We start from the raw sequence: 288358 nt of genomic DNA on the forward strand, positions 1-288358 counted from the left end.
AAGCGGCTATACCTTGGTCGCCTAAGATAGGCCACACCAGACTGGCTCCCTAGGAGTCCAATTGTCTGGCCCACTCAAAAAGCGGCGCAATGAGGAATTGGCTTTTCTGCGTTTTCCCATCATTATTAACTTATTAGCGCGCGCCTACCAATGGTCTAAATGGAAGGCAGTAAAGTTGGTCTGAAGTTTTTTGTCAGAAACGTAATTTCTGAATTATGGTACCTATAATAACTTTCAAATTGTCATCGATCCGATTTCTTCATGCTTCGGAACACCAACGAATGATCAGATAATAATAGTCTGCTGATTAAGGAATATTTGGGGCCATATTGTGTAAGCGGTCTATTCTCCTTTGTTCTTTTCGCCTCCATTTGATCCTCTCGTTTTTCACTCATATATACCCGCGACTTTCAAGCGTCTGTTAGAAGCCACCCTGTGATTGAGGTTAGTAGGTGACCGGATCTCAATGTTGGCTGCATGTCACAGCCAATGGTGGCCTCTAGTGCGGTCCGGTCGCCTGCTTTTGACAGAGTGCCGAGATACGCCTCACTATTGGCTGTGCATTGCAGCCAATGGTGACGTGCGGTCGCCAACCACCGAATCGTCGGGTCGCTTCCCACAGACACCTGAAAGCCCTTGGTGTATTTTTGTGATAAATGACAGAGGGCCAAACGGGCGCGAAGTGAACAATGAAAAATTGACATCTATAGAATACGCCGCCGGCCTAAAATATATACAACACTACATGCATAACCCAAACTGCTCTACGGAAGCGTGAAAAAACTGCTAAAGTGTAGCATTTTGTAGTGTAGCACACTCGCAGTACCCCCCTTTCCGAAAAACATTATCCGGCGTTGGCCTTCGCGACCGTTTGCAGCCTCGTAGCCGGAGCGACTGGTTGCTCCGGCAACTTAGGTGGGGCACCAGGGTCATGTGTCCTAGTGGTGTCATACAGCCTGCACACTGGATTTTGTGGAAGTTGAGCACTTTGTCAGGTTGCAGTTAAATAGCGATTGTTCGCAAGAGGTTGGTCGGGAAGAGCAACCTGGATCTCAGTAGCCCCACCGGTGCCAGCGCCTGCCGTCACAGGGCAGTGACGCATCGCTTAACTGCTCTACCACTGCGCCAGGAGTCATATGGAAATTCCCCGAGATATATGTATATAAAGCCGAGATTTACAATTGTGCACTAATGCGCATTAACTCATTAAGCCTATCGCGTCGTATCCTTGAAGCGGATCTTAATCGACCCCTCCAGTCTTTTCGACTGTATTTACATTAATAAGTTTGCCATTTTGAAATATTTTTCCGTTTACTTTAAGAAACAACATTAATAGTTTGGGCAACCAAAACGCGCTCCTAAAGCAGGCGTCGAGCCTTAGCATAATAATTTAGACACACTATTTTACACTTGCATGTGGCGGCAGTTTCGTAAGTTCAATATCTCTTAAGACTATCATTTTCTTTTTCATCTGATAGAAAGATATCTGGTAAGCCTGGTTAAAAACATTGCTTAGGAAATTTGTTGTTGACCACAACTTGAATAGAGCAAAGCACCCTGACCTTGGCGCTTCTTGCCCAAAACCTGCACTTGACCCACAGGCATTCATCACCATGATTTACTCTCGATGGTTTCTTCAGTGCTTTTATTACAATGAAGGCCTTTATATCAAGCCGTGACCTCTCACAGGCGACAGAACTTTTCTGAATGTTGAAGGTGTGCAGAAGATGTTAGGCTAGTGGCGGCTGGCACTTCTGAAGAGGGCAGGTGGGTTTGGGACGTGGGCTGAAGGTGGCGGTGGGTCACAAGTCGCGTCTCCAGGCTCTCAATCCTTTCTTGTATTCTCTGGAAGTGGCACCAGAACGACAGTGTATCAATAAATAAAACACAATCATTCTGTAAAATGTTTGTTATAGTGGACTATTCGCACGGCAAAATGCTTGATTGTGAGAGTGCATTGAGGACTGTACCCGCAGCCACAAATGATCCAGCAGAGATGCATCTTCGTGTAAGCAGTTGATTGCTAGCTTCCAGGCATGTTTCAAATTCCTTCGTAGTCAAATTCCTTCATATATTGACGTGCAAAACGTGGTTGAATATTAGCATTAGCTAACTTAGTTCACCTTAAATCAGATTTTATTCTAATAAAATGTTCCGTGAAAAAAGGGGAAATATTTTAGAAAGCATCCATGCTCTGTACAACTTTCAGATGCCAGAAGGGGGCCTCAAATGTATCTGTAATTTCGTGGATCACAAATTAGAAATTAATTGCATGCCAAACATTGCATATTGGAAGTTTTCTGGTTATATGGAGTTCATCTGGTTAGGGAAACTGGTTTTCATAGATTTTAGTGCTGTCAAGTCAAGGAAAATATGAAACGGTAAAAGAAGAAATTGAAAGGTAGCGGTGCGTACAAGGAAGTGAGGTATGTGTGAAATGATTTGAGCATTTCAAAAATCGTGTGACAGATAACGACAGCTTGGTATACAAGCCATTCATTACACCTAAACAGAACAACTGTCTTTCTCTTTTAGGTTACAGGTTTGGTGTAATGTTACCAGGCCGCAGGGTCTGGGCTTCAGCGCTGCAGCGTGTCACTTAAGATGTGTAGAAACCTGTCAAGTTCGCCAGAGGTGACACCAATTTGAAACTTTTTAGAGAAATTTTGCTCTTCGAGGTGTCCTAACTCCCCAGCTATACTGATACAAAGGACACGCTGTTGCCCGAAAACTTTTGACACACCCTGTACTTCTCATTCTGCCCGAACTGAATCTAAGGCAAATCGTATCCAATAACGTGGAGCAAATATTTGTTGAAAAGAATGCCAGCTGGCTAATATTTAACAGTGCTGAAGCTGACAGAGCAACGCATATACCCCACCGGCCCTCTTTACCTAAGTTGTTTTCTGAGGGAGCCTGGCGCAGTTTCACTACAAGCAACGGTGGCATTGACAATCTCGAAGAGCCACAAGCAGACAGGGCACCGAGAGTTTTTTCGGCAATTCCTTTTGGACCGCAAGTGCTGGTAAGAACACTTTGACCTAGGCAACACTTTTTATAGTGAACTTGAGAGCATAGCCTACCTTTATTATGTCTTTAAGCAGTTCAACTTCTTGCTCGATTTCCTTGCGTCTTTCACTCCCTTCCACTCTGTAGTACGAATACAAGAAATAAAAGGCGCACTTGATTATTCCCCTTTTCAAAACCATTCTCACAGAAAAATATTTAGATGATGCTTCCATGCACTCCGCCAAATGTAGGTAGATGCGCACAGTAATGTGCGCAATATTCCTGCATGTGCCGGTGCACCACCTAGACAGAACCCCATGAGGCAGACGGAATATGCACATCTTTCATTGTTATAAGACACAACGGACCAATGACAATAGCGACCTTCCATGGACATCAAGTTCTAAACACCTCTTGATTCTGTCTCTGGTTAAATAAGTTTATTATCTTATGTCCATAGTATATAACCGGGCGTTTTAGTCGGTTAACCTCTGGACTTTTGCCATCGTCGCCTTCTTCCTTGTGCCTGTGAGATACTTCCACTCGCTACTTAACGGAAAAGTGGCTTACGGGTGCTACTGTTGCGAGACGTCGTACGGAGGTCGAGGGTTCGGATGCGACAGGTGGGATATGGATGTTTTTTTTTGTTTATTTTCTAATAAATTGTGTTTCAGCAGTGTAATCATTACAAAACTTATTTCCATTTGATCAACAACAGAAATGACAAGAAACAGAAGCATTCCCGTATCTTTTTTTGCTTTCTGTTTCTTTTAGCTTCCTTAGCATGTATGTCATTAGGTACGCTTTCATTTCCTTACCACTTGCTACTCAACAGATCAGCGGCGGCCTCTGTTCTGACAGTATTGATGCCGCATGCAGCATAAGAAAATTACACACGATTACGATAGCCGGTAATGTAACATTTGAGAGAAGCTCTTCAGGGCTGGAAGGTGGGATGTCACGCGGCTGGTTGCTCCCCGGGACTTTCCCGTGCCAGCCACCTAACAGGTGGGTTTCGCTCTGTTATGTGAAGAACCGGTTACGCCGACAACTACGACAAAGCATCTAGGAGCGGGTGCCTAATAGATGCGGTCTAAAAGGTTCTAGCGCAGCTGACAGCCTCGCCGTTCGATCCCGCTCTGCGTGATACTCGTGGTAATGAAATGACATTCTATCTGCACCGCTTTGAATTAGCTTGGCGCTCGTGAACGCTCTCAAGGTTAGGTATCATGAGACAAAAATGCCTCCTAAAGTACGTCATTGGACAACCACCGCCGTACTTCATGTTGGAAAGCACCGTACGCAAAATGCAAGAATTCTTAGTTTGGATCGCACTGATACACTATTGTTAATTTTCCTTCTACTATCTAATTATCTTTCAGCCGTAATTTTAATTGCACAACACATTTCTCATTCCTAAACACCACAGAATAAAAAGCAGCAACATTTTCTGCGCTTGGCGTTCTTAATACGTAAGTCTGAACGACCCCTTCAGTTCCCTAAGCATGTCTCCACATGTTCAGCAAAGTAAGCTACGAAGTAGGGCCTCTTTATGTCCAATAAAGGGGAGCCCATATGGCATCAATCTGAGTTCTGAAACAGGGCCTCCCATCTGCTTTCTGTGAGCTGAGCACATATCACCGAAATTTGAACCTCTGTAGGCGGCCTGTGTGAAGCAGCTCATATTAACTCTTCATTTCGAAATGTGGCCGTCCCACAATGCCACCTGGTCGCTCCTGCTTCTAAAAGATTTGCACAGCACTTGGGGGCGAACGTTTGGTTTTAATCTTGGTTACACCTTCTAGTACCGACATAGACTGATTGGGGTTATAGGGGGGCAATTTGATTTGATCTTGCGTCTATAAACAATGGGCACGCCACAGTGGGCCGATGCTGGTATTTCAAGAGCTACATGAGCCGAAGTTGCTCTCGTGAGATTCTCAGCGGACAAAAAAGTTCACTTTATTTTACATATAGGCTTGATTTGTGTACCCTTCTGAGAGTTCATCCTAAGAACTGAGACAATATGGAAGATTTGCGCAATGTGGTCCGTTCACAGTGCAACCATATTTGCCATATTGTAGGCTGCCCTCATTGCCTACATTCTCCTGACGGTCGGCGGCGTTCTTAAAACGGCCCATGTCTGCGTTCCAATTTTTATTGATTGAAGGAAATTCGCACTTTGTCCCGAGCATCCTGGTGGTGACACAGTTACTCCTGAGTATGCTTTGTTTTCATTATTTTGCCTGTTATTTTTTTTTTCTGATGGAGTAAAGATCCTTACAATTATGTTATGATATTTGTAACAGATACGCATGGCCCTTGTTAAACCAGGAGCGTAAACGTTTGAGAAAGATGATGATGCATTCTTTCCGAAGACTTGTCCCGCGGCAACAGACACATCAGAAGAGGACACATTCACAAACAGCCGCTTTCGGCTTTAGTTAAAGGCTGTCAATCGGTCGAATTAATAACGCGCAAAAAGCCTCTTGGGAGACAAAACTGAAAAAAAGCAAGTGCTCTTGGAAACAAGGGGCAATAGGCAAATTATGACATTTCCTATGATCATTGACACTTTCCCACACGATCGAAGCCGAATCACCGGACATTGTGGCCCGCCTCAGACTGCGCGAATATGTAATCAACATTGACTGGAATGTGCACCTACGGAGAAGCATCACGACAAGGAGATGTACAATACTACCGCCAAAATCCGAGGCAACGAAGACGAGAATTTAAGAGACCGTTAGGAGCTTGCATCCAGTTGTGCAAGCCAACAAGTCGAAGACCGGATGGAAAGTAACCTCGAGAAAAGCGGGGTCGCAAAAACGATCATAAATACTCAGAAAGGCTGATATGACAGAGAGAAACAAAAAAACAACTAATAACAAAGGGCAAATAAAACACTAAAATATAAGACATCAAAGATAAAATGACCAAAGAAGTTTTTGAAATCACAGATAAAGACATATGGAAGGAAAACTAAGAATATTGCTAAGAAGGAACTCTGAGTAACCGGACCCTGGCCCGGGAAAGTAAAACACACCTTTATTTAAGTCGGCTTCCCCGAGAGCGCTCTCAATTGCCCAAAAAACCAAATTCATTTTTTTTTAATCAGATAGATGCCGCGCAAACTCAAGTATGGCCTACCCGCGCTATTTATACCGCTTCGGTTCTTCAACGTGTGCTCTCATCTCGGTGCTTATAAATTAGAGTGCATTTCCTGAATACTGCTCTTAATGTCCAGGACAACGGTGTTGAGGTATTCTGAATTGTTGCGTTTATTTCTTTGCGGCGTGTGGGAACGTTTTCCTGGGCGCTCATTAATGGACCTGCCAGTGAAGGCTACTTTGCAGGCACCGCACGTTATAGGAATCTTGTAGATGATTCCTTCCCGGTAGACTGTGAACTTGTTCTCGGGATTTTTCACGTGCGTTAATTCTGCTTGCTTTACAAACGCAGGTGTGCTTGTACAGGAGCCGAAAGCAGATTCTTACGTTGGAGCGTGCTCCGATCTTTTTGAGGATCCTCGAAAAAGTGTTGACATTTTTTTCTTGACCTTCTTTGTTTTCATGGCTTGTTTTCATGGCTCTTATTGAGAACTGAGACGTGCTCCTCATTCAGGTCAAATGTTCAGCCGAATTCCCCAAGTTTAGTAGATTTGCGATAAGGGAGCAATTACTCACTGGCATCCAGCGAAGGGAAGCCATGCGGCTGCAAAAAAAAAAAGCTATGCTGCTTCCACATAAACTTGACAGTTAAAGAAAGAGAAAGGTGGGGGGTGGACGGCACCAGAAAATGCACCATATTGCAAAAAACAAAGCGGGTCGCTCCTGATAACTACGTTTCCTCGGCAGCTATAGAGAGCCTCGGGGGTGAACAAAGAAATGTTAATTTTGCGTGCGGAAACTGCCGATTCAAAAAGGAAAGATAACAGTAAGTGTTTTAAAAGTTTGAGTGATCTAGCTTGTGCTTTTTAAAAAATTATATCGGCGTCTGTCATCATGTTACACACCTTTGAAATTTTCTGCGTGCTTTCAGTTTAAATATTTTACTAGCGTTTAGCTGTGCTGGGCAAGGCGATGAAAGCAGCGAGAGATGCTTGCCGCTGATTTCTTTTATTTGGACAATATCATAGGTATCGGCGTGACTGTTCTATAATGTGACTGCACGTTCTCCCGTGCAGAGATTTCCTCCTTCACAATGTGGCACGCCTGTCACGTCACGTGTGACATCGCTCTTCATGGAACTCCTGATAAGGCGGCGTTGATTAATACAAAAATTTCCAACAAACAGCCCCCGCTGTAGAGAATGTACAGAAGTATGGTGTATATTTCTAATTACTAATTCAAATTATCTTATAAAGTGTTCTTTCGAGAGACCAGGCTGTCCTCCCCACCATACTTCAAAAACCCAAATGCTCACCTTTGCAGCAAAACTCCATTTCGTCGACTTTCTTTTGAGCGTAGAATCACGTGTTCATCATCGTCCATCAGGATCCCTTGCTCTTCGCGCATTCGGTATTCCACGGGATGCGTCGGACAGTTATTAAGGTGCGCCTGTTCTTTCATACAGCCGTTAAGAAAAAAACATTTTAGCAATGCTTGTATGACCAAATAATATGAAAATTACCCCATCCATAGTCTTCAAAGAGTATTACAACGGAAAGCAACTGCGCATGCGGAATGTGTAGTAGAAGCTTTTCCAGAAGGTGGGGGCCGGAAAAATTGCATCTATGAATTCCGAAACTGGAATCCTCTGAAAACGCACAAGGACAGCCGCTAACTGCTTGAGCAATACTGTTTCTGCATTTGAAGATAGCTATAATTACCGATTGCTTAAGACACACAAAAAGATATTTTTGTGCTTTGAAATCTCTTTGGGATCAAGAAAACAATCTGCAGCCGAGTAAGGAATTATAAATAAATTCTCTACATCTCGCGGTTGAACCAAGATAGGGGGCTAGATATGAGTTTTATTTCCAGACGCAGAGCCATGAAGAACGCCAGGCAAACAGCTTTACTATATCGAAACAGATACAGAGGGGAAAAATCGTGATGATGTGATAGCACGAATTTGGTCCTGAGCGCTATTTTGGAATCCCGAAATTTTTCGTGTGCTTGGTACGCTACGCTTCCAAGCTAGGTATTGTACTGGCGGCCGTTTCTTTTGAGCGTAGCCGTTTAACACTCTTGGTAGTGTCCCAAATGATTTCGCTTTGGAAGAAAAACAAAGGTATTTCTTGGTGAACGCTCTGTCGTTCCGATGGCAGAAACTCGCCAAATGACCGAACACTTGAGCTCTAACTTTCTGTAGCCTATTTGGTGGGCTAGTCGGTGGATGCTAGAAAGTGAAGGAAACAGCAAATACAGGAACGTGACACAACAAAGCGCGTTGTCGTGCCACGTTGATGTCTTCTGCACTGTTTCCTTCACTTAACTTTCTGCCATAACTTACGTACCAAGAAAAGGTATGAAAACTCTGTATCGGAGGTTTTTACGTATAGCCCTAAGTCATTGAACTATGCGCTTTTTCTCGCGAAATTGCGTCATACTGCGCCGTAAGTAAGCCTAAGAAAGCGCAGGAAATCATTTTTAATATTTATCTTTTTTATTTCCTAAATTCTTGCCTCATTTTGAACACCATAAGTCTTAGTTAAGAAGCATCATCTATCAGATCTCTAAGCATAGTAGTGCCATCATATTTAAGGCACTAAGGCATAGAGCAATAAACATTTGATCGCTTAAATGAGACTGCACCTTGACCAGTTTTTTTTATTCCTTTTCCGTCTTCAGTAAGGCAGCCTATTTTGAAATTTGTGCGATGAGCTTATTTTCTTATGTTCAAATTTTCATAGCTTAGCAACAGGCACGCAGCTTGGTGAAGTATATCTCATTAAAATTTGTGTAAAACACTTAGGCGCCGGATATTTGAACATGTCTCTTATGCAGCAGCGTGGCTTTCTGGGCTAGTTGGTGAACAGTCTAGAGAGATATATACTAGCGCATCAGACGACGACGGCGCAATGCTCTTATCGTTTGTCTCAGTTTTGTGTGCTCATCTTTTGCTGCGCTGCTAAGTGTTTATTTATTTTAGTGGCTTACGGCTGACAATTCACTTGTCAGTGAATTTGCCCTGAAAAAAAGTAAAAGGTTCCAGCCTACGTAGAAAGACGATCACCTGGTTTATGTCCAGTTGGCGTTGTGGGGCGTCCAATCTTACTTTAGGGTGCTCCTTAAATATGTGTATCTGAAACGGAATTTCATGAAACCAGTCCCATTAAGCACCATGGCTCGGTATGAAGAACATATCGAAATAAGGCATAAAGGTACCTCCAAATAAGCCCCAACTTGGCAGAAACCACCTCTTCCAAAAATTTGCACGAACTTTGTTCTTTCTACTTTCGCGAGATATTTGCACTAATTTCGCTATCGTGAAAGGTAGTATGAACCATGCACTCACTTAAGTAGTATACTGATCAAAGCGCGCTTTTTGAGTCCCGAGTTATATACTCAAGCATTAATCATCGGCGGAGAGGTTGTGACGGTGGAAAATTTGGTTCGATTTGTTAGGGACTGGTCGCCGTGTCAGTATTACTGTTGTGCTCTTGGAGTATCCAGGTCGCTGCAGCCCAAGAACCCGTAGACCTACCTTAAGAAAATTTCTAACATTTAGAGGCATCTGAAGATTAAAAAAAAAAGTTCTAAATTGTCATTACTTTAGAAGTATCTCTTGTTGCAGTCTACAAATGTTCATCAATACTTTCCCTTGGCTTCCCCGGAGGTAAATATTGCTCCGTTTATTTTTTCGACCTATGATTGAGCTTCGTTGTCTCTTAAATGAATTCAGCGGTGCAAAATTTTAAGCATTAGCTTTTGAGTAGGCACTTTTATTTAAAGCTGTTAATTTCTACGTTAGAAAGAAAGAAACCGATTGCCCCAGATTTGCGCTCTTCAAACTGAAACAACTTTCGTTCCTTAAGTAAACATGGCACACACAGTTCCTGGAATATTAGCTAAGAAAAGGCGTCGTGCAGATTGCCGTCATGATGGGAACGTTTTAAATCAGAAATCCAGCACTTTGTTCTTACTTTCATTGCGAAGTAAACCATCACCTTGCTGCAGGCAGGACATTCGAGGTAGATATGTCGTAAGCCTTCGTTAACGTGCGCTGGACATGTGCCGGACTGCACAAAACGGACAAAATGTTGGTTACTTTGCTTTAAAACTTCTAAGCTTTTGCTGAACACTTTCTCTTCTGCACATATATTTCGTGTGTCTAGCTTTACAGGTGCTTCCCATTCAAAGAAATTCTTCATGTTGAAAGGTCTCATAAACGGTAAGAATGATTACGATGTGAGCGCTACCGCAAAAGTGCCATATAATAGCATATGTCGATGATAATAGAATGTCCAACGTAATAAAATAAAAGGTATAGTTACCTGTATTTTAACAGAAACTATCTGCGTCTTGTCCTCCAAGACAAAACCAGACCATCTAGTCCCAAATGGACTAGAAAGTCCTTTATAAGGCCAGATTTCTATAACTAGTTTATGTCTAGATTAACTACATGGTCCGAAATGATCTAGACAGTTGGCAGCACCCTGAGTGTCACATATGAAAAAGTAAATCGAGTATTTTTAGGAGCCAAATTACATCTTTAGCGGCATTAAATGCTAACACTTCCGGCCGATATAGGCCAGGATTCGTCAAGCACAACAGGGACGAAATATTATCAGGCCAACTGTCTAAAATAAGGAATAATGCGACGTTTCAAGGCTGACTTGGCACCCTTTTAAGGAATAACTAAACTTGCATGCAGCAAATGCTTCTATGGAAGGCGCTTCTTAGGTTGCAGTCAGGCACAACTTCGGACCATCTGGTTATATTCTGCAAACCTCAAGTTAGGTCTTATGAAGTTTGTTACCAACAATAATGCATAATTATTAGTACAGAAAGGACTGAATGATGTTTCAAGCACTTCTTGCCTTTACAGCGGCAAGTTCGAGCTCGTGTGGTGACATTAACGGTCTTACCACTAACATATGTGTACTATTGTGTAATCTTACGTGATCTCGGTAAAGTTTTGCTCAGCAGTACATGGTGCCTACTTTGGCGCAAGGTAGAGTTAGTCCTTGATATTTTGCGTTATTGCACTGACGAGGCATTGCAGTCCTCATAGTACGCGGCAACTTTTCCGATTTGTGATAACTGTATTTCGAAACGTTTTGTTTTCTTGGTGCTGGGCGCAGCATGTATTAACACTTGCGGCATCTCTAAAGCGTCACTGAGTCGTGATGGTGAGCAGATCAGTTCTTACTCCAAACGAGTCTCGACCTTCTTGGGTCTGACAAATAATCGTGTACTTAATGTGACAGAAAACCTGTTTGTCTGGGGACTTTCGACATGGTTGCGTAGTTGTTCCATTATAAAAGAAAAAAATGTTCTTTTTGCTTCAAACATTAAGCAATCCTTCGCCCCTAAGAGACTGAGCAGCCTCCTGAGTACAGTGGGAAAGCAAATGCCAGAAGCTTTGCTGCAGAGACGATTCTTGCCACTATTCACTTGTAAGCGGCAACGAAAAATCAAACTGCAAATATAGCATTCATTCGGAAATATGTGAATAGGTTTCAAAGAATAACAAATACAGATTATTCTAAGAAACACGTAAATACGAAAAGCAACTCTGTGTTCCTCACCACTACAGAAAACAAAGAAAACGGTATACGTCACCTCTTTTGTTTCGATTTCTATCCTGCAGATTGGGCAACGTTGCATTTGACGGGAATCAAGGCAAGGTCCACACATGGGGTGCTTACAAGTAAGTGTAAAGACAATCTCTGTTTCCGCGTTGCAGCTCACACAGTGCTCCAATAACATGAAGTTCCATTCAGTAATTTTGCATGAGACCGGACCACAGTTTTCCACCTCAAGGTTTAAATACCAGCTGGAAATAAAAGAACAAAATAGCATTGTTTATTTTCTCCTTGAAAAGATAATCCTATTTATTGTGCGGTGCTTTCAGTCGAAGTCTTTGATTTGTCACAGAGGTCATCTCAAACAAAGAAAAATTTATCTATGAGTCTTTTCACCTTCATATCGGAAAACAAGTAATACTCTCTTCCCAACAAACTGTATTTTGATGCAACCACGAAGAACCCTTTATAAGAACTGTGTAGTGTACAAGAGCAGCGTTTCAATAAGAATTAATTGAATCAATAGTTATAAACAACAAAAACAGCTGCTGGATCTTCCTAGTAACCGAAGTTAACGTGCAAAATATAGAAACTGTCTAACGAAAACAAACGTTGATCAAAGCAATGTGCTTACGTAACACGTTTAAATGCATTCGTAATAGTCCCAACGACCAACGGCAATTAACAGCGACATCGTCGCTGAGCGCTAGCTTGTGTGCATCTGCTCTTTCTATGCAGCTGGTAATTTAGTGGCCAAAGGCCGCGAAGTTGTTATCGTTGATTAGCTGTCACTTTCACATTATTGATTGTAATGGAAGATAAGACGTTACAATAAACTCTAGGATCTAACTTTTTCGGGCAACATGTCAGGTTCCCATACTGTGGCCGCTAGTAACTACTTTTGTTCTCGGCCAGTGGACATTTGTTTCAGTGCCATAGAAGAACACTGATGGCAGTGATTCGCGACACAAGTGGACATCGCCACTGGTGAGCCATTTGTTGAAGCTTACATTCCCACCCGTTTTTTTTTCTGAGAAGTAGCCAGAAATAATGGCGAGAGATTCGAACACCAATAGCTCTGTATACTTTCAAAGTAGCACGTACTACCAGGACGCATAAATTTTTAATGTTGTTTTGTTTATAAGCGGGTTCTCTTAAACAACCAAGCGCAGGACCTTGCGGCAATTGAGCGTTCCAATCTGCGACACAACAAGTGATTAGCGCAATCCCGATGTTAGGGACATTTTATTACTATTCGAGCAACAGAATCTCTCCTCGAGTGAACGACGCACTTCGCTCGCGCGAATGTGGAACCTAGCTCCGAAGCGATGTTTCTTCTCGAGATCGTTCTAAGTGTTTGTAGCTTGGTCACATAAACTGATTGTTCAGAACTTGCAAAACTTTCAACTAATGTATACAATATCAATACCGCAAAATATTTTATCCTAACGATATAATAAACAAAATAGTAAGGTACGAACCCGTCAACGCCTGGTTTGATGGCGATTCCCATTTTGTAGAGCGCCGACAAGCGCACGGACGCAGTCGCAGTTATCGTCTTTGGACGGAAAGAGTCCTCGAGCTCGTTCCATGTTCATAGCGCCGATATCGCGGTCGTATTTTTATCATTGTTTCTTTGTTCCCGGCGCTGCTTTTCCGCCCCGCACGAGATGTGACGTCAGCCAAAGCTCGGGAGTGCATTTTTGTCTCTTGCGTGGAGCCTTGCCTAGCCTCCCTGCTAATGTCCCCTTAGGAGGTTGGAATTGTGCTAGCGGTGAAATGCTAAAGCGATGCTCCGAGGATTTATATTTACTACCTCTTTTGTTTATGGGCACTTACTCTATTCATTGAGAGACTCCAATTGTCAGTTGGTTTTGTTTTATTCACTGGCATATTTATTTGACACAATTGTTAGTCATTACTGGTTCTTACTGCTTGCCGTGTGACGAACTATCTGACATTAATAGTGCTTTCACATGCAGTCACATATTTCTCGAAATTATACAGCACTGGTTTATATAAAAGCTAGCTTTACAAATGCCACAACGGGCCCCTTATAGCATCGACGAAGGCAGTGAATTTTCTTGGTTTTCGGCAGAGCTTATTTATTGCATTATAACTGATGGCCTTTCAAAACTGTTATTCATATAGACAATGTTTGCTTTCATGTTAGCTTCAAACGTTCCGATATTACCGACGGCGAACGTTGGCATCAGCCATCACAAAAAGATAATAAATGCACGTTCCCGCGAACATTTCGCTCAAATGTTCGTTTCTGGCTGCTCAGAGCATTTGCCCTTAAGCTATGTAAAAATTCAACTCTAGAGCAGCTCTACTTCATCATGATAACAAGGTACTTGGGCAGGATATCTACTGCTGACCAGTGAATACTGCTTGCGGCAGTATCTGAGCATCGTTTCGAAGCCTGCCGTCCCCCTGTGAGGTTCCCTACTGCATCCGTAGAAGATATGACGGCACCGTGGAACATGTAGGTCAACATTGTCTGTTCGGCTAGTTGACTCAGTACTGCTGAGTGGCACAGTCTTGACGCATTACTTCAGAAGATGAAGTGACGTTATGGAAGAAATGGTAGAATGGTGATCCCCATCAGTCTTTCAAGTATAATAAAGCACAAAGAACAGGGATGTGCAGTCTTCGAGTACATATAATGGCCATCTCGTAGCAGTCCACTGCATGCAACTGTAAAATAATTATTTGTTCGATGAAAATGCCCCAGCTTTTCTTCGTTTTCCATGCTGCCAACCAAAGACCCGACATGGCTGTTTCCGAGCGCAACTCCGTATATGTAATATGAGAGATTTTAATGCGTTTACTTTCGTCCGAATTTGAATGTCTATCCAGTCTTGTGTAGGGATGGTATTTTTCAACGAGAAATAGTTTATGATCACCACTTTTTCACATACCTTATGCTCTCATTATGACAATCAATGTGCGTGCAGATCTTCCCTCAGCAGGCTTGGGTTACTTAGCTATCAATGTTTTCGAGATCGTCTAAACCATTCCGAATTGTTTTTTTTTCTGGCATTACAAACTACTCAATGTGAGCCATGGACAAGATTTAAAACAAAGATTTTGCTACGAATCAGTATAATGCACCACAACCTACAATACCTTTGCAATAGTAACTTAGAGGATTTCATAGTTACCTCACACTTAAAACTGATGTCCAATAATCGTGGACCGCCAGCCTACATGTATGCATGTATAGCTGAGAGGTAAACTATTTTGCGAATCTTGCGTACTCGTATCATTTTGTAGCTACAGTCCTCCAACTAACGTTTCCTGTTTAGGTGGTACTATAGTGTCGCCTACATAAAACAACAGGTGCACCACGTCGTTCATATTGGTCGAAATGCTGTGACGTCGTGAATGGCATCATCACGTCTCACCACGGTGATTTTTTCAGAAAGCCGATTGCTGAAACCTCCGAACACAATGACGACCCTCAAGGCACCGCTGTCTTCCATATTAGTGAAGATATGGTTTATGGTTCATCGGGATTTAACGTTCCAAAGAGACACACGCTATGAGGGACGCCGTAGAGGAAATTTCGACCACCTGGGATTCTTTAACGTACATGGACATTGAAGAGTACACGGGCCTCTAGAATTTCGCCTCCATCGAAATTCGACTGCCTCGGCCGGAATCGAACCCGCGTCTTTCGAGTCAGCAGCCGAGTGCCATAACCATTGAGCCACCATGGCGGCGAGCCATGCATGCATCATTTATGCGTTGGCACCATGATCTTATATTAAGCTTTACGAATTGGCCTTTATTATTTGCTTCTTAAATGCGTCTCCCCGATATCGCGCAACGCTAGGGGCGCTGCTGCTGCTTCCCCCCTCTTCGCTTTTCATCTCACACTCTTCTAGTCGCTCCGAAGCAGGTGGCTCAAACTAACACGTTCTTCAAACAATACCAACCTTTCCTTTTCAATGGAATGTCGCCACAGTTCTTCCGTGTCTTGGGTGCTAGGGCTGAGAATCAAAGCTATGCAGAGCGGACAAACGCTCTCGTCATATCAGCTGCCTCTTGAGCCTAGGCAGCAGATGATGGCATGCGCTAACGGATATTCGTTCTCGCAGTTATAAATCCGCTGAGGCGCCTGCTTTATCATTACATATCATATTAGAATACATGGCTTCATTCGCGTTTATAGTTTCTGCATTTGCAATAGAAATAATTTTCGACAGGTGATTATATAATCACGAGGAACGAGAATTCAGAGTAGCTGGATGTAAGGCATAATAAAATGTTAGGTCAACAATTATTTTAGGGATTTGTGGCGTTTGTGCCCTTCCTTACGCGACTAAATTTGGGAGCTCCAGTGGCGGGTAAAGTTGAATGAGGCGAGTGTAGTCCGCAGTGTTACAATGCTTGTAAGCACCCCCTATATTTCCGCAACCTTTGAATGCAGAGACTTGAAATTCTAAGAAGAATTTAGGAAGAATACCAAGACATGCAGTACTGAAGCCTTAATACCCAGTACACTGTTAGCACATAAAGAAGAAAAAAGAAGCTTCTGTGCGCTTAAAGCAATCGATCGGCAATGCGCAACGCGCAAATATGATGTGCCTTTCAAGTAACGGACCCACTTGATCATCAAAGGAGTCTCATTTTTGTTCGGCCCAAATTTTGTAATAGACAGCATATTCTTCGCGCAACATGAAAAACATAATCATCAAACAATACCGAATTTGAAGAAGAAAATTTTATTTCAGGAATTAATGATTTCATATTAATCTCGGATTCTCAACATTGATATTGTGTCGGGTAATTTTAGCTTCATAAAACGGCAAATACATCATTCAAACAATGCGCGAACAATAACTGTGGAATCACACCAGTATAAAGTGGCAGCGGCAATTGCATTTATAGCAGCTACATGGAAGTAATGCGCTAAAAACCTCTCCGTAGTCTTTTAATAAGCTCTGTCAAGGGCGGTTCTAACAGAGAGAGCTTCTCTTGGAGTTCCTAAAAAGAAAACAGGAAACGAAAACAATCAGAAATGAAGTAATTAACTGGCGCCGTGATTGAGAACACAAACAATTCATTGTTTATAAAAGCTGAGTGATATGAACAACCATATACACTAATTAAGAAATACTAGAAAGTATTCCTTTCCCAAAAGAATGTGTTCTAAAGACCCACCTACGATTTAGTAAACAACCAATCTCCCACAATAAATTTGTAGTTGCATATTATTTGAACTCGGATATGGTAGGAATATCTTCGTGTGGGTTCAGCATATCTTGAGGAGCGCTCCATGGATTTGTTCTTGGCGGAAGTTGCCTTTACTGTTGAGTTTAGCGCTGCCATCAAGGCAGTAACTTTCATATAAAAATGACACAAAATATCGCACTGGTTGGGCTTCAGAATCTAACTATGATAGTTCTCTTACCTCTGCAGCCACGAAACAGTTATAACCCAGGCGTAACAGTTATGTCCAGTACTTTCGGAATAAAATAACACGCAGCAATAATTGTTGCTGGTTTCTCCCCGAATTGTAACAAGCATTTCTCAGTTCTTTTATGGATCTGGCGTTCAGAACTCTGTCGAGGCGTTGGTTTTAAAACTCTCAAAGTCTGCAGCACACCTTAAAAATGGAGTGCTTTCATTTTTAATTCCCCTTTGTGAGGGGATCCAAAGTGAAAGTCCCTTTGATTATTGACTGATGCCTCAATATGTGACGTCTCCACAGGACATGCACAAAGATTAGGTATTAGGCTTACCGCCGTTATAATAGACGCTTCAGTCCGACTTCTTAAGAGTAATTCTATGATACACTTTAGAAAATAGCTCGAGGGACGTATGTTTTACATTCCTCTGAATAGTGGGTAATTACCTGAAACATTTTTTTCAAAACCACGTGCTCGCCTCATTCACCAAGCAGACAAGTACTACCACCTCGCTAATGGTTCCATATAACTTCCAAGAATACCCGCAAGTTTAGTGCACTGCACGGGCTCGGGCCAGCCCGAAAGCCCGGGCCGGGCCGGGCCGGGACATGATTTATTTTGCCGGGCCTGGGCCGGGCCCGGGCCTGAAGTTGCGGGCCCGGGCCGGGCTCGGGCTTAAAGCTGCGGGCCCGAGCCGGGCTTGGGTCCGTACAGAAACGGCTGGTGTCCGACTTTTCATTTAATATTGCAGAGTGAAGTGCAGAACTGCGGCATTGAAGCAGCGACACGGATGAGCTATGAGTTATAGTACACTCTGAGAAAAAGACTAAGCTTTATTCATTGACTTATTTGTTTCCTTATTCCACGCCGCGGTGCAGTAAGAGCAAAATTAAACCGGCCTTAATTGGCCACTGATCATTCGCGTTCCCAAAACATACCTATACACTATTAGAAATGCATTAGGAAAGAACAATTAGTTTAGGACGCATATGGTCTTCAAGCACATACCATGAAATACTCAAGCCTTTTAGCATTTAGTTCCTGCTGAAGGGTGACCAGTTCGGCTATGAGCTCAACCTGTGAGATCGCATTCAGTAAAAAAAATGTCATCCTACTGCTTGCTAGGCAGCTTTAATATTTATACTTCGCAGGTGGCAGAATATAACTGATTGCAATCATGGAGGAACGCAGAGTAGACTAATACGCGTGTATGCAGCCCTTTTTATTTGACTCTCGGAACTTCCGAGTTGATCTTTGCCTACCTACACGAGATCAGTCTCCAAAAGACGGGCCTGGCGAGAACTACTCTTATCACTTCCTTCTGGGTTAAAAAGAACCAACTTTGTTTAAGCCAAACTGCGGTTTCAGAACCTTTGTCGGCCAGTTCCTTATCGGTGTAGTAGCAGTCTACTTGCTCAGTTACTGTGAAACGGGCCGGGCCGGGCCCGGGATGGGCTTCATTCCGGGATTCACGGGCCGGGCCGGGCTCACTAGAGCGATAATTTAGCGGGCCCGGGCCGGGCCCGGGCTTGAAACCGCGGGCCTGGGCCGGGCTTGGGCTTCAGGTCGCGGGCCCGGGCCGGGCTCGGACCTCAAATTCAGGCCCGTGCAGTGCTCTACCCGCAACGACTCTGATTTTAGGTAGTTTGTGTCTACTCTATATATGTATCTGCGTTATGTCGCACTGGTGAATAATTTTTAATGCACTGGTTGTTTCACCTCAGATATCCAACAGTTCTTAAAGAGATACTTTTTAAGATAGAAGACTCTTATTTTGGCGTCGTATTCTCAATAGTGTAGTCCATCAAGCCAGAGCTACGATGCGATGGCTAGTAGGCTTGCAAACTAATATTTAATTGTTCACTTTTTTTCTAGTTCTCGACTCTGTACGCAAAGAATTTTGGCCATTGAGACGAGTTATTGGCATTGGAGGGGATGGTTTCCTGCAAGCTTCTATAAAACGCATTTTTTACGCGGTGCTGATAAAATTTGTTGCGCCATAGCGACATGGCATATCCTTTGCCGAAATTGAAAAAACAGTTAAGGATATAACTTATGGATGGCTACATGCCTCTGAAAAAATAAGCAGGCGGATAACATTAGAAAAAGTTAGCAGAGTAATATTGGTTAACATGCCTACTAGATAGCACGTCATAGATGTATTCTGATACGCTACACCGCTGACAACGCTATGCGGAAAAGAGCGGTCTTCTTACTCGAAAAGCCTACACCTTTAAATTGCAGAACAACCGATCTACAGCATTTACTCATTTATTTACTCCACTCGCTTATAGAATGCTCCACCTACTCTGTCTCTGAAGAAGTGAATTTTTTTCTCTCGCGTAATTAACGCACTCCGTTCCTTCAAAGGGGAATCTGATGCTGGTGACAGTAAATGCATCCAGGCGCCCTTTTTTTAATGCAGAAAGAACTGCGCAAAACAAACAACTATTCCTGCCGAACGTTGTCATTGCTATACCCCATGCTAGCCCACGAGCAACCAAGAAGAATATTCCTCGAGGTATCCGATAGCCAATAAAACGACGCCTGGCCTCTGAGAACTTCTCTCTTCGATGTGGCAGCAGCCTTTGCGGTTGCACTAAACGCTGAAAGGCTTCAGTGGTGCTAGATGGATGTCAGTTGCGCCTTCCTAAGAGACCATCACTGACCGCAACGAAAGCATACAAGTGGCTATGAGACAAAGCTTGTCGACTATGCTTTCCAGCTCCGAAACCCTACTGAAGAGGGCATTTTCATTTATAGAGAACTTGAATCGTACAGGCTGCAGGGCTTATGCAACCAGTTTTTACTGCTTTCTTGTTTACCGTTTTTCCTTTTTACTGGTTTGAACACATTCCTAAATTTTCAGAATATATCTGGAAAAACAAGGACGTTCAATACGCGAGTACATACGGCACTCTAGTTTAGTGACGTATATCTAAAAGATGCATTAAATGGTACTCACATCAACTTTTTCCTTAAGTTGCTGGACATCAACTGCCATTTTCTTGCTCCAAGCACAGTTATCTTCCCCTTGTTTTTGTCTATATGATCAAAAAAGAAATTTTATTCATTATCACGGGTTTTCAGAAAAAGTCTGCAAATATGTGCTAAACAAATGCACTAAAAATCGTGAATTCCACCCCCCTTAATAAGAAAATTTGAAGAGTTGAGACAAACAGTCCAGCCCCGCCAAACGTGTCCGCTATTCTGTGTTGTAAAACTCGGTAATGGGAAGTAATTATGCAGCGCTCTAATTAATATTTACAGGCAGTGAAGCTGGCATGTGCGCAGGGCTCCTGATATTGGGTGACCTTTATGATGAGTGAGGGGCATAGCACACTCGCTAATATACTGCATTTGGCAGGTGTCTAGCAGAAATGCAAAACAGCATCGTATGCATCGTTCTGGAACTCAGTCGAGTAGATATCACGGTACGACGGGGTAATTTTGTGCTTTGTGACGTGACCCTCCATTTACTCGATTTTCGTTGTTATCACTACCTTTACCGTGTTGTCACCTTTCTTCCTGATATCACGGATCCTCATTTGTTCCACGCTGCGTCGTGTATGAGCACGCAGGGTGTGCTACGTTCTTTTGTCTCTATCTCTGTGTTTGATGCCGGTCTTTGCGAGAGGGGAGGGGGGGGGGGGGGAAGGGGGGGAGCTCTTGCTGTGGATGCTAGGTCCTACAAGAACCCCATGTGTTGGTTCTAGCGAAAATGTGGAGAACTCAATATTTGGCTGATCTGCAAAAAACGCTCATTTTCGCGCGACTTGCTTGCATCAAGCTATGAACGATAACAGGATTTATAACGAACTAGATGTGCGGGGATGTGGGACAATTTGTAGCGCCTTTTTGAGGTTCCTTCGGCAATGCGACTTTCGATTAATTTTCGCGTTTTCTAATGAGCTATAAAATCTGACTTAAGTGGCTTGTGCAGAAATTAAAAGAAGTGCAGCGTTACTGTGGAGTCTCTTTAGAAGTAACCTCTTAAACTTCATTTTAAAGCATAGGCGCAGACACACAATTAGTCAGAAGTTACATGAAGTTGGCTATTTTTCTGCCATCCTGCTTCTTAATCAAAATAAATGAATAAATATTTCATTGGCAGTACATTTCCATGCTCTGGTTTTTTTAACGCTGAATTACAAAAGAACAAATTTGTGACCAAGGATCACCAAGGTGTGAAGAAAATGGGATCATTGTTTTGTTGCAATTTTTTTCAACAAGCGCAGCAGTGCTGCTAAAGTAACCACCTGGCTGCTAGATGGTCCCTAAAGTTAGTATGAAAGCGAAAATGCCTAAAAAAAGTGTTTTGGCAATTTCTCTAGCTGCGGCTTTCTGCTTCATGCACTACTCGCGAAAAGCGCAAATGTAATAAAATTAAAACCTCTTATGCTTCTAATCAGGATCCGTAGCGGCTGCACTCTTCAGCAGTAAGGATGTAGAAATTCGAGAGCCCACGGTAACTTTCTATGGCTGGCGCATAGAGATACGCAAGCCAAGCATAGACTGTCTGGCTATTTAAGTGTGTGAAAGGGTCCATTACAGTAAAAGCACGACTGAATATGTCGAAATACCTCTTCGCCTGCAATACGGTCTTCAGAGCGCGCGGGTGATCTCGCCAGCACCTAAATAACGTCTAAGAGCTCAAACAGGAACACGAGCGCGGTAACACTGACCCTGCACGTCTGGGGTGAGGCGGCGTGGGCCGGGCGCCGGTGAGGCGTTCTTGGATCGTGCCAGGAGAACTGCGTTCTACCAGGCGCTGCAGTGAGGTCTACAGGCGGCGTTGAAATGGTACCTGGCGGGAGTGATTGCGAAGGCTGTCGTCCAGCCACTAGCATCAAATCCAGCTAAGGTGTATCGCGCGGTGTTTTGTGCGGACGACTTCGCACTGTTTTGTTCCATTGGCAAAGCCGTTGCTTATTTTTGTGTTGGCGTGCGTGTGGTCTCGTGTAGCTCTTCCTTTAGAGATATTTTTATTCACTGCTAAAAGTGGAACGGAATTGTTCTTGCGTCTAAGAGCTACCGTTCCAACAAGATCTCTTTTCCTACCGGTCGAGTTGCTGCTGAAAAGGTTTTTAAGTTCATTTTACTGTTGTTTCGTAACCCCGTAAAAATCGGTGTTGCCTGCTGCTTGTGGTGTGTCACTCGTATCGCGATACCATTCCTCGTTGGGCGATGCAGGCTGATACTGCCCTAAAGAGAGCGACTCATACAAATTGAATTCGCTGTAGACCGATAAACTCAGCATGGTCGGTCAGAACTGGCGGCCGGCGCGCCGGAGGTTGTTATCTGCCGTAATTACTCTTAGAGGGCAAGGCGCACATGCAACAGCGAAGACCAGTCTGTCCCACCCGTGTTGTTGTTGTAGCTTCACGAGGCGCAAAACGATATAATATGATGGACACTCAAGGGCATCAAATAGGAAAACTGCCGCAGATTTCAAAAGTCGAGCGCGATTACCCTTTGCATCAAAAATCGAAGTGCCGAAGGGCGCGTAATAATCAGGGCGTCATGGGAATCTGTTAATGTTCCCTTGTTGTAAATCCCTTCGACTCAAATGGTTGAACATAATGCATAGTTCATACCACGCTGACAAGCGCTCCACATGCCTTGCAATGCGCAAATCTAAATCTACCACACCCCTGCGGACTGCAATTGATATTGCTGCTACGGGGTCTGAGGAATATGCCGAAGTACTGCAGTTCGCCATGCGCTTACTAAACAGGCGACGACGTAGTCGGACGCGCACTGGCCGCAGATGGCTGTAGCTGTGTGCGTAGCGCTTGCCAGCGGTTTAGTATTGAGCGCGCGCCATGGTTCCGACGCCATGGAGCGACTGCACCCCATGGAAGCTTCCACACTGAGTGTGTGTGCGCCCGGATAAGACCTAGTGACTCATAGGGACATAGCGTGTGGCCCCGCGGTGTAATACCTTTGGCTTACGCAGGGAGCGGGGACTCGGGGTGGGTGCACTCGTATTGTGAGTACCGGTGTTCTCGCAGAATGAGCAGCTCGTTCACCCTACGACACATCTGTCTGCCCTCTATGCTTTAAAAAGCTTGTGAATATTGTATTCTCTGTTGTTCCTTCCAAATATGAAGAAGCCTAGGAGTGTTCCATTGACGCAGACTCTGGGCCCCGGTTTCAATGCAAGAAGCACGAATCTTAAATTTCGAAACCGATTTACCCAGCCTTTGCGCATCAAAAGCCATAAATTCCCACCTTGAGACAGGTGCAGAGGCTCTTGGACCGAGTTTTGCTTTCGGCTCCGGATTCATGTCCCGCGAGGAGCGACATCCCGCAAACACTTTGCCGCCAAGGCTATTTGCCTCATAGAGGCGGTCCGGACACATCAACTCGTGCTTCTGTAAGAACAAATATATGCGGTAAGTACATGTAGTTGTTGCAGCAACATCTGCGTCGGCGACGCAGCGGAAGAAGCGAGTAGCCGTCCATGTTCACTGACGCCGATGCTACTACAGAGTTCACTTGAAATCGCAGTACACATGCTGAAATGTCAGCGGTTTTTATCCACTCATGCATAGCGTCCCACTAGTACTCGTGTTGTTCACATATGCAATGTTCCGAAAATCTTATAATAAGCATCCCAACATCATATCATCCGAGCTAACATCCCATCAGTTCCTTCACACCCGTCTTTCAAGATGTTAACGGTAAGTGCGTGCTTTGAGCCAGAGCTTTTTTTCTCGCTGTCCGCTGTAAACCTGAAGCGCCGTTCTTGAGGAGTATATACTATACCGCTATTGCACAACTGAATTCTGGGTACGGCTGACAACACAGCAATCACACCTAAGAGATTTAGTTCATATTTCTTGATCCTGTTCTTGCAAGCATATTTTTAACGCTCTGCTACCAGTGATAAATGCCAATGACAGAGACGTTCCCCTCCGTCATCATTATCAGCCTGACAGCTCAAACTACAGGACCAATGCCTAAAAAATCGCATTCTAAAAAGATACCTCGTGCACCAGATACGGCCGTTGCGTCCCCGCCCATTCCTTATTTCATATCCCACCTGATTCCCTGCGCACCATGCTACTTTTACTATCTTCTGGAACACACGTTAAAACTCTAATCGACCACCAGTTATCTCTACCCTGCACTGCATACCCTCGAACGTGTGCATTAATCTTCCTTTCAGCTAAAGTATCATTAACGTCAACTAATATTTCTTTCTTTACCGCATTCTGCCCGGGCCCTATCTCTCAACATTACCCCTACCTTTTTGCGTGAGTCAGATACAGGTCTTTCAGTCCAAGACTTTAAAATTACCTTTCTTTCTTCATAATATTTTTAGCCACACACTACTGCTAGGCTCGTCCAGGCCTTCAACCGTACACTGCGATCTATGCTGCCACTTTTCAAAAAGGAACAACACGACTTTTGGCAGGGACGAAATGAAAGACACACGACCGCGCGAGGACAGCACCTATCAACCTGTGCCTTTCCTTCTTTTTCCCTGTCAAAAGCCCTATGGTTCCTTTTTAAAATGTCATACCAACTCGCCCAAGCACAGTTCAATGCTGTGAGCTACTAAGTTCAGCAATGCTCTTAAAAAATCTGAGACTAATCGTTTCTTCATCAGGAGGCCTTATATTCGGCTTTCCTCATTGCAACAGCCCTGAATACCTCTTGTAAAAAACGGGGTGTAGCTGAAGGTTGATTGCATCACCTCGGATATAGCACTGTCTCAATGGTAATTTATCACATTCCCTGACAGAAACTATGCACGCTTGAGTGTTTTAAAATATCTTCTGCCGTTCTTAGAAGCGCCACTTACGCGGTTATTCCTCTGTGCATTTCGTATTACCGAGTGCTTGGTGGGGATGTGTACCATATTGTGTCCTTGCTGAAAACCAGGATATCTTTTGGTCGATTGAAATTTGATGTAGCTCGATTGATTCCATTTCTGATTCTTTATTGATTACCTTCTAGCATCAGTGATCTAATCATTCCATCATTTTACTATTTTACGTCCTCATATTTATGAATAAAGCAGTGGTCACATCACTTCCCGTTTTTGGGGTGCTTGACATAATAAGGCATTGTGCGTGCCGGGCGAAGCAGAGATGGTCGGTTTATATCCTTCCTAATTGAGCTTTAATATACTGTTAGGAAAACAAAAGCGCCGAAGAATGTTTTTAGGTAGATTCTGTCTTTAATTCTCTCTTCAGTGAGTAAAGAGAATTTTGATCAATCATGAATCCTATGTTCGCGTGAAGAATACATAAACACGGTTTTTGTACAAATCATCTGAATTCCAATATTCAATATTTCGCACGCTTCGCATTGTGCCCTAAATACGTGTATTTCTTGAGGTGCTATAATATATAAAACAATCATTGCCAAGCGACTGAATCTTAGGCTCAATTCTGTAGGAAATTCATATTCATATGCATTAAAAACAAAGATGACTCCATGTTGAACCTGGGACACAACTAATGTAACACAAGCCGTATTTGTTTGTATGGTAGTAACGATTACTTAATTTCGCAACTTCAGGTACTCCTCACTTTATGTACACACTTCAATATCATTCCTTAAGTTTTTCGCAGTTCTATGGATCTGTAACCTGAGACGATATCAAATGGTTTATTCCTTCTTAAGTACTTATAATTTAGCATCTAAATTTAAATTTTCTCGTCTCCATCACTTCCGAGATGGTCGCCAATTTAATGCCTCCTTTACATACGTCCGTTGAATCATTCTGCTCCTTCCCTTTCCCTAGTTGCTAATTCCATAGCTCTACTAGTGTCTTATTGCGCGCATATCACGTGTGTACATCCTTAACCTTCTTTTTGCTGCATTTCAGGCGTCCGCCGCTCCATGAAGGTTACTTAGTCATGTCGATGCCACCTCTATTTCTTTCTTTCTTTCTTTCTTTCTTCCTTTCTTTCTTTCTTTCTTTCTTTCTTTCTTTCTTTCTTTCTTTCTTTCTTTCTTTCTTTCTTTCTTCCTTTCTTCCTTTCCTTCTTTCTTCCTTTCTTTCTTTATTTCTCTTTTTCTTTTTCTCTTTCTTTCTTTCTGTCTTTCTTTCTTTCTGTCCTTTTTTCTTTCTTTCTTTCTTTCTTTCTTTCTCTCTTTCTTCCTCTCTTGCCGCAGTGGCTCAGTGGATATGGTGCTCGGCTGCTGACCCGAAAGACGCGGGTTCGATCCCGGCCGCGGCGGTTGAATTTCTTTGGAGGAGAAATTCTAGAGGCCCGTGAACTCTGCGATGTCAGTGCACGTCAAAGAACCCCAGGCGGTCGAAATTTACGGAGCCTTTCACTACGGCGTCTCTCATAGCCTGAGTCGCTTTGGGACGTTAAACTCCATAAAACCAAACCAAACCTTTATTTCTTTTTATCTTTCTTTCTCTCTTTCTTTCTCTCTTTCTTTCCTTCTATCTTTCTCTTTCTGTCTTTCTTTCTTCCTTTCTTTCTTTCATTCTTCTCCCTGTGTTTTTTCTTTCATTCTTTCCTTCTTTCTTTCTTCCTTTCTTTCTTTCTTTCTTTTTTCTCACTTCCTTTCTTTCATTAAGTCGCTTCCTCAACTGAATAGCTTTCAGAAGTGCGTGACTTCGTACTTGGCTTCCTTGTAATAGGATGCTGCTTTTTTTGGACAAATTACTAATATACTGCCTAATTGCCCCGCCTCCTAGTTCGATTTCGCATTAACTATATATATTTCTAAAGTTGTCATTCGTCGCGTCTCTTTTAGGGTGGCCTTCTTCAGTAAATGCGGAATATATATTCTCGAGCGATACTATATGCTCCTTTACCTTTAATTTAGCGCATTTCGGGCGTTATAACTGGACTGGTAATATACGAAAGGTGATGAAAGCTCGAACTAAATTTTAACTGCACATCCGTTAAAGGCAGTCAGTGATGACTGAAGTACCAGTAACCACGGTACTGCTACACGCAAGGATGCTGAAAATTTAAAAAGGATAACGTGAATGAATCATAAGGCTACGAGTCCGTGAGGAGTTCAGCGCCAGAAGGAATGGAAAGTATATGAGACAAGGACAACACAGGTAAAGAACCGCTTTTGATACACAGGTACAAAAGAATTCACAACTTCATCAGGACGGAAACGCGCTGAGCGAAATCGTTTCTCTCTATCACCCGTACTCTTTCATGTCTTTAGAAAAAACGACGTGGCTAGCAAATTATTGCCAAAATTAGCTCCACGCAATACACAAATTCGTTTTGTTATGCCCGATTATTGCAGACCCGTAGCCCTATTATTGTCCTTTCCTACCTAGGACTTTCAATATAGCGACTGCCTGACTGACCAACTGCACAGAGAGAGCAGCTTTGTTCCAAGTGTTTACAATGCATTGACTTGCCTTTATGTCTTCCGTGTAGTCCGGTGAATAACAGAATTGACACACGGTAATTCCGTGGTCTGTTCCATCGTTGTTAGCTCCGGCTGCCGACATAATGGAATCGGTGGCATAAGCCTGTAAGAAAAGGTAATTTTAGTCTATTCCAAGCACTCAAACAGAAATATTCGTTTTTCGTATTTCTTCTCGGAAGTGAAGCTCATTCTCACATTCAAGTATTAAAGCCCCAGATTGTGTTATATCCCTCATTAAGGGCAAGTATAATCAGTAAGCGTGGCCAGCTTCCAAATAACTGCCTTATGTTACTGCAAAGGTTACCTAAAAAAGGAGGGATGCTACTGGTAACCCTGTGTATGAAGCCAAAATATTAACCATGTTAAATCCTCGTTATACAGCTGTTGAAAACACCGGTGATTTTTTTCTGACAGGAATATGCTTACAAAAAGCCTTCTAGAAGTTATCATAGCGGACAAAAAAGCGATGGACTTTTTTTTTATTCACAGAGTGTATTTTTTAATCTTTTTAACACATAAGAAACTGAAGGCTTCAACTGAGGTTGAATACGAAATTTGTGTTTCGAACTTCCCAAACATTTTCTTGATTTTTAATATGGCGCTCAGTAAAGCCATTTGATGGACATTGATTAGTTGTCACCAGCGGAGCGGAATTTTAGAATTCAACGAGAAATTGCCAAACCTTTTTGAGCAACAGCACCATTAAAAATTGCGTTTTTTGAAAATCAGAAAGCCGATATGGCGTTACTAATAGTCACTTACTGATCTCTGATTACAACCAGACACTGTGCACTAACAGTTAATAAGCGAACAATGGGAATTCTGTTATTCCACTTGATAATTAAAGTAATTCAGGGTTTTTCAGATGGCCGCGAAGGCTGGTATTACATTGCCGAAAACATTTCTCAAAATGTTTTTTTTTAATAAGGGGCGGGCTTCCCTGAAACACCTGAGATAAAAATAACTTTAAAAATGCAACGTAAAAGAATTTTCAGGCCGTGCATATTTCGCTAATTTTTCATTATTATTTGCATTATTACTACTCATAAACAGCAGCGAGCACTGCTAAGCATATCAACTATTGGTGTGGGCTAGTCTCTGTCAACATCGACCGCTTCCAGTTTTCACGTACATAGTTAATTAGAAGACTAGCGCATAAAACTAGGACAAAGACAGAGAAGGAGACAGGACGAGCGCTAAACATCAACTAAAGGTTTACTACACCAAACATGTACTTAAAACACTTCCGTGGCACATGCGCACACTGAGTTACAAAAAACTAATCAAGAAGTGGCAAACTGTTTCGCAGATACATGGTTTCTTTCCTGGTCAGGGCAAGTGACGTCGTGCTTACACACTTGTCACCTTCCCTCATAATGTGATAAGTGTGTAACTATGTCAAACCAACTAGCCCAGCTTTCCGCCTTGATTTCACGTACATACCTGATCACTCACGTCCTGCTCCACTTCAGGGATATTGCTTGTAGAATTTATCCTTGCTCGATCTTGGTCAGGACCACCTGTTATATCTACAGAGTCACCTGCGTCTTTGTCTTGCCCCGTTTTATCCTGGATAAAGAAGAACCACCGCAAAAAAAAATGCAGCATACAAGAACTGACGAATTTTCAGCGCCAGAAGCTGGTTGAGCAATATAAGGCGATAACAAGCTCCTTTTGGTGGCGGAGTTCTGGCTTTATTAATCATGAAGTGTAGGTATTATAACTAAGGAAAATTCAAACTTTCGGTGCCTGGTGTTTTTTGATGAAGGCTCCGTTACCTGTAGTTTTTCTTTTGCTTTTTACCCATACAAAGTTTGTAGTTATTATGGCTTTGTTTGCAGACAAGTTCTATTCTTTATAGAATTGCCCGCATTTTCTGGAGGAGAAGAATTGAGAGTGCCTTACATGCATATTGATAACAAATTTCACAGTATATTTACGGGTGCGTTAATCTTCTTCTGAGCAACCATTATGTGCCGTACGCTATGCTGGTATTCTTAGCAAAGAGAATCTCTCTGAATACGGCTCTCTTCATATGGCTTCAGTGAGTGGCATAAATGGGAGATGTTCGTTCTAGAATTAGCGAATAGGTGCCTTGCTTTGAATTCTTTATAATAGCGGAGCATTTGTGTGCACTTAGTGGCGAGAACGGTCGTTGCTCAAAGCGCGTTACGAAAAGATTCTCGTAAAATGGGGAATACATGTAAAACAGGAAAAAGTTACAGTGTCGCACAACTCTATCTCAGGAAAAAGAAATGGGAGGTTTTCTGGATGTATGTAGCACATCCGGAGAAGCTCTTAATACGTCCCTACATCTTCAACACAACTTTTATTGTTCGGTTGTTGTAATATCTTAGACCTATACGGTTGACGATGCTTTTAAAAAATGCAATGTGCTACCAGCGTCCTCGATTAACCTGATTGGGTTCAGGCCATTTTGTCCCAACCGGATCCGGGTTCAGCAAGAAGTCAGTAGTGAAATTAGTGGCAGTCAATGTTTCACGTGAGCACTCTGCACAATTTTCCAGAAAAAAAAACGGAAATAATAAAACAAAGCAATACTTTCGACATATCCAGCCGGCGCTCCAGCGTAGCATTCGGTCTTCTCCGTACTTCTCATAACAAATTTGCATCCTTCCCACATACAATCCATGCAGAAAAAAATCAATTGGTTTAAAGTGTTCCCCTGCCTTCGTATGCTCACTATATCAATAGACTAAGAGGTTTTTGAAAAGAGAATGAGCTGACCTGTGCAGAAATAGCTTTTAAGGAGCCATTTTACTGAATTACGAAAGAGAATTCTTAACTGTTTCTATGAAAACACGAAAATCTGTAGGCGATTACCTGATGCATAAGAGCGCTGCCCAAGGCAATGCTTTGGTCGTTTGAAGCAGGCGTACCGGTGAAAGTGGTATTAAAATTTGTTGTGGCAGAATTCTAAGGGTGAGCATAAAAACAATTTCACAAGTAGGTGTATTGACGAATATAATGAAGCAAATCGCCGGCCATAATAAGTGTCTCTTAAAATTATTACACTGGAGGCTTTGCCATGAATTAGTACATTTAAAATTCCGGCGCTCAGAAAATATTAGCAATTCTTAGCCCTGAAGACGGTTAAACACTACACCAATGAACGCCTAATGTGTCTACTATTGGGTACACGCACTGAAGGCCGACCCAAGAACCGAGAAAGAAATGACCCAGACAGCTTTTCCTCCTAATAATAGTTTTTTATGGGTTAAATTGCACTTCAAGATAGCAATTAATTTCCAATCCTCCAGTTTACATTTTCTCAGATCATTCATATAAAAATATTTCTCTACCATGCATCATTCACAATTTTGAGATGCAGCGGGCTTGCATTCTGAGAGAATGCAGTGAACATTGATTTCAACTATACTTGCAGGCTCTTCGTCACGTAAAAAGAGCAAGCATGTTGTTTCCAAAACACACAATTTTTTCTGGTTTTTGAAATAACTACGCAGCATCGCTTTCAGGGTCCACGTTAGAACAGGTCGCGACGTGCAGTTTTGGATACCGCGAGACAATTCGCCGAGCAACTCGCCCCACAAGCTGAGCTCACTTTGACGACTGCGCCTCACTTACACTTAGTTTTGCCTCTGTAATCAGGCTATAACTAAAAATCACCGCTGGTCTCAACATATGGTTTTAACGACATACTACAGCATTCCTCTGCCAACGTTTTTTAGCAGTTTCGGATTAGCTTCGCAAATTGTCTGTAATTTACATTTGACTAAGCAACCATTGTTAGCAAGTGCACTATGTCGTAATAAATTCGGAAAGCAGTTCAAACTGCAGTCCACGAAAATCAGCAATAAAATCCTAATATATCACCTTTTTCTCAGCAATATCAAGTAGTTAAACTGCTGGTGCAAGCTATGTAGTAGAAGTATATTGATGCTATTGCCGTAAAATTTTCTATAAGCAACGGATACAGTTTGTTTCGAATTTTCAGCTCACTTCTTTTTCTCACGAAATATTCCTACTCAACTGTGTACAAAACACGAGGTGGTTTCAGGGATTTTTCAGTCCTATCCTCTCATTATAATCCTTAGAACTAAGCGTGAGGAGTCCAGTTACTGTTCTAGAGTCATCACTCATACCTCGCTGCTGCTGCTGTAGGTTGTTTCCCGCCTATCTTCAGGCGATGCATGGCGAACTTTATTCAGTGTCGGCCGATCCTAAGCAAAAGAAGACGGAAGAGTTCAATTAAGGCTTCGATTATTAGAGCGCAGGGGATCCTCTGATAAATCACTCACCAGTATTCCCAGAGGTTGCGCGCCTTGCTTTTCTTCTAAAATTTCGGGGTGCTTGTTGATGATATGTTCCTGAAATTTTAATTACACCCGCGAAGATTAGTTTGTTCTACTTATACAAAGCTGGTGAGATATGAGTTACATGTATATAACGTGGATCAAGTAAATATAAATAGATATCACTGGTAAAGAGTTGCCAACACATTGCTTTAAGTGTATTCGAACTCCATGCAAATGAACTGGCCACTACGTGTAATATCGTTAATAGAGAGTTTTCAGAGTTATATATTGGTGTCTTTATTGTATAGCATTTCATGTGAAACACTAAATATGCTCCCTAAACTGCAAAACGAATGAGCACAACACCTCATGAGAATGCACGAATCGCTGTATCTTAGAGTACGCCTTTGTAAATTACCAAAATATTCAAACCAAAGGTGAACAACTCCTGCTGTATGCAAGAAATTGGCACAAAGTTTTCTGAGAAATATTTATCTATTTGCTTTTCTCGTAAAGAGACAACTGCAAATGCATTTGACAATATTTAATTTTACCCCATGCTTGTTTCGTATCTTGTCTGAAAAAGCTAAGTTTCTAAGTGTACTGACACCATTGCTTAATACACTGTAGTCAATGCAAGAAAGCGAATCACACCTTGAAGCGCCTTAGGACTCAAAGTTCACTCTAAAATTGTCATTACACTTGGAGTTAAAAATTGCACTTCGTCCTATTCTTATCATCAACGCCTTCAACAAGACACAGGTGTTGGAAATGCTATCCGAACATCGAAAATACTTTTTGTACCGCTGTTTTTCGGCTGTTCCCGTAAATTTGAAAGCATTTCGGACATTTGAGGCATAGCGTATCGGAACTGGCGTTCCAAAAAGCCGGCCGTCTTGAAGCCTAGAAAAGAAATGAGAAAAGCTTTATTTTATTTATCAATTGTTCATGTCTCCAACTAGGCATCAAAACAGGTTAGGCGCTTTCACAGGTTGAAAGACTGCGGGGTGCCGGTAACAGGCTACTGAGGATTTTAACGCGCTGTACACGTTTCCGCTAACTTTCTTAGAGGGATTAACGCCTTTTTATCAAACCGCCCTGGTGGCTGAGTTTTTTTGGTGCTCGGCGGCCCACCGGAAAGACAACGGTTCGATCTCGGCAGCGGTGGTTGCGTTTTGATGGAGGCGAAATTGTGGGGAACAGTATATTTCGTGATTTCAGCGCAGGTTAAAAAACATCAGATGGTCGAAATAGTCTAGATCCCTCCACTACGGCCCCCATTATAGACTGAGCTGGTTTGGGACTTTAAACCCTTTATAACAAACCCCTTCAAATAGCCTTTTGGAGCGCAGCTCTTAGGTGCTCGTCCATGGGTTCCGCATCGTCGGTGTTATCGGCGTAGCATGCACAACACGCCCCCTGATGGGGGCTTCATGGCAGGTGGTAGCAGAGCGAAACACAACCTGCCACAGCCAGAGCGAAGGATTGGAGAGCGGCCAGATGGCTGCCACTGGAAAAATCCCGGGGGTGGCTCGCCACGTAACATGGCTCCTGTCAGCGGTGGCGGATGGCATGTGAAGAGCTGAACTCAAGTTTTGCATTACCGACTATCGTAATGGTCTGAACATTTTTTCGCGCTCCCGAGCGGGTAATATCTGTGTGCGTGTTGAGCTCTTTTGTGAAGAAAAACCAATAAATATAACTCTGTTTTTATCTTTCATTTTTAGATATAAATTTGGAAGGGTCTGTCGCCTGAAAGCTATTATAACACCAATGCATGTGCGAGCAACCCGATTATTTGGCTGGCGTTAGCACACCTAACGTACGTACAGCAAGAAATACGAACCGCAGACTCCAACAAAACATTTTTTGAATAAGATACTTTGAAGAACAGAGCGGTACATAACACTCTATTTTCAAAGCCTCCATTTGTTGTACATGAAAAACACACTATTGAAAGCTACCTAAAATCTACCTACAACAAGACAAGCTCAAAAGACCGAGGGGCTAGACTATTAAAAATACAATGCACTTGAAGAAGCAGAATTCTGCCTTGGAACCGATTAGTTCTGAGCTCATGTTTACTTCATTACATATAAGAAAAGCGATTGCACGTCGTCCAGTGCTTTGTGGTTTGCTTGTTTTCTATTTAGTAAGGATATGAGGTAAATTATTTGCAATGCCTGCACTTTCTAATTATCGAGATGGCTGAATAAAAACATGTAAAAAACAGAAGGTACTCATCATTCTCTCTTTTCCTGAAATCACAAACTAGTATTTTATCAAAGGATATTCACAGTTTATTTAATATACTTAGAAAACATGAAACATTGTCGCTTGCGGGTCTGTAAACAACCGATATTAGCTTCGGGCCTCGCTTGACTGTTCGCAACTCCTACAATAAGTAACCACAATGCTGAATTTACGAACAACCCAACATTTGTGGCTTGTTTCAACACAAACAACCACAGCAGCCCCACATTTATTTAATCGAATTAAAAAAAAAACGTTTTACCCAAGAAGGTGGAGCTCGTTTTGTCTCAGCCAATTTCTTTCTGCCTAAGAAGTTTCAAATGAAGCCTGCCTAAAGTGGTTTAACAAGGGTCTTCCCTGGCTGCACAGCAAAAGTGAATGTTGGAAAGGGCGCCTTTAATCTTTTCCCAAGGTCCACACTGCTTGAAAACGGATTCGTGCTGTTCTCCCACTAACATTACTGTACACCCGAGGTAGTAGACCACATGTGACGTCAACTTCTTTTGCGGCGCAGCAAGCACCATAAAAAAGGGAATCTTTCAACGGAGCTTCCTACAGCCTACCCTGCTTGTTTCATATGTTCCCGAAGTATACATAGCTGCGCGGCTGGAAAAGTGGGGATGCCTACAGTGCTTGAAGGGGCGTTGTCGTAGCAATGGATTTAGACCGTAGCGTTTCTGCCGCGTACACAAAGTGATTTGTGCCTTTATTTTCCAAGCTAGACCGCCCACTTCTGGCAAAGCTATTAAGGTGCCAACCGGCCACTGTAATGCACTCATTAGCAGCTAAATAGAATGCATCAAGATCAGTACTGTAATGAGCTCGTGCAGTTGCTGATACATCAAAAACACTGGGTTTTTTTAGAAGGTCACTTTCACTGTCTCCGCAATCAATCCGTAAGCTTGCATACGAGACTTTCATTCGCACTAAACTTGAGTACGCATCAGCAATTTGTTCTCCTCATCAGGCTTACTTAATTAACACCATTGAATCCATTCAGAATCGTGCGTCACGCTTTATTACTTCAGATTACGATTTTCACCACAGCATTACCGCTATCAATTCATCCATCGCTATCAGCCCACTAGCCCTTAGACGCAAAGTTTCTCGCTTATGTTTATTGCACAAATTATACCACAGTTTTCCTAACCTACGCGAGTCCCTTCTAGTCCCTCCTGTGCGCACGACATCCCGTTTATTCAACTCCATGAGCATCCAACGTTTACACGGATCAACTAATGCCTTTAACAAATCTTTTTTGCCAGCTGCTATTCAAGACTGGAATCGGCTTCCAGAATCTGTTGTCATTGAATGCGATCCAGTAAGGTTTAAAGAACGTCTGATGTGTTATCGTGCTGTATAAATTGTTTCATTTCCCTTTCGTGACATTAATTCTATTTATGCTTGTGCTGCCTGTGTGTTTTTGTTTTTTTTCCCCCACCAATGTTAGTCATGTTGAATGCACTACTCCCCCTTCTTATGTAATACCCCCCAGGGGCCTTTAAGGGTCAAATAAATGATGATGATGATGAAACACAGATCAGCCAAAGGAAAAGCGGCTCATGTTCCGATGCGCCGAAAAAGGAGCATGGCAGCAGCATAGAGGTGACACATCACAGAACGAACGTTAAATGTCTCCGGTACTTATTCTTTTAGAAGCCCTGTTAACGCCAACCAATACTCTTTCTTTTTTGTTCTGTCACTGAAGTTGTTGATGCACGTTGGCCATAATCCTTCTTTCGGCTGATCACAGGCTGATCAAGGGTTTCACCCAGTTAATTAATCTAAAAGCAACGCACTCTGTATTGGTCGTATATTAGGGATAAAGATTCGCGCGCTAGCCCCTCAGAGGTCTAATTTTTTTCAATCCAAAACAGGAGATGCAAATCAATATAACGCAGTTCTACGACAGCGCCGTGCGCGTAGTACACATTTTGAATGATCTATTTGCAAAATGCACTCAAGAAATACTTTAACACTGCCGATGATTCCAAAAGCATGCCGCTAATGTGAATATATCTAATGTAGAGTTTTGCTTTGTGCAAATTGCGCTAAATTAGGTGTTCTAAAAAATCATACCACACCGAGTGAATACATTACCTGCTCTTTCTTTGTCACTACATGACATTGGCTGCAATTGTATGCCGTGCACGTGGCGTAGCATTCTTCGCACAAGTAGTGATCACACATCAAAGCCACAGAAGTTTCCGTGTGATCCCCGCAGTTCACGCATTCATAGAACATATGCGTGTTCCCAGACGTTACCTCACAGCGAACCTGCTTGTTCTGCGAAACTGTTACTTTCAAGTAGACTCTGAAACAAAGAAGAATTGTTTTGAAATGTGTCAGTAGAGGAGACTCACGCATAAATTACAATATGGTCTTATGCATTTAAGGTGCTCGTAAACAATCTGCAATGTTTAAGACAATTTCTTCCGCTGGAACCCGTCTGTCATTAAGGAGGCAGGCAACATCACCCGTGGTGCCGAAACTATCTACATCAAAAAGCAGGCCCTCTGAGTGTGCATCACCGTCGGGAAAGCAGCCCGTTCAGTGTACCACAACCGAGAGTTTTACAGTGAAGGAAAAAAAAATTATGAAGTCTGCAGCGATCGGACACACACACAAAACGAAGAAAACACCACCATAAAAAATTTTATGTGCATTGAATAAACATTCAGTTAAAAGCTAGCGTATGTGGTGTCTCCTTCCCGTTGTTCGTACTTTCAAGCGCTGCAGACTTCATAATGAACAGCAACTTGCCCAATAAGCTACCCCGGTAAAGAAAAAATTCAGAAAAGTATCATTTGTAACACAAGAGGGCACCGTTCAGGTTACCAACGCGCACACCACGGTGCACAAATCTCAGATTAAATTCTCATCTGTGATAGAACGCAGCTAACATCTGGATTGTATTCAACTTCTTCAAGTCATTTTCTGAGCCTAGAAGATCATTAAGCTTCTGCCCTCAGGGCAAGTAGTGACGGCCTGACAACTTTCCTTGAGCATCTTTGGTCGAAATTGTAGTGCATTCATTTCGAAGAGTTCTACACCCACATGGCATGATCATGAGTTAAATATTGAACAACCTAGCTTTTTAATGTGCTGTGCACCGCGGAAGTCGCGTGCACTATTTCAAGAGAAATGGCGCAGCATTTCATGAGGTAGGACTCTCAAGCAAAGCACACACAAGTACCTGGCTGTCAAAAGAAGCGGTAACTCCTTCTGCCGCCATTGTTTATGAACATATGCATTGTAAAGTGTAATAAAATTAATATAGAGCGAACTATGAGACAGGAAGTGGCAAGTATTTGCGCGCTAAATTTTTAGTCCTGGAATTCTTTATCTATGCTTCACAACACGAATGCGTGGTTATTTTTGCACTTTGCTCAACGCACTCGGAACCTAAAAACCAGGTGCCTTTGAACAACAAGATACGCGGCGAACTAGCTGTGGTAGAAATTAAATATTCAGATCTTCGCTAAGTTTTCAAATTTAGCTATATCCCCTTTGAGATCTTCTTTTGAAGGGGCCTTCAATTCGTTTCGGTGAAACGAGTTTCGCGGAATAAAATTTTTATTCCTCTAGTGGATGACACCACCAACCGTAAAGGTAGAGACACATGGGAGCAAATATTACTATTGCGAAAGCAAAGCTTGACTGAGCAGCGTGCATCATTCTTCAAAAATTTTGCAGCACAAAAATTATGCAGCAGCTGCTTCACCGTTACTGAAAACATGCATTGTAGTAATATTGCCTGCTAGCTTTTAACAAAGGTCAAAAGTAGCTTAAAGCTAATCGAAACTGCTGTTCCTGGGGCCGCGAACAACAATTCTCTTTTTTGATATTTAATAATCCGTTATCCCTAATATGCTAGCCGGTTGCACTTTCTTTTCTTATAGCCAGCGGCAGTGAACAGGCACTGGCGTTGCACAAGGGTACTGCAATGTTCAGAACTATTTTTTAATTTTCTGGCGCTAAATACATATCCAGATGTACTCAGTTTCGAACAGCTCGGGAGCGACTATAATAAACGCTAAATTGCACAATGTGGCTTAACTGCTGAAGTATTTACGAAATGATCCGGTATTTTTGTTCGAAAGAAGTATGCAATTTTGTTTACTTTATAATGTTTTCAAACTCCGAAAGGAAGTTGCCAAATCTAGCAAAGCTTAAAATCTTGTGTATTAGTTGTACAAGCCCATCTCCTTGCGGCAGCTCCTTTCAAGGGGTTCGTTCGCTGGTGTACAAAGCAACCGGAGCCCAAACAGCAATTTAGTAGCGCAGCGACCATAAGCAGAGTACCCCGTACCATTGTCGGGCAGTTTATATAAAACAACTAACCTTTCGTCAGTGGAACTGTACGAGCTGGACATGTTTTCTCGGTCCCCGGGTTTAGCCAGGCACCTCTGACGATAGCCGCCCGTACAGGGTATCATGGCTCACCGCGCGCGCGGCGTGTGCACAACGCCCTTATCGCGACACTATTTTCTCATTTTTTTTTCTGTTTGCAAGGCTCCGTTTGACTTCCCGCTCGATAAGCTGGGAGTCTGTTTTGACTGCTGGGTGTCATTGTTGCCAGCTGGTCTTTCGACGTTTTGTCGACACTAGAGAAGTGGCACGCGAAATACATTCGGCCAAACCAGCTGAACTGAGGTTTTCATATATCCTCATTTACTAAAATCTCAAGAATAAAATTTTCCCATCGCGTATCCTAGTTTCTTTTCTGTTTTGTTACGGTTTTTGCCAAAAGTAATCGAGGAGCGGCGGCAGTGGTGGAAGCGGCATCGCTGTCGAGTGGCGGCGCTGGGGTCCCGGCACTAACCCTTGCTCCCCGGCTGCCAGTGTACAATGGCTGACGTAAGCCATTGCCCTCGCTTTCCTTTCTTCGATGATAAGAGTTAAGCGGGTAGCGTGCGCGGAGAGCTATTTCGCAGCCTGTTTACAATCGCAGCCGAGGAGCAGCACGATCAGCTGGAGACCGCAGCGCTGGCGCTCCGCTGGATCCTCCTTATGCCGCCGGCGTGGCTGCATGCTTTTGACCCAGATGGTACATGCGCAAACAAAGGCGACTTACCCTTTCGAACATGCCGTGTCTGGTGTCTTAGAAGTGCTTCTCTGTCGGGCTTTTATATGGGTGCACTACATAAGAAATCTCTTAGGAGACAAAGCGGCGCTTTTCACTTTCCCATCCAAGCGGTACACGAGCATAACTGTGCAGTCACAGTCGGCCATCGATACAAATGTCTCAATGAACACAAGAAAGCAAACCATGAGTGCTGTGAACATGTTTGGTTAGGTTTTACCGGCGCCATTCGAGTAACGTGCGCCCACATACACATTCCCAAACTCGCCGCCGCAGTGGCTCAGTGGTTCTGGCACTAGGCTGCTGAACCGTAAGACGCGGGTTTGATCCCGGCCACGGCGGTCTAATTCTGATGGAGGCGAAATTTTAGAGGCCCGTGTACTGTGCCATGTCAGTGCCCGTTAAGGAACCTCAGGTGGTCGAAATTTCCGGAGCCCTTCGCTCCAGCGTCTCTCATAGTCTAAGTCGCTTTGGGACGTTAAACACCCATAAACCAAACTATTCTTAAACTCGCAAAGTACCATAAGTATACGAAACATATTTAGATAATACTGCTGGGCTCTCATCACCGGTGAATCGACTTCCACTGAGGAATCATCGCCAGTGGATGCTGGCATCATGCTTGTTGTTCTTCGCCCAACCTTGAACGCAGAAGTAAATGATGCCTTTTGCTGTGCATACTGCATTACAGACTTTACTTCTAAAGCCACCTCATCAAATCGTTCTCGTGGGAAAGCAGCAAGACTGTTGTGCTCATCAAATCGTCTAATTTCTTTCCCTCTCTGCACTTGCAAACTCAAGCTGTCGCTTTTACGTCGGACAATGAGCAGATATCTTATTAACTTTTCTTTTGAATATCCCGCAACTGAATTTCGCATCGTCCGCTTCCGCTCCGCATTCAGGGAGGACTTCGTACGGCCATAAGTTTTCTAGACTCCCCGCTCTGTAACACCAGTCACAGTGCACCGGTGTAGGATTTTACTTTCCACAGTGTACTTAAATTCATTGTAGTGAAATTTGTCAGGGTCTAGTGTTCTATTTGGAAACGAGATAGGTGCCGTTTTACTCCACACGAGCTGAGGCCAAGACTGCACGTGTTACCAGTGCTTGGTTTCTAGCCAACTTTTCCGAGTAATCACGTAGGTTTCAAATTATGAAATCGAATCTGAAATGATAGATTCCCCTCAGGTGTGATAGGCAAGTGCAATTTGACGCTGCTAGACGTCTTGCCACTTACAAAGCCCTGTTTTTTGTTTTACCAAGTAGTGCGTGAATAATTTTACGCCGATATTACAGTGCCATCATTTCCATGTGCTTGTATCATGGCAGAAAAGTTCTTGATGCAGGGCTTGTTCGTTCGTGCTACAATATTTTTAACGGAGCAAAAAGGCACACGCACAGGAAATAACAGAAAGAAACAGACAGTAAGAGCGCCTTTACTGACCGTTACTTCCTCTCTTTACTTGTGTGTGCGCCTTTTGGCGCCGTCAGAAATATTGCAACAGAAAAGTTAGGCCATATTTGATCGATTATCGCCACCTCCTCCGGTTTGCACTGCTGAACCGCGCTGTGCCAGAAAATTTCTGAAGTGACCTCATGTGAACCCTTCAGATTACCCTCTGTGCACTATAAACACAATTAGAATCTATATGAATAAAATAAACCAAGCCTTCCACTAGCATACTCCCTTTTAGGTGCAAGTTATGCTGCAGAAGACCTATTGATTTCTACCACTAAAGATACTGAATACTTACGGTTTGAAGCGGAAGCCAAGTCCCTCGCCGAGGAATGGGAAGTTGTAGCATTTGCGATGAATTTAGCCTAGGTTTCTATCTTCTCAATTAGCTAACCTGAAGATTTGTAATGCCTAGTTTAAAAACATCCTGTTGCTAATTGCATCAAGTTGCCACGCTATAGAGTGTTAATATACCTCTTCTGCCAAGAGTAAGCATTCTCCTGAACTTGGGCAGCATACCTTATCTCTAAAAGGGAGTGCACTAGAGGATAGGCTACTTCTCTATATTCTCATGTATGCTAACTTTTGTTTAGGGTATATGATTCCCTTCATATTGCACTGTTTGTATGACTTGCATTTGGAAGGAGTGCTGTAGGTATGTTGTAGTATAAACGAAAATTGGAATATTAGAGTGGCCAATACCTAATTTTCCGTGTTACATGTACTAGGAGCCACGGTAATTTGACGACCTGCGTGTCTGCTTGGAAGAGCCCATGGCGACGTTTTGTTGCGCACTAATTCCTTGCAGGTTATCTATGTACTCAGGTTCCTGCGGAATTGTTTTCCTCGCATTGAAACTGGGGTCCGTGCTATTCTGCGACCTGAAGCTGCCTCCTGATGGAGTACGTTAACCGCAGCCGGCAGCGATCAAAAGATGCCTGCTCCGTACTTTCCGTCATGCTTGACGATGTCGCAGCGAAGAGCAGTTGAACCAACGGCCTTGCCATACTTAACACCTAATTAGTGGGGAGACTCAGCATGGTTACAGTAGGATTAGCAGCCGAGCCACGTGTTTGCTTGGCAACTCCTACCTGGAAGGTCGATGCTCCGGTTGCCTTCTTGTCACGACTTAATGGTTGGCTTCAGTGCTCTTCAGAATTGTGATCGCCGCTTTAGAGCACGGACTGCAGAATAAACTTGACGTCTTCGTGAGCACGATGTAGCCTCGCTACACAGCTACACGACTTATTCTTTTCTACAAAGCTAAAGTCGTAAATACAGAGCTCACACAAACCATCGTTGACAATAGCACTAACTTTTACGCTGCATTCAGTATCTTCATAAATTGCGCATTCCTCCTGTAGCATTTGAATCCCGCAAACGAGCGCGAATGTCTTTACTTCTATTCAACTCAATTCCAAACGCTTCCGTCATATACTCTTTGAGCATTTACTCGCGATAGCGCATATTATTTTGAGCTCCGAAAGAACTTCTCTGTTGCAGCCCTACGACGATGGGATTGTTAAATCCTGGCTGAATTTCGCACTATTGCAGCGTGTTTGACGCTTAGCAACAATACTTGGTGTAATCAGAATGGGCCGCGAGAGTAAGGAAAGGACAAGTGAGCAGTATTTCTCAATAGTGCTTCTAGATTTGGACAAGGTTTGTGCCAGTGCAGACGACGACTCTCCAGCTGGTTTTGATAAGACAGCGCAGCAAGCGAAGCATTCCGCCGCCGTGTGGTTTGTCAAAAGGAACTCGCGGGAACAATAGATGGTAGCGCTGCTTTTTAGCCAGTAATTTTGCTGGTCCGTGACAGTCCCCTGAACCCCCCTAATACTGTAGAATGGGAACGGCCCGGCACTCTCGTTATCAGCCTCTTCGTCTCCCGCAGCGCCACGCGTTGTCATTCCGGCGCTCCGGTGTTCCGTCATGTGTGCTAATCTTTTTTACTCGCGACTGTACACCTATAATACACTATTGTTTTGGCACTCAAGAGAACAGAAAAATTATGTCATTTCTGAGAAAGTACTACGTGTAAAAAAGAAGACGCTCTTGATGTCTTGTAGGTGCCATCTTCAAAAAACATTGTTAATGGCACAGATAATCATCCCGTAGAAAATAAAGAGATTTAAAAGTTTTAATTTTGCTCTAACAAATTCTTTCAACACCATTCTCATACCCTGACTGAAAACAAGTTGGTTGATTCTCTTTTCATGTATTTGAAATTATTTCATGCAAACATAGCTGAAGGTTTAACAGAGAGTGCCCAAATATGCGAACATGTTTTGAATGCGGCGAACACAATTGTAGGTACTGATAATCATCAGCCTGACCACGCCCACTGCAGGGCAAAGGCCTCTTCCATGTTTCTCCAATTAACCCTGTCCTTTTCTAGCTGTGGCAACTACTGTATCCACGCAAACTTCTTAATCTCATCGAAAACTTCTTGATAGTAAATATATCGTTATCATGCTAACAACCGCGCCGAAGTCGGTCGATAAGAATAAACAATGGCTCTTCAATCCGCTTCAGTTTCTCTTCCAGTTCCTGAAGAAAACATAAAGAAAAATAAAGCAACGAACAGACAACAATATGTCATCAATACTGAGTTTTAAATGTTTATCTCATCTAAGGGCTATTTACAATTGCAAGCAATAATTTGGGAAGGCCTGAAACCCTTCCATTTTCAAAAGAAGTATTATACCAAAGTCCCATGCAGCTATTGGCTAAACCATGCAGAAATCTGAACCAGGAAACTTAGTGGTGAATATTATTTGCGTACTGTTGGAATTTGACACCGCACGAGTACATTATTATAGGAAAAGAATAGCAATGGGTGGGCAAGTAAAATGTCTACTTCCTTTTAAACTGAGCTCTACTCTTGAGCCTGGCGGCGAAGACAATAAAGAGTGGTATAAAAATTGCCCCAAAAAATTGCTTGGGTTGGTCGGAAACTTGCGTATACCCAATTTTCAAACGTTTCACGAATAAAAACAGTTCCCGGTTCATGTATACCGGCTATAACAAGTGCATCATTGTGTAATACAAAAAGCGGCCAAAATAGTTCCTAATTTGTTGTCTGATTATGATAAGCACATCTTAGTCTCTCGAGTCTATTTGATATCCGGAACACTGTGCAATCACAAGATGTTCGAAGCAGCTCGGCTTCTACCTAAACTGTGAAAAATAAACGACTTGTTAGGTTTTCTTGCTTTTTTTCCCTGCGCTGATCCACAAGTAACCTTTCTTTTTGTTCTGGCGGATCACTGCGCGACGTCTCAAAAGCACACCTGAAACGGCTTTGCTAAAATTGCATGTGCTCACAGCTGAGCAGATAAAAGCATCTCAAAGTTTAGATACGAGCTATAGGGAGAAAAAAATGGGTTTTGTTAGGTCTAGTGGGCTAATTGTTTATATCTTTAAGCAGCCTGTAAATTTTCTATATTTTTTCAATATTTCAATATATCCACTTATTGAAAGTCTAGAGCTCATCATTTTTTCTTGTTATAAGCTTCTTGTTTAGGTAAGAAGGGGGTTTAAGCAGTGAACTATTTTTTCGCCGGGGAGGAATTCTGCGCGCGCGCGGGGGTGGCATATGGGCGGAGCTTCATTGCAGGCTTGTTTTATACGACCATAGTGAGGTATATATAATAAGTTGGGGAAGTCACATTGAAAAACTTAACAGATTTATTCAACGTTTCGACCAGGGACTGGTCTTCTTTCTTTCTTGAAAAAGACGAGTCCCTCGTCGAAACGTTGAATAAATTTGTTGTTTTTCAATGTGTCTTCCCCAACTTATTATATTTTTAATCAGTTGCCTTGAAGATTTTGTTATCCCTTATATATATTGTAAGGCTAAAGAAGATGCGTCTGATGGTTTTGCAAAGACGAAGACGAAGTGACAGTGCTCTCGAGAGTCTTTGGCCAGCGCTACGCTTGTGTGCCTTTCGCCGACCTGATCCCGGACTGCTGCCGTTGCCATTCCCGTCGCCCCAGTACCTCGTACTAAACCCCCCGTTACAATATATATATATATATATATATATATATATATATATATATATATATATATATATATATATATACACAGCAGTTACAACCAGTACTTACTCTCGCTTTTTCCTGGAGTGCTCGGACATCCACGGCAGTTTTCTTGCTCCATTCACAGCCATATTTCTTTTCGAGCCGTCTGAAAAAAAAAATGCTTCTTCCTTATGACCAGTTGGCTACAAAGCTTAGCAGCTACTTTACTGTGAAGAAGCCACAATGCAAACAACCTCAGCTACACTAACTCATCAAGAGATAGAACATCGAATGGATCAAGTTATCGAAAGTAAGGGAGTTCTGGAGACCACTTTAAGAAAATTTTAAAATTCCGGGTCAGTGAATTTCTGAGCTCTCTTAGGTTTTGTCAAGTATCTGAAAGCTGAATATTCTCAGAAATTGTAACCTTGCATAATGCTCAAATTTGCACATCAGTTCAAGTTTGATTCCTGCGTTAAGTTGTTCGGACTGTCCGTAAAGCAATTATAAATGAAAAATGCTGCTCGTCAGCACCTTAGACTAGACTATGTGGGAAAAGTACGAATGTAGCATGATGCCAAATTATTCTACTGCTAATTACATTTAGGTCAACATTTATAGTGCCTTCTCGACTGCTATGACAATAATTTGAAGTAGACTTTACAGAACACTTAAAATTTCATGATAATTCAACCTTTCCGCAGGCATGGCCCGGGCTGTAAATCTCCTGTGATAATAGATCTTAAAAGGCTATGTGTGAAGGCGACAGGCTTCAAATCTTCCTTGCCTGTATTGTAGATTTAGAGTATTTTGGAACGCAGCAATGCATCATGCTACACATACAGGGACCGAAAAGGGACATGAATGTAGCGAATTTCAGAACGTCAAAAGGGGTTGCCATTGACGTCTTTAAGCAGCCAGGTTGTAGGCGCCTTTTATACAGCCCGCAACGACTTGCTTCCATGATGCGGTAGATTTAGAGATCCTCGCATCACATGGTAGAATATTGCACAATTTTTGCACTGATGAACTGTCCCGCACCTGCCTTCCAATGTATATCAAGCTTCTAAACCCCATGTCCGCCTCCTGTGTCATTCCAAACAAACAACTCTAATTCTGGTCATTCTCTCATGTCTCCATTTCAGGTACAGGAGATCACTATAATATTTACATTTCCTAATCTACGCACGCCGTCCGTGTCTTTAGAAATCGTAAATACTCACCCTAAAGGAGGTGTTGAATTTCTAGGAATTTCCATTTTTTCGGGTTGCTCGTTTGAGTCTTCTAGTGCGCGACATTCCTTCAACGTATTTCCACCGAAGCTACGGTTCCTTAAGGCAGAGGTCAACTCGTGTTTCTGTAGAAAGAAGAAAAGGCGCTAATTCTGGCCGTTCGATTTAGCATCAAAACTAACATGCTCACACATGTTCTGTTTTCATTCCATGATGTTTTAGTTTAAGTGCGCAAGCTGATGGTATTGAAAATTACGCACAACGGTGTTCTCGTCATCGCCACAAGAATTAAAACGATTGCTACCACTTCTCTCAATACATTACCAGCCACGACAGTTGTCGGTGGATGACGAGATTCTTTATATGGCGACTTTTCCATTAGCGGTCTGCTGAAAACTTGATAAATTTCTTAGGCGAGTTGAAGAATATATTGTTTTTGTTTGCATTTCAACTTGTACTCTCGCCACTGCTATGTCTATAACAAAAACCCCCTGCTTCATCGGCATTAGACCGGCTACGTCCAGTACAGAACAGAGGCCTCTCCCATTGTTCTCCCATATTCCGGGGTGGAAAATTAGACCTGCACTACAGTTAAGAACCATATAAAGGCGCTCCTCAAACATTTAGAAATGAGAGGTTTCAGTGCCAGCCAAGAGGGATTCAGGGGTTCTTTGTTTTTATCTGCCAAACTAGTGTAGACATGATGTATAAAAGAACAATATTACCTTTTTTTCTTCTGCCCTATCTTTCGCCTCCTTGATCCCTTTTCCCGTTTCGAGGGCACCCAACCAGCTATTGCCCCTTGAACTAAGAAATCTGTCCTAACCCCCTCTTTAACTTCCAGCAAAAGACTACATTTTTTCCAGGGCATAAGTGTGACCACTAATGACCGAAACCTACAAAAGGCAATCTTACTCAAGAATAACACTGACATGAAGATGATAAACGACTTGCTTCACTCCTTTGTTTGCACAATCCCACACGTTTCAAGACGATACTAAATATAATGGCCATAATGTCAAATTATTAGGACTATCTCCCATAAACTGTCTCTTGAAAGAGGACTGCAGATATCTCGACGTAGGTTCTACTGTTGCGACCTGTATTTAGAAGCTTTAGTTTTCGCTTTAAGACTACATGAACACACCTAATGCAGTAGAATAACATAGCTCTTCAGATAGCAGGGTTCAGCTCACTTCACATCATACATTTTTGCTCTGTGCTCCGCCTTGCCAGGCACATACTTCAGTCACTGGCAAGCGTCTGAATCTTAGACTAAATAGCTGAAAAACTGTTACTGTTATTAATAAAAACAAAACTTGCCAAAACACTCAATCTCGTGGCACTAACGGCCTACAAAATTCAGATATGAATTTGTGCCATTGATTACTATTTCTCGGTTTCTCTATTTCATGTATTCAATTCAAGTGTAACTGCAGCAAATTTCACTAATCCTTGACGATTTACCTGCAGCTGTTTAGAAGCTTTAGTTTTCGCTTTAAGACTACATGAACACACCTAATGCAGTAGAATAACATAGCTCTTCAGATAGCAGGGTTCAGCTCACTTCACATCATACATTTTTGCTCTGTGCTCCGCCTTGCCAGGCACATACTTCAGTCACTGGCAAGCGTCTGAATCTTAGACTAAATAGCTGAAAAACTGTTACTGTTATTAATAAAAACAAAACTTGCCAAAACACTCAATCTCGTGGCACTAACGGCCTACAAAATTCAGATATGAATTTGTGCCATTGATTACTATTTCTCGGTTTCTCTATTTCATGTATTCAATTCAAGTGGCAACTGCAGCAAATTTCACTAATCCTTGACGATTTACCTGCAGCTGTATTTCTGGCCGTCACGAAAGGCTGAAGAGACTAAAGGCCTCCGGAAAAGTGAACTGTACGACGGTACTAACCTAATGAAATTGAGTTATAGTAACTGAATGGCGTGGTTCCACGTTGTTTAACGCAATTAAAAATTTTAAATGCTAGAGCGCGTGAAAATAACACCACTAAATTCAAAATAGCGCCTTTGTTACTTAACTACTCCATAATGGAGAACGGCAATATTGACCGCAAATCACTGAACGAAGTCCTTGCGTAGGAGCGGCCATAACCTTAATCTCTTCGGAGGAAACTGTATGGCTGAGGCTTATTCCAAACTCTGGCTCCAGGGAATTACAGGAACTAAAGATGTTCTCGTGTTGAAAGCTTCTGTAGTAAATTATTCCGAGTCCTCTCATCCACCTTGCCGTCCCCAAGGTATAGTACTCGGACCATTGCTGTTTCTAATTTAAATTAATGACTTGCCTAGTAACATATCGTCTAACATCCGCCTTTTCGCAGACGACTGCGTACTTTATCGCCCCATCCACACTACCTCTGACTCTAGAATTTTACAGGATGACCTTAAACGAATTGAAACTTGGTGCGACAAATGGTTAATGTGCCTAAACACTAAGAAAACGTCTTTGCTTTCGTTTCAGCGTCGGAAAAACTATCAGGCATCAAGTTACACCATTTTTGGCTCGGTAATCTCATCTGTCCACTCTTACAAATGCCTTGGCGTCACCCTTTCAGATACACCAACCTGGTTAGAGCATATAATGAACATTACTAACGAAGCCAATCGCACTCTAGGTTGCCTCCGTCGAAACTTGCGCCTAGCCTCTGCATCCGTGAAAGCACTTACTTATATTACATTTATCAGACCTAAAATAGAATACGCATACTCAGTCTGGATCCCCATCAAGCTAATCTTTCTAACACCCTCGAAGCTCTACAAAATCGCGCTGCAAAGGTTTATTTTCTCAGACTACTCCTATCATTCCAGTGTCAGTGCACTCAAATCACGGGCTAATCTTACTAATCTTGAAAAGCGACGCTGCATCTTCAGGCTGTGCCTTTTTCACAAGTTCTACCATACGCCACTCAATGTTTCAGCAATCTTACCATTTCATCGACAGTCAAGCCGCACCAGCCATCCTAAAGCCGTCTATCCGCCCACAACACAGACCACAGCCCATCTTCGTTCGTTTTTTGTTCAGACCGCTCGGGACTGGAACAAACTGCCTGTCGACGCTGTGCACCACTCCGACCCACATTCCTTCAAGACTGCCATCCAACCACTCTTCACTTGAACATTATGCCCACATGTAATACCCCACACCAAGGGGCATTTTAGGTACTAATAATAAATAAATAATAAATAAATAAATAAATACCGTGGGCACAGGACTCAGCTCCAAATGTAAAAGAATATACGACTCGTATAGAGAATATAATCGAACCGCGGTGGCACGGTATCAGGTGCGCTTGATCTTGGGCGTTCTTCCTTTGACCGCACTGGTAGGCGCTAGACCTCTCATTCGACTCTGCATTGCACTGGCCAGCCGGCTAAAAACAGCTAGTAATGAGCCCCTTTCTTCAAAAAAGATTAGTTCCTGCCACTTGCCTTTACTTCTTCCTTATTGTTCGGTGTTATACAATGTGAACAGACGGCAAGCTCATCATCCAATTGATCGCAAGGCTTTCCGGGTGAAGGCACTTGGAAACCAACTCCGATTACATGTAATAGAATTGATTTTAACTAGATTACTAATGCCTACGACAGACGTTTGTTCACTTCTACGTCTTTTCATAGGAATTCATTTTTCAAAGGAATTCGTTTTTCAGCGAAAGTTGCATAATATGAGAATTATTATCTTGCTTGCCCGGTTGCCCGGTGTAGGCAGCTGTTTGCTTGCCTACGCGTCGGCAGCTAGCTAGTGCTTTAAAGTTCAGTTTATCGATTTGTACACTCGACCATTTTTGTTGATAGCACGCTGGAGCAGGATTAACGTTTTTTGTTTCTCCTTGCCGGAAAACAATGTAACATACGATTAATAACGCTATCGCATTTGCGCCCCTACTTAATGTGTCGTTTTTAGGAATATCCATTACTATCAACGAGTACCAGAAAGAAAAAAATATAAAAAGCTGCCGTGCAGTGGTGATTGCGCGGCGAAATATCTTCAGAACAATGCAATTCACAACATTCCTGCTTTTTGACCTGCCCGCTCGCTATTATGAATACGTGAAATTTAAGCAGCAGTTGTTGTTCCTGACAAATAGTCTAATACGATTAAAGGCAATTGTGAATTATTACATACTTAGCTAGGAACACCGGTAACTCTACTGCGGCATGAATTGTGGTTCAACACATTGTCCCACGAATCTCGGCTCGATAAAGTGCTCAAAATGTTATATGGCGCACAGGCACCTCTCTAATGTGGGCTGTCCATACAACCCGTTAAAAATTTTTTTTGGGAGTGTGAGATTCTTTGTTTGCTCGCGCCCAAAACGAGCAAAATGTTTATTGTGGTTGAAACGTGTGGCAGTTTCATACCCTTACATGATTTCACAGTATTGCGATCAAAGTTAACAAGCTGCTTTCAATACAAAGAAGATACAGAAATCTGAGTTCCATCGACAAGCACAGTTCTACCGGAAACAACTAGAAGTACAGCTACAGAGAAAGAGTAATTTTGGCATTTAGGAAGCGAAGTGCTTAATAAAACTATACGGTACTCGCTATGCAAAGGACCTCGTGAAATGGATATGATGAAAATTAAACGATGTACCTTTCCCGCTTTTTACAGATGAGCACTCATTCCTTCTCACAAACTATTTCTATCGTTGCTAAGGTTAGAAGCACGTGATGGGTTCTCGGTGCTCTATTCTCTGACAAAACATCCAGTATGCAGGAACATACCTTTTCACTCTTGCTGTGCTGACCTGGGCTAATTGATTCCGAAGATTTTATGCCTGCTGCAGCATCAGCAGCAGCAGCACCCTTCATATTATCCAAGGAGCAGGCCTCCTCTTTCTCCTTTCCTGCCTTTCCATAGACGCAGAAAGCAAAAACAAACAATGCAGTGAGTATCTTCACGTCCAAAGAGTACTTTATGCCACAAGGCATACTTTATGCCAGGAGGCACGCATGCTAGAAGGAACGCATACTTTATGCCACGAGGCATAAAATGGAGGTATGTTTATGGGATAAAAATTATTAACTGGAAGTGACTGCAGGAATGAATGAGACTAAACATCTTAGTGCGATATAAGCAGGATGAAGTTCACCACTAAACAGAACAAGAAAATTGAAATAAAGGCACAATTTGCCATTCGGAGCCGGGCGCCCTTTAAAGTTGGCTGCGGTGCTTATTTCTCATCCTGCTGAGCCTTTATACCTTGGTTGATAGTTATTCGGCGCTTCTTTTCAATCATTTTGATATTTTTAGGCAGATGCGGGCACAACATGAAGCACAAAACAGAAGTGTCTTTAGTAGGAAGCAAACGTTGGTGAATTGGTATAGATGCATCTGTATATAATTTCAATGCTATGAACTCTAATATCGGTCTTTATGTTTGGTAGCGTACACGTGCGGTCTTAACGTTTGCTCTTCTTCTATAGGATAGAAGTAATGTTTAAGAATGCTCACGCTTCTCAGCCTCTACATGTTACAGAATGTTCAGAAAGATGTATTACTCGTACTTTCAAAGAAGAGGACAGTAAAGAAATGCCTTCTAGAATATGGATGCGGGAAATGATGCGTGCGATCTGAATAAAGACTTAATTCACGGTGAAATATCTCACACGCAGCCTGCGTGATGCCTCAGCGGTTATGGTGCTCGGCTGCTGACCCGAAAGACTCCGAATCGGTCCCATCCGCGGCATTCGCATTTCGATGGAGGTGAAATGCTCGAAACCCGTGTAATGTGCGATGTCACTGAACGTCAAAGACAGCCACGTGGTGGAAATTATTCGAAGTCCTCCATTACAGCACCCCACAGCCTGAGTCGCTTTGGGACGCTAAACCCATGAAACCTGAATTGATCTTTGAGGATAGAAAAATGTTTTTAGATGTGGGGACATATATGCCTAGGACATAAATATTTAGAATATATTCATGTCTTGTGACTGGTCCGCACGTCGTCAGTACTACGTGACCATAAGAAAACTTTTCTTTTTCTAAAAAAAAATTCCTGGTCATCGAGTAAAACGCGAGCTGGTATTTCCAGTTCCGAGTTTTTATAACTGCACTGGTAGGTCTCCTGTGACACATTTTCTTTTTCCATACAACCTTTCAGTAATATTGATTCGATAAACGTCAGAATATCAGATATGGTCCCGAGGGTTGTTGCCACTGTACACTGCTCACTTAGCCTGTTTGCATGTTTGGGAGCTTCAAATTCCTTATTTGCTGGCGCGCTTACCAAGCGAATACGTCAAAGTGGTCGTAAGTGGAACATCGTTGTGCCTTCATATTTTTTTTGTCGCAACTCAAACGGAGTTAACGCATGGTGTTAAAGGCCAATACCATCGCCAACTCTATGACAAAGCTATTTAAGCGTTTAATGCGAGACTATAGTTTAGCATAGTAATTGTATATTTTTGCAACTTTGCAAAGTAGCAAAGAAAGAAATGCGATATAAAGTTTTATGCTGTAATTTTCTCATATTTTATATGTTCACAGCTATTCCATTTCACAACACGTTTCCAAACAAAGCAAAGTATAGGAGTCCTTCATCAGTGTTGGTTATTACCTTCCATAACTAAATATATGGGATGCAAGCATGCACCTCATTATCGTTTTGGAGCTGACCTAGCGAGATGGATCTCAAAGATTTGAAGCCGTCTAGAACTTCGTTAGAAGCACCGTGAATATTACCCTTAGAGGGCAGCTCCTTCTCCTACACAGGCTAAAGCAATTGCAAATGAAGCCGTATATATGAAACAGAAAATATAAAATTCCGGTGGCTGCTAAAATGAGATGATAACGTTGGCGCTTGCTACAGCAGGTCAAAATTTAGCATTTCGCATTTACAACAAAACAGACGCACGTTTTCTGCTTAGAAGCCGAGCTGCTCTTCGCTGACCGCTCCATCCTCTATTGTGTTTATTAATCTTTCCATTAGGGCTTGAGCTCTTAAAATTTGATGCATGTTTTTACTTTTTTCTCCGGAAGACGGGAGAACTGCCATGCAGTGACCAGGCAGGAAGCGTACTTACTAAAAAGAATTTATTCTGAACACTTCCACTGGTCCACGTCTAAAGTACTTGAAGGTTCGTATCTGTGACGTTTAAGCGGCTATTCTTTGCTCTTCACTTGAAAGGTGACCACACCGTAAAAAAATTTGTACCCTTAAAGGTGTAGCGATCAGCGATGCACCCTTTCCACAACCTCATTTTTTTCTTTTCTTTTTTGGGAAAAGAATGCCCTGAGCACGTTAGCCCCTTTAATGCACCCACGGGCCCTTCAAAGCTGCATAGGTGCAAGGGTGTTGTAGCTCCTTCGGGTGCAAGGGTGCGTAAGGGTATACGGTATTCTTTTACTTGTCGAACAACATTCGAATAGTTCAATCAAGCGTTCTTTTAATATGATGTGAGCTATTCGAGTTTTTTATTAAAAGACAGCTGCAACCTTGATGCGAGCAGCTATGACTGGGATCTGCGTCCCCAGAATTTGATAATTAACTGAATTATTTTAGCTGAAGTGCTAAGCGTCACTGACTCCAAATAAGGGGTCGCTGAAATGGCATGTATAAACTTAGAGAAAGTATGCGTGGAAGGGTATCCGTTGTTTCAGCCCGCGTCTTCGCTACGGCGGACGCGGTTGTTGGATGCGCGTCTGTTCTTTCTCTCTTTCCTTTTAATTCTTCTTTCAGTCGCAACAACAACAAACGTGACTCCATAGCAAGGAAGTTCAGAAACACCATGAGACACACATCTGGGTATTAAAATTATAGTTGCAGAAGTCGTAACTGAGTGCAAAGTTAGACCGGCCGCCGGCAGCTTTTCGTAGGAACTTTTCAGCTTCCATTCAAGAGTGAACCTCAAAAAAGAAATTTATCAGCGCCTTTTAAAGCAATAAAAACCTATGACAGTCGGAAAAAGGGCGAAACAAGCATACTTTGCACCCTTTTAGGCAGCCAAAAAATAAGGGTGGAACTGTAACGATCCCACCCTTGCTATGGGTGCGAGGAGCATACTTTGCACCCTTTTGGGAGGGTTCAAGGGTGTTAGACACGGAAATGCACCCTTAAGGGTGCAAATTTTTTTATAGTTCATACCATGTTCGGCTTCAGGGAACATCTATCGACCCAAGACGTGCTGCTTCAGCTCAAAGAAGAAGTACTAGAAACAATGCCAAGCAAAGGGGAAAACGTAGTCATGGCCGTGGACATCAAAGGGGCCTTCGACAACGTATCCCACGCAGCAATCATGGAAGGCATCAACGCCACCAACTGCGGAAAGAAAACACACGACTACGTGAGAAGCTTCCTCACAAACAGAACTGCAACGGTGGGTTTGGGAGACCTACGAAGCGAGGTCTTTCATACACCATGCAGGGGAACTCCACAGGGCTCAGTGATATCACCAGTGCTCTTCAACATATCAATGATCATCCTAGCCAAAGAGCTCAGCCAGATACAAGGAATCAGACACGCAATTTATGCGGATGACATCACCATATGGACCAGCGAAGGCTCGCTAGGAAGCAAAGAAGAAAGTCTACAAGCGGCAGCCACCTGTATTGAAGGATACATGAAGAAGAGGGGACTAAGGTGTTCCACCGAAAAGTCCGAACTTCTCAGAGTAGGAAGGCACCCTACAGAGGCTAACCTCGAGGTGAAACTAGAAGGGCAGAACATACCGGAACAAAGAATGATAAGAATACTCGGTATGTGGCTGCAAGGTAGCAGGAAATGCAGCCACACACTCAGCCTGCTACGCAAAGCGGCGGAGCAAGTAGGCCGAATGATAAATAGAGTAGCCAGCAAAAGGCATGGCATGAAGGAAGAAGACACAATCAGACTGGTGAACAGCCTGATAGTCAGTCGAATAACATACTCACTACCATACCACGTAACCATCAAAGCTGAAAGAGAGCAAGCAGAAGCTATCCTTCGCAAAGCGTACAAGATAGCCTTACATCTACCAAGGAACACGTCCAACGAGAAGCTAATGCAACTAGGGCTAAACAACACTTTTGAAGAGCTGAGTGAATGCCAAATAAAGGCACAACTTCAAAGACTCAGCGACACAAGAACCGGACGAGCACTTCTGACTAGGTTGGGTCGGGAGACGGAGAACCATCACAACAACAGGGCAAACATACCAGACGCACTAAGAAGAAACATAAGCGTACAACCCATCCCCCGCAACATGGACCCAAACCTCCATGCCAGCAGGAGGAGAGCCAGAGCAGAATATTATGAAAAAACAATAGGGCACAGGGACAGCACGGTATACACCGACGCTTCCCCGTACTATGGTGAACGAGGACATAAAATGGTGGCGGTAGTCGTCAACCACCAGGGAGAACACATAACGAGCCTCACGGCCAGGGCATCAAATGTAGCAGAGGCGGAGGAGATAGCGATAGCCCTAGCAATGAGGGAGGGGGATAGAAAGGGGAGACCCTTGAATATTTTAACAGACTCACAAGAAGCGTGTCGAAACTACACAAAAGGAAGGGTAGGCAAAACGACACTCAGGATCCTCAGCGAGGGGACACCCTCGGGGAGGAGAGAGAAACATAACATAATTTGGATACCAGGCCACGCGGGGGTCTGGGGCAACGAAAGGGCGGACGAACTAGCTCGAGGGCTTACTATCCGAGCTGGGGGGTCACAAGCCCCGGAGGAGCTCTGGACTAGCCTAGGGGCTGGGTACTCTGAAACACTAAGTTTATACAGGGGGCTAAGATACAAATACCCCCCACCACACAAAGAGCTAAGCAAGGAAGAAGCCGCAAAATGGCGGAAGCTACAGACAGGCTCCTTCCCCAACTTATATATACTAAGCAAGATGTTCCCGACACAATACCGCGCCACATGCCCTTGGTGCGAAGCGAGGCCAACACTATACCACATAACATGGGAATGCGACAGAAACATATCGTTCCACAAACACGACACACCAAGTGCGGAGCAATGGGAGAGCCGGCTCACCAGCTGCGAGCTAGAGGCCCAAAGGGCACTCATAGCACACGCAAGCGAGGTGGCCAGACTCAGTGGAGCCCTGGACTAGGGGACCACCCAAGGCTAAGGAGGCAACCTCAAGACTTGAAGAGAAGACTTGAAGAAGACCTCCACCGCAGTCTAAATCTTATAAATCAATAAAGTTTCTACTCACTCACTATAGTTCATGGCTAAAGGTCTCAGTCTACCCAGTGGCAAAAGCGTTCTTGGTTAAGAATGCCTAATTTATGAACGGGTATTTATAGAAGTGAGAAAAGCTTGCAAACAACCTCTATACGCCCAACACGATGGTACTTCAAAAAAAAACTAGTGGGGAATTTCTGTGTCTTCTTAGTTTTTACGGAAATATCTATCTATGCCTGGATTTTCAACACTTGCATCGTATACTAGATAGGTCTAATCGTAACTCCCTATGCAAATATTGACGACATCCAGGCTGCGGTACTTGCTTCATATAGGAACCTACGCAACGTTGTAGGCGGCAATCTATGCTTTGTATAGAAAATTTGGGGACTTTATCATAAAAATATCGTGAAAAAAAAATTAAATGTAAACCTGCGAAAATATGCAGCCCGCGTGCGGGTGTAGCCGCTGGGCTTTTCACTATTTGACGGGAAAAGCATTTCGTCTCTCAGTATGCTCTCACTCCCATGCTACATCATCCGTTCAACTAAACATGCCTTCAAAGCATTGTTCTACCTTCGCATGCATAAGAATACCATTGAGTAATAGAGCTTGAAAAGAAAATTTCGCCGCTTTGGAAAAAGTAGGTAGTTCAGAACCAAGTTCACCGAGAAACAGAATGTACCAGTAATTTCCGCTAGCTGCCTGAAAACATTGAGGCACAAGTAGATTACCTCACATCTAGGCCCGCTCCCCAAGGTTCTTTTTCGTTTGATTAGAGGAGAGCTGTCACTCAAAGGGACATTAAAAAAAAAGTTTCTTCAGAAGTCTTAGGGCGCACAAAAAATATCAAGTATAGTACTATAAAAATAATTTGTAATTTTCGGCGCGAGAAAAAAAAACGAGGTGAAGGCTAATTAATATTGGTGGTTCTTTCGTAGGAAAATATTATGCCTTAAGGCCAATTTTCGAAATAAAAAAAACATTTGCAGTACTTTTGCAGTGAAGCTGGCTATTTCATCGCCAAGTGGTTGTTGATTCACTTCAGTGGCGACGAGGGTGCCCGCCACCAGGCTGCTGTCTGCTACATGGCCCCCTGAACACCTCACTCTCTAAGGGAAAAAACAGTTGAGAATCAGCACCCGCCACAGACACCTGCTTATCTGCAGTACATTTTCACTGGACATGCTTCAAGTTTTTCGGCAATGGTTGCGGTGACAAAATGAGTCAAAAGGCTTTAAAAAAACAGCTAACCATGAATAAAACTTTTTCGATGTTCGGCAAACGCTTGCAGATTCGGTTGAATGCCCTTCGTTTTTAACTGACTGCAAAATTAGTTATGAAAAAATGGCATGAAGGCATACAGAAATCTACAGTCACTGGCAAAAAAAAAAAAGATTTGCACAACTCATCGATCACTGGTGCGAAGTAATCTCCTGTAGCGGCGCTGTGGTACTTGAAAATGCCTATAACAAGAATGGCATGCCTTCCCCAAACATCTGTCTAGAGGGAGCATGAGCAGGAAGGCAGTCCTTGCGGAGAAGTCTATTTTCTTTTCCTTTTTTTTTCCAGACGGTAGTCGCTGACTGCTGCTAATGTTGTTCACTTGCGAATCTACGTGCAAAGCAGCCTTAAAGAAGCTACTGAAATTTTGCGCCGAATTTTAGGTAGTTAGGGCTTATTTAAATAGATATTGCCGAAGTGAATAATTGGACCTAAAAAGGCATTGTTACTCTTTGCCAGAACGCTATAGTGCATTTCGTACGTCTTATTAATTGAATAATGAAGGAAATGCTTGATTCCCTGAGTTTATTTAAACTTTGATAAGTATAATATCATGTTTTGGCTGCACATCCGACAATCGGCATATCTTTTCGTCTAAGTGATATAATGATAATGTATTTCATTCTGGAATTTTGTGCAAAAAGGGCTAGTAGCTTTTTTTCATATACGCGCTTCTAGGCTCTTTCTCAGGCTCAAGCACAGGCCTAAACAAGAGTGGATGTAGTAAGTTTTGCGTATTATTTCTGATACCTTGTCGGTGCTGGTACAGGTTCCACCCCGTCTTTCTTGGGACGACCGCTCATCTAAATTTTCCAGCTTGGGCAGGGGTTAAAGGAAACAAAATGAGATTTTCAATCAGCCTTTGATGTGTAGAGTGCATAGGCTAATCTTATATACTACTCACCCGCATTCCTTGTGATCGTTCGGATGCTTTTCGTTCTAAAAGTTTTGGGTGTTTATTTCTGAAATGTTCCTGAAATTTTAATTCGGCGTAAGTTTCATCATGCAGCATTGAGAATACTTGAGGAATGTGCACATAATATCTCTCACAAATTAAATGAGAAGCAGCAGCTTTTATGCTGTTTTACAAACCTTAAAGGCCTATGTTAACTAACTGGTCCCTATGACGAAGGCGACAGTAAAGGTAACTTCTTCCAGCTTTCCCGCTGCTAGTTAGGCCTTTAGATTATAACTTTCTCCAAAGAAAGAAGCTCCTATCTGCGAAAATTCCAGTCAGTGAGCACAATGTCCACTCGGCAGTACATGAGCTCCTATCTCGTAGAAGATTTCCCTAATAACGAGAACAAACGCTATACTCCGTTTCATACATAGCTGTCAACGCAGCCAAGGCTGCGGCGCCTGTTCGCGCTCCTCGTCCGTATCGTAATGTAGTGCGTCGAAAGTGAGAAGAGTAATGAACTCAAAATTAAAGTAAATGTTGGTTGATATTGCAGTATAATGATAATGATGTTTTATTTTGCAAAAAGATTGCATTTTCTTTTATGTTCTTCAAAACAGAGTGCTTTAGTTTTCTGGTTTTTTTTCGGCTCCTCCTGTATCAGGTTTTCGCAGCTAGGCCGGCCGGCGATGTCGTCTGCTTTCTTCTTTCGGTTTCCGAGTATGCAAAAATGGCACCGCTGTCTCCTACTCGCTTGTTTTCTTCGCCCACTGCGGCTTCAAAAACATCTCCTGCTCGCCTGTTCTCCAAGCTGAAGTCTCCGAAAATTTCGAGACTCCAAGCAGGTTATTGTCAACGTTTGCTCTAGTGTAAGGAAGCGCTTCCCGGAGAAGAATGTGCGTGAAGTTCTCGAAACTGTAGACGAGATGACCGGGGTGAGCCCTCGGACAGTTGCGAGGTTCAAGAAGGAAGGTCTCGCTACTGGAATAAGATCACCGCAAAAACGACCTAGCAAGGTGACCATATCTAGCTCTCGCAGTGTTAATATGACAGCTTTGCAGTCAACGCCATCCGACTCAACTTACATCGTATGTATGCCGTACACTACACTGCCTTTTCCCTTCGAGACAAGTAAACAGCGCTGTGTTTTTCAAAGTAGGTATTAGAGTTTGACAGTTTCGAGTTTCTACCTAATGAATCTTTTAAGAAAAATAAAAAAAAATAATAAAAAGAACCAGCCGAGCCGGGAGTCGAACCTAGGCCCTTTGTAAAATGAACACACAGGCGCGCGCTTCGTACCACTCAGCCACGACGCGAGGCGGACGGATACATTTTGCTTGTTTTTTGCAGCGGACTACTTCCGTACCTTTGGCAGCGTTGACAGCTATGTATGAAACGGAGTATAGGCCATGAGAAAAGCAAACATTTCGGGCTAAACGGCAAATACTCTTCCAGATACAAAGCGGACGGGCATAGCGAGGGTCCTGCCGTATTAAAAATTTGCGTGAGCAGAGCGTGTTTCCTGGTTCGCGCTTTCCTTTTAAGAAAAAGAAATTGTTCATTTTGTGCTCAAGTATACCCCCTGTACTGCGACCCGTTGTTTCGATGTTTTTTCATTAATACTACCCTATGCAATAATCGAAGGTATAAATCTACAAAGTTATAATAATAGCCGCTTTATTCTCAATGGTAACGAGGAAATGGCATATAATTCGGCAAAACAGTCATTGTCAAAAGATACATTGCTTCAAAGGAATAGAGAGAGGTTGTCGATTACCATTCTCTGAGGTTAAAATGGTTTTTTATGCATTTTTCTATAAAGTGTGGTTGCTCAAAGTATTACTGAATATAGTGCTGACGACACAATCGGCGCCATTGAGACGTAAAGTAAAGAGCTGAGAAAACCATGTACTCACAAGAGCTATAAAAACGCAGCATGAAAACACGCAACCTAAACATATGCGACTAAGACTAAGACTCCGAGATAGCAGTCACTGTACGGACTATTTCGTGTTCGTCTTTATACTGAGGCTCATGGCATTATACAAGTTCCCTCAGCAACACCGAAGAAATAGCGAGAAAAGAATAGAGTAGAATTTTGTTACCGCCATTTTCTCGATGTTTCCCAACCATTGGCAATAAGTACATTGGAGTAATGCCTTCGATAAATTCGGGTCATAAACAGGTGTCTTCCTCTTTTCCTACAAAGCAAACGAAAGAACTAAGATTACATATAGAAGATAAGCACCCCCACCAAATGTCCAGTGAGGTGCGTAAGAAGTACGTAAGAAACCAGGGGCTCGAAAACAGCCTATGGCGCTGGTTTCAGTTTCGGAGACCCTAAACTCCTTCCAGATTCCATGAGTATTTTTTTAGAGCACCGTCATTTCTGACTTTCCAGCGCAACAATTTATTGGAAGGTCATCCTGCTCTTCACAGCAAAGAAATGTGATGTCATGGCGTATCCGATTTGCAGCACAAGAGCGCAGTACTAAAAGAGAATTCTTCCCCGCAGCATTGCTTGAGCATTCTCGGGTTATTACAGATGCATTCGTGAAAAACTGCATAGCTCCACTGCTGTCAATGTGGAGCAACAAACTGGGCTGAGAGGTGCGCCGCGGGCACGATGTAGTGCCAGCGTGATGATCTTTCTTTCTTTCTTTCTTTCTTTCTTTCTTTCTTTCTTTCTTTCTTTCTTTCTTTCTTTCTTTCTTTCATTCTTTCTTTCTTTCTTGCTTAGATGTTTGCCTAAAAAGGGGCTGAGGCTAAAGGCACAATGTTGCCTGACAGGGCCTCAGCCCCCTGCTACATGACAATCAAACATATAAATTACAAAAGTCTGGCGGGCCGGTACAAAACAGTATCGTTGATAAGCACAAAACAAAACGAGATCAAAGAAAAGTAGGCACAAAAGTAAGTATTACACAGAGCAAAATACATGCACACTGAGCAAAAAAGACAAAAGCGCTTCACAAGAATTTGCATCATAAATGTACGATGAGTATATAAATAATAAACAAAGACCAAGACTTATACATGAAGACATCTTGTTGCATGGAGGAACTAACCCCTTCCTTTCGTCTTCAAGCGAGACGTTGTCTCCTCGTGGGACGTGGTTGCCCGATCCGATCGCTACAGCAAGAGCACGGGCGTGTTAATAGCATGTCTCCTGTCGGCTGGCATGGATTTTTTTTTGCTTTTAACACTTTTTCTATCATCAAAAGCATTGCCCATTAGTTTTTTTATTGGAGTCTTAACTGATCGATGCAAACAGTAGAAAAGTTAATAAGACGGACTATCCATATTGATGTGTAGAAAAAAAAATTACCTTTAGGATTTCCACATCAGTACCTTGCCATTGTTGATCAAGAAGGCTGCACATGAAGCGTCCGAGAATTTGTTTTTTGCTGTAGAGTATAAAGGTCCGGCCTTTTTTTACTTATTTATTCACTGGCTTGCCTCACGGTTCTTTTCTTTCAGCACTGCAAGCCACCCTTTCTTGCTACTGTACTTAAAATGCGATAAGCTGTCTGTCTGATCTGTCTGCGGCGACTTGCCATGGCAGTGAGGGAGCTTTGCGAGGTTTCGTAAAGGAGGTTGTCGATACATTTAATTTTCTCACTGTTTGCTTTTTGACATTTGTTCGACCTGTCCTGAACGCTGAACACCGATGAAATAGGTCCAAATAGTGTCACTATTCCCTGTACCCGTGTACCGGCATCCTTACATTTGGCTTATAGACTGGAGCGTACTGAAGCGAGTTCAGCTTAAGTATATTCAATCTGCTCCAAAAAAACAATTTTAACTCCGCACTTCGAATCCACGTGTCAAAGCATTACTTAAGGCAATTGGGACTTCTGTGTAATGGTCTCTGAACTGCCACCTGTGTGTGAACAACCAGAGACCACAGATACGTGTTTTGTGTGTTGCCGTGGCGCAGTATTTTTCTCGGACATTCATCAAAGAACACCGTTGATTTTCCCGAGCTCTTCCCGTAGACTAACTGCCACCTGTCGCGGTTCGTAGCTGCACATTGAGACGCCGCATGGCGGTCGCCGGCTTTGCGCTCTAGTGGGGTTTCTATGCTAAGGCTTTAAACAGTGCTAATTAAAATGGCATCCATATAAAAGAAAGTTTTAGACACGACTGGTGTTCCTCTGAGATCACCGCAGCGATTCATTGACCCCGCAAAAAAATATTTAAGACCATTTCTGATCAGCAGCTGCACTGACCTTTAGATTTCGTAGCTTGGACTCAGTGAAGAAGATAAAGGTAAAAGTCGCATACATCACCTGGTCTTTCAATGTCGTGGTTCCGTCGTGACGGCATATGTATGCAGTGCACTCGGTGCTGCATTGTTGGCACAAGTGGTGCCCACAGGTTAAGAGAAGCGCTGTTTGTGTGAGATCTCCGCAGTTTTCGCACCGTTCCAGACTGTGCATTGTTCCTGAAGTTAACTTGCAACGAACTTGTTTTTCTGTAGAGACTGTTACTTTCACGTAAATGCTGTAAAGAAGAACAAAACGAAAGACGTCAGTCAGTCGACAAGACTTCCAGATCAATCATATTCTGGTTTCATTAATATATGCTTCGTTAATGTACTTTGGGTGGTTAATGACTCTCAATATTCACCACTAGAAAGCGTCTATGAAAGACAGTGAGTATGACTGGTCCCTCTCCACCGTGTACAGTGTAGAGCGGGTTCAAACACTGTGCATCTTTGTAGATCAATACAGATCCGCAGTCTCGAACTTGGAGCTTTAGAATAGAGAAATTTATAGGGTAAATTTAAGAAAATGGTAACCAGGAAATTTAAAATTTTCAATTATAGATCAGTGCACGATTGTTCAATTGTGAGAGTTCTCTTACTGATGTGTGGTGTCGCGATAGAAGATCAAAATGAAGTTTTCTAATGTTCTCCATAATCTGTAGGATCTTCAATAGCGATACCATAGACAACAGTTGTTTTCCGTGATTTCGAAAACTTCACTGCCAGTAACAAACTTGTGGCACACAACGGACTGCGTGATACAATAAGCACACATAGATATGGAATCGACGTCAATTAAATGCTGAACTGAGTAGTTCACCTTCGCCTCTCAGAAATGGTGAAACCAGAAAACCATGCAGCCGTCTAACATCATGGCCACTTAAAAGCCGCAAATCAATAACGCCCTGTAGGTTTTGCCTTGCGCCTTACACATGTACTAATAAATTGCAACTAGTTGTTTTCTCGAGCTCAAAAAATCACCTGCAGCTAGTATTCGATAAAATCTTTTTTTCATCAAACAGCCGTTTGCTTTTAGCCCGTTTTGTAAGCAAGATTTTCCAGACCAGCCGAGTTACTAAGGGCTATAGCAATTTCCTGCTGTAAGGCTCAATCTCGCGTCGCTACTGAGTTAACTAAGTTTTACGCATTTACAACAAATCTGCTTGATGATAACGAGATTCGATGCATTAAAATGAGCTTTGCGCGCCTAGAAGTTAAGAAAGAACTGTACTTTTATCGGTGGATGTGCACTTCGAATTTATCTATGAATACACGAAACTTCATACTTTTAAAGTGAGTCCTTATACCCGAGAGAAGAAAAGGCCGCAAAATGAATAGCATAGGCGCACATTTCCCCACAGCTGCTTTCAAGTAACGCCGTTCGCTATTGTACCAAAATGTGGAGATGAATACAGCCATTTAGTAATGTTTTAATCCTCACAAATGTACGCTCTAACTACGTCGCGGAGCATACGAATTCTTTGAGCATTGCGGTTCTGGGGCCATACCTGTCTTCCATGTTACCGTAGCGTCAGGGATCAGGAAAACTGCACTGTCAAGAGCTGCCACGGCATACTATCGTGCTTCGCTCCAGCCCCTGCTCACAACAACATTATCGCGGCATTCTTTTCTGACTGCTATGTTTCTTCGTCCGCCGCCGTTTGACTTCCCGGCAGATAAGCGGGAAGTTTCGGAGGCAGATTATCATCGTTGCCAGCTGGCTTTTCGACGCGTACAGCTAACGACAGCAGCGCCGTCCAGGCACAAAATATTTTTACGAAACCAGATGAATATTTTCGTTCGCATCATTTAGACAAGTACGCAAAGAAAAGAGTAGCGAATCATGTTTCTGAGGGACTCACGCCAACGCAATCCGCCAAGTTTACACGCCATGAATCAGTTCGCGCAAGAAGGTGGCGCCGCCTCGTGCCTCTCATCGTAGGCTTTGCAGGCAGTGCAAAGAGAAAGGGATGCGACTGAATCATCGTTCAAATGCAGTCTTTTTTTTTCATAATTGGATGGGCGAGAAGGAACAGGGGCGGACAGAAGTGAACGGAGTGCGCCGCACGAGAAAACAAAATGCCCGGCGAAACCCTGGCGATAGCCGTAAATCTCCACGCCCCCAGTCACGCCCTCCGTGCTTGCCCCCGGTCACGCCCCCAGTGCACGCCCCCAGTCGGCGCGACCTTTCTATTGTTCATTCTGCCTTGCATTCGGCTGGCCTCGATGTGGAGCTAATGCTCGTTATGATCAGATGGGCGCGCCCTTTCTAGAAAGTGGGCATTTCGGAGTGCGCCGACTGCTGTCGAGGTGTGTAAGGCGGGTCCGAGAAGTTCTCCATGCCAGCGCCCTGATCTTAGAATTGTCACTGTGGCCAAAACACTTTTTTTTTTTGAGTACCATCGGAACTTTTTTTGTCCAATGCAACATGGCTTGAGAAAGGGCTTTTCGTGCGATACGCAACTGATAGAGTTTGCTCATGATGTCGCTTTTTCAATTAACAATGGTAACCAGGTTGACTGTATATTTTTGGATTTTCAAAAAGCTTTTGATTCTGTCGCACGTAACTTATTATTACTGAAACTGTCTACCCTCAAAGTTCCACCCACCCTGCTGAAATGGCTCGAAGCGTGTCTCGTCGGTAGAAAGCAACGCGTTATTCTTGAAGGTGTAAGTTCATCAGATATTGCTGTTTTATCAGGTGTTCCCTAGCGATCGGTTTTGGGCCCTCTTCTTTTTTTAATATTTATCAATGATATAGTTCACCGGGTTTCCTGTCGGGTCAGATTGTATGCTGATGATTGTTGCATCTACCGTGACGTCACTTGTCTAAGCGACTCCTAAGAACTGCAAAGTGACCTCGACTCTCTCCTTGCATGGTGAAAAACATGGAACATAGGATTAAATTTGTCAAAATGTAAAGTTCTGCAATTTACAAATAAAAAGCAACCATTACCTACCGAGTACTCTTTAGGCGACAGAAACTTATCATTTGTTAAGAATTACAAGTACTTAGGTGTTATCTTCGCAAACAACCTTTCTTGGAACGATCACGTAAACCATATTGCTGCCAAGGCTAGTCGTGTGTTAAACTTTTTAAGGGCACAGGGTAAGGTAAAATTAGAAAAAAAAACGTTTTTTTTCTTTTGCTATTTGAGAAGTTCAATTCTTTCTACACATGTTCCATGATCGCACTTTCCTCAAAAAGCCATATTTCGTTCTGAAAACCGGTTTTTCCGAAACCAAGTAGTCAGCGGCCACGTCCCCTTTCGGATACCCTCCGCATTTGTCGCCAATTTTTTCAACCAAAAAGTCCACCACCTGATTTGAAAGCTTGTCTGAAATCAGCTACATATAAAAAATTGTTTGCCAACTATTATTCAGGTGTCTTTATTAGCCAAGATAATCCTGAGACACTGCGCACGTTTTTTCCACGTTTCTGCAACTTTCATGCAGCTGCGTACGAGTGCTTTCCTTTCCGATGAGTATTGTACTTTGTGCCGGCGTTGGTTGTTGTTGATAAGATGATATGCCTTGAGCAAAGAAGGCCTTCGGCAGGCCTGAATTTCACGGCAACCGTTACACTCACCGTGAAAAATCAAAGGATGTCCACGACCTAATGAGACGCCGAACGCCAAACGCGCCAGCTCCTCGATATCGAAGCTTTCAAGATTTTCTGTGTGCTTCCAGGAAGAGGATCTGCTGCACAGCAGCAGCCAATATACCTTAATGGACATGGACGGCATTTGTGCTGCAATTACACAGAGTTGTGTGTGTAGACAGTGCGGTGAAACGGTTGAGTTCACCAAAATTCTGACAAAGCGCGCGTTTGTTAGGATTCAGACGCTAAGGATGGCAGCACTGGACGCTGTTCTTTTATTTAATGATGGTAGCATCGCACGGGCCAACGTTTTGAAGGCGTGTGGATTGAACCCAGGGTGCAACACCATCAAGTGGCTGAGGGAAGCTGACCACAAACGTATGTACTTTGCGGACCGAGCAACACGACAGCTGACAAAAAAGGCCCGGCAAGCAAAATGACCAGCCCAAACGCAAAAAAGTGACTGCGACAGTGACTACGAAGTAGGGGGCTATTAAAACAATGGCTATGAATGTGTTTGTGCTATTAAAAAATTGTTTTTCACATCTTTTTTCACTTTAGGCTCAATTATCTCAAAACAGTGTTTTTGCTTACAAAGGTACCATTATTTCCAACGTCTTTCAAGACAGACAGCTGATTTTCTTTATAAACCATCTACATAAGTGTTGGAAACTACTGAACTAGAATTAAGCAATTTCACTCAGTAGTTTTTTCGTTATGAATTTTCAAATGTGAAAAGAAAGCCGAAATTTATGTACTACAGGTAGAAATTTGATTAAAAATTAAATTTTCAACATATTTCAATTATTCTAGTTCAGTAAAAAGAGCGCAAAATTTGGAACAAAATGATATATATATTACCAGGGTACACCTATTAGTTGGCGAGAAACATGTACCTCAACATGGCCTAAAATGCATGGGAAGTATAGGGCTTACCCTGTGCCCTTAAAGCGCAATTTCAAGCAGGCACTTGCTGATTTGAAGGAGACACTCTACTTGACAAACGTGCGTCCCATCTTAGAATATGGTTATGCGACTTGGGATCCTGCAACAAAAACACTTATCAGCGAACTCGAACGAATTCAAAAACGAGCAGCAAGGTTTGTGTCCGCAAACCATGATTTCACCAAAAGGTCCTCTCAGATTTGCAAAAATTTGGCCTGGCCTTTACTGCAAGACAGACGCAAATACCTTAGACTTAAGCTATTTCACAATATTTTTATAGGCTCAACAGGTTTGTCTAAAGATTTATACATGAAAGCGCCCAGCTACATATCCTCCCGTTTAGATCATTCTGTAAAGGTTCAAGAATACCAGTGCCGTATAAATGTCTTTAAAACTCATTTTTTCCCAGAACAGTGCATGACTGGAATAAATTGCCGGAAGATGTTGTCTTAACCCCGCAATCTTCTTTTGAAGATGCTGTGTCGCGACTTTTGTTGAATTAACTTTTCTTGCGTCTTTCTTGCTTTCATGGTTCTTTTGTTATAAGTTTGGTCAGTATTGGAATGCGTTCTATTTTCATTGTTTGTTTGTTTGTTTGTTTGTTTGTTTTGTACGCAGTGTCTTCTGCATGACAATGTATTCTTTGCAGTCGTATCCCCCTACAAAAATGCCCTCAACGGGCGCTGTAGGTACCTGAATAAATAAATAAATAAATAAATAAATAAATAAATAAATAAATAAATAACTTACAGGATAGCTGCTGAAAATATTGCCCAGAAAATGAATATCTGTACTTGTTAATAATCACCGCGAGATTTGAGCGGACACACTTGCAGTTTCGGTTGTTTATTTCTTCTGAGTGCAGCGTTTTTAATGGGTTACGTTCTCAATCGCTTGACAGCGCGAGCATGCACTATGCTCCACCTGCATTATTTAACTACCGCAAGAGACGGCTCTCAATTCTCTTTCGTAGCACTAAAGGTAACCGAACCACAATTCTGGGAAACACGACATCAATGCGCCAGGCACTTTCCTGGACCACCTTGACCGGAATTCCCAAGAGAGAGCTAAATAAAAACACATACCCTGCGCAACGTTTCTATCTGTGCATTCTTAGAAGAAAAACAGAACAACTGGCGGAGTGCAAAGCGACTGTCGGTGCACCAAAAAAATTCGAAGCACATGCTAATTCACTCATTCCGTTCAGAGACTTAGTACCAGCGTTTGCATCTAATGGCTGGCTGAGAACTTTTGCATGGAGAAACCTCCAGCACTTACAGCTTCTTAGTTCTGTCTCCCGCGAAATTTTAAACCTTTCTCTGAAGTTACTACAGAGGCATGTGATACAAACGACTGCTTCGCATATTTCCTTTTCAAGAGTGAGTAACAAAGCGCAGATGTGAAAACGCGCAACCGGTCTGCAAAAAGTCTACGTAGCCGCTGTGAATGAAGAAACTCATATCTGGCTCATCTTTCGCAAGTAAAAAAAAATCACCCTGTTGTCTTTGGGAACGCAAAATAAAACATGAATACCATTTCCTGCAGCATTTCAGCTATCAACCCCATCGTGGTATTGCCAGCAGTGTTCGCAGTTTAAGCCGGATCCGTAGCCCACGCACCGCTGTCGTGTTTCGAAGACGTGAAATGTGCCAAACATCAAAGAGCCATATTCTGAGACGCTCTGCATGCCTGCCTTGACGCTGTTCAAGCTTGCCCGCTCGAATGATACACGGCTAGAACTGAGTGCAGACCACGCAGCCAGAATTGAATTCCACTGTGGTGCAGGCCATTAAACGCTAAGGTTATTGAAATATTTGAATTCACATTTGACAACTCCCACCCGAAAATTATCAGCTGGCAATCTTGCAGTGAATACGCGCTTTCAGTAGGCACTAGATAACTTCTGGAATATTTCAAAAGTAAGGCAGTTCTTTAGAATCTGCTTAGAGCTGTACAGCCAGAGGGAGAGTAGTTTTCTAAGACGCGAACAAGAAGTCACATGAAAACACAGCCGGAACTCGGCTGAGCTCATTCGTTTCCAACTGTAGTGCATGGGCTGATTACGCAACTTTCGCTGTATACTCAGGATATTAACCGTATACGCTGTCTTGATACGACAGAGCCCGTGGAGTCGCGGCGGTACCATTAAACCTCTCCATCTGAGGCAGCTGTGGGCGGGTTTCCGGCGCAAAAAGGCCGCGTTTATTGAACTTCAGTTCCGACTGGCACTGAACTAGGTCTCATTTGCGAAAAACTTAAGTTAAACACAGGGCCTACTGCCACAGTTTCGAGTTAGTTTAATATAATTACCACTGATTTCCACTTTGCTCCAACGATGCGCTCCTGCAGTCGCAAAGCATCGATAGTGTCGGTCCTTCCTGCAGCCCACTATTTATATAGTGGAACCTCCTCCAGTGGATGAACTGAAAATATGAGGAAATCGCCACTCCCATCATTTTTCGCAGCGCAACTCAGCGTCGCGAGGATAGCGTGTCCGCTCCCTTAGAGGTGCACTGAAGAGGAATCTGAACTTGTCTTTTTGCCGCGGGACCTCAATCTACACGCTCTGTGCATTCTTAGAAACTTCGATTTATTAACCCCTGTGGCCGATTTCCCTAATTGAATCGAATTAATGTCCGGCTCCCGCCTTTTTTTTTAATTCTCCCTCGTACGGTGGGCGGAGTAGACCAACGCGCGGAGTGCCTTTCACCCAGTCCCGTGGCGGCTTGCCGCGCTGCCATCGGCGGAGTAATACGTAGTAATCCGGAGAAGCAAATAGTCCGCGCGTATTTTTATTTCTACGGGCTTATTTTGCGGCTATATTATCAGCGAATGAAACTATTTATTCACGGAAACCTAAAAAACAACATAAAGCGAAAGCAAAGCCTCCACGGAGCTGGCTGAAAGGCACTCCACGCGTTGGTCGATTCCGCCCACCGTACGAGGGAGAGTTCAAAAATAAAGGCGGGAGGCGGACGTTAATTCAATTTAATTAGAGAAATCGGCCACTCAGGGCAATAAGCCGAAGTTTCTAAGAATGCTCGGAACGTGTAGATCGAGTTCCCGCGGCAAAAAGGCGAGTTCAGATTCCTCTTCAGTGCACCTTTAACTCCTGGACGCTGCTGCTGGGCTGCTAATTGTATACTGTAGGACATACCGGCGTCTAATTTTAGCCCGTAGCAGCGAAGCGCATAGAGTCCAGGTAGAGAAGTTACAATCGCTTCCTGAAGTCGGTCGTGACTCATTCTCCGATTACTGGGAGCACATGGGTAGGTAGGTGGAATTTCGCATGGGGTGCACAGAACAGTGACGCACCGTTCCCGCAGCTTTCACGGAAGCAGTCAGACCGCGGCTTCTTCTGGCCAATATAAGATCCGAACGAGTTGTCCAGTTGATTACCCGAGCTTTGCTCCGTATATGACCGCGGTACCCAACGCACAGTCTCGTTGCGATAAGGTCCGGTTTCTGAGCGCTAGTGCGGCGGGGAGATTCAGGCAGCGGCTGCACGTTTTTTGGAGACGAATTACAAAAATTACGTGCTGACGTTGCAGTCCAATGGAATTCAAGGCGCACATCCACTCCCGCTGCGTTCGTTTGCTTCCTCGAACCGCGTGGATGGCACACGCCTCGAAGACACGAGTGAATGCCTGCGATCGAGAGGCTACGTCAGATATGATTCGCATAGAGGAAATGCACTCAGCACCAGAACGCAAATAGAGCAGGACGCAACAACGGAGGGTTGATGAACTCGCCGAATAGACAAGTCGTCGTCAGTGTCGAGCATGAGTCACCGAGCGGCGAGGGGTGTAACAGGACAGCGCAGATAGCGCTGCTGGCAACGAGAAATTCGCATGCCGCTTCCTTGGTACGAGAACGCTCAGCCGTATTTTATTACTTCATTCTGAACGAAAAAAATCTCTGCGTCTCCCGTAAACGAGAGTAGAGTAAGCATGAAATGTTTACGGGCCTAATGTCATCTCGGTGGACACCCGAACCGCACCGTACAGGAAGGGAGGAACGCCACCACCCATTCAGCGCGATGCCTTGCCATTTGAACGCAAGGTTTTTTGAGGAAAGGAAATGGCGCAGTAATTCTCTGCCATCTCGGTGGACACCCGAACCGCACCGTAAAGGAAGGGAGGAACGCCACGACCCGTTCGGCGCGATGCCTTGCCCTTTGAACGCAGCGCTTCTCCCCCGGGCCCCTGTGCGCCTGCGCGGCTTTGCTTCGATGCGCGAAGCCCCTAAGAGATCACGTATGAGAACGAAGTGTAACGTGGCACTTATGTGCTTTCTGCACGCGTTATTAGAAATCGGAAATTATAATTCCGTGCATTATCAAACCCACAGCTCCACTGATATCTTGATAAACATTGAGAAGGCACTGGCAGCAGTTATTTTTTGTCTCGTTTGAAGGCCAACCGGCGCTTGCATGACGGTCGCGTAGGAGAACTTAGAGAGTGTCGTTAAATCTCGTTAAGTCTCGTACGGTGCCCGGATGTTCTCGTTTCAGAGCCCGGATGAGTGGATTTCAGTGCCCGGATGAGGGGATTTCAGTGCCCGGATGAGTGGATTTCAGTCCCCGGATGATGGCTCTCGGTCTCGGCGTGACGTCACCACACTGCCGACAACGGGAGCTAAAAGCATTTCATGCTTAAAAACGCCGCGCGAACAAGGACGCGGGGCGAAGAATGAGAAGTACACAACACAGGTGCTTTATGGACAGGTGTACCCAAGCAGCACAGGTAATCGGCCCAGCATTGGAAATGCATGGTGCCACTCTGATCCTTTGTCGGACCAGCCTTTCCCAATACATTTCCAATACTGCGCAGATGAGCTGTGCCGTTTGGGGTAGTAAGTCGAAAAGTCCACGCAGCAAGCAATATTTCTGATGGGCGCGACTCTATTCTTTTTCGACGGCTTCGCAGTGGTCATCGACCATAGCTCTCCTCAGATTGACCCGGTGAGTGTGTGTTAGAATCCCCTCAGACGTTCACAAAATATTTAGGTCCGTACCACTCAAAATGGCCGACAAATCACCCACTACCCTTTTTTAAAGAAGCGCTCTCTCTGTTACGTCAATGTGAACAGGTCGAAGGACTTAAAGAGCAATAGGTTGACGTCCTTGAAGGAGCACAGACAGGGCTAAAGTAAATCATGATTTGAGGTCGCTGCAGGCCGCTTGGAATGACGCTCGGATCCTCACGAGAGGGCCGAAGACCATGTCTCGTGACCATCGCTTACCCGGGAAATGGAAACACACCCACTGCTGAGGATCTCACAGCAGTAATGAAGCTTCTATCATGCCATATAATGAGAGGCGAAAGTGGAGGTGTTATCTTTCAGATTATCCCGAGTTTGAAGATGACGCTCAAGACAGCGCGATGTCATGCAAGACTGATCGATCCAGCAATAACAAATAAATGGTGCCGTATGCCCCTCGCATATGGCATCATATGCCTTGGTATACGGCATATGCCAAGGGCATATGCGCTCGGTATATGCCCTTGCTATCTTGGAGTTCCCCTTCATCCCGTCTGAATAATGGGTCCGGGATATTGCTTTTTTAGTGGAATAACTGGCGCCAAACGCAAGCATGCATGAGTCGGGAGCTCTCTGTGTTTTCTTGGGCACAAGTTTGGAACATATTCGTTGCAAAGCTTTCCTATGTGGTACAAGTGATGCAGTGTGCGAGTAAAAAAGTACAAGGGCTGCACACACTTTTTGCTACCTTTGTTTGGCACTCTCAATGGGAGCCTAAGCGTCGGGACAATGTGTTTCTTCCTCTCTAGTCTGAAGGAGTTGGCATTATTCACACGCTTGTTAAGAAGCTTGTTTAACGGTTTTTCTTCCTCAAAGCAGCAAGCCACACCGTTCTGCTAGTGATGCTTAGAAGGCGGCTGAAGTGTCGTCTTCCTTAACTGTTTGCTTCGATTGCTCATGGTCATGAGCAAGGTTTGTGGGGTCTCCTGGAGCAGGTTGCTGATACCTTACATTTCTTGACAGTCCACCTCCCGTTGCAATATTCATTCAATCGGTCAAGAAGGCAGATGACTGAAGTGCTAATAGAATATCTATTCCCTGTGCCTGTGTGACGGCAGCCTTACCCTGTTTTGTGGATTCTTGTGTATTGAAGCGAGTTCAGCGAATGTATGTCCAATCAGCTGCAAAGAGAAATCATTCTGTTTTATACTCCGCACTTCGAGTCTACCCGTCAAGGCCTCGCTTCGCGCCATGAGGACATTTGTGCCATGGTCGGTGAACTGTCACATGTGCGGCCAGCCAGAGACGATTAATAATTGCTTTGTGTGGTGCCATGATGGAGTGCTTTATGGGGACATACTTCAGTGGCCAATGAGAAAGGACAATAATATATCGCCTTACAATAAAAGGTCCTGGCGTGCGAACTGTTAATGCGAAATGGATTTTTAGCCTGTAGATGTGCCCCATGTTGGATCACCGTGCGGAACCACCACTTTCATTTAAGTCATGGTTCAGTAAACAGTGCGCCTTGGTTCAGGGCGTTTATGCTGAGCCGAACCAGCCGCCTGAATGGTTGCCGGTTCTTGACGCATGTGTATGTTCTGAAATTGTAATGTGCACGTGGAGTGCAGTGTACGAAAACGTGATAATCTGTGTCGGCATTGCGGAACAGTATGTGTGTACTTAAAGCATCTGGTAGCTCAGCGCGATCAATTTAAATCCCATAAAGAAAAAAACATAGTCTGCACAGCGGCCTCTGAAGCTGATCTGTTCTCGCCGCGCCGGGTTCGGATCACAGTCGTGGATCGACGTTATTTCCTTTTCTCTTTTTTCTATCCCTCACGAGGTGCACAAACATACACTAGATGATTCTGCTAGGCGGGTTATTGTTTTCGCACTAATAAATAACGAGAAAGTGAAATATACTAAGGAACAACTTGGAACTCGATCTATCAGAATGATCGAACTATGTTCAGGTTACTGACACACGCGATACGTACAGAAATTCTTTCTTACGAGTGCGTCTTAGAGCGCAGCAGATGATGAATGACGTTAGTAAAGAAGGGAGCCCGAGGAGGAAAGCTGATGACGACCATATGGTGTTAGCATGAAGGCTGGTTTCGCGGCGGATGATGATGATGATTTCAACTTAATTTCTACCGATGCAGGAGGCTCCCTGCTTACCGGCCTGGCACGCAGGACTAGGGAACGGCGGCCGGGACCTCCGCCACTAAAGACTGGCGAAGATACATTGGTTCTTCGCGGCATCAGTCGCCAGTCGAACAGCTCGTTGTTGGTGGGCGGAGACCTCGCTTCGCAGAAGGGCAAGGGCCTCCCAGGCTTCTCTACTTTCAATCTTGTTCCCAGCGCCAGGGGATCGTATGAATTCCTAAGTTATGTTATCGAGGGTCCCTCTCGCGCCGCAGGTCTTAGATTTATCGCCTTTCCTATCGTCTACCTGGGTGAGAAGCAGCCAGTCGGAGTTTGCAAAATTTTTGGGCTGTAATCGTCGCCAGACGACGGCATATTTACTGTTTAATCTGGGGCCCGGTGGTGGCACCAGATGTATTTCCAACCTATCGTTGTTAACGATTTCCTGCGTACGTTTAAAAAATTTCGTCCATCCCCTTGCAGTCGGGCGACTCCACGATTACGCGGAAGTAGAGACCTCAGGCTAACCAGTGGGCCGCCTCGTTGCCTGGAACGGAGGTGTGTGCTTGGACCCCAATGAAGGTGATCGTGCGATTGATTTTGGTTGCGGACGGGTTGCCTGCAATTTCCGGTGAGACCCTGCCCTTTCGATGTTCCAGAAGGCAGTTTTGCTGTCGTTGAGAACTAAATTAGCCTTGGTTCCGACGCAAGTGAGCGCTATTCTGACCTCCTCAGCCGTATCTACGTTTCTACCCCGAACGGGAGCGACGGCGACTGCTGTACCTGGGCCAGCGCAGACGGAGTAACGCGCGCCTCCGCCTGCTCGCCAATGACGTCATCGGTACGGTAACCGTTGCTCGCCAGAGATGGCGCCAGCGCAGCGCGCGCTATAAACGCTCCAATCGTTCGGTCGAGACCAGTCGCATTGGCAGTGGAAAGCTGTGCGCGCTGCCCAAGTCGAAATCGACAACCGGTTGTGTTCGGCACTGCGTCTTCAGTATGCAGTCGGCTAGAGTTCGAGTAGCGAAGCAGGCGCACTCGAAAAGTACATTACCGGGAAGTGTAATCATCGTTTAAAATTCTTATGCGATTCGCATTCCATTTTTAGCGTCAAACACCAAAACAAGCTCCCTAACGATACATGCGTTAACAGAAGATCTGTTTTTATTCGTCAATTTTACACTGATTTGTGATGAATACTAAAGAGTTCTAGTCTGTTACTTTCGAACAATTTGTCCCGTAATTTATGACTAATCAAACATCGTCCAAGCTTCAACATCAACATATATTTCGAGATATACTTTGAATGTTGTGCAAATATTCGCTACATTTACAAACTAGTTAGGTGTCTAGTTACGTTCAGAAAGTCGTTTTATAAGAATCTGCAGTGGCTCTTCTATGAGGTTGAGCTTCTCCTCCAGTCTCTGCAATAAACAGGAAAGCGCAGCAAAAGTTACAAAGTGAAAATAACAAGGAAAGGAAAAGGTAGGAGGGACGAAAGAAAAAGAAGAAATAAGGAAAGTGCGAGAGGTAGAGAAAAAGAAACGGGGGCAGGAAGAAAGAAAAGAAAGAAAAAATTAAATAAGGCATTTGTAGTTCTCATGTGATACAATATCTTACACAAATCCAAAAGTCACTAAACTTACTACTTTGGATGAAGCCCTCCCCTTATACTAGCGGTATGTTCGAGAAAAGAATATTTACTGGGAACTGTATTATCACATATCACATTCACGAGAACGTATGTAGTAAGAATATCTCTATGCGGAAAAAATATTGTGCGTGATCGCAGGCAGGCATAAAGTTTACGCTGTTATGCTCCTTGCTTTCGTTAATTTTTGTATTTCAAAATATTTAGCGTTTGGCTGCCGAATGTGCGCAGAAAAGTGCAGCAGTTTGCCTTGAACAGAAAAGTGCAGGCTACATTTGTAGCGAAGAAAACACTCTTGGTCCTTTTTATTACATATTAACTGGGCATTACTGGAGCTAGATTAACAACTGCAAGAAATAGTTGTGAAGGTTCTTCACGAAATCTTGAAAAGTTTTCTTGAGTTATTAGCTCTGGATGATATCAGAAGCAGCCATTTCTAAAATGCATTTTTTTTAAATTTAGATCAAATTAAAAAGAAATGTTTTGCATTTGGAAAATAAAACCAAGGTTAGCATTATTTTGTCCGCTATCATTCAATTTCGCGGCTTCTCCTGGAAGTACTGATAGCTAGTACATATGTACAAAAATAAAAGTATACAGTCACAGCAAATCAATCCAACAGCCTGCGTTATGGCCTGCTGTGGATAACCAGAACGCAAACTCGATATTACGAATAATCTGATTTCGCCCTTGATGGCAAGTTTCCAAATACTTCATTTTGAAATTTTTCTTAACCTTGAAACAGCGCGAACAGAACACGGACGCGGGAAGAGCTATGCATAAGAGCGGTGCAGAGACTTTTGTCCCCGAGTGTACGTGGAGCTTAACCCTTATAACAGGCTTTTTATGAAATTATAGCAAGTCCAGAAAACTAACGGGGGGCCTGACAGGAGGCCTGTGTGCTCTTATCCATACGCTTTATATCCTAAGTCGAGTGATCAGAGAGGTCTCTTGCCGGCTCATCGTTTAGTCAGCTTTGCAAAATGGACCAAGTTCGTACCGAACCAATGGGATTTCCTTTTGTTCCCTTGGTATGATTCAGACTCTCCTTTCACTCACAAATTCAGCGAAACAGGCTTTTATGAACTTGCTCACGTTAATGTTCATTCCTAGTGAAAACGAAGAGACAAATCTATTTCAATGTGCTGTGGTCATCCCCACAGGGCATCAGAGTTAAGCTTTAGAGATTTTTCAAAAATAACACTGGAAACTACGTCCAATCCCCGTCTGCACATACATTATGCATCCAGAGGGACAGGAAATCGTATAATGAACTTTTGAATGACTGCAGTAGGCAGGCGTATTTTAATTGATACCTAGGGGTGGTCGTATTCCTGCACAAATCCATTCGATGCAACTTTCATAACATGTGTGTGGTCCGAGACATTCGCGTCCAAATTTTCAGCCCGATCAGCGTAATTGTTATTTGTTATAAACAGCGCACCCTAAGACACGGATTGAGCAAGATAGGACGACGTAATATCGCGTGCAAGGCGTCGATGATCGACGCCAAACTCGGAAGACACGTACTCTAGAAGGTTTCTGTAACATGAAAAAACTATAAATGCGACCGCCTGTATGGTTTTTTATCTAAACATTGATGCTAGAAGCCGTAATTACGCATTACTTCGGATATAGTATAAGGTAATGAAGCACCTAATATTGGGAATTGCCATCTGAATTTATGTCCTCCAGGCTTAACTTATGTACAGAGGTGCCTTTCATGGACTACTCTGTGCTAAATTCAAGAAATCTTTGAACCTTAATTTTATCCAAGCTGTGTAGTTAACGGACAAATACCAAAATGGCCGTTTTGCGCGAACAGAGCAGCGATGCAAATAAAGGTATCAAAAAGCACTTTGTAGTCCACTGTAGAGAGTTCCCAAAATATTAACCTAATTGTGAATAATGTAAAGCCTTTTGTGGCAACAGAGATGAGCTCCAAATGGAAGTTTCTCAGGTTTGTAACCTATTATCCGCCAAAAGCAAGTGTGTTAATGCTTCGTGAGTTTTACCGCACAAGAAAACCATGGAAACCATGGTGAGTCTGTATGTAGGCATTTATGGAACCGACAGAAACTGCGTAAATATTCACCCCGAAGACTTGGATTTGTTCTGTGCATTCTTACTGCGTTATTTTGCAAAATTTGATATTTTCCGCCAAGGGTAATAAATAGTCCCTGAAGGGCGTAGAGGACACATCACATTCATTTTGCTTCTATTTTTTCTTTTTTTGCTAGGACCAAAACCTGTTAATCCAATTTTCTGTTCGAATCGTGGGGACTGCTAATGGGGCGTAAGGCTCCGGTATCGCAATGTTTGCCTCTTTGCAGTTGCTGCATATTTCCACATCATGTGACGATGTAAATAAAGCACCATATCAGGTATTTCCGAAAAACCAGCGCTAATTTTTAAAAATAGTTTTTTTGACGTGTGACCGACGCTTCTGTCGTATCTGCGTCGACAGGGCTCAGACCACAGGTGTGCAGTGCTAGCTAGTTAGACTTATGAAGCCGGTCGTAAGCAAAATCGCCATATATGTTCTTACAATTTAGAAAACGCGATTACCCTCAGCGCTGTGGCTCAAAAAATTTAGCTACTTTCAACAGTTATTAAAGGAATAAAATTGCGCAAAGGGATTTAAGAAGAAAAGCGAAAGAGGCGTGAGGACAGCACTGATAGTCCTCACGCCTCTTGCGTTTTTCTTCTTAAATCCCTTTGCCCAATTTTATTCTTTTAACTGCGGTTATGAACCAACTCGCCCAGACGAAAGTGCTCTCGAATAGTTACCTGCCCCGGAGGGGTACCTTTGCCTGGATACTTTTCGTACGCGCATAAATAATGGCACGATGTAGGAAAATTTGTTAGGCCACAGCGCGAAGGGTAATCGTGTTTCAGAAATTCTTCAAGCAATGTCGCTAATAATAATGATAGGCTACAAACCCCTATTTGAAAGCAGTACTCAACTGTGATAGTTAAAAGTTGGCTATAAGAAATTAAAAACTGCTTCACTTTATTCGCGTTTTTCCCATGTCCGCTGACGCTAGCAGTGTTCTGCCGCAGAAGCCGTCTACGTAACTGAAAGAGCCTGTTTTTAAAAATTACTAGCGGGGTTCCTTGAAACGCCTGGTATATGGCACCACGTAAATTGGTACTCACTGCTACACTTCTATGAAGTTCTCGGACAGCATCTCTTGTTTTGTTGATCCAGTCACAGCCATCGTCCAGTGTCTCCTTCCTAGATGAAAAAGACGTTTGTATATCATCCATACTTTACTGAAAACCTGCTACCAAATAGCGCTTATATAGCTCTTGAGACTAACCGCAAAGAGCTGTAATTGCTTCCTGTCAGAGTATGGAAGCACATGACTAATGTGGAGAACATTCAACTACTTGAAATCCTTCGAAGAATTCTCAGTGCATGCTTTCACGTGCTGTATTGAATATTCGCCAAAACTTCGAAAACTTCCGTTTACCAAAACTTCCGTCTAACAGATCACGGTCTCACGCGAAGCCGCAACAGAGTACATTGCTCACGACAATTTGTTGGCTGCTTTTCGACGTGAACTGAACCTAGCTGTTCTTAAAATCCATACCGTTCGCTTAGTTAAGCCTTAAATCCATAATGAATTCAATGTTACGTGAAAAAAGTTGTACGTGCTCGAAATGCACAGCTGCAAGTTTTCTTGCAAGCACTCCTTACATATAAAAAATACACTTTTTTTTTTAACTTGCAAATCTGGTTATGCTTCTAGATCTGGCCTTATTTCTGTGTGGAGTTGTCAAGAAAACTTGATCGAGAATTCATTACTCTGCGTCCCTATGCTCCTATGACAGCCATCCAGCATTGACATCCTTTTAAGGAGCACATGTAATTACGCACAAAAATATTTGTCAGCTGTGCTGGCAAAGCAGAGAGAGATCTAAGAAAACAATGCACAAGTTAAAATTTTCACTCATGTATTCTCGAAACAAGCTGAAATTTGGACAGGCACCAACTTTCGCGTTGAGAGCACCACTCGTTATATCGAGTGGAAGTGTGTGGAACTGTAATAATCTGCTCGACTGTTATTCGCTTACCCATATTAACTATTACGAGTGAGCGTTTGTGTCGTGCTGTCGTCTTATTCTGTGCGTCTTCGTCTTTTTTGCGCTCGTTAGACTGAAATTGGATTTATAGAACGAACACTACCAATCTTACCCCTTGTCTAATGGAACCATTTAATAAAGGTCATTCCAAACAGATTACACCGTAGATTGTTTTGTTGACCAGTACCTCCTCCGGCAGACGTTGCTGACATTGAATGAGAGAACCTTTATGCTAATATCCTGTTAAATTTGTTGTCTTCAAGCAATCAGCTGCAGAGCAGCAGTCTGCCAATTAGATTCTGACACGGAGAAAAAGGGGACCTCATATTGATTTCCTTACTGCTTAGCAGACTGCTTTTATTTCTCGCCCACTAACCCTGCCATATCGTCTATACAGATGATATAGAGGACGTGAATACATTTTGATTGTTGTCAGTGCATTTTGGTAGTCGTTAAGTGGATAAGCATGATCTGTCCCGCTCCCATTACCCCGGCTTAGCTACCACCCAGCCCAATGAACAGACCTTTTTTGAGCACATCTTTTATAATTGGGGCCTTATGACCGAAGAGATATCTGTGTAAGATAGCTCTGTGTAAGTGTAAGATGACCTAGGTTAAAAGAAATCTTCGAGGGCAAATTTTCACAGTTAGGGCATAGAAACAAGCCAAAATCGCTCCAGCAATTTAAGTTACTCCACACTCTATGCCGGTTTCCCGAGCTTGGAGAGTATTTGAAAATATGACAGGACTGTTCTATCGAATTCATTCAACAGTGCGGATTTCGCTACTTTTGTCCCGTCAAATATTGACTGCCTGGACATTTTGCACACTCGGATCGCAGAAATTCAAAAAGAACAAGAATTAACCAGCGCATATTTTTATGCACATGGAGTATTTCCTTTTGTTCATCGCTGGAGGAAATACATAACAATTGAAGAGGATCATGACGAAAAACTCCTGCGTACAGGTGAAATGTTGCTGTACTTTATGATCCCGCACTTTCCGCTGTCTCGCTAACACTTCGCCTTTGTTTAGGGCGAACTATGCGAGTAGGAGGAATTGCACACCGCACAGCGGTGATTCTTCTGGAGAAATAACATTTGCACACGCTTCGTGGGCTTCAATGTCAAATGCTCACCGAAATCGAGTTGGACTATGCGCTCGATTCATAATTTCCCTTTCTTGCACAGTTGTGGCACTTCGCATATGATTTTCCTGCTCCATATCTGCGCCAAAATTACTCTTGCATAATTGCTGGGCACCGCTGCTGCGCTCGGGCTCCTGCGCAAAAGAATAGAATCGTTGAGTATGCATTTCCCACCACGGCACTTCGACTGAGGAGCTCATATGTCTCTCGTATTCGGTTTTTAAACAGTCACGCTAGTGGTCACGCTGAATGTTTCCCTGTTACAGTTCGCTACTGTCACATTTAAACAACAGTTGCTCCTCTTTAGAGCAGCGGAGCAGTGGCGTCACTGCCACAACCTAATCTGAAAACAGCTTTTAAAGTGACGAACGGTAGTGGACACCTTGACATGACAGTTTTCATTTTACTACCGCCAAACACACAAAAAGCGCATGGCGTCATGCTAAACAGTTATTTTGTTGTCTGGATAGCGCCCATTACATTATTATAAATATGATTAGGCTGCCAAAAACTGCCACAAAATAATTTGTCTTACTCTGTGTCCCTTACTACAAAAGGTTGAAATGAATGTGAATTAAAAATAGTGAGATTGAGTGCGACAAGAAAATTTCGAACCCCCGCAGTTGCTGCAGTTAAGGAAAGCCACCACCGGAAAGCTGGTCCGTACGAATCCCGCTAAATCTCCAGAGAAGAATATGTGGCGGGAAGAGCTGTGGGGAATGGAATTGCGTTTTAGGGATACAGATAGGATTTCAACGGAATTAGAAACAGGGAGATTTTTATTCAGTTGCTCGAAATGGCCTCAGATTATTTTTCGGACATCCGTAGAAGGAAACCAGTTCGCCTTGTTCAAATCTACTGCATTTCGACAGGAAACGTATTGCGACTCCACCGAACGTCTCCCAGAATACCCAGTACCGGAACAGGTACCATAGACGGGCGCAAAGCCAGTTCCCGCAAGCCAAACCACCCTGCAAATTCTGGGCGCTTTTCCTTCCCCTAGCCGGAAGGAACATCGGCCTTACCTGCACGGTACTCAAGGCATGTCAAGAATTTATTTGATCGCAGTAATCTCAGAACAGAGCAAATGCTGTATAGTGGCTTCTCTCTCTGACTATATTACAGGTCAAGTGGATAGCCAAAAAGTAAAACGCGGAGAAACTAACTACTGGTATGTTCACCAAGCGATCCCTTGCAGCGGACTTCTATCTTCCTGCAATATGACCTGTGATTTAAATCGCTGCCTCTCTTTTTTTTTTTGCTCAGCACTTCCCATTCCAATCTGAACTGAGCCTGAATCACATCATTGGGTCAAAGACAAGCAAAAAATTAACAATAGATGTCTTTCCTGAATTAGAATAAAGAATCTGCACTGCGTCACCTGAGAGGTAATGAAAAATATAATGTCCCAACCCATGCTGTGCCTCACAACCCGAGGCCTGGATTATTCCCGTCAGCACGACAGTAGCGTAGACAAAGCTTTTTGTCCGTTGGCTCCTGACCATCGTCGCTGTCTTCCATCCTTGATGAGCCGACACCCGCGCCAATACTGCGCCGGCGCCTGAAAGGTGCTTCTGCTACGACATTACCCATGACAGTGAGGCCAGAATAATAAATGAAAATAAAAGTGACCTGCGAGCATCGCCTATGCCATAATGGGTGGAACTTTGGTAACGGCTTTAAGTTCTCTTAAAGCCGTTAAGAGAACTTTCTTAAGGGCTTCCGGCAAAAAACTGTGCTAATAAGATACCGCAAGTGTTATGTCCTTATTTTCAATAAACTCAGCTTCGCCCTTGTCACATATGACTGGTTTTTGTAGGCGCGAAGCTCTCGAAAATTTAAACCATAATTAAGTCGAGCGGTCTTTTAGTCTGCAGGAACGGAAAGGGGAGACAGAGCTGAGTGAATCTACTCAGCTTTTTGACACTACTGTTTCTTTTGTCAAAAGTGCATAAATTATAACTGATTTTTCCTTAAGATTTCAGTTACATCAGAATGCCTCCTATTCGTCAAAATGTTTTTGTGCCCTTCACACATCTAACACAATTATTTTTATACCCTATAAAAAATTCATCGTGCACTCATAGGTATTTCCTATATCGACCTTTTTTTCAGTGTGGATATATTTGTACCCAGAAATGAGCTCCCTCTAATAGTTGGAAGAGAGCCCATGTGTTAGTGCGTCTACATTCACGCGATTTTTTTTTTGTATTGAGTGGTCACTCATTTCATATGAATTATCACAATGAAACTACTAACACTATAAAAATATTTGTGCGCACAAAAATTGTAATTTGGTTTGCAGTGAGGTAATCGAAAGTTGTTAATGCGAAATTCGCTGTCCACATCATCACGTGAAAACAACTGAAAAAGTTTCCATACGTAGCTTTTCATCTGCTTCCACACTCATAATTATTCTTGCTTGTAAATTTTAGCCAGCATTAGAAAGGATATAAGATAACTGTGTCTGTGTATGCATGCCAAATTTTTTCACCTACCTTTCTACATCGAAGAAGATTCTTTGTGGTCGGTTCTACACGCTCCATGCTAGCTGGCTCTCGGACTGCGCCACGATGCACCTCACCCAAAGGACAGATCTCGGCTTTATCCCCTTGGTATTTCTCCATCTTGCGCAAAAAAAAACGCGGAAAAGACATATAAACTCAAAAACCATATTTCCGTAGCATAAATATTTTGTGCTATGTTAAGTGTCAGATCCCAAACTTGCTCAATTGGTTTGATTATTAGCAGTGCAAAAATACCCAGCTGAAGCGTTTGCGCGTCATTGATGTCTGCTTGTCCAGATTTCTGCAAGCACGGTCATCTGATAACTAAATTATCTAGCCATTAGGGCTTTCGCTTCACATATTCGTGCATTCTTAGGTATTTGACTTATTGTCCTGCGCGGCCGATTTTCCTATTTAATCGAGTCATACGTCCTGGCTGCCGCCTTTTTTTTTTTGAACTCACCTTTGAAAGTACTAAGAGGAGTCAACCAACGCGTGGTGTGCCAATCAGCCAGTCGCATGATGGCTTCGCTTTTGCTTTGTTGTGTTTTTTAGGCCTGCGTGAATAAATACTTTCAGTAGCAGATAACTTAGCCGCAAATTAGGACCACGAGAATAAAGACATGCGCAGACACTTTACTTTATGTATCACTCCGCCGATGGAAAAACAGCAAGCCGCCACGCAGCTAACTCACAGGCCCTCCACGCGTTGGTTGACTGCAATTTTCGGAGGTGAGTTAAAAGAAGTAGCAGCAGGGACATTTAATTCAGTTTAATAGGGAATTCGGCCGCAGAGGACCATAGCTGGAAGTTTCTAAGAATATTTGAAGCGTGTAGATCGAGTTCCCGTGAGTAAAAAGACTAGCTCAGAATCTTCCTTAGGGCACCTTTAACATCACTTGCTCTCTGAAGGAGAAAAATGTGTGCGCTACGCATAGTTGATATCACACTGTTGTCAACGTATTTCAATTCAAGCCCTACCTTTTTATATCGCGGTTTCATGGATGAGGTAAAAACCCGCACAGACAAGACGGGTTTGAAGCGATAGACAGCCTCCCCAACCCGTTCTGCAGATTGCACTCTAACGCGTGCAGATCGACATGCAGGTAGCGAAGTTATCATATGGAGGTCAGATGACTGACTGCTTCTGACACAGACCGCAAGATAAGGCCACGACTGCAGCGTCGCGCATTCAGAATTTCAGTGTCACTGCACGCGCACTCCACAGCACTTAACGCATTACTCTCAAACGCACAATACTTATAACTTACCTGAAACACTGAGCTCACTGGTGTTTCACTTTGCTTATTGCATTTTGAACAGATCCCCCATGTACTTGAACAGAAACAAAGTGCACGAAGCACGCCATGTTCTTCCCATCGTTTTGCCTGCTCTCCTCACACTGTGTTTTGCAATGCTGCGGAGGACTCCGATTTGCAGTTATATTAAGAGTGCGCTTATCGAATTAAAAACTAGAAGTGTACTAATTTTCTTCGCCATATAATCGCTGACAAAAACTGGAAGGGACACTTAAGCTCTTCTTTAAGGGTATGACGTGAAAGCGTAATGATTTAATTCTCAACTATATAGAATGTCATTCTCTACTTGGAAATCATAGATCCCTGGGAGTCCTTATACCCCTACTGGTACTTTGGTGCTGTGGTTAAGCGATGCGCCACTGCCCTGCGACGGCACATGCTCCAGGAGATGAGCCTTGCTAAGGTCGGGTTGTTATTTCCTAACGACCACTCATTCATTTAACGGCCACGTTCCACGGTGGGCAGTTTGGTCAGTATCCGATGGAAAGGTTGTGATGGCGCTTCAAGATCTCGTGGCCTAGGTGGCCCACCTGCCCCTGGCGTTGCTCTCTGGACAGCACCTGATAGAGTCGTTGTCGTGATTTTTCGCTCACGCCGCCAACTCCGACACCGGCACCGGACTTCTGGTGAAAAGGGCCTTTAATGCTTTGGTGTTAAAAATGGAAGCTACTCGGACGTAAGTGCTTGCACTGCACGGCTGACGTAAGTGCCCCTACCTTGTAATAAGGGAGTTATTGCTCGCTGACATGCACCCAAGCGCAGCCACACGCCTACAGAGGAAAGCTACACACCTTATACAGAAACTTCGCAGTAAAGAAATTTTCGTCCTGGTCCGGGGTTTAAACCCGGGACCACCACTTCACTGGAGCAGTAGGGCTAGCAACTGAGCTAACCGGCACGGCTACTTAATGATAGAGCGACAGCGAATTCATTAATCACTCAAAGTGGGAATAGTTTTGGTCACATGTTTAGGGGAATTCCCAAGCTGGAGTAGATAATATTAACAAATAATTGTGGGAGACTTTTAAGCGTCAAAGTGAGGGTATAATGCTCTAATTGCCACATATACAGAAGGTTATCCTCTAGTTAACATTCATCGATCCAAGGGAGTCGTCATGCCCCTCCTGGCGCACTGGTGCAGCGGGTAAACGATGCAATGGGTAGTGTGCTCACAGCCTGTGGGCAGACGACACCGTAAGATCACATCTCCTAAGTGGCCCACCTTTCTCCTAGGTTGCTTTCAGGGAACCGCCGGCCAATGCCATACTCGTGATTTTTCAACCGCAACGCCTACAACGCCGAAGCCAGATTTCCTGGGTAACGAGACCTTTAGCGCTATCTGGTTAATAATATTAAACAGCGGAAGACTAAGTCTAAGGAACTAGTAACTTACAGCACATTATGTGGTAGCAATGTTTTTTCTTTTGCAGGCAAACGGAAGGAATACATCTTTTAGCTCTTTCCTTTGCATAACAATTCCTTTTGAAATCTGTTAAATTTCTATGAGCACTGTACAGAAAAACCATTAAAGATGGAAGTTTTATCTAAGCAGGGGGTTTTCTACTTGTTTTACAGTCTCAGCTGATAAAGGGCCGCTTTCTGGGCTTCACTCTGTAGTGGCATCGGTAGGCGGCTTAACCGAAGAGGGTAAGTAACCACACGGAACGAAAAGGAGTGGGTCACTCTGAAAGGAGGAAATTGAGGGTAGATGGAACAAATGCGGAGCTGAGGGCGACAACTACGAGGACCACCCGTTACCCCTAAAAGAGGCGGAACATGAGGGTATGGCGAGAGCAGCGAAATGTCTACCGTAGCCCTTCGTAGGGAAAATCATAAAATATGAATCTGGAAGAGTGTCATGCGAGGAGAAACGACCTCTCTTGTACTACATGTTTACCGTTTGTGTACAGCATGTATTGAGAGAACTGGGTTCGAAACAGCAGAGCATGAAGGCTTTTGGAAAACACATCAGCAATCTCCAAATTACTGATGACGTTGCTTTGATAAGTAACTCGACTTTGTTAGGGAAAGCAGGATATTGGTTAATGGTTCATAGAATGTAACGTCCCAAGCCAACCCAGGCTATGAGCGACGACGTAGAGAAGGGCTCCGGAAATTTCGACCACGTGGGATCATTGACGTGCACTGACATCGCACAGTGCGCGGGCCTACAGAATTTCGCCTAGATCGAAATTTGACCGCCGCGGCCGGGATTGAACCCGCGTCTTTCGGGCTATTAGCCGAGTGCCATAACCACTGAGCCACCGCGGCGGCTGGATAGCAGGAGAGTGGGTCTAAGACTTAATATGATGAAACCTGAACAATGATCATAACTCTCAGGAGGGAACAAGAGTCTCCGATATGGATCGAACCCCTGGCAGTGGTAAGAGAATACATCCTCTCAGGACAGGTAGTGACCGCAGGTATAGACCAAGAAAGTGAAGTAACTGGGAGATTATGAATTAGGTGGAATCTTTTTCAGGCACTCTCCGGTGACGAGTTACGAGTATTCATGAAGAGGTACAGGCGCGGCCATAAGTACATGGAGCACGCTATTGCGTTAGAGGTGCAATCACGCTTTCTCCATTTTTAATAAAGAAGCGTTGTTTATCTACAAGAAAGCCCACCAACCTCCTACATCAGCATGCGCGTACCACAGTTGGAAATTTCAATTAAGTGACGCATGAAAAATGTTCGAAAACAGTTGCATGCTCCGTTTACTTTTGTCCGTGCCTGTACGTATATAATAGCGTACGTTACCTGTAGTAACCGAAGGGTTTAAACACGGAGGCTAATTAATAGTGTTGATGCTGTGCTTATGACAGCACAGCGAAGTAATGAAATAAAAGGATATTTGTAATGTTGAGATATAGGAGAGCCATACCAATGCGTCAGCGAATGGGGGCGAGTTAATGATATCGTAGTAGAAATAAACAAAGTGGGCACTGCTACAAAAGTGACAGACGCTTAATTTAACAAAGCGGATTCCTAGAAAAGGCAAACGTAGCTGACGGCACCAGAAGTTGAGGTCGGCGGATGAAATGAGGAAGTCTCTGGGGATGATTTGGCCGCAGCTGACGAGGGTCAGGATTAACTGGAGGGATACGCTACACGTATTTTTCCTACAGTGGATATAGTTTGGTTTATGGTAATGTTGACGATGGTGATAGTGTTTGCCCAGTTAAATTCCAAAAAAACAATGCACGATGCATGCAGTCCTACAGAGGACAATACAGGCCTAATGTAGAGCAGACCGAAAATTTTTTAGACTCCCAGCTCTTGAAGCTTTGCCTCCCGGCTGATGCTTATATGTCGTGGTTTTCAGCATCAACGTTCGCCGGAGGGAGCGCCGGTGGAAGCGTATTGAAGGTGTGATGGCGAGCAGAACGGAGGGGGCGCCGCTTTTGATGACGGTGAGCGGCTCTCGGACTAGGTGAAACGAACGCGCTCTCGACGGCAACCCTCCCCCCTCCCACACACACACACATTTCTACGCATACCGTCTCCGCTTTCAAAAAGTTTCTTTCCGCGTGGCAATCTCCTTTTGTGATAAAAAAATCTATTAAAAAAAAAACAGGCTATAAGACCGCCGAAACAAGTTTACACATCGGGCGTCCGTATGCGACGCAGCAATGAAAGATTTTGTGCCCGCGTTGCATAGGTTTGATATTGTTCGCAAGGCACTAACGCCATGTCCATACCTCACTGTCTTAACTTCTTGAGCCTGGTGGCCTTTTCAAGCCACTGCAAGCCGGTCAAAGAAAAGGTGAGGTCGCAGGAGGACTACAAACGTTTTGTGTTTCTAAAAGAGATTTACGCACTTAACACACGGGCGTTCGAGCTCCAAGTAGCTAATGAATTATGGCAAGATCCTCAAGTATAGGATCACCGTGAAATGCGCTAGGATGCTCGAGTGCTTGCACGTAACGCGTGAGTCGACAGTTAAAGCCTCCTATATACCAAATCTCCGATCTCTGCAAAAACACTAATTCTAAAATCCTTGATTATAAAAGTTTGAGGGGAGACCAGCTAGTGCGCATAATATGCATTACCACGTATGTGCAATCACAATATTTTTTTTGAGCATGTCTTAAATAATCTTATTTAGAGCGCGCATGTGAGCTGGGCCCTTCTTGTGACGTTCTGCGTTTCTAGTTCTAGCCTTCTAACGTAAAGTTAGGTCCCAAATAAAAATATTTTCATTTCATAAATTTTCGCCCGTTTTTAACTATCCATACCTTTTGAGCGCTTGTGAGCCCAGGGCACTGCGTCTCTTCCGGCGCCAGCTGATCAACGTGCCGGCCCTTGTCGAAGTGCTAGAAAAATATTATTGGTTAGAGCCCGGTTATTAACGTCATTACTTTTAAGCTGGATTCATATGTATCTCACCTTTTGCCTCTTAGATCCCGCGTCCGCATCATTGTCATTTTTTTTCGAAATTTCAGGATGCTTCTTTCGAATATGGCCCTGAAATTTCGGTTATTAGCCATAAGATATGTCGAAAATTATGGCCTTCGCTCAATAAACTTTATCCACATCCATCGCACGTGGGAAATTAGGTAATTAAAGCGAAGGATCGTTGGCCAAGAATATATGCGGGGCTATTGAGCCTTGCAAAGGAAGGAGAATAAGCTGGTAATATTGAAACAATGACGCCTGTATGGCCTACCAAAATCGTCAGCATATCAGGTTTTGTTTAGCCAGTTTCCTTTGGTGACAGCTCAATGTCTGCTCTACAACGTGCTCTGTAAAACAAGGGAATTTCTTCCTAAACTTCTAATCAAATCGGCAGCAACCGACCCTACATGAATCCTGATATAACAAAATATGTTTTAAAAACAAACATAGAGAATGTCTAGAATTTTGCTTGCTGTGCGATTCCAACGCACGTAAATGAACTCTGGACGTCTTAACCAATCCGGAGCCCTCCAGCATGGATTGTCGCCGAGTCCTGTTTCTTTTTGAGACGGTCAATATTCGCAATTACTTAGTATAAATATAAAAGGCGAATCTTCTCCGCATATATAGTATTATATGCAGACGATACGAATGTATTCTTCTCTGGAACAAATCTTAATGAACTTGAAAGCACTGCTAACACGTGGCTATTAAATCTTAGTGTATGGCTAAACTTAAATAGTCTTGAACTCAACGAGAAAAAAAAAACAAAATTTATGCTTTTTTGTGCAAAAAAGCAAGCCAATAGATTACGATTTTAAGCTTCGCTGCGGCTCTTGCTACCTTGAACGTGTCAGCTCCCATTCCTTTCTAGGAGTTAAATTCCATCACAACCTAGGCTGGAGCGACCACATAGACCACACCCGTGTCAAGATAGCGAGAGCTATTCGTACGCTTTCCCGGCTTCGAGATCTTATACCTTTCTCGCTGAAAAAACAGTTGTATTTCTCTCTTATCCATTCTCGCATCAGCTATTGTCTTCTTATATGGGGTACTTGTAACAAAACTGACTTAGAAAAAATATCAGCGCTGCAGTCGCGTGCAGCTCGGTTACCTGCAGGAAATAACACAAATAGTTGCTCGGCAAATACACAGTCTCGAATGACCCCTGTGAAAATCATGTATGAACTCAAAATATGTATGTTTATTTTTAATGAAATAAAAACAAATTACATTAATTTTTTAACACGTGCCTCAATAGATCTACTGGTTACAGCTTGCGTCAGACTTCTGTTGTGGTAAATATGCCTCGTACTAACTACGGAACAAAATCAATTGAACACCAAATCTTGTTGTTGTGTAATTCTCATCCGTTTGTAATAGATGCTGGTAAAAATAGTTGTACGCCCAGGGGTTTCAAACGCATCTGTTCGTCTTTATTTTTGTTTAACGTTGTGTCCTAGACGACAAAATGCTTATTTCTGGTTCCGTTTGATGCAATGTTATGTCTGTTCGAACAACCTTAATGTATTGCATTTATGTACCATTTTTCATATGTATTAGTGCGTATTATTATTTTATTATCTGTATATATTTACAAGAACTGTTTATGATGCATCTGTTGTGTAAGTGATGGCGAAGACAGCCTTTTTTTGTTGTATAATGCAATACCGCTTCTGCCGCTGTACCCAGGCGAGGACAAGACCCAGTCAGGAGGTTTAGCACCTCCTTTTGTCTTGCCTCGTGGGCAATACCTGTATGTTGCCCGAAGAAGAAATAAACAAAAAATCTAAACTTTGTACACAGTAGCCCAGTGGAGAACAATTGGTACTGTAGTTCCGTGCTTACTCTAACTGTAGAAAGTGCGCATATTTTCTTGCCAAATAAATTTACTATTGCTTTAGCTCTTTTTGCAGGAAACCTATTACTACCACTAAGAATTCAGTATTTTGTACAAATATGCAAAAAGCAGTCCTTTTCTATAATATGACCTAAACAGCGCAGAACATTCCGCACTAAGAAATCTTTATGGTTGACTACAAAATGAATGTTAATGATCCGCATATAAGGCCAAACATACAATTTTACAATAAAATTGTTTTGCTAGAAAAGCAAACAAACAAAACCCGGCATTTGAAACAGAAGTGATATATTTTTGAAAACTTGGGCGAAAAGGGTAAGACCATTTTTTTTTAATTGTCAACACCTAACTCAATGTGGTTCGAGCATCAATACCCGTTATTGGGAAAAAACGCAGCGAAAACACAAACGAATACACCTTACTTACCATAATGTCTGTGTAGTCTACAGAAAGACCGCACTTCGGGCATTCCAGCTCTATTCGTTCTGCAGAGGAGTAATGATTTTGCTTCCTTCTTATTACCTATAAAAGAAACAGCACTAATATTTCGCCCAGTGTAGCCATCAACCCAGCAACATATTCATAAGTTGCGTTTAAATGAAAGTAGGTAATCGAGGCTGTACAATAAGCTGATGAAGATTATTATGTATTATTTTTTCGAGTTCTCTAGCGCTGCCTTTCAATTTGGCGCGCATCTGCGATGGGATATGCAATGGCTTTGTAGTGGTCCTTTGATGAAGTAAAGACACAGCCACGGCGGAAATTACATTCTGGGAACACGCATACCCAACAATTGTGGGCAAAAGCAGTTTTCAGCGGGAAAAAGTTTATGAACGCAGTAAGATTTCAGTATGATTAAAATTACCACCGACCACCCGACGGCAGTCATGAAGTTTTTTGGCTCGATACCATCGATTGAAACACGTTAAAAGAAAGATTTTGTTACACATCACAAGAATAGACCTTTACCGCCAATATTTCCAGAAGAGCATCTTATAGCTTTTCAATATTCAAAATTTTCTTCTGAAAATACTGGACATTGATTTTCAAAACAGGCGCAAGTTATCTACCTGAAACTTCAAGACGCTGAAGCAAATTGATGTTGCCTGCATAAAAAGGTAGCTATGGCGTTGTGCAAGAGATCCAACGAACTAAGCTGGAAAACACACGGCTGTTCCAATTTCCTTTAGCGCTAGAAGTAGCTAAGGCTAGAATCATTGAAACACGAGCCGCCGCGGTGGCTCAGCGGTTATGGCGCTCGGCTGCTGAGAATTTCTTTGGAGGAGAAATTCTAGAGGCCCGTGTACTGTGCGATGTCAGTGCACGTTAAAGAACCCCAGGTGGTCGAATTTCCGGAGCCCTCCACTACGGCGTCTCCCATAGCCTTAGTCGCTTTGGGACGTTAAACCCCATAAACCAAAAAACCAAGCCATTCACCTAAAATTTCCGCCTTGCTGTTTAAGTGTAGCATCACCGTATCGCTTCCGTAGCCTAGAAGAATTTCCTCAAAGCTCTATCCGTTGCACAAAAGTGTTCATTCGCAAAGAGGCATGATAGCTGAGCCCCTGACAAAAATTGCCCTCCTACACGCAGATACGGTACGGCGTATACGGTAGATGGCGGTCACCAGGTTATTGAAACAGGATACTTCATGCAAGAAAACCGTTCAACCATAGTAAAAAGAAAACTGATCCTGCGTGCGCATGAAGTGCGTGGATGAGCTTGAGTATTGTAGACACAACACGCTTTTATGACTAAATTTAATATTTGTAGTGAAATTCTTTTCAGTGTTGTAGGAACTGTGGCAGCAAGAATGCAAGCCCCCTTTCGACTATTATATTTCTACAATCTTGCATGCATTACGCCGGCTGTTTCCTATATTTCAGTGGAACAGTTACACTGTTTATATTGTGTCGACTTCGCCACGCTTGTCCGTGCAATGGGCTCTGTTTTTGTCAATAAAATATCCCTCTGGGAATATAGTTTAAAGGGGACAATGCTGACAACGAATAACGCTATAAAACCACGCACGCGCAAAGGTCCATAATTATTAGACAGAACTGTCGCTTCACTATTAACCTGTGGTGCGGCGCTGTGCAGATCTTGGTACGCATCATAGTCACCACAATCCACTGAATTTGCAATCAGAGATGGAGTGAACCTTTCTTAACCAGCACTGCCAGAACATCCATACGAGCCTTCAGCCCATCGCCTTTGGCGGAAGACTCAGCTAGCTACACGTAGAATCCTTCAAGAGAGGAATAAGCCGGGCTAGTTGGTACATCATTAGAATAGAAACAGTGCAGTAGACGGGACCAAGAAGAAAGAACTCACAGACACAGGCGCTAACTGACAACTGAAAGAAGTTTATTGCACCAACGCCAATATGTAGAACCCATATCACCCCCACATGATAAAAAACATGAAAACATTAAAACTAGGTTAGAAGTTTCATCGCAATCAGCCATCGAAAAATCTGATGTCTTTTCTTTTCAAGTTAATGGAAGGAGTGCTGACGCACTGCTCTCCTCGTTTATGAATGGCATACGCTTCAAATATTTCACGTTCAAGCTGGTTCTTGTAGCGTTTAAGAACCTTTGTCCGGTGCACAGTGGCAGTGCACTGGCACGTGGTCACGTGTTCAGGCAAGTTCTTTCTTGTGCCGTCTTTATTGTCTCTATTATCCGCTCTGAGCATGTCATTCAAGAAGCGCCCAGTTTGTCCAATGTATGATGATGCACACGATAAGGGGATATCGTAGACGATTTCCTTTGTGCACTCAACTAAAGCTTTTTCATGTTTTTTCCCGCACTTTTTTGGCAACGTATCTACTCGGTTGACCAGCTTGCATAATTTTACCAGTTTGTTTGGCGCGAAGAAGACCAACTCGACGTCGGACCACCCGAAGGCTTTTTTCAGCGGATGACCCACACCGTGCACATACGGGATTACAATAGTTTTCACTCTTCCCTCCTGCTCCTGCGCCCTTGTGGCTTCTTGCCCGCAGTCTTTTAAGATATTGTGTCTTGAAAGTTAAAAGAGCAGTAGCGACAAGTGCCCTGAAGAACGCCCTCAACAGGTCATATCATCGCATCGACGAAAGCTTCAAGAGCCAGCTGCACCGTTTGCGCTCTGCTGGGTTCCCGGATGAAGTTCTCCGTAGTGCTGGGCACAAGATCTTGAAAGACTGCCGGCAAGAAGCCACAAGGGCGCAGGAGCACGAGGGAAGAGAAATAACTATTGCAAATCCGTACGTGCACGGCGGGAGTCATCCGCTGAAGAAAGCCTTCGGGTGGTCCAATGTCAAGTTGGTCTTCTTCGCGCCAAACAAACTGGAAAAATTATGCAAGCTGGTCAACCGAGTAGATACGTTGCCAAAAAAGTGCGGGAAAAAACATGAAAACGCTTTCGTTGAATGCAGAAAGGAAGTCGTCTACGATATCCCATTATCGTGTGCATCATCATACATTGGACAAACTGGGCGCTTCTTGAATGACAGGCTCAGAGCGCATAATAGAGACATTAAAGACGGCACAAGAAAGAACTTGCCTGAACACGTGCCAGTGCACTGCCACTTTGGACCGGACAAAGGTTCTTAAACGCTACAAGAACCAGCTTGAACGTGAAATATTTGAAGCGTATGTCATTCATAAACGAAGAGAGCAGTGCGTCAGCACTTCTTCCGTTAACTTGAAAAGAAAAGAAAACAGATTTCTTGATGGCTGATTGCGATGAAACTTGTAACCTAGTTTTAATGCTTTCATGTTTTTTATCATGTGGGGGTGATATGGGTTCTACATATTGCCGTTGCTGCAGTAAACTTCTTTCAGTTGTCAGTGAGCGCCTGTGTCTGTGTGTTCTCTCTTCTTGTGCGCGTCTACTGCGCTGTTTCTATTCTACTGTAGAAACCTTCATCACGACCAAACAGCACTCAAGGTGAGAAAATAATAAAAACCACGCCATCCTACAATGTCTTAAACCCTTTTATTACCCACCGAGTGGCATGGCCTTTCGTTCTGAATTTATTAATTATTCTATTCATAAAATTTAGTAACATGTTTAAATGTATGCAAGAAAAAACGTTAGACGGCGCTACGGAAAACGTTTTGCAGTAATGAGTAAGAACTGACGCCTCCTCTTTGCCTCTAGTTGCTCCTCTTTGCCTCTATGTCAATTGTGACAACGCGTCTGACAATCGAATCACATAATTCCCCTCAAACTACAGTTAATGCGCCCTACTGTATAATTAATTCACATTTAAATCCCAATTGATTCATTGCATTCACACATAGGTCACTTATTTCACAATTGTGACATAAATATTCTATTTATTACAAAATTCACAATTTATTTACTCTAATTCACCCTCAATTCATTCCAGTGTATCATTAAGTCACACTATAGCCACATTAATTCACCTTAGTTTATAATTAATTCATTCTAATGCACATTAATTCACCTTCATTCACTACTGGAGTTTTTATAACTTCTTATTATTGCTTAGATTTTGATTAACTCTAAAACCCCCACCGTTTATCCTCGGTATTCATTTCGGACACTCAAATCTCGCGCCAGGCGTTGGCCTATTTGCTTCTTCAACAAGAGAGGATGGGAAACATAAACTGTTAGTAAGTGTTCTTTTGGTATGGGTGACGTGTTCATGAAAAAGAGAATAGTGCAAGGAATATACGCTACCTGTTCTCTTCTAGTCCGCTGTTTGTCTTGCTGGCAAGTGTATTCCGTGCACAAATAATTTTCATAGCACTCATCACACAGGTAGTGTCCACAAGTCAATTCCAGTGCTGTTTGCGTGCGAAACTTGCAGTGTTGGCATTGTAGAAAACAGCCTGCTCTTCCTAACTTCAGCTTACACAAAATTTGTCTCCCTTCAGTTATTGTCAATTTTATGTAAGGCCTGAAAGCAACAACAAAGTAGGGAAGCATTTCGACACACAAAAAAGTGTTTTCTTTTGTATATGCTGCTTCCACATGACATAAACGTTTAAAGACTGTTAGTAACAAGCGCGATAGGCAGAGAACAGTATATAAAATTAGTTAACAAAGTAAAAACAAGGACCTGCTGTCAGAAGTCACCTGCTGAAGATGATATATAGTCTGGTGTGTCCATATGTCGGAGTAAAAGACACTAGCATCAGCTAAGCTTAATCAACAAAGGAAGACAGTACGAATATTTACTTGAAAACAACAGTTCACATTACCATGCTACTAATCCTTGTGAAATAAGCAAATTTGAGTTGCAGGTCAACTAGAGCCAGAGAAATGTTCGACTTGAAAATAATCCAGAAATAAAGTATGTTTCCAGGTTGAAGTTTTTGAGCAACGAACACCCCCAGAACCATGATTTTACTTTGAATGTCTTGAGAGAAAAATATTCTATTTAAAGAGCACCATTCATCTGCCGTTCTGTACGTAATGGTTTTGCGTGTATATCTTATTATCCGACTAACCACCACCGTTAAGTTCTAAACCAGGAAAGAAATGGCGCATACATAGAGTGCTGTCACTGCATTTTCAATAAATGAGGACACCTGATGCCACCTGCAAAAGGTGCTGGCTGAAAGTGTAGGAGGTCAGATTTTTCTGGATCGGTCTAATACATTCCAGCAAAGTATCAAAATTATATGTACAATTTTTTTCCTCTTAACTACGTCTAAATGCCTACCACCGTTGTTGTAATCGAACCTGCGACCTCCAGCACACCAGCTAAGCTCTATAGCAGCTGACCAACCAGAGAAGATGAGTAAACATGGAGGACAGGAAAAGTTCTGACACTTCAGCCCCACTCAAAAATCAACATTAGGATACACAAATATTGCCTTCTTGGGCAAGAAAATGGTAATAATGCATAAAAAATGTTTACACCCGGGCTTGCCTCTTTCATTTTTCTAGAGACATTACAAATGAACTACAAAATGTACTCAAGGTGATAATCAAGTGACAGGCCTTGCGCAAATGCGCCAAGCAAAAAATTATTCTCGATTGTTCTCTTTCCGGAAAGAAATTTTTGTAAACTTTGTTCGCCATGGTAAGCGGTTTTGAAATTGGCTCTGTAATTGTTCCTATCAAGGTGTCGATTTTTTTCTTGATTGCGATTTTCTGACTAGTGAATATATAAAAGATGCGAAAAAATGTAGATGAATCATGCACCCTGTCTTGAAGATTCTTCACACTACACACTTCGAGTGCCTGAGCACACCCTGAAAGAACTGAAAGCAAAACCTTGCAGTCACCGAAAGTAAAATGGCTAAGAGCTTCAATGGTATAGAGCTTCAATAAAAACTTCAGAATATAAGCCAGAACAAACTTATTGAAGATAAACTAGAGAGCAATACAAACTTTAGAAGCCATGGGTGAAGTTTACGCCAACACTTCAATTTCTTTTTATGGAAACTAAAACTGTTTTCTTAAGGTGGCAAGAAGTATCACTGTTTAATTGCATGTAAACCTCAAAACAAGGCATATTTTACGAAATATATTAACTTTAGCACACCACCATCAACCTGACGACGCCCACTGCAGGGCAAAGGCCTCTCCCATGTCTCTCCAATTAACCCTGTCCTTTGTCAGCTGTGGCTACCGTATCCCCGCATACTTCTTAATACCATGCAGCAGCCTAGCTTTCTGCCGCTCCCTGCTACGCTTGCCTTTTATTGGAATCCACTCCGTTACCCTTAAGGACCAGCGGTTACCATGCCTTCGACATAATAATGTTAAACTCACTTCAGCTAAAATATCGGTCCCGCAGTAGCTTGCACTGCATGGGAGTTGCTGTATTCCCGACTTGCTTCCGCACCTAATTTAGCGCCCTCGTATTGAGTGCTGCGCTACACCGGCAGCCTTAAAGAACGGAATGAAAAGGTTTACGCCGCGGGTACGCCGCATGGCGCATCACGGAGCAACAAAGTGGCGGTCGCTTCCTACCTCTCATCCATGCTTGAACACTCCAGTAGAATAGGCTTACACGTGAGTGAAGGAGTTGCTACATGAGCTCTTGCGGTCCGCTCAGCGCCGTGTGCATGAGACTGACATCGTGGCGCTCTTCTTTTTTTTTTGGCTTATATGCCTGCGCTTGACTTCCCATTCGATAAGCAGTGAGTCACATCTAGGTGTTTGTCGTTGTTGCCAGCTGGATTTGCAGTGCTTTCTGTCGCCGACAGTAGCTCCAACCCATGAAAGAGGTGTACGAATCAGATGTAACTAAAACAGCTTTTATTCAGTCACATTTCAATGACAGTAAAATGTGGGGAAGTTGCGGAACGCTTTCCCCAGCAAGTAATATTGAAGTAGTTCGCCGCCGCTTCAATGTAAACGAAACCATTCGCGGGATGGTGGCGACACCTCGTGTATGGTATAGAAGACGTAGCCAGCGGGCTGCGGAGAGAGAGTGCATGCAACCCGTGGGTGATAGCCATTTTTTCTCATGATAAGATACGATGCGCCGCTCTGCATGGATGAAAAACCAAAAAGCTCAAGCTGCTGTTCCGAACAATTCATCTCACTTTGTTCACCAGTGCAGTCGGCCTTGAAATTACACACGTACTTTCAAAAACCCTAGTGCGCCTAAATCTGGCCATGTTTTGTTAATGCCAGGGGTGTATTTTGTTAATCTAATACATGTAATTGCTGTGTAAAAGTCTGAGAAAGAATTGCCTTTTTTCACACATAACGGTAAATACCCTGGAAAATCGCAGTTTTTGTTAAGAGCTGGTAACTTTACTCATGGCTAAAACTTTTGTTAATGTTCAAATTTTGCCCCCAATGATTCTTCCCTCTTTTTTTTCTGCGCTGTTGGCGTACAATTTTCATCTACTTCAAGCTCGTGGTTGTTGTCGTATGAGCTCTGAAAGTTAATTCCACATTTACACAGTTTCTTTTTTTTATTTTCGTGAACATTTATTTTTTAGGCATAGCATCATCGGTTGTAAAGTTCGCATGCTGCTACTCTCTACCGCTAACATCACTTTCGGCTCGATTTGAGCGCTCAGGGTTAGTGCTGCCTCTCCAGTGATAAAACAAAATGTGTAGCTCCCTCTCTGGCTGTGAGGCGCGTTGGGCCTAAAGTGGCCGCCACGTGCACGTCTAACAAGAGTACACTGTCCTTTTTTCTGAAGTCGCAGCGAAGAGTTTTCGCGTTACTTTTTTTCTTCTGTCTCGGTTTATGGCGTTTGTAGCCTCAAAGCTACAAAAGCTATCAGAAACGCCGTAGTGAAAGGCTGCGGAAATTTCGACCATCTGGGGTTCTTTACCGTACAATGACATAGCACAGCACACTGGCCTCTAAAACTTCGCCTTCATCGAAATTTGACCGCCTCGTCTAACTCAAATATCAGTTCTCATCCATAGCCTGTGCACGATTAGTTGCTCCACATGCAGCAGAAGCGTGGATAAACCAATAATCATTAAAGCAGCAGAAGACATGCTTTCAAGTGCAACATGTGCTTCTTGTGTCTTATAGTCCATCGCGACTAGGAGGAGACTGGCTTTGAAAGCGAAGTGGTACCCTTCAAATTGAAAGTAAATACAATGTGAAGATTAACCGTCTATTTTTTCACCGTCTATTTTTTCACAAGGGGGTGGTCGTGTGGTGTCCAGCTTTCGCCAGTCAGAACCCAGAGAATGGGTCGGATCCAAAGCTTCACAGCGGAAACAAAATTTATACAACAAACAGATGATACAGAGGATGTCACAATCACTGGTACACGCACGTACAAAGCAATTTACAAATACTACGCAACTCGCGCAAAATAACACTCGAGAGAGACTGCAATACAATAAAGTACCTTGACCCGAAAAATGCACTCGCAAGAGAGGTCCTCATGCAAACAAACCCCAATTTGTTCACCAGGAACTGCGACAGTCCGACGACCAGAGGATCACGACAGAGCCATCCCGTAGGCTGGTGGATGCTGCCTTGCAGGTTCGTGGCTGGGCGAGTGGTGTTGACTCGGGAGTCGAGTGGACGCGCTTCTCTGAAGCTTGAAAGGCGCTTCGGGCAGACAGACAGTTGTCAACGCCTTTCATTTATAGGCGGGCTACTCGTGTGTTCGTTTTTCGCGCCAAGGCAGGCAGGCACATACACACGGCATCAGCTGAACAATTTCCTTGTCCTCGCGCCGGCAACGCGTCTCCATTGGTCAGGCGCGGAGACTGGCTTCGAGAACCTTCCAGATCCTTCTTGAGTTGCGCCGCCGCCAGGGCACGAGTGGAAGGGAGAGCGCATGACTTAGCATGCTCAGGCTACGCCCTCTTCATCAGCATTAAGTAGAATTCTCTCAAACAATATTGCATACTCCTCATTGAGCACTGACGCGATTCCTTTGGCGCCGCGCTGACAATCGAGGTGGAGAGGGCAGCAACACAAGGCACAGGCGCTCTGCGGGGTTTATTTTTCCAGTCTGCTAGCGGCGCGCGCTGGCGAGATTGCCTCCGCGCGGCGCCGGTTTTTCGAAAATGCGCTGAATTTTGCGACAGACGGTCAATATTAAAATTGTCGCCTTTGTTACGTGTTCCTTCTTGACGAGTGCGGAATGAATGACTGTGCTCCCCAATTTGCGGCTGTGGTCCTTCAAGTTGATTTCACCGAAAGTTGGTTTCAGCATGTATTGTTTTAATCTTTTCGAGATGATTTATTTAATTTAAAAAAATTCATAAAAAATAAAGTAGAGTCGCAGCTCCATCAATCAACACTTCGCGAAAGTCGCAAAAGGCGTCTCCTTTAGCATTAGTCTAGAATGTCTAGAAATTTGGTTTTATGGTGATTTTACGTCTTTCAAGGCAGAAAGCTGGGCTAGTTGGTATTTGCACTGAGAGGACATAGTAGCAGCCCTAAAAAACAGGGACGATACGATGGAAGAAGACAACACATGCGCTAGACATTAATGGGGTCTATTTTTTGGGAATAAAGTCAGTTGATGTGTAGCGCATGTGTTGTCTTCTTCTACCCTGTCGTCCCTGTTTTTTAGCTCTACTACTATGTACCCTCAGTTATACGTCCCAAAGTGGCTCAAGCTACGAGGGACGTGGTAGTGACAGGCTCTGGAACTTTTGGCAACCTGGGGTTCTTTAACGTGCATTGACATCGCACAGTACACTGGCCTCTAGAATTTAAGCTCTATCGAAATTCCACCACCACGGCCGGAATCGAACCCGCCTCTTTCGAATTAGCAGCCATGCGCCATAACCACTGAGCCATTAGGGCAGCGGGGAAGGTCTGGAAGAAACATTTGGCAAAATACACTTCGACATAGCAAAACCATAGTTCGTTCTACTTTGGGCATCACAACAAAATCACTGTATAGATTAGTGTAGTTAGTGCAGTGTTGTACAATAAGTGCAATGCGAAACAAAAGGTGTCTAACCCTGCCGTGACCTTCCTATAGACGCAAGAAAAGCTGTAGTCAACCAACTTATTGAGAGAAATATTTTTATTTACTTGTATGGGGCGAGTTTGGGTGTCATAGAAAACATATTTATTGAATCACAGCATTTTCTTCAGCAAAACGAAATGATTTTGGACGTATGATATAGTAGTGTTTCCCCGCGCCAAATAGCAGCAACATCCTACGTATTAGTAAAAGAAACCATAGTAAAGGCCAAGCTTTTTTTTACTTGCAGAATATTCTTTCAAACTAAGGAGAGGGCTGATTCGGGCTGATTGGTTCATGTTGAATGCTACGACAAACATCCCTAACGGAGCGTAAGTGTCTGTCTCTTCTTCTTCCGTCTCGTCTCTCAGCGCTGTTTCGTCGTACCATTCCTTTAAATTGTAACATTAAAACACCAGGCTTATGTGGGAATCTATGACTGAGCATGACTTAGCATGCTCAGGCCGCGTCCTCTTCGTCAGCACTGAATAGAATTTACTCTAACATTATTGCATACTCCACGCTGCGTAACTCGCGCGAAGTAACACTCAAGAGAGACTACAATACAATAAAGAACCTTGACCCTAAAATGCACTTAAAAAAGAGGTAGAAATGCAAACAAACTACTTTTTGTTCACCGGGAACTGCGACAGTACGACTACGCCTGACTATGCCCACTGCAGGGCAAAGGCCTCTCGCATGTCTCTCCAATTAGCCCTGTCCTTCGCCAGCTATGGCCACCGTATCCCCGCAATACCAACGCACGCACCAATAATGCTTCGCATTGCTCATCTATAAAGGGATAGGATATTGCACTGGTTTCGGCCAGCACTTCACCGGCAAAACTTCACTTACGCTTCTTTCATTGCCTAGAACGTCTTGGGCATCTGGAATATCTATACAGAAGTGCTCCTCTGTACTCTGTCGAAAAATCACACCGTTGTTCCTGAATTAGCAATCGATATTGGCTTTAATAAACACGAATATTTCCTCACTTACACTGCTTGAAGATGCTCCAGTAAAGCGTCGGACTTGGCTGCACAGCACAATGGTAGCAAAAACATAGAAGCCGTACGGACACGTCATCGCAAAGAGGAGTACTTTGGCATGTTCCTTCGCACGATCACTACAATTATCAAGCTTGCGCTGCTGCATGATGCCAAAAGCTTTCTCCGCTGCCCATGAATCAGACCTGACTCGTGCCAGTCATGTTGTTTATGCCTCAGCAAAGCTTGGTGTCATCAAATGCTGAATTTCCGACCCATCTCCAACTGCACTTCTTTTTCCCCGGTAAGGAACTGTTGCAACAAGAACCCAGCGGTTATCAATGTCCGTACAATGTGGCTTGCCGAAGTTCATTCCCTCTACTCGATTCTTGTTGTTCCTCGGGTCTGTATTTATCATTTATTCGTGGTTTTCATGCAGTCCTCTTTTTCATATAGTTTTGCACGGCTCTCACAAAAGTTCCTCTTCTGTTCTCGCCGTTCCTGTTCTGTTCTGGCCTCGCCGCGATGGCTGAGTGGTTCCGGCGCTCGGCTGCTGGCCCAAAAGACGCGGGTTCGATCCCGGCCGCGGCGGCTAGAATTTCGATGTAGGCGAAATTCTAGAGGCCCGTGTACTGTGCGATGTCAGTGCACGTTAAAGAACCCCAGGTGGTCGAAATTTCCGGAGCCCTTCACTACGGCGTCCCTCATAGCATGAGTTGCTTTGGGACGTTAAAACCCCAATAAACCAATGATCTTCTGTTCTCTCCACCCAGATCACCTTTGAGCGGTGAACCCTTTCCAAGGCAACTACCTCAGCTTCACCATCTAACCACTGCGATAATCAAAGCCCTTACGTAACCATGGGTTGGTTAGAGAAAAGAGTGAGTTCCGCTTTCCGGTTGTGAGGCAGCACGATTTGATGTTTTCTCCACATAACCATTCAGTCAACTCCTGCGCTCTCAAATGTGTAAAGCAGTGAGGTTCGAATGATTGTAACGCCACATAAAGAATTCTGCTTAGAGGTGCTGAGATTATAGTTAAATCGATAACCTTAAACATATTTGTGACCGCCATAATTCGCTCACTCACTCCTGCGAGGCAGGGCCTTCGTCTATCCCTTGAACCCCATTAACTAGCCCCAGGTCTTTCCCGGACCTAAGAAAGCTTGTGACTGGCAACAATACAAAATTCTCGTTGTAGCTGCCTTCATGACAAAAAATTTTGGCCACAGTTTTTTGCTACGATGACGCGAAAATAACATAAGCTTGTTGTTTTTTTTTTTTTTTAACTAAGTACTGTCCACGCAAAATCTTTCTTCCATGAGAGGAAAGCAGGTTTTGAACTGTGCATAATGTTATCACGAATAGGCAACTTTGCAACATTACTTCCTTTGTAAAACAATTGGTACACTTGGCGCGGAAGAAACACCTAACAACAACAAAGTTATCGCATGGCAAAAGACAGTCGTGTATTTCTGTGTGAAATATAGCACGGTTTTGTTGTATTAAATCTACTAAGCTAAGCATGGTCAAATAAATGAAACGCAAACATACTTGGAACGGAGATTATTGGAGCACCTAGCACTCGTAGACGTAAGTAGCAGCGTTTCGAAGTATACATTTATCGCGCCTATTTATATCGACCTTTTTTCTTCGTGACTTGGGTTGCGGAAGAACCTTGAGCGCAGTATTGATAGCGGGTGGAAGCGCTCCGAAATTTCTGGCTGAGAAAATTCACGCAGTCGGACATCAATAATATTGCATTCAGAAAGGGAAAGCCTGTCACCTAGTCGTCAAACTTGCTGATATATTTTTCTCTTTCTCCTAGAAGCGATTTAACAAAATAAACACCAAGGCAATCGGGAGAGTATATATTACAAAAGTATGGTGTATTGCTTTCTAGCGGTCCTGTACTGATCACTCGCCCGTGGACGCTGCACGCTGCCGTTCATGCAGAGTAACCAACCCCTATAAAATCACCATACTTGACCGGTTGTCCACAGCACAACAGGATTATAGTTGCGAGTTTGAAAAGCTGTACAGGTGAGACCTCAAGATGGCCCTCAAAAAATGAAGCTTGGAAAAAGCAGCAGTTTTTGTCGTGAATATTTCTATGCCGTGTCAGAATTACGTGTTATGAAGATCGAAGAGTTAGTCCTTCATCAAAACAACGGAAGAAGTTTTAGGCATATTTATTCACAGCCACGGAATGAAGCTGTCAGTTTCCCAAACACAGTTACGAATTGCTACAAGGACGGAAGATAGCCTCCTCAAGCTTTAAGGTATTGCTTCATAGTGTCTTCATTGCTGCCTCCATGTAAAGCTAAGGTTACAGCACTTCGGCTTGCAGTTTCTGGAAAAAAAAGAGAAACAGAAGGTTATAAATTGTACGTTTGCTTCTCATAAACTTTCAATATTTTTACTGTCTTCTGAAACTGGCGCAGGTTTAATAAGTTAAACTCATTCCTGTGAGTTTATGGTGGCGACGGTAAACGTTTTTTCTCTGCATGAAAATTACTGTGAACTAAACATTAAGGTAGCGGAGAGTTTAATTAGGGACAAATTGCATAGTATTGTGGAAGTAGCGGAAGGGCGAATTGCTCCAAAAATACCGACAGCGCTTTTTCGAAAAAAAAAACCTTCCGTTTACTCACTGCCAAAGGGACTGTTTTGCTTCAGTACAACATTTTCTTCTCTATACAAAAAGCAACACCCAATGTACACATCAATAAATTAGTTGAAATAACGAACCATCTGTCGGCAGGCAATTTCGTTCTGAAGTTACGTCCTCCCTGTCTTTTTAGTATTAATGAAGGCGCTATTCTTTCAAGAACAGCATCTGCAGAGCTAGTTACCACAGCCATAAAGTAACGTCTGTTCAGCCTCGACACAATTCCACGTTTACATCGAGCTAACATAACTGCTAAATTCGGAAGTCTGGATGCGAGAAAAAAAATATATATTCGGACCAGTCGTCTTTTACGACGATAATCCTGCCATAGCCTTTCTCCTAATAAGATAATAAATCTGTTTACTAGAAAGACATTCGTGAACATGGGTTATTTATGGTGAGGCACAGATGAGTAACCAGACCCCCTCCTGTCCCCCCACCCGTGCTCCCACTAGCTTAGGTAACCCGTGACCCAACCCACACTGTGCACCGCTCTCTTGAAGCAGCGGGAAGGAGCGTCTTCTTAGGGCAAACAGTGTCAACAGCAATATAACTCTCACTCTAATAGCAGTTCATGGCAGCGCAGCACTTCGAAAAATCTTCGGTAGAAAAAAATGAAAAGTTCTGAGAAAATAAAGACGTTTCGTAAAGGGTACGATCGAAATTATAAGCTTTTGCCTCCGTATCGAAACAACGTATACCTCACCTCCTCGCAAACATTCACGCGAGATATTTCATGCTTTTCAGTGCTCAGTTTCAGCGCGCAAATGCTGGTAGCACAAAGGTAGCAACTGTGGTGATGCTTCATAATTTACTTACATCGTAACGGGCTTGAAATGTGTAGTAGCAGATCACGTAGATGGCCTTCCGACGGAAGCTGCCTTCAGGGCCTGGTGGCGAGATGTGGAGAATTATTTATTGGTTAGGCGCAAATATAAATCAAATGCACTTTGCATGCAGACATGCCAAATAAATAATATCAACCGTATTCAATTTATTCTCTGACAATTTTTTTGTCATAGAATATATCGGCGATATTTGATAACAGGAGACCTCTCTCCTTGGCGCCATGCCTCCTCTCGATGCGTGAACCTTGTGTCAAGCAAAACCTTGAGGGCAATCATGTTGGCTTCGAAACTTGAGAAGTAGATTAAAGGAAAATATTTGCTTATAAAATTAATCATAAGAATACAGTGTAAGTACAGCAGTGTAAGTGCAGTGTAAGTACTGTTGGTCGTTTTACTGTAAGTCCAGCTGTATAACCACCAGCGCCTGTCTCTGTGTATCTTCCCTTAGTCCTTGTCTTTTCGCACTGTTTTTCTTGAAAATGGCATACCAACTCGCCCAAGCATCAATCCTAACGTCTATAAGTAACCAGCAGTGCATTGTCAGTACTCCTCAGAAACGTGATTCACACTGTTTTACTACAGTCCCCTAAAAGCGCTCTTAGACGCAGTGTCCATTTTCTCTAGTCTAGAAAAAGAGATAGAAAAGGTCCATTTAAAAGAGGGACAAAAAGCTGAAATTTTTATCTGATGACTGGAACTCCAATTCTGCCGAGAAATTGTGAGCGCGAAGCACACTTGCGACAAAACTTTCCTGTGCCAAGCTCTTTTTCAGCGCATAGTGATGTATGAAGAGCAATAAACTAAATCATCGCTAAATTCTGATGAACGCCTATAGAAAAACGCGAAGCTTGTGGTGGTCAGCGAGCCTGGAATATACCGTGCCCTCTGGCACTCAGGTAGAAATAAGCATTTAAAAAAAGAATCTAACCTGCAATCAGACTTTTCTTTTTCACACATTTCGCGGTTACACAAGAAGTGATAGCTTTATCATGCACGCTTATAATCTAGCTTTTTGTAGCAAAAATCCTGTAATTCGATAATCGACTTCTATACAGTCTACGCGCTGGAAATTTTTGATCAGGAAGTAGTAAAATACCCCATTTTCCATTCGATCTGCGCTATAGCACCGCCAGTAACAACTGAAGCAGCGAAGGAAATTATTTCTACTCTCGCAAGAGAATAATTTTCTCTTCAACCAACATACAAACCATTCTGTTTTCAAAGGCGCTCATGTTACATAAGGCATAAGGCGAGCGTTTCTGCAACTCTTAAAGGGCAGTGACCACCCTCTGGTCGAAACTTTTTTCGACCTCTATGGTTGCGAGGCATCGTCGTTAGAACATGCGGCCGCAAACATCTCTCGAAAACACTCATTAATGATAAAGTTACAGCCACCACAATCAGTGTAGTTCAGTATGCTCCTTTCCTTCCATTCCCTTCGCGTGGTTTTTTCTCTCGCGCCTCGCCGTCTAGCCTCCGCAAGCGAAATTCGTACTCTTCCACCGATGTTAGCGGAAGTCATAGAGGACCCTGGTGGAGTCGGAGTCGCGAAGGTTTGGAGGATAACGCCATCCGCACGGCTCAGGATACCAAATAGAAAGAAAGAGTGAACGGGCTTTGGTTTGAATTTTTACTCCTTTCCAGGCAGCGCATGGCTATAGTATTCTGCAGAGGTTATCTTCGATGCCTAGTCTACGCGCTGAGCTTGATTGTCTAAAACTTCTGCACCACTGATCCGGTGCCGTTTAAAAGTACGCTTGATAACCAACTGTTCAACTGTGTTGCTCTCTACGACAAAATGCAAGATAATTATGCCTGAGCTGCTGCCAAACTTTTGAATGGTTTTCCGCATTTAGTTCATGGTGCTTCCTGACAACGTACAAGAGCAAAACAGAGCTTATTAAAAACAAGCTGAAAATCCTGCACAATAGGGATTCTTATTTTTATGTTATGGTGTCAAATCATCCTTTGGCGGCCAGAACTGCAACAATAGTTTGAGCGGCTACTGCTTCGTGAAAGAACTATTGATGATGGTATCCCTCAGCTTATCCGTCAGTACGTCTTTCGTGTGTTTTAGAGCATTCTAAAAGTTTAAAACCCTTGAAACCATTTAAGTTCCCTCAGGAATTTGTGAGGTCATACATACACCGGAAGTGTATATAAGTCATCTCCATATAGGCTCTACAGGAACTCTCTTCGAAACCGCTCACTGCAAAAAAAAAATTCTCTTTACAGAAAACACAAAGAACGTGTATACGTACAGCGGCTGCTCTGCTGATAATTTTAGAAGCTGCCTCCTCCTTTTCTTGGCGGTGGTCTTCAGCCTTCTGCATGCCCAAATATACAAAAGTTACATGATTTCCTTCACACATCTAGCACAAGCTCTCAGGCTTCCAAGATGTAGGCAACAGGGACGTTAATATCAATTTCACATAAATAATGCGAAAAACGAGATGGCACTGGAAGGAATGGACAAAGGCAGTATGTTTGTGCCTGGTTTTTTTAGCGTCGAGTTATATATAGACTTCTGACAACACAAGAAACCAGAAACAAGAAAGTCCGCAGGAGGTAACTTCACAGGACGGTTTTCAGCTGCAAAGCAAGATTTAGCGACAGCTTTTATGAGTTAATATTTACGACATATTGAGGTAGAGAGTACGTGGGCGACTTCATATCTGCGTAGTTGTAGACTGCTTTTTTTAGTTTATCGCATATATTAGGTGCACGCCTAGAACTCCTTTCTAGTCTGCCACTTCTTTGCCACTGTGAAAGCGTAGGTTACCCTCTAATGCAGCGGCGGGTCTCGAAGGAGCCGCGCCAAAGGACGATACTACATTCCTCCGTTTTGACATGCTCTCTCTCTCCGTCCACAGTAACTTTTCGGCTGCTTGCCGTGGCTGTCACCCTCCTACTTAGGGTAACCAACCTACAGTCGGTTCCCGTGGGAACCACAATCCGGTTACGCATTCCTACGCCTCTCTCCACATCTTCCTCCCTTCACGGTGACCATCCTCTGGTTCAGGATTCCTCCGCTAGCGAACTACCATCGTTCTTCCACGGTGAGATCCTGAGGTGGGTTCTAATGGCAATCCCTTTGCTGGAGAAGAAACACTGTACGTTTCAATTCATACGTGAATAATCTCACATATCCTGTGGATATCCTAGCCATTTTCAGTGAAAGAACCACCGAAACGCAAACAGACCGAAATTCTTGTCGATTCGAAGCTGGAGCCAAAATTGTAATGTTGCGGGAACACTTACCTTGATCAATGCAAATACGATTTGTCTGAAGGCCATTAGCAATTAGCAAACGACGTACCTCCACATGGTTTAGACGCTTCTTCAAGTCCGTTACTTCAGCGGCCAATATCTTGTTGTCTTCTTGTGAATTCTGATGAAAATGGCAATGTCAATGCAAATGGCAATGTCAATGCAAATGACAATGTCGAAGTATTACTCGCGTCCTCCGTGTGACAATAATCATCTAAGGTTAGGCTTTGTGCTTTATTTCACGTGATTTACACTCTTAGCACTTAATTCGCATTCTTGAAATGCCGGTTACCGAAATAGAGCCGTCTGATGTTGGGCTTTCGGAGCAAAATTCTGGCTCCCTGAGTGGTGAGAACTCCTAGGATAGGATATCTACACACAAGATTTTCTCTTATTGGCATAAACCATATTGAGAAAGCCATATCCGGATAGTAGTTTGCTACCAGTTTATCTAAATATTTAAAGCAGTAGTGCATTTAGATTTTGATTTCTCATTGACTCTTTTTTATGGACAGTATTTTATTCACTCCATTCTCCATACTGCCTGTTTTATCGTAATGGTCGGCGTGTGCGACAATTTTATGGTCGTACCAAGTCCTATTTTGGTCCGTACTGGATCGATAAGCATGTAAAGATAAATAAATAAGTTAACAAAGCTCCACAAGCGATAATGCTATAGAGGAGCGTTGTGTATAAAAATAATTACTCGCCTTAGCTTCACGCTTCAGATCCACTAGTTCTTTTTCAAGAGTCATACGATGATTGTACTCATCGCTGACTTCTTTCTGAAGTTGGACCTAGTATAAATAGACAAGCAGACACGAAATTATGCAATGCAATCTGTCACCTAGCGTTTGTTCTCGCGAATTTCAAGGAGGCCAAAAAAGTTTGAAAAATACCATCTTTTCTTCCAGCTGATTTATTTTCTCCTGGTACATTGCCGCCTGAGAGTGTTTTTCTTCTTCGAAGTTTTTTCTTAGTTCCTAAAAGGAAAAGTGAAACATTCTATCACTAACTCGGTAGTAGGACACCATATAATGACATGAACACATTAGCGAAGTCCAAAGAAATTATCGTAGCGGTCTCGTAAATAGTATTTCAGTTTGATAGCAGTGGTCTATGCACTTTTGAAATAAAGCAACGCATGAAAAAGTCCCATCCTTATGCTATGGATTTTTTAAACAGTCAAAGCAGGTGGAAAAACACATAGCACTGTATAACTACTTTTTTCACTTGGTTTTTAGGGTAGACATCGAACGATAACACAGAAACCTGTAATTAACGCCCATTTTTCTTGATTCTAAGGAGAGACTTCATTGAATTCTTTTCATTCATCTTTGACCATTGTTTTAAATAAATTAGTGCTCAAGAGCCGGTCGTGGTCATTCACACAACCAGGAAGTTACGCGAATCTCAGAGACAGTTGTGTTCACATGAATAATTTGCAAGACTGACTAAGCTGGCGACATCCCGTAAAGTCCTATGTGTTCTTCGCTGTATCTAAAAAGAATATTTACTGTAGATTCAAATCTTTCTTGACCCTATGCTGGAAAGCACATGGGCATTCGTGGTATACAGAGGCGCATTTGAACGCCAGGATGTATTGCAGCAGGTATGGATGCTGTCCTAGCCTGGTGCGGCTGGAATATGTGCAGCTGAGCGGGCGAAGAGCAATTTTAGGCGTCGCTTTTTGTGGCACATTGAGAACTTACAAGTTAAATTGGAATCGTTATCTCTAGAAGGCGGCTAGGCGCACACCGCTATCTTCACCATGCACTGTGCTGCGGGACACGTATATAACGATCTCGGGGCACAGCTCCACTAACCTGAAGCCTTCCTTTCTCTCCGGTTAAAACGACACCAATTACAGCTCGTGTCCAACACGCAGCAGCGGCAAAAAAACTGTAGGAAGTGATTCAAAGTTTGCGGCTATAGAGCAACGTATCGACTGGTCACGAGCGTTTTACCTTCGTCTGAATTCACATTTTCAACTACAGCCGGCGACCAGATGAGCCAACCGTTTTTTTTTTCGGGGCGCAGTAACTGATGATCAGCAAAATTCTGAAGGCTAGAGCTAGGGATCTGTCCATATGCAACAGAACCCTCGCGCCATTGTTTCAGCAGTCTCGCCCTTACCGCATCGCATGAACGCTTCGACAGCGCTGAGTGAAATGCACTTCTCAATGTTCGCCTAGAGCACCTTTGTCTGTGACAACGATTCAGGAACTTCAAATCAAAGAGCTCCATCGGTAGGTGCAGATCCCCACCAGTATTGCCAGTAAAGCAGGACTGCTAACAGTCACGTTATGGAAGTGGGGCTTCGTCGCAGCGATCGTGAAAGCTAGCAGTGACACCACCAGGAGGGTGTTAGCTGTTGGCGAGTATACACCGATGCCAAATGAGTGAATCCTCTTCTCGGAATGTTAGGGGCCGCACACAAAGATCAAAAACTCCTGGAAAGACTGGATGTAAGTTCAGACCTTTGACAAAGGGAACCTGACCTGACTCTAGAGTCTCGCGTGCAAAGCCTTTGCCATGGACAACAGTTCACATCTCCCATTCCTTACACCCTGCTACAACTCGAATTAGAATTCTCATCCAATGAATCATGATGCTTATTAAACGCTAAACTTCACTGTACGAACACACAAAAAATAGAGGAGCTTGGCCCCTTTCTTCTATGTAGCGCGTAAGAAGCATCATGCATAACCGAGTACGCCCTTTCTACTGTCTAGAAGGGGAACAACAGTTCACAACTGGCAGCGAGGTGCTGGAAGTGGTAAGGGAAACGTCTACTTTGGGCAGGGAGTGACAGCTGACCCGGATGATGAGGGCGAGATAACTACAATAATAATAATGAGGTGGAGCGCATATAGCATGGTGTCCCAGATCATGTATGCCAGTTTACCAATATCTCTTATGAGAAACGTATAAAAAAGCACTATCTTACCGGGGTTATAAACATGCGTTGGCATCTAAAAACACACAGGCAATTTTCCAATTCTCTTCGATAAAAATACTTTCGCCGTGGTGAACGAACACCTAACCCTGAGATCAAGAGTTGAACGTCAGAGCCAATGAGCAACCACGGCGTGTTAGGGTCCCTAGAAATTAGTAGGAAGGGTGCTCTTGAAAACTTCTATAAATTGTGTAGCCCAAAAGGAAAATCGCCAGGACGGATTATCTCTGACCTCTTTGCACCGTAGAGTTAGCTCAAGAGCTCACCAAAACTATACAGAGAAAAGCTGTTACACTTCCCAAGCTCACACGAGCTGAATGAAAAAAATTAGTGGAATTAACATTATTAATAAACCTAATTGCATGAATTACCTGCAATGATCTAATCAGCACAGAACTGGCTCAAAGGAATAGTTGAGGCAGATGGCAATACGCGCTACCAGAAAATGTGGCTGTTTCGCACCACAAACGGTACCTAAAATATTTGCTTTTGCTTTGAAGCAAACGAGAGAAGGGGTACACTCAAATTTCAGCGAAGATAGCAGATGTTTTAAAGCCCATGAGAGATTATTGTATGTACTGCCATAAAGGGGAGAAGCAAATTTTAGGGAAGTTTTTTCTTGATACATTTGCTTGAAAAAGTTTCAACATATAGATGTATGGTTAAACCCTTGTCACAATGTTTCACTGCTAAATCTCAAATTTTGTTTAATATTTTTCCCTAGAATATTGTCAAATGTCTTGAGAGTTAAGAAAATGTGGCTTGCTCAACATTCATTGCAAACCCGTTGATGTGCTAGAGGCAAGACAATCTAAGAAATTTTTTGGAAAGCTTAAATTTTGTTTTTGAATTTCCCCGATGCATTCTTTATTCAAACAGCTAGAGAGAAAACAAAACTTCGTTGAAAACATCAAGTTTAAAAATTTGAAATCAAATACCCTAGGAGTGCAATAAAACATGGGGGGGGGGTAAAAATGATAATCGCGATTAAACCGAATTCGCAAGGCAAGCATCTAGTCCGAAAACTAGTTAGAATACAGAGAAAATCTCCTGCTGTTTGGGCGTTTCCCAGCAATGCAGAGTTGCCGCGGCTCAATAGAGTACCTCCCTGTGGATTTCAACAATGAAACTTTACGACAGCATGAAAATCGAGGCCTGCAAAGCTTATACAATTAAAAAAATCAATGTTTTTGGTAGTTTCGAGGATTTAAAAGCAGCTTCCTTCTTAAGAGCTTCCTAATTGTCCGACTGTGCGTTGCAGTGAAGTTGACTGTGAAAAAAAAATGCTAGAATTTTTGCGTTTTTCTTTTCATTTTAGCAACGAGGATTGGTGAACTATACAGCAGAAAGCAGTCAACAGGACTTGCACTGATACCTACAATTCACATGCTTGCCACTCTTGGTTTGCTGCAGTCATAGTTGCTTTGCTTTTTGTGTTCCCCAAATGATAACCTTAAACTCAAGCGTCTGCATAATATTCTTATAAATATAAAGAATATTTGAGGTTTAAATAATATAAATATAATATGTCACGGCTAGACAGTCGAGACGGCCAGGACACGTTTCACTGTAAAGCGCCAGGCAGCAGCGGACTCCCGAGGGCACCACACAGCAGAGACGACGAAGAAGAAAGCACTGGCCGCCACCATGGCTAAGGCTAGCCATAATAGCGGTTAAGGAAGTTCAGCCGGGAGACGGCGCCACGAGAGTGCCCAGGAATGTGGCATTGCTCCCCCCCTCTGGAAAGCGCCGCCCTCGGCGCGGCAGGTCGTGTGGACCGACGGCCGCTTCCCCGGGCAGGGGAGTTTTGGCAGACGAACACCTGCTGTTCATGGGGTGCCCGTGAAGAGGCGCAGTAGTCCTCGTGCATGTAGCAGTTATTGTCGACGGGCGCGGAACCCACTGTCTCGGCCGTCTTGATCTCGTATGCGAGGAGGCAGAGACAGCTGTCAGTCGTCTGGACATTTGCTACTTCCAGTTCGAGCAGCACGCGGTCGTTGAGCGGTCCCGAAACCTAGGCGTCGGTACTCTGTCCGACGGAGTATTCAAGCGGCAGCGTGTTGTGGTTGGACAGCAGGGCGAGTGTGAGATTGCATGAGGCGGTTCTGGCCGACCACCATCTCGACGGGCGCGCACGCTGAACACCTTTGTGTTCGGCGCCCGCAGGTAGAGACGAGTGAGCTGCTAGCGGGCGTGGTAAGGCTTCATTCGGGCGACATGCACAACTTCGGACGCTTGTCGTCTAGAGGAACGAACGGTTCCTTGAGGGAGAACTTCATAGTTTACCTCGCCGAGTTGGCGTATAACTTTATAGGGGTCAAAGTAGCGCCGAAGCAGCTTTTCAGAGCGCCCTCGATGGCGTATTGGGCTCCACACCCAAACGTTTTCTCCGGGCTGGTAAGTGGCATCCCTGTGGCGATGGTTGTAACGCTGAGCGTCTTTTGCTTGTTGATGCCGGATATGTTGCCGAGCAAGTTGGCGGGCGGCCTCAGCTTCGTGAACAAAGCGGTCGGCCCCCACGACAGCGGAGTTTACACTACCAGGAAGAAGCATTGCGTCGAGCATAGTCGTGGCTTCACGACCATGGACTAAGCGAAACGGTGTGAAGTGAGTCGTCTCTTGCAGCGCAGTGTTATAAGCGAAAGTTACGTAAGGAAGTACTGCATCCCAGTTGAGGTGGTCGTCGTCGACATACATGGAAATCATGTCGGCGATCGTCTTATTTAGGCGCTCAGTGAGTCCATTAGTCTGTGGATGATAAGCTGTTGTTCGTCGGTGGCTGGTGCCACTGAATCGCATAACTTCTTCTGTCAGCGCCAAGGTAAAGGCCGTCCCTCTGTCAGTTATAACGACCGTGGGTGCGCCATGACGAAGCACGATGTTGTGCACGAAGAAGGCGGCAATTTCCGCAGCTGTTCCACGGGGAAGAGGTTTCGTCTCACAGTATCGACTGAGGTAGTCGGTGGCGACCACAATGTACCGGTTACCCAGCGAAGACTCCGGAAAGGGGCCGAGTAGATCCATGCCGACTTGGTAGAAAGGAACGTGTGGTAGATCAATAGGCTGCAGTAGTCCAGCCGGCTTAGTCGACGACGTCTTCCGACGTTGACACTCGCGACAAGTTCGGACGTAGCGTTTCACAACCACCGGGAGCTTGGCCCAGTAATACTTTTGCCGTATGCGTGCCAAAGTTCGGGAGAAACCAAGGTGACCAGAGGAAGGGTCATCGTGGCACGCCTGCAACACTTCATCGCGAAAGGCATTAGGTATAACGAGCAGATAGACAGCCTCCGTCGGCCCATAGTACTTTTTGTACAGGATGCCATCCCGTAAACAGAATGATGACAGGCCGCGTGAAAAGATGCGGGACGGAGTCCGAGCGCTTCCTTCGAGATAGTCAATCAGGGACCGTAATTCAGTGTCGTCTCGTTGTCGTTGAGCCAAGTCGGACGCGGAGATGACCCCAAGGAAAACGGAGTCGTCGTCGAGGTCCGCGCTGTTGGTTGGAAGTGGGGCACGGGACAAACAATTGGCATCACTGTGCTTTTGCCCTGACTTATACACAATGGTGACATCAAATTCTTGCAGTCGGAGGCTCCAGCGTGCGAGTCGCCCTGAAGGATCCTTGAGGTTTGCCAACCAACACAGCGAGTGTTGGTCGCTCACCACTCGGAAAGGGCGGCCATACAAATAGGGGCGAAATTTCGTTACTGTCCACACAATAGCTAGGCACTCTTTTTTGGTAGTGGAATAGTTCACCTCAGATCGTGATAGCGTGCGGCTCGCGTAAGCGATTACGCGTTCGACACCATCCTGCCACTGTACAAGGACCGCACCAAGGCCAACGTTACTCGCGTCTGTGTGCAGTTCTGTGCCAGCTGCCTCGTCGAAGTGCCCAAGTATGGGTGTACCTTGAAGACGCGTGCGTAGCTCTTCGAAGGCATGTTGTTGCTCCCGACCCCAGAAGAACGGTTAGTTATCTTTGGTGAGGCGGGTAAGGGGCTCAGCGATCCGGGAGAAGTTCTTCACAAAACGCCGATAATAGGCGCAGAGACCCAGAAAACGGCGCACACTTCGCTTGTCAGTAGGAATAGGAAAAGCAGCGACGGCGGCAGTCTTGTCGGGGTCTGGGCTAACGCCCTTGGCGCTCACAATGTGGCCCAAAAACTTCAGCTCCTCGAAAGCGAAGTGGCATTTTTCTGGCTTAAGGGAGAGACCGGCTGTACGGATAGCTTCGAAAACAGCGCGTAAGCGGCTGAGGTGTTCTTCGAAAGTGTCTGAGAAGATGACATCACCCAGGTAATCGAGGCAGGACTGCCATTTGAGGTCTGAAAGCACAGTGTCCATCATCCGTTGGAAAGTTGCCGGAGCAGAGCATAGACCGAAAGGGAGCACCCTGAATTCGTATAAACCGTCCGGGGTAATAAATGCAGTCTTCTCCCGATCACGTTCGTCCACCTCTATTTGCCAGTAGCCGCTGCATAAATCGAATGATGAAAAGTATTTGGCGTGGCGCAGGCGGTCTAGGGAGTCATCAAAGCGCGGCAAAGGATAAACGTCTTTCTTAGTTACTTTGTTTAGGCGTCGATAATCAACACAAAACCGTAAGGTCCCATCTTTCTTTGCAACTAGGACCACAGGCGACGCCCACGGGCTCTTCGATGGCTGTATCACGTCGTCCTGGAGCATTGCTTGAACTTGCTTTCCTATTGCGTCTCGTTCCTTTGAAGATACACGGTACGGCGACTGGCGTAATGGTCTCTCGCTTTCGTCGACTATAATTCGGTGTTTTGTAATCGGCGTTTGTCTAACTCTGGAGGTTGACGCAAAACAGTCCCGGAAAAAGTCAAGGACAGTCTGCAGATTGCGTTTTTCATTGGGCAGGAGATTCGGGTTCACGTCGAGTTTAACAGGAGCATTCGTTGACCCTACTGATTTCGTAGTCCCCGTCAGCGAGTACTCTCCGGCGCATTCCCCGAGTTCTTCAAAATAAGCAATCGTTGTGTTGGCCGCTAAACGTTGCGGTTCACAACCGAAATTTGTGACCAAAATCTCGGCTCGCTTTTTGTTCAATTCTATAAGCCCGCGAGCTACACACTCTTGCCGACCCAGGAGCAGCGACATGTTGGCTTCAGCGATACCATGGGTGTCGGCGCTGTCATCGCACTCCACAGTTACAAACATGCTGGTTCTCCACGGAATCACCACGTCATCATCGCAGACCCGCAACTTAGTCCTGCGTTGCTGGGGTTCGTCACCAATAGTGCGGTGTGCGGCAAACGAGACGATAAGCTCCTTAAAGTCGATGACAGCCCCGTATTCCCGGAGGAAATCCAAACCGAGTATCAGGTCTTTAGAGCACTCAGGAAGCACAGCAAAGCAGCCGGGGAAAGTGACGCCGCGGATCTGAATTCGCAAGGTGCAGACGCCGGTCGGCGTCACAACATGACCGCCGGCTGTGCGGACCTGCGGCCCAGTCCAAGGTGTCAAAACCTTCTTGAGGGTCGTGGCTAGCCGGCTGCTTATCACAGAGAAATCAGCGCCGGTATCCACTAGTGCGGTTATTTCTAGGTTATCAGCGGTTACTGGTATTTCCGTTGAAGCCAATCGCTGGCTCTTCGTCGGTGGGCTCGTCGGGTGAGGTGGTCGTTGGTCTCGTCGTCGCTGCAAATCGTCGAGTGGAGGCTCTTGTCTCTTTCCAGCCGCGGCGGCCCTACCCCCGGAGGACGCCGTCTTCAGTTTTCCCGCCGTGGGACGTGCCTCTGAATTCGCCAGAGGTTGATGGACGGCTGGGAGAAGAGAATCTCCGTGGTGATGGGGATCTAGACTGACGTTGCGGCACAGTCGAAGCCTGCAGGTTGGAAGTCAGGTAGTGTTCAATCTCCTGAGGTCGCTTGCCGTAGCGTGGGCGAGGAGCGTCCGAAGCAAAACCCCTTAAACCCATTCGACGGTAGGGGCAGTGGCGCAGGATATGACCAGGCTCACCGCAGTGGTAGCAGAGTGGCCGGTTCCTCGGCGTTCGCCACACGTCCGCTTTACGCATGGCGGGTCGGAATTCCTGCGGCACGGTGGTGGGCACAGCTGGACGTGGGTACTGCACAGTCGGCACAGGTGAAAAAGCTGGTGCCACTGCCGCAGGCCGTCGAAGTGCTTCGCTGTAGGTCATGACCTAGGGCTGCGGCTCCGGGACCACTGGTGCTGGCTGCACCACTCGCCGGATTTCATCCCGCACCACGTCCGAAAGTGCAGCGACGCTGGGCTGTGGGGCTTCGAAGCGGAGTTTCGCTAGTTCTTCGCGAACAATGCTCCTGACGAGCTCTCGAAGATCCTCCGCGGGCAGCGTCGTAGGCGTGCAGATTTGAGCGGTTGCCATACTAGCCTGCCGGCCGTACTGCGCGCCGCGTTCCTGCAAGGAGCGCTCCATGCTCATTGCCTCTCTTGTGAAATCGGCCACTGTCCTTGGAGGGTCGCGGACAAGTCCAGAAAAGAGCTGTTCCTTGACAACCCGCATTAAGTGCCGCACTTTCTTGGCCTCGGCCATAGCAGGGTCGGCTCGATTGAACAGACGCATCATGTCCTCAACGAACATGGTGACGCTCTCATTTGGCTGCTGCGACCTGGAGAGCAGAGCGACTTCAGCCTTCTCTTTTCTTTCACTGTTGCCGAATTTCGCTAGCAACTCACGCCGAAAAACCTCCCAGGTGGCAAAAGAGGTCTTGTGGTTCTCGAACCAGATCTATGCCGAGTCTTCTAGCGCGAAGTAGACATTCCTCAACTTCCGCTCACCGTCCCACTGGTTGAAGGCTGCCACACGGTCGAAACTGGCCAACCAATCTTCAACATCTTCAAACCTGTCTCCGTGGAAAGTCGGCGGTGACCGGGGCGCGTGGAGCACGAACGGAGCGTCAGCTCCAAAACGTTGAGTGGTCTGGCTACCAGTGGTTGATGTAATCTTCCTGGGTTTTGTCAGGCCGCTGAACTCTGGCTGTAGGCCTAGCAGGCGGCGGCTCGCCTTGTGGACGGGGGTTGTGTCTACGCCCTGAGAACTGGTTTTAAAGGCGTCTTCGGAGTCAGTGTACATGGGACGTTACCCCGCACCGCTCCACCAAATATGTCACGGCTAGACAGTCGGGACGGCCAGGACACGTTTCACTGTAAAGCGCCAGGCAGCAGCGGACTCCCTAGGGCACCACACAGCAGAGACGACGAAGAAGAAAGCACTGGCCGCCACCATGGCTAAGGCTAGCCATAATAGCGGTTAAGGGAGTTCGGCCGGGAGACGGCGCCACGAGAGTGCCCAGGAATGTGGCAATATTACACAAAAAAGTCATAGAATGAGTCGATTACCTCGAACCCATGCTTCAGGTTGGCCAATTCTTCTTCATGTTTAGCTCGGTGATTAAATTCCACGTTGGCTTCTTCCTCGAGCTCGACCTATTGCATGTAGAGAATACGTAAAATTATGGAGCGTAATGCATGCGATAGCGATTGCTGCTTTAAACTGTGAAGTTGGTCACTAAATGTGAATAAAGCATTACAATCTTGGTTTCCAAGGCCCTGATTACCTTCTCGTACGCTTCAGCAGCAGCACGTTTTTCTTGTTCGAACTCCTTCCGCAGTTCCTGAAACGAGAAATGAGAAGACTTCAAGCCAAACTCTGTAGAAGGACGCATAAGAGAAAAAAAAGAGTGAAATTCGAAGGAAACGCTACAGTTCTGAACCGCACAGTTCTTTCGAGGTATATCAGTTGAACGGCAGCAATTGGTCATTTCAGGTATTTTACGGCATAAGGTGAATATTTGCTACCTGAACTACAAGCACATTGCTAACTGACGCGAACTAAATTAAAATGAATTAGAAGGTATAAAAGTGGGCTGGCATGCGAAATCACTACACACTGTAGTGACAGTGGTGCATTTTTATTAGCAAAATACTCGAGAACCCGAGAAATTCGCGCAAATACACAGTGTTCCTCCTTCTTGGACGTACTGGTGCTCCTGATTTGTGATGTTATTTTTTACTGATGTGAGGAAATTAAATCGCTCTTCACTTATCCCAAGGTGGTATCAAACTCGCAATCGCTTTTTGCTCATTGAACATTTCGGTTCGACATTTTAGAAAGTTAAAAAAATAGACAAAAGCTGGTATCGCTTAATCGGAATTACAAGGATAGTCCTTTCTAATGTAGAATTACGCTCATTTACTGCACAGCACTTCACGTGCAAAAGTACTGCAGGTACACATTATAATTGGCTTAACACAGCTACCGCCGCACCATTCAAATACAGAGGCGCTTTCAATCTCTGCAATATATTGAAAAAGATAAGAAAATGCTTTATGTGCCTGTACAGCGCAAAATTTTCGCTGCTTCACTGGCCCCTCCTTTGGGACAATTTTAGAACGATCAAGGAATGCGGGAACAGTTTTCTTGAGAAGGTGGGAAGCCGGACATTTCCCCTCGAAGATAGCGGAGGAAACCTACCACGCGGTGGGATGCGGATCTGATGAAGTAACGGCGCTCGTCTCGTGTCGTCAACGTTTTAGTGTATTAGCCCTAACACTCCAAATCTTAGTTTGCGCCGATGTTAGTCGGTCCGAAGCCTATACCCGTGACTTTGAGGTAGCTGTGGGGAGGAACCTTGGTCTCACAAGCCTCACTGGTGGCAGTACCTGGCATCACAGGGCAGTGGCTCATCGCACACTGCGCAAGGCGTGGCATGAGGGTTCCGAATAATCTATGAATATAAAGTAGAGAATGATCAATACCGCATTTTCGGCATTAACCCGTTAACGATATCGCGTCTTACCCTTATGGCAAGGATGAAGTCCAAATATGCCAATATTTCACCGAAGCCTGCTTGAACACGAAACTAAGCCTCGAACCGAAACCGAAGTGCTAGAGCCCCTAATTCACATTTGGCCTAACCACGCTTAATCGACCGTCTCTATTTCCTGCGTGCTTGACGATGACGCCCATTCCTGCACTAGTCTTTTTCACAGCATTTGCAGAAAGAGCCCGCCGATACTGATTCAAACATTGCGGCTTAAGGGCAACGCATGAACTATTCCAGATCGTGAACACCCTGGCCCTGCATTTGATATCACGCTGTTACGTAGTACTCTTGTTGAGCAGATATACCATTTTTTTTCTCCAGAGTACTGAAACTTCTCATATATAACCCTGATAGGCAGAGCTAGATATCTGCCTATTGGCTGGATAAACTTTCTGCCATTTGCACAGAAGTCTGAAGCTTTCGAAGAATAATGGGTGAACTGCACTTTTTAGCGCTACTAGGACAAATCTGTGCCCGAAGCGACATCGCAGAAAACACCTCCCGTCTATAACCCTTATTGACGACGGCTCTCTGTCCAAAAACTCCTCTGGAGAGTGCAGCTCCTCATCAGTAATGCTTCGATATGCTACATAAACAGGTTGTGGAAATAGGACGGCGGAGCAATGGAGAGCACGCTATCACTGCGAACCGGGTAACGCTATGAGTTTGCGAGTGTATTTGATCCACACTGCGCGTACCCTGTAGTCAGAATGCGAGGCACTCTCTGAGCAGACCATTCGCAAAACACCACATAGGTGAAAAGCGCTATCCCAAGCGATGATGTTCTTTGAGGACTTGATGTGACTGCTGATAGCTGGCAAAGACAAACTCAGCTGATAAATGGGTTTCGCGTGTGGGCCCTGCACGACGGAAAAGAATTCGCAATTAACATTTGTTTTAACCTGCTAGACCTTGAAAAAACATTTTTCAGCAAATCTGTCAAACTGCTATAGCTGAAAATGAACTAAAAAACCGCACGGTAATATAAGAGAACCAATCGAACAGGCGCGCAGAGAAATCGCCTCAGTGTGCGTAGAAAAGTTTCAACAAGAGCACTTTTTGAATTACGACATTTTTACAGACAAAGACTAGTCCTCTTTATGAAATTGTGGCTTGCCGAAATCAGTTTCCATATTGCCATTGTTGCTTTTTCGTTGTCAGTATTTAATTTTACCTCCCCGTTTCAGTTGGAGCAGAAACTTCATCCTAAGGTACCTCGAAATAGAAGGAGAGCATTCATGACCGACAATCCAGTATTATCAGTTATGCAAGTTCGCAGTACGTTCCGAGTGTGCGGGCTCGGTTCTGACTATGGCGTAGGCAAGGCATGAAGTACACAAAATGGCACACACAGTAATTATCTAGCTTTCGTGGATAAAGAGCCGAGCTATAAAACCATTACACACCACTGAGCTGCTGTTATATAAGCTTGAAAAGTCTTTTTCGGTGTCATGCGGCGGTGTATATTTTAATCCTCAGCTGTAGCTTCAGAGGCTCCACACTTATGCCGGCGTTCCGCTGAAAGCTCTTACCTTGATCTCATTTTGCTGACGGCAGATGGCATCAACAAGAATACCGTTGTGGGATCCGTCTGACATGTGGGCTGCCATTTCAGATCCTGGTATCTGGAAAGGGTTCATTTCTACTTTAACATTTGCCCTCAATAGTCGGAAAGGGTTTAACATGTACACGCAAGATTTACAGCAGTCGAAGCCTCTCTGAGTACACTGTTGCCGTCGTACTGCATAGTGTACATGTAAGTAAGAATCTTGGATACCAACCGAGTCCCGAGCTTCCGTCGACGGTGTAAACAAAATGGTTGCGACTAACCATAATACCGAGAACTAAACTCGTAGCGTCAAAGTGATACCTCAGTGGAGAGCTGCTTTAGGCGGCGTCGCTACCTACCAACTGTCAGAAACTGGCCGCACATGTTTTACGGATTCGAGGTGGAGTACAACACCTGGCGATAACAAAGGACTCTGCGTATCGGCGTGGGCGGAAGAAAACGTAGCACAAGAAACGCTCTCGATTTCACCGCCGATGAGAAGACCTGTTTATTAAGAATAATTTCAAAGCACGTTCTCCATTGCAACTGGTGCCTCGTCCCTCTCTCATTTAATCCAGTCTCAGCCGTGCTGCATCTCACGTCTTCGCCAGAACATCGATTGTACTTCGTGGCGTGATTTATTTGGCTATTTTGTTCAAGGAAGAGTCACTTAGCTATATTTAGTCTCTTTGCTAGGTTTCATGACACAGCCAGGCGTTAAAATTCGTGTGCATAACTGCACAACTTATATCATACCTTATTTTAGAAAATTGCTCTGAAATTTAAATAAAAGACGCCCACATGCCACTGCAGAGATCTGATTGCATCCGCTCAGAATATCGTGTATGATGCTCTATTAACTTAGCTAAGCAGGCTACTGTCCATCCTTCGAGTCTCGAGCGGATTTAGGTTTATTTTAGCCTAACCATGAAAGGGTTAATCAGTGCCACTGCATCATCCCCCCTCTTTTCGCGGCAATAGCGGGATTATTACATTTCTTTGAAAAGCTGCAATTTATTAGCACTCAAGGATGATTTCAGGGCTGCAGCATTTCCCTTGAGCTGTGCCCCAGAAAAATTGGGATCATCGAGGTGTATTTTTGCTGTGAAACTTTCGCCGGAGAGTGGCGCTGCGGATCATCATCATCAGCCTGACTACACCCACTGCTGGGCAAAGGCCTCTCCCATATCTCTCCAATTAACCCTGTCGCTCGCCAGCCGCGGTCACCATATTCCCGCAAAATTCTTAATCTCATCCACCCACCTAAATTTCTGCCGCCCCCTGCTACGTTTGCCTTCTCTTGGAATCCACTCCGTTACCCTTAAGGACCAGCGGTTATCTTGCCTTCGCATTACATGCCCTGCCCAAGCCCACTTCTTCCTCTTGATTTCAACTAGAATATCATTAACGCGCTTGACATTCACGAAACCCTATCCATTCCCGACAACTGACTGTTCGCTGTTAGCGAAGAGCAATAGTCCCGGTACGCTTGAGGGCAAGTAGGCCGCCGCGGTGGCTCAGTGGTTATGGTGCTCGGCTGCTGACCCGAAAGACGCGGGTTCGATCCCGGCCGCGGCGGTTGAATTTCTGTGGAGGAGAAATTCTAGAGGCCCGTGTACTGTGCGATGTCATCATCATCATCATCATCAGCCTGACTACACCCACTGCAGGACAAAGGCCTCTCCCATGTCTCTCCAATTAACCCTGTCCTTTGCTAGTTGCCGCCACTGTGTCCCCGCAAACTTCTTAATCTCATCCGCCCACCTAACTTTCTGCCGTCCCCTGCTACGTTTGCTTTCTCTTGGAATCCACTCCGTTTACCTTAAGGACCAGCGGTTATCTTGCCTTCGCATTACATGCCCTGCCCAAGCCAACTTCTTCCAATTGATTTCAACTAGGATGTCATTAACCCGCGTTTGTTCCCTCACCCACTCTGCCCTCTTCCGATCTCTTAACGTTACACCTATCATTTTCCTTTCCATAGCTCGCTGCGTTGTTCTTAACTTAAGCTGAACCCTCTTTGTTAGCCTCCACGTTTCTACCCCATAGGTGAGTACCGGTAGGATACAGCTGTTATATACTTTTCTCTTCAGGGATATTGGTAAGCTACCATTCATGATCTGAGAGAACCTGCCAGTGCACGTTAAAGAACCCCTGGTGGTCGAAATTTCCGGAGCCCTCCACTACGGCGTCTCTCATAGCCTTAGTCGATTTGGGAGGTTAAGCCCCATAAACCAAACCATAAACCAAACCGCTTGAGGGCAAGTAATGTGGAGCAACTGTAGTTAGCGCCATAACACCCGCACAGCGACTTGGAATCAAGACGTTCAACAATGCCCTGAAACGCTGGCTTCGTTTAACTGTTCCTTCTGCACGAAGGAGCGCGTTGCAAGTCAGTTTTGGTACTATTAGGAAGATGAGATAACATCGGTGTCCCGCAGAAATGGTTCGGTCTAAAGTTGTTTCAGATTCAAACACACCCAGGTTATAAGGTACGGCGAGGTGGAGCGCTCTGGGTAATTTCGACCACCTGTGGTTCTTTAACGTGCACTGACATTGCACAGTACACTGGTTTTTAAAATTTCGCCTCCAGAAATACGAAGGCTGTGGCCGTAATTTAAACCGCGTCTTTCCGTTCAGCAGCCGAGCCCCATAACCACTGAGCCACCGCGGCGCTATCCTGTGGAGTTGTGCTATTATTCGCTCGTGAAGGAGATGGATGAAGACACCGAAGTTGAAGTTTTCATTTATAAGAGGTATCAATTGAGATTGTCATATGACTGCTATAAAAAGCATACAGGGCCCATTGCGGTCCCTTCAAACGATTCCAGGATGCCAAGTCTGCTGTACAGTATATGTTGTCATGCTTGTGGGGATAAACTTCTCATACCATTCCAAATTTGCCGGACCAAAGCAGTCAGTTACTGGAAACCCGAGCTTGTGAACGGCTAAAAAAAAACCCCAGAGTCTGTATTACCTCTGATACTTTTGCTAGCTTTAATTGACAACAAGTAAGTTTCTTTGCAGAACCCAGCTACTGAGCTGCGTTCAATTATCTCGTACTGGCGTGAGTAGGCTAGACCAAAACCTAGTTGTTGAAAGCACTAGTTGGAAAAATCGTAACGGATAGTTTCGGTTTGAATGGTTAGGAGCAGGTAGCCCCGCATCCGGTGTGCGGATGTAAAACTACTCCTAATGCATAGTGGTATACGCGGTAATGATGTAGTGGCGGGCTAAACGGCTACTTTGTTCGAAATAGAAGGAAACGTTTCCCGCAGAAAGCTCCTTGGCGTGGTAGAACTGAGAAAGCGACTGACTAAAGGGTTTTCTTAAAACTTTAGCGCATTTAAATCACATATGGAACCACCAGTAAACAGCTCGAGATCTACCACCCTTTAAACCCGCAGCTTGTGCCATGTAGCTAGCCGACAAAAGCAAAGGCATGCTTTAAAGAGGCTCAGTAACGTTGTCGTCACAAGTGACGGCTTCAAAAATTGCGTTCGCAGTGTTTTCAGAGAGACTTATAGCGCGCCTACTTTCGCAGCTGGCTGCTCTTAAGTTCATAAATCAAGCAGTGTCTCTTCCAACAGAACCGCTACTCTACCTTTATGGCATTGTTACTGATAACTTGCGACTGATTTACGATGGGTCGCATAACGATTTGCCTGGCCATAATCTCGCAAATTAGATGCATGAGGCAATACATTTGTCTCCAAGGTGAGGTCAGAAAACGAGGACACACACAGTTTCAACAAAACCTGCAGCAAGTTAAGCTGAGATGTCCAGGATTCGTTTCCCTCTTATTGTTTGCAGCTTGCGGCCGAGCGACGAGTAGAGAAATACAACTGTAACTGAACAACTCAAACCCTCAGGTAATGTCTCGTACCTCCATGGTAATCCACTAAGTTGGGAAAGAAAGGTCAAGAAGAAGCTCCAAGTATGAACCTTGTAAGGCTGTACACCGTCTAGGTGAAATGTTGCCCACCTGGTTTAAACAGCATTGAATTCTCGTTACTATTTATAAAATAAATGGTAATTATGCGCAAAAATGGACCTTACCTCGATCTTGCAACCCAGGCCCCTAAATGGACAAAATACCCGGTTCCGCTCACACTTGGGATAGTGTTCTTGTTCGAGCTATAAAAAAAAATTGAATACCATGAGAAAGTGCCGTATTCAAAGATTTTCTTTGTGTTAATGCTTATCTTCCTGATGGAAAAATCCCGCATCAGTAATGAACGCAGTACAAGACCGTACAGGGAACCCCAGTACTAAAAAAAAATGCGAAGGTATTGTCGTGCGCATTGGTTGTCCTGTGAACATGTTGCACGTGAAATAGCAGCTGCCACGAAAACGCAGACGGCAATAGGTTAAATTACTCGCACGGATGCACTAGGATATTTTAGCTTTGGCTGGTAAGCAATCTTTTCCACGTTGACGTGTGAAAGGCACTTTTCCATCTTCATTTTTTTTTTTCAGAAAAAGTCACCGTTCGTCAAGGGCGCATAAAGCACCGCAGTCAAATATGCAGCACTGCCCGTCTACCTTCGCGTTGAGGAGAGTAGCGCTTCGTATGATGCAAGGATGGTAAGATCTTTACGGACAAGACCGAAACTTGTGATACTGTTATGTGGCTGCCAGCCCAAGAATGAGGCGCGATGAACGATGAACAAGAGATGATTTAATGGCCGCTGGCCTAGCGCGAGCGCTCCGTCCCGCGCCACTGCCAGCTTCGTCGTCTTCGTCACGCTACCCGGGGCCACCGAGCGATCGTCCCGATCGTGAACAGAAGAAGGCATTGACGAAGGGACGCGCGATACGGTGATGGGCTTCCAGGGCAGACCAGAAGTGGCAAGGTGATGACGTGCTGGCCGCCACGGTGGATGAGACGATGGGCTAATGAGTCCTGGTCCACGAAGTATCCGGGCCGTAGGGTGCCAGGAGCTGACGGCCGAGGTCTTTGGACGTACCGGACGGCAGGGGCAGAGGGGCGGTGTCCTCACGTGTGGGCAGCGCCTCTGGTCGGTCGGGCCATAGGTTCTGGTCGCGGCAACGCTGTCAGTTGGTCGTGTCCTGTGATCCGGGCGGGGGAAGCGGCGAGGTCGGTTCAGGTCGGGCGGGCTGGGGCACAGCCGGGCGGGGCGGACCAGGTACACATGGTCGACGTCCACGGCAGGCGCAGGACGGTGAAGCTCCGGGACCAGAACAGCGATGAAGGGACTCCCACACCTCACACCAAATGTTATGTGGCGGCCAGCAGAAGAATGAGACGCGATGAACAATGAACAAGAGATGATTTAATGGCCGCTGCTTTAGAGCCAGCGCTCCGTTGTTTCTGTGTTTATTGTTGTCCTCTAAATAATGGCGCGTCCCGCGCCACTGCCGGCTTCGTCTTCTTCGTTACAACATATTTCAGAATACATGAACGACTTGCACAGGAAATGGGGACCAATTATTCGAGGCGTAATATAAAATTGCAAATGGCGAATCGTTCTTTTTTACTTAGCGGTGAATATGAAAGTGCGTTAGGTGGTATAATCGGGTCAAGCTCGAGTAACACTCGGTACGTATCTTGCAGTCGCATAGACAATCAGTCCACTCACAATAACAGCGGGATCAGTAATGGACGGGCGACTGCGTTTAAGATTTAAGGCATATATGATTACAAGATACGGTATTGTGACAACTGTGAAGTTTTGATTTACCTGTCTAAGCGTGAGATTACAAGAGCGTTTAAGCATTGGTGTTGGCATCATGTTGCCGCAAAGCGGTACTTTGGGCTTTTGACATGTAAATTTTTTTGCAAAACTGACCAAAGATTTTGATATATTAACTGTTGACAAAATCAGGCCTACGTCTTGGAAATATTTGAAAGGCCTGTAGCAAACTGCAATGCTATTTGTTTTTATTCCTAGGTTGGTTCCAATAATAAAAACATTTACTACGAATTTATAAAATGCAGCCTTATTACTGACATTTAGGGCACCGTGAAAGAAAAATCTGAGCGACAGGAACTGCTAAAGAGAAAAACCTGCATACGTGCATACAGGAAACCATGCACAGAATTAAATATGCCGACTTCAACGCAAAGTTAGCCGTTCGGCGTTAGGTTAGGGGGTTCTTGTTTGTACATTTTACAGTTGCTAGATATCTCTGTGACGTCTTAGCGAAGTGTTTTAAGTTGGCACTTTAGAAGAACCTTTTTACTAGATACCAGAGTATAAAGATAGCACTCTCCTACACTCAGAAAATAAATAATCAGCGGAATCGCAATTAGCGCTGCACAACGAAAGGGCGGATATGGCGCCTGAAACATGCATTGACTACTTTAGTTTGGGTTGGTTTATTGGGGTTTAACGTTCCGAAGCAACTCAGGCTATGAGGGACGCCGTAGTGAACCACCTGGGATTCTTTAGCGTGCACTGACATCGCACAGAACATGGGCCTCTAGAATTTCGCCTTCATCGAAATTCGGCCCCCGCGGCCGGGATCGAACCCGCATCGTTCGCGTCAGCAGCCGAGTGCAGTAACCACTCAGCCACCGCGGCGGGGGCATTGACTACTTTGAAAGCTCTTATTCTCTAATGATTTGCCTACATCGGAAACCAGTAAGCGCGCTTGACACGTAATACTGCTGTCACGAAACCACTGCAATCATGGTAGAGTTCGATCCCACTCTAAGTTACGAGAGCAATTCACAAGCTACACCGCGAACGTTCTCATTCGATCCCTATCGATGATTGACTTTTCTATCAAGAGGGGGCATGGATACAACACATGACTCTCTAAATTGTATCAGATAAATGTATTTGTAAATATTATAGATAAAACACTTTTTATTAATAAACCTGCGCCTGTGACACAGCGCTAAACGTGGTTACATCACAAACGCTCTCCAAACGCCATACTACTGACGCGCGCACGTCGGTGATTAGTTCACCCCGGGTGATGGGTGGCGTTAAGAGTGTGGATGCAAGCTTCGAAATCAAGGCGCACTGCTTAAAAAAAACAATATATTTAACGTCTTCATGACCTTCGCGGAATACCTTTGATGACATTTGTATTTTATTTCGCACGTAGTTGTTTCCTGAGCGCAAGGTTGGCATCCCTCGACCATTTTTCAGAACTACGGTTTCCTGTCGAGCAAGACTGATTTGTGAGATGAGAGATGTGAATAAAGATTGATCCCTATCGTCTCGACCGCGATCGAAGGCGCCAGTGTCAGGACTGCATAAACTGCGCGTATATTATTTAGGCGCCGTAAAAGAATAAGCTCTCTATGTGTGGTCCATGAGCCAGATAGCCGGGCGAGGCGGTAGGTAGCACTTAAAGGCACGCCAACAGGACACACGCGCGTTTTCATAGCTCGTGTCCTGTAACTTCTGTAGTGTTCCGTTATTTCCGTGTCCTGCCACACTGTACGAGTAACTATATCATCGTAACGAAAGCCACTGAAGACGTTAAATATTCATGAAGCACAGCAATAAAACAGACAACCTGCTGCAAAAAATCAAGATCCGTTAGTGTGAAAAGCCCTTCAACACCAACACAGTAAAAAAATGGCTCTGGTTTAGCTCTGGTTAAACCTGGAGGATTGCGAAAGCATCATCTGCGCGTCGCCATATATTGTTGCGTCAGCTACACTGCCCACAGTCTCGCCGTTCCGCGTGCTCTTGCACGACCATACTGCGCATACGCGAGGAGCAAGTGACGTCACTATGCACAGCTGGTGTGCCGGTGCCCCGGGCACGCTAGCTGCGCGCCGCTACTGCGCATCGGAGAGGAGAGAGAGAGAGGCGATCGAGAGCGCGCGGCAACGGCGGCGGCCCCTGGCACGCTAGCTGTGCGCCGCTACTGCGCATTGGAGAGGAGAGAGAGAGAGAGAGAGGCGATCGAGAGCGCGCGGCAACGGCGGCGGCCCCCGGCAGGCTAGCTGTGCGCCGCTACTGCGCATCGGAGAGGAGAGAGAGGCGATCGAGAGAGCGCGGCAACGGCGGCAGCCCCCCAGCACGATAGCTGTGCGCCGCTACTGCGCACCCGAGAGGAGAAAGAGAGAGGCGATCGAGAGCGCGCGGCAACGGCGGCGGCCCCCCCGGCACGCTAGCTGTGCGCCGCTACTGCGCATCGGAGAGGAGAGAGAGAGAGAGGCGATCGAGAGCGCGCTGCAACGGCGGCGGCCCCCGGCACGATAGCTGCGCGCCGCTACTGCGCATCGGAGGAGAGAGAGAGAGACGATCGATAGCGCGCGGCAACGGCGGCGGCCCCCTGGCACGCTAGCTGTGCGCCGCTACTGCGCATCGGAGAGGAGAGAGAGAGAGAGAGGCGATCGAGAGCGCGCGGCAACGGCGGCGGCCCCGGCACGATAGCTGTGCGCCGCTACTGCGTATCAGAGAGGAGAGAGAGAGAGAGAGGCGATCGAGAGCGCGCGGCAACGGCGGCGGCCCCGGCACGATAGCTGTGCGCCGCTACTGCGGATCGGAGAGGAGAGAGGCGATCGATAGCGCGCGGCAACGGTGGCGGACCCGGGCACGCTAGCTGTGCGCCGCTACTGCGCATCGGGGAGAAGAGAGAGAGAGGCGATCGAGAGCGCGCGGCAACGGCGGCGGCCCCCGGCACGATAGCTGTGCGCCGCTACTGCGCATCGCAGAGCAGAGAGAGAGAGGCGATCGAGAACGCGCTGCAACGGCGGCGGCCCCCGGCACGCTAGCTGTGCGCCTCTAGTGTGCATCGGAGAGGAGAGAGAGAGAGAGAGAGAGGCGATCGAGAGCGCGCTGCAACGGCGGCGGCCCCCGGCACACTAGCTGTGCGCCGCTACTGCGCATGGGAGAGCAGAGAGAGAGAGGGGCGATCGAGAGCGCACGGCAAAAGCGGCGGCCCCCGGCACGCTAGCTGTGTGCCGCTACTGCGCCTCGGAAAGGAGAGAGAGAGCGCGGCAACGGCGGCGGCCCCCGGCACGATAGCTATGCGCCGCTACTGCGCATCGGAGAGGAGAGAGAGAGAGGAGATCGAGAGCGCACGGCAACGGCGGCGGCCCCCGGCACGCTAGCTGTGCGCCGCTACTGCGCATCGGAGAGGAGAGAGAGAGAGGAGATAGAGAGCGCGCGGCAACGGTGGCGGCCCCGGGCACGCTAGCTGTGCGCCGCTACTGCGCATCGGGGAGGAGAGAGAGAGAGGCGATCGAGAGCGCGCGGCAACGGCGGCGGCCCCCAGCACGATAGCTGTGCGCCGCTACTGCGCATCGCAGAGCAGAGAGAGAGAGGCGATCGAGAACGCGCTGCAACGGCGGCGGCCCCCGGCACGCTAGCTGTGCGCCTCTAGTGCGCATCGGAGAGGAGAGAGAGAGAGAGGCGATCGAGAGCGCGCTGCAACGGCGGCGGCCCCCGGCACACTAGCTGTGCGCCGCTACTGCGCATGGGAGAGGAGAGAGAGAGAGGGGCGATCGAGAGCGCACGGCAAAAGCGGCGGCCCCCGGCACGCTAGCTGTGTGCCGCTACTGCGCCTCGGAAAGGAGAGAGAGAGCGCGGCAACGGCGGCGGCCCCCGGCACGATAGCTGTGCGCCTCTACTGCGCATCGGAGAGGAGAGAGAGAGGCGATCGAGAGCGCGCGGCAACGGCGGCGGCCCCCGCCACGATAGCTATGCGCCGCTACTGCGCATCGGAGAGGAGAGAGAGAGAGGAGATCGAGAGCGCACGGCAACGGCGGCGGCCCCCGGCACGCTAGCTGTGCGCCGCTACTGCGCATCGGAGAGGAGAGAGAGAGAGAGGCGATCGAGAGCGCGCGGCAACGGTGGCGGCCCCCGGCACGCTAGCTGTGCGCTGCTACTGCGCACCGGTGAGGAGAGAGAGAGAGGCGATCGAGAGCGCGCGGCAATGGCGGCGGCCCCCGGCACGTTAGCTGTGCGCCGCTACTGCGCGTCGGAGAGGAGAGAGAGAGGCGATCGTAGCGCGCGGCAGCGGCGGCGGCCCCCGGCACGCTAGCTGTGCGCCGCTACTGCGCATCGGAGAGGAGAGAGGTGATCGAGAGCGCGCGGCGAGAGCAGCGGCCCCCAGGCACGCTAGCTGTGCGCCGCTACTGCGCATACGCAACTGGTGAGCGTGGCGGCGACATCTCCGAGTGACCTGCGCTGCGTCTAGCTGCGTCGGCGGTGGCGCGCCAGCTGTGCGCTGTGTGACGTCATTGCTCCTCGCGCATGCGCAGTATGGTCTTTCCTTGGCTCCGCGAAATGGCTCGACGACTAGAGTAGTGTTGCTTTCGCTACAAAACGGCGGTGTACAGATATCCCCACACTTGTCGAGAGCGGTCGAATAGTGCATCGCGAGAAGTACACACATGTACTATATACCATCTGTAAGGGAACAAAGTCTCATCATTCAATCATAGAATAGACCATAATTATATGGGACAACTACTCTTTCCTGGTTTTTTAAGTGGTTTCCTCCTTAGCCTATAAAATTGAAACTTATTAGACAAATAAGCAAGAATTGCTCGTTATGTAAAGTGGTCTTATTATAATAAAGGCAGCTAGCTGTACATTGGTGGCGCTTACTTGTTACATTAAGGCAGAAACTACATGTAGCGTTGCTTTGAAGAGGAAATGCAAGGCAAAATTCGCAACATAATTTTGTTTCACCGCCCTCGCTTCGTGCATCATTCAATAAGTAGATAAAGCCAAATTTTGATTGTGCAAATTATTATGTGTCTAACAAATTTGGACCATTATGCTTTGGATGCAAACAAATCGAAATTTTTCGGCAGAGCGGCTACCATAACATGAATTGCAGTTCGAAATTGTTTCAGAATGCAAACATTATTTTTTTTTGCTACTACGCATTTGTCAATAGCCGCTTAAACTATGTCATCTTAACGTAGGGTAGATATTAAAACTATTCGCCCCTAATGTTTAAAAAATTCAAATGCAAGCTGTAGGCATCACCTCGTCCCCACGACGGTCACCGCAGGTAATTTTGTTTACTGAACTAAAATTTCTGCCCTCCTGGACCCTTGTAACTCTAAAATATCGGCATTATATCTGCAATCACTCCCCATCATGAACTTGTGCTGAAATCTTTCTTTCTGATATGATGAAAACCAGGAAAGCCAGAATATTTTCCATTAGTTAATAACTTGCTAGTATGCAATGTGAGAACTCCGGTAAGCAAGGCTTTCGGTGTTTTACCTGATCGCTTTAGAGTTGTTTAAATTTTAACATCAAGAAAACAATACTTTAATTTGTTTAAAAAGCAAATATGTATTTACGTGCCAAATAAGTAATTGTGAATGCATATTTACCTTTAGTGCAGTCTGACGACTCATTCCACCTTATTTGTTTACTCTAGTCCATGCAACATTGTTTTCCGTTCTGTATATTGTTTTGTTTCAACATGCTTATTTAATGCGGCATGTCACTGTGCACATTATTTCTGGTATGACGTTTATATTGCTTTGTTTTAGAGTTGGTTCAATTCTGATTGTGTTCTTTACACTCCTAATAATGTAAGTCTTTGTTCCTTGCATTGCATGAACGCGTTTTCCGACATAACTACGGCAAGTTCTAGCTGCGGATTTCACTACGGGGCCTCTGCTGCATATTTTTCATGCATTTCCCTTCATTGTCAATCAACTTTCAACTTCAACTTTTTTTCAACTGCATTGAAAGATGGCAAAAGTATTTCCGACCCCGGCCTAAATGGCTCCCAGTTTATGTGCTGTACAGGAATTATAATCAGAAAATAAACTGACTTTCTCAGTTACACATAGTCCACTTTTTTGTTACGTCTCTTAAGTGCAGAGGAAATAATTTTTTTTCACTCTAGAACCGAATATTATACATTTCAAGTGTAATAGACATTCGTTCATTACCGAGACCAATTGATTTGCTGACAGCATAACGGCGTGCTATTTGTACGCGCTGTTTCAGAACAGATAAAAATGAGCTTAGAAACGCACGGTAACACTGATAGCTTGCCCAATGGCAGAGAGAATGTTCATTATCAGTCACGTAGTGTAGACCCCGCAACGACTTTTATGATCAATATGAATACATAAAAGGCCAAAATCGTTCATATTTTCAGGAGAAAATGAATTCAAGACAGGAAGTTACCTGTAGGCAAGTTTTGAACACTTTACCGCAGTGTTCACATATGCCTGGGCGCCGAGGACATTCGGTTTCATGTGCCTAAATGGAAATGAAAAAGAAATTCCACATCATCAGGGACCCAGAGGGTAACTACTTCATGTAGATGGATAGTCATTTTCTATGAGATTTGATTTTATATAGGCTGCAAAAGAAAAAACGTGCTTGGTGAGCTGCATGCAGACGAATTTTCTAAGTCGATGCATATCACGTAGATAAAGAACCTGCATTTGTAGGTAAGATGGAAGATGGGCTGAGGCATGTATTCGGAGCACAACAGAAGCCTTTTCGTGCAAAAGCAGAAAGAATAATGAAGAGAAAGCGTAGCAAGGCTCCATAGGTGTCCCAAGTAACCGGAAGAACACATACATTGATACACAGAACGGAGGACAAGCTTATATACCATCTGTGGTGTTTACTAATGGCGTATGTAGTTGGTTTCATAATGCTAGTGTGTGATGGAAAGAACAATATGAAACTGTCCCTTGCCTGACAGCTTCTAAAACAGAGGCAATAATAGCTGATTAGCTGTGATGTTTTGTGAGGTACCGATAGGCCACACATCATAAAAGCAATCCTTGGGGAAAAGATACCCAGCACAAGCTTGCACATTTCACGGTGCAGACCATTTCAGTGCCAAGTTTTTAAGAGTGGCAGTTGAGGAATCAGTTTGAGAAATTTGCAAAAGCTAAACTGAAATGCGTTCTTAGGTAGCGATTTCGCTTTTTTTTTTGCATAAAACGTTATGCATTTTTGGTATGCCCGGATATCTGACGCCTGTTGAAGTGAAGCCACGAAACGAAGCAAGGAACCTTTACCCTTTAGTTTTAGCATCAAGAATGGCCTCTCAGGCAACGCCCTACCACCCAGCCTAGCCACAGGGCTGTACGCCCATCGCCCATCCCCTACACACTGAGTCCACCGCCTCGCACCCCCCCCCCCCGCCTCACCCCCCTAGGAACCAGCCGTCCATCATCAATCCATTGGACTTACCCTCAAAATCTCCCACTCAAGACAAACCAAGCTACCTATTTCAGAAGGCCCACGCCCACTAGAAGCCGACGAGTCAGCAGAACGACAAGTCGCTGGTCAAATCAAACTCAAAAAAGCAGTAGAAAGCCAGCTGATCTCCACAAGCACCATCCAAGAGGCACCCCCTCAGCCCACCCACTTAGGCTAGGTGGCTGGCCATTCCCACCGTCACCCTCGAACAACAGCATCCGCCCACCATCACCTGTTATTGAAATTATGTCGTTTATTTGAAGTCTCGGCGCACAGAAAAAAAAAGATTATAGTAAAAGCATCAAACGATATGGCAAAGGTAAATACGACTGCTCCAGCACGATTGTTGCATCAGATGCATGATCGTCCCGCTATTTTTCACTACCACGCTGTTGTTTGTTCACTCCAGACTTAAGAAAGTCAGAGTGGATTATGTCCGCTTTCTGAACAGGCTGCAAACTGCTCGTCTAACGTGCGTGTACTTCAGTCCTCTTATTCGACGTACGTAACTTTCGGCCACGCCGATCAAAAGTACGCACCCTTATCTGGCGGTATTCCACGTCATGGTTGCAGAAGATACATTGCACAATTTTGTTGGGGCATTCTCCATATATGTGATCCCTGAAAGCCGTTTTATTCACCAGCTTTCCACAAAGCGAGCAAGGCGCTTTTCCTGTGAAGTCGCAATGCTTGTAGTGTCTCTACAAAAAAATGATCGTAGAAAAAAGAAAGCAAAAATAATTTTTTAGTTGATCAATAAGTCAGCCAATCAATTTCAGCCACTCTATGATCAAACTTTAAGCAAAACGATAAATTGTACCGGCAATCATTACAAAAATCGTGCAGCGAGCAAGCCAACCAACTGCATACAACTGCAATCCTTCTAAAGTTTTTTTCGTTATGCGGCATAAACTGTGCACGTTCACTAGAGCCTGTAAAACTTATTGGGGGAGAAATTTTGGAAATTTAGGTAAGGCTGTTGTGGAATAAGGCAACAAGCTGGCTGTTCATTAGGGCAGCAAACAGCATTGATTATTGTGTGTGACATAAGCAGACACTGTTAAGATGTTCTTTTTCAATCAATATCACGAAAAAATGGTATCCCTTTACATAGGTCCTACAGCATATTGCATAGCATCCGCGACTTCTGTAGCGTCAATTACCTCCTTTAGAATGGAAGCTTGATGACTTCGTGAAGAAGGCTGGTATGCGGTACAGATGAAGCGCGAAGCTCGACAGGTTGAGTGCATGCTTACATCGCCTTCGTTTAGCCGGAGTTTGCAATAAGAACTATGAACGTTGGTTTTTTCCCTAAACAAATCCCTCAAAATTTAGGGGTTTCATTCGTGATATGAGATAAATGTTTCGCAATAATTTTAGATGCAAAAAAGAGACAAAAACAACGCTGGGGAAATAATTATTACCGTGCGACTTGCTTGGAAGTGATCTTTTCAATCGCAGTCTCATAACCTTCGTGCGGCCTAGAACCTTCCAATGAGAGCACATGTAAGCTTCACTCTAGCTTACTTCACAGCATTGAGCGCGAATTCCAACAACAGCAAGTTGCTAAAATATTTAAAATAGGAGATCGAACAGAGAAACCGCCACTGCAGTTGTGATTTCTATCGGTACTCTGATACCTCGCGGTAAATTCTTAGTGACGGATTTCTTCATAGCGGGGGCTTGACATTCATCACACAGCCCTTAATACCATTCCTAGTTTTTCTAGCTTTTTTCTTCAAAAATGGTGGCGCCCAACTTTCACTTGTTATCAGGAGCCTGCGGCCAAAAGATAAGGATACGTTCACTACACAAGAGAAAGAAAATGTCGAATTTTGAGAGCCAAACTTGAGGATGTGCCCAATGTGCGACCCAATACGGTATATAGAGCAGAAGCTTTGAGGAAACTGTTCCTCAAAATTATTTTCCTGCTTTATTGGTGGGAAAGAATTTTAATACTTGCCAAATAGCGCGAAAGCTGATAAGTTATGGGGCGCGCAAGAATAAAACACACCTACCAGGACTTCTTTCAGGGTTCCTTTAAAAGGGCACCTAACTTTTTGGTTAGGGCAAAAAGCTTTCGTTTTCTCGATGATGTCCCAATCTTCCGCATTATAGTTCATCTGCAAAAAACAACAAAAAGATTGAGAACTTCCTGAAAACCTTTGTAGATGTGGCGCGCTGGAATGCTGCTCCGTTTGCTTCTTTAACGAATCCAGGCTAGTTTCTATCTTTACCGTCCTTTGTAGGGTACACGAAAATAGAAGACTCATAGAATTCATCGTGTGGCACTTACATCTTCGACTCCGATTTGCATACTGCGCGTCGCAATCGGTATCGCAGGATTTCCTTCCATCAGAAAGCACGGGAAATTGTTGGGATTTGAAACAGGTAGAAATATTTAATCACAGTCGATCAATTGCATCAAACAATGAGAAGTAAAACAGTTACCACAACTAATTAGTCCTTAATGCGCCGCAAGACGAAGAGGGCTTTTTCTTTTCCTGATCCTGTTTCTGATTGTTTTCGTATAAAGCGGTGAATTACGCTATCATACCATGGAACGAGTTACTTCACCATTAGCCTCCATACACTAAGGGCACACACAAGATTCTCCCATATCTCTCCAATTAATCCTGTTCTTTGCCAGCCGCGGCCACACCCTTAGCTACTGAGCAGATAAAGGGCTTGGAAAAGAGGGGTCCGTTACGGCATACAAGACGGAAGCCAACAGTCACTGAAACTGACAAGCATAGGGAATTTTTTTTAATGGTTCGGATCGCTGGTTCGGATCCCAACGGCGGCTTGTGGTCGTTATTTTTTCTGTTTTCTACAGTATACCCACGCGCCCTATGTATACTTAGGAATAACAAACGCTCCGCCATTTTAGAATGGCAGTGAGCAGGAGTTGGCGTAATTTATTTATTTATTTATTACCTCAAAGGCCCCGGTTGTGGGGCATTACATGAGGGATGGGCGGATTACATGCAAATTATATAAATATTACAGAGTCCATAAAGATTACAGGATATATAAAGATTACAGGATACATAAAGATTACTGATTACATAACGATGGCCTCAATCTTTTTCTTGAAGTCGATGCAGTTGACGATGGGTACGGCTTCCGGCGGCAGATCGTTCCAGTCCCGAGATGATATGACAAAAAAAGAACGGAAATGAGATGCAGTTCTTGCAGTGGGTGGGTATAATTCATCACTGAGCGAGGCCGAGAAATGATAGACATAATTAGCATACCGTATACCGTGTTAACGCGGTACTGGTACCGGATTACCTCCAGTCCGCGCGCGATCAGTGCGCATGCACTAATCGCACTTACGGCGCCAGATGGCGCCACGTACCCGGCAGTAGCTCGCGCGCCTGCAGCATATGGACCAATCAGCGTGTGCCCACCGGCAGTGGGCGGGCTCCCTGTACTTCGGTAACGGCAACGGTAACGCGGTACAGGGTATGTTAATGGCGTCTAATACACAATCCGAGCGTCTAACGATTGGTGAGATGATGAACGCACATATCGAAGCTGTTTTTTAATAGTGTTTGAAGGGTAAGAAAGCGACGTATGCAGAAAAACAGGCCACATCACGCAAAAAGAGGTCGCCGCTATTAAAGGGAAAAGAAAAATGTAACTCGCCGAACGCATTACTTTGCCACTAACTGGAAAATCAGTCCCCCTTTTTTCGTAGAACATACGATTTCGTTACGTCGTTGTTACAATAAAGTAATAAGCATTGTCCTAATACATTAAAATGCATGCCTCAGTTTAGACTTTTAGTTCGCTACCTTAATTAATGTTCAAAAGATAGCTACTAAGATCGCACCCGCTTACTCTTCTGAAAACTACGGCAGCGATACAATGTATGTGACATTGAAGGCATTGGGCAAGCTTCCTCAGAAAACAACACCATCCACATCGCATATGCATGCATCAATTGAAGATAGAAGGCATTCAATCATATTATCCGCCGCGGTGGCTCAGTGGTTATGGTGCTCGGCTGCTGACCCGAAAGACGAGAGTTAGATCCCGGCCATGGCGGTCTCATTTCGATGGAAGCGAAATGCTAGAGTCCCGTGTACTGTCTGTATCAGTGCACGTTGAAGAACCCCAGGTGGTCGAAATTGTTCGGAGCCCTCCACTACGGCATCCCACATAGCTTGAGTCGTTTCGGGATATTAAACCCCATATACCAACACTCAATCACAACAGGTACTATCAGATTCTAATCAGCGAATTTTTTAGCAGAGGACAGCAGCGCATGCTGTAACGAGAGAGTTATGTGCTCCATCCCAAAGCGCGTCCTATTGTAGAGCTCTATTTGTGACAGTTATTAGAAAACGACCCCGGCCAAAATGCCCCCACAGGCAATGGAAAGGATGCTCTGATGTAGACGTTTCTATGGGTCAATGAAACGAATCCGTCTTGCTGCTCTTTGCAGTAGATGAATCTCAAAAGAGTCAATTTCAGGTGTCGTTCGACCCCCATAAACGGAGAAGGCTTCCGCGATGCTGGCGTGCCAGAACCCATATCACGTGGGCTATACCGCCGTGCTGTGTTGTCTTTAACCTATCCAGAGAACTGCTTTGGCGCAGGCGTGTTAAATATAGAACAGCAAAAGCATGTCGCGTTTTGGGGCTTTCTGCGCAGAAATGTCTGGCGTTTCCGTTTAAAAACTAAAGAATAGCTATAAACTACAAAGTAAGGCCTATCTAGAGCACGCGAGTGGGGTATGGGACCCTAATTGCAAAACTGGTGTTGATAAATTAGTAAAAGTTCATAATTTAGCAGTTCGGTTTGTGTTGACCAACCGCACAAAGGATTTTAGTTTTTATTCACCAAAGAATTCGTTAGAAAGGGGCAGACTTCGGAAACGCAGTTACCTACTAAAGCTTAAATTCTGCCATAATAATTTTTTTTGTAATAGCGGTATTGATCACGACCAATATTTTGTTCCACTAGAGTACATTTCAGCGAGAAGTGAACATACTTTCAAAATAAAAGAAATAAAATGCAGAAATGGTTTACTAAAAATGTCATTTTCTTTCTCACAACAATAAATCAAGAGAAAACGCTGCCCCAAGAAGTCGTGGGCAGAGTGAAATTAAATTAAGTAGTTTTTTTTTTTTGGGGGGGGGGGGGGGGGGAGGGAGTGGCTCAGTATCTGTCCCATATATCTCGGTGGACGCATGCACCACGCCGTAAAGGAAGGGATAAATGAGGAACTGAGAGAAGAAATGAAGAAAAAGATCTAACGCAGAGAATTATGAGCGAACGCTTGTTCTCATTCATCTGATATATATTGTTTTCTTTTATGGTTTCACATTATGTTGCACTTGCATGTTCTGCATTGTATTCTTGTGTCCGCGCTTCGTTGTACTGATTACGCAGCAATTTTCCCCCCTGTAATGCCTCAAGCGCTGTCGGTAAAGTGAAAAATAAATAGCGCCTGTTACCAGCGCTGTCAGGTTTGCTCAATATATCCACCGAAGACACAAAAAATCCAAACTGCTTTTTCAAAAGTTATCCCAGATAACCAAAAATACTTCAAGAAATGCGCAAAAACAAAATAGTTTTCGAGGAAAACGGAAAACGCCTATTCTTTCTGTTTAACACTTCTTTAAGCCATTTGCTGATTGAGAGGGAAAGATCGGCAAGTGCTAGCAGGGAAATCAAATGCTTACCGATGATCGGCAACCTTGCCAATCGCAAATCGAGCAGGTGAAATAGTTGGCACTGTCTGTGTGCACATCGGCGCACTTTTGGCAGAACACGTGGTCTTTGCCATCTTTGATGCCCTTGTGTGTGATGGCATTGCACGTCTTGCACAGGAGTTCCACACGGAGCTGCGTGTTGAACGGTATCTCGATTTCATTCAAAAATTCTTTGTGGTCTTTCAGCTTGTAGCGCAGGCTTCCCTCCATCTTGAACACCGCTTTCCAGACGACGCTCTTCCGGCGAACAGCGGGAAACCGGCGCGATCTACATGAAGCACACAGCGGGTGAAACAAAGCTGGAAGAGGTCAAACACCACTTTATAACGCGTTCAGTTAAATGCAGCACTGTGTTATAGTTCCTAATAATGACACAGTTCGTATTTGCTCATAGATACAGGACATATTCAACGCTGTAACAAGTAAAAAACTCCATATTATTGGACCACGTAAGACGAGCCTGCATATCAAGCCTACCCGATCAAAACGCACGACAGAATTTTCTGTCGCGTATCTGTCGCGCGACAAAATTTTGTGTCGCGCGACAAGCCCTCTTGTAGTGCATTGTGTCGTGCGACAGGGGCTCGTGTCGTGGCTTCTTTCTCGCGACAAAAGTGTTTGTAGTGGGTTCTGTCGCACGACAGTCATCAATCCTGCATTTTGTAGTGTGCGGAAGGTGCCTGTCGCAGGATTTGTCGCGCGACAGGTTTCTGTCGCAGGTGCTGTCGTGCGACAGCACCTGTCGTGCCGCGCGACAGGGCCTGCGTGCCTCGACAGAGTTGCCTGTCGCGGGTTCAGTCGCGCGACACTACAGCCTGTCGAGGTATCTGTCTTCCGACAGATACCTGTCGTGGGTCTGTCTTGCGACAGATACCTGTCGTGGGTTCTGTCTTGGGACAAATATCTGTCGAGGCAAGTGTCGTGTTACAGATAGCATTCGATGGTAATTGTGGTTTTCTACAGAAATCTCGAATTTCTGTAGCGCCATCGTGGGATAGTGATAGGCGGACATTCACCAATTTCGTGTTAAATCGCTTGCACTTTGGCGAGCCACGAAGACGATGCGAGTTGCTTTGATCGATTGGCGACGATCATCGAGGGAATTAAATGAAGTGTTAATTCACAAACGCGGCTCGAGTTTGCAACTTGCTTCCCTAGACCTAGCTACCGGCCGCACGAAAATTGGCGGGGATGAGAGGCGCCGCTCGCAATCAATCTTCCCTTCAGTTCGCACATGACAGTGTGAGCGAAAGAAGACCATGCTCAAGAGAAAGCATATGCACCAGCGAGAATGCTAGCGGTGCCTGTGAATGAGGCAGTGCTTGCGGTAGTGGCTTGCTGCGAGCCACGCGAGCGTCTTCATTCCATCCGGCGCGAGCATGACGAATGGCGCTACCGAAGGTCAGTGTACTCGTGGCTGCTGTGACCTGTGCGTCTCGCAACATACTGTACCCACTACCACATGCGGAGAAAAGGCTAAGGTCACATATACGCGTCGCTTAACGACACGTAATGAGAGTAACCTGATGGCGAAAAAGCTGGAAGATTACTCGCAGTAATCGTCCTGCTATCACAAAGGCAGCATGTATGTTACGCACGCATGACCTGTATAAATGATCAAGGCGACTCCCATATCAAGTTTCCACGTTTCAGTTTTTAGCCGCGCATGCTAAATATGGAAAAAATATATATATTCTTACGACTTGCTTCCATTGAAAATTTCATGACAGACGTGACACAACCATCTCGCTAAATATAGAGAACAGCGTACGAAGCCTAAGGCCGGGTACAGCCTTGAGCGTGTTTGAACACGGACGCCTAGAAAGGGCGCGCGCGAGGACTGTTGCGTCGCGCCTTCGCTGTAATTGCCCGGAGGAGCAAGAACCCGAATATTTGTCAGTCGACGTGGCGTTACCCCGCGACGCCAAGGATTGGGTGGCGAGTTCTGCGACACATGAAGTCGCGCCGCAAGAATTCGGTCAGTGAGTGACTTCCCCATGAGGATGTATTTGTTCGGGGCTCCCCCTCCGTGACCAAGGGGCTTAATTAACTCGCGCGAACTCTGTGACTCCCTACTGTAAACATGCGTTTAATGTCCATTCACACTCGCAATAGCAAAGGCCATGCGGCCAGCAGTCGCTTGCGATCGGGCAGCAGCTCCACGACCCTTCCTCACACCTACAAGAGTGACCTGCAACTCGCCTGCTCGTTTGATTCTCACGTGAAATGAGAAGTCTTGGGACTGACGTCAGTCGATCACGCGCTTTGGTTCAGTCTCCTGCGCCCTCGCGCTTCGTCCTCTAGAGTGTTCTGGTCCCTCACGCTCGGTCCACTAAAGTGTTCTGGTCCCTCGCTATTAACAGTGTGCTACGACAACCTGAGCGAAGAGTAGAATGTCGGGGCGGTTTTGACGTGTGCCACTGCCATGCAAGCTTAAGGGCGCTCTTCTCGGGACCGGCCTGCCAGCCTGGAAGCCGGCGTCAGAAAAATTCACTGGTATTGTTTGTTCACGTCCATTTACTAAGCTCTGGGATAGAGTATCGTTAGCCAATATCGAGTTGTTGGTAGAAGCGATAACAGCAAAACAAATTTTCTCCCTCAGCCGCTTCTGCTGCCCATTGCAGCTCGCCTGGATTCTGCTAGCTCTGCTCCTGAAGGGGTCGCGGAAACCGAGCTTATTTCACTATGACGCGGGGCTCACAGTAAAACGGTGGCGAGGGTAGCACCTCAGTGCTAGCCAGTTCCGAATCGCACTCAGCTTAGGCGTCGATGTGCAATCGGCTAAGCTTAGCGACGACAAGGGTAGCTTGAGAGCAGCGCGGAGTTCGTCGGCCGGCGCGCCCGCGGGCGGCGTCGTTGCCGAAAGCTCGGCTCGCTCAATGATTGGCTCAGTAGCTCGCGAACTGAGCAGGCAAGGCTGGAAAATCGAGCAGCGAGCGTCTGTCCTGCGACTGAACGAGACTTTATTCTCACGTTTGCAGCATAGGTGAACAAATTTAGCACACATATATGCATCGAATATCTGCTGCCTTACGGCGTTTATTAAGCTCGTCCTCGACGTCACCGTTAGCGCGGAAACTGCGCATATCTTTATTTCACTACGACACATGGTTCGCAGTACAACGTACAGTGAAGAGAGTAGCACCTCAGCGCTAGCCAGTTCGAAAGCTCTCTCAGCTCTGGCATCGATATGAAACTTGCCAGGCTTAGCGACGAATACGACATCCAGGGAGCAGTGCAAACTTGTCGCTCGGCGCCCTCGCGGGCAGTGTCATTTCTGAAAGCTCGGCTCCCTCAATGCTCAGCAGCTAGCGACTTGGGCTCGCAAGGCTGGAAAACTGAGCAGCTAGCGGCTGGACTGCGACTGAGCCCACGTGTGCAGCACAGGTAAACAACTTTTAGCGCACATATACGCTTGGGATGCCGGCTTCGTTGCGGCCACCTTAAGGTGATTCTTACGCTCGTCATCGAAGCCATTGTCACCGCTCGTGACGCACTGGCTGAGAACTACAATTCGAGTGCGTGCTAAAACAAGCTGCTCGTATTTCGCGGAACAATCTGAACTCGAAAACACAGTTGCTTCTATCGGCTTCCATGTGGGCTTTTGCTCAATTGTGAAAGTACACGCGAACAAGATGCGGCGAGTGCGAGCCGCTGTTGCATATCAGCTAAAGTGTGACGCAACTATCGGCGTAGTTTCGCAAAGCAGTTGATATCAAAGTTACCCGCTTGTACGGGTCACAGTTAAGCTCTCAGTTTCATGTAAATCGCCGTCGAGCATGCCCGCGTCAGTCAAAGTAATGCATCGCAGCTGCTCTCAGTCCTACCGCTCACGTCCAACATATCCTTGATGTGCACCAGCTTGAGGTACGGTGCATTTCTTTGCCCGTTTTTTCGCAATTAAGAGATTTTAGCTGGCAGCAAACGAAATTTCATTCCGTCAACAGCGTCGCCTGCGCCGTCGTCTGCTCCGTCGTCTGCTAGGACATCCGGGGCACCCTGGGTGATGGGATCACAGGATCGCAGCTTCTACAAAAGTATTTAAAAGCGCTTTAGTGTTCGCACTTAAACAAAAAATAAATTTAAAAAAATTGAGATATTTTTGTTCGAAACAGAAAATAAATATTAGTAGTAAAAAAGCGCATTTGAGTTGCAGTTTTTCAACGACGCAAAAACAAGGGCAAAGCCGCTTCCGCCGGCGCCATGTCAGTGTGTGCGTTGCTGCACGTTTTGTGTTATTTGGCTTTTCATGACATTGTTTGAGTGCTTGTGCGGCGGACATGTGTGAAGAACAGAAGTGTGTTTTGGAAGCCAACGACGAGTATTACGCCCAGTCAACATCGGTGAGTTTGGACGGGCAAAGCCATGAAGAAAGGCAGCGCTACGACGTCTTGTCATCTGGAAAGGCAATGAAGACGACGGCGCGGTTTTACTAAGCCTGGATGAGCTGCATGATCGGTGAGTCCCGTCAACGCTTCTCTATTCTGATCTGTATTCACACGCGTTATTAGTGTGCGGCTATATAGGGATGGCAGTGGAGGCACTCTACGTGCGGTTGCCTCAGCTATAATGCGTTGTCAGAAAAGAACGGGCGTATAGCCTGCGTGACAAGTGCTGCTTCATAGTCTGTCTGCGTTTAGTACTCAGGTGCCGTGGTAAATAAAAATGCCACCAGAGATCACAACAGAGTTATGCGGTCGCTTGGTAGCGCTGCGAAAAACTACAATGTTTACTACATTCAACTGGCATGGATTTGTACTGCGTAGAAGACGACGATCAGTGCCGCGGGTGAGAGCGCTTTTGCGTGGACAGCTGAGAACAGGCGAGGGAACTGACAACGGGTGAATTTGCTCGCGGCTGGTACCCATCGGATGGATTTGTGCTATTTAGAAGATTATTATGAGCGGCAGTGCTGCGCGATGAAGCACTCGCGCTAGGCGAACTGCGAACAGACGACGGATGGTTTTGCTCGGTGTTGGTGTTCATCGGATCAGTGCTTACTTCTTAATATTCGTCATGCAAATTATTTTGAAGACAGTGATCGCATGTGGAAGGCTGGCGCATATGTACTAGTCATTTGTAAACTTTTTATCTGTGCTTCCCCATTGGAACAGAATTTGGCAATATTATGTCAGTTAGGTCGTTCTTGTGTCTTCCCTGAACTGTAGGCGTCCATGCTTCCTCTCCTTCAGGGCACTGAACTGTTGGGGATGCAACTGCACACTTATTTGGGATTTCAAGCTTTTTGCTGTATGCCTCGCTTATGCGGCCCGCTTTCAGGTCGTTCGCAATTGGTGATGGTTTGTTATTCATTTTCACTTTCTCTTATTTATTCTTGGTTGACTGCCGGCAGCAGTTCTCCGCGCTCGGAACTGTTCCCAGGCACGGAACCCTACCCACAGACCTCCCTGCACCTCACTCACCAGTGTTCTTCGGTATTTTTTTTTGCTTTTGCCCCTACTTGCATTACCGCTCGACAAATGTTTTGCTGTTTTTATTTGTGTGCAATTTGTTAAATGCACTACTAATTTTCGTATCATGCTCAGTTGTGACGTGAGATATCGGGCTCCTTGGTATTGAATGCATGTCTTTTGCATTTTCTCTTCTCATTTATGCAAGGTAAACTGGTCGACTGGGTGCTATGTTCAATTTAAGAATACATTAGACGCTAGTGCAAGGCACCCTAATAGTAATTAACTAAAGCCTGCGCATGCTATATTCGAATAGTTGGGCTCTTTTCATCATGCATAAGAATAAAGCGGTATTCCAGCCAGCTCATCTTTCAATGTGGTTATGACAGTCATGTAAATGTACTCAAAGAATGTGTATGGGTGTTTCACATACAATCTCCTTATTTATTTTGTCATGGGCCACCTCATTGCTTTTTGTGTTCCTATATTAATACCTCATTTTAGTTTCTGAAGCAGTCGACAGTTTGTTTTGTTGTCATTCATGACATTGTCACTGGCACTGATAGCTGTTGGTCGGGACGTATTTACCTGCAGTTGCCAGCTGCCAGCATCTGCTGGGCCATGCGTGCTTCCTGCCTTCAGCTGTGCCATCCCTCCAAGCCATTCATGGTAATTATCTTTTTCAGTTACGCATACCTTACCTGCCTGTTTTGAAAAATATTTTCAACATAGGCTCACTGCTGTGTTTAAAAATGCATGCAGAACTCTACATGCACTTTACAGCAGTACCTCAGCTTATTACATGAACTGCAAATTTGTACGAAATATAGCCGCTCATGTAGCTCTTGACACTGCGCTGTTATTATAAAGTTGAGCCTGCTTCAGGTGCAGTGACTATTCCACACCTGTTGCCTTTTATGCATGTGTGTCCTCTAAAAGGGCCAAAATGTTTGTTTATCTTTTAAAAAGTTGTGCTGTACAATAATACTTTAATGGTATTTCTTGCTTGTACACTGAAATGTCAGTCAGTAAAGTAACATTGTATGATGACACCAAATCTTGCGTGGCATAGCATCCTTGCAGCGTACTTGGCAAGCTCCTGTCAGCGCAGATGTATTGCTGGTTTATTGCTGTGGCATGTGGTTATACTGTACAGTTTGTACCTCTACGTTCTTGAAAGTATCCTTGAAAAATTTAAAATTGGTTTTTGAGCCAAGGAAGTGACAGAGTAACTGTCTCACATCTTGATAGGCACCTGAACAATGATGCAAGGGAAGGGATAAAGGAGGGAGTTAAAGAAGAAAAGAGGTGCCGTAGCAGAGGGCTGCAGAATAATTTTGGCCACCTGGGGATCTTTATCCTGCACTGACATCAAATAGCATGCAGTTTAGCCTGTGTTCACTTGGGCCCGCATAAAAAAAAACGAGCAGACCTTCTTAGAACTAACATTTCATTGCACCAGCTACTTTGTAGTTTTGACTGCAGTGACCTGAAATCAACGGTTGTTTACTTTGCACAACCCACATACCCTGAACAAGATGTGATGATGCTAGACGAGGTGACCCTCTCTGCATAGCAGCAGGTTGGTTCAGGAAATGCGAAGACTCATGGAGAACCGCTCAGTTATATTTGATTTCATGTTATTGTAGTATTAATGGTGAGTTGTAGTATAAGTGATGAATTCTTGCAAATGATTGAGGACATCAATACTCAGTGTGAAAATGAGAGTTAAATCAATACTTAATAATCAGGAAAGAGGCCTTTTTATGAAATTCAGTAAGGTACTGGAAGTCGAAACAAAATACACCTCGGCCAGGTCATGCACAGATATAGAGCATTTGAAAGAAATGGTTGGGAGAATAAGAAAGGGGTTTATTGCCTTAGGCATGCACTCAGAAGTTACGAGCAGCACCTTGCAGTATGCTCAAAAAGAAATTTTAAACTGCTTTGCCTTTGCTAAGCTGTCAGGAAAAGTGGGGTACTTTACAAAGGGCTTAAAATTGAGAACAGTGCGGTGAACCACTCAGGAAAATCATAGGGTTAATGATAAGAGATTGGGAGAGAACTGAGTTGGTTGGAAATAAATGCGAATTAAAATCTGAGCGGGAATCATAAATGGACATAGGCAGGACATACATTTTTTAAAGAAGCTGGCTATCCTTTTGGATAGTGGAGCGGTTACTCACAGCAGGAAATTGTGCTCTTCTTGCTTTCATTTTATGGACATATGCTTTGTGTCTTACATCTCTTGGCCTGCCATAGGCAGCATATGCTCATAATAAATTTTTACCTGTCTAATTATGTGGCACAGGGAGAATTGAACTATATAACCTCATCAATGCACACCCTCTCTGAAGTGAACTTTGTCAGCCCCGTCAGTCACCACATTGATGCATGTCACCCCAAATGGGAGCCGTCATGGTGGCTGAGTGGTTATTGTGCTTGGCTGCTGACCCGGAAGAGGCAGGTTCGATTCCAGCCAGTTTTGATTCCAGCTGTACTAGTCTCATTTCAATGGAGACGAAATGCTAGAGGCCCAGGTACCGTGTGATGTCAGCACACCTAAAGAATTTTCCAGTCCTCTACAATAGCGCCCTGTATAGCCTGCGCCGCTTTGTGGCATTAAACCCTTTAAAACCAAGTAAAGTAATGGATACATCATTTCCAAAAATTGTTTAAATTTATTATTTTCTAAACATTAACAATTTTCTGCACCTGTTTTCCTTCGTCTTTCCCTCTTATTTCCTCCCTCATGCTGAGTAACAGGTCAGTGATTTTAAGTAAATATTTTGTTCATTTCATTAGCAAAGTTTCTCTGTCTCTCTCTATTGCTTTGCTTTTTGTATCTGCAGTATAGTATTATGCAGAAATATGTCAAGATTAGATCCAAGAGATATGGCCTAGATTTTAAGTTCTATAGTCAACCACACATTACTTATTACGCTATCAAGGCTTTTTTTGGCATGTGCTACCTGGTACAGAACTGATGTGGCCTACAGCGGTAAATATTGTTTGAATGTGCATAAATTGAATAGGAAGGCAAATTTCCCATTTGACTATGTAAATAGATTGTGCAATCATGTGCTCACAAAGCTCATAAACTTTTCTGTTTCCAAAACTTTCTGTAAAAGGCACTGACTCACTGAAATACACTACAGTTACTTTTGCCTAATCCTGATATTATTTACTGAAGATTGGTTGGAGGGAAAGTCCACTGAGCTCGAATGAGTGCACGGCAGCTTGTCTTTGTCCAAAGTATTTGGAGAATAATGAATTTTGTTACCTGGCAGAGATAAAGCAAGGATGGCAGTGTTTTGTAATGTCCACAGGGCATTCTTCCAAAGCCCAGTATGCATGTAATTCCTTCATTTTGTGCAACATAAAATGTCTTCCCTTTACACTCATGGTTGAAACAAAATGCTGAATACTTCACCACTCAAAAAATGAAGGCCATTGTGCTGCTCTACAAAATATCAGGCTGCAGCGGTTGTTGCGAGGCAAATTCACCAGGTTGTCATCATCATCAGTCTAACACCCAATGCAGGGCAGAGGCCTCTCCCATGTCTCTCCAATTAACCCTGTCCTTCGCCAGTTGTGGCCACCGTATCCCCACAAACTTCTTAATCTCATCCGCCCGCCTAACTTTCTGCTGCCCCCTGCTACGTTTGCCTTCTCTTGGAATCCACCCTATCAGTCTTAAGGACCACTGGTTATCTTGCCTTTGCATTACATCTCCTGCCCAAGCCCATTTCTTCCAAATAACCCACGTTTTTTTACACCTATTTGTCAGGCTCCGCGTTTTTTTCTCACCTATTCGTCAAGCTGCAAGCCACTTGCACGCTCTACAAACCTATTTAAAGTACATACATTATCCAGCATTGTTGGCATGGAGTGTGTAGTGCTAAAACAAAAAATAATACAATAGCTGATGATCTGCTAGAGCAACAGAATTCCAAGAGTTTGAGAAGGGCAGTGGGAGAACTAGCAAGGCGGGATAGCGAAATTCGACAAGCAGTGGACAGGGATCCTGCAACTTGTAGAGGACAGGCAAATTGGAGACTTGTGGAAGGGGCTGTAGTCTTGAGTGCGCCTAGCCGGCCTTGTGATGCATTGTATAGGGCCCTTTGTTTTTGAGTAAAACTGGTTTCTCCTGATTGTTGCATTCCAGAAAGATTCATCAAGATTGGGTTAAACCCAAGTTTCGCGTGCAAATGTGCCTGTAAGAAAGTGTAGATTGATAATGCATGAAGCTAAAGAACCACTGGAGAGTAGTGGATACGTCTCGTATTTCTTCATATCTATATTGTTTAAACAGTGCTGGCTATTTTAATTCCTTTTTAATGCTTATTGCTTGTCGAGTTGCATAAAATTTTAGGATAAATTGAAAACTGCAGGTAGGTTTAATTACAATAATTATACCCGTATTTCTGAAGCTCCTTTCGAAGAGAGGTCCACATTTTGTGTGCATGCTTTGAATTTGATTATTTTCACACTGCAAAATGGAGGACAGGTCTGCTGTGAGAGTTTTTTTGCAATGAAGCGAGAGCAAGTGGTGCGGAATGCTTGTTACTGTGTCGCCCTGCCAATATTTCTAGAACCCCTGGGACCACTGAGCTTGTGAGTATCTATGACTCAAAAGGTCGGAGCTGATTGCCCATTCCTTGGTTGTCTGTATTAACCGGTGCAAGGCCAAGGGCTCATAGCTAACAAGCATATGACACCGTAGAACTAGATGCAGTCAGGCTGGGACTGTGCAGTATGTCAGTGTTAACGAGGTCGTGATAAACGAGGTTTACTCTGCGAAGCTAGTGTGAAATAATAATTGTTCTTATAGAAAATATCGTTTTTTCTTAGTCATTGCAGCAATACAAGCATATCAAATCTGATATCTCTCACTCATCCCTCTATGTTTCAGTTTCAAGGGACCAAGAGTTGCGTGGAAGTCGTGCAAGCCACAAAGTTGCGTGCGGCTTGAGCCAGCAATCAGGAGCAGGCTGGGAATTTGCGAATTGCCAGTGGTATTCGCTCAGTCAAGCAGGCTTTACTGTAAGTACAGTGTTTTCGCCATAGTATTTCTTTGAAAAGTACGCATTGAGCTTGAATAGGACAAGCTGTCGGTCTAGTTGGTCTGATCCTTTGTGGTTGACAGAGCTTAGAAACACAGACTGGGGTCAGAAAGAAAAAATATGAGGGCACAGGTGCTGACTACAGATTTATTCCAGAATCACCGAAACACTGCATATATAACCAAAACACAGGCGCCAACAGGTGGCAATTTTATGCACTCGTGGCAACAATAAGTGATATGGCCAATAGTGGGAAAACAACACAAACTAGAAACAAACCAAGACTATAGAGCAGGGAAGGATGAAACCATAACAAGGTTAAAGGAATAGTTTTAAGCAAGTCATTTTTAAGACCACCAGCACGTGAAACAGTGTAACGGTTTGACCAAAATTTTCAAGTACTGGTCTGATAACACGGAACTAAAACACTACACGCAAACACAGATCAAGGGCAGTGAAATAAAAGTAAAATGGCAAGAAAAAACATGCCGTGAAAAGAAAATGGTGATTGGGCAAGCAAACAAGAATTGGTCTACAAAGGTGAAGTGGGCTAAAAAACTGAAAGAATAAAGGGCGAATAAATGCACATGAGCAACAAAGGTGAAGCCAAGAATTAACATGGCTACAGGAGGAAGATGAGCTACTGTAAAAACGAGAGAGATAAAATATCAAAATATGAAATTCAATTAGTATTAAAGATAAAAACAAACAAAAACGTGAAAATAGAGGAGTTGGCAGAAAAGTCAAGGCATGCAAGATGTTTTTAAAACCAGGGCTAGGTCAAACATCCTGAAGAAAGGCAATCTTTTTTTCTGAGGGTGTTCTTGCCCATTAATCCTCGAGCCTCAAAATCCCGGCGGCTCCCACCAGTTCGTCATGTCGGCTTATTCTGGTGCTTTTTTAACACAATGGCACTTTTTCGAACATGGGTGGCATGGCTTTTTTCGGTCACAGTTTTGGCAATGGACTTGCAGATTTAGGACGTGCTTGTAGGCCAGTTGGTTGGAAATCGTTAGAAAAACCGCAAAACAGAATGGGACAAAGGCAGGCAAAACACAAGGCGGTACGACAACTGAACATTTATTGAAGAAATGAGTGCTCATATGGATCAGTTGCGCATGTAATCTGCAAACAATCATTGCAAAAACAACCTAGGGAGGGAAACTAATTCCAATTCTTTCTGAAAAATGGACACAGAAGGCGTGCTATCCCACCTATCTGGCTTCGACCTCAGGATGGCAACAGCCTTGAGAATTTCTTTCCAACTGGCCCTTTATTCATCCAATAATAATGTGCAGTTCAGTTTAGGTTAACAGTCTTTACAACTGGGACAGTGGACAGGCAGGCAAGGTCGTCCGGGCCTACCTAAGGAATGCTAATACTCTTGCAAGGGAGTGTTTCACCATCTACCAATTTGGCCGGTATAAAATCGACCACAGCCGAGAGGAATCGTGTACGCCACCCCCGTTGCACATGGCATGAGGCATTCAAAAAGTACCGCCAACGGGCATGTGTACGAGATTCCCCTCAGCTGTGGCCAGTTTTATATCGTCCAAAGTGGCAGATGTTTACACATTTGTTTGCAAGAGTATGCGTGTTCCTTGAGTAGACCCGGAGGCATTTGCCGTCCCACTCACTGTCTCATTGTAGACTGCTATCCCAAACTGAACTGCACACCGATTATTGGATGAAGAAAGAAGCAGTTGGAAAGAGAAATTGTCGAGGCTGTTGCCATCTTGAGGTCAGAGCCAGATAAGTGTGTCAGCACGCCTACTGTGTTCATTTTTCAGGAAAATTAGCGTTTCTGTCTGCGTTTCCCTCGGTTGTTTTTGTTTCATTTTTGAGCAGGTGATTGTCATATTTGCTCAGCTCTATGGTTGCCATTGAATTTTTTTGCCTCTTTACGATTGTTTGCAGATTACACACGTGACTTGTCTATATAAGCACTGCTGTTCAATAAATTTTCAGTTGTCAGTACGGCCTTGTGTTATCACCTGCCTCTGTGTGATAGTTTTGTGGTTTTGCTCTTTCCGACTGGCAGATTCCCGAGAAATGTACCCGATAAATCAATCTTATGCTCCCTTATCCTTTCATTGATGCCAATGTATACCTTGCCGCAAGAAAAAAGGATTGATTAAATGCCCTCCGCGCATGGCGCTAAGGATTTTCTGTGCTGCGTGGTGCAGCGTCTTTTTTTTTTTCATTTAGGATTCCGCAACTGCAATAGGTGCTAGGGGGTCAGAAAAGGCAATGTGTACTCCTGCTTTGTCTCCGATTTTCTTAAGGTTCTGTGAAATTTACCTTTAGAAAATCACCTATCACACCTCTCTAGGATCGTCAATGAAAAAGAAAAAAGAAACAGGCTGCACTGCATTGCACAGAAACCCTTAGTGGCATGCACAAGAAGTGCTTTCTCAATCCCTTTGTCTAGCCGCAAGGTATACATTGGCATCAGTGGAAGGCTAAGAGAGCATTACACTGATTTATCGGGTACATCTCTTAGGTACCTGCAAGTCCACTGCTGATAATGGGACGCAAAAAAGCCATGCTGCCCCAAGTTCGAGAAAGCCACTGTGTTAATAGAGCCCCGTAATAAGCTGACGCAATGCAATGGTGGAAGCCGCAGAGATTTTCAGGCTCCGGGGTGAATGTAAAGAACACGCTTGGTTTTACTCGGAGGATTGCCTTTCTTTGTGGACGTACTTGATCTAGCCCTGGTTCTACATGTGTGTTACATGCCTTGCCTCTTCTGCCAACTTCCCTCTTTTGGTGTTTTTCCTTGATTTTTGCCTTCATACTGGTTATTGAATTTCACTTTTTTATATTTTATCTCTCGGCTTCACTGTACGTCATCTTCCACTTTTAACCATCTTAATTGTTGGCTTCACCTTTGTGGCTCATGCGCGTTTTTATTCCCCTTTTATCCTTTTAATTTTTAACACACTTCACCTTCGCTTGTTGCTTAATTCTCGTTTGCTTACCCAATCGCCATTTTGCTTCTATTGCGTGTTTTTTCTTGCCATTTCTCCTTCATTTTTTTTTTCACTGCGCTTGGTCTGTGTTTGTGTATTAAGGTTTTTTAGTTCCATTTTATCAGACCAGTTCTTAAATATTCTTTCGGTCAAACCTATCCACTGTTGGCAGTCTTTTAAAAATGACTTGCTTATAAATTTTTCTCTCACCTTGTTCTGGTTTTATCCTGTGTTGTGTCCTCTGGTTTTTGCTTCTAGCTTTTGTTGTTTTTCCACTACTTCTCATACCACTTCTTGTTACCACGAGTGCATAAATCGCTGCGTGTTGGTGCCTGTGGTGTGGGTATTTATGCAGTATGTCGGCAGTTCTGGGAAAAGTTTTAAGTTCAGTGCCTGTGCCATCATCTTTTTTGTTTCTGTCCCTTGTCTGTATGTCTGAGTGCTGTCAACCACAATCGGTGCATTGAGCTGACTGCTCTTCAGCTACCCATGTGTATGCAATGAAGTGGCTTCAAGAATAATGTACACAAAAAAATTGATTGCTTAAAATTTCTGGCATGTTTTTTAGGAAAACATTTGGCATTTAAAGGGCTAAGAGTGCTCTGAAAAACTAAAAATTATGTGCTTCTTGGGGCCTTTCCTCAAATTTCACATCACCTTGTAGCGTGATGCAAGACGTTCAAGTTTTTACCCACAGTTTACTTTTTTGTTGCCCACTTATTGGCTGCCACCTTCTTTGGGAGGCAATCTGATTCCTGTGTGTTGGCTGAAGCTGTCTAAGCTTTTGGATGTGGGGAGCAGGTTCACGGTGCCAACTTTTGGCTGTAACTACAGTTTGGCCATGACTGTTAGTCCTTTTCTGTGATGCAGTGTCATTTATGTAATGCATAATTTGATGATGAAGCAGTCTCAGGGGTTGCGGTGCTCAGCTGTTGACTTCAAAGACACAGGATCGATCCTGGCCGCGGCAGTCGCATTCTGATGAAGACAAAATGCTGGAAGCTTGTGTACTGTGCGATATCAGTGCACGTGAAAGAACCCCATGTGGATGAAATTATCAGAGCCCTTCACTATGGCCTCCCTCATAGCCTGAGTCACTTGGGACATTAAACCCCATAAATCCAAACCCATTTTGGTACTTCTCAGCTTCGCCGCTGGCCTCTGCAGGCCAGCGAAACCTCCCACAAGTTGACGAACGGCAGTTTTTACACCATTCGTAAATGCCTACATAGACGCTACATCATTGGTGGCAAAGGTTGCCAGATGTGCAAGCGTTTCCGGTAGCTTTTCTCTGTTGCTTTCGTCAGGCAGCTTGCAAAAGATGTTTTACTAGGCTAATAAACGGTGAGGTTCTTTGTGTTCTTAAGGTGGCGCAGCGTGATAAAACACACTTAATAGCCATGCCATGCTTTTTTGTAGCCAAAGGCAATTTTTCGCCTTATTCTCATCATCATTTGCCTTTCATGCTTCCTCGAGGGACTGCAGTTGGAAGAAGGTCTCTAGAGCAGCTCCTTGTCTGAAGAAATGCCGAGTGGCATTCTTCAATCCTAACTGCCCATCAAATGGAAGAGCAGTTGTTTTCTCCACTCCACAGAGTGGAGACGGAGTATCGAGTTGAGGCGCACTTCTGAATTCGGCGGTTAGCCTTTCATAGGCAGCAGATATGCGCAATAAACTTTATTTGCTGTTAATCTTTCAGTTAAACACCAAATCCTCCTCATTCCTCATCAGTGCACACACTGTGTAAGGAACTTTGTCACTCCATTTGTCACCACTTTGATGTACGCCATCCCTAATTCAGGGGCTGTATACTTTTTGAAATTTTGTTGAAATTGCTTGAAAACCTTTGCAATTTCCTGCACCTCTCTTTTTCCCCCAAGTCCCAAACCTACGCAGAGTGCAAGTGGGTTTTTAAACTCCAGCTAAATTTTGTTATTCATCAAAGGGCTTTTCTCTCTACTGCTTTGCTGGGTGTATCTGAAGTATAATATTATGCACCAGTGTGTGAAGCTTTGCTCCCAGAGCTATTAACCCGAGGTAGTAATTTTAGAGCATTGCGTTGCGTTCTCAGCCTGGTTGCGTTTTGAGCCTGAGTTGTGCTGATTCCACGGATAGAACCCAAGTTGGCAGCCTCCAATGCAGCAGTGTATCCCAGTAGTTGCCATGGGAGCCGAGGTGGTTAGATAATGGAATAAAATAATAGCAGGTGGCAGTGTGATGCTCGAGCACCACAGCTCGAAACTAAACTATATCGATCAGTATATGTATACAGTCGAACCCGGATATATCGAACCCGCATATTTCGAATTATTGGCTATATCGAACACACAGATTACCCCCTTGAAAATACTATGTAAAAGTATAGGACAGTTGCGTTGTATATCGAATTCCATTTTCGCCGGACATTGGATATATCGAACGCCGCGCCGCGCCCCTGGAAGGTGCGCTTTCCCCAAAGACATTCCTGTCCGGTCCTCAGCCGCCTCAGCGGAGAACATTTCCGCAGTCAGCAGGCGCAGGGCCCTTTTTTTTTTTTGTTCCCCGTTTTTGCGCCCCACAGGCGCGAGCTTTCCCGCTCCTCCTCTCCTCCTGTACCGCCGGCGTGTGCTCCGTCAAGGTCATTGGAGATCAGCGAAGAGAGAGCGCCGCATGGAGACGCGCGGCGACCACGCTTCTTGGGGAAAGAGAGAGAGAGAAAACGGTCGCTCGTGGGCACATCGTGGGTCTGGGGAAAAAGAGAGCTCAGAAAAAAAAAAAAAAAAAACGAAGCCCAGAGCGCCGATCTTTCTCCCTGCTCTTTCTTTTCTCTCTGTCGTTCCTTCGCAGCCGGGTTGACTGCCGCTCGCATAGGCTTCGCTCTTATCGCTCCATCTGCGCCTCGCGTGTTTTTTTTTTGTGTGTGTGCCTGTGTTTCAACGCGCGACGTGAAGCAGGCCCCAGTAGCCAACTGTTTTGGCAAGTGGCCGGAGATGAATGTCCGGAAGATTTAGATGACGATGAGTGCTTGGACGACGCGTTTCGCGACTTGTCCAATTTTCTCGGCGCCGTTCCGTCCGAAGTGACTGTTGAGGACTTTAACGCTGACAGCGAAGTTCAAGCGGTAGCTGGCGTTCAAGACGCCGACTCCAGCGATGACGAGGGCAACTGTATTGTCGAAGAAACGCGTCCATGCGCAGCCACTGAACTGGCGTCAGCGTTAGCCTGATTCGGCGCTGTTGCGGCGAAATGGAAGGCACTGTGCTCTCGCACCTGGACAGTCTCGAGAAGATCGAGGCCAGTGTTTTGAACTTCGTTTCCCAGCGGAAAAAGCAGCCCAAAATTAGTGATCTTTTTTTTTCCGCGAAATAAAGCGCTTTCACATTGCGCGCCCATACTATGTGATTCGCGGCTGTTCCAAACGGTAAGCCACAATTTGTTATGATCGGGAGTGCAGTTTTAGCCTATATCTGTATATCGAATTTTCGCTATATCGAACTATTTTCCGATCCCCTTCGAATTCGATATATCCGGGTTCGACTGTATCTGTCTGGCAGGCATTAAAGTCTGGCTGCTTAGTCACGACATTCCTGTAAAATTAGTGGGTGAACCGTTTGGCATGAATGTACCAGATGGTGTCATACGATTCAGCCTGTCGTGCAGCATAAACTTACTAGTTAAGTTAGAGCCTTTCTTGCAGCACGGATTCGAACTGACAACCTATGTTAGGTGTATTAATGCTCATTATTCGATCTGCTCATTTTTTATATTCAACCACACTAACATTACTTATTACCCCATCTGTGCAGATTCCTTCTGGCACTATTTGAAGCTGAAGGGTTGCTCGGCTGAGGATCTCCAAAAGTACCACAAGAAGGTGACGCGCTACCTGGCACAGAAGTGCTGTGACCTGCGGCGGTAAATATCTGTTCAAGCCAATAGTCTCTTGTTATATGCATGAATAGATTGGGTAAGCTCATGTGCTTACAAAACTCGTAACTTGACTGTATTTCCTAACTGTCTGTATGGTACACTTAGGCACTGGAATAACCTGCAAATCGCACTGGAATTTGCCTACTATAGTGAGATACTGCTTTACCCAAGTTCTGCTTAAGGATAGTCTGCTACTGAGATGACGCACAGAAGATTATATTTATGAACCAGACTGTTAACAGCACTTACGGACCACATTAGCAGACTGTTCTGAGACCGCACGCAGCCAGGCTTTTCAGCGTGGAAGAGGCGGCTTTAGACAAGGCAGGCGAGCGCTCTGTTCCTGCACATTAAGTAGATGTCGGATGAATCTCGAAAAAATATGAACGACGCGCCAGGAATATGACTACTACAACCCTTCGGAGATGTACAGTGCACAGTATACGGCCATGCCAGCGACATGTCTTTCTGTTCAAACTTTCTCTAAAACCGCTGTCACTACGCAGAAGCAGGTAGCAGTATCTGTACTAAGAATCTCTTAGTGAAGCAGCGCAACGGCACAAGGCCAAGGGAAGAAGGGGACAAACAGCGCTGAACTGACAACAAATGTTTATTCCGGATGCTAACAGCATATATATACTCTTTTGCACCTTACAAAAAACAAAGAAACAGAGAGCAGCAGAAAGTATCAATCCCAGTCATTATGCGCATGCAGCTGTATCGCGTGTACATCGATCATTTGAAATCAGGAAGTTGTGCTCTTTCACCGAGATGGCAACGGAAGGAGTGCTGATACAATTCGCACCCAGCTTCATGATCTCAGATGCCTCAATAATCTCTCGTGTAAGCTTATCCTTGTGTTTGGTAACAACTTGGCTGTTTTTGAATTCTGGGTAACATGAACAGTCACGACAGTGAGTACCTATGTGGCGGGCCGCGTTCTTGACATTGTTTGCGTGCTCTTTAAGTCTCATTAAGACACCGGCCAGTTTGGCCGATGTATGACCCACCACACTTCAACGGGACTGAGTACACCACGTTGTCTTGGCATGGCACATACTTCACCCTGTGGTTTTTCTTGCAATTATGACCAGATTCCGATCTTTTATCCGGGCGATTAACTCTCGCACACAAGCCACTCAGTCTGACAGGAGCCGAAAAAACATCTACTCCTGCCTTTTTGCCTATTCTCTTCAAATTGTGGGACACAACATGAACATAAGGTATTACTGCCAGATTTTTTTGCTTGGAATGGGGGACAGCTTTGCACTCCTTCAGCTTTTTCAATATCCCTTCTGCTACTGATGCCAGAATATGAAGGGGGTATTTTGCGTCTGTTAGCCTATCGACCTGATCGGAGAAACTAAATTCAAACTTGTGTGGGCAGGATTTTTGCATGGCATTTTGAAAGCATGACGCCACAATGCCTCTTTTAACAAGCTTCGAATGGGCTGAGCTGTTGGAAGTAAGGGCTTTTTACCCCTAGGATCAAAATGCCCAGCATACATGGAAATCAGTAAAATATAAGGTCAGATCAAGGAACTTAATGCGATCATTCACAGCCACTTCATGCGTAATTTCCAGCAGCGAAAGCACTTCACAGAATATCGCGCACAGGTCATTCACTTCCGCAGCAAAGCTAGCCGGGTCACAATCTAGTAAAATTAGGTAATCATCTACATATCGGAACACTCTTGCAACTGTTGAGCTCATGAGTGATTGTTCGAGTGCCCTGTCAAGCTTAGCAAGGAACGTCACTTAGCAATGGAGCGATGCAAGATCCTATGCTGATCCCATTCTTTTGAATAAAAACAGTTCAAAAGAATGGGATCTGCATAGGATCTTGCATCGCTCCATTGCTAAGTGACATGTTCCTTGCTAAGCTTGACAGGGCACTCGAACAATCACTCATGAGCTCAACAGTTGCAAGAGTGTTCCGATATGTAGATGATTACCTAATTTTACTAGATTGTGACCCGGCTAGCTTCGCTGCGGAAGTGAATGACCTGTGCGCGATATTGTGTGAAGTGCTTTCGCCGCTGGAAATTACGCATGAAGTGGCTGTGAATGATCGCATTAAGTTCCTTGATCTGACCTTATATTTTACTGGTTTCCATGTATGCTGGGCATTTGATCCTAGGGGTAAAAAGCCCTTACTTTCAACAGCTCAGCCCATTCGAAGCTTGTTAAAAGAGGCATTGTGGCGTCATGCTTTCAAAATGCCATGCAAAAATCCTGCCCACACAAGTTTGAATTTAGTTTCTCCGATCAGGTTGATAGGCTAACAGACGCAAAATACCCCCTTCATATTCTGGCATCAGTAGCAGAAGGGATATTGAAAAAGCTGAAGGGGTGCAAAGCTGTCCCCCATTCCAAGCAAAAAAATCTGGCAGTAATACCTTATGTTCATGTTGTGTCCCACAATTTGAAGAGAATAGGCAAAAAGGCAGGAGTAGATGTTGTTTTTTCGGCTCCTGTCAGACTGAGTGGCTTGTGTGCGAGAGTTAATCGCCCGGATAAAAGATCGGAATCTGGTCATAATTGCAAGAAAAACCACAGGGTGAAGTATGTGCCATGCCAAGACAACGTGGTGTACTCAGTCCCGTTGAAGTGTGGTGGGTCATACATCGGCCAAACTGGCCGGTGTCTTAATGAAAGACTTAAAGAGCACGCAAACAATGTCAAGAACGCGGCCCACCACATAGGTACTCACTGTCGTGACTGTTCATGTTACCCAGAATTCAAAAACAGCCAAGTTGTTACCAAACACAAGGATAAGCTTACACGAGAGATTATTGAGGCATCTGAGATCATGAAGCTGGGTGCGAATTGTATCAGCACTCCTTCCGTTGCCATCTCGGTGAAAGAGCACAACTTCCTGATTTCAAATGATCGATGTACACGCGATACAGCTGCATGCGCATAATGACTGGGATTGATACTTTCTGCTGCTCTCTGTTTCTTTGTTTTTTCTAAGGTGCAAAAGAGTATATATATGCTGTTAGCATCCGGAATAAACATTTGTTGTCAGTTCAGCGCTGTTTGTCCCCTTCTTCCCTTGGCCTTGTGCCGTTGCGCTGCTTCACTAAGATATGTCAGACACTCGCCCACCAGTTCATGTTGTACTAAGAATTCGTATCTTAAAGGAAAAAAGAAAGCGCAATGTCCACCTTTGGCACGATTTCTGCAGTGATGTGCGTTCTGCCGGCTGACAGTACACCGCTTGCTTGGTGTTGTAGGCCTAACATGTGTTTTACTCAAGGTGTAGCGAGAAGCGCTTTTGAACTAGCCACCAGCGATCACAGAAATGTCTACTCTTTTTACCGCCTCTACAATAACTTTATGGTGGTGTGAAGCGCGCGGAAAAACGGGCCAGGCGGACCGCCTCGCACTGATAGATGCGGGTTGCATGCACGGACTCATTCTGAGCCGTTGGCAGAACAGTCATTACAGGCCATGATGCACTTGGTCACACGTTGCATGCACGTCTGCATCTTGATTTCTATCTGGAAACAGCTTGGTTGACGTCACTTCTGTCAGTAAAGTGCTCTGCATGCCAATGTCTCTCCCATTACGGACGGTTCCCGCCAGCCATCGTATGAAGCGGCGTGTGCGTATTCTTCAGTTGTATAATTGAGGCTTTAATGCATTATTCCTATGGGTTTACGTCGGGCCCGTGCCAATTTGATTTTAAATGTGGATTGTTGCATGAAAGGGGAATGCATAATCAAGATTCCACTGTATGACTTTTGTAACATTTGCATGCATTTGTTGTGTATGCATACTATATATATCACTGTTCTTTTTCTTCACCTAGGACAGTCTGAACAAGAGAGACCTGCTGAAGAAAAATTCTGTATATATGTAAATAAATAGTCGATTTGCTCCAAGTGAGGTGTTTTTATACCTGGCTGTACTGCAGGAATGCATCGAATGTTCAGAGTCAGACTGCTGCTCTGTAGCTGCATATTAATTGACAAATAAAGCGTACTTGGTAATGACTACAGGAATACAACACACTACACAAATGCACTACAGAAGGCAGACTACAGAGATACGACACTACAGAATTACGTCACTACAGAAGACAGACTACAGAAATACTACACTACAGAAAGACTACAGAAATACTACACTACAGAAGACAGACTACAGAAATACTACACTACAGAAGACAGACTACAGAAGTACGACACTACAGACTACAGAGGACAGACTACAGAAATACTACATGCCCAAAATACGACAGACTACAGAAGTTTTCTGTCGTAAATTCCTGTAGTGCGTTTTGACTGGGTACTCTGGATCAAGCCGTTTCACTTAATTTTTCGCATCTGCCACCATTGTCTTTAGTCACATAACAAAAACACGACAAAGAATGCGTGAGCGGAAATACGCATGTTATCTGCGACTTCTACAAGGCTGCGCAATAGCAAAAATGCTTTAGTTTTCTTTGAAAAATTAGTACCCACTGAATGCAGTTTCCCGAGCTGACAAAAAAAAGAGAGCGAGGGCAGTACTGGCGTCCGCCTGGCTCGACAGCGCATAAAAATGACTGGAGGCTGTTTGAGAGTAAGATTAGTTCCTGGCACACAGATGAAGCCATTTACGAGGCTTGACATAAAGGTCATGACGATGTTAATTTGATTTATCTTTATTGGTTGGTAGAAGACCAGGTTGGCTAAAGGGCGTCATGACAAGGTTGAATTTCATGCAAACGTGATCATGGAGTAAAAAACCAGATTTGAACCGAAAAAAGCCGAACGACAGGCCCAGAAAAAGATTGCAGAAATCCGAACCCGTTCATCTAGAGTGGTGGGTGATTGTTGCGCTTGGGCGCCACCGCATAGACGCGACAAGAATACAGGCACAAGCTTATCGCCCCTAGAAATACCACTGCGATAAGCGTTCAATTCGTACTGTATGCTCCGCTGAATACCACTTGAGCGCGCTCTAGAGAAGTGTTATCGTATCTGCACTCAGTGGAACGCCGGTGGGCAAGCGCCAATACTACTGGGGAGGAAACAGACATATCCTGCATACGAGGCATTTGCTTAAAAGATTAGGCCGCAGTTCCAGCCGGCTGCAGGGACACCACTACTAAGAACTTTCCCAAGATCAGTCACAATGGCTTATGGCATTTCCTCACTGCATTTGCCCTAAGCAGTCCAGGATCGGAATCGGTCGGCTACTAGACTGTAACCTAACCACTGCACTAGCCAAGCTGTTCAATACACGCATGTTAAGAAGGACGCCGAAGATGGTTTATGGTTTGGTTTTGGGGGTGTTTGACGTCCCAAAGCGACTCATGCTATGAGGGACGCTGTTGTGAAGGGCTCCGCAAGTTTCGACCACCTGGGTCGTAAAAGTTGAAGTGTTGAAGTTTCAGCATGCCCAGCTATATCTCTTCACGTTCGCCGTTAGGCACAGAGCAATCTTTAGAGGGGTCAGTAGTTTGACTGGAATCTGTAAACTCTCGGAGAATGTGCTTACTTGAATATTTCCTGTGACTCTTTCTGCCTAATTCTGTGATCGTCTGAATGTTTGTTTCATCTGGTCTACGTAGCTTTTGACTATATTGGTAAAAATGGCGGTCCCCGATATGCGCCAAAAGGCAGCTCAAATTTCGTTGGCCAAAACAGTGATACTTTATCCCCAGCAGGTATCTAGATTATTGTAGTGTGAGCGAGTAGGTTTCAAAATTGTCTTCTCAGCCAAGAAAGGCAGAAAGCTGGGCCAGCCATTAAGAAATATTTCACCGCCATCAAAATTCGACCACCGCGGCCGGTGTCGAACCCGCGGCTGTCGAGTTTCGATGGAGGCGAAATTCTAGAGAGTAGCACATGTAACAGGCGAAGGCGGGCTAGTTGGTGGTTGGCAATGAAGTGCATGTTGCAACCGCCCAAAACGACCAGGGACGAAGAGAGACTGTGCGCGTTTTGTCCTGTGCTTTCCTCTCTTCGTCCCTCGTCGTTTTGCGCGATGGCAATATGCACTCCATTGAAATCTAGATGCCCGCGTTCTCGGTGATCTAATAGCGCGTTGAAGGACCCAGGTGGTCGAAATTTCCGCATCCCTTCAATTCGGCGTCCCTCATAGCCCGAGTCGCTTTGAGACATAAAAACGCATAAACTAAACCAAACCGGGACTTGTGCAAAATGTTTAACAAATTATAGCGGTGCGAAGTGGTGTGGTATTTAGTCCCGTTGAAGTGTACGTACATCCTTTCAATCTTTGACCATGAACTCAAGAGCGCCGACCGCCGAGTCCATAAGAGCAGAACACAATCATACAAAGTCATACCACGCGCGTTTCAGCAATGAAACATTCGGTGCAATCGTCCTGTGATAGGCTGTTGCAGGTACTGAATGAAACTCCGCGTGTCGTTTGGCCACGCATCGCTTTTGTTTTATGAGCGCTGTCATAAAGTTATAAATAAAAGGCGACGCGGTAGTACGGTAGCAACACCTGACTGCAATATTTTGCTTATGCCTTAACACTTTTCTGTGGTACAGGAAGTAAGGCGGTACAACGTCGCCGTTTATAGTCTCCTCTCAGCGGAGCGCAGAAAACATACAGTGGACGATAACAGACTGGCAGGCAAGTAGAGATGGGTCCGTTATCGGTAAAAGCTTAGCGGGGGACACTTGCACTGGAGTGTTCATGGCACACCCGCGCGTAATCTCCCATATTTCGTGGCTATGTTCCGTGATGCGGCGCTTATCGACGCCACGGTGAATGCTCATGCTTTCGTGTTAAAAGCATAGAGAAAGAACGAATAAGAGAGGATACTCCCATAGACACCAGCGGCCCAGTCGATTGTAGCGCACCTAGCGGTTGGTGCGAGCAACAGGCCCAGACTTCCTGTTTCGGTTTTAGTGGCGCGAATTTCAAATCGCTTACACGCCACCCAATCGATCCTTGCGCACCAAGCGGTTGGTGCAAGGAACTGACACTCACTTCTTGTTTCTGCTTCACTGGCGCAAATTTCAAATTGCTTGCGCGTTACCCACGTTTGGCTGTGGCCGGAGGCGGACAGAATGCCGCGCTTAATCCTTTGTGCCAATTGCGTCGTACCGAAATTATTTGAGCGTGAGTTGTACAGACAACAGAACTATAAAACAAGCAGCTTTGGATTCATAAATCAACAAGGGCTCTTTCTGTCTGGCAGGCTTGTCTCCTGTTCGGAGCAAGTGGTAGTTCAACATGCAGTATTTAATACACAGACGGAGTGTCGGAGAAACTGTTTATTCAAGGGCAATAAAAAGAATGAGCACATAAAGGCTGCACACAAACCGAGGCCAGCATGATACAAAAAAGTTAGATAGAAATATAACCCCGTTTCTTAATATAGGATAATCTGAAATAGTTAACAGAGAAGACAAAACACAGGTAGTCACTGTAGACACTAGGCACGGCAGCTTTGTGAGCTTCGTGTGGCCAGGGTCCAAGAAATATTTTGCAGTGAAATGGTCACTGCAACTCCTGCGTGTGGCATACAGTAGGTTGGCCGGCTTTGTCAGAAGGCCGTCTCTTTCACTGTACTGCACCCATGCTGTCATCCTGCATTGGCGATGATGTGCCTAGCTTAAGCGTAATTGCCTGAAAAATATTCTTACACTTGGTACCACAAGATGTTTGTACCAGAGGCAGTTAATATAGCCGCACTTTAAGGAATAAAAATTGTGGGGTCCGCAGCAAGATTATCACAGGCACTGACGAAAAAGCATGCTTTCTTGAGGGAGTCTTGAATTAACACCTACGCCGATTGAAATAATACGTATCAGACAAAGCCAAAAGTTGAAAGTCCTGCTTACATATCCTTTTTTGCGGCTTTTTTTACGGCTTATCTAATATAAAAAAAATGTTTAGTCGCTCCGCCACTGCAAGCATTCCGAAGTAATGGCTACAATATTTACTAACCCGTAGTGGTAATAATTTAGAACAGTTTAAACTCAAATGAAGAAGCCGTTTTGCCCAAGCTTTCCCATTATGAAGCTAGCGCTGTAAATGTGAATAAATGATTTTTGTTTTCACTCTTACTGCACAAATAGTAAGCGTAAATAAATTCAAAACATAAGAAAACTCAACGCACCTGCTGTGTCGTGGTATACGGAAGAAACTAGTCCCTGGCATCTTGTGCGTTTTGCCGTTGTTCTGGCACCACGACACAGAGCAGTAGCTGCCGTAGGAAGGGCCGCCAGATGGCATGGCAGCATGTTCTGAAGCATGTTAATGCATGCATGTGTTATTCTGAATAATCAAAACAGTATAGCAAGTCATAACTACGCTAAAAATTGTTTTCAATGTAACAGCAAATCGCGCCACAATACAATATCGCTAGCGCACAAATACACGCAGTACATTTTGAGTCTAAATAGGAGGTTAAACGCAGGCGCAGTTAACATGTACCCGAAACATACAAATACGAGCCCTTTCAGGATTTGAAATACGCGCCACGCCGCGCCTGGATATGGGAATACTGCATGCAATGCGCAATGCGCATCACCACGAGCAAAACAATATATCCGCATTTGACACAGTAATAAGGCCCAAAGTTTCAAGGGTGCGCAGCAATTTGGCCTGAAACTGCACAGCGCAATGAGTCTACTGTATTCATTCGGGCTCTGGGCTCCCATGCCTCCCTGATACCACTCCCTCATTTTTGTTAACAAACCACCCACACGGCCGCCGCGCGTCTTACGCCGTATGTTAACAGCTCACTGCGATGTAAAAACGCAACAGTTGTTTGTCCTGACTCTTTATGTCAGTGTATTTAAACATAATTTTTGTAAGAAATGTGTCTCACCTGCTGTCCAGCATGAGAAAAGTCGCTTCAGCAGCACAGCAACACCGACGCAGCCGACGCCCACAATCACGTGCAAATGACAGTGCAGACGACGGTCGAAAAAAAAATAACAAAAAAACTTCAGAACGTTTTTTAATAATTTGCCTCTTCGGTTTGGTTTGGTCTGTTGGGGTTTAACGTCCCAAAGCGACTAAGGCTATGAGAGACGCCGTAGTGGAGGGCTCCGGAAATTTCGGCGACCTGGGGTTCTTTAACGTGCACTGACATCGCACAGTACACGGGCCTCTAGATTTTCTCCTCCAAAGAAATTCTAGCCGCCGCGGCAGGGATCGAACCCGCGTCTTTCGGGACAGCAGCTGAGCACCATAACCACTCAGCCACCGCGGCAGCTAATTTGCCTCTTCATATATATCTTAAAACAGTGGCGTTAAAGCATAACATAGTTATTTAGCAACAACAAGTCTGTGTGCTTTAATAAAAGAGCATTTATTTTCGCGTTTCCGTCCTCTGGCGTTCGGTGAGAATACTAGACGCTTGCGTAGTCGTGACGTACTTCCTGAGGCCAGTTTCTGCCGAGTGTCCGCTCTTTATTTTTTCTTTCTCTATGCTTTTAACATAGAGAAAGAAAAAATAAGAGAGGACACTCGGCAGAAACTGGCCTCAGGAAGTTTAACATAGAGAAAGAAAAAATAAAGAGCGGACACTCGGCAGAAACTGGCCTCAGGAAGTACGTCACGACTACGCAAGCGTCTAGTATTCTCACCGAACGCCAGAGGACGGAAACGCGAAAATAAATGCTCTTATCTTAAAGCACACAGACTTCTTGTTGCTAAATAACTATGTTATGCTTCAACGACACTGTTTTAGCATATATATGAAAAGACAATTTATTGAAAAATGTTCTGAAGTTTTTGCTTTTTTTTTCACCGTCGTCTGCACTGTCATTTGCAAGTGATTGTGGGCGTCGGCTGCGTCGCTGTTGCTGTGTTGCAGAAGCGACTTTTCTCATGCTGGACAGCAGGTGAGACACATTTCTTACAAAAATTATGTTTAAATACACTGATATAAAGAGTCAGGACAAGCAACTGTCGCGTTTTTACATCGCAGTGAGCTGTTAACATACGGCGTAAGACGCGCGGTGGCCATGTCGGTGGTTTGGTTACAAAAGTAAGGGAGTGTCATGAGGGAGGCATGGATGCCTAGAGCACGAATGAATACAGCATATACTCATTGCGTGGCGCAGTTTTAGAGCAAATTTCTGCGCAGTCTTGAAGCCTTGCGCCTTATTTCTGTGACAAATGCAAATATATTGTTTTGCTCGTGGCGAAGCGCACTGCGCATTGCACACCTTATTCCTGTATCCTTGCGCAGGCGCGGCGTGGCGCATATTGCAAATTCTGAAAGTGCTCGTATTTGTACGTTTCGGGTACATCTTAACTGCGCCTGCGTTCAACTCCTATTTAGACTCAAAATGTACTGCGTGTATTTGTGTGGCAGCGATATTGTATTGTGGCACGATTTGCTGTTACATTGAAAACAATTTTTAGCGTAGTTATGACGCCATATTGTTTTGATTATTCAGAATAACACATGCATGCGTTAATATCCTCCAGAACACGCTGCCATGCCGTCCGGCGGCCTTTCCTACGACAGCCACTGCTCTGTGTCGTGGTGCCAGAACAACGATTGAACGCACAAGAAGCCAGTGCTAGTTTCTTCCATATACCACGGGACAGCAGGTGCGTTGAGTTTTCTTATGTTTTGGTTTTCTTTACGCTTACTATTTGCGCAGTAAGGGTGAAAACAAAAATCGTTTTTTCACATTTATAGAGTTATCTTCATAATAGTGTTACGTTGCCGTTGGGGCTCGTAACCGAAAGGCTTTAATGGGGTGTTGACCTGGACGGCCCCGGAAAGCAAGCCAAGAGCACCCAGAGGAGGCCGCGACCGAGATTCTTCTTCTTTCACTCGCCGGTGCACCCGACTTGCGAAAAGCAGCCGCCCGGCGGCTGCTTGTGGAAACGTGGCAATAGGAAGGCTTGAGCTAAACGGCTTCTTCATTCCGGTTTAAAGTATCGAAAATATTACTTCTACGGGTTAGTAAATATTGTAGCGATTATTTCGGAATGCTTGCGGTGGCGGCGCCACTAAACATGTGTTATTTTAGATAAGCCAAAAAAAAGCGACAAAAAAGAAAATGTAAGCAGGGCTCTCAACAATATTGGCTCCTCTGTGTAGTCTCCTTGCTTCTTAGTTGGTTAGTTATATGGAGTTTTATGGCGCATAAGCAACTGTGGCTATCATGCGCCAAACACAATGTTATATTAAGTGTATAGATGATACATTATATTAGATCTAAAACATTGGCTTTCTTTAGAAACTTGCAAACAAGTCAAAACTTGACGAGTGTTTGCTCGCCTAAAAGCAATTCGGGATGAAATGGAATGTGTTCATTGTACAATACAGTAAAAAAAATTTTTCTAAGTTCTTCGAGATGCGAACAAGAAATTAAAATGTGATTAACTGTGAGCTCCTCACCACACATTTTACACACAGGTTTGTCTTTTTTTGTTAATAAGAAGCTATGGGTGATGTACGTGTGACCTATGCGTAAACGACATAAAATTACTTCGATAAAACGCTCTTTATGGCGGCTTGATTTCCATTCTTTTAAAATGGGCTTTGCAGTATGCAGCTTGTTGTTTCCTTCATTTTACCAGGAAGCTTGCCATTTCGCTCTTAGTTTGCTACGTACTAAATTTATGTAATCCCTAGGAGGTAAATTCACATGTTTTATTTCCATGGTTCTGGCTTGTGCAGCACACATGTCGGCTCTCTCATTGTCCCTAATGCCAATGTGACTGGGAACCCAGCAGAACTTAATAACATGTTTTTGTGTTGTAACCTTTACTATATTGTGTATGATGCTTCCTATCAGTGGCTCCGTGGCATTTTTGCAGTTTAATGCTGTAAGGACGCTCAGTGAATCTGTATAAGTGATGCTGTTTTTGATGTTTTCATTTGTTATTTTCTGTACCGCAACACAAATGGCATGACACTCAGCGGTGAGAACTGCAGCACATGAGTGCAGTCGTACTGCATTTCTATTTTTTCCTTGTATTACTGCGCTTCCTACATGAGCATGAGTTTTTGAACCATCAGTATAAAATGCAGTATAATTTCTGTGTTTTTCTTGCAGTGCTAGATATTCTTGTATTGTATGGTCGTGTGGTGTACAGGTTTTCCTGAGGCGTGTTAGTGTGACGTCACACACTGTGGGGAGAGTGTACCATGGTGGTAGCGCTTCGTGTCTTGGGGAAATATTTTTAATTTCATTCATTATATTCAGAGCTTGGCATTTGTCTTCGGAGCGCGAGAGCAACGGCTTAATCGTGTGAGGCTTGTTGTTGAAGAGTATTCGGGATGGGCATTTCGTGACTATTGGGTAACAGAGATGTTTGGGCTGAGAAAGGATTTTGCGGATGTATGTAAAAGTTAGTGCAGTTCTTCGATCTTCAAAGGAAGGTTCATTAGTTTCCGCATACAGACTTGCTATTGGGGAAGTTCGATAAGCACTGGAAGACAACTTTAAACCAAGATTGTGGATAGGATCTAGTCATTTTATGTAGGACGGTCTTTCTGAGCCATATACTATGGACCCATAGTCTTACAGCGAACCAGAGAATGATATATGTGTAACAGGCATGCCCTATGACACCCCCAGCGTTTTCTTGTCAGTATCTTCAGCACATTGAGGGCCTGGGAAGCTTTTTTTTTAAGTTGTTTATATGTGGCAAGAAAGTGAGCTTTTTATCGAAAGTGACCCCTAGAAATTTATGCTCTTGTTTGACAGGTAATGGGGTTTAATTTAGATGTAGTGTGGGGTTGGCCTGTAGGCCTCGTCTCAAAGAGGACAGAACCGCTACTGTTTTCTGAGGAGAAAATCTAAATCCGTTTCTATCTACCCAGGTAGCCAGTTTATTTATTGTTATTAAAATATGTCGCTCACAAGTAGGTATTCTGGAAGACGAGCATGCTATTTGGTGGTCATCTACGTAAACTGAGTACATTATGGATTTTGGGATTACTTTTCCTATGGAGTTCATTTTGATGACGAATAAGGTCGTGCTGAGGATGCACCCTTGAGTACACCAGTTTCTTGAATAAAAGTCTTGGAGAAGGTTGCGCCTCGGCAGACTCTGAACGTTCGATTGGTCAGGAAGTCGCTCAAACAGCTCAGCATCCTGCCGCGGATACCTAGGACAGCTAGGTCACGGAGGATACTGAACCTCCACGCGGTATCGTAAGCCTTCTCCAGGTCGAAGAAGACCCCGATACAGTGCTGGTTGTGGATGAACGCTTCCCGGAATGTGTTTTCAAAGCGTACAAGGTGATCGGTTGTGGAACATGTCTTTTTAAACCCGCATTGGTATATATCTAAAAGTGGCCGGGACTGAAGTATGAAGGTTAGTCTGATGTGTAGAATGCTTTCGAATGATTTTGCTATACAGCGAGTGAGTGCTATTGGCCTGTAACTGGTGGGACTAGTTGATGGTTTGCTAGGATTTAGGAAGGGTACTATGATTGCTTCTTTCCATGCTTGGGGGATTTCTCCACTCATCCATATTTTATTGAAAAATTTTAGGAGAGCCTCTATGGCAGTCTCAGAGAGGTGAGCAAGCATGGCATAATGTATATTGTCTGGGCCTGGTGCTGTCTTTTTACCGGATGTTAGTACCTTGTTTAGTTCCTGCATTGTAATCAGCTGATTGTAGTCTTCGTGTATGCATGTTCCAAAGGGAAGTTTTTGTTTTTTTACTACTGTTTTGTGCTTTTGAAATGTGTGTGTGTAGTTGGATGAGCTTGAAACTGCGGAAAAATGCACACCCAATATGTCGGCCTGCTCTTCAAGTGTTGTCTGAGTACCGGGTGTTGTTAGCATTGGAAATGTAAAAGGAGTAAAATTTCCTATGAATTTCCGCACCAGCTCCCAGATTTTCTTTGATAATATTGAGCCGTTTATCGAGGATATGTACTGTTGCCATGATTCCCTTTCAGCGTTGCGTCTAATGTATCGTACTTTGGCTTTAGCCCTTTTGAAGGTGAGCAAGTTTCCTGCAGTGGAATATCTGCGAAGGTTGCCCCAATCCTTGTTTTGCTCCTTTTTAACCAAATGTGCATTCATTTGACCGCCAAACTTTGTGTTTTTCGTGCAATTTCAGACGTTTGTGGGATTGCTTCTATTGCTGCAGATATTAAGCATGTCACAAATTTTTCATTTATTTATTCTGTCGTAAGGGTTTCAGCATATTCTTTTTCCAGTGTGGCCTTCGTTCTGAAAAGTGCCCAATCGGCGAGGTGAATTTTCCATCATTGTGGCCTCGTAGGGAGGATGAATGTAGCTGATGTTAGCTTCAAAACCGTAGGTAAGTGATCACTTCCCCGAGGGTCATCTAAAACATCCCAAATAAAATCATTAAAACCGATGGAGATGGAAATGCTAAATCGAGGCAGGTCATTTTTCCAGAGCTGGGGCAGCAGTATGTGGCTTTTCCTGTACTCATTAAATATATGCTATTCGAAAGAATAAAATCGTCGATGAGCTGACCCCTGGAATCAGTATGCTCACTTCCCCAGAATGAGGAGTGTGCATTAAAATCCCCAATTATCACATATGGCTCAGGCAACTGTTCAAGAAGTTCTTCTAGGTCATGCATGGTAATTGTGTTGTATGGTGGTATGTACACAGAGCATATTGTTATTGTTTTGTAGCTAATGATGTTTACTGCGACCGCTTCTAAGTTTGTCTTTAATGATACCTCTCTTGCAGGGACACCGCTTTGCGTAATGATAGCGACGTCTCCCGAGAGTCGGCTAGCTTGCACTCGGTCTTTCCGGAAAATATTATATTTTTTTAGGATTTTTGTGTGCTGTGGCCCAAGGTTCGTTTCCTGCAGGCACACAGCTGTAGGTGCCATTGTTTTGAGGATATCGGTTATGTCTGTGTAGTTTCTGTGTAGACCTCTACAGTTCCATTGTATTAGATACGCCATTGTGATAAGCTGGGGATTGGAGAAAGTTACTTATTCTCAGGAGCAGTGATTCGTGGCTTCCCTTTTTTCTCTAGGGAGTCTCGCCGCCACTGCAGCGATGGCGAACAAGGAGTTGAATCTATCGCCAATTTCGTGGCGCCGGATTTCCGCGGAGACGCCGCGGATGTGTGAGTTTTAGATGTCGGCGGACTTTCGCTGACATCCATATCCTCCACGGTGGACGTGCAGGATACTTCTCAGTTGCGATGGCCCGTGGCCTTCGCATTCGTCTTTTTTGTTGGCACCGCTGAACCAGACCCTGCTCCAGCGGCAGAGTCTCTTGGACCAACAGTTGCCTTCTTAGAGGGGTGGGGCGACAGGTCCAGTTCAGCAGAGCTGTTCTGGGTGTCTGTCGCCAAGGATGCCGCTGCTGAAAGTGGGGCCTGAGGGCCTCCGGCGAGGATCGCGTGGTTTTCTCGCGAAATTTTCAGCCCTGTGAACTGTGCCACCGACTTTTGTGGTGGGGACTTGGGTATCGACACCAGGTCCATCGGATCGACCTGTGTGCCGACAGAAACCGAAGGCGGCGGCAGTCCCCGCGTCACCGCTTCGGAGTATGTCCCTTTCTGTTGGAAAGAGAGACGTTTTTTTGCGTCAAGGTAGGACAGGTTTTCTGTGGTCTTCAAAGTTATAATTTGTTTCTCTGTTTTTCAGACTGGGCACGACCTGGAGTACGCGCCATGTGCGCCATTGCAGTTGATGCATTTTGGTGTGCGTTCGCATCTTTCCTCTGTATGTACGTCTTCTGCGCATGGGACACAAGTGAGTTGACCCTGGCAAGCCAACATTCTGTGTCCAAAGCGCTGGCATTTGAAACATCGTCTCGGATTCGGTATGTATGGGCGGACTTTACAATGGACGTATGAGGCGCGAATGGAACCGGGCAGAGTTCTGCTGTTGAAAGTTAGGACTATGTGTTTGGTCTTGATTTCAGCATTGTTTGTCCGGATGTTTATTCGTCGGGCTGCTATTACTCCTTGTTCGGCTACTTCTTCTTTTATTTCAGCATCGGTACTCTGCAGGAGTTCATATTCGGATATGACGCCCTTCGACTGGTTCAGGGTGTGGTGTGCAGTTACCTGCACACTCATTACACCGAGATTCTGTAATGACATCAGTTTGTTGCTTTGTTCTTTTGTCCTTATTTTGACAAGGAGATCTCCGGTTCGTTGCTTTTTTGCTTTGTAGTCTTTGCCTACACATCTTTTTATGGTGTTGGTGATGACAAATGCAGACAATTTGGCTACCGGTTTATCAGTATTTGAGTGAACCATGAAAAACTTCGGAAACGTTTCTGGTTTCTGTGGCATCAATATTTTCACATCGGTGCGACCCCTTTGGGGGTCGATCAGATTTTTTTTGCAGATTTATCCATACGGCATGTACTGACTAAGGGTTCCTAATACTTTGTCGCCTAAGATTCACACTTATACACAGAGGAAGGTCCCGGGACAACCCGCCTGCAAGACAGACGAGGAGCCCATCGGCCGAGGATTGACCACTTCCTCGACCGCCACCGTTCATGGTTTCTTCCCTCCACCTCTCAACCTATCGCCACGGTACGGATGACAGCTTCGGTGTGGGGGCTAAGGGTCCGTGGTGCCGCCAAGCACCTACACCTCGTTACACAAGGTGCCCCTGCGGGCTCTCCTTGCTTCGTCCTCCGTCTTGTTCGCGCTGTACCTCCCTACGATGAATATTGGCTTTGTCTGATACGTATTATTTCAACTGGCGTACGTGTTCATGCAAGACACCCTCAAGAAAGCAAAGTTATGCTTTTTGGTCAATGCCTGTCATAAGATTGCTGCGTACCCCACAATTTTTTACTGCTTAAAGTGTGGCTATATTAACTGCCTCTGGTACAAACATCTTGTGGTACCAAGTGTAAGAATATTATTCATGCAATTACGCTCACGCTAGGGACATCGCCGTTGCAGGATGACAGCATGGGTGCAGTACACTGGAAGAGATGGCCTTCTGAGAAAGCCGGCCAGCCTACTGTATGCCACATACATGGTTTGCAGTGACCATTTCACTGCAGAAGATTTCATAGACCCTGGCCACACGAAGCTCTCAAACTTGCCGTGCCTAGTGTCTACCGTGACTACTTGTCTTTTGTCTTCTCTGTTAATACTTTCAGACTTGCCTATATTAAGGAACGGGGTTATATTTCTATATAACCTTTCTGTACCATGCTGGCCTCGGTTTGTGTGGAGCATTTATGTGCTCATTCTTTATATTGCCCTGGAATAAACGGTTTCCTCCACACTCCGTCTGTTTATTAAATACTGCATGTTGAATTACCACTTGCTCTGAACAGGAGATAAGCCAGCCAGATAGAAAGAGCCCTTTCTGATTTATGAATCCAAATCTGCCTGTTTTCTAGTTCTGTGGTCTGTACAACTTACAGTCAAATAATTTCAGTACGACGCAGTTCGCACAAGGGATTAAGCGAGACATTCTGTCCGCCTCCGGCCCCAGCCAAACGTGGGTAACGCGTAAGAAATTGGAAATTTGCACCAGTGAAACGGAAACAAGAAGTGTGTGCCATTTCCTTTCACCAACCGTTTGGTGCGCGAGGATAGATTGGGTGGCGCGTAAGCAATTTGAAATTCGCTGCACTGAAACAGAAACAAGAAGTGTGGCTCAGCTGCTTCATCTAGCGGCTTTGGCTTCACCAGTGGCTATGTGCCTCGAAATTGCTTTAAGAGGCACTCAAGCAATTCGAAATTCGCGCCAGTGAAACCGAAACAGGAAGTCTGGGACTGTTCCTCGCACCAACCGCTAGGTGCGCTACAATCGATTTGGCCGCTGGTGTCTATGGGAGTGTCCTCTCTTATTCGTTTTTTTCTCTATGTTAAAAGACTGGAGCGGTGTAGCTGCACAAGCTTTATATCTCCCTAAATATTGTGAAATGTTTGAGGGATTCAGTAATCCTAATTATGGCAAATACGAGGTGAACGCTGCCTCGAATGCTTATACTCCTTACGTGCTACCGATCACTGGAAATTGCTACTAAAAGGGTTTGTTCATTCCGTAACTTTTGTATATATTTTGTTGTCCGGATACTCCCGTTTTATACTGCCTTATTATTGTAGGTCGGAGAAGAATTTGTTGTACACAGACGATCACACTTGTCTAGAGCGCTCGAGCGGTGGGCTGGGGAGAAAATGAGTTTAAATCTTATCGCAGCTGCTTTGCTGAGGGTAAGGCGCTGGTGCCTGTGTGGTGCACATGTCTATTAGGCTTCTCCCGATCGGAAGTGTTATCAGTGAAAGTCAATGCCTCCTTTAAAATTTCACTTTATTTCCACCGGACGGCACCGCTCGAGCGCTCTAGACAAGTGTGATCGACGCTGTACGTCACGCCTCAACGTCTGCTCCCACTGCAGAATCTCGATGGTCAGTTTCTATTTCTGTGCAGCGCTATTTTCAGCGCTATTCGCTATTTATGCACAGCTGGCAGCAAGCTTACCATACTCTGCCCGGGTCGATTTATGCGCTAGTTCAAGCTTTTTCCGCTTCACCATTGTGAACCTGAATTGTGTGTTGCGGATTTGAAATGATAAACTATTGGTATTGTTGAAATGTGCACTATTTATTCTCCTAGGAAAAGGAAACCTCAAACGACACAATTTTGTCAAAGTCTTCTTGCCTCGGATACTCAAAAACAGCTGCCCAAAAGAATGCCAGTCTCCTTCAACTGTTCATAACGGAGATTTAGAGAAAGTTGCTTTTTTTGGAAAGCTAACACCTTGAAATTCATAGCTCCACAAAGAACACAAAGCGTGCATAGCATTTCTAAAAATTGTGTCGTTAGTCAGCATCGTGTATTCTTTCTCAGTTCTTGTATACAAAGCATATATATACATATGTGTGTGTGTATATACACACACAAAAACAACTATTTACAGTATACAAAACCATGTAAATAAATACCATGAAAGAAAAAAAAATTGTTTCTCAGTTCTTGTCTCTTGTGTCGCGGCGAACTTGGAAACGTTCCAGAATTTCTTTTTTCCTGCCAAGCAACACGTACCCCACACGTCGTTATTTTTTTTTTTTATAAAGTATATAACGCCATTGTGAAGTTGACCACTCGGATCAGAGATGGCGCTCGCTCTGCGCCGTGAGACGACATGTTCTGAACGTTTGGGCTGGTAGGCAAGCTACGCTACCGATGTATCAACATTCATACTACTCGAACGTTCTGGCGTCAATTCAGCGGATAATTCGCTTGACTTTCCTTGCTCTTAGTGTGTCACAGTGGTTTCATCAGACCCTTATACCACTCCGCAAGCATCGATGATCAACTCAGTTCACCACGCCACCAGAAACATGCAAAATACAATGGCACCACTGTAACTTTTTGGCACCTGTGTAAGGTAAACCTGCGTGTTCGGCCTGCGAGAGAGCACCTAGGTCAGTAACACCGCAGCCGGGCGGCCTTAAGCGCCCAGCTGACATTAAACTTGTAGCATGTTTTGCAGTTGCCTAGCATTTTCTTGTTGTTCAAAACTCACTGAGGAGAATTAATCGCGGCAAGAGTGAATGTGCGTGAAGCACGCCTAAAGCAGCAGCAATAAAGAGGCAGGAAGGAGGGAACTAGAACACGGGTCTAGAGAAAGGGAAAAAGTGTAAGTGTAATCACTGATTTCAGGAGTTCAGATAGCAGTGCAGTGTGATGCTCTCTTACCTAACTCCACTGTAATATTGTCGACAATGCTCATGGCAGCGCCAGCTGCGCTAACCGTGCAGAAATGCGCTACTAATTATGGGTTAGCAAATTGTTATTTTAAACGTTTAGGGACGCAGTACTGTAAAGAACAGGGCTAAAACACACCAGCCGGGTTTGTTTAACGTGCTGTGACATCGCGTGCCACAAGGCGCATTTTACGTTTAGCCTCTATCGAAAAGCAACAGCCGTGGTCAACATCGGATCCGCGAACTTAGATTAGTAGCCGAAAGCGAAAGCCACCGGGGCGGGTCGTTCTGGAATGGCCACAACTGAAAGCAATATAACTATAGGTAAGGCAGAATAATTTGTTAGTTTGCACATGAATTCAAACAAAGTACGCGACAACATAAATAACTGTCTTAGACCATCCTTTGAAAAGAGTCATAAAATCTACAAACTGAATCGCTACAGCTTTGCTAATACTGAGTACTTAAGTGCAGGCTGATACATCGGACTGAGTTTTAGGTCGCGCTCACGAGCGCTGCAGTTCCGCTGCTGACGCGGGCAGAACTGACATTAAGCTTCCACGATCTAGCCCATGACGCTTTTAATTAACGGGCACACAAGGAATTGTTTTGATTCTCCTCATGATTGATTGTGGATTGGTTTTGAAATATCGGAATTGAAAGTGAAGCCATATCAACTAGAGTTGTGCTTCATTAAGAGATATGTAATTCGCAGTGACGTTTTACGAGATCCGAAAGTCTTTCTGCTAGACAAGAGTTATTCGGCATTGACGGAAAAAGAAATTATCTCGAACATCAACCTAGCAGCTGGCGGCCAAAACCAGTCATAAGCGCTGTTTTGAATGCGCTCGTATTGCAGGCACGCAGATGTTAGGTGTGGATAGCAACCACTGAAATATTTTCTTCCATTTCTCGGGGAATGCTCCGTGTTTTAAGTATAAATTTTATGTATCACTAGAGAAAAAAAGACGAGCTTACCTTCACAATACGCTTGCTTTCCGCCGAGACAAGCAAACTCGACAGCGGCCACGACCCCCAGTGCATAGGGCGCCCAGTCACTACGCGCCGATAAGATACGAGCTGAAAGAGGAAGTTTGCAGCAGCGGCTGGAGCTTTGTTCTTGCAAAAAACAGACACTGGGCTCAGGAGGTGTTGCCATCTGTGGACAGCTATTGAAACGAATTGCGACTGCTGCAACAACAAAAGTCTACGAAAAGCGCGAAAGAAAAATTTCGAAGCTAATTTGTCTACTTTCATTGAACAGCCTAAGGATTAGAACTGGAAATCCATGAACTCCAGACGTTGGCCGCAATAGACGGCCAGAACACTGAACTAGGCGGGGAAACCGCGAATATTAAACTGGCACTTGTTGAAAACCGGATCAGAGGAATTTCGGAACAGAGCGCTTGGGCACCCCTATGGCATTTCGCGACATATCGAGTCACACGGCACGGGTGCAAGCCGGCACGAAAGTCAATTAAATTTTCGTAGGGGGCTAGTTGGTCGTTCATACTGTGACTGGGCAGCGCTAGGTTCTAGGCAAGGGAACAACACCACAAAGGAACATAATGAGACACGTGTATCGTGATGTTCCTTTGTAGTGTTGTTTTCTTGTCCAGAACCTAGCGCTCCCCAGTCACAGCGGCCAGAAAGAGATGGTTGGTGGCATGGTGCAACTCGAAAACAGTTAATCGAAGCCAAGGGCAGTATAAAAAGATTTTAAAAAATAAATCTGGATAGGAGGAAGACAAGAGGAATGAAAATAGGTACAAATTAATAAAAGGTAACTCAGCGCTGATGCCAGGGCTCCAGATTGTACATTAGTGCAGGGCCAAGTGTTAGTGTAGGGCCACGTGAAAAGCAACTTTTAGATGTAAGAGCAGTGTGTATTCTATTGTACACCGCGCAAAGGAATATAGCATGATTACAGTGTAGCTCATACTTCCTCAGAGGCTTTAGTAGAAGAGATGTAAATAAGTTTTATGCGATATTCGTAGTGGGATGACACTGAGCGGCATCATTCCCATATTATCACTACAATTTAGCCCCCTCTGTGCTATATAAGAACACGTATCTCCGCACACCAGCAAGAAATGGTGCTAATAGGCGGCAAAACGCTTGTCTAGAACACGTTCTGGGCGTGTTTCGGCTGAACACGCGATATCTAGCAGTAACGTTAGGTTAAAAATGGTCTGGGTATAAGCATGTGCTGTTAAACACATGGCATTTCGTCGTCATTTTTCGCCTTCCTGGTCGCAGGGCCTTTGGGAGCCGCGAAACACGCAATTCGGTCGTTCTAGACCTGTTTTACCCTCTGTACACGCACTTAACCCCAATCCAGAGTGAGCTGTTTAAAAAGTGCTATCCGGCGGCTGCCAAAGACATGAAACACCAACGGTCTGCCGGCAGCAGACGCCGAACAGAGAAATCTTGTTTTCGCTCCTGGCAGCACATGGGCGAACGCCGGCGCTATCTTGTTCTCGTTTCCATGGCAACCCGATAAGCCGACGGTGCACTCACTTCCTTCAGAAACGTCAGCGGCACTGGCAGCGAGCGGAGGCTCGGAAGGCGGTTCCTGCTTGTTTCGTCCCGTCGTTGGAGCAGCGGCAAAAAGCCAGATGTGTGGCCCTGTTCAATTTATTTGTTGCAATTGGGGAGCCCAACACTGGGTTAGTATGTAGAATAAAAGGATAATTAACCTAACATTGCGGCAAGCAGCGATTACTCAGGCATAGCGCCTAGGCCTGAGTTGATATGCGAGTCAGACTAAGCGTGCGCGCCATAACACAGCTGCAGGTGGTAGTAGTGCATTTTAGAAAGAATAGTGGGTGTGTTTTGAGTACGAGTGGTCTTCGGAGGCACATGTGACTAGGCACGGAGTACCATACGCTTGAAGGGGAAATTTCTGTACGCCACCTTGATTCCAAAGCGAATCGCAGAACATGTACGGAGTGAAAGCAGTAGTTTCGCAATCGCACTTCCACGCATTTGAGCCAGAACTGCATTTCTTGCGTTTGTTGTAGTCTTACGGGCGATAGTATGGTGTGCACGAAATGCGTCGCTTGAATAAATTGTTTGAACAGTTGTATGTGCCCCGTCCGGCTGCTGCTTGAAACTAGACATTTGTAGTTACTCGTGCGTATGTTTTCTTTTACTCGCGCCTTTAGTCGGGTATGATCCTTTGCAGGAGGCTGCAGTGTGAACTGAACAACTACAGTTTACTCCAGCGTCAAAACAGCCGCCGCGCTGGCTCAGTGGTTATGGCGATCGGCTGCAGATCAGAAAGACGCGGGTTCGATCCCGGCAGCGGCGGTCGCATTTAGATTGCGGCGAAATTTTAGAGTCTCGTGTACTTTGCGATGTCAGTGCACTTAAAAGAATCCCAGGTGGTCGAAATTTTCGGACCCTTTCACTACGGCGTCCCTCATAGCCTGAGTCGCTTTGGGTCGTTAAACGTCATAACAATATGACCAAACTGTTCGCAAAAAATTGAGTGATGGAGGACGAGATACTTTTAAACAGTGATTGCGTTGAAATCCGAAGCCTAAGCATAAAAAGAAATGTTTGCGCAAAATTATATCAGAAATGAAAATGGTGCCGATGGCCATTCCCGCAGCGAGCAGCTCCATATAAGGCAGGAAGGGTTTTTAAGGTAAATCAGAAAATCTTGATGCTTTTAAGACATTACATAAATGTAGTTTCTCGAATGTTCTTTGATCTCCCATGTTTGAATTTTCTTACGAATAGTATTGATCGCCGCTGTGTAATTTCCTATGGCATATACCGGGCTTGTCTAGCGAAATGGTTACTTTTGTTTCCGTGGCCCCTTCTTCGCTGATTTCTGCGTTGAACGGCGCTTTTTTTCCTAGTTTCGTAGACGGTGGTTATTTGTGCCATAGGCGACACTGAAGAACGTTAAAGTCTACGATAATAAAACCACAACATTGGTTGCCACAGCCTTCACTTAAAACTGCGATACTGAACATTCGTGAAACGGCACAAATCAACCCAGGGTTTGTGCAGTCATTTTTGTGACGAATATGCACATTAGCCATAAAGGCATGAAATCCGTGAATAAAAATGCATTAGCACTGGTGGCAAACCCTGGCTGCAAAAAATGGCGGTCGATGTTAGACGAAGCTGCCTGTTTTCCTAAGAATTTTCCGTGCGTAGTCTAGTTGGTCCAGAAATTGCCCTATAGCAAGTTGAGAAACGCTAATTCCCTCAAAACGCAAAAATAAAGCTAAAGAGAGCGCACTCTAGGAGCTGCCAGTTCGCAATGCACATAAATGTTTACAAGCATCATTAAAGGCTAAAGTTTGAGAGCGCTGGTAGCGCAGTTTTTCTTTTGGAATTGTTAGAAAGTTGTCATTTTTACACAAGGAGGTCTATGGAACCAAATACGGCTCAACATGCAGTGCACGTATCTTGAAAAGTTAACTGAAACACACTAAAGCACCTGAAGTTACTGTGCGAGATATTCTACATTGTTTGTTATGCAAATGTGCGCTTTTTTTTAAGTCCTGCGCCAGTAACCGACATTTTCCTCACTACCTCGTTGCTAATTTCTGCTTCAACGCAGCGAGGTTGCTCAAAATAAATGCGAAATTTCTTAGTTCTAAGCTTCTAGATTGTGTGCATGCATGTATATCAAATTACTTCCTTTTTCTTTTTCTGTGCGGTAAGGATTATCGATGAAGTACGTTTCACTTACACACAGACAATTGGAGAACATTGCATAGGTGTTCTCAGGTCTTAAACTGTAGCTTATAAAGACACCTGAAGCGGAAAGTATATAATCAAAGTATTCCGTAAGTACTGACAAATGAGGCCAAAAACTGGAGGTCGCGAAAATGCTGGACATTAAATTGCAAACAATCCGGCACGCTATGAAGAATAATGACATGAGCGCATTTACGGGCAGGAGTGAAGCCGTGTCATTTTGGCGAGTTAATCGTATGCTAGAAGAAACTATAACGAGGAAAGGAACGCAAGGTAATGCGGCGCACCAATAACCGATGGAGCCTGTAAATCCCTGATGATTTGCGAGAAAAAAAATGCCACGCATTGAAGACAGGAAGAGTGCAAACGAGACGTTTCTTTTTTTTCTGCGATCATCTTACGGAGTTACAAGGACGAAACAACGAAGTAGCGCTGTACAAACTTCTTCTAGTGTTCGTTATGGTAGCGCAGTGAATTCCAAAGGAGGTGAGCGCAGAGCGGGTGGTACAGCCAGTCGGTCAGATGAAATTGGGAATTTTTGTGGAGATAGGTTGGCTGAAGATGGCAGAGAACGGTGCTGTTTCGAGACTGGCAGAAGCATTTATAATCAAGTGCTCGAAACTGGGCTGATGAAGATGATGACGCATAGGCACATCACATATCATTACACAATAAAGAAAGAGTTGAGAGCATGAAACTGATACTGTCGAGTTTTACTCAGCCGAATCCAAAATACGCAATGAGGCTTGTAAATTAAAAAAAAAAGAGACAATCTTCATTGTTGTCATCATCGTAATCAATCGAACAAAACAATTTCCTAACATCTCTTGCAGTTCCTGTATAACGCATGTCTTGGCAGAAAGCCGCAGGGGGTAGCTCAGTGGTTGTAGCATTCCGCTGTTGACCCGAAAGACGCGATTGAGATCCCGGCCGCGGCGGTCTAATTTCGATGAAAGCGGAATTCTAGAGGCCCGTGTAGTGTGCGGTGCTATTGCGCATTAGGGAACCGCCCGGTGGTGGAAATTTGCGGAGCTCTTCACTACGGCGTCTCTCATAGCATGAGCCGCTTTGGGACCTTAAACCCCGACAAATCAAACCATAAAGCAAGCATGTCCTGGCGGTGTTAGAAAATTTTCTTTGGGCTCATATTGGGGGAATGAAATAAGCAGTTGCGTGCGAAAAATTAGTTGTCTGGCACGTTAAAAGAAAAGATAGTTAGAAAAACACGAAGGAAATGTGGTTTGCTCTAAGGCCCGGAGCGAAAACAATACGGCTGCATACAATCGAGGCGCTGTCTTTCAACCTGAATTGGAGCGCATGTATGTTGCACCTTTCTTTTTACTCTTTATCCACGATAGGTACGATATTCAAGGGGCTGGATTTTGCCCTTCTGAAAGGTTTCGCTCGTGTGCCAATGAAAGATGGGAAATTTTTCAGTATCCCCATCAAAAAGCATACTGACACCATAAATCAGCTTTGCCATCACTACCAAGCTTTCGCTAAAGGAATTTAAAAACATAATGCACTGAGCCGAGCACACGCACCCATATCGGCTATCACTCTAATTCCTGCATTCTTTTTATATTTTATTTCAGGCTTCGAGGAAACCAGGAGGAACACAATGACTGTGCATAAGGCTTTAGTAAAGGATCGGAACAACACATTTAAATCCAATCTGGTCACATTCACCACCGAAGTTCTGCCTTCTGTAAAATGTTCACTTTGTGGAAACATCTCTAAAGAAATGCGCAGATTTCCCTGCGGACGCTTGTACTGCCAGCCATGCGCGAACATGCTGGACGACGACGAGGAAGTCGAGTGTGACGACGCGTGTACGCATGAGGTTTCAGAGGTAAAGATCGCGATGCCTGTTTAGAAATACTGCTGGTTGCCTAACATTACGGAAGCGAAATTAGCGCACAGCTGATAACTGTGGCGTGTGTCGTCACCTATACTTCATCCTCAGAGAAGCTCACCACTAGAACAGGGTAATACTTGTGCCTATCGCACAACAGCTGTGTGCCTGGCAGTAACTGGGATAAAGTTTGGATAACTTTTCAGTTCATTCACTAGCGGTCGTCTCAGCGCTGCGTGTGGGAAAATATGGAGGCGTTTTTGTGAACGCCCACACAATGCTGCGACAGCTCTCTCTTTCACTCAGAAGTTCTTAGTTCACGACGATTTATGACTTCTTTTTCCCTCTGCAGTTGGTAGACTCCGACGAAGCATTCCAGGAGGCACTGCTGCTGACTGCGATGTGCCCGAAGCAGGAATGCCCCTACCAGGGATCGCTTCAAGAAGTCATGGTAATAGATGGGATCCACACCGGGCTGACGCATGGTCGTCAGTCTTTCATTACCTCTGCGCGCTGCACTACCGGTGTATCTCTTATAACACTACTGCCACAACCTGAAAGCGAGAATTCAAGAGCCAAGCCTAACATTTCCGGTGTCATGCTTCCTCACAACGAACTGCTAGGAAATATTACGTTGTTTAATATACAGGGTTGTTTGTTCTGACATATATACTAGATTTTCTTTTGACCCTGCTTGGCACTGCGTATATAATGATTTATATTTTCTTGGCATTATGAGCTCTTGATTGCTTCATTACCATGTTATCGTTACCGTAAAAAGTTGCTCATCAGCCCGGTACGATTTATTTTTGGAACTATATTCTCTCTCCTAGAACTATCAAAGGGAGCGAGTGCGAATTTCTGCAATAAAGAAAAGAAAGGGATTCTCATCCGTGGACCGTTCAGTGAACTTTGCTTCAAAGTTTGCCCTAATTGGCATGACGACAATGATGATGATGTTTATTTTGCAATTGCGAAATGCTCAATACAACACCATTATCACAAGGATGTCACGTGGTCAGAAAAATTTCGTTCCACATGAGATTCTGCCCTGTTGTTTAAGGAACAAGCAAGCCAATTTTCCAGTTTGCACATTCATGCTTATTTATCATTTATTTATCAATACCATAAGCCTATTACAGGCCCAGACCGGAGAGGGCACAAAAGATTGCATGGGTCATTTCAGTGACAGCTTTTCGTGACATTAAAGAATAATACACAACATGAACGACAACAAAAACACGTCAATGTGCCAAGTAAGCATACACGGATGGTTTGTAAGCCAAATAAAAGAGCGCATATTCACGATGTCATGATTCTTAACAGTAACTCCAGGCACAGCATTGGTACTGCACTAAGGCAAAGACTACAAATACACTTCCAACTTTTACACAACGCCTCTGCAGATCGGGCTTCGAAAATGTCACTTGGCAAGCCCTTCCACAGTAGTATACACAAAACGGAAAAAGGAGCGCTTGCGAGCGTTACATTCCAATAAAAACGGTCGAATACATTTACTCTGAATCGTTATACTGTAGTGACGGCTGAGTAGCTTTGAGTAGTCATTGTTGCTAATATTGGCACGGCCATGAAAAAGCTGGATAAAAAACTTCGTACACGCCAGCTTTGACCGAGTGCAGGAAATGATTTCAGTACGCTTACGATTTTTAGTATGCATTTCATTGAGATTTAGTTTTAAACACTGTTAATATAGGTGAAACCGCATCGGAAGGAAATAAGGAATTTTTGAATCGCCTGAATCGTAACAAAAACAGGCCTGAAGAAGAAGTTGTGCGCCAGTCATTGTAAGATGTTTGCTTTGTTTGGAACGAGCCGCATTGTTCGCCACTCGCTTCTTGAAAAACATTGAGAATTTCGAGGACACTTCTACTCAGAAATCGCAGGTTAATTTTCAAGTGCGAAGCGAAGATATTTTTTTAATTTTCACGTAGGGGATCGTCAAGTGAGTATCTAACGGTCTATCCTTAATTTCTTTCTCTTGTCAAGGACCACTATAAAAGCTGTACACTGAGTACGGCGAAATGCACGCTGTGTAGAGAAGACGTTGCTGCTAAGCTGATGTCAATGCACGTAGCAGAGGTTTGCGAATGCAGGCCGCAGTCCTGCCCATACTGTGAAATGGCAGTGGAAGCCCGGAATCTTGAGGTAAGTCTTCTCGACACCATTAAATTAGCGTTAACTGCTAGAGGAGGGCATCCATGAAAACCAAAAACCAAACAATATCGAAGCGGCTTCTACGTATCTCGCAAGGCCTATCAGATCACATTGCATTTTTGAATATTTCACGAAAACAAAGGCAGTTTCGGTGCTCCTTCGCACTCATAGATCTAAAAAAGCCCTCCGGGAGCTGCAGATCTGCTTTTTTTCGTTTCTAGTATTGATGCTGTTCAGAATGATGGAAAACATTTTACATGGAGGAGTTGTGTTTTGGTGTGTGTCGCTGCATGTACATGTAAAATGCCATTACATCATGTAAGATAAGCTTAATACAATGAACATTCTAGTGCAACGTTTGAAATGGTTCTCGCTTGTCGTTAAACGTCATGAAGAGAAATTCTGAACCCACCTTTGTGGTTGAAGCCAGTTTTGCAGGCACTGAAACAGTCGTGATAACATGATCAGTGGCACAAAACTTCCACAAAACATTCTAGCTCAAGATTTTTTTTTCTCAGAGAAATCCGAGAACTTGGTAGTCTGAATGGGTATGGTACTTAAGTGTGTAAGAAATATAGCACCTTAAGGTATCAGTTTGACGCTGGGCTAACAGCAGGACATGTGGCATGAAACACGGGAAGCCATTCCGCGGTCGAGTGCTGATATTCTACGGTTCTGAAAGATAAAGTAGAGAGTACCTTGCTATCTAGAATAAAGCTCCCGATAAACCTCCTCGACACCCGTCTAGATTCACATGGAAGACTGGGATCTCGGGCAGGCAAATTGTACCTACTGCAACGAAGAGCTCGATACCTATCTTGATGTGAGTACTTACTGAATTGCCACCGCTATTGTTACTGGCTTCCAGGAATTACACAGGAGAAAGAAATGAGCTGAACTAGTAGAACTTGCTAAGGTGGCTGGTGCTTAAGTATTTGCGGTGTAGTATATAATGAGGCAGGCAATAAGTAATTGGAGCGTACCCCTACTTTGACGCTACTACATTTTAACAGATTTCGATTGGTGTCTTGAGTCCAGTGTATATCAAAACGCTGGGTTTCCTAAGGCTTTCAGTTAGGCTGCACGCTTACATATAATTAAACGCAAACAAACTTAACTAAATATTACTATTAGACACGCCTTCTCACCCTTAGATGGCGATCATTGTTCTCCTGAGAAATGTTTTTGCTGGAACACAAAGGATAGCTGCCTAAAAACACGTTGCGGGGAAAGATTAAAGATTGGTCTATATTGAATAAGTGGTCCTTTAACTAGCAAAAAAAAGCCAACGTTGGCACCCTTTCAATGAGGATAGCAGAGAGGATAGAGGCTCCTACGGCAGCCAAATGTCATAAAGTGATGAATAGTTGAATGGTATATATCTAGTGAGTTGTATTGTTTATAGTGGAGCCCTCAGTGTTCAGTTTATCGCTGGTTATGATACAATGCTCCTCGGCGCGAGTTTGCATTTCTGATGTCAGCAACGGAGGCCAAATTTCAATATTTCGACAAATTCTGAATGTATGCAATTGTGTGTGCGACAGCTTTAAATGTACCCGATGGCACGCGATCAATCTGTCAATTCTTCTGAGGAAGTGTGATGGCAAAGAATGCGTTTTTGTATCCGCTAAGGTGAAGTGTATTGCAATCGTATGATGAGCCCCGTGAGAAAATGAGTTGTATACATCGTTCATGTCCCAGAGTCGAGTCGATGTAGCGTTTTTGGAAGAGTAGAGAATGTTTTCAATTCGTGGCTGGAAGGCCACGTTTGAACAAAGGGGTTGTGGTTAGCGGGTCTTCACATCGTATAAGTGATTTCTAGGAGCACAGCTTAGAGTAATGTCTCACCTTAAATATTTTCTGTCTGCAGCTTAGGGACACGCACAGGGATGTGTGCCCTAACAAACCTGTAAAGTGTCCTTACCAGCGATTCGGGTGCAAAATTGAGGTACTTTTGGTTTATTCGGTCTCTATTAACGAATGAAAAAATTGACCCGTTGTAAAGCAGATAGACTCTGGATTCTCTTTTGTTTCCAGGTATCCAACAAAGAAATGGAGAACCACTTACGCTCGTCCAGGCACGTCACCCTTCTTGTGGATCGTATTCTTAACTTGGAAGCCCAAAATCAGGTAAGTGGTGGGAGTGACCGCAGGAGTGCGCAGGGATGGTTGATTGAAGTCTTTTATGTGTGGTCTAAACAAAATTTCAAAGCTGCCTTTGTAAACATTTACTTTACAAGTCATGGCGTAACCTCCTCATCTTAAGAACAGTTCGCCGAATGAATAAGGCAGCGTCATCGCAATTCGCCCATGACTATGCAAATAAATGCGTAATTGTCTGCTTGTTTCAACCGTCCGAAATTGAAGAAATCCGGTAAAAAATATAAAGTAGGGATAAAATAAATATATTGAGGCAACCAAATACTTATCTTTAGCTGAGACTAAACTTATTCTAATTAAAGTAGACAGTAATGCAAAGTGGCTACGTCAAAGGCGTCCTCTGTGCAGTTTCCCGGGATGCAGAAATATTTCAGAGTGGAGTGCCTAACTGCTGTTTACGGTGGAAGAGATTGTATTTTGAAAACTAAGAGCACCAAGAGTTTGCGGATTTGTTTGAGTAGAGCAACCCAAAGCAGACCACCGTATCAGGTATTGTCCGTGGACTTGTGGAAACATTGAGGATTCGAAATCTAGAACGCTGATGTTAGTGGCTACGTCAAAGGCGTCCTCTGTGCAGTTTCCCGGGATGCAGAAATATTTCATAGTGGAGTGCCTAACTGCTGTTTACGGTGGAAGAGATTGTATTTTGAAAACTAAGAGCACCAAGAGTTTGCGGATTTGTTTGAGTAGAGCAACCGAAAGCAGACCACCGTATCAGGTATTGTCCGTGGACTTGTGGAAACATTGAGGATTCGAAATCTAGAACGCTGATGTTGAAATCGAGCAAACATATATAAAGCGGAATAGAGAACTTGTAGCTTCTGGCGTGTGTGTTGTCAAATTTTCATCAGAATTTGATGCGAAGGACCTACAAAGCAACTGTACGTAACAGCGTACCCGCATATTATTGCTCCTCAAAATGGCCGTTCAGTTGCTGCCACCTTCTGAAACATTATATTTAGTCATAATCAAATAAGCTGCTTTGCATTGCTATAGCGAACTACAACCTAAAAATGCCCATGACAAATGCCTTCTCTGAAGAAAACTGGAAGCAAAAGCAGGTGCCAATCCAAGCCAGCTAAATTTCGCCTTATTCTTTCGTTCCAGGAGTTAAGGAATGAGAATGATACCCTCAGGGACATTGTTCGCACCATAGAGGACAGAGTTCGTACCATAGAAGACAAACAGGTCAGGACAAAGCCTAAATACAGGCCAGGGCTGCCTCGGTGGCTCACTGGTTATGGCGCTCAGCTGTTGATCCGAAAAACGCGGGTTCGATCCCGGCCGCGGCTGTCGAATTTCGATGGAAGCGAAATTCTAGAGGCCCGTGTATTTTTGCGATATCAGTGCACGTTAAAGAACCCCAGGTGGTCGAAATTTTTGGAGCCCTTCACTACGGCATCTCCCATAGCCTGAGTCACTTTGGGATGTTAAACCCCATAAACTAAAACTATACGAAATGCAGGCCAATATTTCCGAACGAATTCATAAGGAAACACTAATATGTTTACAACAAAAATTCGACGAAATGAAGAGATGCAGTTTAATATTTTATATATCAACATTTGAATAGTGGCCTTGGTTGACGAGTTTCATTGGGATCTTAGAAACGTATCGCGTGAGCTGTCTTATTTCTCTAATAAGCGATATGTCGGTGCTTGCGACCGAGAATTTGAAGCTCTTTTCTCAACAAATTGACATAAATCAATTTGTGGCTCATGGCTACGGCTGTCCGCTCTTGAACACTGGGAGTGGTATCAGAACTGACGACGCTGTATTTCGCTATTTCAGTCAGGTGTAAATGAAGAAATGTCTCTCTGCAGTAAGCATTAAGGAATACCTACTGATGAACGCGAATTTCTGCGGTATTGCCTAGAATTGTCGCCCGGCCGCTGTATCGATGTTGAAAACTTCGTAACGGCACCGACGAATGAAGAAAAGGAGGCACCAAATTTTGGCAGAGGCGAGGTCTTGCCATATATTGTCTCTGCATTCTGATACGAATGAAACAAGAAGTAATTCCATCATTTAATATTAAAACCGCAAGAAATAGCTTGAGTGGAGTGCTGTACTTCAAGCGTGATATCCGTATGCTTATTTAAGTAGTGTGACTGCTCATGAAGCGAACAACGGATCCTAATTTAAGCTTTCTGGCCTTCATTGATGGCAGACAATGGAGAAGTGCCTCCGAGCAAACATGGTTGACAGACAGGAGAAGCTCATGGATAAAATAAGCGTAAGCGTTCTTTTTCATTAAGCCTTTTGCTAATGTTACCTCATTCAGCGGCCGTTGGTCAGTTGCGTCGGCTGACTCTACTGAATAGGTGGTTGTGCTGACTAGGGAGATATAAAAGCTTTGCGCTGCCTTAGAAAAGATTAATTGGAAAAAATCTGCCGCTTCGGATTCAGTCTGGTACAGTATGTTTCGAATCACACTGGGCATACAGGGGTTTCGCTTGGATACCTAGGAATGGCCATTGAATGCATTGCAAGCTCAACGGGCTTTGCTATAATTGCCTCGGATATACTGCAAAAGTTTTGCTTGAACCATGATGGCTGACTCTGAGCCGCCCGGGCACACATTTCATCGTGCTGAAATTGCACTGATCAGAACAGCAACTGCTTTGTTTAGCGTTGGGAAGCACTGGTCATTACTGACTCTGCTTTGAGAAGGCGTTCCACCAAATCCAGAAGAACTGTGGTTTCGGCGGGTGAAAACTGCTCTTTTAACAAGGCTTTTCGATGATGAAGGTTAGAAAATTTTCTTTACTTTTTTACCGTGCACCTTAAAAAGAGCTCTATTGTGCTCTTTGAAAAGCATTGACCGTTCCCATGATTATTAGGCGACGGCCATAAACCGATCACCACTATGTTGCCTCGACACCTTAGTATCAAGCCTAATGAATTGATAAATTTGTTTTAATAAAGTCCATGCCATTCGAAGTGATTGTAAGTAGTTTGACGTTATAGTGTTCGACAGCAAATCAATATTCACCAACCTATTGATGCTGTGCGTTGCTTTCCACAACTTGATTAATGCAAACCACCGGTATCAGTTGGTTACGGAGTGAACGAGGATAAATCATGGGTCCACGTCTGTTTTAAATTTGCTTCTTTCTAACTGTGGGTCACTTGTTGGCGCTAGCTATATAATTTCGGGTGTCAGTGGCCACGACAGTGTTCTTGCTTACGTGCCACTGATCCCGTTTTCAGTTCCACACAGAAGTGCCAAGAAAATTTTCTTTTATGATATAGGTGATTGTGCCTCACTAACTAATCAGGTTGCTGTCTTTGCACAGGTTTTGAATTTGTAAAAAATATTTAATCTACTAATGCGTCGTGCGGAGAAGCTTCAGTTCATCGATTAATACTTTCCAACACATATCAGAAAATTGGTCCACGGCCAAGTAGTGCACCGCTTGGGAAACTAACCTATCAATTAAGAAATAACGTATTCTCTAAGCAGATACAGGAAATGCAGGGTACTGAAAATTTTTGAAAGGGTACGAAGCTTTAGTACAGAAACGCACATAAAAAGGAAGTCTACGAAATAGATCTACCTGAATACCTTAGGTCATCAAGTACGGAGTTTTGCCCATGAACTCTGAAATTTTGTTTAAAAGTAAATGGCCTTGAATCAGTCGACATTCCGGAACTAAATAATGGCACTTAACCAATTACTGATGATTATATTAAGGCATCTTGATGGGTACTTCGAGTTAGTTTTCTTAGCGAATTAACCTCATGAGTACTCATAAATGGTGACTATCTGCAGAGGGCGATTCCAGATCTCAATATTACATACATTGCCGTGTTAAGAGGGCACGTTAAGAGGGCACGTGTTAAGAGGAGAAGGACGTCCTTGTCCTCTACTCGTCCGTGTCATTTTTAGCGCAATTGCCGTGTTAAGCTTGCTGAGTAACTTAAAAGGGTTTTTTTTTCATGGGCCTGACGTCGTTCCGTAACATCTCCTTCAACACTGCTGAAATGATAGCTCATTATTTGGTTGTACTTCCAACTTCCAGCTCAGAATCGTTGCACACGGGAACAATACCCCAGGAATGAAACACGCGAACATAGTACCTGTTTACCGCAGTTCTCCAAAAATAACTGCTACTTCCAGGCTGGTTTTACTTAGAAGTGTTAGTTGTAAAGTTCTTGAACACAGTTTATAACGCGACGATGAAGAATTCGGCCCCAAATCAATTCTTTTGTCGAGCGGAGCAGGTTTTAAGTAGACATCCCGGTTACACGTGGATCTTATATTTTAACAACGCTATTTTTCATAACGTGACCTTGGTGAACAAATTGACTGTATTTTCATAGGCTTCAGAAAGGCGCTTGTTTTAATACCTGATGTCTGGCTATTTTATAAATTGTCTTTACTTAACCTCTGTACTTTTTCTCGTAACTGGCTTCAATTTGATCAGCAGGGATCTAAATAACAAGTATTTTATTGGTTTCTTATAAAACTATACTGCTGTATCTTCAGCGGTACCGCTGGAGACCTGCGTTAGGGCCTATGTTGTTTGTAGTGTATATTAAGAAACGCTGAATTAATCCTAAAACTTGTATATCTGCACTTTTGAAAGCGTTTTAATAGCCGTGTTTCGTCCACAGGCACAGCCTTCACTAGTGACGCTCAGTTCGAGGATTGCTTTTACCTGTCGTTTCCACGTGCAGCCCTTAACTCCCTTTAGAATCTACTTCAAAAATAAACCTCTGGAGGCTCCAGATCACATGGCCAGAAAGCATCATCCAAGCTCGATCCTGCTACACCGCAGCGTTAGCCTAGTGGTTTCGGCTCCTGCCTCTCATGTAGGAAGTGCGGGGGGGGGGGGGGGGGGGGGTACGGTCTCCGCTGCCACAGGGTACCCACCGGTAATACAATGGGTACAAGCTTTCCCCTGGCCTGATGCTCGGCTTCTTTAGGGTGAAACGCTTGGGAAATGGGTCGTTGACCCCACCTTGAGGTACAGAAAAACACCTTGTGCCATGGCACTCTTTGACCACAGCTCCCCTTGCGCCATAAAAAATCTCATTCATCATCGATCCTATCATGAATCATAGCATCTTTAGTTGCTTGGAAAAGAAGCAACGAATTTTGGAAGCTCTGAACTTGCATACCAGAACCAGATGTCCTCCGAGAGGACGATACGCGTTCCGGTATGTCCCTCTTTGGAATATGTAAGAGCGTGCCATGCACTACATTGGCAGTAAAGGGCGATATAGCCTTGCGGTGCCGGCGCTATACTTCAAAGTTCTTTCGGGCGTAAAATAAGAACCCGCACAACTGAATCTTTGCACAAGATCAACGTAACAAAAATCTGAAGTGCGTTAAGTTTATATTTTTACTTAGGGCCTGTGAGTACAAAATTTACGGTCGAATACACAGCTAAACAAGTTTATCACAAAGTCGCGTTGTGTTTTCTGAAGTATAGCCCAATTTTGTAGATGTAACATTTTTAGTGAAACGTACTAGTCACAGGCCGTCTAAAAATGTTTACAGTAGCCACAAAAAGCATATATAACTGCAATAATTTTGCCCTTATAGCTGAAAATAAGAATGAAAAGATGTGAAAATCTATGAGGTTCCATTGCTTGCTGCTCGTAACGAAATAATATTATTTAAACATTGTTAAGAACTATATCAAAAGATCACAGAAAAAAAAGCACTTGGAGCATTTATTAATGTCTGTTCTCAATCCTCTTCTTGATTAAAATGCAGCTATATGACTCAAAACGTATCTTTCGAGGAAAAATTATTTTGACAGGCAACTTTTGGTGCTATAGACTGAAGCGTTTTGAATAGACTGCCCAATCATTAATACGAAATTACTGTTACAAACTCATAATTTTGCTCGTATCGCACAAGGTTGCATATTCGCCTATCCTGTGTAGAATGTTCCTGTAATTGTCTTAAACACCTCTGCAATAATACTTGATTATTTTGGGAGTTATTTTGTTTAAACCACAATGACTAAGTCTCCGAGTAACATTTTAACCCCAAAAATTTCCAACTTGCTATTAAAATTAGCAGTGGAATAAATTCAATTCAACGCGCTTTTAATATTCAGTACTTGAACATTCTGTTATCAACTTTGTTTTACACTTCGCGCACAATGCAAAGTGAAGATTGGAATAAGGTCATTGAAAGCCAATTGCTGTAAAAACCCTACTCATCAACTGGACATACTTGACACTACAGATTAAATTTTTGTTTTGGGTTTAAGCTTGCTTTCTTTTCGACTAGCGGGCAAGAATACTTGAGCACTTAAGTCAATTATTCGCTTTGTTCCAGAAATATTTCCTCGATCTAGTACTTACTACTGAGTACACTGCGTACAAACGAGTGAAAACAATATCTTCCCAACAACATATGTGTATCAATATCTTCAGGTCGAGGCGGCTATATGAAAAGTTAAGGAGCTGTTCTCTTGTTAAAGTTGATTCTTTCCCTTCACTCATAAATACAAAAACAAGAAACTGCCCGCTACCTAAGTCATCAAAAATTATTTATATTACAAGCTAACTTGTGGACTTAGTGTCAATCTACTTAATATACTAGGTAGCTATTTTCCGTACAGGTTCAACAAAATGACACTCGAGTTTACTGGGACATTTCATTTTCACGGGCCAGAACACCACACTTTCTAGCAAATTTGTATTAAAAGCAGTGCATGCAAAGAAATACCAGAAATTTTTCACTTCTCTACCGACAAATGCTAATGATTATTCCTCGTGTTAAAACGTTTCCCTCAAACACAACCTGATTGTAAATGCATGTGATGCAATTAATGTCTCTGATTGTCCGATTCAGTCAAATAATTAGTCAGATAGATTGTTTCTTGTTATGTAAGCAAAGCGGTTTTAATCGTATCAAACTCATGCTCTTTGGATGTTCCTTGGTTTTCAAGAATGAAAATATTTTCACATCTTTTAGGCTTCACATAGAAAGCAGGAAGGAAGGAAGTAGCATTCTAGCAATATTTAATTAATGAATGTTCATAAAGAGTGAAAGCTAATGCAAAGCTAAAAGACTCAATAATAAGTTTATATATATTCCGAAGTCAAAGAAGAATTGTGAAGGGGAGCAGCTTAGATCATAAACGCATTTCCAGCATTTGGAAAGGACCGATATTTCTGGTTTTATTAAGGGCTCTGTCACCACAAAAAATTCACTTCCGAAGCATGTGCAAATATTTATATAGTGCAAGATATTAAACCATTAAATGAGAAAATAAAAACAAATAGTTCGAAGCACAGAAAGCGGAGGCTTATGTTTCACTTCAGTTGGGCTATTTCATCCAGAAGCCTGACAAGTGGGTGCCGAAGGGCGGCATTCTCGGCTTCTAGAGACCTAATCCTTTCATCCGATTCTTTCTGCTTCTTCAAAGCTGCAACTTGAGATTCCTGGGAAAACCAAAGAGCGCATAGGAGTAAACATCAGCTCACACAGCCCGATGGATAACTGCTTATAGTTATTCGACTAAAAAAAGCAATCAAGAAACTAGCGCTCATAAACCCTGCCTTTTTGAAGCCATGCCAAAGAGTGGCCTTGCAGGAGTTAAAACGGGAAAAAGCCTGAGAGTGCTGGGTATCGAACTTTATCTCCTGGCGGGATCGTGTGCCCAGGGGCGGAGTTTCACTGGTTCAAACATTCACCCAAAAGTCCCAGCACGAGCTCCTGTAGGTATAGGCTCACTTTTGCCTCAGGCACATCACCAGCCAGGCGCAAATTTCGATACCCTTCAGTGCCAGGCCTGGTTGTTCCGAGTATCAACTTCTTATCTGCTCTTCTTTGCGCTGTGACCTGTGTTTACTGGAGCAGTAGCGGTGATAAAGTGCAGCATCAACAGAGGGAATACTTTGCTTAAATGCGCACCAAGACACTCCTCCGAAAGCTCCTTTTTACTTCAATACATTGCAGCACAGCGAAACTGTTATTTGAGGTCGTCAGAGTATAAGGGTGTATACTTGCTTAAGTTGAAAAGAGAACGACTTTGATTGTCGTCTAGCGCCTCCACTAAGCATTGCTTTTATTTGCTTTTATAGCGCAAAAGAAATTAAAACCTTTATCGTCCCATGTGTCTTTATTATATATCAGTCTAGAATGTTCAGCTTATCAAAATATGAAAGTCCTTTAAAGACACAACAATCATTTTTCACGCAGTAACATAAGAAAACCAGAACAGCCTTAGGGATCACGGTCTTGGTTCTACATGCGTCTTGAATGTTCATACCCTTGCGCAACGATTTGAGATTTTTAATGAAGAATCGCTTAAACTTAAACAGTGTTCGCTTCCCCTAGAATATAGATTTGTCTAAAGAATTGCGAGTGCAAAAGGAGTTCTCTTTTTTTGAAATTAAACTCTCTGATCTCCTTACTTACGGTCAGCGTACCTGTAAAGCATTCAGACGCCTCTTTAAATCAGTAACTTCCGCGGACAAAATCTTGTTCTGTTGGTGTGGATTCTGTACGAAACAAAAACATTCCGTCAATGACACAATTCCTTCGTGTGAACGAATTTTTCTCATCCTGCCCTTTAGAAATTCTGCTGGTGAATTTTTAGCCATTGTGCTAATGTTTTCGTCAAGTGGCACTATTATACGCAGCAACCGTTCAAACATTCAAAGGTGAGCTACTACGTACTTTCCCAGTGTGGCAGGAAAGAAAGTATCTAAGCTGCGCTTCATTCCTAGCATAATTTGTTTTTTCAGCCAAAGCAACAGCTAAGTAGATCTTTACTGTGTTTACATTTTGGGTGCCATCCTTGAGAATATTTGTTTAAAGGTGTAAACCATACACTGTGTGCGTGTGTGACACAAGATGACACCCATAAAAAATGGCGTCCAAGCGAGACCTAGCAGCTGGCGGTTATATTAATGATTGATCGCGAGAGGTTGCTCGGGAAGAGCAACCTGGATCGCACAAATTCCACAGGTGGCAGTACCTGCGATCCCAGGACAGTGGCACACCAGTTAACCATAAGCTCACTAGCTGAAATATCGTGTTTCATTGAGCTCCAAAGCCAGAATTCACACTGACGTCACATGGTTTGTCAGTTTTGCCGGCATTCTTTTACTTTTTTTCCCACTTATTATACCAACTTTACTCAAGGCTACTGTACACGCGTTGCTAGAAAGTGCCTTTAAATGATATTCAAGAAAACTGATACTGGTACTGGAGGCATACTTATCCCTTTCTTACCTTTAGTTCCGTAATAGCTTTCGCCAAAAGCTCCACGTGATTCTCGCTTTTCATGTGCTCCTCGTACCGTGTCTTCGTGCCCTGTATCAAAAAGGCAGCAGCGCGAAACCACTCAATTATTTATTTTTGACAGAGCAGTGTTTCGTCTATAGCGACTTTAACAGAGCAGCGATTTTTCCTTTACCATAAATTTGCAGCCAAGTTCCTTGAAAGAGCAAGCCATCGGTACAGCGGGGCACGCAGGAAGATGGTCATTCTTGAGCTGGAGTAAACAAGTTCAGTTTGCAGCACCGCATTCATGCATTTCTTTGTGCGACTAGCATTAAGCGAACTTCTAGAAAGCTCAGAAATATTCACAAAAACACGTAGTCACGTGATCAGCAATTACAGCAGCACTGTCTGATGGGGAATACCGGCTTTCTTATGCAACGTTACTCACATCCGTGGCTGTCATGCTCGCGGCTACCAGCACAACCTCTCAAGCACTGCTCGCCAGGTGCTCTCTTTTTCTCGACCGCAAGCTGGCCCCCTCTCACCCTGCTCGCATTTGCTTGTTCGTTTCCTTCACACCCAAGTGTCCGTACCGGAGCAATGTGAGGAGGAAGCGCCGAGGGGAGTGGTAACTGATTTATTTTGTTGCGTGACGTCATCTAAAAATAAGGCCAACTTAGCACCAATTGCCCCATGCTGCTCTAAGCCCTGTGTGCAGTGGATGGTGTGTACACTGTGAATCAAAGTTGTTCGCGGGTACGAATTGTCAACGGTTTGAAAGAAAGCAGTTCGGCCATGCAAGTGCCTTAGGGTCTATATTCAGATTACTTAAGAGAGATAAACTTTTGAGAGAACTTGTCGAACTCTTTGTAAATACAAAAAATATGCACTGTTAGAGAAAATATCACACGCGCAATCAAGGATACAATGAAGGTCATATGCGAAAATTATTAGGTGAGTTTCGCAGAAAAATGAGTTACGGAATGCATGCGAGTTTAAGCTGATAAAGGTAATAAGATAGGAGTATATGATACGGCATACTGGATATGGAGTACTAAGGAGCAATTGGTGCGAAGGTATCTTGGGCAATCTTTATTTCCAGACTTATGCAGAGAAATCATAGTATCATCTTTCCCATCACTGCGAATACAACCTGCCTCAAGGGACTGGTCATACAATTTAATAAGCATTATGGAACAGGACGACTTTGCAATAATCAGGAATTTTGAATCAAAGTTGTTCGCTGTTGCGAACTGTGAGCGGATTGACAGAAAACGGTTCAGCCATGGAAGTACCTTAGGATGTAGGTTAAGATCACTTAATTTAAAAAAGAGAAGCTAGTGAGAGACTTTGTCAAACACTTTGGAAAAGTAAAAAATATGCAGTCTGCCTGAGACCTGCGATCAATGTTGCAATTTAGGTTGGGCGTGTAACATATTAGCTGAGCTTCGCCTAAAAATGACTTCAGGAATTTATACTGGGCTCTGCTGTGAAAAGAATTTGATTCTAAAAAATAAATGAGCTGGAAGTGCATAGCATATTCCATGATTTTACACGCAACGCCAGTGAGCAATATAGGACGAAAGTTGTGAGGGCAATGTTTATTCCCAGACTTTTGCAGAGGAATCAGGTTCGCAGCCTTCCATTCACTGGCAATACAACCTGTTTCAAGAGGACGATCAAACAATTTAGTAGGATTATGGAACAGGACGAATTCAGAATAATTAAGAATTCTGAATTAACGTCAACGCCGCAGGCAGAGAAAACGTTGAGTTTCATTAATGCCCAGAATGCCTGATCCCTCGAATAGAACTGGATCCATGGGTAGAACATGAAAAACAGAAAACTTGCAATTTGAAGGGAAAATTTTCTAAAAAAAGTCACCGCAAACACTTTATTTAACAATAGCGATAATGTGAAGGGCGTGATGCAATTCTCCAACGAATTGCGCCCGTGCTGTTCTCCAATGAATTGCGTGGGTGAAATGGGTGCAGTTGCCATGGTTGGCTCGGGACTGTGCATTGGAAAGTGAGACTGACATGCAAATTTGTCATGGTAAAGTGATGTCATCGTTAAAGAACATATCTACGCCGAAAAGCCGCCTTTTCCGCATGCTAGAACTATTAGCACCATTTGTACATCCTGCCCCAAGAAAGAAAAACTGCGCTGAAGGACAAGGATAGTTCTGATAACAGTGACAAGCATGGACTTCCTACGTATTATCTATTTGTTTAGTAATGAGCTTACCTTTATGTAAGACTCAACAGTCTTCTTGCAGTACCCACAGATTGCCGGCCTGCTGTCACATTGCTGGAGGTGGACCTGTTACAGAAATATCCGGCGTAGTGATGAATTTGCCAGGCCATTTGTGCTCATGTTAGAAACCTACTATCCCCGCTGTTATACTTTAACTAACATTTTTTTCTCGTGATCCAAGGCAAAATTTAAACGACTTTGAAATCCTGATTTTTCCAAACTCGGAAAACAGCGTTACAAACGCTTTCTAAAGTGGCCATGCATTGGACATTTTACCCATAGTTGGTATAATTAAGGAAATGAATAAAAAGAGCGCTCAGTTCCATTTCAAGGGACCCAAAATAGATGCTACCCGGCATGTAAATATCCCTCAGAACAGGAAACGTGCTTTGAAAAACCTGGCAGAACTGGGCCTTTTCTTAGCAATGTAATTGTCAGGTTGGTGACACATAGACCATGCTACTGACAAAGACGTGACTCACATTTATTTTCCAGGCTTCTATGCCCTGTTGGCAATACTTGCAACTGATGATTCTTTTCGGGCAAGAATCCTGTACATGCGCAGCCAAACTTTCGTCACCAAGCACATTAAAGCACTGCGTACAGACTTTCAGTTTGCGTGGTTTGCAGGATGGCAGGTGGTCCTTAAAAGAGGTGCAATGGGAAAAGGAGAACGAGAGAAATTTTTTGCGGTATGCATTTCACGTTGTTTATTATAAACTCGGCTTTATTAATGATCTTCCACCAACGCTGAAATATTTAAAAGCTAAGATTTGCCGATGGCACTGCATTATTCTTTACAAGGGATAATTTAGGGGAACTAAAATGTAAAATTATTGAAGAAGTTAGTTTTGTTTTCCTGTGGTTTATAAATATTCGGCTATCTCTTAATACACAGAATATAAAGTGCACCGTGTTCCACTCGCGCAGAAAAAATATAAATTTCGAGCACATAACACTATTTATCAAAAATACGAATGTGCTGAGCGTTGCCCAATACAATTACTTTGGTGTCCTGGTCGCGTCTGATATGCTCTCGAAAAGACAGATTTGTGACGTCTGCTCCATATTAGCGTACGACTGTCATGTTTTGGTAAGGTCCGGAGACTGGTTTGGTCTTCCAGATTTACACATTCCGTATTTCGCCTTTGTGCACAGCCAATTATCCTATTGCCTTTCTGCATGGTGCAGTACATATATAACATACATTTACCCCATTTCTTGCCTTCAAAAACGAGCTATTTCTGTAATACCTTATTCAAAGGGTACCTCGCCCAGTCGGCCACTTTTTCAGCAGCTTCGCATACAAGTATCACAGGCACACAAACTGAAGGTAGCTGAAATAGTAAATCCTATAATAAGATCTAACAGCCCCCTGCCCCTTAGTTAATTTAGGTTACTAATGAAACAAACAACAGCTGTAGCTAATAATCTATTTACCTTCCAACCCTGTCTTAAGACGTACGGCCAGAGACTCCTATAAATACCGAAGCCCATGGGTTGAATCAACTCCCAAATGAAGTAAGAGAAAAAGAAAACATGCTCTGCCAGTTTCAATGGGAATGTAACATTGAACAAAATCCTGTGATTTTATTTCAAAATTTTGTTTACAGCTGACTGTTTTGTGATCTAATCGACCAAACCCCATAGTTCTGTATTTCAGCACTCCAACATTTCTTTGTGCATTACTGAAGCCTGCTGTGATTTTGTGCTGTCATCATAAGGTCTGCCAGTATTATTGTGCTTCTTTAGCATTTGGCCCCATTACTAGACCTAAAGGCTATGGATCCAACCATGTGTGTACAAATGTGAGAATTGATTTAAAAGAAACTCGGCTTGTCCTTGACATTTTAATCCTTTTCACCGTTCGTTCCACGTTCCCTACATACCAGCAAAAGAGGGTAAACGTTTTCTACTAGAAAAAGAAATACAGCTTCAAAATTTAAGGCGACGAGGATGGATTTATGGGTACTTACTTTGAGTTCCCGTAGTTTTCCACGGAAACGGCACCCAGAATTTTCCTTCGGGCATTTTACTTCAAATTCCAGAACCTTTCTGTAGTTGGCGTTGCAGGGCGTCATCTACCAGAGAAATTAGTGCAGCTTTGCTTGTTGGAAAACCAGCGCAAGTAAGACGACGACGACGAAGGAAAGGGGAGACACAAGCACTTTTTTTAGAATAGGAAAACGAGCCTGTTATAAGAGGAAGGTATAGTACAGGGATGTTAAAACGGGGCGATTGGAGTGGTTGCATGTTGGTTTCATGTCGTCGTCATCTTTATGGCGCTGTTTTTTCGGAATGCAAACACTCCAACTCCCTAAGTTTTGCACTCTTGTGCAGTATAGCTTAAAGCGTAAGTAGATTGAAATAACTTTTGTACATATTCCCAAAGCTGACATTATTGCCCCTTCTTTGTAGTAAAAGCATTATTATGGTTCATGTATCAGTGATTCCAGCAGCCTTCAGCTTTTGAAATAGTGAGGTGGCCTACAGTGGTGGGCAGTGAATTGGGGTTTGTAAAACTTATACATAGTACAATGACCTCAAGGCATCTCTCAAGAACGATTGGTTGTTCTCCCATAACTATTTGAATTACTTTTCAACTGTGTCTTCAAGACACTTCCAGACAGAGGTACCAAAACAGGCGCAAAATGGAGATTCCGCTGTTTAGCAAGCTGTTGCAGTCTAAGATACGCTAATTTCCCACCTGTACCAGCAGAGTTCACTTTATGTTTGCCCATGCGAATCGATGCAAACAATTTGCCTCGCTTCCAACATATTTGTGCAGGCGAAATCTCCTGGGACTATTTCTTAGCAAACCATTGCTCTGCAGCGCACCTGAAAATCTGTTGCGTTCCTGGATCAGAGTACAGCCTAATCCGCTGGCTCTCAAAACCGCAAATAGTGTCCCGACGGCTATTTGATGTTAAGGTAATAGTTGAAGTTCAAGAATGTATCTCATGCTCGTTTACGGCGGAAGAAATGTTTGGTTTGGTTTACGGGGTCTAAGGTCACAAAACCCCACTTCTCCAAAGCAGCGCAACCCACCCGCATGTTTGGTTCCCATTTTAGTTCCTACGTATTCTTTCATGTTTTACTGAGCACAGAAACCCAAAGGGTCATTGATCTCCTGCGGCGAAATAGCGGCCATGGCTTCCGGGTGCTGAGCCCAAGATAGCCGGATCGAATCCCAGCCATGACGCTACCATTTTAATGGGGCAAAATAAAAAAAATAGATGTGCTCTGTGGAGTTGGTGCACTTTCGGAAAACCAGGTACCTGAAATTTATGGCAGCCTTACACTACGGCGTTCCAGTATTCATGTAGAGCTTTATAACGTTAAAACCCTACAGACTACATCATAGCCATCATGATCTTCGCCATGAGCCTCAACTACGCCAGCTGGAGTACAAAGGCATCTTTATATCTGCACAATAAACATTGTCCTGTGCCAGTTGCGGCATACGACACAGTTATGGAGTGGGGACATGGACATAACACATACCATGTCTGTAAAAACTTCACTAATAATATTTTCGACAACCGTCTGCGCAACCATGTAAGGTTTGGAAGCCTGCAAACGCCACACCTTTCGCTGTGCGTATACATGTACGTTATGGTCAGTTATCATACTATATTCAGCCGAGCCCTTCTTAAATTGAATGGCTGCAATAAAGTTTTAAGAAAACGAAAATGCGCCACACGGCGGCTAGTTCCTTCTTCCAGTCTGTTACAAAAGTTTCAAAACACAATTAAAAGAAGCTTCCGCCCCGTCTTGAATATTGCACAGCCAAAAAGCTACATACATTGAATTTTTCTAAAGTGATAACTATTTTGTTTAACACTGAATCTTCTTTACAAACAGTCGACGGGGCTCATGCAGCCTATTTCAGAAATTATTCGCTGTGCTTAGAATATATTTTACAGTGGTTGCTTCCAAGGCACGCCATTTAAGCAGATGTATCAGCTGAAAAGGCTGCGATAGTACGAATAGTGACGTCTATCGCAACGGCACCTTCTCCCTATCGCTCTAATTCAGTCTCATGTATTCCTTCCTATGCCGACATACCGGTAAATGGTAAGTGCATCTGCCTATATTGTTACGAAGGAGACGGAGCTGGCAGCGGCGCGGGATGGAGTGCTCGCGCTAGGCCAGCGGCCATTAAATCATCTCTTATCCATCGTTCATCACGCCTCATTGTTTGGCTGGCCGCCACGAAATATTTGGTGTGAAGCGCTGGGGTCCCTTCATCGTAATCCTGGTCCCGGCGTCCTGCGCCTCCCGTGGACGTCGGCCGTGAGTACCTAGTCCGCGCCGCCCAGCCGTGCCCCAGCCCGCCCGACCTGAACCGACCTCGCCGCTTACCCCAGCCCTGTGCCCCGCCCGGACCACAAGACACGATGAGCTGACGACGTTGCCGCGATCTTAATCTTTCGGAGAATGTTCTGGTTTGAGAAGGAAAAAATTGATGAATTGTCGTCTGCTCCCTTAATTCTCTCTCCTGGCTATCTCGCGATTCCTCGTCCCTCGCGAGGGTGACCCAAGACGGCTTGGGGGCCCACGCTAGTTCTCGATTTTTGGGTCTTGGGTTAACGCGAACGCAAGAACCCAATACTGGCTTGGGTTCTGCGCATGCGCACTTGCGGCCGGCAATTCTCTTGGAGCCCCAAGCCGCTTGGGCCCCCATTTCTAAAACACTGTAATGACCCGACCGACCCAAGACCCACACGTGAAGACACCGCCCCCCTGCCCCCCTGCCCTTGCCGTTCGGTGTGTCCAAGGACCTTGGCCGTCAGCTCCTGGCACCCTACGGCCCGGATGTTTCGTGGACCTGGACTGATTCTTCAATCCCCTCATTCAAAGTGGCGGCCAGCACTTATCACCTTGCCACTTGTTTTCTGACCTGGAAGTCATTGCTGAATCACGCATCCCTTCGTCCATGTCTTCTTCAGTTTACGTTCGGGACGATCGCTCGGTGGCCACGGGTAATGTTACGAAGACGAAGCTTGCAGTGGCGCGGGACGGTGCGCTTGCGCTAGGCCAGCGGCCATTAAATCATCTCTTATTCATCGTTCATCACGCCTCATTCTTCGGCTGGCCGCCACGCAACAATATGTCTGTAAAAGCGCTCACGCTTGTATGATTTGTTGCCTATTAACACACTATCTCTAATAATAATTTGTAACAGCAATGTTTGCAAACTGCTACAATCTTTGTGATCCACAATGCGTTTACATATTATCTTTGTAAGTCTGCATTGCTATGAAAGAAAAAAAAATGCTTCACATGCATACTAGCAAGACATTCTACGTCATCAGTTATGAATACATGTTTTTCTTAATTTTGAGTGATTCCCATGAAATTCATTCACGTATGAATCTGTCCTAGTGAAGTACGGTTTTTCTCGGAGTTCGTGCGCGTGCCCATGGCCACCAATTAAGCAAAGGGGCGATATGTTATCGTTATATTTTTTTATTTTACTCATATAAATAAATAAAATAGAAAATTTGACTGCTTGGGGCAGCGCCACCTTAGCAAAAAACGATACACCGCCAAAGAGAACACACCTTTTGAATCAGCTCGGTTGCTCCGTCTCGCCTACATCGAAAGCGCCCGCCTTTGTCCAGCTTTCTGAGGCATGGGTTGCAAAACGTGTGCCCCCTGGAGTCACTTCTCATATCTTCCGCTAGACTTGTGCATTCAGAGCACAATAATATTTCTGGAACCGGTGTCAAGAATAGCACCAGCTCCTCACCGAATGAATCAACGACGTCTTTCACTCGAAGGCGCTGGAGTACCATGGCAGCTGTGAAACGAGAACACATATAAGGGTAGCCCAGGATCAAACATTTTGTCATTATGTACCTGTCATCAGAGCAAGGCTGCTGCAGTTAGTCTGCACCTTCATCAATCTGTTTTCGTGTGTTTTTATTTTGCTGCTGACGCAGAAAATGCAGCTAGCCGTAGTCCTATTTCATAGCTACTGTTTTTAAAACAGGATTTGCACGGCACATTCCAAAACCCTTTAAAGCACGGCAGCTGCTTCGATATGTTTAAAAACACTGACCTCACGCTGCAAACAAAGAGCTGGTTGAAAGACACATCGCTGTCTTCGCACTTTGGCTAGTGGCCCAAGGGATTACACAAAGCCAAGATTCAAGAAATGCTACAACGTAGGGATAAAGCCTTTTGATGTAGCTGTTTCTGTTCGAACTGGAAACTAGTGCTCCTAGTTTAGATTAAAATGATAGTTTGGTTATTCACCAGTCACTGGAAGCCAAGTTCACATCGCGTGCCGAAAACGCACGAAAAGGTTTATAAAGAAAATTTCGCCATTAATTCATGCAACGATCTGTGGAGTATGCAAGAGGTGGTGGATCTACTGTGCCGTGCTGCCCCGGCTGGGAGTTGTTAAAGGTGCACTCAAGAGGAATCTGAACTCGTCTTTTTGCCGCGGGAACTCGATCTACACGTTCCTAGCATTCTTAGGAACTGCGACTTATTGCCCTGTGTGGCCGATTTCCCTAATTAAATCGAATTAACGCCCGGCTCCCGCCTTTTTTTTTTAATTCTGCCTCGTACGGTGGGCGGAGTCGACCAACGCGGGGAGTGCCTTTCAGCTAGCTCCGTGGAGTCTTTGCTTTCGCTTCATTTTGTTTTTTTAGGTTTCCGTGAATAAATAGTTTCATTTGCAGATAATATAACCGCAAAATAAGCCCGCATAAATAAAAATACGCGCGGACTATTTGCTTCTACGGACTACTACGTATTACTCCGTTGATGGCAGAGCGGCAAGCCGCCACGGGACTGGGTGAAAGGCACTCCCCGTGTTGGTCGACTCCGCCCACCGTACGAGGCAGAATTTAAAAAAAAGGCGGGAGCCGGGCGTTAATTTGATTTAATTGCGGAAATCGGCCACACAGGGCAATAAATCGAAGTTTCTAAGAATGCTCGGAACGTATAGATTGAGTTCCCGCGGCAAAAAGACGAGTTCAGATTCCTCTTCAGTGCACCTTTAAATGTTGCGGTTATGCAGCATAAAAATACACAAAAAAAAGCATTTTACGGTTTTTTTTTTTTAATCTGAACTTCAAGCTACGAGGCCTTCGCTTCAAGAGCAAAGGCAGAGCACGACCTGCAAGTGAACTCAGAACTATGAGAGCTCATTTCATAGCGGCGTAAAAGAAGTAAAAAAAGGGAGTAAAAAGGCAGGAAGCTGTCCTCTAGCCCACGTCTTTTTATGAAAGGGAGTGCGGTACAGGGCACGTTACTCCACCTTTATTCCCATATAGGTGTATTAATATTTAGGGTGTAGGAAGCACTCCCGCTATTGAAACAGGGCGGGAGAGCGACCCATAGGAAGATAAGCAAACTTCTCCGAAATACATCTCTCGCTTCACAGAGTGGCATTGAGGCGATGTTCGTTAGCAGTTGGCGAACTCTTTGAAGAAGCGGTTGACAAAGTATGCTGCGTCATTTAGAAGTTACCTGTTTAAAGCGTGTCGGTAAATGTTTGTTGCGGAGCAGTCTTATTCCCAAAAGGCGCTCTATCTGGCGTCTGCTTCTGCAAATCAAACAAGCTCCTCGTGAAATCAGACAAGCTTCCGCGTGCGCTGCATTTCCCCGCAGATACCGCTGTTCAAACTGGAAACTCTAGATAAGATTGCATTGAAGACAGTCGTCAAACAGCACAAAGCAGTTAACGGCGCCGCTAGATCACTACCCTGAGCGCAAACATAGGTGGTGCACGCCGACGTCGGAACGAAAGGCAGCCGGGGGTGTTGTCTGTGTCAGTATCACCAACTGTGCGCGGTTGCTTTATCGCGCTGTTTGACGGCTGTCTTCGCTACAATCCTATCTAGGCCTTCTACGTTTAACGTCAATTTTTGCTAGAAAGTGTAGCGCAAGATTTCGCAAGAGATCGCTGATTGTTAACGAAAGCCTTCGTGGCTACAGTGTGAAATGAGGAAAATATTTCGAAATGTTTTCGTTAAAGGCGTTTCCGTGAGTGGCGCTGTCGCCCCGTACCCACAGAGGAAGGCTGACTCCCACACGTACGTATAGTGGTGTTTTAAAAATACATCAGCTTTGCAATGGCACCTCATATTTCACGTTCTCTTCCAGGATGTACTTTTCTTTTCTTAATGAAGGGAAGACATCACAGGTGCGCTGCAAAATGAGTGAACTCCTGTCAAAACGTTTGTTTATATGTATCCTTAAACGCCGTATTCCGAGCGTCTAGCCGCAGCCGGCACCGTTGTTCATAAACGCGATGCTGTACTTTCTTCCACAGTGGAGCTAGCAGGGCTAGCTTTCGTGCTGCGCCGATTGGGACCAACGCTCATTTGGAAAGATATAAACACCATGGTGTTCTCTCGACCTGATATAAACGTGTCATTTTTTCAACAATACTTTCTAGGGCTTTGTCGCATGGCTGCGACATGGCATGCTCACCAATGGGCACCTTTTGTGTTCAGATAGCAAAGACCGTCGATCTTCGATCATCGCAACGCTCTCCCAATATCATTACTGGAATACGCAAATGCTGTGTATTCTTTATAGTAGAAAATTCGCAAGAAAAGTTTAAACGATACAGTGTAAGGCAGTCTTCTCACATCTCTTGTAAGTTTCCTACAGTGTGCAAGCGGCAGCGAATGTGGTTTTGCTTGAGACAGTGAACAGGCCCCTGCACTTTCCATTAAATACTTCCTTCAATCGACAATCATAAAATCGGGGATGGAACTCGACAACGGCGGCCGCATCCTGACTCAGGCGAAATACGAAAGCAGCCCACGTAACGTAACTCGTGAAGCTGCCGATGTACCCCCTAAACAGTTTATCACAAAGATATTACAGCTTTCGCTGTAAAAAAAATCTTCGCTTAGACAGCGCAAATGAAGTCCAATACATGCAAGGGGTTCTGCTAATGGGTAGTCTCACGAGCCGCTTCCAGGCAATTCGCGAAAATTTTCTGGAGCCTAGAAACTGGGCATCAGTGGTTTATCGCCTCCCAGCTCAGCGCGCGAAGCACATCGCGAGAACTCCTTAACGGTGCGGAACGTTTCCGTCTTGACTCCTGTTCATACTTTTTTAAGCACAGATGTCCGAGGGTAAATATTTGCCGCCACTAACTTTCTCGTTCTATGTGGAACGATGCCCTGTAGCATACATGTTAACACAATTTCTTGCCATTCGCAAAAATGATGCAACTCTTTAGGCTTTCGAGCATATTTGCAACAATACGAAGGAAAGCATTGTACGATAGGATCACCGCCGAAGTATATACTGATTGAACAATTGGACTACGTAGAGCGAGTAAAACCTAGCCTTCGTCCAAAACATTTGAAGCCATCATATTCATCAAAGATTACCTCGCAGACCAAATGGTACAGCATTTGTTCATTAAAAGTTTTTGTGCTCCTTTTGCAATGACACTGAAGATTTGCAGGCATCATGTAATTGAGGAAAACTTGCGTACTTATCTGTGCAGCTGTTGCTTCTGAGACATTTGTGAGACTGGAATCTTCGCTCGGACCCTTTTTTTTTCACCCGCCAAAGTAGCTGCGGCAACACTTCCTCTTCTGTGCTGTTGTTTATCCTATCGGATGTGTCACAGACGTGGCGGCCGTGAAAACATGGATACCATGTCTTTAACCTTGGCTAGACGCGCCATCTCTCGCTGCGGCAGAAGACTACGACACACTCGTCGCGTGCCCGTAATCTAGGGGCCGCACGCTCCCTCTTGAAGTTCCGCACTGACGTAAACGCTTTGTCAAACTACCTTTCGGGCACCATTAACAAATCCTGCAGTCTGGCCGCAGGGAGGAGCGGGTTGCAAGATGACCACGATGAAATCTCAGAACCAGATACCTCGAAGCTCTTAATATTGCCTGCGTTTCTAGTAGAATTTTTTTTATCGAAAACATAAAGTAAATTTTATTATCGGCATCCGAAAACCTTCGGTTTTAGTTCCTGGCATGAAATGCTTTGCGCGTAATAGAGATAATTACTTTAAGAAGTCGTTGCTGGTAAATATGTCACGCAGACCTGCACAAATAAGTTCAGCGCAATATCTTTAGAGCGCGTAAGCAAAACACGTAGAGGTAGAAGCAGATAGAAGCGGAACGAAGCAAAATAATCAAACCACGATACAATGTTACCTGGGGCACAACTCGTTTAATAGAGAAGAGGACGAACAGAAAGGAAATCAAGGCCGTAAGGCTGACCACGTTGCCAGCTCGTTGGTTTGGAATGAACAAAGGCTCGTCTAGTGATACGATGTCTTCGTCTTCGTTCACTCCCATCCTCCTCCCTTCCCTTCCGCCACCGCGGTGGCTCAGTCGTTATGGTGCTCGGCTGCTGACCCAAAAGACGCGGGTTCGATCCCGGCCGCGGCGGCTGGAATTTCTTTGGAGGAGAAATTCTAGAGGCCCGTGTACTGTGCGATGTCAGTGCACGTTACAGAACCCCAGGTGGTCGAAATTTCCGGAGCCCTCCACTACGGCGTCTCTCATAGCCTTTGTCGCTTTGGGACGTTAAACTCCATAAACCCAAACCCAAACCCTTCCCTTCCGGCGAGGTTTAGGTGTCCACCGAGATATGAGAGACGGATACATTTCCTTTCCTCAAAAAACAATTTACCGACGAGCAAGGCGTAGAACCGAACCGGTGATGGCGTTCTATGGACTCCCTGGCAGCGTTGCAAGACGCTCTCGAGACAGGAGGTGGGAACGAAGCGCGGCTACGGCCGCTTATATGGTTTTTCAGCCAGCGTCCGCTTTGGCTGACGCGGTTGGTGCTGCGACGCGCGTCTTTTCTTTTTTTCTTTCCTCTGATCTTTTAACTCTCCTCTATCTGCGCGGGGCAGCGGTGGTGGCTCGGCTGGGGCCAGTTAGCACGCCCGTGCAATTTCCTTTTCATCCTTCTCTCAGTGGCAAAAACAAGACGCTCTCGCGTTCCGCTCTGAGAGGCGAAGCTTAACATCTTAACCACACATCAGTGACACAAGCAGCAACACAGCGCTTAAGGCTTTCGCCTTACCGCTCTTTAGGTCAACAAAGTGCCCCCCTGAATTTTTCACCTCCTTAAGTTTGGTTAAATACAAACTCAGAGGACAAGTGACCGTAGTCTCTTTGTGCCCGAGAAATCTCTTCCTGTTTTATAGAAAGTTGTCACATAATAAAACACTACGAGTAGTTCCGCGCTTGCTAACTGCGGCACACACGTGCCCCCTCTTCCTTCACCATTTTGCTCACCATTTTAACAATTACTTTCACAGTGTATTTTCCCAACCAAAACCGTACGATGCACCAAGCACAACTTCAGCACATCCATCTGAAGTTAACTTCATTTCGTATGATGGTGTCGTTTCAATGTTACTAAACCTGAAAATTAAATCATCCCCAGGGCCCGACGATATTCCTAACGGTTTTCTTCGGAGGTATGCTGAATCTCTGGCCAGGTTTTTGGTTATTATATTTCGCGTGTCATTGTTAACCGGGTGTGTACCTGAAGACTGGAAGATAGCCCGAGTCGTACCTGTATTTAAAAAAGGCGACCGCCTTCAGGTGACCAATTATCGACCTATATCCTTAACGTCATCTTGCTGCAAATTAATGGAACATATTGTCGCAACTAGCATTAATGAATTCTTAGATCACAACAACATTCTGACAGATTACCAGCATGGTTTTCGCAAAGGGTTTTCCACAGTAACTCAACTACTTTCAGTTATCCATTCATTTGCGGCATCACTTGACAATAACAGCCAGATTGACGCGATCTTTCTAGATTTCAGTAAAGCGTTTGACAAAGTTCCACACCACAGCCTAATTCTAAAACTAAAAACTATTGGACTTCCGCCTATTTTTATTTCCTGGATAAATGATTATTTAACTAACCGGAGTCAACATGTTTCAATCGGTCGGCACCAGTCTGGCTGTCTCCCAGTCACATCAGGTGTGCCACAGGGAAGCGTACTGGGGCCACTACTCTTTCTAATATATATTAACGACATCATCGATGAAGTTTGCCCTGGCGTACATATTCGATTATATGCTGATGACTGTGTCCTATTTCGCGATGTTAGCAATGAAAACGATCAGAGTGAGCTACAAAATACGCTTACTAATATTGTACAGTGGTGCAAGCGCTGGGACATGACACTGAACGCAGATAAAAGCGTTTCTCTTCGCATAACTAACAAGATAAACGCTCTAGAATATGTATATAAATTAGAATCATCACCATTGCAACAAGTAGCGTCCGTAAAGTACTTGGGTGTAACACTTACTAATAACCTTTCTTGGAACTCTCACATAGATAACATCTGTTCGCTCGCATTCCGTAAGCTCTGTTATATAAGGCATAAACTTCGAAACGCCCCCGCTAACGTTAAGCTCTTAGGTTATAATACTCTAATTAGACCCAAGCTTGAATATGCTTGCATAATTTGGGACCCGTATACTAAGTCTAACATAAGAAAGCTCGAGAACATTCAAAGGAAAGCAATTAGATTCATATATTCCAAATATTTACCCACTGACTCCCCCTCAGACTTGATGCATGCTAATGGTATTGAAGAACTACAGGTAAGAAGACAAAATTTTCGTTTAGATTTTCTTTCATTACTTCTTAACAATAAACTCAGACTTGACCCTTCTGCTTATCTTTCCCCAATGCCAACACGGAATACACGACACTATCACAAAGCTCTTTTAAAACCATATTTTGCCCGGACTAATTCGTTCAAGTTTTCCTTTTTCCCACGCACTATATCCGACTGGAACTCATTAACCGAACCTAATCAACCCTGAAAATCAGACGCGTTCCTCAGCCACCTTTTTTTGATATTGCGTATTATGTATTTTTTTTCTGCTTTGTCTTGCATTGCTGTATTGTTGTTTTACTACATTATCTTTGCTGTTTGTTGTATTTTTGTTGCTATAATTTTGCTTTTTGTGCACCTGCCCTTCCTGCTTGGACCTGACCATGGTCTGCAGTATGTACATAAATAAATAAATAAATACTGGTTCCCCACAGTGACGCCAAGCATTTTAATTAGAGTACACGGCATGCAAATTGTGTGCCGTAAATCCGCGTCTGTGGGCGACAAACATTTAAGAAAAGGAACAAAATACACAAAATACACACACCACAAAATAAATAAATAAATTAAAAATCTTCTGCGCCCCTTGGTTTGTGTGGCTGTTGGCTTCTCTCATATTTATAACGAGCCCCTCATTCCCCTTTCCTCGTCTGCTTAATTGCTTAACGAGGGCCTCGGTTCTGGCACCTTGATGCCTTAGGAAGCATAAGAGGGTTCTCACACAGCTTCCACCCTCGCCGTTCGATGACGTTCTACGTCACATCAGCGGTAACTCAGGACGTGCTACGTCCGCCGCTTAAGAACGTGGGTGGCGCTGGTGAACACTCCCAAGGTTAGGTTATTTGTAAAAACAGAAATATCCCCGAAAGCAGAAGGTTTGACAGCCGTCGCCGTAGCTCAGCGGTAGAGCACCGGACGCGTAATTCGGAGGTCGTGGGTTCGGAACCCACCGGCGGCATGTGGTTTTTTCTTCTGCTTTTCTAATCAATTACCTTTAAGCGATAACATACTCAGTAATATTATAAATTGATCAACACCACGAAATAAATAAATTAATTAAAAATCTTCTGTGCCCCTTGGTTTGTGTTGGCTTCTCTCATATTTATAACGAGCCCCTCATTCCCCTTTCCTCGTCTGCTTAATAACTTACCACTGTGTTATTCATACCGTAGCCTCCAAATATACGCGCAGCCTGGGATACTTCTGTTCTGTCTCAGTGCGTCGTCCTCAACCTGTACACGCATAAATTTCAGTATCTGTCCTCGCTTCGGCGAGCGCGGATTCGGCCGCTTATCTGTTTTTGAAGCAGCGTCCGCTCCTGCGGACGCAGTTGTTGCTGCGACGCGCGTCTTTTCTTTCCTTTTTGTGCTTCCTCTGATCTTTTAACTCTCCTCTATCTGCACGTGGCAGCGGTGGTGGCTTGGCTCGAGCCAGTAGGCAGGCCTGTGCAATTTCTTTTTCATCCTTCTCTCAGTCACAACAACAACAACAGCAGATCCTTCCAATAGGTTCCAGTTTTAAAGCTTTTAGTCTTACTTAAGCATGTGTTTCAGTAAACCCTATTTGAACGCCTGCTATATGCTCCCCTTGGTGAGCCACTGATCAAGTCGTCTGAGAGACTAATATTCAGTTCTTTAGAAACCTCAGAATGATGCCATTTCATTGATATGCTTCGAATTGCCCAACATCTCTCAAAAGCATTCAGCATTACCAGCCATTTGAAACCAAGCATCTCATAGCACTACGTTGTACTCGGCTCTTCTTGCCCACAAGAGCTGTACCAATGCTTCTAGTATGCTGCGGCTGCCGCCACAGGCTCCGTGGCGCTGAATATTAACAATACCATGGCAATGCTGAATCTTTAGCACATCCTGTATATTCCATGTGGCCGATATAATATATTCGCGCACCATCTTGCCGCGCTCTTTGGTTTACTCTCAATAACAAATGAAAATATTCTCTGTCAGACGCACGGTGTTGCCTACAAGCTGCCGACAGATGGCGACAGTTGTCGATGTCCAGCAAAGCTGAGGCTATGAAAAGTGACGCTTTTCTATGCGTCTAACGTATGGACACACAATAACTATTGAAATTTTGCCCGACATTTTCAGGATTGAGTACAACACATGCATTTATTGTGCACAACAAAAATAAAGCAGCAACTTCATTAAATGAACAAATGATAAAAGGCACATAACTTCGACCATATGGATGTTTTACTCCAGTTTGGCTATTTCGTCGAGTAGATTTCCAATAGTCTCAACAAGGCTGGCATTCTGCTTTTCCAGGCACCTAATCCTTGTATCCATGTGTTGCTTCGTCTCCAAAGCTGTTGCTTGCTGTTCCTGCGAATTTCCAAGAGCGGATAGTCGTGAGCACAGCCTAAGTCGAAACGGCAGTCGCTGCTGTCAAGTTCTCATCTAAAACTATCGAAAACACAGACATCCTGAACAAAACTAGTAGTATTTGTTTCATTATGCAGTTAACCATGAAAGATCAAGACACCGGCAGGCAAAACCCGTTTCTTGGCTTTTAAGGCATCGCCTGCTAGCACCACCGGTAATATTTATGTCGTCTTAAACCTGTAACGAAGAAAACATCCAGAATGGCAGTGTTGAGACATGAATGGGGCATCGTTGTTAACAAAATCTCCCTGGAAAATGAGCTTACACCAAGGTACAATATCCAGCAGTGCAACAGCTGAGTTATAGAATTTTGGTTTATAGGTTTATCGTCCTGTAGTCACTGGGGCTTTCAGGAACGGGGTAGTAGAGGCTTCAGATACTTTCGATCGCCTGGGGCTCAGTAACTTGCGCTGACATCGCACAGTACACAGGCATCACGCATTTCGCCTTCGTTTATATGCGACTGCCGCGGCCGGGACCAAACTTGAGCCTTTCGGGTTAGCAACCGAGCACCATAACCACTGAGCCACCGCGGCTGCTGAGTTCTAGGACTAAAATTTAATACTATGCATGTGCATACCTCATTAAGAATTCTTCGAGTATACGATGACCGTATTACATTCTAATAGAAAGTATGAATTCTTCGCTGACTAAAACGATATGTCTGCTTTAAAGGCAAGTATTTAACAAGACACTAAGACACTGGTACAAAATTCTCCAGCAAAAACTATACTGCAAACAAGAGTTGTAATGCTAGGACTAATGATTACAAGAAGCTTTATCGTAATGAGATGCTGTAATCGCATTTTTACCACGGCTTTTTATCGTGCCGCTGCAACTGGCGGCCGTCACCTGAGGCTGCAAAATTCATGTCATAACAAAGGACTGCATCAGCGCGATTCACCTCTCCAAGTGTTGTAGTCGTCGAATTAAATTTCCCATTTCTACTCCTTGTCTACGCCTACGCTGCGCCGCTCTCTTTCTTTCTCCTGAACAAACTGAACAAACAAGCGAAACAAACTGCTCAAGTACCTTCATTATTACAGTGCAACGTAACGGCACAAAACAAGAGGGGGACACAACAGCGCTGACTGTCAACTAAATTTTATTCCAGACCAGTAGGGTTTTTATACTACCTGGCGATCAGAACAGGAAAAAAACATACAACAATAGCTACAGGGATGCGCAAGGGTACAAGAATGGCAGTTAGCCGGCACGTGTCAGATTTCACATTCTAGATATTTGATCTCTTTCTGGGACAATGCCACTGATGGTGCGCTTATGCACTCGTCCTGCAATCTTCTATTATGTCTCTTGTTAATGCGTCTCGGTGTTTCCCTATGACACTGCAATGTCTGTACATAGGTTCACATTTATCGTCGCGGTCATCTTCTGTGCTGCAGTCCCTGCAATGTTTGGCTACGTGCCCTGAGGTAGCAACACGTGCGACATTGTCACTGTGCTCTTTTAGCCTTTTGTTGAGACAGCGGCCAGTCTGCCCGATGTATTTTTTCCCACGTCTATGTTTTGCGCCGTCGTTGCGCTGTAATAATGAATGTAGGCAACCAACTCGCGCAAAATGTTGTATTATGCTCAAGTACCGCAGTGCTCCATGCGGTCGAAAGAGCATCTATGCGAAGATAGACATACGCATCCCTTCCTGAGAAATGAGAAGTTTTGTAGAGAATGAAATCATCCTGCGCAGCCAGGATGGTTGAACTCGACGCCATTAAAAGGTGCCGTTTCATTGAAGCATTCGAACATTAAACAGGAAACCATTCCAGACTCGTTGAGAATCCTCGGTACGCGGTTTGTTGGGTCCTCCGAAAATCCCAAAAGCGGAGAGGAGCGTTTGAGAAGTGGAGTCGAAGCGAGGTTGGTGCCGTTTCCATACAGCATTACGGAAAAGCAGGCGGTCGCATATTCTCAAGGGTCAAACGTAACGCACATGAGAGTAAGCGAAAACCCATTTGCCCCTCTGCTGTGGTTTTTCATTGCTGCCAGGTATGTTCTGAACCCCAACAGCAGAGAACATTTCTTGGCTGTGTGTGGCGCGCGCGCCACAGAGTAAGTTGACTAAGATCGAAAATGAAGTTGCGAGAAAATTTATTTATTTATTTATTTATTTATTTATTTATTTATTTATTTATTTATTTATTTATTTATTTATTTATTTACTGATACTGCAGGCCAATAAACTGGCCCTAGCAGGAGGGGCAATACTGTAAAAAGAGTGACAATGCAAAACAACAATAAACACTAACGAAAAATAATGCTGGGTGTAGCAGTGTTACTCAATGAGTACATTCTGGCACCAGCACAATAACTAACAAAACATGAAGAGTGGCACATGTGAAATAACAAACAGGCGGGCAATTTTTACTCAAAACAACAGAACTGTTTCTGGGGGGAAAAAAAAGGCATCATAGAGTGAAGGAGTTAGGAAAACATAGCAGATTGTGAACACTGGTTTTGTTTCAGTTAGTTTATGGAAGAAAGATGTTTTTCCAGTTCTTCTGCAAAGTTTTGTGACTGCAATACCTCGACAGGTATAAAATTCCATTCATGTATATTACGCGGCTTTGTTGCTGATAGATTTGTTGCTGATATCAAGACTTATATACATGAGTGTAGGAAAGGGTTATGCTTATCATAGTGCAATGTTTGCTATTATAGAATGCTGAGTTCGCTGCGCTCGTATTGATTTGCTCCATGCACTATTTATCTCAGTAAAAAAAGATGCGAACGAGTTGACTATTCTGGATGCACGTTCACATGTTTGGATGCGCTTACATTTCCGCAAAGAAAGCTTACAAATACTTATTTAACTCCACGTACTGTGCGTTGAATACGCACGGCAAAAGCCTGTACCATATTGCTCGCAGCCGACAGACTGACCGATACGTCCACTGATTTAGGTTGTTCGTCATTGCTTTCAGTAGAAGGTTTATGAACTTGAACGTTTACTTTCAATGTTTGCAAATCTTTTTCATCCCCGCACGTGGCTAGTGTAGCAAAATCCCTCGCCAGCCGAACCAGACGTCATCGCGCAGGAGTGTGACGGCGCGCTTGAAATGACCGCCTTTGAATAGCTGATGGACTAGGACGTTATGATGTCAAGAACTCCCATCGTGTTGTCGAGGAGGCTTGGCATCCACTGGTAAAGCGCCGCAAAGCCATCCATTGAAATATATTCGCCGTGACGACTACATTTAGATATAATTGCATAATAGGAATACAGTACGGACATCTATTTCAATTTCTCATAATCAGCTTCGGTATTGTTATAACTGTGTTTTGCTTGCAGCCATTCATCAAAAAATTAATTCTGCAACCCATATAATTGTACATATTATCAAACTACCGCAGACTAACGTCTTGAAACAAGTTGGTCAAACTCATATTTACATATCTAGCGACGTCTAAAACTATTTTTTTTTTAAATTAGTCTCTCTGCAACAGGAAGTTGGCTGTAACAATCAAAATAAAAATCATAGTGCTGTTCAGTGAGCTCCTCATTTATTTTTTTAAATGATGTTACGAAAAAATAAAACAAAACATGACTTTAAAGAAGGCCAGAAAAACATTAAGCAGATGGAGGTTATATTATAAGCAAATTTTCTACCACGCTTTCTACATCACAGTTACCTGGGCCACATCGATGATTGTGACAATATGCCAAGTTGAACTATGCAGTTCTACAATAAGAATCACAACTACTTCAAGACTGCGAAATTTCCTGAAATATTTCTTTAGGGCAGGTTGTCCAGCCCACACTTGTTTAATGCTTGAGAAAGCACATGCAATTACCACGTCGGCTTCTGTTATCCTAGGAGGCAGAGGAGCAGATGCCGCTTTGCCGCTGAGATTAAATACGGGCCCGTCACAAACTCTTTTCCCTTAAGAAAAAAGACCAAATGCGGATATATGCGCTAGCATGACGTCAATTATCGGTTGGAGATAAGACATACTAGGTGGTACCAGTCTACCGCATAATTATCACCCCAACTTCTTCCCTTTAGGGAAGTAAATAGCGCACAAGAGAAGACGGGACAAGCGAGGAGACACAGATAGCGCTTGTCTGTGTCTCCTCGCTTGTCCCATCTTCTCTTGTGCGCTATTTATTTCCCTTAAGTATGTCATACCAACATGCCCAAGCCTCATCTCTTCTTCCCTTTACCTACTGAGCAAGCAAAATTAGAACCACGTTTTCCTCTTAACCGCTGTGGCTCATTCCGCGTAGCTCGGTGCGCTTAGTTGCGGTGCCATTTAATTAGAGGCCTAGGTTCTCTCCTAGTTACCACCGCCTGCACATTCGCAACTAAGTCACCCGGTGGGCAGGTGAACAGTGGCGCAGTAGCATAAGACAGGTGCTATGACAGGTGTCGCCATCGGTGGGAATTTGGTTGCTTTGGATGGGTTTCGATCAGGGTTCCTCTTTTTAAGCAGCCTCTCGCGATTAAATGGGCTGCCACCTGACACCGTGGGCGGTTGCCCATCACCTGGTGGGAAGGTGACCAACCTGCCACCAAAACCGGCTTCAGACGAACAGACAGACATACCAACAGGCAATGCCCAAATGCGGAGAACAGCCACTGAAAGTGCTACGCACTATATCAAATAACCGATTTAAACCAGTGATCAGGCTCTCTGAAGCTGCCACGAGTTTCGTAACCAGGCTTCCTCAATTGATGGCTGTCCTAACCGTGTGTACAACATACCAAATTTTCCCTCGACACTGGCGTGGGGAAACAAAATTTTTCTGCATGAAACTTTGGCTTGGAGAAACGGCTCGCAGAGGTTATTTATTCCTTGGTGTATGGACTCCTGCGGGATGACTTTTTTTTGCAACTTGAAGGCATTTGGACCAAAGCACATCTTTCTCCTGTAACCCATTTAGGATATCATGAGCTTTATTTCGGCTGTCAACTTTTATTTTTTCTTTGTGTGGCATGCGTTTTCCATCTAAGAATTCTTTATGCCGTCCAAATACTGGTAAAGTTATTGGAAGAATTGAGGTCTACTGACCTGAAAAAAGGACTTCCAGTGAGGTGTTGTCACATGCTTCTGATTTTTTCTCGTCAGAAATATTTACCGCTGTATTATCGTGCTCTAAGTTATAAGATCGGCCATTCTTAGCTAAGTGACAAGTTACGGTACACTTACTCCGGCAGAGAAGTAGAGAATTCGTAGACGGTATCATTATTATGCTCGGGACCAGTGTTGATAATATTAGCTTTTAGGAGCTCTTGCTTTCTTGAATCAGATATAACCGCTTCGTATCCGACAATGGTAGTGTGTTCAAGTATTTTGGCGCAGTGGTTCTCTCTGGCTGCAATAGCTCAATACTAAAATTTTCACTGAATATTTCGAAGGGCATTCTAGAAGAAAACCTTTACTACCAATTTTGTCTTTTTTTTACCATCTGCATAAAAAGCATTCACGAGAAACTAGAAGATCGCATGTTCCTGTTCTCCTTACCTTCAGGTCGAAAATCACTTTCAGCAGGAGCTCCGTATGACTGTTGCCTTGCATGTGCTCCTCCAAAACAGCTTTTGTGCCCTGTCAAAATGATAAACAATCAAAATCACTTAAAACTTCTTGAGGCACAGATATGGTTGCTTATTGACTGACGACGATTTTCTGTTACCATGAATGTGCAGCCGAATCCCTTGAAGCAGCAAGGACTTGGTTTTGCCGGACACACAGGAAGATGATCATTCCAGAGCTGAAATGAACATACTTTTTGAAGCGAAATGTTCTCGCATCTCGTTTTATTCTCAAGCTGCCAAAATCGAGCTTTTTCTCGCATCCAAATCGTTCTTAGAGATATGGAAGCGCATGTCAATGTCGGGATGGATCTCCGGAAGGTACCCTTTGAAAGAGAGCGGTGCCAATGCAAAGATACTTCGCATTTTTTTATCCTTAATGAATCTGTAGGTCTGAAAAGAACTACCTTGGGATACTTAAAAAAATCTATGAACTTCTACATCATAGCCATTTTCAATCCAGAAATTGCACCCTTAGACCAGTTTCCTAATCTTAACACTAAGCCATCAATGCTCGAACGCCTTTTTAATAATGCCTACCACATATAATTCACCTTCCCTTCGTTCTGTATACTCCCCGGGGCCTCCGAGATAGCGACTTTGCCAACGTCGACATGTGGATCGATAGTGCCTCATTCTATCAGTGCACGTTTTTTAATCAAAATTTACCACGCACTGCACATTCATCTCCATCATGGTAATATATTGTTCCCAGCTACGCGTTTTAGAACACCCTGATCTAGCTTATAAGAGCAGGACTCTCCCTCTCTAATTATTATAGAACAATTCCTTTTTGATTTATTTTTCATTTTTCTCTCAAGGCCAAGAGTCTTCCCATCTGCGTTCAAGGAACATAGTCAGCAGGCTCCAATTTTTGGACATGGCGCTTAAAGCAATTCATTTTGATGTTCTGGTTTCCTACCCGCTTACTACATAGTTTTCTAGTCTACTAATGCAAGCAGCATCGTCTGGTAAGAGAACCTTGCATTTCCAGCGAGGGTATGCATATCTCATTCAAACCTGGTAAACGTGCCGACGTCGTGGCCTTGCGGCCGCCTGGGTAAGGTGCGGAATGGTTCCCTATGCCGCCAACACAAGCTTTATGTAGCCGCACGAGAAGCTGATAACGCGGCAGCTTATTAAGGCCGAAAACGAGTGGGTGAGCCCTATGGGGTTTAAAGAAGAGCGAGTAGCAAGGTATGCTGAGCACGATTCGCATCAGGACATTAAGTGTATCAAAGCGGTGCAATGTAAAACATCAACAGTTGCCAGGAATGCCGAGAGCGCTGTTAAGAGCGAGAGAAGCAGCTGAAAGCAGCCGCTTCTAATGTAGCGAAAGCAACCATGAAAACCAAGCGCGCTGCCCAAGTCGATGAAAAGAAGCGGGAAAAATTATTCGCATGTCTAGCAGGCAAATAAGCTGAGCAACACCCCAGTGCGATCGCCACCATTTAGGAGTCGTCATAGAATGCATTGCCCCTTTCCTGCGCTCAATTAATCTTTATACCTACTCTCGACAAGAACACAGGGTGAAATTATATTATTAAGCGTATAAAGTTGGGCTAGTTGGTTGGTAGTACTATTGTGATACATTCCAGCGGCTAAAAATACAGGGATGAAGGTAGACGAGACAGGACGAACGCCGGACTTCAACTGTTGAAGTTCAGTGTTCAGTTGAAGTCCGGCGTTCGTCCTGTCTCGTCTACCTTCGTCCCTGTCTTTTTAGCCGCTGGAATGTATCGCAATAGTACAGGGTGAAATATTCCTTCGTTTTTGTTTCCGTTCATTCTGCTTGAAAAGGTGGGCAAGCTAGTATCAAGGTCACCACCGCTCCCACTGACGCTACCTCGCCGGTAACGCTTGCAAACTCTAACACAAGCTGGCGCTACAAGCATCGTTTGCATGGCGCCCTCGTGATCGTATCAGTACCAGGACTGCGTGCCCCGGACGCGATACTTGGTTCCCCTTTAACTGAATTTTTTCTCCATAAAAGGAATTCTCGTTAGGTTTAAAATATTTGTCCGAATCTTTAATTTAATAATCAGCAAAAGAGACAATCGTTTTCCTGCACAGACCTATTCTTTTCAATACTTATCCTTTGATCCAAACACGGTGAATGTTCACCAGAGATCAAAAGTTTATGGAAAACGAATCCAGATATTAAACTTAATTTCCTCGAATTCATGCAGTATTTGTTTTGATTTAATGGAGCACTGCGTAGTCTGAAAATTGCAATTAGGCTGCCTATCCTTCTGCATGGATCTCTAAAAAGAAATCGATGTAAACAAATTTTTTCATCATTTCTGCCATCCATACACTTTTCACTTAGGGGGGACATTCAGCCTGAAAAGACAAACTACCATGAAAGAGAGGGCGAAAATCATAGCTGAGGAGACCACTTTGCAATTAATAAGCACTATATTGTTTCGCACTAGCTTACCATGACGTAAGACTGGACTGCCTCCTTGCAGAACTCGCAGGTTGCTGGCCTGCTGTCGCATTCCTGAAGGTGGTGCTATAAAAGAAATGATCAGCTATCTGATGAATTAACCTGCGTTAATTTATATAGAGACGAAATTACTGACCGCGTCATGGCACTGTGATTTTAACGAAGTATTTATAGTTTTTTTTGTGCGTGAGGACTCACGAGGTTTTGTAAACACGCCTCTAGAAAATGTCAGCAAAGCACAGGGTGGTAAAAGGAGACAAAAATGCCGTCTCAAACAGCCAATACAAAATTTCGCAGCTCATTTAACGCAATACCCACGAAAGTTTTCTGCTGTCTACGAGAGCGCAAGGGCGCGTTGTGGCGGGGTTTTTTTTTTTTTTCCAAGATTGCGCTGTCAACACCGATATTTGTGTTGCCGTTAACCAACTTCCTGTCAATTAGTATTTACGACCACGACAGCCTCTAGGCTTCCTCTCAATTCGCTTTCAAGTCAGCCGGAGTAATTTCTACATGCGGCTGCTTAGCAACTACGAGGACGATATTTCCTCGCTTTATTCTATACCGTCATAAACGTGGCTGAACGTGTATGCCGTTTTGGACTAAAAGTTAACCTTCTGGCATAAGCTGAGAAATTGCACGAAGACAACGCTGAGATACGTTTTCAAACAAACAAAATTGACGCCTCCTCGTGTGTTGATTCGAATATTCAAAGAAAGGCAAATGAAGAAACCAAGCGGGGTAACAAATAAAACTTTTTCACTGCACAAATGGGAATGGCTGAATAAGAGCCTAGGTTAGTGCACCAAAACATCACTCACATCTATTGTCCAGGCTTCTTTTCTTTCGTGGCAGTACATGCAGCTGATGAGTCTTTTCGGACAAGAGTCCTTCAAATGTGCCGGTAAATTCTCAATCTTGCTAAAGCAACGTGGGCAGACTTTTGCTATTCTTGGCTTGCAGGAAGGCAGATGATCCTTGAGAAACGAGCACATGATTATATTTTTGAGATTTCGCCTGAGATAAAAAAAATATGGAATGAGAGAACAAAACCGGACTGTGGCAAGCTTGGTAAGTTCATTACTTCACGCCATATTTTGGCTCATATACAAACGGCCACTGCAGGCCAGTGTTCTGTTAACTATCTCGCACGTGCAGGCGTTTTCAATCACGTTCTCCTCTCGGAATGCAAAACAAAAAATTATAATTTTTTGTTAAATGAGATTAGCTCACTGTCCATTTTAATTAGCGCTTTTAGTACATCGCGCCTAAGAAGGGATACTATCTTTAGCCTAAAAAAAGAGATGCACCTTCTAATGTTGGTGATACAAGGATGAAGTTCTTTAAGGCAACTTACGCTCAAATGTCGAAGTTTCCCACTAAAGCTGCACCCGGATTTTCCTTTCGGGCATTGTACTTCAAATTCCAGAACCTCTTCATATTGGCCAGTGCAAATCGTCATCTATAAAAGAAACCATTCATGCTTTTTGATTGCCTTCAAAATTCCTCTATTTATTTCACACAAAACTACAGTTAAACATAGAACACTATTTTTCCTAGAACTGCATTCAAAATTGTGACGCCGGTAAAAGAAATGCCTCAGTGGTGATTGACAGACAGTGGATGACGCAGTGGTGTGACATCACTTTTAAAATATTATGACGCCATCGGGACCCTGCAGTTCGGGGCGACCGTTCTATTTGGTTCTTTTGCTTCTTCCTGTTAATAAAAGTTCAGTTTGCAGAAAAAATCAGCCTCCCTTTCAGAAAAACGCGGTAAACCACTGATATAGGCCAACATCAATATATCGTCAGTGTCTCGTTCACTTTAAGAACTTCAAACACCACCTCGTTTAGGTGCAGTTTTCATAAAAAATCTTTTATTGGCCTAGCCTAGGCCTAACCGTCATGCTAAGGACCGCGGTAATTCGCCTGTTTTCATTCTAAAGTGTACGAAAATATTGCAAGAAATATTCTGCTTCCCCCATTACCATCCGGGCACCTTGCACAGAGTTTTAGCCTAGAGATCTCACCAACCTTGCTGATCAGCTCAGTGGCTCCGTCTCTCCTGCATCGAAAGTGACCTCCTTTGTCCAGCTCTCTTATACATGCGTCGCAGAAAGCGTGTCCATGCGAGTCGCTTCTCATGTCTTCCGCGATGCTTGTGCACTGAGAGCAGAGGTAGGTCTCGGGCACTGGTGTCACGAAGGGTACCAGGTCCTCTCCGAAGGAACCGGCACCATCTTTGACTCGCAGATGCTGAACCATTATGGCACCTGTGAGACGACGAGATATATTACACTACGTTGCAAAGAACACTGCCACGCGGGCGTGAAAGAGAAGGTCCCATGGCCCGTACACCACGGTGTGACATTCACTTGTGAGCGTTCTGGAGTGCACCTCACAAACAAGCAATTTTCGAATGGCGGACGAGATAGGCAGTGTTTATTGAGGCACTGTACCAAACGTGATGTAAATTTTAAAATTCTAGAACTGGTTTCACTATAACTGATAGCCGGACACAAAATTCTAACTATACGCAAGCACCTAATCGTAATAGTGAAAAAATGTGAATTTAACTTATTGGCTAGCTTACACTTTAAAATGCCCCACTTATTTTCGAACGTCCGCTAGCACTACTGCAACTGTGCCTCAAAAGCGGTTTTTATGGTCAAAATGCCTGTTTTTAAAACTTGATTCCCGGAGTTTGAACCACAACCCCCGGGTGTGTGTTCAGTGGTCCGCTGCCATAGTCTTGTTAGTGCAAAGTGCTCAAAGAGCTGAAAATTCAGCTGACCATGCTTTTTCTTCCGGCCGAACGTTTTGCAGCCGTATTCTATGAGTGGCTTTTTCGTCCTCGCTGCAATTGGTGGTCAGCATCGCCGCCCACCGCTCAAATTACGTGTCAATAACTGGTTCGGTTTTGGCTCGCATCCCCACAAATTGTGGGAGTGTTGGGCGGGTCGGGCACAATGGTCATGTGTCAAGGCATAGTGGTGCGTGTATGAGGTGCATGCAGTTTGTGGAGATGAAGGGAACTGTTCGTTTCGATCTGACGCCAGGAGATATCGTCCTGGGTGTCTAATTTTTCGGGGAATAGTGGAGCCCTAGAATGAGGACCCCCCCGACTAGCCTTATGACACATTCCCCTAATTTTGATTATACAAATTTACCTGCCTACCTATACCTACCTACAGCTGCATTTCTATCTTTCTAAACACAAAAATTACGGTCTTACCCTCCATACGTTTATGTATATTAAATTGACGCAACATACAGAGTAGTGATCGCAACATACTTTGCCTGGTCTAGGCTTTAAGTTTTCCATGCTATACAAAGCAACGTTTAGAAGAACCAAAAATGCAGACAATCAAATTCTTCAAAGGGTTTAATTGCTAACACCTACAAGTAAATGTTTGAACTGTAGAAATTTGTATCTCAAGAGAAAACAATTTACACACCAGCCACGTCCAACCGAATATCATCGGATGCTTGTGGTTCACTCCCTTTCATGCAAGAGTTTTCTTGGATTCTCCTGATTCGAAATTGAAAAACATAGTGCTCTATTCCGAATCGCAACAACCTTTTGACATTCTGTCTCTTGGCTAATCATTCCTCGGACCTTGTCCTGATTTTTTAACGCCTTAATTTTCAAAATACGCATGTATTAGAAAAAAGTGCATGTCTGTCTCCCAGTTAAATAGGCAAATTGTACTTTTTTAAGCGAGAGCACGCAAACAGACTAATTAGGACTATGTATAGCTTTTAGGATGATTATTTCTAGTGATATCAATGTACTCCTCTCACCAACATGCTGTACACACATATTCTCTTTCTTGTACAAAATGAGTATTCCTGCGTGCTGCTTAAAACTTATGTCGTAATTTCCCGCAAAATCATCAGCACTGAGGCGCTCCATCTACGAAAGCCACTTAATGCAAAATATAAATTTAAGCATCATGTCTCCTCTGTCAGACAAAACAGAGCAGCCACAAGGCAGACAACACAGAATTAACAGCCATATTCCGCATTTATGAAAGACTGAAAAGAAAAAACACACATTAAGAAGGCCGCTTACATGGAAAGGATATCCTATGAGCTGCATTCTGAAGCCTTTCTCGGGACCAACAGAAAATATCAGCGCGCTTTCACAGAAAGCAACTAATATTATTTTAAACGGAAATACATATTTTTAATATTGCCACAACGCATGTCATGTTTGGCAGAAATACCCATTCCGAAACTTCCACAACTCCAGCACCCCCTCCCGCCCGCCGATGAGAAGCACAGTGTCGGTATGCAACACTTTTTGGCGTACAAAGAAACAAGCACTATAATACAACGTACGGACCCGATCACACTTTTCTGCACCGTTCGAAGAGTGCTCTTCCAAGGGGAAGAAGCAAAATTCAAAAGCAAGCACTGATTTCGGTGATAATACTTGCTCCTGAGCGCAGCTCACTACATATGTGAACCGCACTGGAACAGGCGCCTTGCCCATAGCAGAGCGGCTTCAGTGGCATATACCTGATAGCAGTCTGTTCCGTAGTTATTTTGTCACAGAGCAAGTGGTACCGTTATTGGTGATTTAACTTCTCTCGTGCAAACTATCGGTGCACACTTACGATGTTAAAGAAACAATGAAGATACGCACTTATCCGGTCCTCACTGCGCAGGCGTTTGGTAGGCTGAGTTTTCCTTAGGCCTTTCTTCCGTTTTCTCTCTCTTCCTTTCTTTGATGGCTGCGTATCCGTTATCACAACAGACACGAGTGCGCCAGGCGCACATAAAAAGATTACGTGTTGGGTCGAACATGGGCCTGCCCCGCCATCTCTCGTGGTCGTTGGAAATCGCGGCCTATCAGTCACATAGCCGTACTCGAGGGGCCGCTTCTTTACCTCAAGTCAGCACTCATATAATCAATCAGTAAAACTCCCCTTCGCCGAAGCAACAAAAAGTGGCTTCCATACTGGTCTGACGCACGGGCGGCTCGCGGAAATTAAGTGCCATCTAGATGAAACGTCAGTTACGGATACATCCAAGTGCTTATACAAACCACCGAGGTTTCCAATATAGTTAAGAAATGCACCAATAATCAGGGGGCTAATACTAGTCTTCGATTTTAGTTTTATAGCGTATAGCGCGAAACTTTCTAACGCTCTTTTCATTATGCTCAAAGCCGATGGCAAGCGGTTTCACTTATATTCTGGCGCTCCATAAGAATACATTACTCTCCAATAATAGGAGCCACGTGTAACCACCTCCGCGTTGTTCGCGATTACCGCACACCGCTTTTAGCCTTAAGATCTTCAAAGTTCTTCTCCAGCTTTAAAGTGAGACCAACTCGAGAGCGCCGGTAACGAACGCCGAGGACGCTTCCTGCTATCAGCGCCACTCAGCTCAGTTTTATGGATGCAAATGAGCCTAATGAAGAGCTTCTTGTGGGGAACCTTCGCTGTCTTCCTTGCAGCTCGAACTGCTATTACCACTACTGACATCCTGGTGGACGTACTCTGTTTGAAAAAGACAGGTGCTGACAAAGCCAGAAAATCCAACCAGACTAACAACAAATTGGATGCAGCCGTCGTCTCCTGAAACTGGACCTGAGCACGGCCTGCTACCCAACTACTCGCAACTGAAAAGGGAACCCGCAATCATGCTCCAGCCTGTGAGAGTAATTATCCAGCAGCATCGGGGTACGTTCTCCTTTCGAACGCTTTCGTAGCTCGCCCGCACAGGAAAGTATCGATCATTTTGACAGTGCTCATCTCCAACAACTGGGAGGACGCCATGAATAATTGCTACCTCTTTGCGTAAAGGTGCTTTCGCACATGCAAGCGGAAGCTTTTGAAGATGTTCGCGAGTGTCGTACGCACAAAAAGGGCCGAGCTATTCCTCCAATCACGCATCCAACACCCCAGTGCGTCCGTCACAGTGCGCACAGCAAAAATAAAACACCTATTCGGGCGTTCCGACTCTCAGGTAACATAGGGAAAGAAAGCAAAGGCTGTAGGTGCTAGGCGTGAAGGAACTGCTTTCTGGCTTTGTCGGAGCCCTCCCTCCCCCCCAAAAAAAATTCTTGCCGAGTTAACTCAAGAATCGTCTACCATAAAAATGACCTTAGACGTTAAGCCCTCCAATACAACCACCCAGCATTAGGTGATCAACCCGGACAGGATATCTGTGAGCAGCAATGCCGTGCTGCCGTTAACACGGGAATTCAGTCGTCCGCGAATAACTGCGCCAATTGCCGCCATCGCTAACGCAGCCTTACGTGGCTTCGCTCATGAACGTCACCGACGAAGCAGCTCAACAGGCATTCAGCGTCCCTCATGCGAAGACTACAGCGCCAGAACCTCAAGCGATGAAATACGCCAATCCGGTGCGCAGACGAAGTCACCCCGACGGCGCACACCAGGATCCCTATGTTCCACCTCAACGACACCACCCGCCCACTCGCCCTACGCCCAATGTTCAGCAAGCTCTGCCAAGGAAAGCAGACATGTTGAGGGCCCCGACCAGCACCACCCACTCTGTTTTCATTGCGGCGAGACGGGCTGCATCCTCCAATAACAAAGAATGAGTCTACGAGGCTTCTCCTGCACCTCACTGCGAGCAGATCCCGGCCAACGACCACGCGAGGTAAAAGATTACCTCCGCGACGCAGCATACACGGCAAGCCTACCAGGAGGTCCACGTCGCCATGATCACCGCGCTTTCCATCGCCACGCCAGAGCAACGCAGCGGCCATTCACCGATGATCTTCAAGCCTCCGTGGGGGAAACTAATGAAAGCAACTCTGGAGCTGAGGTTACTTGCCGGCAACGCGGAGAAGATCCTACACAGACCATGCCGCTAGGCGACGCTGCACCAATGACGAAGCTACACACAGTGACGACGCCGCAAACAAATAACGTCGACAACACGTGACACAGCTTGAAAATTGCACTGCCACACACAGTACTGTCAAGACAGCTCAACTCCGGCAAGCAACGTCGAGCAGTGAAAAGCCAAGATCCAGCGCCATGAAAACTGCACAGCTTCTAAGCTTGGCGGGTGAAGACGCGTTAGAGGTCTTCAATACCTTCACTTTTGCCACAGGGGAAAGCAAAGAGGACTATGATACAGTGGTCGCCATGTTCGAGTCGTACTGCGCCGAGCAGCAATACGACGTTCACGAACGATACATATTTCGTACTCGCATCCAAGATAAAGGGGAGTCCTTCGAGCAGTTTCTTCGGGATCTCAAAAAATAAGCCAAGCATTATAACCTTGGCACAATGGTCAACGACATGGTGCGTGATCAAATCGTTTATGGCACGAACTCGCCCAAGCTTCGGGCGAAGATGCTAAGGGACAAAAAGCTGACGCTTGAAAAAGCTGTTGCTTTATGCAAGATGGCAGAGACTGCAGCCCGTCGAAACGAAGTTTGGAACACAAGAAGATACGGACGTGGATGCGGTCAGCTCGAGGATGCATACGTCAAAAGCACCGAGACGTCCTCAACGAGACAGCCGGTGTACTCGCTGCGGCCGAGTACACGCCCCTCGCCGTTGCGCAGCATATGGAAAAACATGCTACTCGGGCCACGGGCTGAACCACTTCGCGCCTTGCTGGAGAACTGCGGGTGTAAACAAGATTCAGCAAGAAGACAGCTTCGAAGTGCTAACGGTCGCTGTTGGAACCGTCCACAACAACCGCGACTGGCGCATCAAGGCGAAGATAGGCAGCCGAGAACTGGTGTTTAAAGTTGACACTGGTTCACAAGTGAACATCATACCCTTGTCGGTGTACCGGAAGTTGCGTATGGCTGCGTTGGAACCCAGTAATACCACGCTCCGTTCTTATAACAGTGGGCTCACCAAACATAGCGGCGTGGTTGCAACAAGCGTACTAGTCGGAGACAGAGAGGTGGCCGCTGACTTTTTTGTGGTAAGAAAGGACCACCAAGCCATTTTGGGCCTCGAAACGATCGAGCTATTGGGCCTGATCCAACGAGCGATAGAAGCTGTCTCGACCACAGTAGAAGGCGTACTCCAACCGTTTCCTGGACTGTTCAAAGGCACTGGATGCATTCAGCGAAAACACAAAATAATGCTCCGCGAAGACTCCGTCCCCGCCGTCCAGCCGGCGCGAAGGGTGCCGCTGTCTCTTCAGCAGCCGCTGCGTGACGAATTAGACCGGACGGAACAAGAAAGCATCGTACGGGAAATGAGCAGCCCAACTGACTGGGTAACCTCTTCGGTCATTGTGCGCAAAAACGACGGCAAGTTAGGAGTATGTCTTGACCTCAGAAAGATTAACGAGAGTCTAAAACGGGAGCACTACCGATGCCTCGTGGAGAGGTCATTGAGGCGGAGCTGTCAGGCGTAAAATTTTTCTCTCGTTTGGATGCGAATGCGGGGTTTCACCAAATTCCGCTGGATGAGGACTATTCAAGAATATGGAACTTCGCGACGCCCTTTGGTCGTTACTGTTTTCTACGCCTTTCGTTTGGCATAGCCTCAGCCAGTGAAGTGTTCCAGAAAGCCCTGAATGAGATATTTGATGGCCTCCCCGGTGTGCGAGCGTATGTCGACGATGTTCTAATATGGGCTACAAATAGGGCAGACCATGACGAACGGCTGCATAGCATCCTAAGCGCGGCTGAAGGGGCAGGACTGACCTTCAACGAGGCAAAATGTCACTTTGGCGTTCAAGAAATTGCTTTCTTGGGCGGCATTATCAGCAGCAGAGGCATAAGACCAAACCACACTCTCGTGAAGAGCCTTCTAGAAATGCCTAAACCGAAAGATAAACAGGCGGTACAGAGAGTGCTTGGCGTTGTGAACTACTTTAGCAAATACTTACCAGCACTAGCTCAGCAGACGACAGCGTTGCGGCCCCTTATCATGCAGAATGCGATGTTTAGTGGACACAAAATCATGAGGACTGGCAGGACATTTGCAAAGCATTGACCGAAGCACCTCTTCCGGCAATATTTCACCCAACAAAGGGAACGAAAGTGACGTCATATGCATCACAAGCTGGCATGGGCTCAGCCCTGCTGTGGCGTCATGGTGCTACCTTCAGACCGGTAGCATATGCATCTCGAGTCCTGACAGAAGCCGAGAAACGATATTCGCAAATGGAGAAAGAAGCACTTGCCCTTGTCTTTGGTGCGAAAAATTCCATCATTTTGTGTATGGCCATCCGATATCTTTAGAAAGTGACCACCGGCCGCTGATGGATATCACTAAGAAAGCGATTGGGGACATTCCGCCTAGAGTGCAGCGTTTCTTTTTGCTGCTTCTGAAGTACAACTACGTGTTATCGCAAGTTCCTGGCAAACAGATGGAGCTCGCCGACAAGCTGTCAAGGTCGCCACTCCCTACTTATGTCGTCGCTGTGGATACGGATGATGTCGAAGTGAACGCCATCAATGTACTATCGTGAACCGTGAGTGAAAGAACAATGACGCTCCTTGTGCGCGAGACATCCGCGGATTCCTATCTACAGGGTGTGATACAGCGTATTTCGATAGGCGGGCCTATAGACGGGTATTTTAAGCCTATCGCGTCGGAGCTATCAGTTGTGAACGGCGTACTCATGAAGGGCACCACGGCATAAGCATGCGTGCCGAGATACTGCAGCGCATTCATGCAGGGCACCTCGGTATAGCCAAGAGCAAAGCAAGAGCTAGGCAACTAGTTTACTGGCCTGGCATGAACTCTGACATCGAATTATTGAACCAAAATTGTGGAATCTGCAGGAAGTACGCATACAGTCAGCCAGCAGAGCCACTATTGCTTCGTTCAACGCCAAATCAAGCTTGGCAGCGTGTTGGTGCCGATATATTTCAGTACGGGGGAAAGTACTAATTGTGCGCTTTTGAAGCAATGTAAAATTTCCCGGATGTAGAGAAGCTCTCTGGTCTGAGTGCGAGCAATGTCATTGAAAAGCTTGGTGCAAAATTTTCAAGATATGGCATCCCAGCTGAACTTTGCACCGATAATGGACCTCAATTTTCTAGCCGCGAGTTTGCAAGTTTTTCGAAACTGTATTACTTCCATCACACTACATCCAGCCCGCAGTTTCCGCGCTCAAATGGTCTTGCTGAAAAGGGCGTACAGGTGATCAAAAGGATTCTTAAGAAAACAAGCGAAAAAAATGAATATTTTTGTCTTGGTGTATTAAATTACAGGACATGTCCATTGGAAGACGGCCGGTCGCCTGCAGAGCTGCTTCAAGGAAGGAGTCTTCACACTCTATTGCCCGACTTCTGCCCGCAGCCGATCATCCAGGTCAGCAAGCACAAGCAGTCGAGCCATCCCTTGCAAAAGGTGACGTCGTACGGATAAAAGGGTCCTCATGGGAAAGAAAAGACAAAGTGATATCACCTGCCGGACCACGATCCTATCGCATTCAAACAGGCGAAAGCATCTTGGGGTGCAACCGGCAGCATTTGCTCGCAACAAGGGAGCAATTCACTTCATGCTCATCGGTCGGCAGCGACTCTGTTGACGACCTACCAACTGGAGCCCAGCATCAGCGTGTCACCTCATCCCCACAGGATCCTACAGCCACTTCTCCGACGTAACAGCCTCCCCTGCCAAGGCGGTCCACACGACCCATAAGACAATCCATGCGTTTAGGCTACAAGAACTTTCAACAAATCACTAACGGCTCATTCTTATTGTTAAGGGGAGGGGGATGTATCATATCAGTGCCGGTGCCTGTTTGCTATCACCAGCTCATGTGCGACGTGCTGCACTGCCTCCTCTCTTCTTAACCCTGCCTTCTCTCCCCACGGCCCTATATATGCACGGACCGTAATAAACCTGGGCAGTTGTTGTTCCCTGACTGTGAATAACACATCCCGGGCTACTTGGTTCATCACAAGGCAGAACAGCGCAAGCTACACACGGACAAGACAGTAGACGAGACACACACAGCGCTGTGTGTGTCTCGTCTACTGTCTTGTCCGTGTGTAGCTTGCGCTGTTCTGCATTGTCCCTGACTCTGCCGTTCGTCATTCCGGTCAACTTCACGATACAGCCATGAAAGACGTCTACCTTTAGCCTAAATCTACGAACCCTAGACCGACCCTGCCATGCCAAGTACTTCTCGCCGACGGGTCTGAAGCGCGAGTAATGGCAGGTTGATGTTGATGAAATAGACCTAGAAAAAGCAACCGTCATCAGGCTGGATTACCTTACGGGTTCTAACGCATGCCGTTGGAGCTTTGTTCCGCGCCAGGCTTTTGGTTGCGCCAATGCAAGTGCGAGTAGGGGTGGTGGGATGAAGCAAGTGGTGCAGATGGACCGTCAAGTTACCTGATTAAGTTGTAATTGTCTCGGCCAATGATCAAATGTTATAACAGAGCACAACGCCGGATTTTTTCCGTGATGAAGCCGCTTGTTTGCGACGATGCAGGTGGAGAGTAAGGGCGGGGAGAGGGGCGAGGAAGGGGGGGGGGGGGGGGCGTTGTCAGGTGGCACGTTCTGTGACCTGACCAAGTCGTAATTCCCTCGATCAATCAGAGAATTTGAAGACGGACCACAACGCCGAGATTATCCAAATTTTATGGCAGACCACACTTCCGGTTTTTTCCGTGATAATGCTTCTAACACTATCGCATTACAACACCACTATGCTGTCCGATGTCAGTGCAGGTAGAAGAAACCCAAGTGGTCTAAATTCTCGGGATACCTCCACATCGGTGTCACTCTTATCTCATGTGTTTTTTATTAAGACTTTCTAGCACACAATTTGCATTTCAAATCCCTGCGTCAGCTGTATGAATTATTTTTGCTCGATACTGGTGCCTTTCTCGTTGCGTTCAATAGTGGTGTTGTGACATCGTTAGTCGAGGGACTAGGAGTCTTCACCGGAAACGCTATGTTCTTAAGCAAACTGCTTGAGAATTCACTAACTACTAACCAGGTACTTTTCGCACAAAGCGCTACCTTCTTAGTGGCTGATGGTAGGAACAGTTAAACTATTTAAAGTTTCTAAAGATGAAAATTTGTAAATAGCATTAGCATCGATTATTCGAGCATTACTTAAGAACACTGCCTTGAGGGAAGTACTAATTATAGCTCACCATAAAAATGGTAGTAAATGAGTAATTACTCATTCTTCCAATGGACATGTCCTGTAATTTAATACACCAAGACAAAAATCTTCATTTTTTTCGCTTGTTTTCTTAAGAATCCTTTTGATCACCTGTACGCCCTTTTCAGCAAGACCATTTGAGCGCGGAAACTGCGGGCTGGATGTAGTGTGATGGAAGTAATACAGTTTCGAAAAACTTGCAAACTCGCGGCTAGAAAATTGAGGTCCATTATCGGTGCAAAGTTCAGCTGGGATGCCATATCTTGAAAATTTTGCACTAAGCTTTTCAATGACATTGCTCGCACTCAGACCAGAGAGCTTCTCTACATCCGGGAAATTTTACATTGCTTCAAAAGCGCACAATTAGTACTTTCCCCCGTACTGAAATATATCGGCACCAACACGCTGCCAAGCTTGATTTGGCGTTGAACGAAGCAATAGTGGCTCTGCTGGCTGACTGTATGCGTACTTCCTGCAGATTCCACATTTTTGGTTCAATAATTCGATGTCAGAGTTCATGCCAGGCCAGTAAACTAGTTGCCTAGCTCTTGCTTTGCTCTTGGCTATACCGAGGTGCCCTGCATGAATGCGCTGCAGTATCTCGGCACGCATGCTTGTGCCGTGGTGCCCTTCATGAGTACGCCGTTCACAACTGATAGCTCCGACGCGATAGGCTTAAAACACCCGTCTATAGGCCCGCCTATCGAAATACGCTGTATCTACGCCTTTCGTTTGGCATAGCCTCAGCCAGCGAAGTGTTCCAGAAAGCCCTGAATGAGATATTTGATGGCCTCCCCGGTGTGCGTGCGTATGTCGACGATGTTCTAATTTGGGCTACAAATAGGGCAGACCATGACGAACGGCTGCATAGCATCCTAAGCGCGGCTGAAGGGGCAGGACTGACCTTCAACGAGGCAAAATGTCACTTTGGCGTTCAAGAAATTGCTTTCTTGGGCGGCATTATCAGCAGCAGAGGCATAAGACCAAACCACACTCTCGTGAAGAGCCTTCTAGAAATGCCTCAACCGAAAGATAAACAGGCGGTACAGAGAGTGCTTGGCGTTGTGAACTACTTTAGCAAATACTTACCAGCACTAGCTCTGCAGACGACAGCGTTGCGGCCCCTTATCATCAAGGCCAGCGGCTTCGCGCAATAATGACGCAGTGAAGGCGCAAATGAGTCAACAGTAGTAAGGCGGTTGCACTTTTGATTGCCAGGCTGATTATCGCCGTTCCTGATGAAAAATGTTATGATGTGCTTGTAATTCGTGGCACGCTTGACAGTTGTATTGCGAGTGAATACCAAATCAGTGCATGCGTTGCTTGCACGACTTCATTGGTTGTGTAGGGTTTGTCCCGAGGTTAATTTTTCGCTGTCATGTCAGCGGAGAACTATCTGCGTTTTTTGGCATACGGGTAGAAGTCGTCAAGAAGCAACGTTTAGACGACGCTGTATAGGGAGAATGACTTCAATAGGCGGAGGCCGTTTTTCATCGGGGCGTAAAGAGACACGGAGACAGCCACAGGGACGATCTCGGTTCCAAGGTGAGCTGCACAAGTGTCAGCTGGGCCTCGCATGATGTGTGTAATGAAGCTGTATATCGGCTTGGCCGCCACAGCATTGCAGCGTGGAATAGCAACACCTCCCCACCCCCTACCTTCCCTCCATCCCTCCCTTCGCAGAGAGCGGCTGATACCGCGTGCCCGACCCAAAGAGATAAAGATAGCTCGACTAAAGGGCTGCGTATCCGCAGTCGTTGTGTGGTCGCGAGTGAGCCTATGCAGCGCGTGTGCATGGCGACCACATCCGACATCGACAATTCTAAACTCGGCGAACAGAGCTACGCCAGCTGGCTAGCGCAGTAAATGTAAAATCTCATCTTCGACAATACAGCAGTATTGCTTAAATATCCGATTTGCACATATACAGGCGTATAAAGTATGTTTCCCGTTTTCAGTATGATGTACCAAGTGACCAGTGCTAAAGCACTGCACGGTGTCGTGTGGTTGCTTTTTAAAGATATAAACGGAGAAACCACACAAAAGTGAAGTCGAAATTCAGTATTTCGTAAATATAACAGCAGTTGAACGCCCTAAAGGTACACGTGAACTACTGCAAATTCCTCTTCTACAACGGAGGCAGCTAAATATCCTGGAGTTCCTTATCACTTCCACTGACACAAGTCGCTATTTCTGTCTTCTGGCAGCGAGCAATCTGTTGTCATTGCAACGAGGAATTTCTGCGACAAAATAACTTACCTGATAGCAATGGCTGTTTTCGAGTGCCTCCATGCAGCGTGTAATCTCTCAGAACTGATTATAACGAGCAAGTTCTGCTGCGGACTGAAGCTGTTGCATAGCTACACCCGCCGTGGCGCTGCTTGCTGCCACCTCGTCTTGAATCCATGAGTTCAAAAGATTGAATGACAACGATAACGTCATGTTGGTTTTGTGTACGATCAGTACAAGCATGCCTAAATTCTGGTTCTTCATATTTTGTGTTTGATCCTTATGCTGCTGGCAAGCATGAGTGTGTGACGGCTGTGTTTTCGTTATAGGAGAGTCACAACAAGTGTTTATTGCTGTGAGAAAAGAGTTGGCACGAACTTTAGCGTCTTGCCGAGCCGTGCATTTGCGGGCAGTCTTCCCAACACGTTTGTCTTCTGTATGACAGTTCCCGTTTTGCTCCTTAGAGCTTGCGTATACAGGAAGCGCTCCTAGCACGTAGGTCTTCCTCAGCTGCGACCTAGCCCCTCCCGCAAAGTGGCCGATGTATGTGCATATCCGCTGGCGGCTGTATCACAACTACGTCGTTTGCTACTGTGCTGCAGCGCAGTACGCCGCGTCATGCACTCATTACAGCATTTTTTTCATGAAAGGCATTTTAAAGCATTTGCGGCGTCTTTTATGCGTAGCATATTGCAATCACTCAGTTCAGCCCTTGGGCGTGGCCGGGCAGCCACCAAACCACGTGACGTGACGTCACCAAACCACAATAAAAGAACAAAAAAAAAGAAAGAAAAAAAAGGACGGCCGAGCATGATGGCGTTTGCCACCGCCCCGTTTCAAAGGGGGCGCTCCTATTCATCCATCCATCCATCCATACGTCACGGAGGAAAAGCTGCTGAGAAAATCGAGTGCCGCCAAGCAATACCTCGCGCAAAAAGACCGCGCAATATGCTACGCATTCTTGGCTTAACCAAGCTAAGCCTGGGCATCTTTTTTCTAACCAAGCGCTCAATCTGATGATGGATATAGGCGCTAGGCCTGATCCAGAGACTATGTGCATGCGCTGGTCACGTGATTAGGAAAACTCGTTGGCTACTTCAACTACTACCACGTTTGCACCGCTAACAGATTACTGCTAGAAATCTAGGGGCGAGCTTGCAATGAATGCCAATGCAGGGTAGAGAGGAGCCTTGTGAAGAAGTCTGGAATCATGTTTGTGAACATTTCTTTTTTCTCGTTGGCATGAAACTTCGTTTCATGGACACCCCTCTTCTTACCAAATATGGACACGCATTGCACTAGTTCAAATAGGAAAAAAATAGGCGAATAGGAAAAAACAGGCAACTTTGTACAGAATTTAAATAAAATAAGGCCTCCGTATTTGTTTTATCATGGAACGTTCAGCTATAATCAAGTGAGAAGTAAGCTGCTGGGGTTAGACGAATGGCATACTTAACATGTGGGGTATAAAAATAAAATGACATAAGAAACAGCAGCTGCGCTTTATAAATGAGCTTTTATTCAATCCTCGCTGTAATGCATGCATAATAACGTGTATTCATTTGGAGATTAAGCACCGAATATTTGTAAACATCGATATCCCATGAGATTTTTACCGAACGCGCTAGTTTTAAAATACAATCACCTCATGTAAAGTTTTCAGAAGAAATATAGACGGTGAATTAAGAGACTAATAAGGAAACATTTTATTTTAGGATGGTTTGGTTTGGTTTATGGGGTTTAACGTCCCAAAGCGACTAAGGCTATGAGAGACGCCGTAGTAGAGGGCTCCGGAAATTTCGACCACCTGGGGTTGTTTAACGTGCACTGACATCGCACAGTACACGGGCCTCTAGAGTTTCGCCTCCATCGAAATTCAGCCATCGCGGCTGGGATCGAACCCGCTTCTTTAGGGTCAGCAGCCGAGCACCACCACTGAGCCACCGCGGCGGCATTTTTTTATTTTAGGTAATAAACAGTATAACAACAATAATCGCATCTGTTTCCGCCCGGTTGGTCCAACTATACTGGCTTGAAGAAACGGCTTTTGTGTAGCGGTCATTTTTGCACTGTTAACTGCTTACTTCCTAGCATGTTATGGACACTAGAATTCTTATAACTCCCACAACGCCTTTTCCTTGTAATGAAGTGCTTTTCTTGTTTGATATCTTGTCAAGTTTATGCCGGCAAACTCCCTGTGGACGACAGTGCTTTCACAAGAGTGAACCAACACGCATTTAGAGATCGGAGCTAGACGCCGGCTAATAGTGGAACTTTTGTTTCAGTGCTGTGCTTTCCACGTTAAAATTCTTTGCTTCGGTATGCAGCAAATATCAAAATTTAAGATGATGAAATTGTCTTCGCTTTTGATAGCTATTTATAATACAACTCACATTAAAAGTTCAGTAGTGGCTATGGAGAGTTGTTTTCGCTTACCTGCAAATTATTTGCCCACATCTTTTGTTCTTAACGATAGGCGGGCATGGTTTGTACGTAGCTTCGCTTTCATGTAGGCAGACAAGTTTTACTTGTGTGTAACCTCGCCTCTGTTGGGAGCAAATAAATGTTTGAACAGTACTTGCCCAGCTTGCATTCCCTCTTAACGACATTTGCTCTTTAACAGGAGGGTCTATGAGGAGCTCAGCGCAGTGAAGTATCAAGTATTGAAGCTTTAGTTGCCACGCATTTGCACCGCCTTTGACGTAAAACGACACAGCTTTCGGCATGACCTGAGATTACAGAATATAGTAATGCGATGTGATTATACATGGGAAAATAGAGAAATTCGCATAGTTTTAAGCGATGGTTCTTTACGATAACCAACCGCCGCACGCTCCCAGAACTGATAATTTTCAGTGTCAGACGTGACCATATATTGCGAATAGATCGCATCCTACTTAATATTTTGCTTCCTTAAATCTCATTTTTCGTTGCTTCCTCGCTTCATTCTGCTGAGGAGGGTTGTTATGAATGGATGAGCGGAGGAAGGAAGCTTTCAGTTGGATACTCGTGTGTTATTTTGTGGTATATGGTAGGTGGCTCATACAGAGGGTGGACTAAGGTGGTGGAGGATGCTCATAGGCGGGAGGTGCCACCGAAGGAAGCACCTAATGCTCTTACACGCACAAACACAAACACACAGACCGCGCCTTTTTTCCAGGAGAAGAATGTCCTTCTTAATCTGTAAAGTTGAGGCTGCAATGACTCTAAAAACGTCAATCACACAATAAGGCGTTAAGATGACCTGAAAGCACGGTTTGTAAAAATTATTTTTTGTGGTTGGTTGCGAATTTTTATTTAGAAGGAAAGAGGGTTTCGTACACGAGACGGACATGTATTACTAGCCAACTTGGATCCATGGCATCAACTCGCTTAGCAACCGAACAACGAGCTTAGTGCAGTGCAAAAAAGCGATGCTGTTTCCACATCTGTATTTTCGATGGCAAGTTCAGCGTAAAGCAGATAAGTTTAAGGCGGTTGCGGCACAAGAGTTGCGAATATATCGTGAAAACCAAGAAAGCTATGCAACGTTTTCAAATTGTCAATCAAAAATTCACTGGAGAGCTTTGTGGAAATGGCACTCCTCTTTCATACGCTGTCAACTTTGGAAAGAGCGTCACTACCACTGTATCATGTAGCGAGCACAACTAGGCTGGTAAGATACATCGAAGCTAAACGAACGCTGTGACACAGCGCGCAGGAAAGCACCCAACACGCTGAAGCAATTCCTACGCGGAGACATAAGACCCAAATAGACATCGCGCATCTCTGAGTCCCCATCCCAAGAATTAAATGTGGCCACCCAGTCGAACTGGTCCAGCCAGTCCTCGGCGTCCTCATGAGGTAGGCTTTGGAAACGCTGCAGATCCCGTTGGTGGTGGAGAAGGACTGGCGCCGTTGATGCTGGAGGATTCATTATAGCAGCGCCGGCACTCCTTACTGACTTGAGGTCGGGCAGCAGCCCGAACTTAGGGGATAGGCCTTGTAGTCGGCGGCTGCCCTGGTCAACAGGCGTGTCTACCTGGGGTGGTCGACCTCTGCTTGAATCGTGACTTCATGGGGGCGTCCGGTACGTGAAAGATGTACCCCGCACCTAAACCAGATGTAACGTCGGTGTAAAGGCGCTCTAACGCACTAGGTGGCTGGGAAGGCTCCCAAGAACGTCCGCGGCCTACACCGACGGAGGAGAGAATTTCGTTGTTCTCTCTCCTACAGTCCTGACGTCGTCGGCTTCTGGAGCGCTAGCGTCAATATATTGTAAATGAATCAGACAATCAGTTTATTTCGGACAACATTACATGGTGTGCGCGGGGAGAGGCGAGGCTAAGGAGACTTGGTTATCTCGCGAGCAGACCTAACCTCCGCACTACACATCGGTGTAGATGACACACAGCAAAGATGTATATGAAATGTAGATCAAAGGCGAGGGGTGTGATATTTCGGCAATGCATGTTAATGTACGGAAATCTGTTTGTACTATAAACGCGCGTGCCTGCCGGAGGGCTCAAAGCGACTTATGTCAAATGCGTGCCTCCGTGACGCACGTACCGTGCGAAAGTCTTTGCCCCACCCTGCTGCGGTACTCCCTCCTCCTCGGCACTTCGCTGCAAGGGAGAGGCGCAGAATGTTACGTGGTACTTGCGTGACGCTCTGCGGTAGTTTGGAGGGCGTGGCTATGCGCTCCCCGAAAGCGCGCGGTTTTCGAATAGCGCAAGAAATGGCAGAAATTTGTTTAGCCTCTGCGGCGAGAGTAACTGCGTTTTTGAAATCCTTAAAACTAATATCGGTAGAACTAACGGCCGGCTACAAGTACTAATTTCAATCAGGAGCCTATCAATAATTGTTAACCGTTAACTATTAGAATTCATTTAATCACACTACTAGCTAACTTCGTTCTCCTGCTTCTTCACGACCGCTAACACCGGTATTACTATGCCACAGAAAGATACTCTTTACCCGAAAACCATATTTTTAAATATCAGCAGCCGATTTCCCTAAAACGCCTGGTGTAACTTTCAACACCGATTTTACAAGTTAGCATTCTTTGTCGATTTATGTAAAGCTTTAAAGTCACGGTTCCACGACATGCTATTTCTCGAACTAAAAGATGTGGAATCCCTTTCTTTATTATCAAACAATAGACAGCTATTCATTTAATAGGATGCAATGAAGAAACAACAGCAAAACCAGCATGTAATTGAAGAAGTTCTTCAAAGTCTTTCCTTGCTTCCTCAGTATTGTTAAAAGGATATTACTTCTGTGACTTCCAAAATTATCCTAAGTCATAACGCACACAGACGAGTGAAATATTTTACTGGCCATACGCACGGTAAATGAGCTGCTGAAGATTGTTAATAGGCATATGGAGTCACATTCCGCCTTGCTTCGCTAGAATGGCTTGCAACTGAATACTGAGTAGACCAAATACATTATGTTGGCAAGCATTAATGAGCCAATGAAAGATATATTCATATTTCTTTCAAATGACGCTCAGTCCAACTGACGTGAAATGTTTCAAAAATTCTTTTCACGAACGAGCTGACTTCCTTACATATGCTGAAACCATGTGACCTTTGACACCACGAAAAAAAAAAGGAATGCGCTGACCTCGCCCTCTCAGACTCTGGCTGTTACAGTTGCCAACATGGACCCCACTTCTACTGAAGACGGGGCCCCCTCTCCTTCCCGCCCTGGTTGGGTCTGTAAGAGGTCCACCTCAAACCGCTAAAGGCTTCACTTCGCACGGCATGGGCCGTTGATCTCGACAAAGGTAATCAAACTCGTTGTCAGGCAAAGTCACGGCCATGATGAAGTTAATGGATGCAACCATTACAGGCGGGCCCAGCCGCTGATTCCCTCTTGGTCGAAATTATGTAAAGCTCTCTTCAGTACACAGGCACGCAGAAAGCTCCTGCTAACCGCCACTGCACAGACGTTGCACAAGCCCGCCATTCAGGAACCGCATAGCCAGGCCGGATCCGGCCCTTGCCCTCAGGCAAACCTGGGCCACTACGCAATTCCATCGGCCTATGCTCGAACAGGATGGGTGCTTGTGACTTCTCGACTGAACACCTTCATGCTAGCGAATGCCATGTGAACACTGCACCCAGGTTGGAACACACCACCTTCCATCCCAGACCGAAGCGTCTCTCAACGCACTCCATCATGGGATGGTGTCTACTCTAGGTTTTATGGGCCTTAAAAGCTTGCAAGGTTCATGGGATTAAGCTTCATTCGACGCCGTTTTAAGAATTGAAGTATTGCGCTGGCGCCATGGTCATACCATGGAGGAGCATGAGAAAAGGATACGGATTTTCAAATATGTGAATATAAAGCGTGACTGTAAGTACCCTCCCTATCGGAAAAAATATCTCTCTCTGCCTCTCCCGTAATCGAGAGTAGAGTAAGCATGAAATGTTTACGGGCATAACACATTGGTTGTAGATGGTACTAGTCAAAACTTGAAATGGGTCTAGTGCTCAACACACCACACCACACTCTTCTGTTGCGTCGAAGCGATCGCCTGCAATAGTGCGGGCTTAGGTAGGCAGCCGCGAACCGTGGCGGCCTTGTCGCTTTCGGGAGCGGCCGCAAAATCATGGCGTTGTCGATAGGGGCGAGCAGTCTTCTGCTGTGGCATATCAATCGCAAAGCGATCGCTTTCCGCAAGACGCTTCCTATCTCTCCTTTCATCAGGCTCCACTGCTCGGCTTAAGCAGCTGTGACGGTGGCGGCAATGAAATGCAGGACGATGCAGAAGCCTAAGCAGACACGACGAGACGCAGGCCTGACAAGAATGTATCTGCAACGCGTTCGAATCTCCGCGAGCGTGTATACATCTGCCTGCCAAAGGGGGAACCTTCATGAGCTGAAGGCCCAGCGGCCGGTCTTTTACATGCGTAGTGTGGGACCGCAGCGCCATCCTTGGGGACCGTGTGGAAGCGCGGCCCTCTCTCTTAGACAGTCTCGTTAAATCTCGTACGGTGCCCGGATGCTCCCGTTTCAGTGCCCGGATGTTGGCTCTTGGTCTCGGCGTGACGTCACCACACTGCCGACAACGGCAGCTCAAAGCATTTCATGCTTAAAATACCACACCCTATTCTCACTGACTGGCGCATAATGAAGGTGCACTGTAAGCGCAGGCTTAAGGCTTACAAACTCATCTTTTTAAAATCCACACCCTTCTCCGGTGACATTTCCAGTGACGTCACTCAGAAGACCTTTTCTTGAAGCCTCTTTGGCGTCATATTGCGCCATGCAAAACAGAACTCACAACCACCAAAATTGGCCGAATATCTTCTGCCACCAGTTTTTTTCTGGATAGTCATGCTGTCGGAGGGGTTAACTGTATCAATTACGGAATAAATACAGATATATAATATGCCTGAGGAAGGATATAATACTCAACAGGTTTATTTTATTGCGGTTTAAAATGTGTTTTCAGTGCTGAGCACCTTAGGCAGTAGACCCCTCATTACGAAGACCATGGGAATAGATTTAGATACTGTTCCTCGCCAGGTATTTATAGAACAAGACATATTTATTCAGCGCAGGGTTTAAAAGTACCAGTACTGACAATCGAAGCGCATGACGATGAATAATGCCGCAGTTATATTTCATCCAGAATATTATGATTCAGAACGTAGACTCGGTGCTCCTCGTAGCTGGCTTTCTTGTATTCAAACTCCTTAGTTGTTGCAGAGAATTTCGTTGTTCTCTCTCCTACAGTCCTCACGTCGTCGGCTTCTGGAGCGCTAGCGTCAATATATTATAAATGAATCAGTCAATCAGTTTATTTCGGACAACATTATATGGTGTGCGCGGGGAGAGGCTGAGGAGACTTGGTTATCTCGTGACCAGACCTAACCTCCGCATTAGACATCGGAGCAGATGACACGCAGCAAAGATGCATATGAAATTTAGATTAAAGGCGAGGGGTGTGATAATTCGGCAATGCATGTTAATGAACGGAAATCTGTTTGTATATACGCGCGTGCCTGCAGGAGGGCTGAAAGCGACTTATGTCAAATCCATACGATTTCAGCAGCGCGAACACAGTTAGGAAAAACAGAAGGCGGAGCACTTTTTGAGCACTTTTTGACAGACAGTTTTTCCCGTCAAGTTACTAGGCTAACGCATTCGGGATACCCGCAGCCCCTCTCACATCGGTAGCGGAAAAACGCCTGAAAATCTTGAAGTGCGGACGTAGTAACTCGGACGAAACGCAGCAGCGGGAAAAAAGGTTGCTTTCATTCCATATCTTCACCAATTGTCGCATAATCTCAAGAAAATCGGTAAGAGAGCAGGCGTAGAAGTTGTCTTTTTCCGCCGCGTCGCGCCTCTCGAGCCTCTGCAACAAAGTCAATAAGACAAAAAAGAGAAGAGGCTGTGCTGTTCGGCACCGGAATCGCTTTGTTGCTTGGGAAGAGGGTGTTGTGTATAGGATTCCGTTGAACTGTGACAAGGCCTACATAGGCCAAACGGGAAGGTGCCTCAACGGAAGGTTAATGGAGCACAGCAACGATTTATCAGTTTCCTCACAACGAAATCTACCCTCCCACTGGCAGGGATGTGATAGCAAAAGGAAATGTGTTCCATGTTTCAAAAGAACATCCGTGCTATAAAAGCTTAAAAACCAGTTGACGCGCGAAATTGTTGAAGCTGCCTACATCAGGAAGTCTAGGGAAGGTAGTGTTAGCACTCCCTAAATCTCCCTGTCCGAAAAAGTAGTCGCTTTTCTCTCTGGTTTTATTTGATTTCACCCGGTTTTAGTGGCATCCTTCACATGGTTTCTGACGTTTTAGCCGTGTTAGTTGTTGGCGTTCATCCTTAGTTAACCTTTTTAGCAGTTGTTTTCCGCAATTTCTCCTAACAACCTCCGCTTCTTCGGCTTTGTTATTCAATCGTGTTGTAGCAATTGTCATCCCATCGTGTTGTAGCAATGTCATTCCTGTGTTTTTTAGCTTTTTTTGCTTGTGTTTTCTTCGGACCTTCATGCACCCTCAGCCCTGTTGTTCCATGCTTTTTACATGTCTTTCATTGGTTTTTAGTCTTTTCTTTTTTAGCACTCATGCTCATTGTATCCTTGATAACCCGGGAAAAAGTGATAATATACTCGTTCGCGCTCTGATTCTGTTGTGCTTAGATAAATCCCCCAGGTGGCCGTTTCTATGGCGTGTGTATTTATGAGCGGGGCCTTGAGCATTCTTGAAATAAAGTTGATAGTTCAGCGCTCTGTCCTGTCCAACTTCTGTTTTTCCTAACTGTGTTCGCGCTGCTGAAATCGTATGGATTCCCACCAACTAGCCCGCCAGATTGTGTTACGTCAAATGCGTGCCTCCGTGACGCACGTACCGTGCGAAAGACTTTGCCCCACCCTGCTGCGGGGCTCCCTCCTCCTCGACACTTCGCTGCAAGGGAGAGGCACAGACAGCATGTTACGTGGTACTTGCGTCACGCTCTGCGGAAGTTTGGTGGGCGTGGCTATGCGCTCCCCGCAAGCGCGCGGTTTTATAATGGCGCTAGAAATGGCAAAAATTTGTTAGCCTCTGCAGCGAGAGTAACCGCGTTTTTGAAATCCTTAAAACTTATATCGGTGAAACTAACGGTCGGCTACAAGTACTAATTTCAAACAGGTGCCTATCAATAATAGTTAACCGTTAACTATTAGAATTCATTTAATCCCACTACTAGCTAACCTGGTTCTCCTGCTTTTTCACGACCGCTAACACCGGTATTACTATGCCACAGAGAGATACTCTTTACCCGAAAACCATATTTTTAAATATCAGCTGCCGATTTCCCTAAAACGCCTGGTTTAACTATCAACACTGATTTTACAAGTTAGCATTCTTTGTCAATTTATTTAAAGCTTTAAAGTCACAGTTCTCGAACTAAAAGATGTGGAATCCCTTTCTTTATCCTCAAGCAATAGACAGCTATTCATTTAATAGGTTGCAATGAAGAAACAACAGCTAAACCAGCATGTAATTGAAGAAGTTCTTCAAAGTCTTTTCTTGCTTCCTCAGTATTGTTAAAAGAAATTTACTTCTGTAACTTCCAAAATTATCCTAAGTCATAACACACACAGACGAGTGCAATATTGTACTGGCCATACGCACGGTAACTGAGCTGCAGAATATTGTTAGTAGGCATATGGAGTCACATTCCGCCTTGCTTCGCTAGAATGGCTTCCAACTGAATACTGAGTAGACCAAATACATTATGTTTGCAAGCATTAATTAGCCAATGAACGATATATTCATATTTCTTTGAAATGACGCTCAGTCCAACTGTGGCGAAATGTTTCAAAAATTCTTTTCACGAACGAGCTGACTTCCTGACATATGCTGAAACCATGTGACCTTTGACACCACGAGAAAAAAAAAAAGAAGGAATGCGCTGACCTCGCCCTCTCAGACTCTGGCTATTACAGTTGCCAACTTGGACCCCACTTCTTCTGAAGACGAGGCCCCCTCTCATTCCCGCCCTGGTTGGGTCTATAAGAGGTCCACCTCAAACCGCTAAAGGCTTTACTTCGCACGGCATGGGCCGTTGATCTTGACAAAGGTAATCAAACTCTTTGTCAGGCAAAGTCATGGCCATGATGAAGTTAATGGATGCAACCATTACAGGCGGGCCCAGCCGCTGATTCCCTCTTGGTCGAACCTATGTAAAGCTCTGTTCAGTAGACAGGCACGGAGAAAGCTCCAGTGAACCGCCACTGCACAGACGTTGCACAAGCCCGCCATTCAGGAACCGCATAGCCAGGCCGGGTCCGGCCCTTGCCGTCAGGCAAACCTGGGCCACTACGCAATTCCATCGGCCTATGCTCGAACAGGGTGGGTGCTTGTGACTTCTCGACTGAACACTGTCGTGCTAGCGAATGCCATGTGAACACTGCACCCAGGTTGGAACACACCACCTTCCATCCCAGACCGAAGCGTCTTTCAACGCACTCCGTCATGGGATGGTGTCTACTCAAGGTTTTATGGGCCTTAAATGTTTGCAAGGTTCATGGGATTAAGCTTCATTCGACACCGTTTTAAGAACTCAAGTACAGCGCTGGCGCCATGGTCATACCATGGAGGAGCACGAGAAAAGGGTCTGGATTTTCAAATATGTGAATATAAAGCGTGACTGTAAGTACCCTCCCTATCGGAAAGAAAATCTCTCTCTCCCTCTCCCGTAATCGAGAGTAGAGTAAGCATGAAATGTTTACGGGCATAACACATTGGTTGTAGATGGTACTAGTCAAAACTTGAAATGGGTCTAGTGCTCAACACACCGCACCACACTCTTCTGTTGCGTCGAAGCGATCGCCTGCAACAGTGTGGGCTTAGGTAGGCAGCCGCGAACCGTGGCGGCCTTGTAGCTTTTGGGAGCGGCCGCATAATCATGGCCTTGCGGTAGGGGCGAGCAGTCTTCTGCTGTGGCGTATCAATCGCAAAGCGATCGCTTCTCGCAAGCCGCTTCCTAACTCTCCTTTCATCAGGCTCCACTGCTCGGCTAGCAGCTGTGACGGTGGCGGCAATGAAATGCAGGACGATGCAGAAGCCTACGCAGACACGACGAGACGCAGGCCTGAGAAGAATGTATCTGCAGCGCGTTCGAATCTCCGCGAGCGTGTATACATCTGCCTGCCAAAGGGGGAACCTTCAGGAGCTGAAGGCCCAGCGGCCGGTCTTTTACATGCGTAGTGTGGGACCGCAGCGCCATCCTTGGGGACGGTGTGGAAGCGCGGCCCTCTCTCTTAGAGAGTCTCGTTAAATCTCGTACGGTGCCTGGATGCTCTAGTATCAGTGCCCAGATGAGTGGAATTCAGTGCCCGGATGTTGGCTCTTGGTCTCGGCGGGACGTCACCACACTGCCGACAACGGCAGCTAAAAGCATTTCATGCTTAAAATACCACACCCTTCTCCAGTGACATTTCCAGCAACGTCACTAAAGAGACCTTTTCTTGAAGCCTCTTTGGCGTCATATTGCGCCATGCAAAACAGAACTCACAACCACCAAAATTGGCGGAATATCTTTAGCCACCAGTTTTTTTCTGGATAGTCATGCTGTCGGAGGGGTTAATTGCATGATAACAGAATAAATACAGGTATATAATATGTCTTAGGAAGGATATATTACTCAACAGGTTTGTTTTATTGCGGTTTAAAGTGTGTTTTCAGTGCTGAGCAATTTAGGCAGTAGACCCCTCATTACGAAGACCACGGGAATAGATTTAGGTACTGTTCCTCGCCAAGTATTTATAGAACAAGACATATTTATTGAGCGAAGTGTTTAAAAGTACCAATACTGACGATCCAAGCGCATGACGATGAATAATGCCGCAGTTATATTTCATCCAGAATATTATGATTCAGACCTCAGACCCGCTGCTCCTCGTATCTGGCTTTCTTGTATTCAAACTCCTTAGTTGTTGCAGAGAATTTCGTTGTTCTCTCTCCTACAGTCCTCACGTCGTCGGCTTCTGGAGCGCTAGCGTCAATATATTATAAATGAATCAGTCAATCAGTTTATTTCGGACAACATTACATGGTGTGCGCGGTGAGAGGCTGAGGAGACTTGGTTATCTCGTGACCAGACCTAACCTCCGCATTACACATCGGAGCAGATGACACGCAGCAAAGATGTATATGAAATTTAGATCAAAGGCGAGGGGTGTAATATTTCGGCCATGCATGTTAATGAACGGAAATCTGTTTTTATATACGCGGGTGCCTGCAGGAGGGCTGAAAGCGACTTATGTCAAATCCATACGATTTCAGCAGCGCGAACACAGTTAGGAAAAACAGAAGGCGGAGCACTTTTTGAGCACTTTTTGACAGACAGTTTTCCCGTCAAGTTATTAGGCTAACGCATTCGGGATACCCGCAGCCCCTCTTACATCAGTAGCGGAAAAACTCCTGAAAAGCTTGAAGTGCGGACGAAACGCAGCAGCGGGAAAAAGGGTTGCTGTCATTCCATATCTTCACCAATTGTCGCATAATCTCAAGAAAATCGGTAAGAGAGCAGGCGTAGAAGTTGTTTTTTCCGCCGCGTCGCGCCTCTCGAGCCTCTGCAACAAAGTCAATAAGACAAAAAAGAGAAGAGGCTGTGCTGTTCGGCACCGGAATCCCTTTGTTGCTTGGGAAGAGGGTGTTGTGTATAGGATTCCGTTGACCTGTGGCAAGGCCTACATAGGCCAAACGGGAAGATGCCTCAACGAAAGGATAATGGAGCACAGCAACGATTTATCAGGTTGCTCACAACGAAATCTACCCGCCCACTGGCAGGGATGTGATAGCAAAAGGAAATGTGTTCCCCGTTTCAAAAGAACATCCGTGCTAAAAAAGCATAAAAACCAGTTGACGCGCGAAATTGTTGAAGCTGGCTACATCAGGAAGTCTAGGGAAGGTAGTGTTAGCACTCCTTCAATCTCCCTGTCCGAAAAAGAAGTCGTTTTTCTCTCTGGTTTTATTTGATTTCACCCGGTTTTAGTGGCATCCTTCACATGGTTTCTGACGTTTTAGCCGTGTTAGTTGTTGGCGTTCTTGGACCTGTGCAAAGCAGAATTATAGACTTATATAGTGGTATTCCCCAGGGATCCATCTTATCACCCCTCTTATTTAATCTCTATGTTTATGACCTCCCCAGCATTATAACTTCATCACAGATTTATCAATTTGCAGATGACACCCTCCTCATCTCATCTAATACAGATTTTTCTTGCGCACTCCGTCAACTTCAACAGGACGCTACTAATCTATATGATTTGTTTCAATGTAACCTGATTGATATAAAACCCCAAAAAACTCATCTAGTGTGCCTTAGAAATGCACACAAGCCAATCCCGTAAAACGCTGCGGTTTTTTTGCACAGCTCCAGTTGCACTGCATGTTCTTGCTACCCCATTACATGTGTTCCGTCCGTGAAATACCTTGGCATTTACATTGACAGTGATTTATCCTGGAACACGCACATGGCACACCTCAGTAAGAAGCTTAGAGGCGTCGCATGCTTGCTCTATGCTCTAAGGGCCTACCTGCCATTTGCCATAAGACGTTTAATTGCGCAGTCTTTGGGGTATTCTCTGCTGAGATATGGCATGTGCTGTTTCTTCAAATGTTCTGCAACATGGAAAAATAGGATAAACCGTATTCTCAAGAATATGGCTAAGAGTGTCATCTATTCAATACCCCATAAACAGCAAAGTGTATTCCTTTCTTCAGGTCTGCCTTCCTTTGACATTGTGTTCAAACAAATCACTGTACTCAGATATTTCGGTAACTCTGAATTTCGGTTCCACAACGTTAAACCAATCTCATTAAGAAAAGTTTCTCGATATATTGTCCCTGCATTGCGAACTCATTTTGGTATGTCTATGAGGTCATATTATATCCCATGTACATTCAATGAGATGCCTGATAATGTTTTAAACTTGAACACTCGCAGACAGTTACGTGATGCTATTGCCGAGCTTGAACAGCTCTAGTGCATATGTTTGAATGTACACAAAACAAAGAATTGATTTGGTAACAGAGGTTGTTGCTGCTGCCGGACGGCGCCCTACAAGCCCAATTGAGGCTTTGGCGCGTCCGCGTCTTGTATTGTTTCTTTGGTGTGAATAAAGTATTATTATTATTATTATTATTATTATTATTATTATTATTATTATTATTATTATTATTATTATTATTATTATTATTATTATTATTATTATTATCCTTAGCTAACCTTTTTAGCAGTTGTTTTTCGCCATTTCACCTAACAACCTGCGCTTCTTCGGCTTTGTTATTCCATCGTGTTGTAGCAATTGTCATCCCATCGTGTTGTAGCAATGTCATTCCTGTGTTTTTTAGCTTTTTTTGCTTGTGTTTTCTTCGGACCTTCATGCACCCTCAGCCCTCTTGTTCCATGCTTTCTACATGTCTTTCACTGGTTTTTAGTCTTTTCTTTTTTAGCACTCATGCTCGTTGTATCCTTGATAACCCGAGAAAAAGTGATAATATACTCGTTCGCGCTCTGATTGTGTTGTGCTTAGATAAATCCCCCAGGTGGGCGTTTCTGTGGCGTGTATATTTATGAGCGGGGCCTTGAGCATTCTTGAAATGAAGTTGATAGTTCAACGCTCTGTCCTGTCCAACTTCTGTTTTTCCTAACTGTGTTCGCGCTGCTGGAATCGTATGGATTCCCACCAACTAGCCCGCCAGTCACGTCAAATGCGTGCTTCCGTGACGCACGTACCGTGCGAAAGACTTTGCCCCACCCTGCTGCGGGGCTCCCTCCTCCTCGCCACTTCGCTGCAAGGGAGAGGCACAGCATGTTACGTGTACTTGCGTCACGCTCTGCGGTAGTTTGTTGGGTGTGGCTATGCGCTCCCCGCAAGCGCGCGGTTTTATAATGGCGCAAGAAATGGCACAAATTTGTTTAGCCTCTCTGGCGAGAGTATCCGCGTTTTTGAAATCCTTAAAACTTATATCGGTGGAACTAACGGTCGGCTACAAGTACTAATTTCAAACAGGTGCCTATCAATAATAGTTAACCGTTAACTATTAGAATTCATTTAATCACATTACTAGCTAACTTCGTTCTCCTGTTTCTTGACGACCGCTAACACCGGTGTTACTATGCCACAGAAAGATACTCTTTACCTGAAAACCATATTTTTAAATATCAGCTGCCGATTTCCCTAAAACGCCTGGTGTAACTATCAACACCGATTTTACAAGTTAGCATTCTTTGGCAATTTATTTAAAGCTTTGCAGTCACGGTTCCACGACATGCTATTTCTCGAACTAAAAGATGTGGAATCCCTTTCTTTATCCTCAAACAATAGACAGCTATTCATTTAATAGGATGCAATGAAGAAACAACAGCTAAACCAGCATGTAATTGAAGAAGTTCTTCAAAGTCTTTTCTTGCTTCCTCAGTATTGTTAAAAGAAATTTACTTCTGTAACTTCCAAAATTATCCCAAGTCATAACGCACACAGACGACTGAAATATTTTACTGGCCATACGCACGGTAACTGAGCTGCAGAAGATTGTGAGTAGGCATCTGGAGTCACATTCCGCCTTGCTTCGCTACAATGCCTTGCAACTGAATACTGAGTAGACCAAATACATTATGTTTGCAAGCATTAATTAGCCAATGAACGATATATTCATATTTCTTTCAAATGACGCTCAGTCCAACTGTGGTGAAATGTTTCAAAAATTCTTTTCACGAACGAGCTGACTTCCTTACATATGCTGAAAGTATGTGACCTTTGACACCACGAGAAAAAAAAGGAATGCGCTGACCTCGCCCTCTCAGACTCTGGCTGTTACAGTTGCCAACATGGACCCCACTTCTACTGAAGACGGGGCCCCCTCTCCTTCCCGCCCTGGTTGGGTCTGTAAGAGGTCCACCTCAAACCGCTAAAGGCTTCACTTCGCACGGCATGCGCCGTTGATATTGACAAAGGTAATCAAACTCGTTGTCAGGCAAAGTCACGGCCATGATGAAGTTAATGGATGCAACCATTACAGGCGCGCCCAGCCGCTGATTCCCTCTTGGTCGAACCTATGTAAAGCTCTGTTCAGTAGACAGGCACGGAGAAAGCTCCAGCGAACCACCACTGCACAGACGTTGAACAAGCCCGCCATTCAGGAACCGCATTGCCAGGCCGGGACCGGCCCTTGCCGTCAGGCAAACCTGGGCCACTACGCAATTCCATCGGCCTATGCTCGAACAGGGTGGGTGCTTGTGACTTCTGGACTGAACACTTTCGTGCTAGCGAATGCCATGTGAACACTGCACCCTGGTTGGAACACATCACCTTCCATCCCAGACCGAAGCGTCTTTCAACGCACTCCGTCATCGGATGGTGTCTACTCTAGGTTTTATGGGCCTTAAATGCTTGCAAGGTTTATGGGATTGAGCTTCATTCGACGCCGTTTCAAGAACTCAAGTATTGCGCTGGCGCCATGGTCATACCATGGAGGCGCATGAGAAAAGGATACGGATTTTCAAATATGTGAATATAACGCGTGACTGTAAGTACTCTCCCTGTCGGAAAATAAATATCTGCCTCTCCCGTAACCGGGAGTAGAGTAAGCATGAAACGTTTACGGGCATAAAACATTGGTTGTAGATGGTACTAGTCAAAATCTTGAAATGGGTCTAGTGTTCAAGACACCACACCACACCACACTCTTCTTGTTGCGTCGAAGCGATCGCCTGCAATAGTGTGGGCTTAGGTAGGCAGCCGCGAACCGTGGCGGCCTTGTAGCTTTCGGGAGCGACCGCATAATCATGGCGTTGTCAGTAGGGGCGAGCAGTCTTCTGCTGTGGCGTATCAATCGCAAAGCGATCGCTTTCCGCATGACACTTCCTATCTCTCCTTTCATCAGGCTCCATTGCTCGGCTAGCAGCTGTGACGGTGGCGGCAATGAAATGCAGGACGATGCAGAAGCCTACGCAGACACGACGAGACGCAGGCCTGAGAAGAATGTATCTGCAGCGCGTTCGAATCTCCGCGAGCGTGTATACATCTGCCTGCCAAATGGGGAACCTTCATGAGCTGAAGGCCAGCGGCCGGTCTTTTACATGCGTGAGTGTGGGACCGCAGCGCGGAAGCACGGCCCTCTCTCTTGGAGAGTCTCGTTAAATATCGTACGGTGCCCGGATGCTCTCGTTTCAGTGACTGGATGAGTGGAATTCAGTGCCCGGATGTTGGCTCTTGGTCTCGGCGTGACGTCACCACACTGCCGACAACGGCAGCTCAAAGCATTTCAAGCTTAAAATACCACACCCTATTCCAACTGACTGGCGAATAATGAAGGTGCAGTGTAAGCGCAGGCTTAAGGCTTACAAACTCATCTTTTTAAAATTCACACCCTTCTCCGGTGACATTTCCAGCAACGTCACTAAAGAGACCTTTTTTTGAAGCCTCTTGGTGTCATATTGCGCCATGCGAAACAGAACTCACAACCACCAAAATTGGAGGAATATCTGCAGCCACCAGTTTTTTTCTGGATAGTCATGCTGTCGGAGGGGTCAATTTTATGAATTACGGAATAAATACAGGTATATAATATGTCTGAGGAAGGATATATTACTCAACAGGTTTGTTTTATTGCGGTTTAAAATGTGTTTTAAGCGCTGAGCAATTTAGGCAGTAGACCCCTCATTAGGAAGACCACGGGAATAGATTTAGAAACTGTTCCTCGCGAAGTATTTATAGAACATGACATATTTATTCAGCGCAGTGTTTAAAAGTACCAATACTGACGATCCAAGCGCATGACGATGAATAATGCCGCAGTTATATTTCATCCAGAATATTATGATTCAGAACGCAGACCCGCTGCTCCTCGTAGCTGGCTTTCTTGTATTCAAACTCCTTAGTTGTTGCATCCTCTTTTCACTGCTTCGGCAAGGCTGCTGATTTTAGTTCCTGCGAAGGTCCAACACAGTCCAAAAGTAAAGCCAACGCCCCAAGGTGTGGCGACGTGCTATTTGTCAAGGTTATCAGTGCATGCAGGAAAAGGGTGGTATTTCAAAGCACAAAGTGCGTCTACTATATTTAGATCTGGGGCAGTCAAATTTCACTCCTACCTGTGCATTATTAGCAAGCATAACGCAGTAAGGCATTGTCCCTCTGGCAACAGAATAATGCCTACTGTTGTCGATGCACCTAGAATGTAGATGTTTAGCTGAAAGTTGCATTCGTTGTGCGCACTCAGCAAAGGTAGCAAACCCACCTCCCTACACTAAATATACCACCTTTTTTTCTTTTTCCTTCAATGCGTAGTTTGCCTAGAATCATTAAGAAACATGAACACCTTATTCCCTAAACAACATGAGTACCTCCCACTGAGTCCTTAATCTTTACTGAATAGTATTTCAAATTATGGTACAGAGCCTGGTTAAGCTTACGCAGTGCTGCGTGCATATCGAAACTCAGAGCGACCAAGCCGGAGCTTTGTTTTTTTTTTATTTCTCCGACTGTTATTCCTCCACAATTTCTTGCTGCACACTGCGGCCCAGGTATCCGCTCACTTTAAGACAGCTTCGGAGGCCTTGGCAGTTGATTGCATTTCACCACTACATTCCAGCGCAAATGGCGTTAGGCATTTTGCAGTGTTTGGCTCTGCGTTACAGCAGCATGTCCACCGATCGCAATAAACGTTTCACAGTACGCGAGGTACGGGCTGCGTGGAAAACGCTGTTACCTGATAGCGGACAATCCCTTACAAAAATGTTTTACAGTCTATAGAGTGTCTATAGACTTCTCTCTATAAGCTCTGTAGACTGTTTATAGACAAAACTCTATAGGCAATACAAATGCAATAGACCCTCTATAGACAATCTATAGATTTATGGCCATGCACTTTTAGTAGACTTTTATCTATAGTCAGTCTATAGACTATGAATAGACAAAAATAAACATCTATAGGAAGTCAATAGAGTCAATAAGAAGTCTATAGACTGTCTACAGACTATTTTTATAAGGGATGATGCATGCATTCGGCGGTAGGCACGCGTGGTAGAGGCGGAAGGTGTCCCATAAATAGCCAGAGGCTATGTGCACGCGCTGGTCACGTGATTAGAGAAACTATTTGGCTACACCAATTACTAATACGGTTGGACCGCGAACAGCTTACTGTTAGCAATCTAAGGGCGGGCTTGCAATCAATTGAAACGCAGGGCACACAGGAGCCTTGTGAAGAAGTCTGGAATCATGTTTGTGAACAATTTCTTTTTTCCGTTCACATGAAACTTTGTTTCATAAACACCCTTCTTCTTACCAAAGCTGGACACGCATTGCTGTAGTTGAAACAATTGACGTCACTTCCGGTAGGAAAAGGCAGGCAACTTTGTACCGAATTCAAATAACATACGCCCTCCACATTTCTTTTATCACGCAACGTTAAGCGTGATAAATAATGCCCTCAGGGCCATGAGGGTATTTGAAATAAATAAATAAATAAATCAGGTGAGCGCTAAGTCGCTGGTGATAGACGAATGGCCTACTTAACATATGGGGTATAAAATCAAAATGACATAAGAAACAACAGCTACGCGTTATAAATGAGCTTTTATTCGATCCTTGCTATGATGCATGCACAATAACGTGTATTGATTTGGAGATTAAGCTCCGATCATTTAAACGATAATTTTACCAAACCTAATAGTTTAAAAATACAATCACCTCATTTAAAGGTTTTCGAAGAAATATCGACGGTGAATGAAGAGACTAATACGGAAACTTTTTATTTTAGGTAATAAACAGAGTATCAAGAATAATCGCATCGATTTTCGCCCTGTTGGTCCAACTACTGGCTTCAGGAAACGGGTTTTGCGTAGTGGTCGTTTTTTGCACTGTTAATTGTTAACTGCTTAATACTTAGCAAGCTATGGATTCTACAATTCTTATATACTTACAGAACGCCTCTTCATTGTGATGGAAGCCTTTACTTGTTTGATATCTTGCCAAGTTTATGCCGGCAAACCCGCTGTGGAAGGCGCAAAACGTGCACTAACACGCATTTACAGATCGGAGCTAGACGACGGCTAATAGTAGAACTCTTGTTTTAGTGGTCTGCTTTCCAAGGTAAACATTTTTTGCTTCGGTGTACAGCAAACATCAAAATTAAAGATGATGAAAATGTATTTCTCTGTTTTTGATAGCTATTTAGAATGCAACTCATATTAAAAGTTGAGTAATGGTTATGGAGACTTGTTTTCGCTTACCTGCAAATGATTTGCCCACACAAGCACCGCCGCGGTAGCCCAGTGGTTATGATGCTCGGCCGCTGGCCCGAAAGTCGCGGGTTCGATCCCGGCCGCGGTGGTTGAATTTGTATGGAGGCGAAATTTTTGAGGTCTCTGTATTGTGCGATGTCAGTGCGCGTCAAAGAACCCCAGGTGGTTGAAATTTCCGGAGCCTTTCACTACACGTCTCTCATAGCCTGAGTCGCTTTGGGACGTGTAACCCCATAAGCCATGAAACATTTGCGAACATTTTTTATTCTTAACTATAGGCAAATATGGTATGTACGTAGCTTGGCTTTCATGTAGGCAGACAAGTTTCACTTGTGTATAGCCTCGCCTTTGTTGGGAGCAAATAAAGGTATGAACAGTAGTTGCCCAGCTTGCATTCCCTCTTAACGACATACATTTGCTCTTTAATCCGGGGGTCTATGAGGCGCTAAGCACGGTTAAGTATCAAGTATTGAAGCATTAGCTTCCGTGTATTTTGCACCGTCTTTGACATAAAACGACACGGCTTTCAGCATGACCTGAGATTACAGCATGTAGTAATGCGATGTGATTATACATGAAACAATCGAGAAATTCGCATAGTTTTAAGCGATGGTTCTTTACAATAATCAACCACCGCACTCTAACAGCACTGATAATTTTCAGTGTCAAACGTGCCATATATTGGGAATAGATCGCATCCTACATAATAATTGGCTTCGTTAAATCTGATTTTTTTTTCGTTGCTTCCTCGCTTCATTCTGCTGAGGAGGGTTGTTATGAATGGATGAGCGGAGGAAGGAAGCTTTCAGTTGGATACTCGTGTGTGGTTGTGTGGTATGTGGCTCATACAGAGGGTGGACTAAGGTGGTGGAGGATGCTGATACGCTGGAGGTGTATTCGAAGGAGGCACCTAACGCTCTTACATGCACAAACACAAACACAAACACACAGACAGCGCCTTTTTTCCAGGAGAAGAATGTCCTTCTTAATCTGTAAAGTCGAGGCTGCAATGACTCTAAAAACGTCAATCACACAATAAGGCGTTAAGATCACCTGAAAGCACGGTTTGTAAAAATTATTTTTTGTGGTTGGTTGCGAATTTTTATTTAGAAGGAAAGAGGGTTTCGTGCACGAGACCGACATGTATTACAAGCCAACTTGGATCCACGACATCAACTCACTTAGCAACCGAAGAACGAGCTTAGTGCAGTGCAAAAAAGCGATGCTGCTTCCACATCTGTATTTTCGATGGCAAGTTCAGCGTAAAGCAGGTAAACTTTAAGGCGGTGGCGGCAAAAGAGTTCCCAACATATCGTGAAAACCAAAAAAGCTATGCAACGTTTTCAAACTGCCAATCATAAATTCACTGGAGATCTTCGTGGAAATGGCACTCCTCTTTCACACGCTGTCAACTTTGGAAAGAGCGTCACTACCACTGAATCATGTAGCGAACACAACTAGGCTGATAACATACATCGGAGCTAAACGAGCGCTGTGGAACAGCGCGTAGAAAAGCACCCAACACGCTGAAGCAATTCCTACGCAGAGACATAAGACCCAAAGAGACATGGCGCATCTCTGAGTCCCCGTCCCAAGAATTAAATGTGGCCACCCAGTCTAACTGGTCCAGCCAGTCCTCGGCGTCCTCATGAGGTAGGCTTTGGAAACGCGGCGAATCCCGTTGGTGGTGGAGAGGGACTGGCGCCATTGATGCTGGAGGATTCATTGTAGCAGCGCCGGCACTCCTTATTGACTTGAGGTCGGGGAGCAGCCCGAACTCAGGAGATAGGCCTTGTAGTCGACGGCTGCCCTGGAGAACAGGCGTGTCCACCTGGGGTGGTCGACCTCTGCTTGAATCGTGACTTCATGGGGGCACCCGGTACGTGAAAGATGTACCCCGCACCTAAACCAGATGTCATGTCGGTGTAAAGACGCTCAACGCACTAGGCGGTTGGGAAGGCTCCCAAGAACGTCCGCGGCCTACACCAACGGAGGAGAGAATTTCGTTGTTCTCTCTCCTACAGTCCTCACGTCGTTGGCTTCTGGAGCGCTATAGTCAATATATTATAAATGAATCAGTCAATCAGTTTATTTCGGACAACATTACATGGTGTGCGCGGGGAGAGGCTAAGGAGACTTGATTATCTCGTGACCAGACCTAACCTCCGCATTACACATCGGAGCAGATGACACGCAGCAAAGATGTATATGACATGTAGACCAAAGGCGAGGAATGTGATATTTCCGCAATGCATGTTAAAGTACGGAAATCTGTTTGTACTATATACGCGCGTGCCTGCCGGAGGGCTCAAAGCGAGTTATGTGAAATGCGTGCCTCCGTGACGCACGTACCATGCGAAAGTCTTTGCCCCACCCTGCTGCGGTACTCCCTCCTCCTCGGCACTTCGCTGCAAGAGAGAGGCACAGAATGTTGCGTGGTACTTGCGTCATGCTCTGCGGTAGTTTGGTGGGCGTGGCTATGCGCTCCCCGCAAGCGCGCGGTTTTCGAATGGCGCAAGAAATGACACAAATTTGTTTAGCCTCTGCGGCGAGAGTAACCACGTTTTTGAAATCCTTAAAACTTATATCGGTAGAACTAACGGCCGGCTACAAGTACTAATTTCAAACAGGTGCCTATCAATAATAGTTAACCGTTAACTATTAGAATTCATTTAATCCCACTACTAGCTAACTTGGTTCTCCTGCTTTTTCACGACCGCTAACACCGGTACTACTATGCCACAGAAAGATACTCTTTACCCGAAAACCATGTTTTTAAATATAAGCTGCCGATTTCCCTAAAACGCCTGGTGTAACTATCAACACCGATTTTACAAGTTAGCATTCTTTGTCAATTTATTTAAAGCTTTAAAGTCACGGTTCCACGACATGCTATTTCTCGAACTAAAAGATGTGGAATCCCTTTCTTTATCCTCAAACAATAGACAGCTATTCATTTAATAGGATGCAATGAAGAAACAACAGTAAAACCAGCATGTAATTGAAGAAGTTCCTCAAAGTCTTTCCTTGCTTCCTCAGTATTGTTAAAAGGATATTACTTCTGTGACTTCCAAAATTATCCTAAGTCATAACGCACACAGACGAGTGAAATATTTTACTGGCCATACGCACGGTAACTAAGCTGCTGAAGATTGTTAATAGGCATATGGAGTCACATTCCGCCTTGCTTCGCTAGAATGGCTTGCAACTGAATATTGAGTAGACCAAATACATTATGTTGGCAAGCATTAATGAGCCAATGAATGATATATTCATATTTCTTTCAAATGACGCTCAGTCCAACTGAGGTGAAATGTTTCAAAAATTCTTTTCACGAACGAGCTGACTTCCTTACATATGCTGAAACCATGTGACCTTTGACACCACGAAAAAAAAAGGAATGCGCTGACCTCGCCCTCTCAGACTCTGGCTGTTGCAGTTGCCAACATGGACCCCACTTATACTGAAGACGGGGCCCCCTCTCCTTCCCGCCCTGGTTGGGTCTGTAAGAGGTCCACCTCAAACCGCTAAAGGCTTCACTTCGCACGGCATGCGCCGTTGATCTTGACAAAGGTAATCAAACTCGTTGTCAGGCAAAGTCACGGCCATGATGAAGTTAATGGATGCAACCATTACAGGCGGGCCCAGCCGCTGATTCCCTCTTGGTCGAACCTATGTAAAGCTCTGTTCAGTAGACAGGCACGGAGAAAGCTCCAGCTAACCGCCACTGCACAGACGTTGCACAAGCCCACCATTCAGGAACCGCATAGCCAGGCCGGGTCCGGCCCTTGCCGTCAGGCAAACCTGGGCCACTACGCAATTCCATCGGCCTATGCTCGAACAGGGTGCGTGCTTGTGACTTCTCGACTGAACACTGTCGTGCTAGCGAATGCCATGTGAACACTGCACCCAGGTTGGAACACACCACCTTCCATCCCAGACCGAAGCGTTTTTCAACGCACTCTGTCATGGAATGGTGTCTACTCTAGGTTTTATGGGCCTTAAATGCTTGCAAGGTTCATGGGATTAAGCTTTATTTGACGCCGTTTTAAGAACTCAAGTATAGCGCTGGCGCCATGGTCATACCATGGAGGCGCACGAGAAAAGGGTATGGATTTTCAAATATGTGAATATAACGCGTGACTGTAAGTACCCTCCCTGTCGGAAAAAAAATCTCGGCCTCTCCCGTAACCGAGAGTAGAGTAAGCATGAAATGTTTACGGACAGAACACATTGGTTGTAGATGGTACTAGTCAAAATCTTGAAATGGGTCTAGTGTTCAACACACCACACCACACCACACCGCACTCTGCTTGTTGCGTCGAAGCAATCGCCTGCGATAGTGTGGGCTTAGGTAAGCAGCCGCGAACCGTGGCGGCCTTTAGCTTTCGGGAGCGGCCGCATAATCATGGCGTTGTCGGTAGGGGCGAGCAGTCTTCTGCTGTGGCGTATCAGTCGCAAAGCGATCGCTTTCCGCAAGACGCTTCCTATCTCTCCTTTCACCAGGCTCCATTGCTCGAATTTAGCAGCTGTGACGGTGGCGGCAATGAAATGCAGGACGATGCAGAAGCGTACGCGGACACGGCGAGGCGCAGGCCTGACAAGCATGTACGAGGTCTGTTAGAAAAGTATCCGACCTTTGGCGCTATAAAAAAAACTTGCATAACTGGAGCGTTGCAAACCTAGTCACCTTCAAAGTAGTCTACTTGGGACTCCACACACTTCTCCCAGCGGTGCTGCCATTGTGGGAAGTATTCCGAAAAGGCCCCTTTCGGAATGGAGTTTAGCTCAGCTGTCGTTGCCGCCATAATGTTCTTACTTGTTTGAAATCGCGGTCCTTTCAATGGCCTCTGGATTTTGGGAACCAGCCAGAAATCGCAGCGGCCATATCAGGAGAGTAAGGAGTCTGTTGAACAACAGGAGTCTGGTTTTTCGCCAAAAAAATCTGAATCAAGTGCGAGGAATGTGCAGGAGCACTGTCGTGATGGATGCGCCACTTTCCTGGTGACCTCAACTCCGGTTTCTTGCGCCGCAGAGTATCACGTAGGCAACGGAGGACATCCCTGTAGTACTCTTTGGTCATTGTTTGACCCTGTGCAGTGCGTACTCGTGGTCTGCCACACAGAGGGAGTCAAAGAAAGCAGTGAGCATCACTCTCACATTGCTGCGCACTTGGCGGGCCTTCTTTGGTCTTGGTGACGTGAAATGCTTCCACTGTGACGACTGGGATCTGGTTTCCTGGTCGTACCCGTACGCCCAAGACTCGTTACCATTGATTATGATGTTGATGAGGTCGGTGTCACTGTTTGTGGAATCCAGCATGTCCTGTGAGACTTCAACACGAAGCTGCTTTTGCTCCACCGTGAGCAGCTTGGGCACGAATTTCGCCGCAACTCTCTCCATGGCCAAATATTCGGTGATAATGGAATGTGCAGAAAAATTGCTCATGTCCACCTCTTCCTCAATTTCTCGGATAGTCACGCGACGGTTCCGCATTACCACAGCGTTCAGTTCGGCAATGACGTGGTCATTTTGGCATGTTGATGGCCGATTGGAGCGTGGCTCGCTCTCCACCGATGTGCGGCCATCTTTAAATCAATTGTACCACTGCTTAGTCTGTGTGCTGCTCATAGCATCTTCACCGAAAGCCGTCTGAACATTCCGAATGGTTTCCACTTGGCTGTCGCCCAGTTTATGGCAAAATTTGAGGCAGTAGCGCTGCTCCTGTCACTCCGCCTTTTTCCTTTAAATAAAAAACCGACGAGAGCACCGCGCACTACCTCACTCAAATGCTGCGTCCCAGCGACTGACGCTATCGGCAGGCGGGAAAAAATTCATGCATCCGCACGAAGGTTCAAGGTCACCTGATGCAAGCGCGCTTGTTTCATATCCATAAGGTGTTCGCAAAAAAAAATAAAGTCGGATACTCTTCTAACAGACGTCGTATCTGCAGCGCGTTCGAATACTCCGTGAGCGTGTATACATCTGCCTGCCAAGAGCGAAACCTTCATGACCTGAAGGCCCAGCGGCCGGTCTTTTACATGCGTGAGTGTGGAACCGCAGCGCCATCCTTCGGGACGGCGCGGAAGCGCGGCCCTCTCTCTTAGAGAGTCTCGTTAAATCTCGTACGGTGCCGGGAGGCTCTCGTTTCAGTGCCAGGATGAGTGGAATTCAGTGCCCGGATGTTGGCTCTCGGTCTCGGCGTGACGTCACCACACTGCCGACAGCGGCAGCTGAAAGCATTTCATGCTTAAAATACCACATTCTATTCTCACTGACTGGCGCATAATAAAGGTGCATTGTAAGAGCAGGCTTAAGGCTTACAAACTCGTCTTTTTAAAATCCACACCCTTCTCCGGTGACATTTCCAACGACGTCACTCAAAAGACCTTTTGTTGAAGCCCCCTTGGCGTCATATTGCGCCATGCAAAACAGAACTCACTACCACCAAAATTGGCTGAATATCTTCAGCCACCAGTTTTTTTCTGGATAGTCATGCTGTCGGAGGGGTTAATTGCATGATTACGGAATAAATACAGGTATATAATATGTCTTAGGAAGGATATATTACTCAACAGGATTGTTTTATTGCGGTTTAAAATGTGTTTTCAGTGCTGAGCAATTTAGGCAGTTGACCCCTCATTACGAAGACCACGGGAATAGATTTAGATACTGTTCCTCGCCAAGTATTTATAGAACAAGACATATTTATTCAGCGCAGTGTTTAAAAGTACCAATACTGACGATCCAAGCGCATGACGATGAATAATGCCGCAGTTATATTTCATCCAGAATATTATGATTCAGAACGCAGACCCGCTGCTCCTCGTAGCTGGCTTTCTTGTATTCAAACTCCTTAGTTGTTGCAGAGAATTTCGTTGTTCTCTCTCCTACAGTCCTCACGTCGTCGGCTTCTGGAGCGCTAGCGTCAATATATTATAAATGAATCAGTCAATCAGTTTATTTCGGACAACATTACATGGTGTGCGCGGGGAGAGGCTGAGGAGACTTGGTTATCTCGTGACCAGACCTCACCTCCGCATTACACATCGGAGCAGATGACACGCAGCAAAGATGTATATGAAATTTAGATCAAAGGCGAGGGGTGTGATATTTCGGCATTGCATGTTAATGAACGGAAATCTGCTTGTATATACGCGCGTGCCTGCAGGAGGGCTGAAAGCGACTTATGTCAAATCCATACGATTTCAGCAGCGAGAACACAGTTAGGAAAAACAGAAGGCGGAGCACTTATTGAGCACTTTTTGACAGACAGTTTTTCCCGTCAGGTTATTAGGCTAACGCATTCGGGATACCCGCAGCCCCTCTCACATCGGTAGCGGAAAAACTCCTGAAAATCTTGAAGTGCGGACGTAGTAACTCGGACGAAACGCAGCAGCGGGAAAAAAGGTTGCTGTCATTCCATATCTTCACCAATTGTCGCATAATCTCAAGAAAATCGGTAAGAGAGCAGGCGTAGAAGTTGTTTTTTTCCGCCGCGTCGCGCCTCTCGAGCCTCTGCAACAAAGTCAATAAGACAAAAAAGAGAAGAGGCTGTGCTGTTCGGCACCGGAATCCCTTTGTTGCTTGGGAAGAGGGTGTTGTGTATAGGATTCCGTTGACCTGTGACAAGGCCTACATAGGCCAAACGGGAGTGTGCCTCAACGAACGGTTAATGGAGCGCAGCAACGATTTATCAGGTTCCTCACAACGAAATCTACCCGCCCACTGGCAGGGATGTGATAGCAAAAGGAAATGTGTTCCATGTTTCAAAAGAACATCCATGCTAAAAAAGCTTAAAAACCAGTTGACGCGCGAAATTGTTGAAGCTGCCTACATCAGGAAGTCTAGGGAAGGTTGTGTTAGCACTCCCTCAATCTCCCTGTCCGAAAAAGAAGTCGCTTTTCTATCTGGTTTTATTTGATTTCACCCGGTTTTAGTGGCATCCTTCACATGGTTTCTGACGTTTTAGCCGTGTTAGTTGTTGGCGTTCATCCTTAGTTAACCTTTTTAGCAGTTGTTTTTCGCCATTTCACCTAACAACCTCCGCTTCTTCGGCTTTGTTATTCCATCGTGTTGTAGCAATTGTCATCCCATCGTGTTGTAGCAATGTCATTCTTGTGTTTTTTAGCTTTTTTTGCTTGTGTTTTCTTCAGACCTTCATGCACCCTCAGCCCTGTTGTTCCATGCTTTTTACATGTCTTTCACTGGTTCTTAGTCTTTTCTTTTTTAGCACTCATGCTCGTTCTATCCTTGATAACCCGGGAAAAAGTGATAATATTCTCGTCCGCGCTCTGATTGTGTTGTGCTTAGATAAATCCCCCAGGTGGGCGTTTCTGTGGCGTGTGTATTTATGAGCGGGGCCTTGGGCATTCTTGAAATAAAGTTGATAGTTCAGCGCTCTGTCCTGTCCGCCTTCTGTTTTTCCTAACTGTGTTCGCGCTACTGAAATCGTATGGATTCCCACCAACTAGCCCGCCAGATTGTGTTACGTCAAATGCGTGCCTCCGTGACGCACGTACCGTGCGAAAGTCTTTGCCCCACCCTGCTGCGGGGCTCTCTCCTCGGCACTTCGCTGCAAGGGAGAGGCACAGCATGTTACGTGTACTTGCGTCACGCTCTGCGGTAGTTTGGTGGGCGTGGCTATGCGCTCCCCGCATGCGCGCGGTTTTATAATGGCGCAAGAAATGGCACAAATTTGTTTAGCCTCTGGGGCAAGAGAGTAACCCCGTTTTTGAAATCCTTAAAACTTATATCGGTGGAACTAACGGTCGGCTACAAGTACTAATTTCAAACAGGTGCCTATCAATAATAGTTAACCGTTAACTATTAGAATTCATTTAATCCCACTACTAGCTAACTTGGTTCTCCTGCTTTTTCACGACCGCTAACACCGGTACTACTATGCCACAGAAAGATACTTTTTACCCGAAAACCATATTTTTAAATATCAGCTGCCGATTTCCCTAAAACGCCTAGTGCAACTTTCAGCACCGGTTTTACAAGTTAGCATTCTTTGTCGATTTATGTAAAGCTTCAAACTCACGGTTCCACGACATGCTATTTCTCGAACTAAAAGATGTGGAATTCCTTTCTTTATCCTCAAACAATAGACAGCTATTTATTTAATAGGATGCAATGAAGAAACAACAGCAAAACCAGCATGTAATTCAAGAAGTTCTTCAAAGTCTTTCCTTGCTTCCTTAGTATTGTTAAAAAGGAAACTACTTCTGTAAATTCCAAAATTATCCTAAGTCATAACGCACACAGACAAGTGAAATATTTTACTGGCCATACGCACGGTAACTCAGCTGCAGAAGATTGTTAATTGGCATATGGAGTCACATTCCGCCTTGCTTAGCAAGAATGGGCTGCAACTGAATACTGAGTAGACCAAATGCATTATGTTTGCAAGCATTAATTAGCCAATGAACGATATATACATATTTCTTTCAAATGACGCTCAGTCCAACTGCGGTGAAATGTTTCAAAAATTCTTTTCACGAACGAGCTGACTTCCTTACATATGCTGAAAGTATGTGACCTTTGACACCACGAGAAAAAAAAGGAATGCGCTGACCTCGCCCTCTCAGACTCTGGCTGTTACAGTTGCCAACATGGACCCCACTTCTACTGAAGACGGGGCCCCCTCTCCTTCCCGCCCTGGTTGGGTCTGTAAGAGGTCCACCTCAAACCGCTAAAGGCTTCACTTCGCACGGCATGCGCCGTTGATCTTGACAAAGGTAATCAAACTCGTTGTCAGGCAAAGTCACGGCCATGATAAAGTTAATGGTTGCAACCATTACTGGCGGGCCCAGCCGCTGATTCCCTCTTGGTCGAACCTATGTAAAGCTCTGTTCAGAAGACAGGCACGGAGAAAGCTCCTGCTAACCGCCACTGCACAGACGTTGCACAAGCCCGCCATTCAGGAACCGCTTAGCCAGGCCGGGTCCGGCCCTTGCCGTCAGGCAAACCTGGGCCACTACGCAATTCCATCGGCCTATGTTCGAACAGGGTGGGTGTTTGTGACTTCTCGACTGAACACTGTCGTGCTAGCGAATGCCATGTGAACACTGCACCCAGGTTGGAACACACCACCTTCCATCCCAGACCGAAGCGTCTTTCAACGCACTCCATCATGGGATGGTGTCTACTCTAGGTTTTATGGGCCTTAAATGCTTGCAAGGTTCATGAGATTAAGCTTCATTCGACGCCGTTTTAACAATTCAAGTATAGCGCTGGCACCATGGTCATACCATGGAGGAGCACGAGAAAAGGGTATGGATTTTCAAATATGTGAATATAAAGCGTGACTGTAAGTACCCTCCCAATCGGAAAAAAAATCTCTCTCTGCCTCTCCCGTAACCGAGAGTACAGTAAGCATGAAATGTCTACGGGCATAACAGATTGCTTGTAGATGGTACTAGTCAAAATCTTGAAATGGGTCTAGTGTTCGACACACCACACCACACTCTTCTTGTCGCGTCGAAGCGATCGCCTGCAATAGTGCGGGCTTAGGTAGGCAGCCGCGAACCGTGGCGGCCTTGTAGCTATCGGGAGCGGCCGCAAAATCATGGCGTTGTCGGTAGGGGCGAGCAGTCTTCTGCTGCGGCGTATCAGTCGCAAAGCGATCGCTTTCCGCAAGACGCTTCCTATCTCTCCTTTCATCGGGCTCCACTGCTCGGTTTAAGCAGCTGTAACGGTGGCGGGAATGAAATGCAGGACGGTGCAGAAGCGTACGCGGACACGACGAGACGCAGGCCTGACAAGAATGTATCTGCAGCGCGTTCGAATACTCCGCGAGGGTGTATACATCTGCCTGCCAAATGGGGAACCTTCAAGGCCCAGCGGCCGGTCTTTTACATGCGTGAGTGTGGGACCGCAGCGCCATCCTAGGGGACGGCGCGGAAGCGCGGCCCTCTCTCTTAGAGAGTCTCGTTAAATCTCGTACGGTGCCTGGATGCTCTCGTTTCAGTGCCCGGATGAGTGGAATTCAGTGCCCGGATGTTGGCTCTCGGTCTCGGCGTGAGGTCACCACACTGCCGACAACGGCAGCTAAAAGCATTTCATGCTTAACATACCGCACCCTATTCTCACTGACTGGCGCATATTGTAGGTGCACTGTAAGCGCAGGCTTAAGGCTTAAAACTCATCTTTTCAAAATCCACACCCTTCTCCAGTGACATTTCCAGCAACGTCACTAAAGAGACCTTTTCTTGAAGCCTCTTTGGTGTCATATTGCGCCATGCAAAACAGAACTCACAACCACCAAAATTTGCGGAATATCTTCAGCCACCAGTTTTCTTCTGGATAGTCATGCTGTCGGAGGGGTTAATTTTATGAATTACGGAATAAATACAGGTATATATATATATGTCTGAGGAAGGATATATTACTCAACGGGTTTGTTTTATTGCGATTTAAAATGTGTTTTCAGTGCTGAGCAATTATTGCAGTAGACCCTTCATTACGAAGACCACGGGAATAGATTTAGATACTGTTCCTCGCCAAGTATCTATAGAACATGACATATTTATTCAGAGCAGTGTTTAAGAGTACCAATACTGACGATCCAAGCGCATGACGATGAATAATGCCGCAGTTATATTTCATCCAGAATATTATGATTCAGAACGCAGACCCGCTGCTCCTCGTAGCTGGCTTTCTTGTATTCAAACTCCTTTGTTGTTGCATCCTCTTCTCACTGCTTCGACAAGGCTGCTGATTTTAGTTCCTGCGAAGGTCCAACACAGCCCAAAAGTAAATCCAACGCCCGAAGGTGTGGCGACGTGCTATTTGTCAAGGTTTTCAGTGCATGCAGGAAAAGGGTGGTATTTCAAAGCACAAAGTGCGTCTAATATATTTAGAACTGGGGCAGTCAAATTTCACCCCTACCTGTGCATTTTTAGCAAGCATAATGCAGTAACGCATGGTCCCTCTGGCAACAGAATAATGCCTACTGCGGTCGATGCACCTAGAATGTAGATGTTTAGCTGAAAGTTGCATTCGTAGTGCGCATTCACCAAAGGTAGCAAACCCACCTCCCTACAATAAATATACCGCCTTTTTTTCTTTTTCGTTCAGTGCGTAGTTTTCCCAGAACCTTTAAGAAACATGAACACCTTATTCCCCAAACAACATGAGTACCTCCCACTGAGTCGTCAATCTTTGCTGACTAGTGTTTCAAATTATTGTGCAGAGCCCCGCTAAGCTTACGCAGTGCTGCGTGCATATCGAAACTCAGAGCGACCAAGCGGGAGCTTTGTCTTTTATTCCTCCACAATTTTTGCTGCACACTGCGGCCCAGGTATCTGCTCACTTTCAGACAGCTTGGGAGGCGTTAGGCATTTTGCAGTCTTTGGCCCGTGTTACAGCAGCGTGTCCACCGATCGCAATAAACGTTTCACAGTGCATGAGGTACGGGCTGCGTGGAAAACGCTGTTACCTGATAGCGGGCAATCCCTTACAAAAATGCTTTAGACAGTCTATAGAGTCTCTATAGACTTCTCTCTATAAGCTCTGTAGACTGTTTATAGACAAACGTCTATAGGCAATACAAATGCCATAGACAATCTATAGATTTATGGCCATATACTTTTAGTAGACTTTTGTCTATAGACAGTCTGTAGACTATGAATAGACAAAAATCAATATCGATAGGAAGTCAATAGAGTCAAGAAGAAGTCTACAGACTGTCTATACGCAATTTTTATAAAGGATGATCCATGCATTCGGCGGTAGGCACGCGTGGTAGAGGCGGAAGGTGTCCCATAAATAGGCTCCTTCTTATGACGAAGAATTGCCCTTAACAACTTTACAAACAGAGTAGGTACGTACTTCTATTTGCTGCTGTAGATCTCCCAAGGCATCGGCCATGTTTACACGAAGGCACGCTTCTGTTTTCTACCGGAAAAACAAGACCATTTAGAATTAAACTCATCTTTTCTCACTTGTTATGTCTTCATGTTTGTGTACTAAGCATATCATGAGAGGAGTACAGCACACCAACGGATGACAGAACAACGTGAAACCTTTTAATAAATTGGCCGTAGAGCGCGAGCATAGACGCTAAGAGCAACTTCTTTAGTTCCTGACTAGTTTGAAAGCGTATGTTATCCGCCAAAGTATACACAATAAAAACACAAGCTGCGCCCACGGCATCCTAATAACATTGCCTGGCGACAAACGCGGCCACCTTCTCTGAGATCGTTTCTTACCTTAAACATTTTCTCAGCACTCTTAGCATGTAACAAAATTTCATTTTTCATTGTGCCACTTTCGATTCAGCCAAAGCCTAATTTTGTCCGAACTACATGTTTTTTTTTTCAAATTATAGCCATTTTTCTTTATTCCTAGTGCTCTTGAAACTATTTTGGTAATCGCCTTTTCCTTCTCAATAAGGCACCGCGGCTATGAGGTATGCTAAAGTTCACGGCAGGAAGGACCGACTAATTTCTAGCACGGTGGGTTCTAAAACGTGATAAAACATTCGCTGCATGTACCGTTTGCATTTTTCAGCCACCATGACCTTAGCCGAGAGAAATAATGTTCGCCGGGACACTTTATTCGCCTTGAAGAACTCTTAGTAACAAGGCCTTCACGTTTTCGTTCTCAGTAGCCAACATAGCGCTCACTATGAAAGAATTTCAAACTTTCCCGGCAAGCCAAGAAACGACGATCAGTTCTTGATCTGCTGCTAAAACAACACATATTGATAAGTTCTTTACTTCATATTCGGTTTTTCTTCTGTTAAATAATAACCAATTAATTTCACAATGCTGCCAAATATGTTGACATTTTCCTAACCAGATGGTCTTCTAACTCGCGAAGCCTTCTTTTCTGTAAAGAAAAAAAATTCAATGAGGAGAATAAACTAATGCCCACATGAAAACCACATTTCCATGGGAGAATTCTTAACAGCAAGGCCTTCACTATTTTATTCTCAGAAGACCGCACCTTGTTCATTAACTAATTAAGCGCAAGGAATGAGATTCACAACTTACCCGAGGGGTTCGTGAAAGGCAGTCCCTTGTTTTGGCGAAAACAACACACAAGGATGCGTTTTTGTGGCAAACTAAGCTATTCTAATCAATTCCATTCTACCGGTTGTATCAAAACAAAGTCATTTCGCAACGCTGCGAACTATTCGGACTATTCTCTTACCTGAAAATCTTCTAAGTCCTGCACTTTCTTGCTCAGGGTAGCATTTTCCTTTGTCAACTCCTGGAAGAAAAAAAAACCCCTCTATTTACCTTTTTGTAAGGTAGAGTACACATCATTGTAAAGAATTTATTTAGGTAGCTAGTCGGCTGAAAAGTTGTTCTAAGCTTTTCGCTATCAGCCACTCCTCCAAATCTTGATTTGCCGCGTCTGGTTCTGTTTTTCTGAAACTGTAGCCACTGGTCACATGTTCTATGCAGGCTTCGGAGTCGTAAAGTTGTGCGTGGGCCATATTTATTTATTTATTTATTTCAATACCCTAAAGGCCCAATGCGGGCATTACATAGGGGGGGATTCATCAAAGAAAACAACAGATATAAAACACAGAATACAAACGGCTGAAAACAGAAGTAAACAAGTTAAGAAGGCAGGTACAAGTTAATAAGAGGAACAAAAAAAAGGCTAATATGAGGTATTTGAAAACAATTCACATGTAGCAAACCGCGCAAAAAATCAAGAAAAATCCCGGCTTCGAAAGTTACTAAACACAGCATCTAACATTTTGCGGAACGTTACGGCCAGCACACACACACACTAGAGCAACCAAGAAAAAAAAACAAAACAAAAAACAACAAAAAAAGAACGCACATCAACATATGTTAGAATTTCCTAAATAGGACCAAAGAGCTGTTTGAAATGAGGATGTTTCAGCGATAGTCGCAATGCTAGAAGGAAGCGAATTCCACTCTTCGATAGACAAGACCAATGGTGAGTATTTGTATCGTTCTGTCCGAGCGAAAATAGGTTTAATCTTCTGTATGTGATCTACACGAGCCGATGTGTGCGTTGCCGGGAATGTGTGAATGCCGCCGGCTAAGACCTCAGAATATTTTCGATTAACAAGCGCTGTCTAACGTTCAGTAACATCCCACAGCAAGCTTAGAATTCCGCATAGCGTGTGCAATAAAATTCGGCCGCTACTGCCCTCATTTCATTGCGCGGACTTGGAGGATCTGCAGTCTATTTCCACCATCCCTGAGCTACTAATATATACAGCGAAGCTAAAAGATTGTTGCATAGAACTTGCAGGACATGCTTCTGTATGGGATTCCTTGTACAACCACGCACACACACAAACACTACACCTCATAGCCTGAGTCGTTTTCTGATGTTAAACCCCATAAAACCAAACACACAGAAACACGCGCTGAGCGCAGACATAGTCACAAGCACATACGCGCAAGCACGGCCTTTTGTTTTTCCGCGCTCGGGGGCGACTGAACCACGCGCACGTTAAGAGAGATGTGTGCTGTGGCAGGCGCCACTGCCGACGTCGCTACACTGAGAAACGAGCTAAAAATGAGCTCATGATCTGTAAAAAATCAACTGTGTAAGTATGACAGTACAAAATTAGCAGGCGATGGGAGACAAAACGCAGTCCGATAGTCTCAGTTTCGACAAGAGGACTTGCTTTCGTATTGACACTTGCCGACATAAAGGCAAGTCCCCTTGTCAGAACGCGTATTTTTTTAACTAAATTTCCTTCGTGTGTCTCGCTCATTTTGCGGTATCGAGAAATCATCCTGCTCTGCCCTCTTTATTCTATATAGAGAAAAAACTTGTGCTCATATACCTAGCAAAGGAAGGAGAGGGTTCGTGACCGACCGTCAGAAAAAGTGGCGTTTATGCGCGGTCGCACCACGTTCCAGTATTAGGGCTCAGTTCGGACGATTCCGCGCACTTAGAATGAATTACCCGAAATAGAGCACACAGCAATGACCTAAATTTCGTGCATGCACTAAAAAGACAATAAATCACGGAGGGCAGCGAGGGGAAGTTAGAGCTTTGCATAAAGTTTACAAGCCTGTTCCGGACTCATGCAGCGATGCATAATTAAGTGCTAAGATTAAAGTGCTAAATGCTAAGCATCAGGGCGCCTTGTCCTCATCTGCAATTAGCTGCCCTCCCTTACCTTGATTTCACTTTGCTGGCGGCAGATGGTATCAACAAGGATAGTAATGTGGGAGTCGTCTGGCACATGTCCTGCCATCTCCAACCTTGGTGCCTGGAAAGAGTGTACTTCCTCGTTGAACTCGGTGTTCAGCGGAGAGAAAGATTTCTCTACATAATCAGGATTTAGCTGCATCCAAGTGTCTGGGATCGATCTATTTGGGAAACGCTTTCATAGTAGAGAAGTATCGAAATGCGCCAGTTTGGTTTTTTAACCGCTGGGTTATTGCTAACTGCCCCGCTATAGCCGACGATAGAGGAAAATGTGCTTTCAAAACGCAGAAAAACTACAAAAAGATTTCTACATTGCGCACCTGCCACAACTTGCCACGTTGCATTGAAAATTCAAAATACCTGACGCAATTCTGAATTCCAGGTATATACCACAGATTTTCTGTGACCGTCGGAAATGGTGAAAAAAAGCGGCCAAAGAGGGAGCATTATTTTTCTTGGAAAAGCTGCTACCGGTTTAGCGTTTAAGAGGAAGTTTAAGAGCGTAGCTCCTCCCTCGAGCTGTGTACTAGCCAAACAGTGAGGAGGGTGGGGTCATCTGTGCTGTGAAACGTTCTGCATAGCTTGGTGCGGCGGAAACGCTGGCCAAGGCTGTCACTTAGGTGAAGACATTTGCGACGATAGAAAGTCAGCTGAGGACGACGGACAAAAGTCCCACCTCGGAGGAAAAAAGTATTATAGCTGCAGGCACCCGCGTAATATGACTCGCTCAGCAACGTAGCTTTAGGGAGAGGCTTAACGCACTGATTCCATGGATTTGTTTCGCTGATGTTTACTAAAGTGGAAGTGTGTCGCAGGGCAGCTGCTTTACCTAAGAACTCAGTTACTCCAAAAGCTAGTTCGTACAAGTGTCAAGGTTAGTTCCACCTTGAATGGTTTGACCCAAGTAACCCTGTATTAGTGGATGGATGTAATGCCACTCCTGATGAGTATAGGTATGCAAGGGTGAGGATGTTGGGGTGGGCTAAATGACGAGATGGAAGGTCACAATTTTCTTCACAAAGCTGCCTGGCCGAAAAAAAACTGAAAAAAGCGGCGCAGTAACAAAGTTCTTTTTTTTTTTTCAATTCCAGCACATCAAAACACAAACACTTTTGAAACTTCGAATAGATAGCTCGGGTTCTGCCAAACCAAAACGCCCGTGTTCTCTGTTCCATAGCCAACAGATACATTCAAGCCATTTGCTTTAAAGTGGCTTCAGCGAGAAGTTCCAGACATCCCTAAGACGATCACACGAAAATCTCTCTGCCCCATTTTGTGCGAGCGCCGTGAACCAGTTCCAGCGCATGCGTCGAGGAAGTATTTGAGCGCCATTTTTCTTGCACTGCGGCATGTTGACTGGATAGTGGTTCTTCCCTTGACAGGACACACGAAAGAAATAGCGACTGCCTTCCCTTTGCACAACTCATAAATGAATGACTCAGCTAACGATTTAGCCAGTACATCCTGCCACGCTAGTGACAGCGGTAGTTCTTCACTTGTAACAATTGCAACAGGACCCTAGTGTGGCAACCAGGGATGGCCGTCAGGAATGCATCTGCCAAAAAGGGCGTGCGTGGGAATGTCTGCCGAGCCATGGTAAATGAAAATACTGACAAGTGCCTCGGTACATCATGTACAAGGCCGTACACTCTTAATGGGAACACGCGAGAACATGGCCGTACTCTTTGAAGGGCCACTGCATCCGACACGGCTGTGCATCGGAGCAAAGTGGAAGGTGATGTGAAGGTGTTTTCTGGTCCATCTTCTCCTGCGCCACTTTGCGATGAGCTGCTGCATCCCATGCAGCGGCCCTCCGAAGAGCACGGCCATGCGCTCGCGTGTTCCCATTAAGAGTGTACGACCTTGCGCATGGTTTTCGGAACAACATTTATGAGCAGCAAGTCTGCTGACCTGAAGAAATTCATTCTAAAGTTGGTTATTGCTAAATATTTCTCTGGCGAGTAGCTTCACACGTATGGAATATGTGCTTTCGTGGTAGCCTCAATTACGTTGTCACCACAGGCGGCGGCTTCGCAAGTTGCGTCCTCAGTCCATTCCATGATCCCTCCGCCTTCAAGTGCGGCCGTTTAATAAGTTGATGAATTTAGCATTTAGTAAAGTGTGCAGTGGGCATTTATGTACAAACTCTGCTGTTCCATCACATTTCTATGAATAATTTTGCGATCGAGCGTTCTGGTGATTTATTGTAGACAACAAGGAGATCTGGTATGTCTCAGGCTTTCATTGCAGATGGAAGACATCACATTCATCTTACTTGCACAAAACGACAGAACGAAGGAAACGACAAAGACTGGCGAGACTGACAACCGATTTATGGACGGTTGACCCAAGCATATAATATATCCACATGCATCATTGAACCATTAAGCTGCCTCCACGGAGAGCGATACGAGCTTATAGAAAAGCAAAAAAAGGTTAGAACAAAAACTGTCGCGAGTTGAGCTGCAGGGATAGACGCTTCCTTTTCGCCGCAGTATTATTAGCATTTTGTTCCAGTGCTGCGCATGCAAGAGAGCCAGTCCCGAGCTAAACACTTCCGGTGACAAAAAAAATCTCAAAGCTCTACGCTATCCCAATGATTGCGAAAAAAAAAGAAGGTTAATAGGCAGGACATTCTATTATTAAGCAAGTAACATTAAACCGAGATGGTAGGCAACCTCAGCGGAAGTAAGGTGTAAGGTGTAAGGTATAATTTGGTTAGAATAAGAACGCTACTTACTAAAAGCATTGGACCTTACCTCATAACCACAACCAAGGTTTTTATATGGGCAAGATACCGGCATTTGCTGACATATGGGGTAGTGTTCTCGCTCAAGCTGCAAAATAAAAACAATTCTATGAGAAAATATCATTGACGTGTACAACTGGTACAAAGACCATATGACGGGTTCAGCGCTTTTTCTTCTCAGCGAGAGAACGACACTTTTGAGTTTCGAAAAATCTTGAAAAATAAATAGAGTAAAATGACTGATAAAGTGGAAATACAGCATTAGAGCATAGATAGAACATCACTCCCCATACATAATTCGAAGGAATTCTTGCGTGAAAGCTTTGTACTGTGAAAATACTGCAGGCGTGTGACAGCAGCCATTGTGAAAACTGACAAGGTAAGTATGTTAAGCCGCTCGCAACGATGCGATAGAATATTCATGTTATACCTTTCAAACAATTTCTTCAACCTCGACCTGCCAAGTTCTCCGGTTCTATATTTTTTCGTTTTGCATATGCAAAAAAATACCTTCATTTGACAAGGGCGTATGAAGAATTCTGCCGTTAAAATGCTACACTTCGCCACATAACTTCGCGGTGAGATCAGTGGCGTTTCGCAGAGTGCAAAAACGGCAAGATATCAGCTTTCCAAAGCGCGTTATCTAATATCGTTCGTAAACATATTTGAGTTGCGCAGACAAGACAGGCCAGTTACTCCTGGGGTAGATTCAAACTGAAGTGCGAAAATGTTATTGTTATTAGCAATGCATACAAATAATTATGCGCTATGCGTAATATATGTATCCGATACCTGTTACACTTCGTGCATATGCTGCATTTACATAAACTATCAGTTATCTTGTAGTAAGGGAGAGATCAGTATTGCAATTCAGAACTTTGTTCAAGGTTTCAATGGTCATATCACCCAGATATGATATACGATACCTCCGAAATTCTTCATACTCCTGACTAAGCGGGTGGCCTAATAAGCATATGCAATAATTGTTTTGGAGTCATGCTCCCGCAAAACGCTATTTTAGACTGCTAACTGATCGTCGTTTATTAAGAACCTAAAGATTTCGTGATATTGTGATGAAGACGAAGCTGGCAGTGGCGCTGGACAGAGCGCTCGCGCTAGGCCAGCGGCCATTAAATCATCTTGTTCATGGTTCACCACGCCTCATTCTTCGGCTGGCCGCCACGTTACATTTGGTGCGAGGTGCTGGGGTCCCTTCATCGCCATCCTGGTCCCGGAGCTTCGGTGTCCTGCGCCTGCCGTGGACGTCGGCCGTGAGTGTCTGGTCCGCGCCGCCCGGCCATGCCCCAGCCCGCCCGACCTGAACCGACCTCGCTGCTCACCCCAGCCCCGTCCCCCGCCCGGCCTACAAGATACAACGACCCGAGACCCGACCGACCCGAGACCCGACCGACCCGAGGCCCGACCGACCCAAGACCCACACGTGAAGACACCGCCCCCCTGCCCCTGCCGTCTGGTGCGTCCACGGACCTCGGCCGTCAGCTCCGGGCACCCTACGGCCCGGATGCTTCGTGGACCGGGACTCATTCTCTCATCTTTCTCATCGTGGCGGCCAGCACTGCACCATCTTCTACATACTGTTCAACCCTCCACTCAAGACCATCGCCATTTCGCTCGTCTGTTCGTCACCGATCGGCACGATCCCTCGGTGGCCCCGGGTAGTGTGACGAAGACGAAGCTGGCAGTGGCGCGGGACGGAGCGCTCGCGCAAGGCCAGTGGCCATTAAATCATCACTTTTTCATGGTTCACCACGCCTCGTTCTTCGGCTGGCCGCCACGTAACAATATTAACAGCTTATGAATTAGGGCGTTATCACTGCACGTTACAGAAGATTCGTAGGTAACTGCGCTCATTCTTTATTTTTTTACTTTTATATTTAATAAATGTTGACAATTATTGTCTACTTACAAACTTTTATCTAAATATTGACGTTTAGGAGACCGCATGAGAGGAAACTCAGCTTCAAGAGCTTGGACCCGGCTAGCCGCATCCATCGAGAGCATGGTCTCTTTCTTATCCGACACAGGGGATATTGTATAGCCACCCCAAAAAAGAGGGGAGCCCCAAAGCCTATTTCCATTCATCGCGGAAATTGACTTGCCCTTCTGGGAGGGGGAGAGTCGCATTTCGCAGTGCCAGGAGAAGTGTTTCCCTCTCTTCCCCGGGCAGCAGTGGTCATCCGCCACCCCTCCAGGAGTGGTGATGACGTCACTAGCGCGCCGCGTTTCTGCCACACGTGCCTCACATGGCTTCCTGATGACCGCGAGGTTATAGAACAGAGGGTGAAGTAATGTTCCGTCATTAAAACTGCTCTCGAACTGTACGAATAAAAGTAAGCAACAAGCGATACAGTGACCTTTGGAAAGTGCTTAGCAACTTCTCAAATTATAGACGACGATTTTTAGTCTAAAGTTTAGCAAACTGTAATAATACCTGGAATGCTTTCTTTATCATCGTCATATTCTTAACGTTTATCTATTCTCTTTTTCGTCTTAATTACCATTACGATGAAGAGGTACGCCAACTCAGGGTTCAGGATTCGTCAGATGTCTTTAAAACTTTGCTTGCAATCTAAAGCGTTGCATTTGTGCAGTGTAATAATAAGACGAATATTTTTCATTCTCCTTTCCCTTGAATCAGAGGCGTGATAATAAGTGGTTCTAAGCATGCCTAGTGATTGCTGGCTCATTCATTATCTGGTAGCTGAATGAAAGATCTCTATTAGCATTTCAGGAATATAGCCCAGCAAAGTGCGTACTATAACACATTTCTCTGATTTAAGCTTCGGCGTCTTGCTTGGTATGAATACGTTCTACGTGTCACTGCACTGAGGGTTTAAAAAAGCCAACTCATTTTTGTATCACTCTTTCTTTAATGTAGATGGTGCCCGCAATTATCACGGATTTATCTCCACAACGGTAAAAAATAAAGCTCGAGATAGGATGAATCTTGATATATTGCATGAAGCGCCAGGTCAGCAAGGAAGGTAAAATTCTTTCTCGTCAGTGCAAAGGAATGTACAGGAATTCTATTTTTACGTAACATCATTTGCAAACGATGCCTGTATAATTTCCCCTGTTTTAAGGGCAAACATGCCCATTCAGAAAAATAAAGGTAATTTTTAGACAAATGCTCACCATAAAGTCTTCATCTTAAACAGACCTGCGAAGTCTTGGAAACATCACTCATATTTTTTTTAAAGTTAAGGAAATACTCTGGACCCATAGCTGATTGGGACATTACTCTGCGAAGTCAGATCTCAGTACTTTCTGTTCTTAAACTGCTCCTTTCTAAGGAATGCATTGTGCACTTGTGCGAACTTATCTGTATTTCTGCTTGTACTTCGATGGCTAAAAAGTGTACTATTTATCCCATGAATAATAGTCATTTGTACATGTATGTGCAGCTGCTTCTTTGGCAGTAAATTATTTCATTCTTTTTGTTTTATGAATCAGTTTTATTAACACTTATATATTGCATTTTCGATCCCGTCTTATGTGGTTCCCATTTAACGCAGTATATGCAAATTCAAGAAAAACATCAAGGAACGACCCTACACAAAAATGCTGGGTTTTTTCCTTAGAGTTCTAAAGAGTACAGCAATTTATTTTGCAGTTCTCTAAAAAGAAACATTATAAAGCTTAAGCACAAGTGGTATTGTCAATTCATTGTTACGAAGAAATATATGACAGGTAGGAAAAGGGACCTGTCATTTCTGCATATTTATCAAAGAACAGATAAAATGATAAAAATGTCCGGTAACTTCAACAGCATCTAAAGTGTCATTGAAAAAGTTGAATACCACGAATTTCGTGTTAGCTTGTAAACAATGTTCATTACGAAAATAAATAAAGACATGTCCCAACACCAACTGAATTTCAGACAAGAAATTACCTTTAAGTAAGTTTTGAAGCCTTGTCCACAGTGTTCGCAAGCTGCCGGACGCTGAGGACAGTTGGCTTCATGTGCCTGAAAAGAAATCTCAAATATTAAGTGACCCGGAAATAAACTTGCTCTTACATGCTGTTGAATGTTCATTTTATATGATAATTAATTGCGTATCGATCACAATAACTAATTGCCGTGCTGAGCTCGATGCACAGACAGCCAAATCTTCAGCTCTCGTGTTCGACGGCCACCTTTCCTGTGCTCCTGCACCTTAGGACGAAGCAAGGTTGCTGAAAGCTCAATGTTAAGCACAAGCTTACCAAACCCATGCTTAATCTTAAGGTTTCATCGAGTATACTCCGTCTTAAGGTGCAGGAGCACTGTAACGCCGGCCGTCGAGTATGCTAGGTAAAGATTCGGTGCCTGTACATGCTTTTCTGAATGAGCGTAAGTTACGATTAAAAGAGAGCTTCTTGGTCATGTATTGCCTACCAAGGAACGCTTTGCTCAAGTGGAATAAGTGGGACAAATATTTAGGAAATTATTTAGACGCAATGCTCGATATATCCTATGTAAAAACGTGCAACATTGAAGAAAAATTAAATGCATACCTCCAAAATAAATACCAAAACAATATGCAAAATTGACGTCAAAAAATTAACGCGGACACGTAATTCTTTTGTGCGTTGGCAATGTGGCAGCATTTGCAAATGTTGATGCTTTCATCGGAATTGACCCAACTTTCCTACAGCTAGAGAGCGAATTTAATGAGCGCTGACTCATTTTGGCCTCACGATGCTTCTAATGATACTGCATTAAAAGTAAAGGACTGGCATCTTCTATATCATCAGTGCTGTTTAACAATGAGAGGCTCAGGTGGTACAGTTCAGTTTGCGCTGTAAAGAAAGTAGGAAGGCGTAGCAGCAATGTTCTCTGTAAATAAACGCGGAATGCCCATTTAGTCTTGATTCTCTTAGAAGAGCACATGATGGGCCTGCTCTCATTAAATAAATGTTTGTGGACAAGAAACCAAACACCAGCTTACGGATTTCACAGCGCGAAAAGTTTAGATGCCCAGTAGTCTCATTGTGGCAGAAGGGTAATCGGAAATGAGACACGAAAGTTCAGTTGTATTGTGTATTATGTCACCATTAGCGGGTGAAGGTCGAAGTTTCGCCTGAGAATAAGCTTCATTGAAAGTGAAAAACCTTGCTGCCGTTCACGATTCCGCTTACATGCGCGTTCACGATACGTTTTATGAGCAAAGAATATTGCATGCATAGTTTCGTTTCAATATGTTACGTAGTGCTGACGGCAGTCTAGCAGTCAGGAAAACGGAGAAAAGAGCTTCCAAAATAAAATCTTTCTTGGACTGGCCTGTGCCTCCAAAAACTGAATGACTCGGCGGCGGAGTAGCAACAAGCCTACTCGGCGGTCATCAAACAAAACGCCTGCCGCTCTCGGCAGCGCTCAGTTTAAAGCTGGCAACGAACCATCGAAATGAGACGCCAAAGCAACTGTAACAATCTGGAACATATTGGAAGTAGTCATTTGTGGCTATCATCATTCAAGACGCAACTTGGCCTCCCTTTGTATTTCGATATTCCACATGGTTTTATTTCAAGTGATAACATCGGTCATAACATCACGTTGAGAAGTAGTGTTCAGATGCTCTTCGTGTCTGCTCTAGTGTGATAAAGCGATCAGTCCTAGGGCATGTTTTATTCTGAATCTATATCAAAAACTTAGTGAGCGCGATTGATTCTGAAGTTTTTGATCCCGAACTATTTATTCCGACACTTGTATGCACACAACGGCTACTTCCAGAACGGGACAAATAAAATTAAGCAACCATGTATACAGAATCTCGAACTGGTTTACAGGATTGTTATGTTTCTTAACACTTAGAAGTGTTTGATACTCAGAATACGTAAAAAGAAAACTGTTATGAGTCATCTATACCCGACAGCTGGAGCACCACTCTGAGAATCAGCATTTGTAACATACCCTGGGATTCAAGTCAGTAATACATTGAATTGATATATGCATTACACAATTCGCATGAGTGCTCTTAAGTGCCTGTGGTGTTTGAGGCATAAATTTCCAAAGGCTCCGATTCAGGTGAAGTTGACAGCGTATAAGGCTTTGTTACGGCCTCGTCTCGAGTATGCATTCTGTTTTTAGGACCCACTGATAGAAAAAAAGAGTAAAAGAATGGCTCCCAATTTATCTGCAGTGAACAGAACAACGGAAAGCGCAACAAAAATGATAAACTTTCGCTAACAATAGCTCCAGAAGAGACGCGGAGAAGCCAAGCTGAAATTTCTGGATATATATATTATAACGCAATCAAAATAAATAGTTTCGAGTACATTACTCTGTTTTTCCGCACAAGTTACGCTATAAAAATGGAAAAATTATTCGAAAATATCGAGCACCTAGTAATACACTTAAATTATCATTTTTATGACAAAGCAATTAAGGATTGAAATAAACTACCAAAATTTGTAGTGTAAATTCCGAATGTTCAAGTATTTGTTGCTAACTTGAGAGCCTCATGTGTGTGATATCTCTATTGTATTTGTGCAATATGTATATCACTGTACAGAGTTCGCGTATGATGTGTTTGGCTATTGTGCTATTTTCATTTCTTCCTGTGTGCTCCCCCCTGCCAGCCGTCATGTGAATGCGCAGTATTCATAAAAACATAAATAAAAATCACTTCTCTCGCCTCTTTGCAAACATCTTTTTCTATTAAAGGTCCATATCCCATTGCTAGCACTATGACGGATTTCTTTGCGAGTACCTGGTATGCTCGTCGTTGTCCAACACACTTCTCTGTAACATTGCGTGTGCTAAAACATAAGGGGCACCATAACCACTTGTATGCACTCAGCAGCTATTTTAAAAGTCTTTTGCACCAGAAATTTTGAATTTTTAATCGTTTAAAACGCAGGACATCGTTTCGAAGCTTTTTAGTCTACTGCATTTTGTTTATTACAGCAATAGGAATCAGAATATTTTCGTCTCCATCCAAGAGGACGAATAGATGCAAGAACAAGTTCCTCGCCGGTTGTACACATCGTTGTAGCGAGCTCCTTCAGAGAGCTTAGGTTTCCAGCGACACAAATAATAACTTTGCTCTCGTTCGTTTACTGTTTCAAAGCATTTTTTGTTTTCTCTCTAATCAGTTGAAGGGAATAAAAAGAACACACTACCGCTATGCTTCTGCTTAAATTTTTCACTAATGTTCTCTTTTTTGTTCATTCTAGAACTAAGAAAGTCTCAGTTACTTTTACGTTGTGAGCCGTCCGCAAGTAGGTTGGTTATATAGCTAATTTTTTTTTTTTTCATTTCTGTGCTCCTATTCTACGCGCACTCCCGCAACTTTTGCAAAGCATGGACAAAATTTACACACCATTTTAACACCAGCTTCAACGTCGTCCTTGCAGTAGATGCACTGGACGATTCTGCTTGGACATTCCTTCGTTGCGTGGGCACTGTAAGCCTTTTTTGGTAGTAGTGCTCCACACAGCCCGCAAAGCGCTTTTCGTGTGTACTCACAACGCTTGTAGTGTCTCTGCAAACGAACAGCAGGCACAGAAGCACAAGCAACATTAAAGAGCAAACAACAGTTGGGAAATGAAGAGCTTGTCATGACATACAAATGAAGGACTCCAACAGTCAGCGAAACCAAGGAAAGCACAGGGGAATGTTCGTATTTATTAAGGCGAAAGCCTTTAATGCCTCATGCTGTCGTTAGCAATCCGTGTCGGCAGCCGTGTCTGCGTCCGTGTCTGCGTCCGTGTCGGCAGCCGTGTCGGCAGCCGTGTCGACAGATGTGTCCGCGTTTTGACGGTGTCCACCGAGATATGTGAGACAGTTACTGTGTAATTTCCTTTCCTCAAATACAATTTTCAGTTTCTTCATTACGGCTCCTCTGTATTCTTTCACTGCCACTTCATTCCTTCCTGTACGGTGCGGTTAAGGTGTCCACCGAGAGATGATTGAGAATTACAGCGCCATTTCCTTTCCTCAAAAAGCGTTGCGTTCAAAGGGCAAGTCATCGCGCCGAACGGATGGTGGCGTTCCGTGGACTCCCTGGCAGAGCTACAACACGCTGTCGCGTTCCACTCCTAAAGGCGATGCTTAAGCTCCATTAATTAGCAGGCAATTAGTGCTAAGTGATTAATCAGTAATTAGTCATTAATTAGTAATTTGTCGTTACTTCGTCATCAATTATGTGTGACGTCATCCAGTGGTGACGTCACCAGTGTCACATAGGCAAAGTAGTGCGGAAAACGCTTTCGCCTCTACGCACTTTAGACAGTCAAAGTGCCCCCTGAATTTTTTTTATCTGTGTTGTTGGCCAATGGAAACTTAATCGTGTAATCATTTCATCATGAAAGATAATTCGATTACAAAGAAGAAAAAAGAGCAACACGACGGCTGTGGGACCCAAAATCAAGACCTCCAAATTCTGCCTCTGCTGCTCTACCAACTAAGCTACAGGGACGGCTGTCTATTCTTCTCTTTAAGAGGGCATTTACGTTGCATATAACCTAGCCTTGGGTGAGTTCACGAGCGGCACTCTTGTCCACAATGACGGACGCCATACGTCCTGTATTACAGCGAGTGTCACGTGGGACGTCATCGGGCAGAAGCTGTGCGAGAACCCTGTTATAGTTTCAATGGCATCAAGCGTGCCAGATCCGAGGCCTTCATTAAGCTATTGTGCAAAGAGATGTAGGGAAATGACAAACTCGCAATGAATGCAAATGCGTGAAGCCAGCAATCTCAAGGGAGTGTTTTTTTTTATGTTTGCTGCTGATTAATGAAAAATTATTGGTTTAATTATTTATTGCCTGAAACATATGTAATTAGAAACCAGAAGAAGCAACAGCATGCTGTCACTGGGGTCAAAACTTAACGACCTCCGAATTTCGCGGCTGGTGCCCTACCAATCGAGCCATTACGACGACTTTCCAGTTTAAAGGTAAAGGTAGAATTGGCCGCCGCGGTGGCTCAGTGGCTATGGTGCTCGGCTGCTGACCCAAAAGACGCGGGTTCGATCCCGGCCGCGGCGGCTAGAATTTCTTTGGAGGAGAAATTCTAGAGGCCCGTGTACTGTGCGATGTCAGTGCACGTTAAAGAACCCCAGGTGGTCGAAATTTCCGGAGCCCTTCACTACGGCGTCTCTCATAGCCTTAGTCGCTTTGGGACGTTAAACCCCACAAAACCAAAACCAAACTAAAGGTAGAATTGATTGACCAATCAATTTTTGAATCAATCTTCCAGTCAGCCATGTGAACCAACCCCTTGTAGCTGCGAACATTGTACCCTTTCCGCTCTGTGTGGTATAAGCTGCGAATGCTAACTAGTGCATCTAAAGCTACGTGGGGAACAATTTAAGTATTGAACTATCAGCGAGGGAGGGGTCACTTTATGGGGCTGGAAACAGCCCTGTCTTTTGAACGAAACGAATGCAAGTGCAGTAACAACCTTTTCTCTGCATTTGAATGTAATAAGAAATGGTAGTGTTGCAAAAGCTTCCCGTGCAGGATCTTTACTCGAGAATACAGCCTCCAGAATTGCCGCGATAATATTTCCATTATTGTTTAGAACATGACCACGACCATTATTGGTTATTGAGGAAGCAGCGTACAACAAGCTCAGCGGCTGTTTATAGCCCCTTCCTGAAGCCGAAGTTTCTGATAATAAGTTTATAAAGAATGGCAGCCTTATGGTCACGTTTCATGAAATATCCCGCCACGCTTGGTATGAAGCGATTCGAATAGCTCATGGGTACGGTGAAAGCTGATAAGTTAACGTATGATTAAGCTTAAAGTAAACGTACCAGGACTTCTTTGAGGGCTCCTTCAAAAGGACACCTCCCTTTCTGATTAGGACAGGCAGCTTTCGTCTTCTCTAGAATCGCCCACTCTTCCGCGTTCGTCTTCATCTGCAAAGAAGCGAAAAAGATTCAGAGCGTTTGTACACACGACTGCTTTATTTACTCGTTTCACATGCGCTCGCCGTTTTCGAGAGCTATGTCTATTGGTTCGCCTGCATTTGAAGACGACTAACTTTGCAGAAGTCGTCTATCCACTTTTCTATCTTCGACTGCAAAGCGAAGTTTTTATTGGCTGACGAGGCATGTACAACAGGAGACGTCACTAGGACGGCCGTCATTTCTAGTCTTCGGAGCCGCCATGAAGACAATGGATGTGCGCTATATTCCGCTGCTCCAGAGCTAGCCCACAAGTGTGAAGCGCGCTTTTAACAAAACCACATTGTTTCTTCGATACCCGCGTCGTGAGTTTTTGAAGCAACGGGCAGGAAAGTAAAGCAAGTGTTCCTGCGATCAACTGGGCAAACACAGACGACGCTTCTTGTATATGGAGCACTTCGTGGCATGTGGGTTGTTTAGTGAAAGCTGTCGTGCAAGTTCTTAACTTCAGTGCGGGCAGAGTGTCTGGGAGCTTCTTCGCCGAAAAAAAAACTGCAACATACCTATCATCGCAGCTTATTTCAGCGCCAGCTGTAAATGCAACAATGCAAGCATTTTTGCCGTGGCATTGACGCAGCGTTTTGCAACAATATGTTCGCAGCTATTAGTACACTAAGTTTATAATCGAGACATCTAACGGAAAAGACAGATCAGTCCGTGAATATCTGTCAC

The 288358-nt window shown here is 44.6% G+C and overlaps 9 protein-coding genes across 29 annotated transcripts in view; 2 read left to right on the forward strand and 7 right to left on the reverse strand.

The window, feature by feature from the left end:
* Positions 1–1630: 1630 nt before the first annotated feature.
* LOC149329835 (uncharacterized) lies at positions 1631–38724 on the reverse strand. Its single transcript, XM_089560538.1, has 15 exons — positions 38373–38724; positions 36129–36342; positions 32580–32678; positions 31779–31847; positions 31623–31700; positions 30343–30435; positions 28942–29067; positions 27488–27601; positions 23359–23501; positions 20090–20168; positions 10100–10195; positions 9190–9258; positions 7435–7568; positions 3084–3150; positions 1631–1845 (listed from the first exon to the last, which is right to left on the reverse strand). Exons 1-15 carry the CDS (start codon positions 38465–38467, stop codon positions 1684–1686), a joined length of 1638 nt encoding a protein of 545 aa, XP_089416664.1. The 5' UTR covers positions 38468–38724; the 3' UTR covers positions 1631–1683.
* A 3970-nt stretch (positions 38725–42694) lies between these two features.
* LOC149329836 (uncharacterized) lies at positions 42695–69443 on the reverse strand. Of its 4 annotated transcripts, XM_089560540.1 has the most exons (11): positions 69293–69443; positions 66974–67082; positions 62459–62672; positions 60272–60367; positions 58173–58241; positions 58019–58084; positions 56980–57096; positions 50586–50711; positions 45820–45953; positions 44684–44762; positions 42695–43120 (listed from the first exon to the last, which is right to left on the reverse strand). In XM_089560540.1, exons 3-11 carry the CDS (start codon positions 62606–62608, stop codon positions 43046–43048), a joined length of 912 nt encoding a protein of 303 aa, XP_089416666.1. In that variant the 5' UTR covers positions 62609–62672; positions 66974–67082; positions 69293–69443; the 3' UTR covers positions 42695–43045. The 4 variants fall into 4 exon arrangements, with proteins under 4 accessions (XP_089416666.1, XP_089416665.1, XP_089416667.1 ...); XM_089560539.1 differs by lacking the exons at positions 66974–67082; positions 69293–69443 and adding an exon at positions 63945–64113; XM_089560541.1 differs by lacking the exons at positions 56980–57096; positions 66974–67082; positions 69293–69443 and adding an exon at positions 63945–64112.
* Positions 69444–75262: 5819 nt separating this feature from the next.
* On the reverse strand, positions 75263–98353 carry LOC149329837 (uncharacterized). Of its 4 annotated transcripts, XM_089560543.1 has the most exons (9): positions 98031–98345; positions 95784–96003; positions 91515–91610; positions 89219–89296; positions 89068–89145; positions 83502–83630; positions 80995–81137; positions 78927–79005; positions 75263–75540 (listed from the first exon to the last, which is right to left on the reverse strand). In XM_089560543.1, the coding sequence occupies exons 1-9, from the start codon at positions 98039–98041 to the stop codon at positions 75466–75468; spliced, it is 909 nt and encodes a 302-aa protein (XP_089416669.1). In that variant the 5' UTR covers positions 98042–98345; the 3' UTR covers positions 75263–75465. The 4 variants fall into 4 exon arrangements, with proteins under 4 accessions (XP_089416669.1, XP_089416670.1, XP_089416672.1 ...); XM_089560544.1 differs by lacking the exon at positions 89219–89296 and having other exon boundaries at positions 98031–98352; XM_089560546.1 differs by lacking the exon at positions 91515–91610 and having other exon boundaries at positions 98031–98349.
* Positions 98354–104634: 6281 nt separating this feature from the next.
* LOC149329838 (TNF receptor-associated factor family protein DDB_G0272340-like) lies at positions 104635–179498 on the reverse strand. Of its 6 annotated transcripts, XM_089560550.1 has the most exons (17): positions 179392–179465; positions 159059–159152; positions 141422–141719; positions 137744–137848; positions 136265–136426; positions 134691–134765; positions 126649–126726; positions 122573–122665; positions 121739–121900; positions 119772–119828; positions 119554–119640; positions 110147–110230; positions 109958–110044; positions 109297–109368; positions 108239–108304; positions 105949–106019; positions 104635–104811 (listed from the first exon to the last, which is right to left on the reverse strand). In XM_089560550.1, the coding sequence occupies exons 3-16, from the start codon at positions 141659–141661 to the stop codon at positions 105981–105983; spliced, it is 1407 nt and encodes a 468-aa protein (XP_089416676.1). In that variant the 5' UTR covers positions 141662–141719; positions 159059–159152; positions 179392–179465; the 3' UTR covers positions 104635–104811; positions 105949–105980. The 6 variants fall into 6 exon arrangements, with proteins under 6 accessions (XP_089416676.1, XP_089416675.1, XP_089416678.1 ...); XM_089560549.1 differs by lacking the exon at positions 159059–159152 and having other exon boundaries at positions 179392–179481; XM_089560552.1 differs by lacking the exons at positions 141422–141719; positions 159059–159152 and having other exon boundaries at positions 179392–179498.
* On the forward strand, positions 145624–162694 carry LOC149329839 (uncharacterized). Of its 3 annotated transcripts, none has more exons than XM_089560555.1 (6): positions 145624–145909; positions 146805–146886; positions 147457–147531; positions 151778–151908; positions 158686–158794; positions 162632–162694. In XM_089560555.1, the coding sequence occupies exons 1-6, from the start codon at positions 145894–145896 to the stop codon at positions 162675–162677; spliced, it is 459 nt and encodes a 152-aa protein (XP_089416681.1). In that variant the 5' UTR covers positions 145624–145893; the 3' UTR covers positions 162678–162694. The 3 variants fall into 3 exon arrangements, with proteins under 3 accessions (XP_089416681.1, XP_089416682.1, XP_089416683.1); XM_089560556.1 differs by having other exon boundaries at positions 146808–146886; XM_089560557.1 differs by having other exon boundaries at positions 145625–145909; positions 162627–162694.
* A 5258-nt stretch (positions 179499–184756) lies between the features above and the next one.
* On the forward strand, positions 184757–191636 carry LOC149329840 (TNF receptor-associated factor 6-like). The gene is made up of 9 exons (XM_089559312.1): positions 184757–184987; positions 185343–185441; positions 186998–187156; positions 187914–187988; positions 189036–189113; positions 189203–189295; positions 190433–190513; positions 191496–191561; positions 191610–191636. Exons 1-9 carry the CDS (start codon positions 184757–184759, stop codon positions 191634–191636), a joined length of 909 nt encoding a protein of 302 aa, XP_089415438.1.
* A 3355-nt stretch (positions 191637–194991) lies between these two features.
* Positions 194992–210476, reverse strand: LOC149329841 (TNF receptor-associated factor 6-like). Of its 2 annotated transcripts, XM_089560558.1 has the most exons (9): positions 210262–210401; positions 206351–206589; positions 202760–202864; positions 201266–201427; positions 200775–200849; positions 198721–198798; positions 198537–198617; positions 197729–197800; positions 194992–196738 (listed from the first exon to the last, which is right to left on the reverse strand). In XM_089560558.1, exons 2-9 carry the CDS (start codon positions 206582–206584, stop codon positions 196610–196612), a joined length of 936 nt encoding a protein of 311 aa, XP_089416684.1. In that variant the 5' UTR covers positions 206585–206589; positions 210262–210401; the 3' UTR covers positions 194992–196609. The 2 variants fall into 2 exon arrangements, with proteins under 2 accessions (XP_089416684.1, XP_089416686.1); XM_089560560.1 differs by lacking the exon at positions 202760–202864 and having other exon boundaries at positions 210262–210476.
* Positions 210477–215145: 4669 nt separating this feature from the next.
* On the reverse strand, positions 215146–228570 carry LOC149329842 (TNF receptor-associated factor 6-like). Of its 5 annotated transcripts, none has more exons than XM_089560564.1 (8): positions 228444–228570; positions 225827–226065; positions 225148–225252; positions 224612–224767; positions 223785–223859; positions 221430–221523; positions 221277–221357; positions 215155–215735 (listed from the first exon to the last, which is right to left on the reverse strand). In XM_089560564.1, exons 2-8 carry the CDS (start codon positions 226055–226057, stop codon positions 215683–215685), a joined length of 795 nt encoding a protein of 264 aa, XP_089416690.1. In that variant the 5' UTR covers positions 226058–226065; positions 228444–228570; the 3' UTR covers positions 215155–215682. The 5 variants fall into 5 exon arrangements, with proteins under 5 accessions (XP_089416691.1, XP_089416690.1, XP_089416689.1 ...); XM_089560563.1 differs by having other exon boundaries at positions 215163–215735; positions 221446–221523; positions 228415–228551; XM_089560562.1 differs by having other exon boundaries at positions 215163–215735; positions 221446–221523; positions 228317–228452.
* Positions 228571–270368: 41798 nt separating this feature from the next.
* Positions 270369–288358, reverse strand: part of LOC149329843 (TNF receptor-associated factor 4-like) — a 32223-nt gene continuing 14233 nt past the window's right edge. For 2 of the 3 annotated variants that reach the window (XM_089560566.1, XM_089560568.1), the window contains 9 exons: positions 287534–287638; positions 285095–285256; positions 281683–281757; positions 277780–277857; positions 274989–275081; positions 273020–273079; positions 272663–272695; positions 271694–271759; positions 270369–270590 (listed from right to left, as the gene is read on the reverse strand). In XM_089560566.1, the coding sequence (XP_089416692.1) occupies positions 270558–270590; positions 271694–271759; positions 272663–272695; positions 273020–273079; positions 274989–275081; positions 277780–277857; positions 281683–281757; positions 285095–285256; positions 287534–287638 (705 nt within the window). In that variant the 3' untranslated portion in view covers positions 270369–270557. The remainder of the gene's footprint in view (positions 270591–271693; positions 271760–272662; positions 272696–273019; positions 273080–274988; positions 275082–277779; positions 277858–281682; positions 281758–285094; positions 285257–287533; positions 287639–288358) is intronic. The other variant, XM_089560567.1, reaches the window with a different exon arrangement.

Source organism: Amblyomma mixtum, chromosome 9 (assembly GCF_055824585.1).
Source record: "Amblyomma mixtum isolate Tamu chromosome 9, ASM5582458v1, whole genome shotgun sequence".
Classification (NCBI taxonomy): domain Eukaryota; kingdom Metazoa; phylum Arthropoda; class Arachnida; order Ixodida; family Ixodidae; genus Amblyomma; species Amblyomma mixtum.

Excerpts from the sequence above, each read along its gene's own strand:
- LOC149329835 (XM_089560538.1), bottom strand. The coding sequence starts at position 38,467 with ATGATACCCTGTACGGGCGGCTATCGTCAGAGGTGCCTGGCTAAACCC. Across the intron at positions 29,068-30,342 it reads GCAGCGCTCTTATGCATCAG|GATAAAACGGGGCAAGACAA; the intron begins GTAATCGCCTAC and ends TTCTTTATCCAG. Across the intron at positions 7,569-9,189 it reads GCCAACTGGACATAAACCAG|GCGCACCTTAATAACTGTCC; the intron begins GTGATCGTCTTT and ends ATGAAAGAACAG.
- LOC149329836 (XM_089560539.1), bottom strand. Across the intron at positions 60,368-62,458 it reads CCACGACATTGAAAGACCAG|GAAAAGAGGAAGACACCTGT; the intron begins GTGATGTATGCG and ends TTTGCTTTGTAG. Across the intron at positions 58,242-60,271 it reads GAAACATCGAGAAAATGGCG|GAACATTTCAGAAATAAACA; the intron begins GTAACAAAATTC and ends TTAAAATTTCAG.
- LOC149329837 (XM_089560543.1), bottom strand. Across the intron at positions 89,146-89,218 it reads CGGGATCTAAGAGGCAAAAG|CACTTCGACAAGGGCCGGCA; the intron begins GTGAGATACATA and ends ATATTTTTCTAG. Across the intron at positions 81,138-83,501 it reads ATCTTCTTCGATGTAGAAAG|GAGCCCGAGCGCAGCAGCGG; the intron begins GTAGGTGAAAAA and ends TCTTTTGCGCAG.
- LOC149329838 (XM_089560549.1), bottom strand. The coding sequence starts at position 141,661 with ATGGAGGGAAGCCTGCGCTACAAGCTGAAAGACCACAAAGAATTTTTG. Across the intron at positions 121,901-122,572 it reads GTCAGCAAAATGAGATCAAG|GGCCCACACGCGAAACCCAT; the intron begins GTAAGAGCTTTC and ends TCCGTCGTGCAG. Across the intron at positions 108,305-109,296 it reads AGCGTCTAAACCATGTGGAG|AAGGCTGAAGACCACCGCCA; the intron begins GTACGTCGTTTG and ends TTGGGCATGCAG.
- LOC149329839 (XM_089560555.1), top strand. Across the intron at positions 146,887-147,456 it reads TCACTCACCAGTGTTCTTCG|TTGCCAGCTGCCAGCATCTG; the intron begins GTATTTTTTTTT and ends ATTTACCTGCAG. Across the intron at positions 151,909-158,685 it reads TCAGTCAAGCAGGCTTTACT|ATTCCTTCTGGCACTATTTG; the intron begins GTAAGTACAGTG and ends CCATCTGTGCAG.
- LOC149329840 (XM_089559312.1), top strand. The coding sequence starts at position 184,757 with ATGACTGTGCATAAGGCTTTAGTAAAGGATCGGAACAACACATTTAAA. Across the intron at positions 189,114-189,202 it reads GATTCGGGTGCAAAATTGAG|GTATCCAACAAAGAAATGGA; the intron begins GTACTTTTGGTT and ends TTTTGTTTCCAG. Across the intron at positions 190,514-191,495 it reads GTACCATAGAAGACAAACAG|ACAATGGAGAAGTGCCTCCG; the intron begins GTCAGGACAAAG and ends CATTGATGGCAG.
- LOC149329841 (XM_089560558.1), bottom strand. The coding sequence starts at position 206,584 with ATGGTACTCCAGCGCCTTCGAGTGAAAGACGTCGTTGATTCATTCGGT. Across the intron at positions 201,428-202,759 it reads GAAAACTACGGGAACTCAAA|GACCACCTGCCATCCTGCAA; the intron begins GTAAGTACCCAT and ends ACCTCTTTTAAG. Across the intron at positions 200,850-201,265 it reads TAGAAGCCTGGAAAATAAAT|GTCCACCTCCAGCAATGTGA; the intron begins GTGAGTCACGTC and ends TTTCTGTAACAG.
- LOC149329842 (XM_089560563.1), bottom strand. The coding sequence starts at position 226,057 with ATGGTTCAGCATCTGCGAGTCAAAGATGGTGCCGGTTCCTTCGGAGAG. Across the intron at positions 221,524-223,784 it reads CAGTCCAGTCTTACGTCATG|CTCTGGAATGATCATCTTCC; the intron begins GTAAGCTAGTGC and ends TGTTCATTTCAG. Across the intron at positions 221,358-221,445 it reads GATTCGGCTGCACATTCATG|GGCACAAAAGCTGTTTTGGA; the intron begins GTAACAGAAAAT and ends TCATTTTGACAG.